General features: G+C 40.0%; 1 protein-coding gene and 2 long non-coding RNA genes across 6 annotated transcripts; 2 read left to right on the top strand and 1 right to left on the bottom strand.

Moving 5' to 3' along the window:
* Nucleotides 1–31,812: 31,812 nt before the first annotated feature.
* On the bottom strand, nucleotides 31,813–32,542 carry LOC310898987. Its single transcript, XR_014583887.1, has 2 exons — nucleotides 32,504–32,542; nucleotides 31,813–32,293 (listed from the first exon to the last, which is right to left on the bottom strand). It is a non-coding gene; the product is annotated as an uncharacterized lncRNA (long non-coding RNA).
* A 54,155-nt stretch (nucleotides 32,543–86,697) lies between these two features.
* On the top strand, nucleotides 86,698–229,369 carry FAT4 (FAT atypical cadherin 4). 2 transcript variants are annotated; one of them, XM_083833687.1, is made up of 17 exons: nucleotides 86,698–92,100; nucleotides 159,396–159,527; nucleotides 162,311–162,572; nucleotides 165,176–165,526; nucleotides 169,820–170,742; nucleotides 171,502–171,676; nucleotides 188,367–188,547; nucleotides 192,182–192,432; nucleotides 195,314–199,663; nucleotides 208,122–208,226; nucleotides 209,412–209,719; nucleotides 213,056–213,141; nucleotides 214,535–214,714; nucleotides 215,596–215,720; nucleotides 216,848–217,065; nucleotides 221,526–221,787; nucleotides 225,930–229,369. In XM_083833687.1, the coding sequence occupies exons 1-17, from the start codon at nucleotides 86,818–86,820 to the stop codon at nucleotides 227,795–227,797; spliced, it is 15,060 nt and encodes a 5,019-aa protein (XP_083689813.1). In that variant the 5' UTR covers nucleotides 86,698–86,817; the 3' UTR covers nucleotides 227,798–229,369. The 2 variants fall into 2 exon arrangements, with proteins under 2 accessions (XP_083689813.1, XP_083689814.1); XM_083833688.1 differs by lacking the exons at nucleotides 213,056–213,141; nucleotides 215,596–215,720; nucleotides 216,848–217,065; nucleotides 221,526–221,787; nucleotides 225,930–229,369 and having other exon boundaries at nucleotides 214,535–214,677.
* Nucleotides 229,370–251,984: 22,615 nt separating this feature from the next.
* LOC310898487 lies at nucleotides 251,985–278,723 on the top strand. 3 transcript variants are annotated; one of them, XR_014583332.1, is made up of 8 exons: nucleotides 251,985–252,119; nucleotides 254,527–254,565; nucleotides 255,123–255,243; nucleotides 255,424–255,495; nucleotides 264,851–264,965; nucleotides 265,069–265,255; nucleotides 274,233–274,463; nucleotides 275,507–278,723. It is a non-coding gene; the product is annotated as an uncharacterized lncRNA (long non-coding RNA). The 3 variants fall into 3 exon arrangements; XR_014583333.1 differs by lacking the exon at nucleotides 264,851–264,965 and having other exon boundaries at nucleotides 275,507–278,718; XR_014583334.1 differs by lacking the exons at nucleotides 264,851–264,965; nucleotides 265,069–265,255; nucleotides 274,233–274,463; nucleotides 275,507–278,723 and adding an exon at nucleotides 258,186–261,861.
* Nucleotides 278,724–288,358: the final 9,635 nt, after the last annotated feature.

The following is a 288,358-nucleotide window of genomic DNA, read 5'->3' as shown; positions in this document are numbered from 1 at the left end:
CCAAGCTCAATTTGGAGCAGTGGCTGCTGGGGACAGGGAAGTAGGCAGGGCCTGGGGCCTAGGGTTAGGCCTACTTAAACCCAATTCAGTGGTAAGGAGGCTTGTGTAGATGCACTGCCTCCCAGAGTTGTCACGCATACCCAAGTGTTTATTTCACAGATTAATTTGGTCATTTAAAAAAGCACGGAGGAACTCTTTATCCATTCTAGCAAATTAAACATGTTCAGAAACTTTCTGGAAACGCTTAAATCCCTTAAGCTCCCAAACAACATGTCTGTATCCAGACTGCGGGGTTTGGTTTCTTGACTCCCAAGCCATATCCAGGACACAGGACAGAAGAAACATGAGCAATGTGCGAGGGCAGTGCCCAGGAGCAGCCCTGGCCACAACAGCAGCCACTCTCCACAAAGTCCTTCATTTTCCTGTCGCCAAGCCTGCCCTTCCTTGCAAAGCCTGTGCTGAAAATCAGTGGGTGTGTTAGGCAGGCTTTGGTGGAGAAGAGATATGTACATGCCCTTGGCTGAGTATTTAATAGTGGCTAACAGGGGAACTGAGCTGTCCCTGTGCCCTGGAGAGCTCACTGAGGTTCAAAGTGTTAGGACATTGACATACAAGTTTTCAAAATACAGTTTTATATTAATCAGAAGTGGACTCGAAACTTTCCTGTTTGTGTATACCATCTTCATTAGCCCGAGGAAAAATATAGCTTTATCTAGGTGGAAGCAAAAGAAATGAATCCCTTAATTCAAGCAATAACAGGCTTTTTCAGTCGGGCCACACAATTATGTTTGTGATTTAATTTGATATAGTTGCAAAGTTCTCCCGTCATTTATTGGTTGTGCAACATTTGAAAATGCACAGAATGAGAAGATACTGGAAATTGCTTGCAGCTAGTAGAAATATAATTTCATTCTGCGTTAGCAGAGAATGCATGTGTCATTCAGTGCCAGTGGAAAGTTTTATATCTTTTCCTTTTATGTCTGTTGTTAAGAAAAGTCAGACAAGAGGCGTTGTTCACAGTCTCATCAAGTCATGCTGCCATGAAAAGAAAGACAACAGCAATTAAACTAGGCTGATAATTATCAAGACAACAGAAATCAGACTCAGTTTTAGAGGACAAAGGAGTGGGCAGGGGGCCAAGAAGAGTTAAAGGATGTAGTCTCTCTACCTTGCTGAAAAACAAGATCAATTTTGTTTTTTGAAGATTGCTTCAATATCTATAAAGGTCTACCCATTCTTTTCTTACGGCTTCCTTTCATAGGAAACCTCCTTCCGTTTAAGGACTAGGGCTTGCAGCAGAAATTACAGGGTGGAAGCAGCCTGTGGTATGTAGCAGATCACATTATGTGATCAAAATGGTCTTTTCTGCTACTAAAATACCATTGCTAAATATTCTCAGATTTAGTAAGCAGTTTATGAAGCATTTTGAGAGCCTCCTGGAGCAACGCCTATAATTAGGACCACCTGATGCTATCTTAACATAGAAGGATGGACAGCCACATCTATGCTGAGCAGTGAGTCTGTATTGCACAAATCAGTGTTAATGAGGGTCCTCAGGCTTCCTTAGTCAGTTGCCTTCTCAATCCCCAGGACTTCTTTGTCTCATCCAGAAATCACCCCTGAAAAATTCAAGGCCAAGGGGAACTGTGTCCTAATTGAAAACAAAGCCCCACTGAGGAAGATCACTACATTTTACTCAATTAGAGTCTGTGTTTGACACTGTGAGCCATAATTTATCCAGGAAAAATGTGCCTGTAGTCTTAGAGCAGCCCCTCAAATTGACCTACATCCTCGGGGAATGAATTTTGTTCTTGGATTCCTTTGAATTTGTATCTACCAAATGTTGCTGACAGCAGGAAAGAGAGGTTTGGGGATTAGAGCTCTTTTCATTTGTCTTGATGCTGTCTGCCATAAATATTGTTGCCTATGCAATGATGGTAAGGCCACTATGCAAGCATGAGAACAGAATAATTGTAACTATTAACGGTACTAAGTTTTCCACATCTGTGGGCAATAAACTCAATTTAACAGAAAAAAAATATGGGACCAACAAAACATTCCACAACACCTAAACCTAAACTTGCTATTCAAGTTCAGTTCTTCCAAAGTACCACTTTGTTAAGTCAACACTTAATCTTTTGACTGATGATGGTGAAATTATTACTTCCTCAGGTCCCACTCTTTAAAACATTTAACCCCTTAAATCTCTTAAAAGCACACTTGTGGTATCTACTGCTTTTCTATCAATACTGTCACTGTGGTTGCTTGGAACTGGACGCCTTTGGGCATCTGGCCTTTATAATACCAGCTATATCAGTCACAGGGGGACACTTGAGCCTGACATCGGCTTACAGTTCATGCAGTGACACTTCTAGAAGATGAGCTGTCAAGCTCTTTGGTGCCTGAGGGACATCACCTATGCCATTGGTACAGGAGCTGAAAATATACGTGTTCTTTCTAGCAGCTGAACTAAAGGCACTTCATTGGATAAATGACAACAATGTGTTGACAGATATTTCAGGACTAGTACAGAAGAAAATTTAATTCTCAAGCTCTGTGAAAATGGCAGAACATGCATACACGTGTGTGTGTATGTCGAATTTTGCTTTCTTAATGTTTAAAGAAAGTTTAAAGATCCTTTAATGTCTTTAAAAGTGCAGTCGTGCCTTAGAAAAACTGCATCTTAGTTCATTTATGAACAGTCACATTTGTAAATTTTGGCTGGTATAAAACTCTTCACAGGCACATACATTTCTAGTATGAGACAAAGACTGGAGACTATGGTTACATTTAAGTGGCAGAGAGTAAAAGGTTCGCCACTGCTTAGCTTGCGGAGCATACAGCATGAAATTTTACAAAGCTCTTTGCCACTTCATTGTTTCGATTTTCATCTTATATTCATTGTTTCTGCCCTTTTTTTCTTCTTTTTTTCCCTCCTGCTACTTTTTTTAGATGAGGGTCATACTCTGCCATTTAGCCTACACATTACTCCCACTGATGTCCTACTTATCAGGATGGGACAGTGTATTTAAGAGTTAAGCATCTGAGATAACTCTGTTATTCACATATCCTTCCTGTGTGATGGCTACCTCCACACCCACACATTATTTTCCCCTTACCCGTACCTTTTCCCCTCCCTCTTTCCTTCTCCCCAGTTTTCCTGTTTGATTCCCACTTACCAGTTCTTTCTGACTCACTCTCAGACTTGTTTTGAGCCTGATACTAGTGAGAAACCTTTTGCCCCTCACCAGCCAGCTCTCACACCATCACCTCCTTCACCATTTGCATCCACATGGAAGAAAAGGAAACTTTTAGTCTAAGAAGCTGCCAAGCCACCGTGACCAAATCTGAGCTGAGCCCACACAGCCAACATCTGGTATCAGTGCCAGATCCAGGCCTATATTTTAACAGCACACTTTGCCTTGGAGAACTTGAGGTTGTGGAGTTATGGGTGGGCAAGAAGCTTTCGGTTAGCAGGGAGAGTCTCACAAAATATATTCACGCAGTCTGACCGCATTCCTCGGGGCTGGCAGCAGTCACTGAGCATTATCTCCATGCACTCTAGCTGCTATGTCAGTTACTTCTTTGCTGAGCGGTGAAGAACAGGCAGCTGTAATTTATACATCAACAAACATGATCGTTTGTGTCACAGAGCTCAGAACAAGGGGGAGAAACTGTTTTGGTCAAGTTTTTTTAGGAAAAGAAAAAAAAAAGACATCTATAGGCACAATAAAATATACAGTGACCTTGTACTTGATATTGTGCTCCTTCAAAAAGAAAGATAAAAATATTCAAAACTTGGAAAAATGTTTCCCTTAAACCAGTATCACTGTATGTGCTTCACTTGTTAATGGTTAAATGTAAAATTATGATGTTTCTTTTTAAAAGATCTGTTTCCGTTCTGATGCTGAAAACCTGAGAGATACAGTGACACATTTTGCTTGACCTGAACAGTTTTGGTTCCTGGCCATCTCAGATAAATTTCTTCTCCTCTTTTCGTTGCACTCCTTGGTTTTACAATCATTAGCAGTTAGAAAGCAAAGAGATGCTCACACAGTTCAAGTCAGATAGTTTGCAACTGCATGAGAAAGAAACTGAGGGAGCAAGGCTCTGCCCTGGGTGTGGATGTGAGCCTTTTGCCATGCATCTAAATCAAGAGAAACTCATGCCTTGATCCCTGGGGACACCAGCACCACTGGCGAGCTGTGCAACAGCCAAGCTCTGTGCATGCGCTGGAAGAGGTTGTAAGAGGGATTGAAATGCTTGCCATGTGGGGAAAAGAAGATAAATATCACTCCATTGTGTTTATTGATCACATTCAGGTTGTGGAAGCTTGAAGAGAAATAGTCCAGAAATTTAAGACAAGAAGAATCCTTGTATTTCTCTGTATATGTGAGTTACAGATATGGAAAATTCATGTATGCAATGAAAATTTTGCACAGGTAAGACAGTAATATTCCTACTGTTGCAGATTGCTCTCCTACTGCAAGTAGCTGCCTCCTTTGCTACATGTCTGAGAGATGATTTCATATTTTAACAATCCTCTTTTCCTATTGTATGGATGGGAGGGACTTCCTACATTTTATGAATCAACTTGCAAATTTGAGAGCATCCCATAAAATCATTCAGTAAACAGGATAAGTTTGCTCTAAACAGTTTTCATCCAGTAATGATTCACTCTAAATTCAGCTAGCATCAACAAACTATTTTCCCTCGTGTCCTTCTAATATCTTTTTCCTGGTGTAGAACAACAAGAAAATATAATAGCTATTTTGTCTACACATTGAAGTATTTAAGTTAAGTTAAAGATACTGTCTACCAATAATGACAGTACTTTGGTAGTCAACTACATTATTTTCATTTTAAATGCAAAATAATGAATGGAATTAAAATTGGAATTGATTGGATTCAGTAAGTGTAGCATTGCAGAAAATTGAAGTAGGAAAAGTTTCAGAAGTCCACTACTTGGCATAAACAAGAATTTCACAGAAGATACCCTTACTGGAATACATTAATAGAGTACAGAAAATAGATTTTTATTACATGTTATAGAAAAGTTTGTCAGAAAGATTGACGGTACAATAGTAAGCAAAAGATTAAAAAAAAAGGCAATTTCCAATTTTACACATATTGAAATTCATACCTGATAGTTTTCAGTGCCAAATTTAACAATAATAACAGGATAAGGAATTGATAAAAACAGTAAATAAAATCTTCACCCAACAGATATAACACTGTATAAGATTGGGACATAGAAATGAGTCTCACTAGGCATTTGCATAATGCAGATTAATATGTATGTTTTCTTAATTCATAAGCTGCTATTTCAAGTGAAATACTACCAGGAACAGATTTTTAGGCTCCTATGTAGTCCTACCAAGGGGTAAAAAGCAAACATAGTAGTTGCTCAAAGACAAATGTCAACAGTAACGTGAGCACTAAACTGGTGCTACATTAAAGTGGCTTGAGACCGGGACCAACAGTTGTCAGAGCAATAAGGGGGTGACAAAATGGCTTGACTTACTTTAAGAGAACCTAAACATTGTGTTAACGTTGACAGCTGACAGTGAAAACATTGCTGAAAATGGAGTGTGAGACAGAGGTTTTTTCGATAGCCATAGGATGTCCTTGGAACAGAGGCTGCATCTCAATGAACTTGATTTCATTCACAGTACATTAGAAAGAAATTAGTTAGGGTTGAACATAATCATAATGTCAGGGTATTTTCTGCTCCAAGATCCATCGTTCCAGTTAAGAACCATGCCATACTTGGGAGAAAAATATCTTGTTTCCAAACACACAGCAAATCACTTCCAGACCAAACACAATGTTTCTCTCCACCTTTCTTCTTCCCGTGTTTTCTTCCTGTTTCAAGCACAGTAATAAAAACTCACGTTTCATCTCCGCTGCTTTTGTCAGGAGAGCTAATGAGTTGGGGAGGGCCTAAAAGAAAACAGTAGAAATGGGGTCATGGAGAGGTTAAACTTCATGAATTTATTCATTGGGATTCAGCTCACGCCCTCCTGAAATGAGATGTCATCATTAAAATTGTGGATGACACTGTTGCACAACAATGCTTTGTGACAAGCTGTTAGAAAGACATGAAGGAAATAGGTTTCATTTAGTCTTCAATACATCACTGAGATAAGGAAACAAGCCCAAATGAAACAAACAATCTCAGAAAAGTCCTGAAAATAATCTGTGTCTGTGTAGGATGACTGTAAAAGATAAATGTTCTAATTTTATTAAAAATATAAAAAAATAAATTAAAAAAAAAGCATCTCATCATTCCTTTCTTTCTTTTCTGTAATTAGTAGTTGTGAGACATTAATAGCACAAGTATCTTGGAAATGAATATATTGCTTATTTCATCCTAGTACTTTTGGTATAGCAGAAACGTTGGCTGAGTGGTTTTTTAACAGAAGTGAAGAATCCAATTTTTTGAAAAGGAGAAAAAATGGAGTAATGACTATTTCTGTTGATGTGTGAAGGGTACGGACTAATTGGAGGTGCAACCCAGGGCTGATATAGCCCTTTCAGTGTGCAGGCTCACACCACTAGCAGGTGAATCAAACGGCTGTCCCAAGGCAGAAATCAGTCACGTTTGGGCCAGTCCTGACTGGTGCTGTTCTGTCTTCTTCATCAGGGCTTGGCATCTTCTCCCCAAAAGTTGCTTTAGTGCATTATTATCCTTTATTGTTAGATGGCTTTCAAGTGGCTAAATGAAATCTTCCTGGCGGTAATTGGAAACCATTACTTTGCGCCTTATCTGCAATAAACCCTTTCCTCTTTGCCCTCTGTACATTTAAACACTGCCACCCTATCCCACCCTCAGTTTCCTCTTCCTTTAATTTGCTACACCTCTTCTCTCAGGCACGTTTTGGGGTCTCCCCTGGCTCCTGTTCCCCTCTGGATTCCCCTTTGGTTCCCATCTCTCTCCAAATCAGTGCTGCAGGCATAGTGGTTTCTAGCCAATACCTCACCAGAGGAGAGGAAAAATTGCCTGTCTACAGCCTTTACTCCCATTTATGCAACCCAGAATGGCATTTGCTTCTCATGAAACAACATGCCATTTACTGTCTGATTCACCATCAAACACAAACCACTTCTGCTGAGCTGCTGCTTGCCAGCGTGCTCCCGTCTTGCATTTGCAGAGCTGGCCACTAACTTGCTGAAGTGGCTGAACTACCACTTCTCCCTGCTGAGCCTCCTTTTATTTGCTACAGACCATACCTATACTTTGGGAAGAACATTTTGGATTAAAATCCCATCTCCTAAAATGTTTCCAGCCCTTTCCTGATTGCTGAAGTCTACAAATCTAATAAGCCTACTCACTATTAATACCTCCAGCTTTTTATAACTGTACATCTCAGTTATGAACAGTATTTTTCCTACCATCCTTGAAGGCTGCCTTGTTTTTTGGAGAATTTATGGGACTAACCCGAGTTGCCCACAGAAAGGCTGCTGGCTCATCAGTGAGATTTACAGCCTGCTAACTACTCTGTAATAAGGTAAATAGGGAACTGCTGGGCCATCAGGGAGTCTGACACAGAAAGAAAGAAAAAAAAAAAAAAAAAAGACAGCAGTTTCCTCTCCTTTCCCAAGCCCCTTGTCTTGTTATGTTAAAATTAATTAATTAATTAATAAGATGGAAACTTTCCATATTAAGATAAAACTAGAGCTTCTACTTTGAAAGTAGTTGGTGAGATTAAAGGAAGTCAGGTCTGAATAAATACCACAGAACTTTAAATGGGATTTCTATCAAATAGAAACAAAATGCCCTACAGAAGAAAGCCATCTCTCTGATTACTCTCTGTGCTGTATAATTGCCATCCATTTTATCATGACTCTCCAATTCAGAACAGCCTTGATTTTTACAACTGAGAAAACAATGCATAGGAGAAGACAAAGTCCCATATGACATACTGACTTTGTTGGCAGGGAAGGGAAGCATGCACATGAACCGTAGATAAACTAAGCTGTAAATTAATTTTAACAGAATTGAGATTTCCTGGGAAAAAAAGAAAAAGAAAAAGAAAAAAAAGAAAAAAATGTACCTTTTTCTGGCAGCACTTATGGCACTTTCTCCGCTCTGCATTGGTGATGTCTCTGCTTCCACTTTGCATTGCTCTGGAGTAGATTAACTTTCTGGGTAGCCCTCATTACCACATTTCATTGTGTGACAGCATTTCTGTAATGCTGAGCTTTAGGAGACATTGCTGTACACCTACTGCTGGATCTCTTCTGTTCTGATCAGCTACCCTGGGAAAGCTGCAGACTGAAAACAAACTCTTCTCTTCTTCTTTTAAACAAATATATTAATATGATGAAAAAAAAAATCACACTTATCTGTGATATTATTTGGAATAAACACTCACACATTGAAAAGAAGCTGTTTTCATCTCAGTACATCTACTGACTATACCTGCGTAACCTTTTCAAGTAAGACAATCACAAAAGGCAGGTGCTTTTGGTATTATTTTGTTTTAGGTGACTTTTTCAGTATACTGTACAATTAAGCTGGCTGGTTTTGTTTGTTTGTTGCGTTTTGTTTAAATCTCAAGAAAAGAAGTCAAAAGATTCAGTGCAGAGAGGCAGAAGTAAAAACTGACCTGGAAAATATCACATAACTGGAACTCCAAACACTGATCTTAGCAAAAATCTGAAGGGAAATGCCAGCCAGAATTACACATTACCTTGAAAAGAACAAACACAATTTTTTTCCTAGAGCTACCAAAGTATCTGGTCCTGGTCTATAGCAATATGGTGTGGTTTATATTCCAGGTGTCCTCAGTTCACTCCCTTCCCTGCTGAACTCAGACATTCAGACTGCAATTTGTTCCATACAGGTGGACATGTGCAAGCAACAGTTACGCTGATTGTGACAAATTAGCTCATTTGCTTGCAATTGCTGAGGTTAAGGCAGTTGGAAAATGTAATAGCAAGGATTTTCCAAGTAAATGGCAAAAATTTGCACACATATGTTCAAGATAGCTCATCTGCAAGGTGGTAGTAGTGGACAAACCACTACCCAAAATACTGAATGTAGCTATTGCAAGGAAAACATTGTGTGCTGAAGAAGAAAACAGGGGGAAAGTGAAGGCTGAGATTCCCTTGGAAGATTCAGTTCTGCCAAGGGCTCTGTTTGAAGTGGCCAGCTTGTAAGTACTGTTTGGAGTGATGTGCTGAAATGTCATAAAATCACTTCTTTATTTTGAATAGCTTCACTTGTCCAAAAAAATTATATTTTTAATGCAACAGGAGCACCTATATGCCAGATCAGAGCAAGCAAAAATCAGCAAAAAGCCCATGCACCACTTCCTCTGAAAAAGGCAAGACACTGCTTCTCATAACCTCATCGCCATCATCCGGGCTCTTTGAAGGCATTTCTTGCTTCTTTTCTGTTTGAAACCCTATGCTCATTTCAAGCACACTCTATAGGGACAGACCCAAGAAACTGTGTTGTGTGGCCATAATGGCAATGCCAAGGTGCTGTTTTCTGTTCTGTTGCTTGATTTTTCATCCCTTCACTTCTGTACGCTGATATTAGGTACACTACATTTATTTTGATTGCTAAGTATTTCACGATAATGCCTTTCATATGTGGGTAAAAATTACATCTGTGCTCAAGCTCCTGACCCAAATCCATAATCCTGACCTGAGTTTCCTCCAAGGGGAAAAATGTTTGCATAATAATGATATGCTTGACCTCAGATCTTAATCTGGAGGGACATGAATCAGAAGACAGGGCTCTGGAATGACAAGAACTAACTTATATTCTCATGTCTGGCAGCGGCTCGCTCCGTGACCTGAGGGAGTCATTGCTTCCCTGGGTGCCTTGCTTTCTCCATGTAAACAGAGGTAATAATGCTTGCCCTCACAAAGGCAATTTGAGGTCTATTGCCAAAGGCTGCTAGATGCATTTATAACTGCCTGGGAAAATTTTATTTTGTTTCTTAGAGAATGACCAGGATAGCAGCTTCGACATAGTTTTGAGGTATTTACATGCAGCAGTCCAAATCAGCCATTGCTAATACAAATCTGACTAGGTCTTTGAGGATCTCTGTGTATTTATTGTCCATTGGCAGGCTCTATAGTTAGGCTGCAAATACAGGAATGAGCTCATGTTTGGAGCTTCTGCCACTGTTTCACTGCTAAAGGGAATTTCTACACCAGTTGCCCCACTACCAGTGAAGCAGGCATGTTGGGGAAGGAGGAAAGGGAAAGAAAAGTCTTACCAAAGACCAGGACCCTTAGGACAGAACCTTCTTTCCATGCCCAGCTCTTCTAAAATGAGTCCTGACCCCCCACGGGGCCTCTCCGTGACGCCAAGCTTGGTGGGCACCCCTCTCCATGGGTACACACTTGCTGTGACTGCCACCCACTCTTCAGCTCAGCCTTGCTCTCCGCTGCATGGATCTGAAGTTTATCCCCCCAAAATCACATGTCTTTACCCAGGGGAATATTGTTTCCTTAGCAGAGAGCTGGGCTGACATCTGTGGCACTTTCTGGGGGTCAGCTGCTGGTGGTGGGACCTGTCGCAGCTGATGTGGTGTGTTAGTGCAGCTAGGCCCTTCTGAGTCACTAACCCCAGGCTGGATATACAGGATACAAACCCCTTGTTACAGGAACTTTGTCAGCCAAATACATGATCTTTCTTCTTTCTCAGACTTTGAAGTGGTTTTGTGGTTGTACAAAAGCTGTTTAGTCAACACAGCTTCCCTGCCAGGCAGCAAAGTAGTTACTGGGATCAGAGTGTCATGAAAGACAGAAAATGTAACACTGCATTCATTTGGAAATTTTTTATTCATCTGTGTGTGTTCCTGCAAGGTGGGAAGCCTCCCAAAGTTCAGTTAGAACAGCCACCATCCTCAGCTGTTCCCATCGTGAGCGTTGGGGCTGCACTGACCCCAGTGCCTGTGCCCAGGGCTCTCAGGCAGGGTCCACCTCCCCAACAGGGAAGAGCTCCCTCTCCAGTTTACCAGGCCCTAAAACGGGTTCTGCTTGTGAAGATCACCTCTCCCTGGGTTTCACTAAATAATGGACTTCACTATTTTACGGGTTTGCTGCTTCCCATTTGAGAGCTATCTGACAATGCAAGCAAATAGGACAGACTCTCCAAAGGGTTTTCAACACATGCATATTTCTATCAAAGTCACAAGGCTTACGCAAATTAGGAAGAAGTAACAAAACCTGCCTGGAAAAGCATTTTACTAACCCTAAACTCCCTTTGGGCTTAGAGAAATCTTTTCAGGGGATACATTTTGTATACCTCCTTACTCAGTAGACCTTTGGTCTACCTCATATGTTGAGACAGATCCCTCTTCATCTAACAGGACATGGTCACTTCAAGCCTCTTCAAGGTATTCAAACCTTTGTTGCTGGGGTCAAAAAAAGAAGAAAATAAAGTGGAAAAATTATTGGTTAGATGTATTGAGCAATATTGGCATTGGGAAAAAAAAAAAAAGAAAAAAAAAGTAATATAGTTGCCTGATTAAAATATTGCTCTCAGGGCAAGATAGAGCTTTTAATATGAGGTAAGTCTCCATTTTTCTGGCTTTTCATCTAAACATAAAGTATCACTCCTATCTATAAATAAGCATTTGTTTGTATTGTTGTATTACTTAAGAATTGAGCCGTGGATCAGAAATTCTATGCCATTCCTTAGCAAATACATGCACACAGGACCACAAAGCTGGAACCTCACTGTAGAGAGGATCTTAAAGGCTCAAAGAAAGAAGATGAAAATGCATCAACGTCATTCCAGATCTAAATCACTTTTAACTCAATCATTTGTCTAGTTTCAAATGTTAAAGAAATTGCCTCTTGTGTTCTGTAGCTGATTACTAGGTGTTTCTGCCACATTTAATCATGATTAGACATAGTTTTATATGTGAAAAAGCTCTATTTTGCCTTTGTGCAATCTGTGTGTGAGAAAGGTTTGAGTAGATTCATTTCTCACCAGAAGATCATATTGGAATAAGAAGTACACTCTTGCAAAATTTTCTTCTGATTTTCAGGACCATCAGACTTTTGCACATAATTTTTTCCCTCTCAGTTTGGCTTTTCTCTGCTTTCTTTTTCAGTCCCTCAGCTCATTAGTCTCACCCTTTCCCTTCACTCTCCCTGTCCTGCCGTACTGTCTTCTCAGGTTTTCCTATTTGACAGCTGAAATATAACAAAGAGAAGATGCTTTTACTGCTACTTCTGACAGTACAAGTATAAGCCAAAGGGTGATAAGGCTTCAACTAACAGCTATGAGTGCCTGTAAGGAGACACGCCCCCCCCCCTCCCCCCCCCCCCCTTTTTTTTTCTTCCATTTCTCTTGATTTGGAACTAAAGAGAAATCAAACAGCCTGATGCCTCAACATTCACACAAGGGGAAAGAGACACCTAGAGAATGTGGCATGGTTCCAGCTCCACCTACGATACACTAAATCACGAGGGCCCAAGGCTGCTGATGTGCTAGATTACTGGGCAGAGCTTTAGTGGACAGCCAACAAAATTCTCCTTATTATCTCTAAAAGTTTAAGCCACCTTCTTCATCTTAGAAGTCCTCATGAAGAAAGATATCTCTCAGCGATAGCATTTCTTCTGCCATGAAACCTATTATTACTCCTGCTCCACTGATTTGAATGAGTTTACACTACAGAATAAAATCCCGTAAAGTTTTCAAGCACTAGGTAAGGTAAAAGACAAGGGAGATCCCTTAACAGAGAAAAGTATTATCCTAGAAGCTCTGAATGTTTTTTTTTTCCTGCCATACAAATGAACATAGTGGATGTTAAAATCCAGCATCCTGGAGGTTATTATCTTCTTGCCGACTGGAAGAGGAGGCAGCCTGGAAAGGTTCTCATACACATAGCTCCACCAGTGCTCTTGGTTTTCAGCAGGAAAAGGGCACCCCTGAGCATGGCGGAGCTAGGTTATAAGATGGCCAGCATGGCTACAGCTGTCTTTGCACAGCAGCAGGGCTAAAGCAGTGTCGTGGCTGAGAACCGAGGTCCATCGGGTTGAGAGCTGAGGTCTATCTTTATGGCAGAGCCCAGTTTCCCTGCTGGTACTGTACCCACCTGTCCCCCCATCTCATTTGAGTGAGAAGCTTTAGTTCACTGTTATCTCTGCTTTAAATAAGTGATTTCAGCAATCTCTTTTTGCTAGTCTCAAGTGTTTCAAGCCAGCTATTGCAGATTTTTAGCACTGATCTGGGTCTCTGCCCAGGTATCACTCCGACCATTTGAGCAGAAACATCACATACTTGCGTGATAGCTCCCTCCATGTCCCAGCCTGGACCTACCCCAACACGCAGATGCTTCTGGGGTTTAAACCATCCCCAGCTGATCTTCCTGTCACAGCCAGCTGCTCGGTGCTGGCATCGCAGCACAGCGGAGAGGAATTGTTTAATATAACACTGCAGCTTGAAAATGCATTATTTTCAAGCCAAGGAGACTAGTCTCCTTCAAACAGGACTTTGAATCGTAAATAATGTCACTTGTCTTTATAGAAAAGATGACACTCAGTTAATAGGGTGGCAAAGTTCATACGCTACCCTATAATTAAAAAACAAGGGGAAAGACGGACCACTTAAAAGGATTTCCCACTGTGACAAATTCTGTGGATAATAACATTTTTGCACTGCTGTAAAAAGCTACCACTTTGGCTGTAAATCCTCCAGCAAGGGTAATGAGTAACATAGTTAGCCTTTCATTTGTTTTGTAGCCTGATGCCCAATCTTTTCAGGAAATAAAAGCACAATGCCTGCATCATTGGATCAATTGATCCAGAATATATCTTAAAGAAACAGCTTTGCTTCCGCTTCAGTGCCTAATTTCAGTTGTGTAATTAAGGCAATATCATTTGCATTTTTGATGTATGTGCCTTTTGGTCTGCACAAACAAATGCCATGTTTTAATTTAAAATCCACGATTTAATTCTTATCTTTATTTTCTGGTGGCTCACATTTCAAATCTCTCTGTACATTGACAATTTATTATTATTATTATAATTATTGTTGTTGTTATTGTTATTTATTATTGCCAGTTGAATGCCACAAATCCCCTCCCACTAGAGACTTTGGTGGCAGGGAAAACATTCTTCCCTCATCTGCCAGCAGCCTCTTAGCACACAACCCTAGATGAAGAGCACTTCACTGCAATTACCATTTCTAATCTTAATAGGCTCAAACTTTAAGTTTCTTTTGCACCTTTGTTAACCTCAGAACAGAAACATAGCAAGTTCACAACTTTTTTTTTTTTTTGTATAGAGTATAATGAAAGAGACACCCCCCCCCCCCGCCAAATCCTCCCATTTCCTCCTGTGATTAATTGAAATGCAGCCCTCTAAACCTCCACTAATTTGTTTTCAAGCCAGCTATTTCCTCAACCAGTTGCAGCAGATGAAAGTTGTTGATAGGAGACTGCATTTTATTTTTCCTCCCATTGCTACATGCCAGTTAAATCCCTGGCTTTGCTCCCCTATCTCTTGACAGATATATCTGAGCCACCACGGATAAACCCACCAGGCTCAGACACACATCCATTAGGCCTGCGAGGGGCTCGCTTTGCTCTCTGCTGAACAGCCTGGTGACAGGCAGCGAATGTAGCCACAGAGGAGGAGGGACAAGGAGCAGAGCGCCTAGCAGTTAAGGTTATCATTTCCCAGGCTACTTCAGGGGCCAGGTTTTTCCACCCTCTCCCAGCCTGAGCACTCCAAAAGCAGGCAGCTGCTGAGCCAAGCAGGAGGCCAGTGCAGCTGCACGCATGTGAGGCAGGCTGCGTGGAGGGCTCCGTTGTTCGACTTGCCAAAGAAAATTACAGGGCACATTTATCTGAGCTCTGGGATTCAAGGCAGCATAGGGAATAATTTTACCAAAGCATTGACTGGGAGATTAGAGCTTGTTGTTAATATGTGCATGGTTGTATACTAGCTAAACCTATTCTCCTCTTCAAGGTTACACATGACTGGGTTGTTCGGACAAAGCCCTTGTTCTCTCTCTCTCTCTCTTTTTTTTTTTTTTTTCACTACAGTTAGCTTGATTTCACCCAAGTCATTCTCATTTACATCCTAAGATGGTTGTGTCACAACCTTCCATACAATTTTTTTTTTCCCGTTCTCAAATGTAGACATTTTCTTTCTGGGACTGAATCCCAGTTTCCTTCTGTTTATTGTTGTCTTTAGTTTTCGACTTGTTTGGGACAGGGGGGTTCTGCTGTCCTGCTGGGGCTGGGGGGAGCTCAGCTGCAATTGATCTAGCACTTGACTGACGTACTATGCTTCTGTTTCATCAGCTTTCCACACAATTGACCATAAAATTAAACCTATACTTCTAAAGCACTTAGTCAGCTGTAAGAATTACCCATTATGCCCATTTATTTGCTGTATGGGTTTTTAGTTTTATTTTCTTTTGTTTTATTTTCTTTTATTTTTTTTTTATTTATTTTGTCCTGGCCTAGTGCTTTGCATCTCAATGTTGCTGTTAGTGAAATATAAAAGGGGCATCTAAGGGCCACATAAGCAGGGAGACGTGGACCCACCAGGCCCTGAAACATGTTTTTTTTTTTTCCTCTGCTTTTGTATCCACTGTCATTGACAGTGTTAGCCCAATAGAGTTTGTAAGAAAATGTCTTCAAAGTGCAGTTCTGTTGCTGCTTGACTGCGTTTGTCTATGTTTTTTCTTTGTTGCTGAAGCATTGACTCAAGAATCACTGAAAACTTACATCAATTTCTAATGAGTAAGACTTTACCAAGCAGATATCTGGACAAAGAACAAAAAAAACCCCTACTTTTCTCTCCACCCCAGCTGCTTTGGATCCCATTGAAGACTGCCAAATGGGTTAGAGTCATGCGTGAAGTTTGTCACTTCTGAGTTGCTGACAGTACCTACCTCAATGTACTACATGCTATGCATGTTAAATGATTTTACTGAAAGAAATGGAAATGGATTGAAGTATTGTTGCCTGTTATGTAGTTTATGCCTGTTATGTAGTAACAATTTCTAAACAACTACAAGTTGGGGTGTGATATTAAATGGTGAAATGGAAAAGGTCCGTTTAAATTTAGTCTCTCTACCTAATCCACAATAGAAAGAAGTTATTTTCTTTGGGTAACAATTCTTTGATAAGATCTGTCAGTACCCAACTATCTGATAAGCTGGTAACTAGAGATCCAATGTCACCTTTTATTTTATTTTCTTATTCTGTCAGCAATACAGGGATCGGCGGATACAGTAACTCCAAAGTTTGCAGAAGTTTTCTTAGCCATAATTTATAAATGAAATCCCAAAGGAACTTCCATTCTTTTTCATAAATCACAAATTAAATATGATCCTCTGAAAGAAAAAATCACTACACAGTAAAGACAACTGACAGTCATGACTGAAGATCTTGCCAGCCAGCCATGTGTTTAGCACAAATGCATTTCTTACCCCTGTGGTTCCCTCAATTACAAGCTGTAAATCACATCTTCCAGTGATGTCTTACCATTCACAGTCCAAATCATAAGGTTTTTGCCACTACTGTTAAGAGCCCATATGTGTTGTAGTGGACTGGCACCTGTGGGGCTTGGGGCTTGTGTGAGCTGGGTTTGCTGAGGTGTGGCATGCAAGCTGCAGGGCCATCTCTGGGGAACCAACTATTTTAACCATTTTTATTGAAAAGGATTTTTTTCATTTTTTCATTATGCAATGTGGGCTCCAAGGGCGTAGCATTTTGACTAGACCAGTAATAACTCTGACAGGTGGTTAAAGAATTAATTAGGCTATCATGCAGTTCTTAATTCCATAGAAGTCGGTAGTTATCTTATTGCTCATAGCAAAACTTTGTGTGAAACACTTTGGGCTGGGATTTTGAGATGCAACATGAATGATTTTGAGATGCTTTCTACTTTGAGCTGTCCACCTGACTCTATTTTAACATACTCAGTGCTCTGTTTTGAAATTCAGGCTTGCCACTATCAAAGAAAATGACCTGGGAAGATAGTTTAAATAAATAATGATCAGTTATTTGCTATTATTCAAAGGAGACTGTGACATAATACATTTTAAAACCAACAAGGTTTAGATAGTGAAACTATTGTACTAATCATAGATAATAATGAAACTATTGTACTAGTAACGTAATTATACAAAACCACCATTTAAGTCTATTTTTGCTACTGCATATGTATATAATGAACACTTTCCACAGATCCTCTGTGTAGCTTTTTTATGCTTTGACTTGACCATATCTTGTCTTTCTTGATGAACACACATTCATTTGCAACTCCATCTACCGTATTTAAACTTTAACTTTAAAAGGGCTGTCGGTATATCTGAGAGCATGCCCCCTCTGTGCCTTTTTATCAGACCAAATCAGCACGCAGGAGGAATCGCAGGAATCCCACTCCCGGCTCCGCTAGCCATTAAAGCTTGACCTGTGACTCTGTGGCATTCCTCACGTCTCCTGTGCAGTCATTCCTCTGCTGCCACAGAAACTGCCAGTTATTGCTGGTAGCGATGGCCAACTGCTTTGATCACCTGCCTTGCTATAGGGGAAAATTATACACACCGTTCCAGCACAGCTACAAAATGAATACTTAGCGTTTTCCTCAACCTCTTCCTAGGTCATTAGTCTGGTCCCTAAAACAAAACTACTGGGAGTTTTGGCACTGTTTTGACCATGTTCGCATGGTGAGGAAGATGCTCAGCTGGTAGGAATTATGCATTTAGAGGCACAATGACCAGGAGCAAAACCAGGATCTGCTTCCCTTGCTGGGGATTTCCTGTACTGCACTACTATTAATGTTTAGTTAGTAATTTAAAAGATGTCAATTATTTCATTTTTCTTAAGCATTAAAACCCAAAATCTTTATTTCCATTCATGAATAGTGAATACATCAGCTTTGATTCAAAGGTTTATCACCAAGCTTGTCCTTTATCTTGTGTCATGTAGTTGTGCTTTGTACTTTTCACATACCTTAATTGTACATATCCATAGAATGATTTATTTTTCCACATGTTTTGTTTTCATTATTTTTTTAAGTTGCCCTAGTAATTCATTTCATTAACACAATCTTATAAATGCTACTGAGAAATAAACCAAAACAAGTTACGTAAGAAACTGAGTCTTAGTAGTGCCAAGATTTTATTTTCTGTGTTGCACATGCAAAGTTTTTCTAGTTAATTAAGAACAAACACACCCACAGCACAACTAGCTCCTACAACATGAATTTCATTTCCTTCAAGCTAAATAAAGACCAAACAAAACTGTTCTTGTTACAATTCTGATCTTCAAAGGAGTTTATTTATTTCCTTTTATAGGTCTGGACAGCCTTGAGCTTTCTGTGTTTAGATTAAATCAGCTCCAGAATCCTCCTGTCCCTTTTTGCTGTAAACAATGCTGAAATGGGAATGATACCTTAAGATTAAAGCTGAACCCCCTGAATCAGTGGGATTACGTGAAAAGAGGTTGCCAAGAAGAAAGAGCAGCCCTACCCTAGACTCCTGCAGTCTGGGCCCTTGCAGGTCTCTGACACTGGGCAAACCACTGGAAACAAACACCCCAGTTCCCTGTTTACTTATTGGAACAAGAATCTGTTCCTGCCTGCTCTGGTGTCTCTGCCAGAGGAATTCTTTTGGGGCAGGAACTGCCTTTTTGTGGATGCTGGTGAGGTCGCTGTTATCATGGTGGTGCTAGGAACAAGTACATTGCTGCCATCTGACCCCCACATCTCAGCATCCTCCTCCCAGCTGGTCACTGGGCACTGAACTGGTCCTGATCCCACACACGTTGGTGAGTTTGTATCATCCTGTCAATAACACCCTTCATTTTTTTCTCTCTTTGTCTTAAAGCTGAGAGCTCTGGCTGCATCTTCTAATTCAAAAATTAAATAAATAAATAAATGTATTTTTGTGCACTTCCTCTTTTGTAAATGTTTTTTATCCCCTTCAGGTTACTAAAACACATAATCACTGCATCAAGATCAAATTTTTGACTAGCCACAAATTTTCCTAATCGTTTCTCCATGGCACTTAAAAAAATATTTACTGAACCTGTAAGCTGTCCATGACAAAAACAAAACAAAACAAAAGCCATGTTTCTTCCTAAAAAAGTCTGTTATGTTATACTAAGACTAAGCAAGAGAAAGGAAGACAGTACTGTCCTTTGCAGGAGTGACGAATGATGAACGTCTGGTGGAGCTGTGATGGATCGTGATGTCCTAAGGACACCGGAGGTAACATAGGGAGGGGAACAAGAGTCTATGAGGTCAGCTGGTGTAGAAGGGAATCTTGCAGACATCCGCTATCTTCTCTTACATAAATGGTCTAACACACTCATCTGACTCAGTCCTAAATAATTTTTCTCCACTTACATACAGCTTTGAAACTTCCTAGTTTTATGTTCAGATCTGGAGAAGGCATATTCACCCTCGTATTTGTCTACATCTTAGAGGGCAAGTATTGTCATAACTGGAGGTGTGCTGGTCTGCTTTATGTTTCTCGTCTGAGCACAGAAAAGATGCAGTTAGTATACTTTGGTAGGCAGGAACTTTGCCTTTAATGGATTGGGTGAGAAAAGACATTTTTTGAAGACTGGAATAGAGGAGAATGGGAAAATGTCTTTCTAAGTGTGACATCTTTCTTTGTATGCTGGGGTAGCTTAATAATTTTCAACATGCATTTTAAAATTTTAATATCCATTTTAAAATAGGATGGAATGTAAAAGCTCAGTTTTCATTGTGAGGCACACTCTGCTCAGAATTCAGTTCATTTAAGACAGAGGGTCCTGGAGATATAATAGCCTTGGCCCTCCATCCTGTATCCCCTAGCTAGCACCGGAGCACTTGTTTCCATTGCCACTAAAAGCTCAACTGCTCACCTCAAGCAGACCATCTGGCCAAGTCTAGCCAGATGTCTTGCAAACTTGATTTTCATGATTGGATAGAAAATGTTACTCAAAGTAATGCTATTTCCAAAGCCTCTTATTATATTCTGGTTGTTTCTGTGCTGTCACTTGCGAGGCTAGATGAGATTGTCTTTGATGGATGAGCAGTGGTTCATAATCCAGGATCTATGTTCCCTCACATGTTTGAAAATGTCAGTACTAAAATCTGCCTGGAAGCCAATGAAGCCATCACAGATTAATATTAGAAAGGAAATTACAATATAACACAATATTACAATATAATAGAATACTGCAATAACCCCACGTCACCACTCCTTGCTATTAGGACGTTGCCATTGCTGTTTCTTCCAGTGAGGTCTACCTGTGTGGACCAAGCTGCTGCCTCTTCTCAGACACAAAACATACACTTTAAGATCTCCTAGAGTTTTCCACCCTGCTCCCTGGCTCCCAAGGCTAAACATTGTTTTCCATGATCCAAAATATTTTTCCCCAGTAAAACTGAATAGTTGAATGCACATGGAAAGCAATCGATTTCACAAATCATTGTCAGTGCTGTGTGTAGTACTTGGGTTGACTTATGCACACGTCCTCTTGGCTCATCTGGGGAAAGCCCATCCTGCATATGCGTGAAGTGGTGCACTGGGGGATAAAGGACACTGTCTGCCCATCCCTGGTGCAAGCTGGGGGGAAGAGTGCTATTTTGGAGACCCATGCCCCTGTCCTCCCTGTGGCTGTGCTGGTTCTGCAGGGAGATGCCATGGCAGTGCACATTCCCCCACCCCGTGGCTGTTTGTGAGGCCAGGAAAGTTTTTGAGCTTGTACATCCCTCTTCTTGATTACCCCTAAATACTGGCATAGACTCAGTGTGCTCACTGATATGGATGTGCACTCTCATGAGTACATAGGAGCAGGCTGTACACCCTTCAGCACGTACGCTAGCTGGTATCTCACACGTGTGGCTGCTTGGAGCGAACCACCTCAGCACCAGCTGGTGCCGAGCCAGGGTGTGGACAGCCTGGATCGCAACGCCAGGCTTGAGACTTCCCCCCCTTGCCAGTAACAGGAACAAAATAATCTAGTTTAAATAATTCCCCAGCGGAACACAGGTCACTCCAAAATGACCTGCTCACATCCTTTCATTAAGTCACTTTTCACACAATTAAAATAACTAAATAATAAATAAACAGGATTGCTAGCAGTTAACAGAAAATAAAACAACGTTTATCAAGAAAATTAAGATTAATTATTCACTGAACTCTCATTAGGAGAAAGAACCCCACGAAGAGGGAAATGATAATTTCAGTTGAAATGAAGACTGGTTATAAATGTGTTTGGGTATTTTTGGAACAGGTTCTGGTAAACACAAGATAAGCTGCATTAACTTACATTGGATAGCTGTTTAGTTGTTAAAATAAATATTCCAATTAAAATAACATGAAGTATGGTGGAAGCATGATATGCATAAGCTTTATGCAGAGCCCAGTGAGCAGGGAACTGTCTGGCAGTGCTCTGTGATGGAAACTGGTCAGAAGAAACAGAAAACTCACATCAGGACCATGCCTCATTGAGAGCGCTGTGCTTAAAAGAACAGGAGGTTAATGAGGTCCTTGGTGGTATTTCAGGACCTGAGAAGAACATACTGCTCACTGAAAGCTTTTTAAGTTATTTATAAAGTGTGTTAAAAAGGAACTAATTCTCCTTAGATTACAGCAGCATGTGAGGAATTCTGTTCTTTAAAAGCCCAAAGCCATTTCTTTTAATGAAAGTGATGCTTAATTTATATAGACAGAATCAATTTAAAACACTTTCCTTTCCATTACTCATTATTATTGTCACAAGTAGCTGCTCTTCTGCAGCACTGAAAAGCTGGTAAAGGCGAACATCTCTACCAAGCCTGTCACTCATTTATATCATCATTTTGGGCATGTTTTGCAGGTTGTCTGTCTGTTAATCTCTTATAATTGCAGAAATAAGTGTATTTGCCCCCCTCTGCGCAGTACTTTCAGATCCAGCGTTGAAAGTACTGTAAAAGCATTAATTATTATCTTACTAGTGGCAAGTACATGAAAAATTACTTCAAATCTTGCACGGAGGAAATGTTTCCAAACCTGAATGTAATTTTTATTGCATCCTATTCATATTACACAGGCAATAGTATCTCTGTAATAAAGCTGAAACACGCAATTCTTTTGTACTAGATGCAATTTTGTAATTAGCTCCATGGGATAGCTCAAGAGATGAGCGAGACTGATAAAAGCATTTAGCAGCTTCATCCTTAGCCTGTATGATGGTTCAAATGCTGCTAAAATGAACTTGCAGCCATCTCCTCAGACTGCAGATTGGCCACGAGCTGCTGGGATGTTGCACCTTCCCTGGAAAAGTCTTCTGCCCACCCCACCAGCACCCTGCCCCATGCTGGGGGCTGTGCAAGCCACACACACCCCAGAGAAATGGACTGCTTGTTTTCGTATGGCTAAAAAGCAGGAAAAGTCGGATGTGGACTGGAAACTTTTCCAAAAGACAAAGTTAGTCATAAGGAAGGTTTCAGCGTGATAACCCAGAGGAGGAAATCCTATCAGTGTGAGCAAGAGCTAGAATAAACAAGTCACCACAAATACTTCTTTCCCCTTTAATAAATATTTGACTGAGGTAACCAGCCTCGCCTGAAGTGGACTTGTATCTGACAATGCAGCTCATTCCTCCCACTTACAGCTGAAAATCGGCTTTGCTGGTTTTAGAAGTTGGAGCTGGCAAATCGGTTTGCACACAGGCTTTTTCATCCCCTACATCAGCAAACAACCAGGAACTGTTATTACTCAGGTTTATTACCAAAATCTAATGACATGGTCCTTATTCTCTTTAATAAGCTGGTCAGTTAGCATTGTCTCTCTGTCCCAGTCCACCACTCACAACTGTTTTCAGAAAGTAATGCTGATTGCAGCACCCAGAGCCACTTCCCTTTAGGGGGAGAAAAAACAACCCTTGGCAGCTTAAAGCCATGCCACAATGCCATGCTCCTCACTAATGGTCCAAAAGAGTTTCAGTAACATACCTTCCCACTTGATTCATTTTGACGACACTATTTTGTCTATGGAGAAGAAATCATTCACATATTCCTCTGTTTCTTATGGTATGTTTAGGCACATTCAGTTTTATTGTGCATGTGTCTTGGCTGAACAAAGGAGAACAATCCTGAGAAGCACTGAAAACAGTTATCGCCAATTGATTCAGTGCATTTTTAATCACCTTTGCTTTCTGAGCTTTCTACCCAAATATTAGACCATTTCCTATGGGATCTTAATTACCTGGTATTGCAAAAACTCTCTTGCCAGCAAAAAGCAGTGCAAGAGTGCCAACCTCTGCTTTGCGCTATAGTGTTTTCACAGGTGGGGTTTGCTGCAAAGCCTCTTCCTTGTATGACATATATAAAGTGCATGGCTTCACTTTAAAATATACAAGTTGTCAAAATATTTGAAGTGCAAAACAGACAGCGGTGATCATCTTGAGTTTGGACGAAGATGCATTTAATTTCAGAAATAAGCATGGCAATACTTTTTCAAATCTTGTAAGCTGACCGTAATTGCACCATGTTCTGCTTTGCTGTCTGAAACACAAAGCAGCTGATCGCTTATGAGGAAACTGCCAGGATTCCTGGTAGATAGAAACTACAACAGCCTGATGTTCCTGACATCAGCGCTGCTGAAGCACCCACTTCCAAACCCCCTATCTGTAATACAGCGTTCCGCATAGTCAAGTATTTCACAGAAAAAGCAGCAAAGGTTTTATAACTCTATATATGAGAGAAGCAGTGACATATATTATGTCCTAAAGGCTAAAGAAAACATGGCACAAATCATTTAGCTGCCAGGAAGCCAACGTGTTTAGTAATTTTCTTATCCAAAACTGGGTCCTGTATGTTAGGTGTAAAAAGGACGTTGACGTCTCTGGAGTTTGCTGCTTAAAATGCTACCACCATTTATTGTAGCAAAGGAGAGGGCATTACAGGCTATTGTTTCACAGGAATGTGAGGGTGAAATTCTCATGTCCTAAAACACGCTCAGTGTCACAGCCACTGCCTTACTATACGCAGCAATTCCCAAAGTCTTTGGCTTTGCTATGGGTGTTGATGTTCACAAATCTCCAGCTCCCTTGGACCAGTCATGGGAATGGAGAAGGCAAACTCCCCAAATGTGAAAGAATATCTGAAAATATACAACTGCAGACTTTCACCAGGTTGAGCATACCCTGACCACTGACACATTATCCACATGGTCTCCAAGCAATGGCAGGATGCCCATGACTGTGCTGGTTTGCTACTTGAGCCATCAGTAACAAACGTATTGAAAAATGAATACCTGTAAGTTCATATGGAGAGAGGTACGGTCCTAGATTCCTTTTTACATCATCAGATTACACATCACATCAATTTGACAGATTTTTACACATCAGATTTGACTTCCATGACCCCATAATATGTATATAGATCTGCATGTTTAGAAGTAAAAGGTTTTGTCAAGCATTCTTCTGCTGTTATATTTCTTCTCATAGAATTTTTAATCTATTTCTCAGTATGGTCCTAGTGCATCCAAAAACAAGAGCAAAGTCTTTCTGTGGTTAATCTAGTGACCATAAATTCTCAGACCATAATGAAAACTTGTGTGACCTCATGGATAAAGTGTTTGATTCATATTTTGAAGGTCATAAATTCAAATCCTGTTAATAGTCTCTCTTTATTAAATGTCTCATAGCTTATTTTCAGCAGTGTAATTGCACACTAGGTCAGTTAATTATTACTAAATTCCTCCAGCAACAACAAAAAAGGCAAACTATACACTAAAAACAACTTAGAATGTAATACTTATAAAATGATTAGCAATTTAAACAGTCTAATTAAATGAGGTAATTAAGTTTAAGTAGATTCCTCATTAGAGTAATTTTCTGTACTTATAACTATACAAAACTCTCATAAAGCTTTTTGGGAACTGGGGAGTCTGATGCATTTCCATGAAATTAAATATGCCATGATTGGGGCTCATATGCATGTACCTGATGAAAGAATTCAGCTGGGGGAATTTATAAACACAGGTATGGGAACTCTCAGTCAGAGAGATCTATTCTCTCTAATAGTATCTTGTTTAACTTATTGAAAGATATACCACAGGCCTTTCCTGAGTTCTTTTGGAAGAACTGCCCTGTTCCATTCTATAACAGCAAATGACACCTTGTTTTGAACCAATATTTCTAGGAAACATGAGAACATTTTACAAATAAAAATAGCTTTCTGTGGTATTTTATGTTTGTATATCAAAATTAACATATTGCTTCATTAAGCGGCTGTTATATTTTGCATGGAAATACCTTGCCTCTCCTGACTTGTGAGAACATACAGTTGTTTCTCAGGACTCAGTGGCAATACTCTTGCTTTAGTTGAATAACACTTGGCAAAATAAACAGAAAATCAGAGAAAATGGTGGCGACAGAAAGTACAGCCATGTGTTAGAAAAACAGTCTATGTCTTTAGGTCATATTTTAGGATGCTAAGGAGATTCATGATTATTAGCTGTGCTTTATTTCCTGGTGCCTTCTTTTATAAGTGTTGGATAAATATTATGACACTGGACAACAGGGCACTGACAAACTGAGCCTCTGGGTAGGCTGGTTCAGGGGAGGCAAGCCTGACCTACCCATATGCTGGCCGTGACTCCTGGGAGACCCAGCAGATACTGCAGGAGCTCTGTGTTCACCCTTGGGCATATGGCAAGAGCCAGCAGAAAGCTGGGGAGCAAGGTCTGGTACTGCCCCAGAGGAGCAGCACTGCTGGCAACAGGCAGGGCAGGATGAGTTGCGGTGCTCCTCGCTGAAGGAAGAGGGCTTAAGACAAGCCAGCCCTGAAGGGACACCCATAGCAATCTGTGGTGGTTTTACTCAGCTGGGCAGCCGAGCTCCACCACAGCCTCTCTCTCACTCCATCTCCTCAAAGGGAAAGGGGGAGAAAATATGATGAAAAGGGCTCAAGGACTGAGGTAAGGACAGGGAGATCACCCTAGTTATCATCACAGGCAAAACAGACTCAGCATATCAAGATTAATGCAATTTATTACCTATTACTTACAGGCTAGAGAGATGAGAAGCTAAAAAACTGAAAACAAACTAAAAGCACATTTCTCCCACCCACCCTCTTCTACATCCTCCTCCCAAGCGGCCCAGGGGAAAGGGGGCTGCGGTCAGTCGCTAGCGCTTCGTCTCCGCTGCTCCTTCTCAGTCACTCTCTGCCCCTGCTCCACGTGGGGTCCCTCCCATGGGATGCCGTCCTTCCTGAACTGATCCTTCTTCAAGAACTGCTCCCACACGGCTCTGTACCACGGGGTCCATCCCCCAGGAGCAAACTGCTCCAGCACGGGTCCCCCACGGGCGGCAGCTCCCCCCAGGCCCCCTGCTCCTGCGTGGGCTCCTCTCCACGGGCTGCAGCTCCGGCCCGGGGCCTGCTCCTGCGGGGGCTCTCCATGGGCCGCAGCCTCCTCCAGGCCACATCCACCTGCTCCACCGGGGGCTCCTCCACGGGCTGCAGCGTGGAGATCTGCTCCGTGTGGGACCCATGGGCTGCAGGGGGACAGCCTGCTCCACCAGGGGCCTCTGCACAGGCCTCAGGGGAACTGCTGCTGCGTGCCTGGAGCACCTCCTGCCCTCCTGCTGCACTGACCTTGGGGGCTGCAGGCCTAGATCTTACTCCTCGCTCTCCCAGCTGCTGTTGTGCAGCAGGTTTTTTTGTTTCTTTGTTTATTTATTTTTTTCCTTTCTTAAATCTGCTCTCACAGAGAGGCAAACAACATCAATTATTGGTTTGGCTCTGGGCAGTGGGAGGTCCCTTTGGAGCTGGCTGAAACTGACCCTTCCAACTTAGAATATTCTATGATTCTATGATTCTATGATCATCTGACATGGGGCAGCTTCTGGAATCTTCTCACAGAGGCCACCCTGAAGCCCCTGCTACCAAAACCTTGCCATGTACACCAAGTACACAATCACACAGCACAACAGGCTGACATGCTTCAGAGCACAAGACAACATAAAATGGAAGAATTCTTCTTCTGGACAGGTCAGCCCCAACTGCTCCTTCAAGCAGCTCCTGCTTGCTCCTCCCCAGCTGCCTGATGGGCACTGCGGTCTATACACTGCTTCATGTGGTGCATCAAGCCAACAATGAAACAACTATGCAAGTTTTAGTGGACTGCTATTTTAACAACTCTGGCAAAACATGCAAGGTAAGAGACTAACCCCAGTTTATATTGCCATTCACAAACATCAAACTATGAGGTTTAAGTTTAACTCCTGTGCTGACATAAGAGAAAGAATCAAGGAAAGGGCAAAAGGATGTCTCCATCTGTATACTGCCATAAGGAGGAATTTTTCCTTATTTTCTTCCACCAACTGGAAGTGTGCCTTTTTAATAGCACAGAAAAATCATTTGCATGTGCTCAAAAAAATGTCTATATAAAACTATAGTGTTTTGGATCTTCAGAGTTTGATATGACAATTTTATCCTAACTTATCAAGATCTAAAAATAAAAATAAAAATGTAAGAAGTGTAATGAATAAGATAATAAATATATTCTTTCCAGAGGTGACTTTCAAACTAAAGCCAGGATAATTTGTCTGGAAGTACACTTCACATAAGTATGTGTTTCTCACAACATGTTAAGCCCTAAGGGAATGCTAAGGTGAAAAACGTGTTTTATTTATTTTGTATGGTTTAAGTAAAGAGACTAGAAACTTTACATTCTACAGCTATCCATGCATGAAACGATTAGAATTGTGTAATACTCAGCAAGAGAAACAGAGTACTAGCAGTACGAGGCACAAACCCAGCACAGACTTCAGCACTGGGGGAAGAGGGCAGCTACTTTTCCATGTAGAAGTAATCCCACAAAACTTGCTGGTAAGGTTTGTCTACAAGAAATTACTCATATGAGTATCTTATAAATTCAAGACGAATTTCATTGTCAGTAGCAAATATAACTATATGACAACAAATGGAAGTTATCAGTGATAATGCACACTTTTGTTGATTGTTCCATGGGTGAGGATTTACTTTCCCAATCTGTGATATCATTAAAACAATATGAAAATATTCAGTTGGTATCCCCACCATATGGAATAATAGCAGAGGCACGAAATGAGTCGTGCCTTCCTTTTTGGAGGCAAAAGTGAATCGGTGCTGTAGTCTAAGTTTACTGTCCTGCATGGCTGCAATCGGTGTACCTAGATATTTCCTCCTTCCAGATGGCTGGCTAGGTTGGTGGTCTGGATTGATATTATAATGTCAATGAATGAGGAAAAAAAAAAAAAACCACTTTGAAAGTGATCAGTGATGAAGAATTCATCAGGATGAGCTGTGCTATGGAGGCACTGAGGTCTTGATTTGAGATCTAGGAGTAATAGCAAGGCAATACAGATGAGCTGAGGGTAGTGAATGGTACTGCAGAGAGCCTTCTTGGAAGATAAGTGGGGTTTGTTTGCTTGTTTTTGTTTTTTTGTTTTATTTTCTCTCATCTCTATACACTGCCATACAGAATCTTCAATCAGTAAAGGTACCCTTAATATTTTCATTGCAAATTTAAAAATACCTGTTAGAGCACAGCCTATGTATTTGATGAAAATTCATTTAGCTTTCTAAATGAACATGCTTTCTGATCTTTTAGACTTAATTAATTTGCAGCTTTATCAATGACCATGTTATTCACAAAATTTACACCCTCACAAATTTTAATTTACAGTATTCTATTTATCAAAAAAAAAAGTCTCTGTTGCTTACATGATTGAAGGCCAAATGATTGCTCTTTTTTTTTTTGTATGAAAGATTTTAAATGGAAGAAATTAGAGGTGATATTCTAATAGCTGTATAGCACTTGTAACTAGAAAACAGAACTCTGCATTAGAATATAAATTGGTAAAATTACTCATCTAGCTACCTAATTGGACATTCAATAAATTAAGAAAACTTTTTTTTTGTCCCTATATTTTAGCCCTCTTTTTGTTGTTGTTTGTTTTGTTCCCTAAACCACAATTCAAAAGTCTGAAAGGAAGAAAATTTTGCAAACTTGGTACATAAGCATATTATATATACAGTAGCATTTTCAAACTCATCTGTGTTTCTTCAATTTTGGATTGGATTGTAACAACTGAGGTTATGTTAGAATGTATTAGCCACTGCCAAAAAAGAATCCTAAAAACCATGAGAAAATACCATACTTCCCTCTGTCCTCCCAGTTCCAGAAAACCCATGTAAAATCTAGAGCAGCTGTATTGTCTTATGAAGTAGAAGTATGAATATTGGTCCAATCAAAGTCAATTATTATACTCTTCTATCAAACTATGGCAGTGATTATGGCTCCCTGAGAAAAAAAATATTTGATGTTTTGCATAATCTCTGTTTATTTGTGAATTCGGTTTGAACCAGTGAATGGTATCAAATAAATAAAAAAATACAAAAAAATTAATTAGACTGAGCAGTGGAGAAGAGCAATTATCACCCCATGGCTCCTTGCAGTAAGACAGTGCATTTTTATCTTTGGAAAATACAGAAAGTACAGCAAATTGGTGTTTCTAGCATATCAACCTTACAAGGAAAGAAAGCATACTGAAATATACATAAATGCTGCAGTTCAAGGAATTATTGCACATAGACTTTCAAGTGGTAAATGTTCTTTATTGCAGATGTTATTTATTCTGTATCCACTAGTACTTTTGTCTTTCAATAAAAAGCAGAGACACAAGTTAGCATATTGATGTGGGATGAAATAGATGGAAGATATGAAAAAATTACGTATGGGAAACAAGCGGTTATCTTTAGTCTATTTGCCTGAGTAAAGCTAGAGACATCTGGGTTTGATCTTGTATACGTACATTGCTTTAAGAACGTTGAAGTGAATGCACACAAGTTGTTAAAGCTAATTATTTTTTATTTTTCACTATAATCAATAATCTTTCCCCTATGGTATTTGAAAAGCTTCCCAAATGCCTACCATTAGTTAAGAGTCCTAAGTAACGTGTGCCCTTCAACTGTTTGTTTGGCTTCTGTTTTGTTTACATGCAGTTTTGTTATTGTGCCACCCATATAAGTCTGTCATCTGTCATCCCCAAAGAACAAATAGCACAGGAAACTAAGTACATAACATCAGAGGAAAATATAAAACTGGGAGAGGTCATGGATGTATCTGACACAAGAAAAAAAGGGATCATGAGCTGAATTTCAGTTCAGTGGGTGTTGCTTACCCAGCAATTACCTCTGACCCTTTGCATTGAATTTTCAGCATAAAAGCTGCCACCTTTCAGATAACCCATCCTCAAAATGGACTTCTGAGTAATCATTCAATGCAAAAGCAAAGTATATGAGAAAAGTTAAGAATGTTTCAAAAAGCAAACAAAAAAACTAGGACTGAATTGTGCCAAACAGGACAAGAAGCACACAGAAATGGAAAAAAAAACAAGCTGTGTGCATTGAGATAGGGCTGCATGCTGGACTCAGAAAGCTGCAGATGTAGGTTTCAGAAAGTGCCAGGGACTTCTGGAGGCATTTGTACTGTGTCAGCTAAATCTTCCCACATGGACACCTTTTCCCCAAGCCCTCATGCTATTAAAACTCCCATCAGTTTCTATAGATGCTTCAACAGCAAGGAAAAAAAGATCAGCTGCTGGAGAAGTGAGAAATCTTAGTTCTCACTCTGTTCTCACCAAAATGATTCTGATTCAGGCTGCCAAACTGAATGATACTGAGCATGGGCTTTTTGCTAACCCCAGAGGAACAGTGAAGTGTGCCTTCAGAAAGAAGAAAAATAAAAGTGGCAAAGCACCTACATAAATGGGCCTGAGGAACCATGATAAAGCCCTGCTTTGGCTGGAATCAACGGGCATGGTGCCACTGGCTGCCCTTTAGATAGGGCTCAGCTATGAGGACAATGGTGTTCAATCTACCTATTGACATAAAGGCTCATTTGCAGTGGCCTTCAAGGGAGTACTCACAGAAATAAGGCATCTCAAATAGTATTAACGTAACTCATAACCAGTGGATACTAAAGCCCCCCCACAGTCTAGACCTCTTTGAACCAAGTGGAGTCTTTTATTGCAACAGGGTTCTCCATGGCTTCCAACTAGCAAAGAGGAAACTATGTAGCAGAAAACAGTATTTCCATTTTCTAGTCACTGCATTAAAATATTCATTAATTGGCAAATAAGAGAAACTAAGGTAAACCAAAGGAGTATACGTTGGTAGAGATACATGGTACATGCCTCAGGAGTGCTACAAGCATAGAAACAGTGCAGGTGCTGAGCGACCTGAGAGAAGTGCACTTCAGGACTGCACACACCAGTCATTATTCTACCTGCACAATGGCATTGTTAAATGAATAGAGGAGTAGAATACAGGGTAAAAGTATTTAATATTTTTAGTGTATACAGCCTTTCTGTGTAATAAATATTTCATTGTGTTTGTACCATGGTATCTGCTGGTTATTTCTCTGGAGTGATCTATAACTCTGCTCAGACCCGTGTATGTTCCGTATGGTGACTGCAGTCAGAAGCACATTCTTCACAGCTCCTTAATCAACTTTTAACTTTTGGTTTCCTATTTCCTATATAACTGTCATAAAATAAATATCAACTCCATGGTCACTCATATGTAATAACCTTGGCACCCTTTGGTGTGTACCACTACAGAGAAAAGGAAACAGGTTTTTAACTCCTTAAGCACTGAGCCATCACCACCATATGAACGGGCAAACAATGGTTAAGTATGAAGGAAGAGTGAAAATTAAAAACAAGCTTGTGGAGACAGAAGTCAATCTTGTGAAGCAATGAATTCACCTCAAAAAGGGGAGAAAGTATAAAGTACTGCATGGCTAGAAGTGGTGTTAAAATAACAGCATGAGCAAGGGCATAGGAAAGGAACAACAAAACAAACCAATTAAACATAGTATTCTATATTTTGACCTTCCTTTAATCCAGTAACATGCCAATCAGCAACATTGTTTTTAAAAGACTCAGGAAAACTTTAAAATCTGACATGCATTGATAAGCAGAAATCCTTTAAAGTAAGCCTGAGCTAACAGTTTAAAGCTAAATAATAGAAAGGCCAAAATTAAAATTCTGGAAAGGTTGTTAGGTTAGGTCAAGGAGTTTACAGGCACCTGGAAAATATGTGCTGCTTTCAGATATTTGTTATAACACAAGAAATATGACCATAACTTGTGAGGTAGTACTCTCCTGAAAGAGACCGAGAAGAAGCCTCCCAGTCCCTGCTCCACAAGATTTCAGATTTGAATTCAAGTTTTTGACAGACTAGTTTAATTGCTACCTCTGACTGCATCCAGATACAGCTAGGTATCAGGGATAGCTTCTAGGTCTGCCTCAGATCCCAACTGCAAATAAAATAACAGATACTTCATTATAAACAGAAAGTCAAAGCAAAGACATAATTACAAGAGCTACTCTTTCTTAGCTCTCTCATAAGCAATATCAAGCTTCATTACAGCAGTATCATAAACTCAATTGAATAGAAACAAGTAAAGGAGAATTACTGTGTTATAAATAAGGCTACTACATCTTAAGAAGTAATACAGCCCCACTACCTGATAAACTCCTCACTTGTTATTAATAGAGGAGAGAGGTAAGAAAACAAGAAGCCAATTCCCCCCTAGATTGTCCTTTTAAGAATTTTAATTCCCACGCCCCACCCACCATCCCAGGTGAAGGGCATATGGTCTGGAATCATGATGCAGGTGGGGTGATATATATAGTGCATCTGGGACAGGTAAGAAAAGTATAATGCTAATTTCTGTGGATGAGGTAGCAGTAGAAGGAATAGAGGAGCTCTAGTACATAGCAATGATTATAGAGGCTAGTTATAAAGGTTTATTTCTTTAGCCTTACTAAGAAAGCTAAGACAAATAAGGTTAAGGTGAAGTCATTTTTTTTTCTGCTCCTCTTTCTCGTAGCAGTGAATTTTATAAGCTGAAAAAAGTATCTTTTATTTCTTGGAGTTTTATCATCACTAATTCTTTAGTGAAAGCAAAATCTGTTTTATGTACTGCAGATTTCTCTTGTGATTGCATTTGAGGAAAAATAAAGAAGAAATAAGGAATAGTAGTAGCAAAAGTAAGGTAAGGCTAACTTATGTAACTCCCTAAATTTTCATATTGATCTGTGTTAAGAGGTGAGCATAGCCTGGTACAGGACCTGAAGGTTGCTCTGCAGATTCATTCAATGTTTGTTTAACCTCCCATGGTCCTTAGGCTATGCAATTATTTTTAAGGTTGTAGCTAAAATGTAAGCAGTTAAATTTGGGGTTTCATTGATGTTGAGAAAAGCTATGCTATTTTTTCATTGTTCTATTACTTATTCCTCTCTGTCTATTGGTGCTATAATATTAAGTGGAAAGAAAAGCTTCTGTAAACCAGAACATAGACTCAAAGAAATACATGAGAACAAAGCCCTTACTGTATATGTAAATATCTGAGTTTTGTGCATAAACAGTACTCTTCCTCTGTTCTGAAACATGTATGGAATAAAGAAATAATTGTGATGAAAGGCTACACTATTAAAGGCATGCTTTTGTAATGGAGTATTTGCATAAGCATAAACATGCCAGAAATTCAGTAGAGTTCAAATGCAGTATGATCATGAGCACAGTAATTAAATTACAATTTAAAATATGTGAACCATCTGCACTGCAATGTGGATCTTAGTACTACATTGGGAAAACTGATGATGAATTTTGTTTTATGTAGTAAAATAAAATCTACTAAAGCCCTACCTATTTTTAAGTCCCTTCAATGCTTGCTATTAGTAGAGCATTCCCCTTGGCCTTGTTGAACTCTTATTAGAGTGTTACACTTGCATAGCTCCATAATTGGCTTCCAAGGCCTTACAAAAGTGGATTCTAATGCATTCTATCCAATGTATTTGTTCTTTAATTTCATAGCCAAAATTAAAAGAATGTGAAAGACAGAGCTAGGTAAATGTGTAGGAGAGTTTCAAATAGAGAAATTAAAGCAGGCTGGAGGCTATTCAAAGCAAACACATTTTCCTACTGGTCTCATTTTCATGCTTGTAGCAAATATATGAAAGTGTAGCAGCTGAACTTAATGTCTTGGAGATGTCTCTGGTACTTTGACTTTAAATGTCTTTTGACCTTGAGAGAAAGGCATAGGAAATACACCAGGAAAAGATAGCTGAGTGTTTAATCCAATAGATGATTTCATCTCATCTGCTGTGGTCTTCTTAAACAGAAGAAATGGTAATTACCTTCCCTGTTAAAACCAACATACAGCAACACTTCTGTTTGTGCTGACTTCAAGACCAAAACCCCTGTGAAGATCAGTGAGATTAGGAGTGGCTGTTGGGAGTTTGTTGTGGATGCTGTTGTGGACCCCCTCCTCCCAGAGGCTGTATTTCAGAAGTGAACAGGAAAGACCATGTGCTCTTGCCCTCTGTCCACAGCCTTTTGGAGGGGCTTCTCTTCTGGGTTTTGCTTGGTGTGAGGATAGAGGACTGAGACTTAATGTAATGGGGGTCCAGTAGCATGTTGCCAGGCAATGCTATAAGGTAGCCTCCTGCTACCATTTGATTCTCCTGCAATTTGCACAGCTGATGGCTTTCAGCAGAGTTTCAAGCTAATTTGAGGAGGTTGGGGTAGAGGGGAGTGAACTAAAGGATCATCAGGGGCTCTAGTGGAAAGGGAGATTATACTAAATGGGAGTGCTCTCTGAAAGCAATGATTAAGAAGCCATAATTGGGGGAAAATGACTTATGTTCTAAGAAAACAGGAGAAAAGGTAGAACTAATTTAAACATTCTGAGCTATGCTGATGCAAATCTTATTAAACTAGAAATGCAGACTTAAACTGGTACTTAGCAGGATAGGTTGATGCAATTTCTCTCTGCTGCATTTCCCCTTTAAGAGTGACTGTAGGAAGATTTCAGCATCTTTACTGACCAAGATAAAGGCAGGGAAACTCTTGATTGTTTTGTATTGTATGTGGTTTAGAGGTGTGAGCTTCCTGGAGGAATAATGTTTCTTCCTGGACTGTAATGAGGAAATAAAAAACAAACATGAACTACGTGTTTATTTTAGCTCTCAGATTCCTGAAAAACTGAGTACATTTAGAATTGAATTTGCCACTGCATGCTTTTGTAGAATTAAATAAGTGGTAGTATAAAAAGGTAGCAGGAGGGGGAGTTAGGATGGATTTTTTTCTAGGAAAAAGCTGTTGCAAGGCTAAAATAAAAGCAAGAATGAAGAGTTGGCTTCACTTAAATAACAGATGCCACCTTACTTTAAAAAAAGTCAAAACTATAGAACGTTTCACAGCAGGACACTATAGGAAACTCAGCTAGCTTGCACAGTAGTGAGATTTTTTTTCAATATTGCTTAGAAAAAAGTTACTGCTAGTAAACTTTTTTCAGGACTACGTTACCTTTAAATCTAACAAATTCAAACTGTTCTGTATGAGGATATAATAACTTTCAGTCACTCCCATCCAAATTACACCAAAGTACTCAGAGGTCCCTGTTGTCATGTCCATCAGAAGTTGTCTTTCTTCTGTCCCTTCCCAAAAGGGAGAAAGGAAAGATTTTACAGGCTCCATGTGGAAATCCATAAAGCTAAATTTTTTTAAAAAATATTGAACACAATGGAAGCTGGTGCAGAACTTAGATACTGGATCAAGTATGTGTCTTATGCAGTAGAGTTACAGGGAAGTCCTGGGGAAACAAGTAATTCAACACCCGAGCTGTGATGGCAATCCTGGGTGACTGGTTCCCCTTCAGCTGTGCACACTGCATCTGAATCAAAACTTGATCTCCATTCAAAACCTCTGCAAAAGATAAATGATACACTAGCCAGCTTTCTTCCACTAAGTTCTGAGTATACTGAGCAAAATTGGTCATGAGCAGAATCTTACTGAACAAGAAAATTGCTATGAAGTATTGCAGGTCTACAAAATGCCTTAACGGTAATGAATTTCTAGTCTAACTCCTGTGTCATGGGGACCTGACAATAGGTAATTCCATTATTACTCACTCTGAGGGAATTCCTGTTGTCAGCGTTAGTTGAGGGCCATGAACCTCTGTGCCCACATAATGACACTGATCCTTAAGCTGAGGAGGTACCTGAAGAATATTTCTGGAGTGGCTTTGTAATCCACACATGTCTTACAGAGAAAGTCTGATGCACAGTTGTACTGAAAAGCCCAGGTAGACTAACTTCTTATAGTCAAAACAACAAGTTACATAGACATAAATTGTGGAAAGCAATATAAGTTATTGTTTCCCACTTCTGGAATAGTGTCAGGAGGGTGTATGGTTTGGGTAGTTTACTTTTATTAACTGCACCTAATGTTTCATCCTTTTGTATACATTTAGAGATAATTAAGTGAGGGAAAACACTGAAATTATCCTTTTTTTGAATAAATATTTCATAGAACTGTATGGTGTGGAGTGAGTCCCATGTATGTTGTTTCTTTTGCTACAGCAATGCTAAATCTGCATATTATCCATTATTAGATGTGTTTAAGGCTGCTTAATATTAACCTGAGAATGTTGTTTAAATATACACTGAACTGACTTTTCTAATCTTCCTTACTATTATATATGAATAAGGAAACTTGATGCTGTTCTTCAGTGTGAAATATGGAGATTGACCAATTTTTAATACAATATAGTGTTTGCCTCAAACATTTATATAGCTCATTGAGATTATGCATGATTTGCATGTCTAATAAATAATGCATATTCCAACTAATTTCAGTTGATGAAACTCCCAAAGATGAGCTCCTGATGGACTGTTGGCAGATAGAAATTTAATAATAATAAAAAAAACAAAAACTCAACTTATCCCAGTTAAAGTCTACTTAGACTTCTAAACAAGATCCCTAAGTGCTGTACTTCTTAACCCTTTTGACAGTTTTTAAGCAGAAGTAGAAAGGCAATATATCTTTACTTGAATAGAAACTATCTTCCGAAGTTAGCACAGTGTTCTCCTATGTTGAATACTCAGCATAATATTAAAACATTCAATTATGTCATTATCAGTTTGGTAGACAAAAGAAATGAAGGGGAAGGGAAGAGAACTCATGAGGCCAGTTTATGAACTCAATTCAAACCACGAGCTTTATTCCCTCTGGTATATGAACCTCCAAAAAACACAAGGAACAGACAAACGTAAATACTTAGCCTCCTGTCCATGTCTAAAAGCATTTCCTGGATTCTGGGTAGGTTTTCATATGTATATTTGTCATGTCTTCCTGCAGAGCCCAATCAGAGCTGGAACATTCAGTTGTAATGCAGTGCTCTTAGACCAGTTTTTGACCAAGGCTGTTATTGCACCTGCATGGGGAGGCTGAGACATCAAAGGCAACACATGAAAGGGAGAAAAACAGTAAATTTAGGGATTTGATTATTTGTGTAAATCATCATAGATACAGCATCTCTCTTTGATGTAGCCAGCACAGCAAAGGGTTGGGAGGTCACACTTAAATTGTAAACTGCTTCCCAGCTCCTCCATGATCCTCCTCCAAAGCAAGATTTTTGTGCAATACAGTCCTACTCCACTTCATTTCCATCCCCCCACTTCCTCTTTTCGTAGTTTTCCTATGAAGTGGTTACTTATTCGTTACTTATGGAACTGCTGGTGGGATCAGTACCAAAAGATGTTGATGCAAAACCCAGTCTCTCTCTTGGTTAATGAAGTCTTCAAGCTAGTTCTTCAAATATGGCTTATAAGAGGGCATTTCAATAAAGCTGAAATCTGATTTCCAAAGAACTCGGAGGCAATCTAGAAGCAATGCAATGGAAATTTCTGGCTCTTGCAAAACCATGCTTCTGCTAGAGACAGTGAGCCCAGGAAGGGGTGCACTCACTTGTGCTCTGATTGAATGCGGGAGATGCAAACAGGGTTCCTGACTGCTGAGGTAGCCTAATGCTTAATGCCACTGATGTTCCTCTGATCACTAATCTCACACATACTAGATTAAGAATGTTTTTATCAATAAATTATAAATTAAAATTTGCTAGTGTTCAAAAGCTTAAATGAAATTCATTTGTTATTCTAATCATAATTGACTAAGAGAGCTTTAGCTTGTTTGCTTAAGCTTGTTCTCTGGGATACTGTTATCAATGTCCTCCAAAGAGAATGGAGTTTGGTTCAAAGATCTCCATTAAAGGAACTAGGTAAAGTCTCACATTGCTGACCCATGCCATGTCTGACTTAGAAACTTGGTGCAACTATGTTTACATGAGCTACAATAATTGGATGGTACGTGTGGCATGAGATCCACAAGGCAAATACAGGTTTGCTATGGGAGCCCTGGCAAGCTTCCAGATTACAATTTAGGCATACTTTGCACTCATTCCTGTAAACTCTTCATGATGAATTCAGGAGAGTTTTAGTGAAAGTTTTTTGACATTGCTATTCTAAAGTTGTGATCCTACTCTTGCGTTTAAGTCACTTTCCATGCTACGAGACATCAGTCTGTGTTTTATTATTTTAACTAAAAAGTCTCTTACAGAATTTCAAGGCCATTCTCCCTCATTTCTGTTCTCAGTATAATGAGGAAAGGACCTTAGAGCTGTGAACTTGAAGGAATAAAGATATTTCTTAACTGGAGCTTTTGGGCACCTTTTGTTATTGATAATTCAATAGGCACTAGTGACATATCAATCACTTCGGGGAAGCGGTATCTCTGAGCTCAAGTCAAACTGTTTCAGCTAACTGGACAATAACTGAAGAAATGTATAGATGAACAGGCAAATTACCCACAGGATATCACAAAGTAATTTATCCCGTGGGGCTGTTGAGTGGATTAATTAGTAATGCTTGCTGAAATCGTCACAATTAATGTATTTTATTAGCTTGAATATTTTCCCTCCCTTCCTCTCCCCCCATGAAATTGCCTATGAGAAGTCTATGGATTCTTAAAAATGCATGTAATTGGGATAACAGTCCATCTGGATTTAAAATGCTTATCCAGCAAAGCAAGCTTCCTGTCTGCTCTGTCACACAGATCATGCAGACTGTGGTCCCCAAACGATGCTGAAAATACATCCCTCCATTTCCTCACCTGCCTTCTGAGTCAGACACTTAGCTGGAGCCAGCTGCCCTGGTTATCTGAGTTTATAACCTCTCCAACTCCTGTCCAGCTCCAGGACACACTAGGACTATCACTCTCTCTGACAGTGCGTGGTTGTTCTTTTACCCTGCAGTTTGTTGTATAATGCCCTACACCAGCTTTTTGTTAGTGAGGAACAGTGATGTACTATGATAGCTTGTGCATTGGAAACTGAATTATGCTTTCAGTGTATAATTGATTGGCCATTGTAGGAAAAGACATACCCCTTTAACTCAATGAAGATGACTTGTAATCACAAATAGTTTTGTTTTTTTTTTCTTCAGGGGAAAATAAAATACCTTTGGGGTAGTATTTGAGCCTCTACTTTTGAGGGACATGGATGATATTTCAGATCAGACTATTAGTAATTTAGACATACTGTATTGTTACAAACTAGAATTCCAGAGAGCTGTGAGAGGAAACTGCCATTTCCTATCCCATAATAATGCATTATTACCTTAAAAATACTTCAAATGCATCCTGAGGTATAGAAAACGATCCTGTCTTGAATACAGATACGTACGGAATGCATGCAATAAAACAGGAAACGTGTTCTTTGAAAAGCATGTTTCATATACCTTTGTTCCAGTGATGAAACTGGATTTTCTGCTTTTTGCATCAATTTTAATTGTGCTGATCAATGCAGACTGGAATGCATGTGGAAGCCTGTTAGGCTCTAGAGAGGTAAAGAAAAGTACATTTTCTTTATATGCCTGTGGTATTCTAAAGCACAGTAATAAGAAAGCAACTATACCTATGTTATAGATTTTGTATTCCGTAGCAATAAAATGGGGCTCTGTGGTGTTCATTACACTTTAAATCTCATGTGGTGCAGGACCAGATTAAATAATATGCGTGAAAGCAGGCCAGTCACCGTCACTTCAGAGAAAATAATCCCTTGATGATTCAAAAGGACCCAGGCTCTTTAACACCTGTGGGCAGGTGGTGTGTTGTGGGGGGATTAAAGTTCTTGAATGAGTCAACTGCTCAGGATTAACTTTTAAATTTTCATGAAAATTACATCTAGGAGAAATGCGATGCAGAGTGTTTACTTATTTATTTCTGGCAAAGCCATTTATTCCCATGTGGACATATCATTAGAGGCAAGATCCAGGTATAATTCCTGGAAGATTGAAATAGGACCAACAGCAGGAAAACTGCCTCATGTGCAAACTCTTCCCCTGCCCTGTGGAAGTGGCACTGAGGTCACATGCTTGAAGACTTTTTTCATCAAAATTCTTCTGATTATATTCGTCATAGAATTAAGAAAACACGTTAAGTATATCAGAATAAAAAAGTGATCAAATCTTTCTATGAATATTCATACGCATAGTGAGAGCATTTTTCAGAGGCAGTCTTGGAGAAGGAGCAAACCTCTCCATGATCGCAGCTGCATGACTTATTCCAGCAGAGACTCTGTGCTTTTGCGAGGAGATCTGTCATATCTCAGCCATGTTTAAATTGGCAGCACTGCTTGCGACAAGGTCCCCCAGCCTCTCTGGAGGGGCAATGCTGCTCCAGTGGCTGGGTCTCCAATCACTCCCTGCTGCAAGGTTGTCAATCTGCTGCTACTCTTCTACACGCTGCTCAGGCTGATTAGTTTTGATGGATGAATTGCTTTGGAAATAGTATCATACATCAGCGTGCTCAAAGTGAGTCTTTCATTCCCTCACGGACATGATTATCTCCATCCTGCCTTTAGCAGTGTTTTGTCAGAGAGGAGCGAGGTGGCTTTCTTGGGAGGGGGGAGGCTGAATGCACAGCCCTCTCTTGCCAGTCAGTGCCTCCGGATCAGTGCCTCTGTTCACCCTGTTGTGCCAACCCAAGGAGGTCAACAATATCAAGGAGTATTGCAGATTGCATTAACGCTACTCCAGGTAGCAGCTTTTGAAATATCTTGTGACTGATGAATGACTAAAACCATTAGCATTTCCTACTAATGATTTCCAATTGGTTTCTCTAATAAAGAAAGCCACAAAAGGGAAATGGAAACAAAGCCATGCAGTCTGTGCTAGGTAAAGCTCCTCAGCTGGAAAGATGGTAGTCTTAATAATTGGATCTTTTTTTTGTAAAAGCATACAAGAATAATAACAAAGGAGCCCAACTAATAATTGGCTTTATGTCACTGTTGCGTGTGTAGCACTGAACAGACAAAATCCTTCCTGAAAGCCCCAAGGCAGGCTTCAGGGATGCAGTTATGGCCACTTTGTGTCTGCTGCTTCAGCCCCTGGGCTGGCAGGGCAGCTGTTAGCTTTTTGCACCCATGAAGGAGCCTTTCCCAGCTAATTGTTTTGCATAAACACAAAGGGTCTTTCCCTCAAATCTCCCCTCAAAGGCAGCCTTTTAAGAGCTGGCAAGAAGCCTACATCCCCAGTGAGCTGGGCTCTTTGTAGGACCCCTTTTCTGCTCTGCTGCAGATCTGCTTTTGCAGCCCTACAACCTTGCTTGTGGGTGAATTCAGCAAGGTAGCTCAACTATGACTTTTTGTGTGTGTTTGTATGTGTAACTCTGCCAGCTTCAGCAGCACAGCTTGACCGTAGGTAGGTCTGTATGTGACAGCTAACATCCAGGCTTTGGTCTGTCTTACAACCCCTTCCTCAGGTACGTGCACACCTCTGGGTTGGACCTGCACGCTCTGCCCTGATGTGCCAGTTTCTAGGTGCACAAATATCTGTGAATGTATTTCTGTCCAAAAAGTTATTCTTCCAAAGGCTACTTCATGTTTGTGCTATACAGGTTCACAAACCAAGCTTTCTGTTTATACCTTGAGTATATTCATGTGCAATAAAGCCACATCCAATTCCTTTCTTCCTACACACTCATAACAGAAAACTCAATTAGGAGTTAATCTGCCCAGTGCGGTGCCTGCTTTCCAAGATAGCAAGCATCAAATTATTTTTAGGTGACTGCAGTGCCCTCTTGACCTTGCAGTTTTCCACCAGAGAAGCCTCTGGCTCATCTGCAGCACCCCATGGGCTGATGTGTGCTCTGCACCGCTGCTTATCCTCACTGAGTACTCTTTCCAAGAGGTGCTACTTGCCTGCGCCTCTCTTCCCAGCGGCTGAGGTTTCTTCTGCCACATGCAAGTAGCAATCCATCTCCACTAGCTGCTGCAGTATCTTCACTGCTCCTGTGTGCTCCTGCTCCTCTGAGCCTATTTGGCAAGGCATTTAATTTTGCCTCACATGTCAAAGTTTGGTTTCTGGACTGTCACTTGAACCCTGTACTAAGGGAGACTGTGATATTTGTCTTAGGAGTAGGAAGGGGTTGGCCAAAATGTGCTAACTGTACCATAGCTTGGGAAGTCACATCTGCCTACAGTGTCTCCATCCCTAGAAATGAGGAGCTATATATTCCTGCTGGTCCTCAAGGTGCTGTGCAGTGCTCCTGTCTCAGGTCAGCTGCTTCATCTGCTACTGACAGAATCACAGAACGGTTGTGGTTGGAAGGGACCTCTGGAGGCCGTTTGGTCCAAACCCCTGGTCAAGCAGGGTCACCTAGAGCAGGTTGCCCAGGACTGTCCAGACGGGTTTTGAAGTACTTGGATACTTGCAGCTTGTACTGCACTTGTTTCAGGGAGAACAGTGCACAAACAATTACAAAAACGTTATTTATATGTCTGTGTAATGGGTTTACTTATGAGAGTTTATCACTTGGGCATGCAGTGGGAGGTTGTTTTAAAACACACACACAGATTTCTAGGTTGGAAGAGACCTCAAGATCATCGAGTCCAACCTCCGACCTAACACTAAGTACTCCACTAAACCATATCGCTAAGCTCTACATCTAAACGTCTTTTAAAGACCTCCAGGGATGGTGACTCCACCACCTCCCTGGGCAGCCCATTCCAATGCTTAATAACCCTTTCGGTAAAGAAGTACTTCCTAACATCCAACCTAAAACTCCCCTGGCGCAACTTTCGCCCATTCCCCCTCGTCCTGTCACCAGGCACATGGGAGAACAGACCAACCCCCACCTCTTTACAGCCTCCTTTAAGGTAACTGTAGAGAGCGATAAGGTCGCCCCTGAGCCTCCTCTTCTCCAGGCTGAACAAGCCCAGCTCCCTCAGCCGCTCCTCGTAAGACTTGTTCTCCAGACCCCTCACCAGCTTGGTCGCCCTTCTCTGGACTCGCTCGAGCACGTCCATGTCCTTCCTGTAGCGAGGGGCCCAAAACTGAACACAGTACTCGAGGTGCGGCCTCACCAGAGCCGAGTACAGGGGCACAATCACTTCCCTAGACCTGCTGGCCACACTGCTTCTTATGCAGGCCAGGATGCTGTTGGCCTTCTTGGCCACCTGGGCACACTGCTGGCTCATATTCAGCCGACTATCAACCAATACTCCCAGGTCCCTCTCGGCCAGGCAGCTTTCCAGCCACTCATCTCCCAGCCTGTAGCTCTGCTTGGGGTTGTTGCGCCCCAGGTGCAGGACCCGGCACTTGGCCTTGTTGAACTTCATACAGTTGACCTCAGCCCATCGCTCCAGCCTATCCAGATCCTCCTGCAGAGCCTTCCTGCCCTCGAGCAGATCGACACACGCACAAACCACAGGCCGTGTTCCTTTAAAACAAAAAAACCTTTCCCAAACTGCAAGTGTACAACATAAATAGAGACAGAAACACCAGGCAGGTGCAGGTGAGGCAGCCCTGACTGCAGCTGCAGGGCTCCCCACAGCTGCCCTGTCCCCAGGGCTCTGGCTGGTGGGGACTTCTGGGGACCACAGCACCCATCCCTCACATCAGGGACAAGTCCCAGGTTTCCAGGCCAGCACCTTCACTGGGGACAAGCCACTGGCTTCTCATGTTACCTTATTTGTGATCATGTCTTGGGGCTGTGAGTTGAGGGAGAAAAAAAAATCTGGGCTAGACGTATCCAGTTAATCTGATAAAATGTCAGAATACTTCTGTGTACGAGATAACCATCTGCAGGCTTCCTATGAGTGGTCTGTGAGAAGAATGGCAGCCTTGTTCAGAGGAAATGCCTGGATAAAACAGTACCTTTTGAGGCAGGTAATCTTCGGGAAGATATTCTGTTAGACCAGCCCCCATATTATAAATGATCTGCAGCTCCTACTGCAGAAGAACACCCACAAATAAGTACTTGCCTACCGGTATCATGAAAATTAATGGAACAGCCAGCTCTTGTACGTAAAAAACGATGTAGACTCCTTGCCTCCAGTGCAGCTATGTACTCTTTCACCAGGTGAGTCTATGAACTGACATAATCAGAAACTGTCTTGGGAAGCTGTTTTAGGCAGGGCGAAAAAGGATGATGGATGGTTGGCCTTCCTCATCTTAGGTTTGCCAAGTGCCTCCATTCTTACAGTTTTAATTTGTTCCAAAAATAAATGCTAATGCTAAATGCTGAGCTGAAATTTTCCATGCTGGATGTCAGCTTTCTGGTGCTCTTATTTACAATTTCTTCCAGTAGAAACTGTTTGGTAATTTTAATCAAGAGAAAATACTTTTACTGTATTTAATTATTAAATAATTTTGCTGATGCTCTTAAAAAAAGACTAAATTCCCATTTTGACGCAATAAAAATGTATTTATGGAATGGGTGATATCTGTATCACAGGAGTTTCCTGATATGGTAAAATTTTTTGACATGACAACATAATAGTATTACACTATTATTTTTCATGTACCATCATTTACAACAGTGCAATAAATAGTATTACTTCATTTCCATTCAGGCTGTTTCTCTTCTCTCATTTCAGTCCCCTATGGACAAAGAGATGCAGGGCAGCATGGCATATAAGAACTGTAAATTGTAAAAAAGTCCTTGCTGTAAGGCATTGATTTAAACGTGACTTTCTAAATTTCAGCCTCATGCTCAGGTTTCATCCCACTTCTTCCCTTTGCAAATTGTTAACAGTGCAACAACAGTAAGGATAAAATAATTAAAAAAATAGTTTCCAAAAGACATTACTATTTTGCTTCAGGAGTTCCCTATAAATCAAAAACTGCCTTGCAGGCATTTCAGAATTGCCTGTTGTAGGTTTTTCTGCACCTCCATCTCCCATCAGAGACAGGGCATAATTGAGCAGAACCAGGAGGACGATTGCATTAACTTTATTTTGAGGTTCATTTTGAGCTGGAATTGGAAACGCAAGACAATCCTCATGTTATTGAGAAATGAGGGAGAGTCAGTTTATGAAACTCCGAATTTAATTTAAACTCTTTAAACTCTGGTCTCTTTTTCCCATTTTTTTTCCCGACTACCTCCTGTTTTTTATGAACATAGTCATGTAAGATGATAACATTTAGTACACCGTAATGATTCCAGAAGGAAGATATTTCAGTGTCAAATGTGTCACTCGGAGGGGAAAAGCACACCTCAGTGAAAAAGGTTACTTTCAAATTAAAAACAACCCTTCCTCTGGGTGCTTGAGGAGCAGTGCCTCAATTCTTCATGTGGGAGAACAGCGTCTGTGTAGTGTTTTGGAGGTACTTACTAACAACGTATTATAAGCCTAAATCCCCTACGATGCTCACCTCTGTGTTATTAAAGAAAAAATATCTGAGACTAGAGGCAGCAAATGAAGGCTCTTATATATATCATGTGCACTGGAAGTTTCAGATAGTCTGGCCTAGATGCAGCTTATTCTTTTGCTTTATAAGGAGAGCTTCCTTATGTTTATGGCTGAGGAGATTTAAAAAAAAAAAAAAGTTTTACATCTTCCCCATGTTGTTTTGGATTCTCTCTGCTTCCTTTTCATTACCACGGTCACCTAATTACTCTCTGTCCATGTGTGTTTCCTCTTCACCCTTCCACCATCTCCCTGCTGCATCCTTTCTGGGTTTCCCCCTCCATTTGTTTTTTTGCTTCAGCCCCACTCCTGGGCCTACTGATCCCGACGTCCTTGTCCTAATTTCTTTTCCAGACTGAACTCATTTCCTTTCTTGGCCATATTTCTCCTGACCCATTCCAAGCTTCCTTTACACCTGCCCAGAGCTGTTTTCCTGCCAAACCCAAAATACAGTAATTGTGCTATGAAAGTCTTTTAACAAGGCCAAATACTGAAAGATGAAGAAAATGACAGTGGTGTTTGCTGCATTGCTGTTCATTTACACAGCTTCTGGTGATCAAAGTATGGGTGCCAGTGAAGACCGTATCAGATGTTGGGTGCCATATATCTCAAAAAACATGTATCTGAGGATAAAAGGACAGATGTATCATTTCAGTAAATTCACGTATCTCAGTTGCAATAATAAAATATTTGATACCAGATGTGGATTTGATCCCTAGAGGAGGAAGATACTGGGGATTATGAAATGAAGCACGCTGGTTCTTGCTGGTTTGTTTGTTTTCAGTGCACTAAACTGCCAGAACTTTGTTTTGCATTACAATGATATTACTGGCATGTCTGTGTTTTATCCCACAGGAAAGAAAAAAAAAAAAAGGGGAAAAAAAAGCCAACATCCCAGTCTACTCTGTTTTATTCTGAGCAAGAATTTCTTCATTTGCATTGCCCTTTTTTATTTCTCACACTTGGAACTCTGGTTTCTTTACTCATTTGAGTGTTAAAGTCCCCTAAGCACTGAGCGTTAACCTTTTTAAAATCTAGATTTGACCAGGACTTGTAAAGTTTCATTCCTCGGAGCCTCTCCTGCTTTAAAATTAGCTAGCACAGTGCTTCCTGTATTACCTCTGCATCATAGGAAACAAGTTACTGTCGGAAGTTACTTCATGGTATTCAAATTGAGAAAGGAGTCTGTGGTCAAAGATTAGCTTTTGTTTTAAATCTGGATGAACTAACAGAAAAAACATACAGAAGGAGGGCACACCCCCACATGCTATACTGTGTATGTCATCTAAAGAATGGTGATGGCTGCAGATGCTAATGTATGTTGCAGCCGTGGTGTCTCAGGCTGTAATCTTGCCACATCTTAAAGTAATGTAGCATTCGGGCCTGGTCTACATCTGGGAAATTTCCAAAGAAAACCTAAGTGTTATAATGAGTGACGGTGGTGATTTAAGAGGTGACGCTTTCCTCTCTGTATTAATCTTAAGCCAATGTCCCAGCATGATGCTAAAGGAAATTATGTTTCTAGAGGTGTTATGCTTTGAAGGAGATGTAAAATGGTGAGTCGTTGCTCATGTCTTTATTTTCTGTTGTGTGATACCCTATGTGGAAGTTCCATTCCTTAAAAGGCAGCTTAGACACAATTGTATTCCTGCAACAATACATTTTGTACTTGTGTTAGGTCTCTGAAGCGCATTAGAACAATATTATTTTCTTACAGTATCTCATACTTACTGAATGTGGGTTATGGCTACTGCCTCGTGGTGGTCTTCGATGAAATAGGGATAAATGTCAGTAAGACTAACTTGCAGAAGACAACTAGTATGTATCTGAGAGCTCTTGCTAACCCTATGTTTCATCTAGCGAGCTGAAGTTTCAAACCTTAGCTGCTGTGATATTTGGCAAAATTATTTGTATGTGCATGCCGTGATTCTGAATGCAAGTAGGTACTTATTCTTGCCAGTATTATTTGGACTTGACATTGCATTGTCTTATTGAACCACTGTTCCAAACTGCACCTGATGGGTCTGCCTGGGAATGTATCCTAGCACACTGTGTTTATCTAGAGACAGATAATGAATGGTTGGGAAAAAACACAAACAGGCACTTGCATAGGGAGTCTAATTATGGCTCCCTCTTGGTGGTATCTATAAGATACAGATGTGGGAAACAGCAAGAGGTCCTAATTGATTGTGGTGAAGGGATACTGACAGTGTGAGAAATAAAGGTAGTTATGAGCCAAATATTTCTTTCCCATCCCAAAGAACAATGTGTACTACTGGAAAATATGGGATGACAGAATCAGGTAAACACCAAGTTCACCCTCATTTCCGTCTGTTCCGTAAAATCTCACATGGTCATGTTTTCAGTATTCCCCCACTCCCCCAAATACATATTGGATTTGATAGAATATCTCCTGTTGGACTTCACATTGTCCTGTGTATTCCCTCTACTACATCAACACCTCTCTGTGATGAAGATCAGCTGTACCATATCCCAGATGCTTGTAGACTAGCCAAGATCTCGCTCAAAACTCATCTGTCTTCTTGGCACTTGAAGGTCAGGGGATGTTTTTGAGATTGCTTTCTCTCCCTCTAGTTACAAATGACCAACTGTCTTCCAGCCTTGGAAGTCATCGCTTCCTCTGGGCTAGAGGTCCAAAACCCTGTAGTGAAGAAAACCTTAAGGTATAAAACCACTGTGGACTGGGGTCTTTGTGTGTATTTCAGAGACTTCATCCAGCATGAGGGATTCACTGAGCTGTGGACTACAAGCACAGAGCAAAGCAGGTCAGGATGAGGAACACTTGCAGAGGCAGCTGCAAGATTTAAATAAAGAAAGAAAACAAAAAGAAAAGTAGAGCTTCAGTGAAGATTAATCAATCAGCAGGCAGTAATCACAACTGTTATATATAAACGCAGTCTGCATAAAATGGAGACACAGCAATTAAGTTTGCAACTTCTGTGCTTTTTAATGTGGCTGAAGAAGAGGTTTTAAACAGTGCTGCTAAAAAGCAAAAGAGGAGAGGAGAGAAAAAGAAAATAAAGGAAAAAGAAAATAATATGCCCTCCTTCTGTTTTAACACATTTTCTTTCTGAAACTTCTACTTCTTTTTCCAAAAATGAGCTTGCCTCCATATGTCATAGCTATTCCTGAGGAAAGATGTATGATAAAGCATGCACACGAAACTCTTCGGCTGAGATACACATTTGAAAATCATGCAGTTTAGTGCCCTCAGTCACAATGCAAAACTGTGATGATATTTTGAGATGCATGTATGGCATCAGCTGTGTCTTTGCCAGAAACCCAAGGTACAAACAACATTTTACTACGTTGCCCCAGGAGCAGAGGCCAAATGCTCATCTTGTTGCCTTGATAAACTGTATTGACTCCATAGCTGTGATGTGCTATGGTGCACCAACAGATGACCGCATTCTGTTGCACTTGCTGTTGAGGGTAAGAGTCCTACCTTTGCATAGCATAACCTTACTGCCCTTATTTCTGTTGCAATGAAAGAAGAAAATATTGGGTAAAAATTCAGTCTATCAGACTACTACAATAGCAGATGGACATGGTTAGACACTAAAATAGACATAAAATGTGTTAGACTTAACAGCTAAAAATGTTAAGATACCTTCTTTTTGTCTTGCCACTTTAATCACAATAGCCTTTACAAAATTAATGTGTTATTTTGAGATCTGACCAGATCAAACAGCAACATTAACAGTTAATATAAAACAAAATGTGATGTAAAAGGTTTTATTACTTCCGAGATAGCATGATAGCTACATTTATAAAAAAAAAAAAAGGGGGGGGGAAGAAAAAGAAAATAATAATAATAAAAAAGAGCCCTACTTATAAACCCATCACTAAACCCAAGAAAAGTCCTGATCACTTTTAAGGCAATTTCAGATATTCCCATGTCAACCTCCATTATCCTTTTTCTTATGCTGTAGGAAATTCCACTTACATCATTGACTTCCTGCTGCTGTGGAAAATAGACATTGGTAATGGTTTAGAGTTAGAATTAGCCAGATCTCCAGTTCTCGACTGTGTCAGTTTAATTACCCAGAAATTATCAGTGCAGTCTTTTTCTTTTTCCTCCTTTCTTTCCCTAGTTTCCACTCTATTAAAAAAATCAAGTTTTTGCAAGCCAGGGTAAAAGTAGGATTTAAAGCTCTTGGTGCTGCTCAGAGTAAGAATCTCCCTCAATTTAAAAGCCCTAGTGGGCATAGGGAATCCCCAAACTGCTGGGAAAATCATTCGTTTCTTCAGCTGAGAAGTACTGCAATGCTCATTTTCAGAGCTTAAAGGTGCAGTAGTAATGCTTGCATTGTCTGAGCCCAAGAAAAGCAGCTGTTTCTCACAATTTAATCCAAAATACAGCCTTGTATGTTAGATTAGGATCGCTGCTGCTGCAAGTCACAGTGTCTGATAGGACCTGCCTGTCTTTCTGACTGTTTTCTGATGGTTTCCAGAGGTACCATGTAGCTGATATGCTGGTGGGAAGTTTCTGCTGGATAAGGATGTGGCAATGACCATCAATGGACTATTTGGGGAAGATTTTTAATTCTTGTAAGACACATGGCTGACACACTGGTGTGTCTGAAGCACATGGGATTCAAATGGGTGTTTTTAGGACTTGTGTTTCATCCCCTCTTCTCAGTCTCACTGTGCATGACAGTGTGTATTTGCTGCTCATATCTGGCAAGCACAAGAAACAGAGGAAAGGAGATGATCCCTACAGTACTAGTAGCAGCGCGTGCTTTTTGCTGTGTCACATATTTATAGCGTTATCAGGGATGTTATCTTAAGACCATACAGCATCAAGAACAGCTGATCACTTTGACTTTGGAGGAGAGATTCAGAGCCTAAAACGGCAAACACCATCTTTCCTTGAGAGTAATTGCTTTGTGGTTTTTACATTCACACCTCTATGTTATGGAGCGTGAATGCCATGACTCCTTACCTTAGTGCTGGAATGACTATTTGTTGTCTTTCTTGTTGATCTTTATAACGAGCATTGCATTTCCTTTTATCCTCTGTCCCCATTCCCAAGTGAGGGCACTTCCACGCGAGGAGGAGTTGTCATGCTCATCTGTTCCCACCTTCCTTTTTGGTTTCTTTTTCAGCTGACAGTGCTTGCCAGGAGCTCAGTCCAAGGGCAGAGCTTCCCAGTCTGGGCTGCATTCTTGTTTATTCAGATTATTTTGCTGGGAGAAATGCCCTGCTGTGATACCAGAGAAGAAAACAAAGCGGGAGATTTGATTAATGAGCTGCCCGTTGACATGGGGATGTGCAGGCAGATTAGTCACAAGAGCTAAACCTGGGTGCTGAGAGGGCTTCTCAAAGTGTGAGGATATTTGCATGTTTCATTCTCTAGACTGGCATCTCAATTCAGGCTTTTGGATGCAGCTCATTAGTAGCAAAACTGGGAGGCTTTGCCATTTGTCAGATTACATGGTAGTAATTAGTGCAGTCCTATTTTTTGTCATTAAGCTTGTGTCAAAATTTCTCTATTCATTATCTGTGGAAAACACTCACAAAACAATCAACATCCATTTTACTGTAAATACAGTTGAATGTCCTTGCTTTCTTCAAGATGTTATCTGATATTCCCCCAGTTGCCCCTGCTGCTTGCCCTCTTCTTTCCCTACCATGCTTTGGAGAGACTGACTGAGGATGGCATTAAGTTTGAGAGTTTTATATCATCTCTGTGAGCAGCCTTGAATACTTACCAAGACTCATTTAATACGAGTAAATGATACATAACTTTAATAACCTAGTAGCTGTGTTTATAGTCATACCCAGAGGCTTAGCATAGGCCTATACTTTGGTAATATGGATGGTGTAGCAAAGCAAGGCAAACATATGAAACCAACTCTCTGGTTTAGCCCTACCAAGATACAAAAGTTGGTTAGTGGTAACAGATAACTCCCTGGGACCCGATGTACCCTGCCCTGTTGATGCTGCCTTACAGAAGATGCAGAAGGTGAATGGTGGAGACAGTACATCGATCCAGACCACTCTCCTTGTTTGATCCCAGGGGAAAAAAAGCCATGTTTGCAAGTCAAGGATGATGCACTGCATTTTTTACTATACCCTTTGATTCTCAAGGGAAGAGAATTTAACACGCTAAATTCAGCTTTTCAAACTGTTCTTGGAAAACAAAGGAGGAAGTGGGGTCGTTAGATGTGATGATTGCAGACAAACACTCAAGGATGTGTCTCCTTCCAGTGAAGCCCTTTTCACATCCTCGGGCATCATACAGGTATTGCAAGCATTCAAGACTCCAAAAGACAACAAAACCCATCCCACTTCCAAACTTTATTCTTCTCACTCCCCTGTTACCAGCTGGAAATAGGCGGATCGCTAGCTTTGATGTCTAGGCAGTGGAAAAATATCCCTCTCTGCAAATACAGGCAGGGACAGATTGTCATAGCAATAGACAGACATTCACTCCCACACCAGATAAATTCATCCTGTGAAGGATCGCTTTAGTGCTGGATAGCAAGAATTTTACTGGGAAATAGACATAGTGATGAACAAGGCAGAAATGCACTGAGGGAAAGTCTAATTGATCTAAAGGATATTTTTTACTGCCAAATCAGAAGTGAGCTAACAAAACAAAACCAAAACAAAAAACGACGACGAAAACCTCATGAGGAACTGGGCATTAGTTTTTCTTGTTCTGGGGTCCCAGAGGTGTCCTGTGCATGGATGGCTGGGTGCTGGTAGCCAGGGGCAGGACACAGGGCACACACCTTGAGGATTCACGGGTGAATCTCACCTCCCCTTCTGTTTTTCATGATCATATGCCACTGCTAGGCGGTACCTGGAGAAAAGTGCACATAGAGACTCACACAAAATTGTAACTGTTGATTTTTTGACAGCCCCACTGCAATAAGGTTCATGGTTTCTTTCAAGGTTTCTCAAGAAACATGGTGTGTACACACATCCATAAAAGAAGAGCAGAGAGGTCTCTCTGATGCCTTGCCCTCACTCCTGCTCTTTGTCCCTGCCCTTTCAAGGCACCTGCTTAGCCCAGAGGTGGTCCCCAAATACTCATGTAGGAAAGCCACCAAGAAGAAGACTTGGAGGTGTTCCTGTCTAAGTCCCCACAAAATGTAGGGACTTCTTTTACACTGTCTTCTGCAGTGAGCCTATAACAAGTGTGCAAGCATAGCCCAGGCCATAGAGCAGCCTAGCAATCTCATGGAGTTTTGTCTCTTTACTTACAGCATCCAATTTTCCAGTTTCATCCTAACAGCAAGTGAGAAAGACAGGTATAGGGAATTTTTACTTTCAAGCAAATATAGCACCTCTTTATAAAAAGTCAAACCAAATCTTTAATAGATCTCACCCCCCTTCATTTAAACAACAGGCAGCTACCAGGGACAGCATTACTGCTGTCAGTAATTGTAAAAAAGCTTCTACAGTATAACACAAATTGGCTCCCAAGAGTCACAGGAACTAAACGTAATGGTCCATCAACTCTAATTTTCCTAAAATGTGGTCGGTATGAAATGCATTAGAGGAGGGAGTTAAAAATTCTGCATCGCAGCTATTTGCTTGACCTGCTCTCCCAATGGGCATTTTTTTCCTAGGTTTATGCTCTGAAATACAACAGTTCCCTTCCCTTCCTGTTAGTCTCTTGGGTAGGGAGGGGATGCCTATTTTTGAAAAGTTCTGATCATTCTTTCAATAAAAATAAATGCTTTTTTTTTTTTTAGTCATGCTAATCTTCTCGAAATATCTTGGGGTAATGAGTTCCACCAGTCAGTGTGAATATCTATCTCCTCTGAAACATGGCAAACACAAACCACACACCCACTGAACACCCCTTCCCATTATTTTTGAGTTTCTAAGAACAGGCAAGCCTAGCTTACTTCCTTAATTTCCTTCTTTATTCTGCTTGGTTGCATGTTTTCTTTCAGTCATCTCTAAAGTACAGAGGCCAATCTTCTCTGTCACTCAGGGCAGCTGTCCCTACCCGTGCACACCCATGCGAGGGCCATCTGTGGGCTGGCCTGGAGCCACTCGTCCTGCTGGAAGATACGTTCCCATCTCCTTGAACATACAGCAACTGCTTTAAAATAAGAGCCTTGCATTTGCTTGCTTCAAAGGAGCAATTTCTTGGCTGCCTCGTTTCTAACCCTGTTGCCAGCCTGACATTTGAAAAGGGATGAATCACTTCACTTTAATTGCGGCTTTTTGTGGTGAGTAACAGATAGGTTATTTTGTAAAACAGCACAGAAGACCATAAAGGTTTAGAAGAAGTTTTCCTATTTATTGCAGAACACCTTGTTTTCCTGTTAGTGCAAAGACTAAAAGACACAAAGACACTCTTCCCTATAATCAGGTTACGGCATCACAATATGGCTCTCTTTATAGGGGTCATTAGGTCTTTTATTTGGGGAAGAGAGTTCTTTCCATAGCTTTGGTGAATTAACTCTTTTGTCTGTAACAGAAGGTTCTTCCCTCGAGCAAGCTTTATTTAGGCTCTACAAAGCAATCTCAACTGCCTGGAACTTGCATATTTATTTTGCTCCCTTTGTTAACAGAAAAAATTATTTTTCTGAGGAAAACACTACACAAACTTCATGCTAGCTCAAGTGTCTTTTCTTTAGATACTGGTCTGTTGTTCATATGCCATTTGCCCTTGGAAAGAAAACCTTGGAATAGCTACTACAATATTCAAAGAGTGTAAGACTGTATGGGAAGGCCACCAATGAAAACTCTCTGGTGTTCATTACCTGACCTAACTTCTGCAGGGCAAAAGGAATGTATTTGGATTTCTATTCACTAAAGCATCAATTAAAAAAAAAAAAAAAAAGGGGAAAAAAAAAAAAAGAAAAGAATGCTTTTCAAAGTAAAAACTTGTCTTCATTCACCAGAGTGGGGTATTGTTTCTGATTTGCTTCTTTCCACAGCCTTAGCTTCCATCCGAACACAGCAGCTGCTGGCAGCACTCTGCAACTGGACTTAATGGAAATGGAAGTATGTGCATGTAAATGTTAGAAGAGCCCTTTGCTACAGCTTTCCATTTGGGGAAATATGCAGCAGAAAGTTGCTGTTACCAGGCTCTTACTTGCTATCTTTTCATGTCCAAAGAACTCCTCTACAAAAAGCATCGTTGAATTGAAAAAAGTTGTTCTGGGCAAAGATTTTAACGTCTGCCACAATTAAGACTATGAAAATAACAACTCTCCACACTTTTTGTCTTGGGGCTCATTCACTGCTGAAACCATGTTTTCCCGTGAAGCCAAATGAAGCAACTCCTTTCCGAAAAGAGGGGAAACAACAATATGATTAAGCCAACAGATGAGTTGTTTTGAAAGAGCTGCAGTGACCTTGGACCAGGCAGCAGTCTCCAGTAGGGAAACAGTTGAATCACCTTGCTAGCGCGTGACTCTATGACAATTAACAGATTTTAGCATTGCCCCAGATGTTATCTACAAGGGGAATAATATCTCATTGTGTTATACCCGCAGGGTATAAAGCTAACTCATGCCGTTGATGTATACTCATTGCACTGAGTAGGAAGAGATCCAATTGTTAAATTCTTTGCCTGCGCTCTGCTGTTGCAGCATTGGCGAACCCAGATGGCCTCAGAAGCAGAGACCAGGTGCCTGTAGGAAGTGGGCAAGGGAGAGCAGTCACCCAGCCACTCCACTGGCCCCCACAGCTGACCATACAAAAGAGCAAGCCAAGCAGCACTGAACAGGGAAATGTCCTGGTGTGGGTGCACATTAGCCAGTTCACATCCTGGAAATTTGGGGGATGGAGAGGCAGGCCAGCTCTCTGCCCATCCAGGCACTGAACCCCACTCTCCATTGCACATTGTTCCCTTTACAGTAATAGACCCAGTCATACTTTTAAAGAGGAAATGCAAGAATCAGTTCTAGAGAATGCTGCTCTCCTGATTCCCTCCTTTTTCCTCATCTGGCAGGAAATCCTGCTGCTGTCCTCCCCTGCCTATAGTGTTTTGTCCACCAGCTTTCACCTGCACCAAACAATACCAAACACTCCGCTGCTGCAAAAGGCCAGATTTGGATTGCAGATGATCAAAATTCTACCAGCTCCTATTATATCCATCACATTATTTGGTAAGTAGTAAAAAGAAGGCTAAATATGTCCAAAAGAAGATGGGAAAGATAATCTGAAGAAGCTACCCAGTTATTTAAGTCTTGTTTTTATGCAACAGATTTTTAGGTTTTAAACAGGCACTTCTAAGTATTTTCCACAAAGCCAGAGTAAGATGGTAGCATCTAAAAAAATTCTGAAACTTTGAGCATTTCAGTCACAGAAATAAGTAAGGAAATCCCAGCAGATGATGGCACGCTACCATACAAGGGGATCCCACTGACTACAGGGCACATGGTCTGGACAAGTAGCCTGAAGATTGGAGAGCTTCAACCACAACGCTGGGCAGGTCATGTATGTGCAAACCCCACTGCTTATTCAGGTCACTTGGAGTCTATCTGGATCTGCATTTTTTATATTTTTTTTTCAGACTTTTTTAAAAAATGTACCTTTAGAAGTCATTTGCTGTTCTCTGTCTATATCAAAATAATTATGGGCATTAGAAGAACAAGGATAATTGGAATCTACAGACTGCTCTCTTCTTGTTGACTGTACTTGGCACAAGTGGAAGCTGTCCTTTCTTTGCCTCTCTCTCACTGTTCTTTCCGTATACTTACCTAATGCATTAGGAAAAAAATAATAATAATCTGAGAAGTCAATAATACTTTGAAAAATTGAATAATAGTACAAATAATGTTATTTGAAAATTATCTCTGAGACATCATGAAATTCCAAAATTTTTTTAACCATATTAAAAGCATTGGCTGTTATTCAGTACTATGCTCAACCTTGTTACCACAAGCAGAAGAATGTTTTCTCTTCCTTGAAGTCAGTCTAATTCTCCTTGCACTTCATAAGGTCTCCTTCCTCCAGGAAATTAATTTTTGTTCCACTTGTGGAGGAGATTGTCTCATTCCCAGATTATACTGAAAAAAATATCGGTGGCTTCAAGAGAATTTAGGGCTCCTCTTTCCTCTTTCCTTTCCTCTTTCCTCTTTCCTTTCCTCTTTCCTCTTTCCTTTCCTCTTTCCTCTTTCCTTTCCTCTTTCCTCTTTCCTTTCCTCTTTCCTCTTTCCTTTCCTCTTTCCTCTTTCCTTTCCTCTTTCCTCTTTCCTTTCCTCTTTCCTCTTTCCTTTCCTCTTTCCTCTTTCCTTTCCTCTTTCCTCTTTCCTTTCCTCTTTCCTCTTTCCTCTTTCCTCTTTCCTTTCCTCTTTCCTCTTTCCTTTCCTCTTTCCTCTTTCCTCTCCTCTTTCCTCTTTCCTCTCCTCTTTCCTCTTTCCTCTCCTCTTTCCTCTTTCCTCTCCTCTTTCCTCTTTCCTCTCCTCTTTCCTCTTTCCTCTTTCCTTTCCTCTTTCCTCTTTCCTTTCCTCTTTCCTTTCCTCTTTCCTCTTTCCTTTCCTCTTTCCTCTTTCCTTTCCTCTTTCCTCTTTCCTTTCCTCTTTCCTCTTTCCTTTCCTCTTTCCTCTTTCCTTTCCTCTTTCCTCTTTCCTTTCCTCTTTCCTCTTTCCTTTCCTCTTTCCTCTTTCCTTTCCTCTTTCCTCTTTCCTTTCCTCTTTCCTCTTTCCTTTCCTCTTTCCTCTTTCCTTTCCTCTTTCCTCTTTCCTTTCCTCTTTCCTCTTTCTCTTTCCTCTTTCCTCTTTCCTCTTTCCTCTTTCCTCTTTCCTCTTTCCTCTTTCCTCTTTCCTCTTTCCTCTTTCCTCTTTCCTCTTTCCTCTTTCCTCTTTCCTCTTTCCTCTTTCCTCTTTCCTCTTTCCTCTTTCCTATTTCCTCTTTCCTATTTCCTCTTTCCTATTTCCTCTTTCCTATTTCCTCTTTCCTATTTCCTCTTTCCTATTTCCTCTTTCCTATTTCCTCTTTCCTATTTCCTCTTTCCTATTTCCTCTTTCCTATTTCCTCTTTCCTATTTCCTCTTTCCTATTTCCTCTTTCCTATTTCCTCTTTCCTCTTTCCTCTTTCCTCTTTCCTCTTTCCTCTTTCCTCTTTCCTCTTTCCTCTTTCCTCTTTCCTCTTTCCTCTTTCCTCTTTCCTCTTTCCTCTTTCCTCTTTCCTCTTTCCTCTTTCCTCTTTCCTCTTTCCTCTTTCCTCTTTCCTCTTTCCTCTTTCCTCTTTCCTCTTTCCTCTTTCCTCTTTCCTCTTTCCTCTTTCCTTTCCTCTTTCCTTTCCTCTTTCCTTTCCTCTTTCCTTTCCTCTTTCCTTTCCTCTTTCCTTTCCTCTTTCCTTTCCTCTTTCCTTTCCTTTCCTTTCCTTTCCTTTCCTTTCCTTTCCTTTCCTTTCCTTTCCTTTCCTTTCCTTTCCTTTCCTTTCCTTTCCTTTCCTTTCCTTTCCTTTCCTTTCCTTTCCTTTCCTTTCCTTTCCTTTCCTTTCCTTTCCTTTCCTTTCCTTTCCTTTCCTTTCCTTTCCTTTCCTTTCCGTTGTTTCCCACTTGTTTATTTCAACTTGTTCATTTGAGGTCTTATAGATATACTTTTAATGAATGTCAGGAGAGCATGGCATTTTGATTGTTTCTCTACCTTCAATTTCACATACCTTCAATACAGATCTTACTATTTCATCGATTCTTCCCGATTGGTGAGATATTTGCATTTGAACATCTTGTTTCATTTGGTTTATTTCCCACATACCTGAATTTGCTAAGTAGTGTGCGTAGCCTTGTCTTAATTAGCAGCTTCTGATCCAAACAGCTGTATAACTGAATTTATTTTTCCTTATACTTAAGGGCTTATATTCCTGTCTTTGTGGTACAGTTGAGATGTGATTCTGCCTCCACAGCTGGGAAAAGGATGCTGTCAGGACAGTATTAAGAGAAGTAACAACAGGAACATGTAGAAATTCCAGCTGGAGCTGGGATCCATTGTAGGTGTTGTTCACTGTATCCACGGTGTCCTCCATGAAAAGATTTGCAGAAAAACCAGATGAGGACACAGGTAAGAAGATGTGATGTTGTTCAGAGTTCATTATCATCTCTGCAAGGAAGAAGATGCCATTTCCAGGCTCCTAATTTTGTACCTAATCTTTTGATCATACTTCCTCCTGATAATGGGCTTTGCTAGCATAAATATTTATCATTATGTCATAAACTGAACAACCCAAAGAAAACAGAACAAATCCATACTGACAGCAGAAAACAAACAAGAAAGCCATGGCAACACAACTGAAGAAGTAGCGGGCTGCTCTTCAAAAGCCATTTCAAAACCAATATTGCCACGTTGTGCTCATTCAGTAACCTTTTAAAGAACAATCCTCTTTTGCCAAACATTATTTTGGCAGGAAAACTTAGGGAATAAGTTAATAAATCTAGCAACATCTAAGAGCCTTTTGAAGAGTATTTGCTTCCATTCATGTCTCCTCCTTACTCCACTCTCACAATTTGCAGTCCTGAGTTTTGTTTGTTTCACATAATAAATAACAGGGCTAATTGGTAGCATGCTATTAGACAGACCTTGATACTGCATCAGGCTCACATGAGAGACTGATTCAAATGTCTGCTGGATGGAGAATAACCAGCTTGACTCCTGGAAGCCCACCAAAGCCTGCATTTGTGTCCCCTCCGTGGTGCACATGCATCTGCTGGTGGAGGAGCCAGTGGGGTCAGGACGGCACGTGTTGCAGAAATAAAGCCATATGCTGATCTCTCCTCCCCCTCTTCAACATGATAGTGACTGCAGTGGCTTTTCATCCATGAAGGCATACATGCATCATTTATTTATAGCATGTCTGATATATCAAAATATGTCAAATACAAGCCACTGCATCCGGAGTCATCCAAGAAATTGAACTTCAGGGTGTAACCAAGCATGAAATAAGTCAACCAGCACAGTCAAGCTGCACAAGTACCAGTACAGTGACTTCCTCCTCTGACTTCTAGAGTTTAGGTGAAGTCCAGACCACTGTCTTTTCAGTTCATAAACCCGCTGATCCTGATGATGGTTAAAAATGCAACTGCTGACACTAACATGCACTGGTAGCCTTTATAAAGTGCATAGGAATAGCTGTTTCTCCTAAGAATAACTGCTACAGCAAAATCAACTTTAAAGCTGTCTTTGGAATTAAAAAATATTTGGCTGAAGTTTACGCTGATGTCAGTGAAATATCTATGAGTGAGGACTGTTAGCAATAGACGATGGTGAGGCGATGTTTATTGGGGTAATAACCGGTTATAAAAGTAGGGCTGTGGGTGGAGATTGCCAGAACTGAGCCTGGTGGGGAGGGGCAATAGAGAGGAAGTACCTGTCTGGCTCATCCAGGGTGTCATTTTAACACCAGCGTCAATGACCAGCCCTGAGCTGGGCAGGATTGCTCCCACCTTGCTTCTGGTTTATGATCCTTGCATTTTATGCCCTGCAATTTCACAGTGAAGTTGTCTGAAGAAAGAAATCACCTCAGGATTAGAAAATCCTCTTGCCAGTCCCAGTTCTTTTTGAACCTTGGTTAGAATACAGAAAACAAATACTTTCTACTTCTTAACCCAAAAAACATCAGTTCAAGCCAAAGGGAAATTAACAATTTTTCCTTCACAGCTGCTATCTTCTTACTCAATGAGACAGCTTTGCTGTTCCAGTTCATTGGGTTTATTATATTTACTTGTTTCCTCGGATTCATTCATTATCACAAGTAACCTCATGTTTACCTCTCAAAGAACACAAAACAAGCTGTCAGAATACCTGGGGAAAATGAATGCTCTGGAACTACAGTGCTCCTGGTGAAATCTTTGCTGGAGCTATATTTACTATTTTGTGAGGCAAGGAACTGGAAAAAGCAAACCACTCCTATAAATCTTTATTTACTTATCTGTCACGTGAGTTTGTACGAAAAATAAAATGATAATAGTATTTAATGGTGGTGAACCAATTCTTTAACTGATACACATAGTCATAGATTCTGACTTTTGAATAGCTTCCTTAACAGCTAACGTACATGTCAAAGTCAAATGGTGTGGTAGACCACCTGTGAGCTCATATTTTTGCGCTGACTTAAATTCATCTGTACTATATTTGACCGTAGTTGAAACACCAAGGAAGAAGGAAATTCACCACCACCAGGTCAAAACTTCTGGCTCTGCAACATATCCTATCACTATTCAATTTTCTATGCTATTCACCTTTATGCATCAGGCTTACTCTTTTTTTTTTTTTTTTTTTCCTTCTTTATGAAAGTGTAGAAGAAAACATTTTTCTCAGGCCCAGGACAGCTGGTTTTCCTTTTCTGGGAGAACTGCAGGATTTGGTGACCTGAATTATGATGGCATATCTGTAGCTACAAAGAAGAAAGTTTCTAATAATGGCTTCATTTTTATATTGTCTTCTGCAGCATGAATAAAAGATCCATAGCTTCTATTACAATAACAGATATGTTTGCTGAAAGACAAACAAATACCCTTAGTCTGGAAATAATATATATACTAGCAACTCTACAAAATGTTACACTTACTGCATACAAATACTTGATGTTTTGTCTATGATTTGCAAAACAAAACAGTTGTGTTAAAAGAAGAACTGTATTTATTCAGATACTCCTCTATTTTTTTAAAAAAAGTTCCTTCAATACTTAGAACCATGCACATCTAAAAACAAAGAAGAGAAGTAAACTAGAAAGAAGCTGTCCAATGGCTTCCCAGACTTCATTTTTTAAATCAGCTCCTTGCAACTGGGTGACAAATAATTTATTGTCTGACTGGATTATGCAGATGTTGAAAATACCGTGAGTTTTTTTTTTTTTTTTGGTTCCACGGAGTCCTGAGAGGCTGCTTGGGCTCGCCTCCACAGTACTGGGATTTGGCCAGCCTGGCTTTCTTGGCCTCTTTGATGTTCATATGCTCTGCTGGGCTTCCTGGGATTTGCTCCTTCCTGATTAGAACAACTAAGTACTTTCCCAAGCCCATCAATTCCTGGCAGTACTCTGCGCCGTGAGTCACAGGAGGCTAATTGAATCAGTGGTGTTCAATTCCCTCCATCCCAGGAGCTACCCCCAGCCCCGGCAGCCAGCACTGACATCAGGGAATTGCGGCTGAGAGCTGCTGATGGACCGGATATGTAAAGGGGGGGAAAAAAAACAACAACAAAAAAGGATGTTGTGTAAGGAGTGAAACAGTGACAGGTAGGGGACATATGAGCAAAAGTTTACTGCAGAGGATGGAATAACACACATTCATAGAGATGTTCTTTGGGATGTTTTTTTCAGGCTAAGGCAGATTTCCCACCTCCCTGTTCATACTTCTAGATATTCTTTGCTAGCTATGCCTGAGCTTGCTGTATCTCCTGCACCTTGTCCTGTCTCCTTGATTCGAACTAGACAGAAGGTTCCACTAGACGTGCCTCTCAGCAGTGACCACTAGCTAACACTCCCAAGAGAGAGGAGCTCTGGCACTGTGCTGGCCACTTTTCCCAGCTCCTGTGGTAGCTGTTACACATCTCAAAGGAGAATAGAAAGCTCCCAGGCCTGGAAACTAAACTGCGCTGAGTCCTCGAGACAGGGATCAGACCACATGTCTCCACCTGCCAGGCAGTGCAGCAACCACAAGGGCAGGAGGTCGTGTTCCTGCTTGCAGGCTCCCCTTTCAGAAGGGAAGTACATCTTGCAACACCTTTGATTGCAGTTTCTGAAGTTTACGGAGGAGCCAAAACATACAAATGTTATAAAACAACAAGAGGAGCTGAACCGTAAGGTTTAGCGTGAGGTTTGCATGGGAGTCGTGTGTCTGGAAAGCAAACAACTTCTGAAGTGTTTTGCAGGGGCGTAAACTTTTAGCACATCTCCTCTTTCTTCTAGAAGGCCTGATTGCAGTGTGCAGGTAGTGGCACAATTTCTTTGTACCAAAAAGTGCAGAGGAGGAAAAATATGCCAGCTGCGACTGTACGAAGAAAAGCCCTATTGATTTACTTGCAAACACAGCTGTCACTTGCCGGCTGTAGCCAGTAAAGCCAAGCAACAGGACGCGGTACTAAAACACTGCAGGGCGCTTGCACTTTTCTGTGCTTGCAAAGCACTTCACCCTGCTACAGGCCCATAGGGATAAAACAGGGCTGTAGGAAAAAGCACACCCCTGTGCCCTCCCCTTATCCATCCACGCTTGCTGGAGATGCAGGGACTCCATCTGCTGCATGAGAAGGGGGCACCCCACTACAGGCACAGCATGGAGAACTGGGTGGTATGGTGGGATCTGACATGGAAAGAAGTGGAAAAAAAGCACCACTAAGTGCAGGCTGTGCTTTAGCAAGCTCCTGCTGATGAGGGATGAGGCTCAGGCTCCCAAAGGTGTGGGAAACGATGGGTGTCCCCACCTGGCTGCACTTTGGGTGTGATGTAGGTAATCCAGCTCGCACACCCCAGCTCAGCGACGGCCCAGCAGAAAGCCCATGGAATAGCTGAATGAATATTGTGTTAAACTGCTGCTATGCTGCCTTCTTGTATTTAACTTGGGATGGCATACGTGATTTTTAGGTGTAATTCTGGGGGTTCCCAAGCCCACTGACTCAGCTTGGGGTGTGGAGTAACACGTACCAACGATAAAAGGGAATGTTTCCTGAGTGCTGGTTTTCAGTTCTGTACAAAACAAACACTTCTTTCTTTACTATTTCTCTCAACTCCATTTCTGAAGTGGATTTAGATCTCCCTCCTTTTTTGCTCCAGTTTCAGTCTGTTGGCCACGTTCCTCGCCAAGCCAGCCTAATGCCCACATGAGCCCCATTAAGCTGCATGCTTCTGTGTAGGCAGAAGTACATGTTTTTCTGGGCTGAGTTTTGTTTGCCAAATCTGGGCCTGTTTTCACAGATAATGACCTCATTTTTTTGTCTCTTTCCCACTCTGTGTCCTTTTCCTCCACTCGTGGTCTTTTCAAAATGTAATGTGACCCTCATAGATCATTTTTAACAGCCTTATAAACCTAGTATAGTATGGTTGTATGTAAATTCATGCATTTAGAGGCAGTAAGAATAAAAAAATCTTTCAGTTTTCTCTCAGGAACTGAGGATACCTCTGTGTCATTCAGAGTCAAGGCGTTTTTATTTATTTATTTTCTATCTGAAGCTATTAGTTTCAGCAGTGATATATTTAGGGTAAAAAATAGAAATGTCTTCTTTTCAAGATGTCATCATTCATGCCTGCATTTTTTGAAAGGCAAGATTCTGACATTCTCTCACTTTTCATTTGGAAGTGTATTTGTATGCGGTGTTATAAAACACATGAAATCAAAATATAAAAAAGATTGATGAAATTAAGCTTTGTTATCATTTTATTTCACAAAGTACATGGAAGTTCTAGTCTGTTCTTCTCACTAGTAATGAAAAATATTCTGGAGAAATGCAGAAAGTATACTTTCAGAGTAGCGTTCACCATACTCATATTTGCAGCCTTGTGTCTGCATGCTAGATAGAGAATTGTTGCCAATGAGGTCTTGGTAAACTGCCCTTGGCCATTGAATCAGCACACAGCTTTGCAGCAGTAGCCAGCAAGGGTTTACATTTGGAAATGAATTTTGTAAGAAGGGCGTTAGTTTAGTTAAGGGCCCCCTCAGAAGGATGGGGAAGGGTCCCCTGCTGCTGGCAGCACTACAGTGCTGTGCAATGGGGACGTTCAGGTCTAAGTGCCACAAAAGCACCCACGGTGCACATGGGGCTATGAGGTTTCAGTTGGTTATGTTATACTCCTGTCTATTGATACTCGCTGATAGCATCTGGGATTTCTGAGCACTACAGGGACTTTTGTAAATGAAGTCGCCTCAACAATGTTTGTCCTAGACTGAGTGCGCTGGGGCAGACAACTGATAAGGGACCTACAAGCTTGACATCAATACACGGTCGCTCCGCCATAACAATACAACAGCTACCTCAGCCTCTAGGTTACAACTTCTCAGAAATAAGGAATGCTCATTAATGTGGAAGATAATTGGAAGTGGTTTCCTAGAAAGGAAAGCCACCACAGGCAGCTGCAATGTAGAGGGCGGGCGTTTACAATGGTGGCTTTGTTTAGAAGCCAGTGACGTCTGCAAACAAAAATCTATTTAACTCCAAGAGAAAAATATTACAAATGCCTTGTCCTTCTGCTCCAAACTGAGTTGACAGAGATTCAGCAACTGTACCTTCCTCTGTACATAAAACAGGTTTATGTTTCTAAAGACATTAATGTGAATGACATGGGTTTTTTTCTACATATTTTCTCCTCCTCCAATAGATGTGTGCTAAAATATCTTGGCAAATATCAGACGTCAGTCACGGCCAGGGCAGTAGAAATATTTTTCAGCAATGGCTGTGTTGCAGAATACCATGGTATCTTTTCACTTTAAAATAATTCTATTTAGGATTAAATGGAAATGTTTATTTGAAATCTCATTTTCATCATATGTCTCTCCGATCCTTAAAATTTTATAGGCGCAAAATGAAGGCATTTATTTAAAGAACATCTACCCAGCACTGAATCAGAACTGACTGACATATAGACAAGTATATGTAATATACAGACACAGATAGGTAATCCTTACTCAAGAGCTCTTCATTTTAAATCTAAAAACAGTCTGAAAAACCTGCAAGCTAAACAAAAATACCTCAGAGATATCAGTTTTATTAATAATTATTCTTTCCAATGCAACAGCGGAGATCACAGCCATGTTCTTTGGGCCATATCCTGCACTTGCTGAATAGCTAACGTAATTCTTCCTGTGGACTTTCACACCACTGACTTTTTCAATGACATAACTTAGGTAATATGTCACCTGTGAGCACACACAGCAAGGCAGCCCCTTCACCACAAATTTCATTTCCTCCATTGTTCTTGCTGATTTAGTAGGGCAATCTTCTTCCCTTATTTCTCACCTCTTGCCTATGAAGTTTCCATCAACATCAGAAATTGCCTGTGATATTTGTATGAATGCTACATGAAATTCCATGCTGAGAAATATCAAGGGAAACAAAATCTCTTCACATGCAGATGAGCCCAATTGTTATTAGAGCTAGAGTTATAACATCAGTATATCTAACTGTACAATATATAGTTATATATACATATACACATGTATACAGGGTGCACATTTATGTATGTCTGCTTCATGTTCTTTTAGTTAAGGTGAAGCTGAATTTTATCAAATGAAAAAAAAATAAAAAATATGAGTTTTAAATAGACCCAATGATATTCATAATAGTTCTGTTTTTCCCCCTTTTCTCTCTCCTTCCCTTTCTCTCACTCTCAAGAGTTCCCTTCCCTTCTCCCTCCCTCTCTCTGTAACACACATGTATATTATGAATGAAAATGAAAGGACAGAAGTAAAAGAAAACTGCTGAATATTTCAAATTGCAAAGTGAAGACAAGTTAGTGCTATTGTGGAACGAACATAATTTTTAGTTTTAAAATTGTTTTTTTTTTTAGGTAAACCCATGTTTCCCTGTCATCAAGAAATGATATAGAGAAGAAAATTTTTTGATAGCCAGTGTGTGCGTGTCAGTAATTCCAGTATGCTTAACACTTGATGACCAGAGAGGTAGAATTAAGGTGTATGTTTTTTTGTTTTTATGCCAGAGCTATAAATAAGTACAAATATGAAAAGAAAATATATTATATTATATGTTTTGTCCCTGAGGATTTTTCAATGACTGTTCTGAAATGAGAAACAAAACAAACGAACAAACAAATAAATAAAGACAGAAAATGAAAGAAAAAAGAAAACACAACAGGGAATTATTTTATTCCATCCTTTACTTTTAATGTAATCCTTGTGACACAGAATAAATTATTTAAAGAAGAAGTTTGTATCTGAGATGGCACTTTTCAGTTCTTGGTTGGAGAGTTGTGCTGTCTGTGCTGAACAGGGGCGACGTTTTCCTCTGCAGTTGTTGGAGCATGTGCCATGTCACTTCCTTACAAAGCCAGCCTGAACAGTGAAATTTAATTCGGGGATGGCCAAATCTTTCCAGATGCCTTGGGAAAAAAAAAATAAAAATGTATTCTTTCAGCTTCCTTTCTGTTGATTATGGAATTTATGGACTGCTGTAGACAATTAAACTCCCCTTTATGAAATAAAAAGCAAACAGAGGGAAAAGTAGGTACTCTCCCCCACTGATTGCCCAGATGAATCCATTGGAAAAGTCACTGTGTGGTGCCATCTCAGGTGGCAGGCTGGGGAAGGATAGCTTGCACAGGCTCTTACCAGCTGAGTGGTGGGTACGGGGCTTCCCCCAGCTGCTGAGCCTCACCTATCTGCCACCTCGAGCAAGACATTTCACTGTGAGACTACCCCATAGAACACAAGAAAAAATTGAGCTGTAAAAACAATGACATGAAAGTGACTCTTTCCACCGTTTTCAGTCCCTTGGTAAGTATTGCAATGCCAATGGGAGTCAAAAGCTCAAGAAGCTGCGCAAACTCATAGCTGATAATGTAGAAGTTAAAATGTAAGACTGATTGATTCCTCAGTCTTCTTTCAACTCTCCCATGAAAACTTTAGATTTTATCTTATTTTTTCCTTCTCTGCGGCTGTTGATGGGTACAAAAAGGAATGATTATTGTGATGGCAAGGCTGCACTGGGAAATCCTGACATCATGAGTTTCTCAGCAAATCTGGATATTAAAGCACCTCCTATCCCTGCTGTTTCATACTCTTTTACCCTGATAGCTGAGATGGCCATCTCCCCTGCCAGATTTACAACATACACCTCATCTGACCATACATTATTGAAGAGCTCACTGGATAAACACAAGCTACTGCAGTACAATAGACATTACAGAGCTGAAAGTGTTGTGACAGCAGCCAACTCCTTTCATTTCAATTTCTGCCCCCTGTCTGGATCCAAAGGAAACTGTAAATTTTGATAGGGTTAATCTAGTGTCCAGGAGTGTAACCATGCAGTATTTCCCATCTTTGTTGATGGCTTTTACCCATCCTCACTGGTCATAAATAAATCTAATCTTGACCGTACAATATTCTTGCACTTTTAAATGAGAACAGATAATTTCTTAAATCACTTTTAGTCACAAGAAAGGAGGTGAGGACATGCAGCCCAGTAACTTGTATGGTATCTGTGGCAGAAGGAGATGATAGGAGGAGTTCTTTAGATAGCCCACTCTTCAGCTTCAAAGTTTGACTCGTTAGACTTGGTGACTGAACATAATCACTGCATTTTGTTTGGCTTTTGGACAAACGTCAACAAGACTTTGGAACTGGAGAAATCAACGTATCTGAGTGCCCGTAACAGAAAGAATCTGCAATATCAGAATCTCTTAAGGAAAACACATATTAAATACAGCAGGCTGTCCTACAAGAGCCATGAGAAGAAATAAGAGAATAAATCCAAATAAGCTTCTACCAGTCTCTGCCTGCAGGACTGATAAAAATGGCTGAATTTTATTATTATCTATCACTAACTCATCATGGACAGTGCGGGAAAACATTGCAGGAGAAACATAGATGAAGGTGTTAGTTGAAACGAACAACTTAAGAGTGAGGGCAACTAACAAGAGCTTGATCTCATCCAAAGATAAATATTTCTTTCAATCCCCCTACTCAGGAGGCAGAGCAGTACACATTGCTTTCTGTACTCCAGGTTGCATCTCTCTTCTATGTATGACCTATGAGCTAAAGTACAGCAAATTTTGTCTAGTATTTGCTTCAGAGTAAAGCATGATGCTTTTTTTTTTTTTTTTTTTATGAACTGTCATAGAAATTTAATATGGAGTGGTCTACTGGTTTACAAATACACTTTGGTAATTACAAGAACCTATTGGACACACGCACAAGGTGAAATCCTGGGATTTTTTTCCATTAATTTAAATACAGACAAGATTGCCCTTGATTTGGAAGAAAGAACATAAACCTTTTATCTTCTTAGTCATTTCTCTACCTTTTGAAACCTTTCCTCTAACTTGTAGAATTTCACATATGAATAAATACAAAATTTTATGGTAAGCCCTTGGCTTGTTTAATCATATATACATCTTTTAATTTTCAATAACTAGACTTATGGAAGTGCTTGGAAATTGATGAATTTGCCTAAGTTCAGTGCTGCTTCAAATTATCTTCACTTAAGAAAGGGTGGTATAGATGTTTCATGTTTAAATCCATGTTTAAATCATATCTGGTATTCTGTTACATTAAAAAATGTGATACTATTGTTCCTCTCTACTCACAGTACAGACTGATTTCATGTTATCCTTACAGCCTTTATTACCAAATATAATTTGTTTTTCAGATTCTGAAGCCAGATGCTATTATCTTGAAAAGCATTTGATGTACATAAGTGTAACAGCCAATTCTATAAAACACTTCATGGGTTCCTGTGTTCCAGGGCAGCATTGACAAGATTTTGCTAATTAAGAAAATTAGTTTTGCCGAAGGAGGGAGAAAAGGTCATCAATATTAACAATAGCATGATCTTCCTCTCATAATCTGAATCACACTTTTCATAATAAGAATCATAAAATGATATTCTTTGGAAGACAGAAAAAAAAAATTCAGTTTTGCCAGGCATCCACTGAGCAAAGATAGATTGGTATACTGCAGGCTATACTGAGCAAAGTATTTGTTGTCTATGCTGTGCATATGGCAGCACAAGCTTTCAAATATAATTTTAGGCTACAAGAGGAATGATCAGGAAACTCTGCTCTAAAATACCTGTTAATGTGTAGCTAGAAGTGAGCATAACAGGGCTTTTCATTTCTGCGATGCAGCATTTCCAAGAATATTAGAATTCGAGATGAAATTTGGCTCAACAGGATTAACTCTAAATGAAAATGAAGGGAAGACGCCAATGTCCAATTAGCAGACCTGCAGAGGAGATAGCTGCATAAAAGAATAAAAATGCGGCTGTTCCACTGGCACCAAAGCTGTCTGCAAGACATACTGGCAGGGTGCTGCAGGTCTGATGTGCACAAAGCAGTGTCCACGGGGTGTTTGACAATCATTGGCTTCATTTTTTCTAAACAAACAAACAAACAAACAGGGTTATTACATGGTACTAGCAGGGCTCTAAGGAAATACACCCGCTTAGAAAAAAAATACAGGAATCAAAATGTAGCGAGGGCACCAAACACTGTCTTTAAAATATAATAGGAAAGGAATGAGTAGCATGGTTGGTTGATAACCAAGAGGAACCCCAGTAGAAGCAATTCTTACAGTGTTTGCTTACTAGCATGAATAGATTTTGAAATATATAACAACCCCTTTGATAACTGAATCAGGATCAATTTTATTACCTTGAGACTTCTTTGCCTGGAAACAAAAGAAGGCCAGAGTGGTACCTGGACCTGCAGCTGCCTCCACTGGGGACCAGCCACAAACACAAGCCACCGTGCTAGAACCGCTGCTGCCTGCTTTGGTGGCAGAGGGGGCAGCCACCAGCACAAGCCAACCTGCAGCAACCACCACTCAGTAAAACACTGTTTGGCTTTGCAGCATATCCCGTATATGTCACAAATTTATTTTACAAGGAAGCAAAGCACGCAGGTTAAATCTGCACTTCCTAGGGAAAAAAAAAAAAAGAAAACAAAAAAGAATCAAAGCATTATAATCCAAAGATAACAGGAGGATCTTAAACAAGAATTGTAAACTATTGTTCCAGTAATCAGTTACAAATTTTTGTTTTTTTCTTTTACATTTAGTCATCACTTCATATATATTATGTTTCTTCCAGAACGTTGTTGCATTTAATGGTGGTGAGAAAGCTGGTGTGCATGGATCGTGCTTGCTGCAGGATTTAATTGTGCCTTATGGGGATTCCCTTCTGCCAGTGATTAGTCGGATATTGATCCATGTAACTAGAGGACCTTTTTATTTTGTACTTATTTATTTATTTATTTATAATTGATCTATAAACAGATATTTGAAAGAAAAGACACTAGGAAAGGAACACTTTCATCTTTCCAAATTCAGCTATTAGAAAGCCTGCTAACAATCTGTAGATACCTTGGACCATGTCTTTTACTCACGGGCAAAACAGAATATTATTTCAGGGAATGAACTGGAGCCAGAGTCATAATTTCCCTTGCAGCTAAGGTACTTGCACAGCACATGGTGCAGAAATCAGCAGCTGGTGGGGACTGGCCGTCGGAGCAGAGGAGACAGCCCTCAGCTGTGGGACAGAAACTGCTCTCAGCTGTATTCACATAGCAAATCCACCTGTGCGATATTTGGACACATCATTTAAATGTCAGGTGCTACGGGGCTTTTGGGTGCAAGTCAAACACAGCTTTTCTGTGTGAGCAGGGGATATGGAGAACCTCCATTTATGTGGTGGCCAGGGAACGTGCTGAGGTGCCATGGTGGCCACCAGGTTTTTCCAACCACCGCCTGAAATCACACCACTCATTGAGCTCACTAAAACAAAGAGCTTCATCAGTTGTTTCTTTTTTCACAATACATCCCATTATTTTTGTGGGGTACAACAGGTGCAGGGGAGATTATTCAGCCTAGGGCAGAAAGGCCTAATCATAGGGCTGCAGTTTAGACGGCACAACCTTGATTATCCAAATGTCATGGGGACAGTGAATATGTTTGCATAATTAAGGCCTTGGCTAATGGTAGTGCTTCTAAATGTAATTAATAGCTTTCTGGGGATATGATTATTTAGAAAAACAGGGAGATTGTGGTAAGTGAAGTTCAGAAAACAGTGGTACAACTCACAAGAGCTAACATGAAATTAGTGGGGGATTATGTGAAATAACAATTAATGAAGAAATATGAAGTTATCATTCATTTTTGAGGGTGTTACTCAGGTGTATTAGAAGAAGACTTGCAGCCACATTATGTGTTAAATTTAACAGAAACTATAAATAGAAAATCATGTTGACAAAACTGAAAAAAAAAAAGTAAATGCCGTATTAGCTTTATGAAGGCAGCTGCCAAATGTATTTCATCATTTAATAATATCTTTCTTCCTTTTTTATTTGTGTGGAAGCCATTCTCATTTTGTTCAAGGCTCCTTCCCATGAGCATAGCAGAAGTAGGATACTTTCTTCCTAACAGTATAACTTGCATTTTTAAAATGAGATACAGGAACATGGTCATGACTCTAATGAGAATTTATTGCCTTTTTTTTTTTTTTTTTAATGTCAGGCAGACTTAAGAGTGACTATGCAAGACACATCCGCACCAGATCCAAGTGGGTCCCAGCCCTGTTCCCCTTCTCCTCTGGCAAGTGGGAGGGTGCGGGCAGCCCCACCGTGACGGCCAGGCTGGGGGCAGCATCCCCCCTGCACTGCTCTGCAGGGGAATGCAGAAAGATGGCTTTGTGTCCAGCACGGATTGGAAATAGAGTCCAGCTTTTCAGATGCCTGGATCTGGGCAGACAGCTCAAAGGAACTCACATAGATGCTCCAAGAAAATACTAAGGGTATTAGTTTTTGCAAAATCTTTAACTTTTTTTCCCCCCTTTCTTAGAAAATAACAGAGAGCTACTGTACCCTGCTGAGACCAACATCTGTGCAGACAATTAAACCCTTTTAGACCCTGAGCAGGGGAAACTCAGAGGAACTGGCCCTTTTCTACTACATCCTCTGAAGGATTCCAGATAAATAAAAGATTTTGCAAATAGCCGGGCACATACATAATTACAAAGAGGTCCTGCTGATTTGTTTTTAAATAAATTTGGTTAACAATGAAGATTTATTTTCTGAAAAATACTTACTGATATTGGCACTTGGGTCTGAAATGCAGCTCTGACATCTTTGTTGTGTACCTCCTTTGGAAGGGAGCCAGATCTAAGGTGACAGAATAAGCAGTTGAACAAATCCTTGAGTTTTGATCTCCACGTTTCACAGGAAATAATTTCTCGAAACTTGCTTCACAATGATATGACACCACAAGCTCAGGATTCTGTTATCTCCTCAAAATGTCTTTCATTTTCTTTAACCTCTTCAATCATTTAGCTAGGGTAGGGCAAATGGCACAGAATATTTCTGCAATTTAAATTTATACCTGAGATTATAGTATGAAGGGGTCTCCAAACAAGGACAGGTGCCAGTGTGTTGTGGATAATTTAAAGGTAAATTCAGTCCTTGCTCTGAAGGGCTTAAAGCCTAAATAAGCAAGGTAAGTGAGGAAACTCAAATGAAGAGCTCTGCAAAAGGAAGAGGACTGAAAAAGACACAGTCACAGATACCATTTTAATGTCACTTTCTGAGGGAAAATGCTTCTGTTGAAATTATTCTGACCCAGGGCTGTGTATTAACAGTGTTAATCACTGTACTTTTCCCAGTGCACAAACCATTCTGTAGAAACACAAGCTCATACGTTTAACAAGCTACATTAAGTTCTGGGAAATCACCACCAGCAATTTCAGGTTCCTAAGAGAACAGACAGGTTAGCTGGGGTTCTCCCTCCTTGCGTCCACCTGCCAGCCTGCACCCCTGGACATGGCACAGGAGGGAACTCCACCGCCTCTGGGGACAAATAGCAGGTGGGTGCTTTTCACACAGTGATTTTGGGAGTGTTTTGGTTCACCCTGATAGATGGAGGTAGCGATAAAAGTACACCATGGGAAATATGCGCTCCTTCAACTTGGGATGAAAGCATGTGATGGATGGAGCTCCTATCACAGAAAGGATGCCTGAAAAATTCTGACCTGTCAAATTTTAAACCCTTGGAATATCTACAGTGTAAGAGGAAAATGTCACCTCTTATGACATATCTTTTTTTTATTTAAAAAAAGTAAATCCCTGTACTCATGGCACAATATCAGGAAACAAGTGTTCTGCTGTTTCTAATTTGTCAAAACCAGTGCAATTCTCTGTACACAAGCCCATCGGGGAAGTTATATATAAAGTAAATTTGAAGGTAGAAGATAAGATTATTAATGTTTGAGTATGCCCACCATGCAGGACAGAGTATGTTCTGTAGTATGGTTGTGCTCAATGCCTGCAAACATGACCTGGGCAGGTGGGAGCACCCACAAAGAGAGCAAAAGCCTGGTTAGGAAGAAGATTGTGCTTATAAACGAGGAGACCAACCTTCCTTCCTGAAACTGGGATTCTGCTTCCTATTTAAACATAAACCCCGAATCCAACCTGATGCACAATGGTACCATGATATAAACAGTGTTGTTTTCAGGAGGCACCAAAACTGCAGTGACGGAAATATATATTTTAGTGTGAAAATATAAGCTTTCCTAACATTTAGTGCGTATCTAACTATTGGTTTCAAAATATGGCTGAGATTATAAAGGAAAACGACTTACATGTTTTCAGAAAAAAATAATAGTTTAATTAAGTTTGCACACCAGGTTAGCTTCATAATAACATTTGAAGAACATATAATTATAAGCGTTTTTCTAATAAATGATCATGAAATGAAAGAACACCCCTGCCAAATCAGAAACAGTCAAACTTTGATACCCAGAGTGCCTCCCCATGGTTAAGCATGTGCTGTTCATGCTCTGGGAGAAGACTCCACTGACTGCAACCCTCTGCTTTTGGGTACACTCTGTATGAAATAAATGGCCTGCACACAGGTGTCTGTTGGCTTTTGCCAGTGCTCAGCAGGACATGGAGACAGCCTTCGTCTTCTCTGTCTGACCTGAGTGCAGTGAGCTCTGTGTCACAGTTCCTACGGGTTCCTGAAGCTGGTGTATTCAGGAAGCATAATGGGGAGCAAAGGAAAAAATAAGAATAACAGAAACAGCAAGTTACACTATAAGTGGGAATTTTCATTCTCATTACCTCAAAATTAAATTGAAGCAGCCAACTGTAAAACAGGGGATGGATCAAATGTAATGGAAAGTGTCTCTTCCATATGGATAATGAGTCCTTGAGAAATAGAAACAGCTTAGCCTCAAATACAACTTGCAAACAAAAAATTAAGAAAAAAAAAAACAACAAAAAAAACCACTTTACTAATATAAGTGATCCTGTAAAATTGCAAATGATTCAAGACAGCATTTCTTCTGGAATAATGCAAAGAATGTATACTGCAGTATGTAAGCAAAATATTTCCTAAAGGTAATTGAAGGAGAAATATCAGTAATTACCACTACAAGAGCATTTCAAATGAAGAGGGGCAAAAGAATTACTTGCTGTGCTCACTCTCCCTCTTCTGGTTTTCTGTTTCTGTTGCTATTTCATTCTTTGACAGAGACCACCCAACCTCAGCTTCTGTGTTTTGGTTGCTCCAACGGGAGAAACCTCAGCTCACACTTCAAGAAATAGGAAATGTTCAAAAAACACAATTAACACACAGAAGTGATGTGAGCCCACATCAAAACACTGCAATTTCACCGTCACTGATTGCCAAAGGCAATGCTGACTAGCCTGGGGAAAAAAAAATAAAAATAAAGACATGCATATATGTATCAGCCCATGTATTGTTTGGTTGTGCTTGATGGTAGCGGGGATGAGCGGTGAGTCCCAGCTCCCTTGGTCACTAGCTGGGTGCTGGGGCCACTGCCCTGGATTCAGTTCTGAAATCCTTGGAGGATTTCAAGACTCAGCTAGTGGCTTTTCCTCGGTGTTAATGACTTAGTCTGAATGCTTGTCACTGGATGCAAAATTGCTGGATCCAGCAACACTCACAGGGGGGCAAATTAGCCACATCCACCTGAATTTTGCATTCAGTATCAGTCAAGAATTTATTTCCTGTTTTAAATATTACATGACAATAGAGTGTGACAATAGAGCTGATCTAGTATCAACACTATTGACTGCTATGCTGGAGAAGCCTTTATTTCGCAGGAAATTCAAATCTAACTGTGGGAAGCAGAAGCTGCTTCAGATGATGATGATCTACCCTATACTTAGCAGACAACACACTGACAATCAATACTTTTTAGCTGACGTGGCTCTTCCAGCAGTACGGCAATATTTGTAAAAATAGGGGACTTGTTATGTCTGACATTTCTTTACTTCTTTATGATGTTTCAATGGCAAAGATTATATTAAAACCCAATGTTTTGAAGGAAAGCCTTGTTTGCAACAAATACTGCTCTTGAACCTAGTGACCAGCTAGCCATGCTTCTGAGTGACTAACCATAAAATGGGGCAAAATATACCTTTATGAATTAATTTGAGAGCAAGGATGCACCCCCAGACTGCTATTATTCCTGTAGCTCAAGTAGTATCACAGATGTACTGGGCCAAAGCAAAGTCAGGGTGCTCCTTCCATCTACACCACTGCATAATCATGGTACTAATTTGGCCCAGTATCTTTGTGAGACCAAATGGATTGCTTTAAAGCTTTGTTGGATGTATTCAGCTCCTGTAAACTTTCAAAACAATGCAGATAGGAAACTTTCTTTTTCATCCTAGCAAAGAGATCCCAGAAAAAAAAAATGAGCAGGAGAAAACAAATCCGAAAATAATATTCATGGAAAAAAATGTGAAACAAGTAGATGAAGGTTGTACATAAATAAAGTTTTAGTGTAAAAAAAAAAAAATGATATCAGTGCCTCTATATTATTGGGCTTAATTTCTAATGTTTTAGACCTACCATAACTCATGTAATCTATTTTTATCTTACATTCATTTTAAAAAAAAAAAAGATATACATTTCCAAACCACAAAAGATGTTAGCAATTTTATAGAATTTGGGAGGAAAAAAGAAGTATTTTATAATCAGTTTTGTAGTTACCAACAACGTCTAGATATTTTTTCTCTAAGAAGTACTATCTGCAGATTTTACATATGACTGTTTGCTAAAGCTTTCTCTCTTCCTGTAGTTCACTAACCTCACTATGAAATACATTTCTGCTTCATAGTCTATTTTATAACATTGTGCATCCAAATGGTGTGGCATAAAGCTCTTGTGAGGCTTAGTTAATCAGGTCAAAGTCAACTAAGTAAAAATATCCTAAGTGTATTGGACAGGCTTTACATGCCCCAGATACTACTCACTATGAAGGAGGGGTAAGCAGTTTCTAATGTATATATATATATTTGCATAACTGTGTCTCTACACCCAAATAGATGTGACTTATTGAAAAGTAACTTTTCTGTTTGAGGTCTTAAAGTTAAGGCAAGAGTAGCCTATCTGCATTAAGTAATGGTAAGTAACTTCAATTCCATTAAGTTCACGTTATATTGTGTGTACTGAAGTGCTCATATGCATTTGCAGACATGTATATGAACATCTTGAACACATTTCAGGACAAAGTTCTTGTTTCACCCAACATCGAATTAACCCATCACCTTGGTGTCGTCAAATTCTGCTTGTGCTGCAGAGAGCAGTCCTGTATGGTGAGGTTAAAGCAATGCTTTGCTGTTTCTTTCTCTGCAAACACCTGTTCTCTGGAGCTGCCTGCAGCCCTGCAGGGAGGCGAGGGACCTGGTGGGCCAAGGAATGTGTGGCCACTGCGCTCTTGGCAGCATCACTGGCGCTTGCCTCCCTGGTCTGCATCACTGCCCTGTCCATGGGGAGCAAAGCTCACAGGGTGCACCCACGCAGCTGCTTCTCAAGTGATAAGTAACCATTCCTCATTCATTGTGAACTTATGTAAATTCCCAACACCCACTTTCAATCCCCATTTAGCACTTAGTTTGTTGTATTTTACCTTAGTGTAATACACATGTACTTTAGGATGAGATTAAGCAGTGATATAAAGTAGCTGTGCCTTATCCTAACATTCATAATATGTTAGAATATTAATATTACTGTGTTTGTTTTTTTTTGCTAAAAATAAAATTCCACCTTAATCAATAAAATATGAAATGAATGAATTATGATAGACCACAACATATTTCACCTTCTGTACAGCCTGAAGGCTCCAGTTTTACCTTTTAGAAAAGAAAAGAAAAGAAAAGAAAAGAAAAGAAAAGAAAAGAAAAGAAAAGAAAAGAAAAGAAAAGAAAAGAAAAGAAAAGAAAAGAAAAGAAAAGAAAAGAAAAGAAAAGAAAAGAAAAGAAAGAAAAAAAGAAAAAAAACATTCATAGTAAATCTCCATGTCATTCTAGAAGCAAAGACATAAATATCTTGTTTCATGTTATTTTGAGCCTGGTTTAATTCTGAGATCTTTATTTTTTATTGAGTGTGAAATAGAATCATTTGCTTTAAGGAGATGTAAGGTAAAGCCTGTGCAACACTTACATCTCATACAACTCAGTACAGAGCCTGCATGCTGTTTTGCACCCTTGAACACATCACAGGTTTTTGAGGTGTTTAAAATAATAATGATGAAGGATGTCTGCTTTTTTTTTTTTTCCCTATAGACTGTATGCATTTTTGAATGTTATGCCAATTCTCTTTCTTACATAAATTTACCCCCTGCTGTTTCTTCAAAGATTATTACCTATTAGCAACTTGGGTTGGGCAGATAACAACAAAGTATTCCAATGATGAGTCTAAGAATTTAATTAGCATGGACTGAGCCTTGTACAGCTGTTATCAGTCACTGTATCAATAGCTTAATAGAAGCTCATTTATTCAGGTTTATAAGCAGCTGCAAGAGAAACCCTGAAGAGAGGGCTCAGAGGCTCAGACTGCTCTAGGACTTCAGTGCCTGACTGGGAGATTGCAGGGTGGTGGGAACTGGGAGCTGCTTTTTGGACACTGCTATCAGCTCTGCAGATCAGCAATACAATGGCCAGTGGAGATAGCTCTTGAAAATGTATAAATTACAGTAACGTATGTGAAAAACCTTTATTTTTTTACTGCTCCTCTCCCCCCCCCCCTTTTTTTCTTTATTCTCTAATTACATCCATACTGAAAGAGCTGCCGTTCGTTATACACCCAATTTATAACATTTTTTTCTTCTTCTGAACTCCAAGTCAATTTTAGATGAATGGATTTGTTGTTTCAAACACTGCATTTGAAACATGGGTATATTACTCCTCTTCCTTGAACAAATGGCTTCATGAGAATAGTCAGTAAAGCACCACATATCATCAGGAAGACTATCAGTGAAGCTGCTGGACTCCAAAGGACAGATTTAACTTTCAGATTTGTTGATTTGCACAGCTGTTGTACTGGATGATAGGCTGTATTTCTGATTTAAAGGCAGCTTTTTCTTATGAAGACAGAGTAAAAGCCCAGCAGCTTCACAGTAATTGATACACTAAACCGTATTACAGATTACAGGTTTGCTGGATTCAAGACAAATAGTTGGTTTTCTCAATGTCTGACTGTCAGTAGTTCCTAAACAGATCGGACAAGAGAACCGTATCCAAACAATGTGGTATACAGATGTCTGAAGGAGTAACAAGATGCTCTCATTCTCTTTCTTTAAAATAGATAACAAGGCTAAACAAGCAATGAAAAGTTCTCCAAAAGTTCATACAAATTATGAAAAAAAAAGTTGAAATTGAGCTTCTGGGATATTATCAAAATTAATTATTAATTATTTAATTAGTTAGCAATAGTATCTGTTCATGGCATAGGCAACAGTAACTCGGAGAAGATTATGCTACTTCACAGCTGAACTATACCATCTGGTGGGTACCCAGGAAATTACAGTTTCAGTATCAAAATCATTAGTAAATTTTTCAGTCTAAAATTGATGAGAGCATTGCCATTTCTTATAAGCAGCATACTATGAATAGAACACTACTAAAGCTTTTCTGTAATTTGTGCTTTCCATTTGTGACGTTCTGAGACCCAATGATGCATCCACATCCCACATATTCCAGTATCTTCCCGTTCTCTTTCAAACTTCTAACTTGATCTGTGGAAGTTTTACAGTGAAAACAGAAAAAGAGAGTGATACAAACCTTCAGCTGCTATTTAGGCTTTTAAAATGGTGTGTCAAGGAAATCAGAACAATAAAACTTAAAAGAAAGGAAAACAACAAAAACAAAAACAGTAAAGAAACATTAGTAATACCCTGGATAATTCCTTTCTGTCTCCTGGCCAAATCAGATGTCCTTAGGAAGTGCCAGTGTCCTGTCTGGGAAGCAGAGGATTTCTATTTGTTTGGGGCTTTTCTATGGTTTTTATTTTGCTTTGTGTTTTGTTTTCCTGGTCAGAAGGTACAATTGATGGGAATATGGCTTTGAGAGGAATAGTGTTGAATTCTGCATCTGAATTGTAAGAATCTCTTTAAAAACCTTTAAAAATGGGGCAGCTGCTGACTTCAGTAAGATTTCACCAACAACCAGGCCATGAGCTATTAAAAAAGAAGACATAATTTTGAAACAACAGTGCCACAGCCACCATATACAGTTAAGAACACTGCTGAGCACTCTGGCTGTTAAAAGAAAAAGAAAACATACCGTTGCAGACAGATGTTGCGAAATAAATCTACTGGGTTCAAACCAGTATATTCCTAGGCTATAAAACATGGCTGGAAAAACATTTTAATGTTTTTTTCCAAACACTGTTGGTCTATTAAGTGCTAAATATCAAAAAGGCCAATTCAACTCTCATTAGTGTGACTGGGAAGGCAACCGAGAATTGAATCAGACTCAAAAGAGCTGATCCTGCCGTCCCTACCAAAGATGACATGATCCTCAGAAACACATTACGAACTATGCCAGCCTAAAATTTTCAGTGTCAGAGCAAGGAGAACTTGAGTTTTGTGGAGACTAAACGGGGGCATCAATAACAAGGCTCCATGGTGAATTATCTGTTTCCCTTTATTTATTTATTTATTTATTTTTTTAAGGACATACTGCTTACAGTGTCAAGTGAGCCACTGCAAGCTCCCCTACAGCCTTGGTAGGACACAAGTGCCATTCTTCCCTTTTTTGTAAGGCAGAGAAGACAGCAGTGGCTGGGTAAGGGAATGAAGAAAAAGCAGACTTCCGTCAGCTGTTTTTGTAACCAGTGAAAAGCGCGTGTGCATGTCAAGAATAATAACCTTGCCCACGACTGAAGATAGGGTTTCCCATATTTCCTACATTGCATCAGTTTCCAGAAAGATTTTCTGCATTGAGGTCATAGCTTTAAGCCCCATGAAAGTGTTTACAAAAGGGTCTGAGTGGAGCTGATTATGCCAATCTAAGTCCCCAGGAGCCAAGGGTTTTCTAGGCATAATAGTAATCACATATACTCACATCCATGGATTTTAATTAATTCTTTCAACCGACAATGAGTGGACCTCAGGAGATCCATGAATGCCATCTGAAAGTCCTTATGAAAGGCAAGGGAAGAGAAACAACCCTCTTGTCAGGAGGTTTAAATTATCTACAATGACACCTCTGCCTCACTTGCTCGTGTCTACGGGCTGGCTTATGCTAATTCTACCTAGATTGTTGTCCACATTTGGTCATTTGTGTGCAGACCTTTGACTCCTCCTGTTTTTTGGCAAAATGGTAATAATGAGAAGGTTGTAATCAATAGCAGTTGATTTAAATCAATATTGTTCTGCCTCAGTTAGTGATAAACTTCTTCCTGTGGAAAACATTATGTCACAAGCAAAAGCAAAGGAGCAAAGGTGTTTTCCCCTGTATCTGCCCCTGACTGAAATACAAAAGGGTATTTCAATTTCTCATGCAGTTAGTCAAAGGAAGCAAAAGAAAAAGCTCAGCAAAACTGAAGAAGATTAGATTTACCCATTCATCAACAGATGCTTCACCATCTTAAGAAAAAGGTGTCAAGGTTTCAGATAAAAAGGTAGGAAATCATGAAACTAAACAAGAAGTGGGTGAGAGAATGTGGGAAACCGTCCTTTGCAACTGTGTATTAAAATAATAACAACAACAGCAACAAAAATCCCTACACAGTTAATAGAACCCAGCTTTGCCATCAAGTTCTGTAGTGGGAAATTCACAATTTTATTATAAGACCTAGAATTTCCTGTCACCATGCTGGTCTTGGGCCTGAAATAACACTGTGGGGGGGAGAAACAGATTCCAAAATGTGCCTGTGATAAAACTGTCTGAAAACTGATCTCTTGGGCTCCTTTGAGGATGCTCCCAATTCTCAAGCAACCTGGTTGTCATAGCACCTCCCATAAAGCTCTGCCAGAACATCGAAATATCACCTCTGAGGGAGGGGTTTTATGGGATAATAAAACCAGCTGTCTTGGGCTGTCATTAAGACGTGGAACATAGGCTTCAACAACAACAACAACAAATTATCAAATGTTGGTTTATGTGAGTAATGGCAAGGCTGGTCCTGTGGTAAAAGCTTCTGGAAAAACACACTCTGGAACACTGATGAAGAAAACATTTGTTTGCTTCAAACACAGAAAAAAAGAGAGACACACAACAAAAACAATATTTACAGTACAAGTCAAGAACTGTAAGCTTGGCTTCTGCAGAATGCTTGACAAAGCATATGAAACTCTAGTGAGTTACAACTGGAAATCTACCCTTCACTGCCTGAAAACTTTCCCTCCCACAACATGACAAAATCAAAATTAAATTAATTCTTGCAGGGAGTGGTCATTGTTATGGAAAGCCTGCAGACTTCTTCACTGGCCAGGCCAAATTGCCAGCATGATGCAAGGATGGTGCTCGGTGGCCATGTGTGGTGGTGCCAGGGCAAGGTGCCACCACCACCACCACTGCGTCAGGTGAACGGTGGCTGAGGCTGCGCTCCCCTGGTCCATCCCCAGCATAAACGGAGCTTAGGCAATCGATCTCAAATGTGGACCAGCAAATGCAGCTTGAATCTTAACCCCCACATCCAGTGCTAGTTTAGAAGCCTATACCATATTTCAAGGTCATAAAATTAAGCTTATTGAATTCCTACATAGCACTAAGCCTGTAGGACAGCATGGCTTGGAGAAATGACTGATACCTACTGAGAAAAAAAAATAAAAATCTTTTTGCTAACTGCTTTCAATGGTCTGAAAGATAGTGTCCATTCCTGGCAGCTGCTGTACACTCAATATATATATAAATTGTCTCTTTTCCTGGCATCTTATGACTAGGAACACAAATGTCAGTAAAGCTGCGTTAAAAAAAAAAAAAAAGGTGAAAAAAATATTAGAATAATTCTTGGCATGCAGGACCTGGACTGCTCATTTTAAAGAAGTCCTTGAACATATCTGTAAAATACTAAAAGACAGTTAAAGAGTTAATAATGTACATTCAGACAGGCTGGAAAGGACAAGCTGGTTAGTCTGTTGTCTGTCATAGTCATGGAAGGCTCTTGTGCTGGGCAAGGGCAGAATCTGAGCAATGAATGCCAAGCTGCTTTGTGACACATTTTGAAATAGACTTTATCTAAGGAAAAAACAAACAAACAAAATCACATAAAAATTTAGTGTGATACTAGTTTTGTGAGTAGTGATACTAGCGTTCTTTACAGCATTTAACTCAATCCCATATGACTCCTGATAAAATAGCTCTGCTCAGAGAGCAGACTGTGTTCAATAGGCTGACTTAAGTGGACTGATAGGATAGAAAAAAAAAAAAAGAAAAAAAGAAAGAGGTATCCTTGTTCTACTAGGGTGTTTGTGGCAGCTCTGTCAGGAACCATCTAGTCTTGGTCAAATGCTATTCTAGATCTTTATGAATGGTCTGCGAGAAAATGGAATTAATTTTGACAAAAATGTCAGAAAAATATGTGGTATAGCCAAATGGTAAGTCAGTTATGTCAGTTATTCCGACGAATCTGGAATGTTTTTTTGACTGAGATATAGCCTACATCATATGGAAATATAAAAGGAGTGGTAGCGTCCCCACATGAGCTGCTTTATCGGTTATGCTTACTGACCGGGGAGCTGAACTCAGAGCAGCATGCATTTCAGTGTGGTGCAACTCTGTACGTATAGGGACAGGGAGCGTCGATCATGCCGGCAGGACAGCCGTGGGTGCATCGCTGGGACACACTACGGCTGGAGAAGATATCGGCCTCACTTCCTGACTACAAAGGTCCCCGGTGCAGGGCTGATGATAAGAAAATGGATTCAGTTGCTGTATGTAGGAGTACAGAAATACCCTCCCGGAGCCGTGAGGTGAAATTTCCTTTATATATCATACGAGTGAAACTAGTGAAACTAGAAACTGCTTCCTGGGAAGACCCAGGCCGTCCTCTGAACAGCTTCCAGCTCTGCCACCCACCCTCACAGGAATGCCATTAGGCAGGCACGAAGATCGAGTCCTTCCGAAAAGATCTCTGACACCTCCTGTCATAAATGAAGCCGCGGCATGCAGAGGATGGAAATGTGGGGGGATTCCAGCTGCCTGCATGGAATAGGGGAAATGCCCAGTGCCGAGTCCCCTGTTACTGAGGAGTACAGTGCATCAAACAGGCAGACCTTTTGTGGTCTTGCCTTCAGCACGGCAAGTGCAAAACACAGAGACAGATCCACCGGATCTGCTGAGTTCATAGCTTGTTTCTACTCTGCCTGCACGATAAAATTGTCTTTATTGTAATATCTGATCATAAGCCTGAGGCCTCTTAGGACTGTGTGTGATAAGAGGTGCAGATCCAATTTGCATTTAGCTTACACAGGAAGGAAACATGCTTTATTTTCTTAATTTGATTTTATTTTTTCTTTTCCGTATAATGTGTTGCTCCAAAATATGAGTGCTTTTTATTTCATTCATCAGCTTCTGTGCTTTCGGTGCCTCCTTGCACAACGTTTCAGCAGTATCACCGGCCACTTTCAGCAGCACAGCGTTGGCAACACATGAAACATGACAGCCAGATGTGCTGATCTGTTGACACTGGACTCTGTGAGGGCACTATTAAGGTTTTGCAGGGGAGTGTGAGCAGGACGGTGTGGGGATTAGATTGCTTTTCTGTATCTGGAGGTGAAACCCTGATGAAGTGTTGGGCTGTGTTATCAACAGGATTGTAGGCAACATGAAAAGTGCAAAATGACCTTTTCTTCACTTTATTTCTGTATTTACAAGGTTATGAGTGGTGAAACACTTCCTAGTATAGCCTTAACGGGTCTAAAATTATTTTTTTTTTTAATCTAAAAGGGGTCAATGCTTGCACTGGGCTTCAGGGAAGGTTTTTTTTATTATTATTATTTTTTGCTGAGATTTAAGACCCTTTTTTGTTTTCCTCTCTCCAACTTTATTCAAGTTAAGCAAAAAACTTTCTTGAAGTGCTCAGAACTGCAGAGTTGGTTGAAGTAGCTCAGGTAGAACAGAAGATGGTCGTGATTTCCACGAGCTTCAGTTACTTAGCACCTTTTGTATGCCAACAAAATCATAGGTTTGTTTTAGTTTCAGACTCAATAACAGGGACAAAAGCTACCAGGGGCAATAAATGATTTCTCTCCTGCTATATTGCTTCCTACCTTGGCGAGTTCCTCATAGCCACTCTTTCTCAAGGCAAGCTGGGGGGTCCTCAGTGCTGTCGGGACTGTTGTCATCCGAGCTGCTCGGCATGACCTGCATTCAGGGGAGGTGCTGGCTGTGATCCTGCGGCTGGCAAACGAGCTTTTCTCACCGGCTTTTCCTTTCTGTCACAGGCTGTCTTTTCTACCGATGGCATGTAGAAGTAACAGCGTGTGTGTAACATTCACATCCGAGTCTTCGTATAAACAAATTGGTCATTTTTCAGGAGGCAAAATTAGGGGTAGTGACAGAGGAGAGAACTGAGCCAAAGGAATTTATTGCGCTGGTCCATTAACTCCTTTAAAACACATCCTGCTGACAGTACCAGTGGCAGCACAGAAAGTTTTGTTTTGTTTTATATCTAGCATAGCTGCTCCAGTTTCAACAGTTCTTTTTTTTTTTTCCTATCCCTTAAAATAACTTTTTGCTAAAACTAAAAGTAAATAATAATAATAATTGCCCTTAAACCATTTCAAATCTTTGGATACATAAACTATTCCTAAAAATCTAATACAGCTGTTGTAAGAACTTTATCAACATTTTCTGCCTGAAGTTGTTTTGGTAATTAAAACTCAGCTGCAGAATTTAATCCAATTTTTCTGTAAGCATTTTGATTGCAAAAACACTTTCTGAATCCTATGAAATTTAGATGTGCTGAAATGCTTTAAGGATTTTTTTTTTTTTAATGGTTGTGGGTGGCTTGTATCTAGAGATACACCAAGGATAGTTTTACATCCACAGGCACAAAAGGCTTAAGCAAATTCCGTTTCTGAAACAACGTGCTGATATTTAAAGTCATCATGTGAGATCGGCAACATAACTGCAACTATTAAATTGCGTGGCCTGTAATACTGCGTGGATATTGTTTAGTTTAATATCGTGCATAATTGCAGAATCTTGCATTTATTGTTTGTGCTTATGCGATGAAAGAGGCACCTTCCATTACTCCAGCACCTGGCATTGACGGGCATTATTTGCAAGAGTGTGGAATAGCATAGACCTGGTGCTTTGAACTAGCTCCCCGTATATTCTCTTCCCTTCTCCTTTCCTTTCCCCTTGCTTCGGGCAGGGGCGGCCGGCGGGCAGCAGAGGGCGCTCGGGGAACGCGGGTGTGCGGGGCCCCCGCGCTGCCCCCCCCGCTCCGCCGCGACGGGACGGGACCGGGCTGGGACGGGGAAGGAGGGAAAGGGGAAGGGAAGGGAAGGGAAGGGAAGGGAAGGGAAGGGAAGGGAAGGGAAGGGAAGGGAAGGGAAGGGAAGGGAAGGGAAGGGAAGGGAAGGGAAGGGAAGGGAAGGGAAGGGAAGGGAAGGGAAGGGAAGGGAAGGGAAATAATAATAATAAAAACAATAATAAGAAAAAATAATATCAAGAAAAAATAACAATAAAAAATAAAATAAAACAAAGCAAAATAAAGTAAAATAAAATAAGATAAAACAAAACAAAATAAAACCAAACAAAGCAAAACAAAGTTAAGTGACCCCCGAGCAGCCCCGGAGCGCTTCCGGCCGCCCCGCCACCCGTGTCCCGGGGTCCCCCCGTTCCCCATCCCGGCGGGTCACCCCGGTCCGTGCCGTGCCCCCCCGCCGGTGCCCGCCTGCCCCAGGTGCCGTGCGGTGGGCGGGCGGCGGGCGGGCGGCGGGCGGGGATGGAGGCGTTGCTCGGCGCCTGGCGGCCAATGGGCGGCCGGGGGGGAGCGGTCCCGGGCGTCAAGAGGGAAGGGGTCCATGAACGCGCCGCGAAGTTGGGGCCGGGCGGCGGCAGCGGGAGGCGCGGCCGCGGGTTGCGGAGCCGGCGGGGGGCGGCGGCGGGGGCTCGGCAGCGTCTCCCGGGCCGCCGCTGGGCGCCCGGGCCGGGCATGGAGGAGGCGGCGGCGGCGGGGCGGCCGCTGCTGAGGAGCTTCGGCGGCCGCTGCTGAGCGGCGATGCGGAGCGCAGCCCCCGGCCGGCCCCCGGCCCCCGAGCGGCGGCGGCGGGCGCAGGAGGAGCGGCGCGGCCCCTGAGCGCGGCGCCGGGCGGGCAGGGCGAGCGGAGCCTCGCGGGGAGGGAGCGAGGGAAGGGGCCCCGAGCGGCGCCCCCCCGGTCGCTATGGGCCGCCCCGCCGCCGGCCGCGGGGCCCCGCCGCTGCTGCTGCCGCTGCTGCTGCCGCTGCTGCCGCTGGGCGCCGCCGCCGAGCCCCGGCAGGTCTTCCAGGTGCTGGAGGAGCAGCCGGCGGGCACCTGGGTGGGCACTATCGCCACCCGGCCCGGCTTCACCTACCGGCTGAGCGAGCGCCATGCCCTCTTCGCCATCAACGCCACGTCGGGCGCCCTGCACACCCGCGCCACCATCGACCGCGAGAGCCTGGCCAGCGCCGTGGTGGACCTGGTGGTGCTCTCCAGCCAGCCCACCTACCCCAGCGAGGTGCGCGTGCTGGTGCTCGACCTCAACGACAACGCGCCCGTCTTCCCCGACCCCTCCATCGTGGTGACGTTCAAGGAGGACACGGGCAGCGGGCGGCAGCTCATCCTTGACACGGCCACCGATGCCGACAGCGGCACCAACGGCGTGGACCACAGCTCCTACCGCATCGTGGCCGGCAACGAGGAGGGACGGTTCCGGCTCAACGTCACCCTCAACCCCAGCGGTGAAGGAGCTTTCTTGCACCTGGTTTCCAGGGGCGGGCTGGACCGCGAGGCCACCCCCACCTACCAGCTGCTGGTGCAGGTGGAGGACAAGGGCGAGCCCCGGCGCCGCGGGTACCTGCAGGTCAACGTCACCGTCCAGGACATCAATGACAACCCACCCATCTTCAGCCAGACCCTTTACCAGGCACGTGTTCCTGAGGATGCACCAGTGGGGGCCAGCGTTCTCCAGGTGGCAGCAACTGATGCTGATGAAGGCACCAACGCTGACATCCGCTACCGCCTGGAAGGAGGTGATGGCGGTGGTGGTGGTGGGGAGGGGGCTGGCAGCCTCCCGTTCGAAGTGGACCCTGAGAGCGGGGTAATCCGCATCCGGGAGCGCCTGGATTACGAGACGCGCCAGCAGTACTCACTGACGGTGCAGGCCACGGACCGGGGGGTGCCCGCGCTGAGCGGCCGTGCCGAGGCCCTCATCCGCCTGCTGGACGTTAATGACAACGAGCCCCGGGTGAAGTTCCGCTACTTCCCGGCCACCTCCCGCTTTGCTTCCGTGGATGAGAACGCAGCCCCCGGCACTGTGGTGGCCCTGTTGACGGTGAGCGACGCTGACTCTCCTGCTGCCAACGGGAACATCTCCGTGTCCATCCTGGCAGGCAACGAGCAGCGGCACTTTGAGGTGCACAGCAGCAAGGTACCCAACCTCAGCCTTATCAAGGTAGCAGCCGCGCTGGACCGGGAGCGCATCCCTGCCTATAACCTGACGGTGGCGGTGGCTGATAACTACGGGGCCCCACCGCCACCCCCGGGGTCCCCCACTTCTTCCCTTTCCTCCGATGGGGTGGTGGCGTCTCCTGTGAGCCGCTCGTCGGTGGCGAGCCTGGTGATCTTTGTGAATGACATTAATGACCACCCCCCCGTCTTCGGGCAGTCGGTGTACAGGGTGAACATCAGTGAGGAGGTGCCGCTGGGCAGCTACGTGCGGGGCCTGAGCGCCACAGACCGCGACTCAGGCCTCAACGCCAACCTCAAGTACAGCATCGTCTCGGGCAATGAGCTCGGCTGGTTCCGCATCAGCGAGCACAGCGGGCTGGTCACCACAGCCGGCCCCGAGGGTGGCACCGCTGGGCATGCTGCAGGTGTGTCCCCCTCCGTTGGGCTGGACCGAGAGACTGCTTCTGAGGTGGTGCTCAACATCAGCGCGCGTGACCAGGGGGTGCAGCCCAAGTTCTCCTACGCGCAGCTGGTGGTGACCATCCTGGATGTCAATGACAACAAGCCTCGCTTCAGCCAGCCTGAGGGCTACCAGGTGTCCCTGGCTGAAAACTCCCCGTCAGGAACTGAGCTGCTGGTCCTGAGCGCCACAGACGGGGACCTGGGGGACAACGGGACTGTCCGCTTCTCCCTGCAGGAAGCTGAGCCAGCAGTGGCAGCGGTTGGCCCGCCCCTGGTGTCCCCTCGCAGGATCTTTCGCTTGGACCCGGTGTCGGGCAAGCTCAGCACCATCTCACAGCTGGACAGGGAGGAGCAGGCTCACTTTTCCCTGCAGGTCCTGGCTACTGATCTGGGTTCTCCTCCCCTTTCTTCAGTAGCTCGGGTTAACGTGAGCCTCCTGGATGTGAATGACAACAGCCCTGTGTTTTATCCTGTCCAGTATTTTGCCCATATCCAGGAAAATGAGCCAGCTGGAACCTATGTAACCACAGTGTCTGCCACTGACCCTGATCTGGGACCCAACGGGACTGTCAAGTACAGTATCTCAGCTGGAGATACTTCCAGGTTTCAGGTCCATGGCCAGACAGGGGTCATCACAACTAAAATAGCTCTTGACAGGGAGGAGAAAACTGCGTACCAGTTGCAGATTGTGGCCACTGATGGTGGTCATCTGCAGTCACAGAACCAGGCCATTGTCACCATCACTGTATTGGACACTCAGGACAATCCACCTGTTTTCAGCCAGGGCATGTACAGTTTTGTTGTATTTGAAAATGTTGCCCTGGGTTACCACGTAGGTACTGTTTTTGCTTCCACCATGGACCTCAACACCAATATCAGTTACCTTATTACAACAGGTGACCAAAGGGGCATGTTCACCATCAACAGAGTGACGGGGCAGATCACCACAGCCAGTATTATTGATAGAGAAGAGCAAGCGTTTTACCAGCTGAAAGTGGTGGCTAGTGGCGGGGCGATTACTGGAGACACCGTGGTTAATATAACAGTCAAAGATTTAAATGACAATTCTCCGCACTTCATTCACGCGGTGGAAAGTGTAAACGTGGTTGAAAACTGGAAAGCTGGGCATACCATATTCCAGGCTAAAGCTCTTGATCCCGATGAAGGTGTTAATGGCATGGTTCTTTACAGCCTTAAGCAAAACCCAAAGGGCTTGTTTTCAATCAATGAACAAACAGGTGCCATAAGCTTAATAGGACCACTGGACATAAATGCTGGGTCTTACCAGGTTGAAATCCTGGCCTCGGATATGGGAGTGCCACAGCTGTCCTCCAACTTTATCCTGACTGTCTCTGTCCATGATGTGAATGATAACCCTCCTGTGTTTGACCAGCTTTCCTATGAAATTACTATTCTGGAGTCAGAGCCTGTGAATTCCCGGTTTTTCAAGGTGCAGGCTTCTGACAAAGACTCAGGAGTGAATGGTGAGATAGCTTATAGTATAATTGAAGGAAATACGGGGGATGCCTTTGGCATTTTCCCAGATGGACAGCTGTACATAAAGAGTGAACTGGACCGTGAGCTTCAGGAAAGATACGTGTTACTGGTTGTTGCCTCTGATAGGGCGGTAGAACCGCTCAATGCTACTGTGAATGTTACGGTAATTCTGGAGGATGTAAATGATAACAGGCCATTGTTCAACAGTACCAACTATGTGTTTTACTTTGAAGAGGAGCAGAGAGGTGGTTCATATGTGGGTAAAATAAATGCTGTAGACAAAGACTTTGGGCCAAATGGTGAAGTCAGGTATTCATTTGAGCATATGCAACCAGATTTTGAGCTGAACACAGTAACTGGAGAAATAAGAAGCACTCACCAGTTTGACAGGGAAGCTCTTATGAGACAGCGGGGAGCTGCGGTATTTAGTCTTACAGTAATAGCAACAGATCAGGGGTTGCCAAAGCCTCTAAAGGATCAGGCAACTGTACAAATCTACATGAAAGATATCAATGATAATGCCCCCAAATTTTTGAAAGATCTCTACCAAGCTACTATATCAGAACTGGCAGCAAATCTAACACAGGTTCTGAGGGTTTCTGCCTCAGATGTTGATGAAGGGAATAATGGATTGATTCACTATTCTGTAATCAAGGGAAATGAAGAAAAACAGTTTGCAATAGATAGTAGCACAGGCCAGGTGACCTTAGTAGGCAAGCTAGATCATGAAGCTACTGCATCGTATTCTCTCATCATCCAAGCAGTAGACTCTGGAGCAGTTTCCCTAAGTTCAACTTGCACGTTGAGCATTGATGTATTGGATGAGAATGACAACAGTCCTTCCTTCCCTAAATCAACTTTGTTAGTGGATGTCTTGGAAAACATGAGAGTTGGTGAACTTGTTTCCTCTGTCACTGCCACTGACTCTGATTCTGGTGACAATGCTGACCTCCATTATAGCATTACAGGGACAAACAATCACGGGACCTTTAGTATCAGTCCCAACACTGGTAGTATTTTTCTTGCAAAGAAATTGGACTTTGAGACGCAGTCATTGTATAAGCTAAATATAACAGCAAAAGACCACGGAAGGCCACCACGGTCATCTACGATGTCAGTGGTAATACATGTTAGGGATTTTAACGACAACCCTCCTAATTTTCCTCCAGGGGACATTTTTAAATCTATTATTGAGAACATTCCTATTGGTAGCTCTGTCATTTCTGTGACTGCTCATGACCCAGATGCGGATATTAATGGGCAGTTGACATATGCAATCATTCAACAGATGCCAAGAGGTAATCATTTTCGTATAGATGAAGTCAGAGGGACGATATTTACCAATGCTGAAATAGATCGGGAGTTTGCTAATCTCTTTGAATTAACAGTCAAAGCCACTGATCAGGCTGTTCCTGTGGAGTCCAGACGATTTGCCTTGAAGAACGTGACCATTTTAGTGACGGATCAAAATGACAATGTTCCTGTGTTCATATCTCAAAACGCTCTTGCGGCCGACCCTTCGGTTGTGATCGGTTCAATCCTAACGACAATTATTGCTGCAGATCCTGATGAGGGCGCCAATGGAGAGGTGGAATATGAAATAATCAATGGAGATACCGAAACCTTCATCGTGGATCGCTATAGCGGAGACCTAAGAGTAGCATCAGCTTTGGTGCCCTCTCAGCTCATATACAATCTCATAGTTTCTGCCACGGATCTTGGCCCCGAAAGGAGGAAATCTACCACTGAAATGACTATAATTCTGCAAGGGGTTGATGGGCCTATTTTCACACAGCCGAAATACATAACTATCTTAAAAGAAGGCGAGCCTATTGGGACAAACGTGATATCTATAGAAGCGGCTAGTCCGCGGGGTTCTGAAGCTCAGGTGGAATATTACATCGTGTCTGTCCGGTGTGAAGATAAGAGCCTGGGGCGCCTCTTCACCATCGGGCGCCATACAGGTGTCATCCAGACTGCTGCCATCTTGGACAGGGAGCAAGGAGCGCGTCTCTACTTGGTGGATGTTTATGCCATTGAAAAATCGTCTGTTTTGCCCCGCACGCAGCGAGCAGAGGTATAGCTTCTATTCAGTAATTATTTATGTGTTTGCTTTCTAAATAAGCTGTTTAATGTATTTGGTTTTAAATGAGTATTTTATGAATATTAGTGCACAGCAGAACACCTGAATGCTAAGTCTGCTGATTCATTAAGTAGAAAGAACCTTTCAGCCTGTATACTTCAAACTTTATTTATTTATTTATTTTTTTTTCCTCGAAGCTGCTTCTCTAGGAATTTCAGAGAGGATTGGCCATAGTGCTCAAGTTTGGCTACTGTAGGCACAGCATTGGCCAAATACATTTTGGGTACTGAATGCTTTGGGTCCTGAAAGCTTTAATTGCAGGCATATTTTGAGTTTTGCATGCCTTCTCATTTTAGCAATCATTAATTATTCTAAGTCTTTCTATTCCTATGTGAGTTACAACCGAAATACTGACATGATTACAGTAATGAAAGATGTTGAGGATTGGCCAGGAGGGGATTGCTCTCTGAACAGTTCATTTAGTGTCTCCAGCCTGGATGTGCTTATTCTCCCCCTGCCTTGTGGTTTTCCTGGTGAAGCCCCTCAGACAGATCTCCACATGCATCTCTAATCTACCGTTACTTCTTTACCTGCACAGATGAGCATGAAAATGCTCTTGTTTCTCTTCTCTGGTGTGACAGACTGAAAAGTGTAACAGTTTAGCAGGCACCTTTCCTTATCAGAAAGCAATTTGCTTTGGCCTTGACTGGAGGGTCTTTAGATGTGCTCTATATCACTAGCTTGAGCAGCAAACGGGTTTGAGACATCAGCAGTGAAGTACAAGTATTTTAATTGCCACGGAGTATGGCAGTTGGGTCACAGAGCTGAAATTTTACACCATTCTTGCCGTCTTGCACATGAAGACTGGGAGGCCTGTTGTGAAAGGGAGCCTTGTGTTTGGTTTAGCTTGCACCACATTATGGAGATGCCTTCTGTGCTTTGTTATGAGTCATTTAACTTGCACTCGCTGGAAGTTTGGGTCTGGCACCACTGAGTGTGTCAGCCAGCGGGGGATGCTGGAAATACGGTGGTTCAACCATTTCCCCCGCCAACTAAGCCCATTACCTCAGTATTGCATAGCCTCGTGTGTCCCAGGTGTTACCCCCATCTATATTTCCACTTCAGAATTATGTCTTTGTCTTGAGCCACCAAGGTGTTTTTTTCTCTTTGATTTTAGCAGATGGGATATTTCTAATTTTTGCTTGACATCTGTAGCTTTTTATCTTAATTGTCACTTTGTTGTTGTTTTTACTGCACTATAGGTATGGTCTGTATAGGTGCGTAACCTGATTTTCCTGTCCTGACAGTGATTGATGCTCTGTAAAGCACTGTTGTCAGACAGGGAATCTGAGCAGAACTCATTTCTCAGTGTGTATGAGCGAGTTTATCTCAGCAGCATGTGTGCTGTTTGCTGTTGATTATTGTTTTGAAGTGTGTCTGAACATGACCTGTGTGACTGCTGCTGCTGGTTTATATAGTATGCTGTTTTTGTGGGAAGATTCCTGTCACACCGGTGCCTGCATCCCTGCTAGCAATTTGTAAAAGATAAAAGCAAAAACCGATAAAAATTGAGTTATTAGTAAGTTATATTTTGTCTTGATGGACGGTTATTTTAAGGGTTAAGCCTTTGTCAGTGAGCATTTGGATCGTGATCCTGCAGCTTGGAGTCTGCCCACATGACTAAAGAGTTTCTTGACTGAAGGGGGACTCACAGGAGACCCTATGGTTGCAATAGGCTCACACATTGTAAAAGTATTTAATATGAATATTTGGTGAGCAGTGAAAAGAACAACTATTGAAACTTTAAACAAATTTTACATTGTTGAATACAAACCACTCCTGAAATCAAAAACAAATGTTTTATTCTGTAAAGAATATTGAAAGCAATGGTTGGGAGCTAGGATTTCATATTATTACTTACATGTTTATAGCTTCTTAAATGCGTCTTTTCCCAAACATAATTAGCGTACAGTGCTTCTTTAGAAATATATTATAAATTATAATCAGCTATCAACCTTAAAAAGCATAACCATATGCAGTATTTCTCTTGACTGATTTTATTTCTCTGCAGTGGCTTTTGCTGTCCTGCACTTGAACAAGCACTACTACAGTAAAATTCCTTGCATAAGCTGCCTATCAGTGGGTGCTGAATAAACAACGCAGCTTTTTTCCATGTTGCTTATGGATGTTAATTTTTTTGCTCACTGGAACAGTGGTTTGATGAAATGGGTGTGCTCGATACAGTCTTAGAGTTTAGTGCCAGTCTTTTATAAGAAACAGCCGATACCCAAGTACATGACCAGTATCTTTTACCTTTAAAAACCCACCTTAAAATGCACTCATGCTATAGTCTTTATGGATCAGTTCTATAATCCAGAAGCTTTAATGTTTTCCTTCAGTTCTGATTTTTATGGTGATGGCTCACAGAACACAGATGAGGGATAATAATGAACGTGCATGAACCTGTAGAAGTTATAAAGCCACAAAACCTAAGTGTTCTTTCACACATAATGTCTTCAACTTTTTTGACATTTACATGACAAAATGAGGACTGACCAATTTTGGATTCCCCTGTGAGAAGCAGGTTATAAAGCATTTTTCTACACATATAGACAAAGCATAATAGGTCTGGCTGGTATCACAATACCTGACAGTCTTTAAGCAGATAGCTGTTATGAGAAAAACCTTGAGTGCTGTGCATTATCTTTCTTCCTTCTCTTACAGCATGTTGTTTTGCTGCTGGATCTGGTTAAGAAGGAGGGAAGGAGCAGCAATAGGTTATGCTTAACAACTTCCCATTCTTCCTGCCTGTGGCACCTTTTGCCCCAATGCCAGACATCATTCTGATTAGAGTGTGGCATCTGAGTGAACCAGAGAGCACTTGGAGCTGCTCAGTGTTGACCGTCCCTGTTGAGATCTGGGAAGAAAGCAGCAGCAGCAAGTTGTTATTCAGTCTTTTTTCTAACTTAGGCTTTAGGAATGGTTTTGGGTGGCAGACACCTGGTGTGAAATAGAAATTTTTGCAGCTTCAAAGCAGTGACTAGGTATCGTCTAAGAAGAGCAGGCTTGCATGAAACTGCTTATTTTATAAGTGAATCCTTGTCCTTGGGAAATGGTATTTTTTTTTTTTTAGGTTCTATCATTAAACTCTTTCTTTTTTTGTAGTATCAACTATATTGAAATTATCTACCCAGTGCTCCAGCTGAAAAAGTCTCTCCCACCTTTCACATCCATCCCCGGGGTTTTCCCTATAGGATCTCACTATAGAGCCATTCATTGCATAGCTGTCCGGTTTGTACTCTACCCCTTTCTGAAGAGAGGGTCCAAGGTAAGAGCTGTGCATTGGCTGAATCCCCTTCTGAACACAAAGCAGCTGAAAGTGTAGACTTGCATTCTTTTCAGTAAACCAGTTAAAAAAAATCTAAGAACTGTTTATCTCAGTTTCTTTTCTGAGGTGACAGGACATACGACAATGGTGTCAAACTGTACAAGGGGAGGTTTAGATTGGATATTGAGAAGAATTTTTTCACGGGGGGTTGGTCAGGCATTGGAATGGGCTGCCCAGGGAGGTGGTGGAGTCACCATCTCTGGAGGTATTTAAGAGCCATGTGGACGTGGCGCTTAGGAACGTGGTTTAGTGGTGGACTTGGTTGTGCTAGCTGATGGCTGGACTTGATGATCTTAAGGGTCTTTTTCAACCTGTATGATTCTATGATTTGCGGTTTGTGGATTTTTTAGCACTTAGGTTTCATATTTGTGTATAATTCTGTGCTCGTTATTGCCATATGGAGAGAGAAGTGTGTGTTTTTTGGAAAATGCAGGTCATGAGGTAACATTTATGTTCAAAGTACTAAATAGTTTGAGATTTGCAAGGAAAACAAATGCTCATTCCATTGTATTTTACAGCCAATTTGTGTAATTTTGGATAGTTATTAAATTTGAAAGCTGCTTTATTATTTTGACTTAGCCTATTTCTGTGTAATCTACAGTGACAAGCCAGATTATTTGACATTGTGTGAAAGTGTTCTGTGATCAATCTTATTTTTTGCCCCACCTGTATTAGTTATTAAGTGTTGCATTGCTCTTCTCTGAGAGAAAAATAATGTAGGTGTCCTGAAGGGAGCCCTTCTGTTTGCTATTTTATGTCTTATAACATACTCATGCTGGAAAAACAAAGAAACAAAAAAAACCAATTGCTTAGCTCCTTTCTCCTGGCTTTTCAACATAAAATCTCTTTTAACCTCTTCCAGCGGGGATGAGGGTTTCACCATCATGATCCTATATGTGTTACAGAGTGACTAATGCGTATGGGTATCACTGGAAAAGCACGTGATTATATTCAGTCTTGCCTTCCAAAGCAGTTGTGTGGTGTATGTTAGGAACCTATGGACAATACTGTTATCTGTGCCATGTTACTCAGGATTAAGCAGAATTAGACAGAATCTTAGTTTGCATGGTTAACCCTTAAGTGGGCAGTTTCCTTGAGAGGAGCAATGAGCTGGCTAGGGACCAGTGGTGCTAACGTGTCTGTCATGTGTTACAAGTGAGAGGGTAACAGTTGGGGTGTTGGACTAGTTCAGTCCTTTTATCAGGCAAGATATGGGGATTTCAGACAAGGCAGACCGCTGGCATGGTAAAGGTCTGGAAACTAATGGAGGCAGGCAGAATGCGTAGCCATCTCCCCCTGGAAAGAAAATCATAGCACATTTTACCATGACTCTGAACTGCAGCTACAGCCATAAAACCCTAGCTGCGTAGTGTAATTAGTTTGTGCAGCTTTTGACTCGGCCCAGACTAGGTGCTGTGGCTTAGCTAGCTCTGGGTCACTGCAGCACCACGTGGGTCCTTGCTCGAGTGAGATGGACGGCTTCAAAAGCGTCTCCTCTGTTTCATGCATCTTGTGCGGAGCTCCAGAAACCCAATGGAAAGGAAAGTGATGCTAAGCAGGAATGGCAGGATACATTGGAGAAGATGCAGGCAGAGCCATAGGAACTTTCTTGTCTCCATCCTGTTTGGACTGGGGGCTGCTTCAGAGATGTGTAGGAACTGCCAGGGCTGCATGTGGCCTAGACCTAATCTCTCTTCCAGGCAGGGAAAGGTGTGAATTGGTAGGGCAAGCAAAACATTGAAGGTGTTACTTCTGTAACCGAACTGGCCAAGGATGGAGGGCTTTAAAGTTACAGAATTTGAACCATTTTACATAAGTCTTATCTGGCATGTCTCTGTAGTTACCAGTGCAAATGGGAACAATGGAGTACTCCTTGTATTCATACTATTTATAAGTCATTTTATTCTTTAATGATACGCGGCACGTTAATTGTAGCTTGACAAAGGAAACTACTTATGAAACATTTGAGTAAACAATGAAAATCTGCCTTCTTGTCCAAGTTCCAACCCCTCCCCCCCCTTTTTTTTTTCCCTAGTGCTGGTATTACTGATGCTGAGAAATCTGTAACTAAAGGTATTGCTGTCACTTGCAGTGATCTTAAAAAAGGGATCTATAAGTTCTCCTTGAACTAGTGTGAGATGGATGTGACTTATGTTGAAAACTGTTCCAAACCAATTAGTGGGTTTCAGTTCAAAGCTTTTAATCTTCTCTCATTTCTTTAATGATTCTGCCTTTCTACATTTTCTTAATATCTAGAGTTTCTAATTTCTTTGCTATTTTTGCAGCCTTGGGGCGTTTTTGCATGTGAGGTCACTTCATAATTTTTATGTTAAAAATCACTAGACTTTAAAAACAACATTCTTTATTATGGAAAATATTTTTCATGTGTCTCTAATGCAAACGTTAGAAATAATGGCTCACAACCAGTGTGAAACGTTCGTGTGCTTATTTTTGCTAAGTGTTAAATTCTTCATACAAATCTCTGAATGATTCTTAGGTTCTAGTGATGGTAATTAGCAAGTCCTTTTCCATGTAAAATGATACCCCCCCAGCCTGATGGAGTGCAGGTTTCTTTCTATATGCTAGTGTTACGTGAAACGATCGGTGGCTGTTCATTTTGGAGAACTTCAGAATGTAGGCACCTCAGCATGCATGCCCTCTTGGTGTCTCCAGCTCTCATCCCCAGCTTTGCTGCAGTAAGAGTACGTTGTTGTTGGCTCCTTAGATCTTTGTTACTGTCTCTGCCTGTTTCCTGAGTCCATCTTGAACTTTGAAGCAGCAGCAAGTGCCGCACCTCATCAGAGGATGGTTTTTACCCTTTTGACTGGTGGAAAGAGGCTTCAGACGTTTTTGTGGTCTCTTTTTTTAAGGTCGGGGCTGAATGTTGTTAAAACACCACTCCAAGGGCTATTCTTTCCCTCCCCATAACAAAGTGCCTGTTTTGTGTATATCAAAGCAACCCTGGAGCATGACATAGTTATACTAGTATAGTTTGTTTTAGCTGTGTCTAGACTAGGGAGTAGCATTACTGTTAACTCAGTTTGGTTTGTTACCCATGTAATTATGTCTGTGCAAAACCTGTGTGTGGACAAGCCCTAATACTCTAGGGTTCTAATTAGAAACAAAATTTACTGCGAAGAAAATTGAAGTAAAACAAAGACTTTTCTTAACATTTAGTCAGGAAAAGTGATGCCAGATCAGTATGGTACATCGTATGATTTGTTTCAGTAAATTTATAGCCTTACTTCACTTTGCCAAGAATAATACTAGATATGTTGGGAAACTGTGTCTTTGTTTTACTATGATGTTTCTCTCTATTCTAATAAATCTTGTATTTAATTAGATCACTTAGTCTAGACTGTCACCCAGGTTTGTTTTTGTAGTGATCTATTTTTGTTTACCTCCTCAGAGCAATAGCATACCAAAAGGACAGTAGAACAGATGGAAACTGATAGCTCTGATTATACTGTAAAAATACATATAGTTACATTAGTTAATGCAAAGGAATTTCAAAGAGTCTGTTATGAAGTGGTAATTTATGTGCCAACAGCTATGCAAAAAGTATTGAGAACAAGCATTTGCCTTAGTATTTCATATTCTGCAATCTTCATGTGTGTACACACTGTTAGTAGGCTATTTATTGTTTGTATTGACATAACGATCTTGAATTGGTATACCATGGTTCTACTGTGTCTACTGCAGACATCCAGCTCTACAAACAGGTTACTGTGCTTGTGTTATCTGTTGCAAACATTCAGCAGTCTATCTCCTTGTCTATCTCCTTGTGGGTGGTGTGTTTAGCATCCTTTTATAAAGATAAAACCTGAAAGGATTTTTCTCACGGATCTGTATTGAGTAAACAAATGAGAATAATTTGAGATGTGCCATATGACCAGTAAGTGAAGTATCATCAGCATTAACACAAAACTAACATCCTTGACTTCAGATATCCACATTTTCCAGTCTCTTAGCTAACTATACTCCCCTATAAATATGCATGTACATGCATGTGTCAAAATAATTCTCTCATCAGCTGCTCAGTTGGAGGTGCTTAGAAAACAACTAAACTGGGTCAAGCAACACTGTAGTCTTCTCTGTATCATCCACCTGTACTGTTTTCAGACCTCTGTCAAGCAAGAGTCAAGCCCCAAGTTGCCATCACAAATACAGAAGTGTCTAATAGGCAAGGGGAACATGGCAGTGCAACTTGGTTATATTCCAGTTTCTCATCTTTGTATTACTAACCTTCTGAATTTCCTAAAAATCGAGGACACATTTTTCAGTCATAGTACCTCTGGTACAAGATACACAACGAAGGTTCAGACCAACGTTGTCGTATGTTGTCTTTGGTGAGGCATGTGTAGGCCTGCGTTGCAGTGCAGTACGTTCCCAGAAGCCTGAACTCAGATAGTTTTTGATAAATGGAAGGCATGAGAGAGAACAGTGAAGCTCCTGCTTCAAGGGTTGATGTTGGTAGGTGTCTTTCTGGGCCTTTGGGGCCTACTGTTCCAGCATGGCTGGAGGTCAAGTGCTCCTTGTGTGGAAGCTGTACTGGAGTGCACAGCCTGCTGGGTCCTGTATCTTCTTGCTGCTCTACCGTTTTTCTGAAAAGCTTCTATGCAGTTTAATACTGCACATCTGTAATCTTTCTCTTTCACTGCTATGTTATATTTAACTTTTGAGGATTAAGGATGCCATCTACTTCTTGCTTGATTCTATTTAGCATTGAGGAAACCGATAAGCTGAAAACTTTGTCTTACAAGTGACTTTTCACTCATTTCCAGATTCTTAGGTGGATATCTATGCTTTATGGGACAGCTTATTAGTACAGAGAGTAACAATCGCCCTCACTAATGGGAAGGAAGAGTGGTTCGTTCCTGACCCTACTTTGGGAGAGCAGAGCAGGACCAGAGCTGGGCATGGCAGTACCCTGGCACACCTCCTGCCCTCGGGAGCTGGGTCAGGAATCATGCCAAGGGTCTTCTGCCAGGTGTCGGGGGGGAAGCTGCTCCAAACTGGTGCACAGCTCTGCTTTGATACGTCTGCTCATGTGCTTTTAATGTCTACTGTGAAGCGAGGAATGAACAAAGGATAATTCTCGTTTAGTGAGTTGTGCTAATGAGTGGTAATTTTAGTTTTAAAATCATTTCAGGCTTTTCCCTTAAGGATTCATTTGCAGGTATATTGATTTTTAAAGCCTTTGAAGCATTTTCAAGATGTGTTTTTGTCTAAAATATGCACAGGTAAAATATTAATTTACAATGTTGAATAATTTACAATTTTAAGCAAACATATCTACTCATCTTTGGGTTTTTAACTGAACAGTATACAAGTTTGGGTTTTGGTAGTTACAACATTTCTTGAAATATAATTCAGGAGAAAGCTGTTAATTCAAAGAATGCATACATGATGTTTCACCTACCCAAATCTGTAGTCTCCTTTTTAACCTGTACACAGAGTTGATAACCTGGTTATGCCAAATTAATTTATATAGCATCCAGATCTACATAGTGCTAAACTTAACTCAGCTATAGCAATTGGTTATCAAAACAATAATTTGATGTGTAGCATCCAATAGCACGTGGAGAAAGAAAATACCAAGTTCATATCATAGGACATAAGAAAAAAAAAAAGTTTACTACTTGGAATTTCAAGCTAGAGGTGTAGGTTTGCAACAAGCACTGTATATGGGGAAATATGTGATTATGTTTCCCGTACAACGTACCAGGAGATAAATTGTTCCTTGGAGAACTAGAGAGAAAACTGAGGTGAAGGCTTTTCATGTCAACTCCCTTTTGGATCGTTTTTGATAAATTAAGAGAATTCTGCTGAAATAGTTTGGAGGAATAAATAAAATGCCTGAACGATGGCACATGTCTGCAGTGTATGCGCTTAAAGCTTGTATTTTCCATAGGGGTTTTCTTGTATCATATTACACTCTGGGATTCCTGGGGCTTTTCCCCATTCCGCATTCTTTATTCTTTTCAATACAACAAATCTTTTTAATCCATCAAAATGTCACACTGTCTGAAATATGGAGACATGTTGCAATTACAAGGCTGTTTAGAAACAGAAGACAAACTCAGTAGTTTACTGCACTCTTATTCTTCAGAGACCTGCATTTTTGTTTGTGCATTTATTTAAATGACTTTTTTTGTGAGCATGTTTCTATTCCCTTTGAAAGGTGCTAAATAAAGTTTTTATGTCTGTCTGGTTTGAGAAAAGAATTTGAGCCTTTATGATTTCAGTGAACAAATTAATGAAAATCCAGATTTTAACCCCAGCAGGGTCATGTCAGATTGTCTGGAAACTAATTTATGGTAGTGATGATCTTAAAAGAAGTAGAGGTTTTCTTTCCATGTTTTTTTTTTTTTTTTTTCCTCTCTAACAACCCTCTTAACTCACATACTTCTAGCTTTCCAGGAGTCAGCTTTTATTTAATTTTTACATATACATTTCTTCACACCAAATAAGTCCTATGATCAGCGCCGTAAGTTGCAGTTTTTTATCATCTATTTCTCTACGTTGTGTTATTGAGTGGGGTTGCAGTTACTCAGAATATGGCTAAATGATCGTGTTCAGATCGTACTTAATTAAACGTAAGCAACGGTGCCTTCTCATTTCAAGTCCTGCAATCGACAGATTTAGACGGCTGCTTGAGCTGTGCACTGGTGGAAAGAGGAGGAAGTGGGAGTGAACATTTTCTTTGCAGGGCAGGATGATATTGGGTAGGAGAAAGCTGCACACATGCCTGCCAAAATACTTGGATCAGACTAAAGGAACACAGATGGCTGAGGCTGATAAAGGTGTCTCTTATTGTTTTTTCTGCTCAGTACTGTTTTGAGTTTGTGTGAGAGAAAGAGGTAAGAGGGGAGGAAGAAGACTACATGAATATGTTTATTTTAATACATTTTACAGCATAGAGAAGAAGTTGCATAAATTCAATAATCCTGTATGTCTGTGCTCAGTAGGATGCCGTATGCTGGAGCTAAGCCTTCCTTTTAGGTTTCGGTAACAAATGAACAATAACGAGCCCTTAGGGATTTGCGCTGCAGTTCTACCAAGTCCTGCTGTCTGACCTTTGGTTCTTATCTCCTCATAGGAAAATTACAATGCAGTGCTGGAAGCAGCTCCTAAGAACTGAACTGAATGCGTTGGCCGCCCTGGCCTGCTCGTAACCAGCCCGAATGCTAGTGCTCCTCTTGCGTGGACCCTCCATGTTGCTCAGACCACTCATTATCACAATCATTTATTGTATGCAATCTGTATGTTTGTATGCGTATGTGTGAGTGTATAAATAATATCTTGCCTGCAAGAAGGTAATGCATAAGTCTGCCTGCAGTTTGGCACAGGAGGAAGACGATCTACTGCAGCACAGGGATGTGTAGAGGAGCTTGTAAGGGAAGAGTGAGCCGCACACACTGCTCATCTGAGCAAAGTTCAGGTTTTTTAACATTTCTGCTTTTTATTGTTGTAGAAATCAATCAGCCGCCATTATCTAGGTAGTACTTTGTTTGAACTTTAAAGTTGCTTGCAGAAATGAGTCATTTTCACAAGACATAGTGGTTGTTCCAAGTCATCGGATCCGTTACACCCTTAAGCAACAACATCCATCAGTGCAGAGCTGAGGAGGAGGGACTAGAAACAAGGCCTTTTTTTTCCCTCCATATATTTAAAGCAGTCTTGAACAAGCATCTTCAGTAAGAGGCCTTAAGAAAATTCTTGTTTCGTAAGTGTAATGTTTTCCTGCTCATGACAGCTGGAAAGCCACAGGATGTTCCTACTGGTGAGCATGAAAGTAAGACTTCATGCTAGAGCAATTTAATTTCATTTTGAATGTCTTTATCAGTTGCTATCAATAAATTGACATTGCAGTTTTTTTCAGAGGAAAAGGCCAAACTTGTCCAAACCATCTTTGTTTTTGTCTGTTGTCTTCAAAATGCTCTCTCTACTTCTTTGATCACCCCCTATACCTGTATTTTTAAAACAATGAAATACATTTTTTGGTGGTGTAACACCGTCCAAAACTGCTGGAGGGAGACAGTGTTTCATTCTAAGATATGCTGCTATAAAATGAATGAGCTTTTATGATTCCTTGAGGTCTCACATGTGCAAACAGTCTCTTCTATAAATACAGGATAATATTATGAATATTAATTATGGCTACTACTATACAAATAGAAAAATAAATGCAGCCCAGATACATTCTTCCTGGGAGGAAAAAAAAAAGGCCATACATTGTAAGCATTAAAAGGCTGCTTTTTTTCCATGAAAATGTATTATTGTTATTACAGCTTTGGCTCTCTGAAGGACTTATGAGCATAGGAATCTGGAATTTATAAAAGGAATCCTTAAAAAAAAAAAAGTGAACTAGCTTTTCTTTCATTTCGTTATGTTAATTTTCCATCACTATAATTATATTTTTATTTAATTAAATTCCTCTTCATTTACATTGGTACAACCAAGGAGAAAATGAGGCGCTGAGTAAATCTGAAAGACCTATTTGTGTAATTTAAAATATATTTTGAAAGTGACACAGGATAAACACCAAACAACTAGGAAAATCTTGCCTTTGCCAAAGAAATAAGGGAAACAAGACATTCTGCAATCTGTAATTAGTCACTTTACGTGGATGTAACGTAGTAAAGAGGAGTATAAGACAATGCTATTAACACATTGCTCCCGTGAAAAGAACTACCAATCAGTTATAGTATGAAGAAGGTTACAGGACAACTGAGTGGAGCACAGTTCTGTAGAAACTGTCAAGAACACAAACTCTAGAAATTTTTAGATATTTAGACATTTTTAAATTTAGATTGACATTTTTAGACACGTGTCTTGGTCATTGTTCATATAATTTTAAAAATAAAATTGAGCTTTATCTAGTATTAGAGTGCTTTCTGTTGTGGCGTAGTTTTTAAAAAGACAAAAAATACCTTCCCTGACCTAAGTTCGAATTTTGGTATGGGATATCTACATAGGCTGGTAAAAAGAATGGAAAGTCTAAAGTAGTTTGGTAGGGGAATGTTGGCAGCCTAAAAATTGTATTACCAACACACGTATCAGATCTATTCCAGCCAGGGTTAAAGGGAGAAAAAATAGCTTTCTTATGAAAGGGGAAAGATTCAGATTTTAAAAATGTAGTTATTGAGAAACTTTATGCATGTACACACTCAAGACCCAACTATAAAATCCTCTTCTCTTCACTCCTCTTGAAGACTAGGACTACTAGTGTAGGGCTAGCAGCTTGACCTTCTGGTAGTGCCAAGACATAGGCTATCTCCTAATTTACAGAACAGTATTTCCTATGTTAAATAAAATGGGCTGCTTACTAAAATGGGAATTCCTTGAGTAATGATCATCTGTTCGCTGCAGAGAATGTCTTCACTAAAGAAACCTTGAATTGAGCTGTTTTCCTCTTTTACTGCAATTGGGACCAGCAGTCCTTTTGGTTCAGGAGATGGTGGGCTTTGGGGTCACCTGCAAGCTCTTGCACCCTGTAAGTTTTCTCTCTCAGTCTTTGCTTACCAGGGGAACCATAACATCGTGGTTTAGGTATCTCATTGTTTGGCTCCCCAGTTGCATCTAGTATTTGTAATAATATCACTAATAAGCCATTTGTTGAGGCTTCCAGTATCTCCTCAGCAAAGTGAGAGGCAATGAAGAGAGTGAATGCACCCACCTATCATGACTGGGAGACTCCTTCCAAAGTGTCCATCCTGTGTGGCCGGGACCTGCATGCCTTGCTTGAACTAGGCCACTGCATTCAAGGTGGCTAAATTTGGGTAGCGAGTCCTGTCGCAGGTGCAGGTTTCTGTTCACATGGGGAACAGCAACCAGCAAATACTTATAGCATGTTTGAGAACAGGTTGGTGGTAGCAGTTCTTCCTTCTTCCACACCTCCTGTGGCCCTCATGTTCAACTGCAAATGGAAATGTGTGAAATGGGCAGTGTGTTCAATTGCTCAAAAATGTTTAATAAAGTTTACATGGCAATCTTGTCTTTAGAAGAAGCTCAGTTCATTAATAGTTTGTGGTGGTGGTGTGTTTTGTTTTTTTTTTAATTTTCAGCCAAGAAAGTTGTATTGGAAAGAAAGAACTGCATTAGTAGGCTGAAAGATACTATCTTTCTCCACTATTCCAAAGCATATTTTAATATGATTATACAGTGTAGCTTTGTACTTCTCCATTAAAAAAAAAAAAAGTCTAGGGTTTAGAATAAAGGGCTCTGAAACAGGGAAACATTGCCTTAAGATTTCCTCCATGACACCAACAGATGATTAATTGGGACAGTCAGTGTGGCTTTCTCTTAAAAAGAAAAAGCTTAATGATTAACTAAGTTCTTTTTCTGTCCCTCCCACTGAGCATATAAAATGCTTATAAAAGAATGTAGAAATGAGGCACTTAGTTGTTTTTGTTGTGCACAATAGAAACACAGCTGAATATTTCATAATATATTTTATATAACCAGAAACATGAATTTCCATGTGATAGTTGTCAAGTTCTGAATATAATAATGTATGCTCCGAGTCACTGAATATTTTCTGGAGAGAACAAAGCTGACCTTCTCCCTGGGGTCTAGATAAAGTAACACCAATATTGAACAATTTATGCACTGTAGTCTCTACGTGTGTTGCAAAATTGCGATTGAAAATGGCAATTTGGTAAATTATTACCAATCCGAAACCCAATGACATTGCTCTGGCTTGACGTTTCTAAATACCTAGTGAAAGGTAATGAGACTTGAAATGTGCCTGCTGTGAACGTGTAAATTTTTTCTTTGGTGTCATCTGGGGAAAAAAGGCATTTGTTCTACAAACAAGGGGATCGTAATGCAAATGGCAATGACTGTCATCTTCCACTTGAAATTCCAGGTGGTTGGCAACTGCCAGACATGATGGTAGCATGCCGAAACATAGAATTAAGCATCTCTTGAATGATGTCTACATAATATTCAGCGTTCTTTTACTTGCATCAAATTCAACTCGCTTGTAATTACATTTTCAAACAAATGTATTAGATCTGTGCATGTCCTTTTGCAAAATATATTATTTATATTTGTTATTTTGAAATATTTCCTTTCTTATTTGACTCTCTGAACTGGCATTTGGCATTATTTTAGGGATACATTAGAATAGTGAGAGGGCAGCTGAGATTCTGTCATGTTTTTGGAAATAGTTTGCTTTTACGTTGTACAAATCTTCTTCCAAATTACATATGAATAGCTACTTCATGTAACAGGGCTGTTAGAATAGAGGTGCACTCAGGAGGCAATGGGACAGTGAGAGGTACAAAGGATCTTGTACAAATTGGATTCAGCCCGAAGTATGTAATAGATGTGAAGCTTTTTGAGATGCCGTGTTACATAGGGCACCGCAGTTTTATCTCCTGTTCAGTGAAATCAGTTGCATTTCTTTGTTCTTAATCTTTGTCAAGACCCCAGACTTACTGGGAAGTAGTCTGCTCTTCTGGGGAGGAATTTTCTTTGTATTAGCTGAAAGCACTTTGTAAATGGTAGTTTTTATTTGTTCTTTTCCTAGTCACGTGGAGAATAATTGTAGTATTGAGCTATATGATTCACCACAATCATTAAAATACAAAAGTTTATGTAATGTTTTGGTAATCTAACATGTTATGTATAGATCGAAGGGAAAATTACAGCAGGGTAGTTTCAATGTAGTTACTTTAATTTATATATTTTTTAAGTTACATCCTTCATAAAACTACCTTATAAACGTGGCATTGTGGATTTACATTAGAGATGTCTGTCAGTAGCTTGCAGCTAAATATCCTTACTTTATGAGCCCCCTAAAAGTCATTTTCCCTCTAATAGTCAATCAGTGGTTGTTTCATAGGTGCTAGCTTTCACACACCTAAGCATCTGAAATTCAGTTTTACCTTTATGGATGCTGGATTTAGGCCTCTTATGGCATGTGAATTGTGCCGTCAGAAAAATTTACAACTTCCAGTCCAAGCCTAATATATATACTTTTGAGGGAGTGCTGTTTGCGTTACAGGCTGGTAAGTTTTGCCTGGCTCCGCTTGCTGTCTAAAAGATGGGTGGGATTGTGGCACACTGGTGCGATGGTCGGCTGGTCTCATCTCAACGATTTAATTTCTTTTGAGGGACATAAATTCTGGTCCAGGCTCGTTTGTTTTTATCACGACGGTGGCATTCTTTTCTGAAAGTGGCCTTCACTGCATTTTTAAGGGTCCTTTGAAAAGAGCCTGCATGTTGCTCTCCAGAGAGGCAGTTTGAGGAGGTATCTGGTGGGGGCTGCGTGGTCACTACCCTGGCTCACCTCCTGCCCCCAGCTGCTCAGTGCTGCCCTTGCTCTCTGCCTTGGCACCAACAGCTGTTCTCAGCACGCTGTAAAGAGACTTAGGAAACTGATCCAGCTGAAAAATAGCCCCAGAATAATTATTTTTCAGCCAGGTCAATTTTCCTAACCCATTTTACAGCCTAGTGATGCAAGAGCCGGTGCTGGCTGACAGTAAGGGGCAGTGAGGGACTGGGGATGAAAGGCTAGCAATAGAGCAGAGGGATTAGCAGTGGCTTAAGCCAGGATAGTTTCCAAAAATATTATCATATAGGCTATTTTTCCCCCTCACAGAATATTTTGATACTGCTGAAAGTTTCATGTCTAAGTCCTGACATCCAGGCATTTAATAGGTTTGGAGCATTTGGGGTTCTGGAGCATCTCCTGGGACTTGGTTCCTATATCTTGTGTGCCTCTGCTGGATGGGATAGGGTGCGTTGAATAGACTTGAGATAACTGGAGCCTTAGAAGAGAACATCATTTTCTCCAGAATCTTCTCTGTTCTAAGTCTTCAGTTCATTTTCTTTTTTGTTGTTTTCTATAAAATCCTATTTTCTGTCCTTATATATATATATGTATATATTTAATTGAGGCTTATCTTTTTTTCTGGCTTTAGCAAATAGACAAGTTTTTAAAAATAAAGCAGAACATAGTTAGCTTTTGGATTTGATTGCTATTATTTTGAAGCTGAAAATGCTGTAGAAGTCAGGTTTTAACGATGGCTTACAACAAGTCTGCCAAAGAAAATAACAAAGCTATCTAAGGATTTAGTTAGTAGTACAACTGTTTCCTCATCTCAAATGCAGGCAGTCCTGGGTGAATAATGGCATACAGGAATGAGTGGAATGAAGGAATGCAGCTGGATGCTGCAGCCCCAGGAGAAGTCACAGAATCGTGGAATCAATCATCTAGGTTGGAAAAGAGCTCCAAGATCTTCTAGCCCAGCCTTTAAGTCGAGGTCATCCAAAGCCAGGGCTTCAGTGGTCAATGAGGAGAAGCATGTAACAAATTGCAAAATGATCTTCCCTAGGCACAGAGGGTTCCTGGTTATTGAGCCTCTGGCAGGGGAAGATGAGTGCACGTGTCCCTCTTTCAGAGTACAGAACCTTTGCAGTATCAGGCAGGAGAGCTGCAGAGAGGTGGTCATGGCATGCTGTTAGAAAATGTGTTGATGTATTGCGCACATCACCTTCCCAAGGGGAATAGGTGAAGTTTAGCCCCTTCTCCAAATAACCATCATTGCAGCCTCTATTTTTTTTTTGCCACCTTCTTTGCCCTGCTCCAAGTCGTGCAGTGCAAACCTCCAAAGCATAATCTTTGGAGGTAAGGCAGGCAGGCACTGGACTCGCTGCATGTGTGTGCAATGATGCTGTGGTGTGATGGAGGCTTGTCCCACGGACTCCCATGTTGCCTGCCTCACTCTTTTGGTCTTGTGAACTTTTTACTTGAGTGCTTGCCCAAAGTGAACTCATTGTAAGGTAATTCCTACTGTAGGAATCCAGGCTTTGTCTCAAGAGGATCACTGAAAAATACGAAGATAAACCTTCAGTTTAGAAGAAAGATGCATTTTTTTCTTGCTATTGTACTCTAGTTTTCTGTCATTTTCTGCACCCACGGGTGCTTTCCTCTTCTGTTAATTTCCAAGTGTAAATTTCATACATATGTTTACATATATATATGTGTGTGTTTATTTTAGTGCGTAGTCATTTGTATTTATTGTTTTTATTTAACACGTCTTCCTGCTCTGTTACTGGCAGCAGTATTTGATTTATGTCTGTGATTAATTCTTATCCCTTTTAAATCCACGGAGCTTTTTTAAAAGAAGAAAGAAATCTTAACAATAATAGTAGCATTCAAGCTCCTTTATCTTCATTTTGTTCCAGTGCAGTGGTGGATATTCCAAATTCTCCATGGTAATAGAGAAGTATTTCAGAAGCAAATATCTTGCCAGATCTTTGCATTTTCATTACAATTATTGCTAAGGAGAAAGAGTACTTTATCAGCCATAGGCTTTGTAGCACTAGAACATAGATGTTTAAAGCTGATGCAAATTAGTGTTCTCTTTTCATTGTGAGTATACTGCTGAAGTAGTGCAATTTTTTTAAGAACCAAAGATCTTTTCTTAGAAAGACTTCACTGGCATCTCTTTGGTACGCAAGCAGTGCAATGCATCCCTGCGGTTTCTTACAGGCCGAACAGAAAGATCTCCCTTACTCTGCCTATTTTGTTACTTGCGGATTATGTGCATTAGCTGTTATCCCATTATATGGTACATTCATAACTGCTCTGTTCAAGTTCTGAAATAACCAGGTTGGGACAGCGTATAGTCCTGCTAACATGAAAAGAGTACAGTCAGGAAAAAAAAAGCGTGTTTGGCTACTGGGAGGACAAATAATGAACCAAAGATTTCTCTTTAAATTTGTTCAACATTTTTCTTGTTTTCTGTCTGGGAGATGTCTGCCTGACTTCTGTCCTTAGGCAGACATCTCCCCTCTTTCATTTTGCCTGTCATATCTGACCTAACCCAACCAGGGAATAATTTTTGCTCCTGAAAGCTCTGCCTGATCTTACAGTAGTTTTTCTGTGCTGCAAATGTGATGAAAACAAGGGTTAGAAACGGTGGAGTTTCTCTAAGGTTATCAAAGAAGCAGATCCAGCTCTGTTTTGTGAAAAGAAGTCATTTCCTAGAGTGAGCCCAAGGAGCCTGGCTACAGCGGTGAGTGGGTTGAAGCCTTGCAATACCGGTGCAGAGCTCTGCTAGAGCTCTGCTGGGGCTGCTCGGAGGGTGGGTGGTGAGCATGGTCAAGTTGCAATAACAGCTACACTTCTTTTCCTACAATATGTTGTATTTTTATTTTGTTTCATTTTCCTAAATTAATCCCACTGTTGAGGTTCTACTTAGGACTGAATTTAGAATTAGCATTATAGCGTTAAACAGTTTTAGTATCTAGTTTTTCTACGTGGACAATTTATGGGACAAAAATACTACCTTTTCAAAAGAAATATTTAAATGTAAGCCTTCCTAGATCAAAATAGTTCATACTGAGTAAAGGTTAATAATGAATGCAGTACTGTCCTTGTCTGGACTAATTACTGAATGCTTCAAATTAAGGATATTCATCAAGTCAAACCAGGAAGAAAGTGATCTAATAAAAAAATCGTGTTCAAAGGGCTTTCATCTCCATTGAGATTACATACACGAGTCAGTTTGAAAAAACTCACCTTTGTTCACTGACATTTAAGAAATTAAGTAGCTTGGAGCTACTCATTATGTTGCAGTTACTTAAGACTTGCTTAATTAGTGGCGGATACATCTCTAATACATCAGATTAATTCTGGAGAAGTTACATATGATAGCTGTTTTGATATTCGAGACCTAGTTAATTGCATAGCTAAATGGTTATTAACAGAAAGTTTAAAAAATGGAGTCATACTTCACATAGTAAAACCATATAATTTCCCTATATAATACGGTATAATATTTTGTTAAAAATTTGTCCACCTACCAAATTTTACCTGCAAGGCATTGGAGGTTTGTGAGAATTGTGTAGAATACTGATCCAGTCACTCAGTTAAGGGATGACAAGTGTAATAAAGCAAGGCGAAGTGCATGGAATTGTTTGTGTTTGGATTAATTCCTTATGTGCAACATTTTATTAGACTTCTTTCTTCACCATGGTTTGGTGTGCATTCCTAGCAACATAAGAACGTGCATGTGTGGCATGAAGAAAATATTAAACCGTATTGTGTAATTGTAAGGGTTGAACCTAGATCAGAACATTGCAGCTGGGTCTGTTGTGTCCCTGTATCAGCTAAACATACGCCATAATACATAAGTAAAGGGAAAGGAATTATTTCTTTGCTTGTGGGCTTCATGCATTTATGAATTTTCATACTGATGGATTTTTGAGACATTCTTTTTTTGTAGATATGTTGAAAATTTCAACCCTAATAGTAATGTCAACTGCTGAATGTCTTAGGCATAGCAGCATGCAGTACTATTATGTAGAGGATAGGCAAGGTACGGAAGTAATGCTCTTAGAAGGTCATTTGACTTTTGGGGGTTGTTCACTTTGTTAGCCCAAACACTAAAACCTTGTGTTCTTGGGTTCTGATTAGTGACACTTTAATAAAGTCATTTGAAGTTCTGTAGACTGAATTTTCCACCTTTTCTAATGTTTCTATGGTCACAGGGAAGCGACCTGTATTCAATCTTTTAAATGCAAATCTTTGAAAAGTTACTGTGCAATTTTGTATACCGGACTTCTTCATGGGTTACAAAAAGTGCCTTTTTAAAACAGCTACAGCAATGTCTTTTCTCTTTCTTTTCTGTTTTCCTCCTCTCTTTCTTTCTTCTGATGTGACAGCAATTGACTAAACTTGGGTCTTTTAGGGTAACAAAAGATTGAGAAAAATCTTAAAGGTTTTTATTGCTGCACTTTTTTGGCTGGGCCAGGACAGACAAAGGCCTTTCCACTTGATTAGATAATAAGGCTAACGTAGGCTTTGAGTGAAAAATATCTTTGCATTCTCCTCTTCTCTTTCTTCCAACCCCCCCAAAAAAAAGAGAAGGGGGAAAAAAGAAAAAAAGAGAACTATGCCTAATCAGCCACAATTAAATCTTTCATGGCGAACTCACTTTGGAGGAATTAATGCATTTTGTATTGCCTAACAACTCGAGTGAACATTTACAACACGTGAGAACTGAGGGGAAGAAAAATTATGGTCGTCTCTTTGGTTCACAAGAACCAGGGAAGGCAGGTCATTGACTTGATTTTCATGGGAAGATTGACTCTGGAGCGCTCGCAGATTCAGAAGCGGAGCGAGCTGGTATTGACAGCTGCAGCTTGGGGAGGGGATCATTGATTGTGCCATGGCTTGTTGGGGAAAAACAAGGGAAGATGTAAAACAAAGCGCAGAAAGGGAACAGTGGTTGCAGTGTCCCAGGGCTGATGAGCAGCTTCTTGTCAGTGCTGGCTAAGAGTTGCTCTTTGACTCGAGAAGCTGGGGTAGAGAAATATTAGTATTAACTAAAGAGGCTGTCCTTAAGTGAGGAAGAGCTTGCTCTTAATTAAGCTGAAGAAGTTGTACCATGTTCCTCCACTGTATACAATGAGAGACTGCATGGCATGCTCCTTCAGTCCTGTTGTCTTCATTGCTGAAGAATAGCTCATGCAAAAGACACTGGAAATCCAGGTAGTATCCCAAGATAGCCTGTAATACATATTAAGAAAAGAGTAATATCAGAAGCGGTTTTTAATTATTATTTTAAAGATTGCTTTTCTGGCACCTGTTTTGTGAGTAGACTGTGTTTAAAATTTATCTGGACACTGAGGTGTGCTCACATAGATTGGTCCAGTTATTTCAGGTCATCATTTGTCTCCTTTTACCCAATTAATCTCTTGCTTTCTCATCTCTCCCTCTACCTCTTAATCCGTCATTTCCCACTCTCACGGAGTGCCAGCGGCTCTACCTCCAGCCAAGTTTCCTTCTAACGCAGAGGGTTTTCCAACTTCCTCCCCAGGAAGGTTTTGGTCCCTTTTGAGTGTTACATGCAGGATACACAATTGTTATTCAAAGTAAATATTTTTTTTTCTGATAGGAGGCCCACTCTTAAAGTGAAGGTGCACTTAGGACAAAATATATCACAGCCTAATCTCACGAACTAGTAAAATAGCTTAAACCAAACAAATATGCAGATTGTATGTGATTTTGCAGGTAGAGGAAATATGGCAAGAGCCAAATCAAACAAGTCTTACACTTAAGAGCTGCCTGGGAGGCTTTTGCTATTTTTCAGGCGTTTACCTTGGTGCTTCAGCCCAAGGGAGCCAGTTAGTACTGAGCCCAGGCTGCCATCTGGGCTCCGCAAGATGGATGCCCCTTGTAGCAGCCAAACTGACCCCTTGCCCTGCCCAGGGTCCCAGGCCTGCTCGTGGAGCCCAGTCCAGAAGGTTTCACCACTGTGTGTGGAAAAATCACCTCCCAAAAGTTCAAAACCAAAATACTGATGAAATTGTGAGAGAATGGGGTCTACTTGTTTTTGGGCTTCTGGAGTGCAGGGTGGCCAGAAACACAGAGGTGGTGGCTGACATTTTCCTTCCCATCTCAGGCCAGAGGGAAGGGGACCAGGTAGCTAGGTCAATGCTATCAACTTTTGTCTGACTTGTAAGTGAATAACTGGATTTTTATATATTTCTCTGTATTCATCAGACCCTTTCTCTGTGTGCCTTGCAGGATCACCACGCTGTCAGTGGCTGCAACTTCATAGGTGACAGCAGTTAAGGACACCTTAGCCAAATTTTCACGACTTCTTTTGAATCCCACATAGAGGGCTTATGTATATGCATCGAGATATGAAAACATATGGAATTTATTTGTTAATTAAGGTGTATATATGATGTTTCCGTAAACTGTGACTTTAAGAAGTTATTCCATCTGGAATGTGCTGCCTCATTTTTCTCTCACTGCCACACTTACTGCTGTTTCATTATTTTATCTGTTTTTCCATGAATTACTAGCTGGTCTTGTACAACTATTTTTTTTATTTAAAAAAAAAAAAAAACTTTTCTAAAATTCAGTAACTGAATTTTCCTTTTAAAAAAGCTGGAAGTACTGTTTACACATGTAACTAAAACAATTTACATAGTTACTCTGGTTTGAGCTGTTCTTTGCAATGGAATATATCAATTATCCAAAGTAAAGTCCTCAGTTTCTGATGCTGACTGAAAGCAAACCAACCCACGCTCCCCCGCCTCCAAAAAACCCTGGGGTTAGTGCTGCACAAAGATCACCATAGGAAGTGGCTGGGTTTTTTTACCACTGGCTTTTATCTGAATCCCTGCTTTGCTTGAGCTTTAGAAGTCAAATGAGCAGAAGAAATGCAGCAGATAATTTGAGATGTGTGTGGGAAGAATGGAAGCTGAAAGATGGGCTTTCTTAAGGCTTCACTCAGTTCCTGCCTTCCCAAAGAGAAAGCAGGGAGATTATTCTTCCTGGCTGTATTCCTACAGCAAAATAATTGCCTTGAGGATGCCTGTGTGGAAAGATACTTATTTCAGATTATCTTTGTGTTAAGTGGTTGGGGGGAAAGCAGAGGTAGGCAGTTGGTTTGGATAAGTTAAAGTGCTTTATTTTTTAACCACGAATGGCTGTCCTCAGTTTAGACCTGCCATGCCTTAATCCGTTTGTCCTGCAAAGCACTTCCAACTGTAATTGGTCTGATCTGGGGTCTTAGACCTTGCCTGGGAGATGATCCGTTTTTAGCTGATTTGTGGGCCAGCAACTGGCACATCCCAGCAAACCCGTGCTGTCAGGTCACTGCTGCCTGCAGCACTTCTGTAGCTGCTTTTTTCCTGCCTGGAAAAGCTTTGTGCCCCTCTAAACCAGGGGAAAGAATGGACTGCAAAAGGAACATCAGGTCGTGAGAAGGTGGTGTGTGAGGGTTCAGGGAGAGCTACATATTATTGCTATGCGTTCAAGCAAAAAAATCTGCTTTCATTGAATTCAGAGCTGATGTATTAACATGTCAACTCATGGTGCAGTATGTTGCAGATGAACAAATGTGGTGTAGCAATATTGCATTAAAATACAGCAATATCTGTATAGAACTAAAGGCACAATAAAAGGAAAAAAATCATTCTTGCTAAGTGACAGGTGCCTGCAGAAATACCATTTTAATTCCAAAGCTGCTCTATAGCTGCTACTTAGTGCATTTCTTGTATTATAGCATATTCATTTCTGTACAAATACAAAAAAAGCAAGCACAAAAGCATTTTCATTACCAACCCCTAGGCTTCAGACTTTACTGGTGGCCTTTCCGCACCCCAAACTTTCTATTTAGAAAGGCTGAGAATTTCATATCTCAACCCCTTTCTAACCTCTTGCCCACTGACAGGGTGCAATCTCTGATTTATCACTTCCATTGTTTGCGTTAATCTAGCCCTGAGTAGATCTATTGTCTGTCTTCAGCTTTTCTTAATGATAGTTTTCCCAAGTTGTTTGGCACTTCAAGCAGTTGCATGATTGGATATTGCAGACGATGTAACTTGATGTGGTCCTAACTTTAGTGTCTCGTTGCCATTAGTCGGACTAGGAATTCATCATCTTGAAGAGGAGGCTGATTCACTAAGCAGTTTCTTATTTTTTTTGTGTGCATTAGTTAGAATAATGGCACATTTATACTTGCAATGTGGGATAGACAATTTAGATGGTGTAGTTCTTGTAAGTTAGCTTTTATTTAAAATGCATGTAACTGATTAAGTGGCTTGGCAGCCAGTCAGAGTGATTACTTAAGTACTACAACTTCACAGCAATTTTAAAATGGAAAAACAGCCAGTAATTTAGTGATATCATTGAGAAACATAACATTCTTTCAAAACAAGCAAAGACTTTGTTCACAAGGGATAGACGTCACCCCTTCTTTTGGCCACTGCTGTTTCATACATTCCTATATGCTGCTTTGTTCCATGTTAAGCAAAAATGAATGTCAAGTGTTTCCTTTAATCTAGTGCAAACTTTACTTTTGCTAAAGCCATATAAAACGTTAGAGTTCATCCACCCTAAAACTGCAAACTCGTGTTTTGTGCTTTGTTAGTTGGATTAAGTGGTTGCTGTTATCTCTTCAAGAAGAAAAAACAAGCTCTCTGGGTATTTTAATATGGAAGAGCTCGTTTACATTTGCTTTGTCTTGGTCATCAGGAAGCTAACTGGCAACTTTGGCTTGCCAGTGTTGATATTTCTCTCTACCTGTCAAAAACAGTGCAGACCGTCATCCAGGAAGCCCTACCATTCAGGTAGAGCAGACTGTAGACAAGATAAGCAGTAACATGGGAAGATACAGGCACAGAGAAGTGAGTCTTCCGAGTCTCGCTCCTCTGCTGTCACTTAGATTTTGTTGTTTTGTATTTAGGCTAATTTTTTACTAAAGACACAGTGCAGACCTATGGCACAGTGTAGTCCAGTATTAGTTGGAGAATTCCTGTTCTAGGTTAAAAAAAAAGTCACCTTGCAGTTAGGCTGTACTCTTCCGGTTGCTTACTGTTCATTTTCAAGACTAAAATGAGTCACTGTCAGGCTTGCACATAATTCTATGTTTGGTCCTGATGCAGTAACTGCAGAGTTTGCCTGTAAGCTGCATACAAATCTATATCATAGGGAATTTGTTTTCTTGAAAATGGATAAGGGGAAGCTAACAAACTATGGGTTGTCCTAGTTTTCTTCACAGAAAAGCTGAGCAAGTCATGTAACTCATCTCTTAGATGCTACTATCTGGAGGCATGCATCAGCATGCAACAGTCTAAAGATTTGTGTGCTTTAAATAAGTGTATGAGCTTACTTTAAAGTGTATACAACTTTAAAAAAAAAAAAAAAAACAAGCATAGCTGCTGGTGTGGCAGTGGCTGTGCCACCAGCATTTGTAGTGGTTGGCCTGGTCTTTACCCTCGCCAGGTAGGCTGGGCTAGTCCATAACGGCAGGCTATAGCTTTCCTTAGGAATTAAATTAGGTTTTAGATTTTGCACAACATGATTTTTGGGTCTTGTTATTCCTGCAAAGGTAAACTTGCATAAAATTGGCAGAGGCATGCAGGTATCAGTCGGGCTGCTTTTGTAAAGAGCTGCCTGGATCCCAGCTGCATCCTGTGATTGACACTGCTGCATCCGGATGGCAGCAGTCGTGCTGTTTTCGACATGCTGGGTTTTCTGTCCCCAGCAGGTCCCTGTGTGCTCTCCTTGGCGGGCACTGAGCGGTGAGCTGATTAAAAGCCTCCTTGCTGCTGTGTCTGGCTTTGGGCGATTGCAAAGCTTTGCTGAATGCTGCTCAGTGTGGTTTTGGTCTGTGTGATTTGGTGTGTGCTGCCTTAAATTCTTGTGTCGAGGGCATTGAGAAGACACTTCTATTTCTCCCCGTAACCAAAAGTGTTCCTGAGAGCATGCAAAAAAAAATAATAATGATTGTTTGATAGGAAGCATTTATGATGTAGAAATTACAGCTTTGAGCATTTAATGCTTGTAAAGAACAGATTGTTGTAATGAAAATTTCTTAATAGTATATGCTGTCGAGCTGCTCACAGAAAAGTCCTCAAATCAAATCAGGAAAAAAACACCAAAATCATGTAGCTAGAAGACAATTTAGGCAACAATCAGTTTCTTGAGCCCAGTTCTTCCAGCGAATGGTTTGCCTGCGGTCAGGGATATCCTCAGACAACATCCTGAGACCTGAAGCTCCAAGGAAGCTGGCTTCCACAGTATGGTAGAAGTATTGTATCTGCAGTATTGTGTATCACAGTATTGTATCTGCAGACTGCACTGCTGATTTTATCTGTGATTAACAGAGCTGCAAGGTAATTTGTCCAGAAGGAAATCTACCATATGACTGAGACAGAAATAGGGGGAAAAAGCTAGTTTAAAGAATGACTTTTTATCCTCCAGCTCACAGGCCGAAAGTACTAACAGACTAATTGACTAAACATGGAAGAAAAAGTTTTTTTATAGTCACATTGCAGCAAAAAAAAAAACATATGATCATACAATATTTTTATTGTTCAAAAAACAAAACAAAACAAAAACAACAAAAAAACAACCACTTGCAATACTGAGCAGCATTGCAGCACTACTGTCATTCTTCTTCCCATCAGTAAAATGAAATGCCGAGACCGTTCCCCCATCTAATGTTATTCCTCACATGGTGACATTCAAAAACCCATTGACAAGCTGCAAATGATGTGTGAAGCAAACTCCAGGATTAAGTTTTATAACCTTCCCCAGGGGGAAAGAATTTGGAGACAGGAATGAACTCAGGATAGTAAAACAAAAGGGCACAAGTGAGATGGATCAGGAGAACTCATATTCATATTTACCTAAATGAGAAATACCAGCCAGTCTTAGTTTATGTGGTGTCCTGGGGGTTTTACACACAGGTATGTAGGACATTATTTTATAGCTCCTTCTCACAGGTTTTACTGCTCTCACTAATGAGAAACTACATCTCTCTCTCTCTCTCCAGCTTTGCAGCTGGGATTTGAAGGTGCGATAAATAAAATATAAACGGTAGAAGACCGAGGGCTTATGTCCTGTGGATATGTTTGCATCTTGGGTTTCGAAAGGCATATACCTTCCTCCTGGGGGGGCTGTCATTTACTACCGAGTTTGTTGTTGGATGGGTGTGAATATGCTTTGGGGGCCTTTAGACACAGTTAAATTGCACATGTTAATGAAGTGGTGGGGCTAGGGACCTCCTTCCCTGCAGTAATCAAAGAAACACTTAGTCCCCTTGAATATCTGTAAGATTTTTTCCTTTCATCTGCTAGCATTAGCTTCTTTTGAAGTCATTTAGGCTGTGACTCAGCAGAGAGAATACTTGGTTTTTAAGTTCGAAGCACACCCTCTGGGGTTAAAGGGAAGTTCAGCCGTGCCTACAAAGCACACCGAGCACGTTAAGTCCTATTGGGGGGATGATGGTTTGATGAGAGACAGCTTTCCTACGCCAGTCTGCGTGCAGGCGTCGCTGAGCAAGGCTTGATGCTTGGGTTTGTTTCCAGGAAGTGTACTTAAAAAAAATGAAAAATCATGATGTCTTCATAACGGTTGCCAAAAATGCAGAGACCTCCTGTGTAAAGCTGAGCTTTGTCAGCAGGACAATACCACGGGACGAGTTCCTGTTGCCAAATTAAGATCTGTGTCAGGAATGAGAGGTCGGGACCTGACGTCGTTACTCTGTCTGATGCTGCGTTTTCACCAGTAGGATAAGTTACTGTCCTCTTCATAGTTCGCAGTGGAGTGGCAGTGCCATCCCTTCTAGATTTCTGAGCCATGTGTCGTGTTTTGTGTGTGGTCATTTTTAAGTTAATTAGCGCTTTTTTCTCTTTGGATTGCTGCAGCTTTTATGCATCTGCTCCCTTCAGTACAGGTCATTTTTTAAGGAGGGACCAAAATTTGGAAAGACCAGAAACGTGTGCTTTCAGGAATTTGAGACAGAAAATATTCAGCAAGATTCTTCATTAGATACCCTTTGGAAATATGCTAAATCAAGAAAAAGTACAAAGAAGTAAGTTCAGCATGAGGAAAAAGTTTTAGTAATAGCTAAACAGCCTTGTGTGTATACGAATCAAATCACGTCGTTTTTAATCACAAAGCATGACTCCTTGCTTGCTTTTCCAGCCCTTCTCTCAGTTCGGGTCCCAAGCATTCCTTCTGCCCGGGGTGCAGGAGGAGGCAACAAACGCTTGTCAGAAACTAGCCAACCGAATTATGGAAAAATAAGCATTGTCTTCTGCTGTTCCCCCGAGTACAGCAGAGTTCCTTACAACCCTAACAAAGCAAGGACTTAGTGTGGTCCCTGCAGACCCCAACCCACACGGCCCCTTTGGGGAAGTGTAGGGCTGAGCGTGGCTGTGACCATCAGAGGCTCTGTGGTGGAAAGGCTCGGGGTGACATTTTACAGTCGTTTACTTAGCTAGATTTGTGTAAACAACTTTACTTGCTGCATTTCAGAGAAAGGAGCTTGTATCCGAGTATCTGCTCTCATGAGTGTTATTTCCTGAAAAGAAACTGAGTTATTGCTGAGCCTGATGGGTTTTTCCTCCTAAAAGAAAGGAGGCAAAACGTACATGTGCAGTCTTTGGACAGCTTATTGTATTTGAAAATGTGGTTTTGATTTCTTTCGTTCTTTTTTTTTTTTTTTTTAATGTTTCGCTATGCTTTGTGAGCAGTACATTCATCATGGCTGGTTTTATTTTTTTTTTTTAATTAAAATACCCCTAGTGATTGTGGGTGATCCAGCATCTGCCCTTCTTGGCCCTTGATGCTGTGTGGGCACAAACCCAGGTGTGGCACAGCTGTCCCCCGTCCCCAGCTGTCAGGGGTGTTCCCAGTGACCTGACACCTGGCAAGTGTCTCCAGGTTGTAACCTGAAGGTGGAAGGTTGTGCCCCCCCAGCCCCAGCTGCCAGCAGTGTCCTGTCCTCTGGCAGGGATGTTTCAGCGGGGAAAGAGTGGTGACAACAGGTGACATTTTACAGATCTAAAGTAAAACAGCAGGAGAGAAATTACCCTGCAGTGGGATACCCCTAGCAGGAAAATAGCTAAAGACTGTGTTTTTCTTTAGCAGTGCTTAGCACTCTGCAGCAAGTGGGGTCCTACAGCCCAGATATTTTCCTGTGGTCAGTATCAGACCCTGAACATGATATTTTGGTTGCTTGACAAAGATCACAGATAAGAAGTCTTGTTCCTATTGAGTAATGCCTTTGTGTCAAAGGAGGTTTTCCCAGAATAAGATGCTGCTTGGTGCAAATAACACAATTTTCTTCTAGATGAGGCAAATTCATCCACGAATTAACCAGGAATGGTATACTGGTGTTGGTGAGCAACATGGACCTTCATATGGTAAATAGTGCCTTTCAGGGTGGCTGGAACTTCATTAACTCAGCTGCTCATTAATTGCATTTAATTCCTGTTATTGTTCACGTTTTTGTTTTTACGTATTGCTGTGTTGGAATGCAGTGTGTCATCCTGTGGCTTTGACCTGTAATACTCATTAAGTGCTTCCCTATGATTGCCTAAATCCTACAGGCAGATTCCTTAGGCTGTTCCGCTCAGGTCTCGCTATTGTTGCACCTGTTGCTATTGTCTAAGCCAGAAGATGAAGATGGTGAAAGCAGATGGAAATCACAGCCTTCCGGAGACGTTGCAGCGACCAGCTGTGAGAGTCCCTCAGGCTTGAACGAGGAGCTTGTGCTTGTGTGTTTGGCCTTCTTGTGGTCAAACAGGCTTTGTTTTTCTTTGCTGGGTATTGTGGTCCTGTCTGATAGGTAGCCACTAGAAAGAGGAGCAGGGAAGCGGAGACTTTTGTGCACATTTCCTTTGGAGGTCATCTCAGATGGTTTTCAGATGATCACAGAAGCGGAGCGTGCCAAAAAGTTGAATCACTGCTACTGTGTCATAGTGGAGACTTGACTTTTCCAGAACACTTTTGTGTCGCAAGTAATGCCCACAGCTTGGGTGCTGAGCTCTGAAATGTCTCATCGGTGATCCTGCGGTGCTTTGATGAGGAAAAAGTCTTTTTGAATTGCAGGGATCGGCTGGCTGTCTCTTAGAAAAATAAATTCCGAGTGGCCTTTGTTAACCACTAAATTACAGGTTATTGTGGCATAAAATAGAAGTGCATTTAGACTGCACATTTTTGTTCTGAAATCGGCAGGAGGAGGAAATGCTGATATGGGTGTATACATAGGAGGAAGATTTATCAAAGAAGCATACGTTCACACACCCACTTTTTTTAAAGCTATGGTCAGTAAATGATAGGCTTCCTTCCCTTGTTTTTGAATGTCAAGTAGATTTCTAACGAAATTATTTATATACACATCCCTTTTAAAAATATAAAGCACCACCAGGTCAGTGCGAGGCCTCAGTGTCCAGTTTGAAGTGGGTGATGAGGGAACTTCAGGCTCAACCTCCAGGCTTTCCTGCCAGCACAGTTTCTCGACGGGATGGGAAGGAGCAGAATATGAATTAAACATTTCATTATTGATAGCTTGTGCGTCTTGCTGCTTATTTTAATGTGTGTTGAGTCCTACAAACACTCTTTCCAAATACAAATTATGCAGATAGCTTAGAGTTACTTTTTTTTTTTTTTAATACAAACAAATACAGAAAAAGGGAAATTGCATAACCTGCAGTCCTAAAACTCTGGATAGTGAGTAAACTATTTTCCCCAGACCAAGCAAAACTATACACATAAAGAGTTCACACTTCATTGCTAGACCTACTAGACACACGCTATTTATAATTTTGAACTTGCCAAGACAGTCAGGATGTAGGTTTCAAAGCAAATAAATGTGTATATATGCTTGCATAGCCTTCCTTCTTCAGGGACATTCTTCCTGTTTCCTTTTCAGTGTTTCTCCTAAAATTAGTTTCTTTCTTGCAGTAAACACAATCGGGTACTTCTAAATATTATATAGGGGGGAAATGTTACTGGTTTCAGTCGTCTTGCTGTGGGTCTGAGTGATGCTGGTAGCAATTAATTAATACCACTTGTTTTACTTGGTGCTGTTTAAGCTGTAGAAACCAAGGGCGTGCTTAACCATAAATGACCAAACCATCTCCTGAAGGGCTTTGTTTATAGCTGCAGTGGATGATCCGTAATTCCAAAGAAATGTTTCTTTCTTTAGACTTTGTTACTGATTCTTACAATTTAATGGACAACCATAATTAGTTTTATTGTTCCCGTTAGTCTAAAGATTTTAAACAACTCTTCCCCTCCCATCTGCCCCACTGCTTGCTGGGCTCCCCATCACTGCCCCAGCGGGACCGTGCCTGTGGACGGCTGAGGTGCATCAGCAGCACGAGGAGGATAAGCAGCGGGTGTTTGTGTGTGCAGGTCCCTCGTGCATCCTCCGACTGGCTCTGCCTTGTCCCAGGAAGGGGACACTCACACCCTGGTGCTCGCCCTCCTCCCCTGTCCGCCCTCCCGTGGGGCCAGAAGTACTTTGGGGTCTCCAGCTGCTGAGGCTTCCACTTGGAGCTGCTTAAAATTCGGTTGAAATCCTTCATGTTTGCATACTTCATCACACTTTTTAAAAACGTACTCCTTGTAATAGAAGGGAAAAAAAATGTTGAAACAAAGTAATTGGAAGGAAACCCAGTGGTCTTTAGGTTTGAGCACGCTATAGTTTGCTATACTGCAGCAGGAGCAGCAGAGGGAGCACAAGTTAATGCATGATTTCTTTACCAAGAGCTCTGCTGTCATCACTGATGACATTTTGCTTAATGGTTAAAAATGAGAAACAAAAAAGACCCAATCTAGTGAGTTTTCCAGAGGAAAGGAGAATAACGTCCCCGGCATTAAAGCTGCAGGGGCAGCAAAGGCAGGCTTACCCTTATGTCAGGCGGTGATGTGGGTTGTAGGAGGGCAGCATGGTTTTGTGCCAGGCTGTGGCCAGTGGCAGATTCACGCTCTGTGGTTTCGGAGTGCCGTGGTGCCTGCCCTCCTGCCTCTCGGTATTTTCCTGCTGGACCTGAAGCAGCAAATTAGTAATTGTAGGTATTGAAAAGGAAAATGATGACGGCAAGCAACTGGCCAAGTTCATCTTTGGTGGGTGAGATCAGAGCCACGAGCTGCTGAAACACGAAGCAGCCTGGCCTGGCCTCCAGATAACATTTAAAGCACAGCCTCATCTGCAATCACATACAAAAATATTTTCTCCTTGGAGTTTGCTCTGGCCTTTCAGCCCTGGGAAACGTGGGCTCCCTTCATCCGCACAGCCCTTGCCACCCATTGCGGCATGCACGTGGGGCAGGCTGCTGTGACCAGTGTCACTGCGTGGCATTTGTCATCGTCTCTGCCCTTAGGCCAGCAATTTCACTGCCTGTTTTCCATATGAGCAGAACTTCGGACAGAGCTGAATCTCCAACTTTCTGTCCCTAAAGCAAAGTCCCCAGTAAGGTCAAAGAGGAGAGATTCCGCCCCTGGAGTTTTAATAAAATGCAGGCTCTAGGTTTTCCCTTCAAATTAGAGGTTGCCAATAGCAAATCTTTGTTGAATTATTAAGCAGAAGTAAAGGCTGTTGAAACATGCAGACTGATGGCTGGAGACACAGAGCTATAACTTTAAAAAGCACTGGGGGCAGCAACCATTTTTGGTCTCAGAGAATAGAAAGAATAGACATTTCTTTGTGCGGAAAAAATAAACCGCTCGTTTCACTAATTCACCCTTTCCACCTTGCTGTTTTATGCAATGGTCAACTTTGTTTCTGAGGGCACTGCTGACTGTGTGTAACAGAGATAGGCACAGGCTGCTAAGAAATAAAAGGTTATCTGGGCAGGTCAGGCGGCAAATTCATTGTTTTCCAGGAACACTTTTTAAACATTGAATTGTGTAATGCTCAGAGCTGCGGCACAGAAGTTCGATGCACAGATGGTAGCCTTTATTATTCATCACCTATAAAATTAATTACCAACTCCATAGATTTTTAATGTAATTTACTTGATAGCTGCTTTGAAACAACTTCTGGAAGCAGCTATTTATTCTCCTTGGTGTTGCGGCTCGTGTTTCTGAGAAGCTTCCCCAGTGTATCTTATTCAGAGTTTTCCCTTGAATTTTTCCAAGCGTCAGCTGGACTCCGAGCATGTACCCATGCTTCCCAAACCTCTGCAGGGTCGGAGTGTCAGAGCTCTGGTCTCCTGCTCCCATGGCCTCTGAGAGGAGATTAGTCGATGAAGCTTGAAGCTTGAGGCTTCAACACCAAAGAGACCACTGTGATGCCTAGCCTGATCCCTGGCATTTACAGGGTTCTTCTACAGATGCTTATTCAAATACATCTCCCAAAGATATCTAATCTTTTCTATAATGCTGTAACTCCAGCATAAATAGAAATACTTTGCCGATTTTTACTCCTTTCAGTGTTTTTCTTTTTTTTTTTTTTTTTTTTTAATGTAGAGTCTCATAGGAAATTGTCGAAAGGTGAGATGCAGTTACTGACTCATGAAGAATCTGATGATAAAAAAAGGCTAGTGTCTAATGATGTGAGGCCTTTGACGCCAAGTATCTGATACAAAACGTGGTTGCCTATTGTAGTGTGTCTTTAAAATAACTCTTCTTTGTCAGAAGCAGGAAAACAGAGATCAGAAGCCACAAACAAGGATCAGCATGGCCACCCCAGTTACTAACGGCAGATGAAAAGCTGGCTTTATGCAGTGCTGGTACTTTCACATTTTAAGAGCATTAAATGGTTATAGTTTTAAGGAAAACCTCTAGATGCTAATTCTGGAGAGGTAGATTTTTTCCTTATAATGATGTTGGCTATATTTCTGCCATGGATATGAATATAATTTATCACATGCTTTGGTTAAGCTTCAGCCAGCTGTTTTTTATTGAAGAGCTGATCTTGTTTCACTAGCAGGAGAGCTCAGAGGTGATATAAGTAGCACCCAAAGTGCAACCAAATATAAAGTCTAGTGTCATTTGTATATGTCCAGCTCTGGCTGTTATCACTTCTAACTTTTCCTGTTTGTTTAAAATAAAAGTTGGATATTGATCTGTGGCATTTTTGTGTGAGAGCTGTGAAAGTAGTTCTCTTCATGTATGCCTCTGTCTTACCAATATCCTGTGTGGGGAGAGAAAAATGTACATTCGTAATGGAAAACTAAAATCATTGTAATTTGTGAATAAGTGTGGGTTTTTTTTCTGAGGTAGGCAGTAAAAAAAAAAAAAAGGGATATGAGCATATCTGTCTGTGCAGATGTACAAAAATTCAGAGCTTTGGGGCTGGATTTGCACAGATGTCTGTGCAATTGAAAGCTCTGTCTACAAATTATGAGGCAAACACAATCACGTTTGTCACACTTCATTGCTTTTTGTCCTCCCCACCATGAGGAGCCAGGTTTGCCCTCCAGACCTCTGATTAATGGTCAGTGTGAGCAACGTCCACCTTGTGCTGCTCCACTCGTGCTAAATTTGGGTAGGTTTGTGTCTTTGTCAAGTTCCTGTCAGAAAGTGGGTAGTTAGCTATTGCAAGAAATAAGAAATGAACAGTCACACACCTAGCAGATCCATTCTTCTTAGACCCAGAGAGTGTCTTGCTTTCTCCTAATCCAGTATTGAGTTGGCAAACTGTCTGTGAAGGTACTGATCCCGTTTCCAAAATCATTTTCCTGGGTCTTGAGACTCAGGACAAGACGGGCGTAGGCCTACTTGGTTAGTCAAAACAGTGCTTGCAACAGCACGTTATTATTATCTGGGGTTAAAGAAAAAAAAAAAAAAGTGGTGTAAGGAGCTGGCATCTTGCTTCATCTCTGAAAGACGTAGGAGGAGGTAGTTCTCTGCACAACTGATGGAGCTACACAACAGAGCTCCCCCCAAAAAAGCACCGTGCATCTAACAGTTGACATGGGTTCAAGGGGAGATTGGACAATATATAGAAACCACATCCTGCTCGAGAAGTGCTTGGACTGAAGCTGCCTGAAAGCTGGAGAGGTGTGAAGGCAATTATTCTTATATGTAAGCCCGTGCTTTTTTTATTTTCTTGGTTTTAGACTTGCTTTTTCAGCCCCAAATTATGGAGTAAAAAAAATCCAACCAACCAACCAAAAAAAAACCCAAAACAACAAAAACAGCAATTAAATGCTTTTTACTAAAGAAATGTTTTATACATGCTTTTCATAAATCATATATTTCAAAAATAGTATCTGTATGGAATTGAATCTGGGCTCTTGCTTACAGCACTGTTGGAGGCCTGAGCTGGCGAACCTTTGGCCTGACCCAGTATGATTATTCTCTGATTATTCTCCAGGCTGAAGAGCTTTTGATCTTTGCAGCTATTTAAAATAAGAGCCACATCAGTGCTTCTCAAATATGATGTTCAGATTTGCTGGACTGTTTGCGTTGTAACAGAAATGACTTTCACACGTGTTAGTGGAGAGGAGACCATTTCTGTGCTCATCACCTAAATGATGAAGAAGGGAAGACAGAAGGAAGATGTGCCAGCCCTTGGAAACACGGGTGGTTCCTGCAGCTCCATCGCTTTACTGGACAACAAAATAAGTGGCTATCGGCTTACCACACCAGGGGAGGGATCACTTACTCACTAGGACAGCTTTTTAATAGCAAAGTTAGTACTGCCTTGTAAGGGCATGTCCAGGGAGTTCTGTAAAATGTTTTTTAGTATGCATTTCTTAGAGTGGTTACAGAAGTGTCTGTCTGGAATACCACAGGTACAGTTGATCCTCTCTTTGGGCATGGGGATGAACTAGCTAGTTGTTTTCCAGATTTTTCCAGCCTTATTTTTTTGCATTTGTAACATGGGACAGAAGAACTTGGCACTGTTTTTAGAACTGCTAATCCTAGCATGGTTGGATAACTCAGATGTACCAAAAATTTAGGCCAAGCCAAAATACAGTGAAATTAATAAGTAACAATTCAAACAGCAGTGCCCCAAAATAGGACAAATGTATTCTGAAGTGGCAAATGCATTAAGGAGCTTATATTGCTCTCAGTGGTAGGAAGGTTTTATACAGCTTCTTACCTTTTCTATCTATTAATCCTGTAAAGTTTTCCGGTATGTTTAAGGGGGAGCAGTTGGAAGATTTTTTTTTTTCCCCTTTCCTTTTCTTGACTGGATTTGACAAGAAACAATCCCTCGCTTTCAACCATTTGTCTTTCTCCAGCAAAAACTCACCCAAGATGTTCTGGTGGTCTCCCAAGAAGCGTGACTTCTCAGCAGAGCAGGGCATTGCATTGTTCTGGTAAGAACAAGGGCTGCCAGAAACAATACTGTGCTGAGTTTTCAGATTCATTTCTTATCCACAGTTGCCTTCTTGCTGTGCATCCCATTTTCAACTAAGAGGATGTGTTTCACAGTGTCAGGAAGGGCAGTGTTTTTCCGGCGCCTCTGTTCTGAATCTTTTTTTTTGTCAGAATTTTTGTTAATGATGAAAGCTTCGCACAAATAAATATTTCGGTGTTCATTTGCAATTCTTCAGCTGCTGCTGAGTGTCAATGAAAAAAAGGGGTTGTGATTTGTGGTGCTCTGTGGGGCTATAGCCAAAGGGCACCATTTCAGAAAAGTGGGCAGAAGCCAGCTAGCTGGCTGCCTTTCTCAGGTCATCTCCTTCAATGTAAATACACACCCAGGGCTGCTAAAATATTGATGTACTGGAGTAACTCTAGGAAGGAGGGCACGTCATCTGAAGAGGTCAAAGTGAGGATAAATAAATGACAGACACCCAGAAGCAGTAGCCGTTAAGTAAAGGTTGAGAGAACCACAGACTTCCTTCAGCTAACACGAAGTTGCTTGTAAAATCTGTAGAGTCCGGGGTGGGAGATCTCTGTTCTTTTGGTGTCAGGGTTTGGTCAGCATTACTTGGCATTATAAAAATGCATAGATTAACATTTTTACTGTGTAGTCTTAATACTTGCCACTCAAGCATATGAGTTTTTGGAATATGTACAGGTATATGTACATATACTAGGTAAAAACATTAAATAGGTTTAAACACCTCAAAAAATCACTGAGAATAGGTTTTAATTTTTTTTATTTGTATTTTAATATTTGTTTCTTTGATTAGAAGTGGAAAAAGCTATATTCCTTCATAGGCTTTGTCATCTAAAATAGTTTTAATAGTTTTGTTCTTTTGTAATATGGAAGGTTTGTATTTTTTTTGACTGCTTTGTCATGGATGTAACTCCTTAGGATTTCAAGCTTACTGATTTTTATTTTTTTTAATGTCCTTTACAGGTGGCATGCCAAAATAGATAAATACTATTATCTGAACTTTACAGATGATAATCTGTCTACCAGGGACAGATTTCATGAGAAAAGTGATGGGGGTAATCAGAATGAAGGACAGACTTACAGAAATGGGAGAGATTTGTTACTAAGAGCCCCATAAAAATATTTCCTTCTGTAAACACAGCTGCTGTATGAAATGTTATTTTAAAATATATTGTGAACGTCATATAAATGTCTAATTGACAGCTGAGATATTGCAGAATGTAATCTGTGTGTGTAGGTCAGGAAAAGAAAGTGATAATTCAGGGACAAGTGTTTTTGACACAAGTCACAAATCCAAATTTTATGGATGCTTTTTGCTCACAAATTTAGATAATACGTGCCTTTTCTTATGGGACTTAAATCTTCCTGCCCTGTAACAGCAGTTTCAGCTTCATCAAAAGCCTGTTTCAAGGCTGCTGTTTGATGGCCAGGCCTGGCACAGAAGCCTTCAGTTGGCCATGTGTAGATGGCAGCATTTACCTACCGGACTTTCTTCTTAAATTACTTCAGGCAACAGGGATGATTAGTTTCTCAGTGCTGAAATAAATCACGTCTCAAAAAAACAATAGGGGTAAAAATAATTTTGTCCAAACCCTGCTCGTTTTTCATAAGTCAGCAGAATGACTAAAATAAATAGGGTAGATGAGGGGGGTGAAGGAACATGTAAGCGCTTTTGAAGGCCTCTTTCTGTGTTGGCCAGAAAGACAACAATCCTGCCCTGCGGGGATGGTATTTTATCTACAGGGTAAAAGCTGAAAGTGGTGGCTGCCTTTGAGGGTTTGGTTATTTGGGCTAGAAAAGGGCACTGTTGAGTGTTCGTGGGCCCTGATAAGAAGCTTTGCCCTGGGACCTCTCCTCTCAGCCATCCTGTCCAGCCTGGTGGCTTGCCTTTCCCAGAACCACTGCTGGTTTATATCTCAGCTATGCCTCTGTTGTTGTTCACAGAAAGGGAAAAAAAGAATAATAATAATATGGGTGCTCTCCAAGATGTTTTCATGTATTTGAGGTTGGAGTTTTTTTTATTAAATGGCTTATTTCTCAAAAGCTTTGAACTTTAACATGAATAACAAATGTGAATAATATAGGAATTCTTACAGATCTGTCTGTAGGATTTTTCTTATTTATTTAAAAGCATTTTAAGTAATTGTGTACAGAAGGATTAGGAGGGAAAAAAAAATCTTTCCACAAAGTCCAGTTTCTGGACAAATAAGATACAGTTTTGAAAAGTAAACAACATATGGCACAGAATTAGAAGAGCTGGAAAGCACCATACAATGCAACCCTCTTCATTTAGCAGCACTGGGAAAACGTTTAAAGGAAAGCTTTTAAATTGTGATGCTATTTGCTCTTGAGCTATTTTTTTTCCCCTTGACTTTGTAACGTGGTTATAATTTGTTAAAGTACTGCTGTTATTACTCCCATCACCTTATGCTAAACAAAATGCAGGCAGCTCACAAGCAGATTGGGTGGTGCTGAGCAGACAGAGGCAACTGGCTGGTACGTGTAGGGTGCTGTGGGAAGTGCCCTGTGTTGGTTGTAGGGACACCTGGTGACTCGGGTAGGCTGTATGGTCAGCCTTAGCTGAAATGATGAAACCTGTTTGGTGTGTGCTAGCTAAAATCACAATTCAGCATTGTACATTTTTTTCTGCAAACTGAGATTAAGAACACACAATACAGGCTGCCTCTGCTCCACAGAGTTTGCAGTATAAATAAGATCATCAGAGTGTACTGGGGAAAGCAAAAAGGAAATACCTACGATTGGGGGAAAAAAATCTTTAAATTATTATTGTTGACTCATATTTCTGGCTATTCTATTAAATATGAAATGAGATGAGAACAAAAACAATACCTGGAAACCCCACAGTGTCCAAAAGTAGGAGGAATCTTACTGTACAGGGCTCTACTATTATAAGATTTTATAAGAGTCCATGACTTTGCAAGTTCTGTTGCCATAAGGATTGGCAGTGAAGCACAGTAAAGTAATAAAAGGGCAAGGCGTGGAGCCAAATACTTCTGTTTGTAATTGTGGTGGTGATGTGCAGAGCAGCAGGAAGAGCAAATCAAATGCAGATGTTTTTTTGTATGAAGTCTTGACTTTTATTGGTGATAGTGCTCAAGGTGGTGTTGACACTGAAACAGCGCTAAATAAAGACTCGTGTTAATAGCATTTAGAAGGGATGTAGACGAAGATCCTGCCCATCACGGGTAGTGCCATGCAGCAGTGCAGAGCTTCATTTCCATTCAAAATCCCTCAGTTTTCTCACTCTGGTCGCCACCAGGATGGTCTTATCAACTGTTTGTAGCAACCCTTCAACTAAACTGTTCCCTGGGCTGTTAGGGTGTCGCAGGAGAAAGGCCTGGGAGGAGCCGTGAGAGGGAGCATGCATGTTTTCCAGCACGGAGGCAGGCCCTGGTGTACCTTTGTTGTTCCTGGCAGAGGTTTGTCCTGCGACGTTCGGTCTTCCCAGCCTCTCCCTCCCAGCGCTGCAGCATTTCCTCCAGTTTCTAACCAAAATTCCTTTTATTACTATTTAAGTCCTCTGTTTTTCAGACTTGCAGAACAGTTTATTCTTTCTCTTCATGCTCTGAGGCTATTTCCATATCATTTCCCCTAATCTTCTTTTTCTTTTTCTAGACTAAATCTCAGTTCTTTCAGTTCCATGCGGTTTGTGGGTCATATTTAATGACTATATTCATCGGTGCTCCCCTTTTCTGAGCTCTTTCCTTTGGATCCACACCACTATTGAATCTCAGATCCACATCACTATTGAACCGAGCTTGGATCAGAGTGTTCTAGCTAAGATGAGTCTCTGACTAGCAGAGTGGAAGGACCATTTCCCATGCCACATGCCCAGCATTCCTGTTTTTGTGTCTTGGTATGTTGTTTGCCTTTTCTACAGCTGAGGCACGTTATTGGCTTATGTTCGGATGTGAAAAAAGAAGTGACATCTGTGGCTTTTCCTCAGTATGGATGGTCTGTTGTTCCAGCACTGCAGGAAATGAGGTCTGACACAGTTGGCTTTCTGCTCTTTGTCTCCATGTCTTTTAGGTGGCTACCAACCCTTTCTTTGGTTGATTAGCTGTCATCTCTCCTTTTGCTTTCCTCTAGAAAAAAAAGTCTTCTTTGTAAAATGCTACGCCAGTGGCTTGGGCAGGTAATCCTTCCTTCTTCCTCCCCCAGTTCTTCTCCAGGAGTGCTCAGTCATGACATGGAAACAATGCCGAAATAACTGCTCTCAGGAAGGGACCTCCTGTGTCGGAGTCCTGTGTTGAAAGGTCACCTGTAAATTATATTGACTGGGCAGAGCTTTCACGTGGCTTTGCCCACAATATCGTCTGCTGTATTGGTCCTGCTAGCTCATGAAGGATGTTAAAGCATGTGAAGAAGAGCAATGAAAATTACAAAAAGATTGCAGGTAGAGAACAAGGCCAGTGAAGAAAGCCTAAGGGAGCTAGTTAATTTTTTAATGGTTAGAAGGCAGATGCGCTAGTATTTAATCAGCCTTTTTCCATACAGAGACAGACATACCTATTAATGGCATTGAAATAAATAAAAGTGGTGAGGCTAGGAAGGGGCAGTGCCTTGATTCAATAGAAGGAAATAGGCAGGTAGATTTTTGGAAAAATGTACCATCTGTGACACCACCAGTGCCTGTAGCATCTAGGAGAGCAGAGGTTGAATCATGGATGAGTTTGGAAGCGATGGTTTGGGTGATCACTTCTTTTCTCTTCCCTGAGGAAGCAGTAGGCCCTGCAGATCCCACATTCCAGTGTGGAAGTATGTGGATGCTCAGCCAAGGAAAGCAGTATTAGACTGACCCACAGTCACGTTAACCCATTTATCAACTGTGCTGCCGCATTTTGAGCAAGGTACAAATAACAGAAGAGCTCTCACGGCATTTTTGAAAAAAAAAAAAAAAGGGTTAGGTTAGCAAGTAGCAGTTACCCCTGCTTCAGTAGGATGAGGACACAGATGGTACGAATTGCACGTCTACCAAAATATTTGAACCTCCTCCACTTGGTTCACGTGTTCTTGGCAAAGCCAAGACTTAAACTGAGATAAAAGCTCTCATTTGCCAGCCCTGAAATAAATCTCAGTAGTGGGCACCCAGAGGGGAGCAGCAACTCTCGCAGGATACTGCTCTGTGTGAAGCTGGCAACAGGGAATAAACATGCGGTCTCTCTTAAATACTGAACATATTTTACCCTCTTTGACATGATCTTGCTGAGAGTTTTTGTTAGGCTTTGAGGACTTTCTGTAGCTTTCAGCTTTGAGGTATATCAATTTTCACTACTCCCACTGAAATGACTCAGGTGTCCATCCCTCCTACTGATATCCCCTGCAGCTAGTCAACGTTCGCCCTGAACCAAGTGTCAATTTTACACCCTCTGAAACCTTCTTCCCTAAAATGCTGGAGAGGGTTAATGCTAGCAGCTCTGTTAGGTTTAAAGTCTGTGGCTTTTCTTTTCCTGAGCATAACATTTTTGTTTTGAGCAGACTTCTTGCTAAAGTATGTTTAAATGAACATTTTTATTAAGGTCTTCATTTGTAAAACAGCATTACTAGCCAATGAATATTTCTTATGAAGCTCTCCAATGAAGATTTTCTTTTGATAGTAAGTTCCTGGATGATGGCCCTGCTGGTTGCACACAAATCTTTTTGTCTTTGAAAACATAAAGCCCAGTTTTACTACCCAAATCTTTTTTTTTTTGAGCTGCACTTTTATCTAGTGGATTGGTAGCTTAGCCCATGCATTGGATTCATACCCACCACATGAACTTAATAATGATTGTTTTTTTTTTCACTTGACTTGAGCAAGTTGTGAGATCCCTATCTTCAAGGTTGTTGCTGAGCAGGTATGTACAAGTGCATGCACAGGTTTAACTGCAGATACCATGATCAGAGTTACAGGTGTAATTTGTTCTTGGTTTCAATACACACATTGATAAATTGTTGGCAATTGTTTTTTCCTTTTATTATTATTTTTTAAGTGTACGTTTGCAAATGCAAGCATTTTCCAACAGTGTCTGCTGTGACAGTGGGTCTCTCTGAAGCACTTTCCTGAATCAACTGGATTTTAAGGCTGTATTTGCTGGCCAATGCAGTAACAACATATTTTTCTCTTGTGCATCAGCCCTGTAAAAGTTATTTAGGTTACTGGAGCATTTGGCACTTGGCAAGCATTATCTGGCAGTATGTCAAAAGATACACACAAATTTTGTTGCTGTGGAGTGTGAGTTGTTCGTATAAGAAGGTTTTTTGCCGACAGGAAAAAATAGATCGACTGAAATTCTTAGTCACCTTTTTGGAATCATATTTTAGAGAAACAAGATTGTATCGTAGCTATTGTACAGAGTTACACAATTCAAATGGGCCTGTAGTAACAGTAAAATAAATCTTTTCAGTTGGCCTTATTTTGTTAGATGGTTGCTGTTTTCTGTTTTGTAGCAGATGACTAACGTAATGGCCACTTTCTGGCCTAGCTATTGGAGGCAAGAGCATTTAACACCAGAAGGAATTTTGGTATAATTTAATTATGATTTCAATACCAGGAAATAAGCTCAAGTTTGGAAAAAATATTAAAGTGCTGCTCTGTTTCTCTGTTGCCTGTTAATATTATTTGTGAAAATGATTATCAAATTTGCGGTGTTAACAGAGTTGCTCTTAATAAGATGCACACATAAATGTACCAACAAAGCAGAGCATCTGAGTTGACTTTGTACATAAATTAGCAAATTTGATAAGCTAGTATGGATAAAGGATGTGTGGTACAGAAAGCTTAATTATGCAGTACCAGTGAGGTCAATGACGGTACAGTATAAAAAATAGGGCAGAATTTGATATGATTTCTCTGATGATTTCATTAGTTCCGAAATGTATTTGTAATGTTGTAGCTGTATCTTGTACTGAGTTAAATAGCTTTAAGTACTGGAAATTGTGTTTTCCAGTATACCTTCTGAATCTACAAATTACTAATTTATTGAAATAACACTATATGCTAAGCACAAGAACAAAAAGTTGAAAGTTCATCCAACTCTTAGTGAAATCCGGTAGATATGTGTAATTTTGAAGCTAATTCCATATTCTTACAGATTTTTTTCATGCAAAGTAAGTTACAATAACATGCTTCATAAGTGGTATTTTACCAGGGACTAATATGAAAAAAGAAAAAAAAAATCCTGTTTTCTAACACTGACAGGAAAAAAAAAGTCTTTACATTTTTCAGACTAGTTTAGATAACTTTCTATCAGTAGAAAAATGATCTAGAATTCCTGTTTGCATCTTCTTTGTGAGTTACAAGTACATGTTCATCTGCCTGAAAAAGAAGACATGAGGAGGTGTTGGAGCAGCAACTATGGATTTACCAGAGATGCTAAAGGGGCTTTCAAGCCCCAGCTGTGTAGATCCCGTGCTCTGCACATGGGTATATCTGCCTGGCACCCCAAAATGCTGCCCAAATGGTTGTTTGAGCAGTTGGACCTACAGTGAGCTGGACCCCAAGAGAGGGGACTCTAGTCGTGGTCCCCTGTCCTGTGCATGGCTGCCCACCACTGAAGTTGCCTGCTGTCCTTGTGCTGCTGGGCCCAGCGAGAAGTCATGTCCCGTTGGAAGGCTTGTTCCACTCTGTGAGGTTTTGTTTGGTCTGAAGGACGTTTTTTTCCCCCCCTTTTTTTTTTTCCCTGTTCCCTTGTTTTACTCTTTGTAGTGGTTAAGGGCCAAGATGGGAAAAACTTTAAAACTAACGTAGGGTGTAATTATCATAGGTCTCAATTGTGGCTTTGCCACGGCTCTACATGAAAGGTAGTGCGCTCTGAAGTCTGCAGATCGTGGGGTAAATAAGTTTACTTTGCTGTGGGTCAGACCTACTCTGCAGGGCCAAGGAAGGGGTCATTTTCTTGCAGCTGGGCCTTTTTGGCCTGGATGGGGTCAGGAAGATGAAAGCAGCTTTGTGGCTATGCCACCTGCATGAGATGGCAGCTTGGAGCCACCCTCCCATCCGAGGGCAATGTCAGTATCCAGCACGGAGAAATACAAGGATTCCCTATGCTTTTGTGGCCCTGTGCAGCAGCATAGCAGAGCAGGCTCAGAAACATAATGTTTTCTGCCATACATTAAGCAGAGTGCTCACAGAGGTGTTGTGGCATCACTTCAATACAATACATACAGAAAAGCTGGTTGGAAACCACCTTCCTTGCTGTGATTTGAAATTCTTGCACAAAATCAGCAAGATTAATGTCACCAGTGGTTACCAAGAAGGGCAAGAATGAAAATGTCAGCTAAAAGTAACTGGACAGAATGAATACTGAAAAAATAGTAAAGCTCCTACTTCTTACCCATCTTTAACAATTTTAGATGGGAATAAATGTTAATTTCATTGGGTATTCAACTCCCCAAAATAAGTAAGGACAGAAAGTCATTGTTCTGAATTCATAAAACCTATTGTGATTACTATGAATTTACTTCATAATGCTTAACAAAGCACGTACTCCTGATATTACACAAATTACTGAAGTGGGTGGGTGGACACTATGTGAATTGCTTAAAGCATAAGCTATTAAACAAAAGCATATTCCAAGTATTTATTGGTTTAAATTCATCTCAAGAAAGCAAACAGTTTACAAAACTTTTTCTTGTTTGCCTCTCTATAATGTCAGCTTCCATGTAACTCTAATAGTTTAGGTTGCTATGTGCTCTCTTGTCTGCAAATGCGGCTATTTTGGTGATGATTAGGTAGCGAGATAGATTTGCTCCTAATCTTTTCCACATTTATCCAGCAGTAATTCGACAGACTTTGAGACTTATTATGACTGTTCGTAAGCCAGATTCACTTCTTGTTTAGTTTCATTTATATATTGTTTGCGCAAAATATGGTTCTTCGGGTATTTTTTTTTCAGTCTCACCCAAGGCATCCAAGATTCAGCAGTTTCTCATTAACTCAGTAGATGCACGTTTTCCTTTTTTTCTACAAATTTTCCCTGAAATGGAGAGAGCAGAAGAGGCCACATTTAGCTATACTTTTCAGTGTTTATTACCTCATTTAACTAATTATGACCAGATGTTTTTCTGCATGACTTGTTTCTAGGTCCTGCATGTATCCTTCTTTCAAAGTTAGCTACAGTAGCTAAATTTTTTTCTCTAATAAATAACCCAAGTGCACGTATGCCAATTACAGGGGTATTAAGCAGCTTTTAATTTACAAAAACCTTTTGCCATAGCCCTTCCCAGGAAGTCGTCTTCATAAATTGGAGGAGAAAGCTAAAGTTTCCTTCCCCAAGAGAAAACAAACAAACAAAAGTAGCACGGAGTATTTCTCTGTGCAGATGGAAAAATCTTGACTAAACATGCAGCTTTTCCCGTGGAGTTTGGCTTTTAACTGTCCAGATTCCAGTCCTGAATCTTTACGGTACCATGGGCTCTAGAAAGGCAGCTGTTAAATTTGGGACGTGTAGCGCTGGCTCAAATTGGAGAGGCTGGCTACATTGACTATAGGCTGCAAGAAGCTGGTGTATCTTGTTAATTGACTTGTGTTCATGTTGTGCATGAGGAGATGGCTGTCATAGGAGATGGGAGAGGTGGTAGTGTGAAAAAGAAGGATAATTAATAGTCCAGATTTAATTCCTAGGGAATTTGAACTCTCGCTGGATGAAGCAGAAGCTGCCTTACATCGTGGCTCTAAGTGTGAAGTAGATACGTGTTCATACGTGTCGTAGGTGGCTGGTTCTTCTCAATTCAATTCACTTTGCCATTTTCAGTATATAAAATAGGCTGGAAAATTCACGACACTGAACATTTGTGTGATTAAAATTGGATTGTCACCCCAATGTATCAGCGAGTGGCATCTCATTTTGAGCGGTGGAGGAAGCTGGCAGAACAGTAACTTGTCATGAAAACCTCCTGTGGAAACCACATTTCTCAGCCTGGCTGTCAGTAGGAAATGCCAGAGAAGAGTACCAAACTCTTTCAGCAGAGAGTTTAAGCAAGTTTAAATATGGTATGAGTGGGGATATTTTTCTGGTTCTGAAATTTCTTGATCATCAACATAGGAGATTAGAGTAACACAACTTCTGAGCCAAGCCTTCATTTCTTACAAACATATTGTGAAAAGTGCAGCTGCCTACATGAGCGTTGTTATCTGAGGGTGCTTGCCAACTCCTCAGTAGACTAAAGATGCAGGAGGTCAGAGGGTTACATTCTTGTGACCCAAATGGTGGAAAATTGTTCATGTACTGTCTGCCTGCTGCCTGCTCTCTGAGCTGGAGCAGCCTCCATGTCAGCTGGCTTTTCCTGGCAGCTGGAAAGGCCAAGAGGCAAGGCGACGTCCACGTGCAGTCGGCTCGGGTAAATCTGCAGTGTATGGTAGTGGATATCTTGTGTTTGCTCAGAGGTGCGCAGCTGAAGCGACCCCCAGAGGAACAAATGGCTTTCTTAAAGCCGCCTCCTGGAAATGGAGGCCTCGGGCCTGACTGACAGAAAGGGCCCTAAGAGGACTGAGCTTCGTAGGGAACAAGACTGCACCACTTAGCTGTAATTTCTCAAGTTAGCACATTCTTTCCTTACTGTGAGAACTTTTTCCATGGATTCATTGTTTTGAAATGAATACCCGTGACTGTTTGCTAGCAAACAGAAGGGTATGGCTGGATGAAGTTGCCCAGCCTCTCTGCCCAGCTTTTGAATGTGAGCACGAGGTTGTATTGCCTATTTGCGGGCTGGGCCCCAATTGGGATGTTCATTGCTCTTCTGTGCATATTTCTGTGCAAAGCAGTTAACAAGTTTGGAGTTCTGCTGTGGCCTAAAGGATGTCATTTAGCAAAGATCATAGAAATGGTGGTAGACTGCATTGTTAAATGAAGTCCTCGCTGTTGCATTAGAAAAAGCAAGACTGTGAAATACAAATACCATAGCTAGGAGAAGGGAAGGTATTCTCTATAGCATGTATTGACATGAGGCAGGCAGTTGGTTCTGGCAGGGTAGACAGGAGAGCTGCAGTGATTCTTCTTGCCCTTCTCATTAGCTTTGACAGATTTGAGGGGTTTGGATTTATGCACAAACAGGTTTCAGTTAACCCTTTTAACTGTCCTGTGTTGTAGGCTCGCTTTAATTAATTCAGCAGCATTTAGCAAGTACATGAGTCTGCACAACATGAGAAAAGAAAGGCATTCACTTTGCTGGAGTCTCTCTGGGTTTGTTTTGGGGTAACTGAAAACATGAATCCAGTCATCAGTTAGCATTGCTACAAACATTTTCTCTTCATTTCTTTTTACTGTTATTCCTTTGGCCTGAATTACTTTATGCATAATCTGTAACTTTCTCCCTGACACACGCTATGAATACTGGCTGCGTTTTGCAGATGGGCATAATGTATGACACTGGGGAGTTACCAAGCCTAGTTGGAGAGCATTCATGAAATACTGGACTTCCAGAAGCAAGAAAGCTGTTGTTTGCCATTTGGTGATGCCTATGTAAGAGAGATGTTTGAAAAAAAAAAAAAAAAAAGAATAAATGCAGAAGTAATAGACATCACAAAGATGTTCTGAATATATCAGCAATCCATTAAGTAATCACTTTAAGAAATGTCTTCTTATTTTGAGAAAAAAAAAAATCAGCAAATGGCACACAGCAAGGCATGTCATTGATTCATGCAACATAAAGGCTATTTTTCCTTAGAGTGAATCACAGCCCACCTTGATAGCCAGAGGATGGGGTTAGTCTGATTAGGAATCTTGTGAGATGTGGCTTGGGGCAGGGGAAAGAAATACGATGGAAATGTTTTGTTCCTCATAAAACTTAATTTTGGATACCTTTTCATTGAATTTGAGCACAGAGTACTTTATTATGTAGTGGGAAATGTGTTTGTGTGTTGTTTTGGTAAGTCATCTCACCATCAAACACTGATGCCTTTGAAAAGGCATTTGGATAATATGCTGAAACCTCTGAGAATAAGCAGCTAGAAGCCACAAAGCAAGATAATGTATCTGAAGTTGAGAAATGTGCATTATGTTTAATATTTTTAAGCCTAGATGGCAACACAAATGCATTTTTGATGTTAAAAGCACCACCCTCAGCAGATACATGAAAACAACTTTTAAGTATTTGCTTCTGTTGCAGAAAATAATTTCCTGGCTATTTTTAATTTCTCCATCATTAAGTCTCATTCTAATGAGTTTCTAGTCAATTGCACATTAAGCCTATCCCAAAGCTAATGATGAGAGGGATCAAGATCAGACTACATATGGCAAATTTACCACATGTATTCCAGTTTCAAAGCCTTCCATTTCTTGCCTGCTTAACAGTCAGCTAGCATTTACTGCATGCTAGCAAATGTAATAGATGTTCATATTTCTACAGTACTTCAGGAAGAGAGCAGCATTTCTTAGCTCCGTTATCTGTAGCTATTGAAAAATCCCCAGGGCAAGTTATTTTAAGTCAAATTGACCTGGAAGATAAAGACATTAACAGTTACGAATATAACTATAATATAGTGGGGATGAGGCACAGTTTTTCCCCAGCTGGGCATATACTTAACTTTTGCCACACTATATTTGCAGAGATATTTACAATTTTGGATTTTCATCGTGCCCATTAGGTTTGAGCAAATTACTGTACCTCTCCTAAGGACTGCAACTGACCCTATCCTATCTCAAGTAGAAATACTGGTGACTCAGTCAAATTTAGGAATGTTCACGATATCTGAGATAAGCAGCAGACAAAATTATGCTAAAAGGTTGTCCAAGATGTGGTGAGTTCACAAACATGATGATTTTTGTCAGAACTCTCCTGGAGTATCTAAGATAAGATGCAGTTTGATTATTAAAAGCCAAACTGAAATAAAATTCTGCTGTCTGATTTTGCTTGTTTTTCTACTATTTTAAGACAACATCTAAAGTTGCTCAGAAGTCTGTGATAAGCAACAAAAATGAGACTTTTCCAGTATTAGCAGATTGTGAAATAGTTGCTGGATACACTTTTTCTTCTGAATTTATTATTCAATAACTTGAAATAAAAATCAAATGCATTTTAATTCAATATCATATAACTTGTCTTTTAGGCTTTGAATTTATTTGATTTTTTTTTTGAAGAAAGCAAATCCAACACTGACTGTATAAGTTAAAATTTCAAATTACATCTTGCTACACAGGACTAATCCTTCTACTGATTTCAAGGCTTTTATTATTTTTGATATCTATAATTCAGGATTTATGGGTTTAAATGTCAGTTAGATATCCAAGAAAAAATGAAAGGCAACAGATGCTCTGCTTTTTCCTTTGCTTATTGAAGAGTTTATTTCATTCAAATGCTTCAGGCCTTAATTCATCTGTTTTTGATAGCTAGGCTTGCAACACAGGTCATGTTATACACCAGTGGTTGTAATGCACTTAATGCTGAATTCAGAAGGAATTTTCAAAAACATTAATTATCTTCTCCACTTTGTTTTTCTTCCATAATGCAGTTGCAATGGGTAGAAGTAGTGGTATCTGTTTTTAATGATAGCTATAAAATAGAATGATTCAGATCCGTTATGAGTAGGGGTATACTGGTTTAAGCCAACTGTTATTCGCTTGGTGGTAGGATTTGTTAAGATGCTGGATGTTGTTCAGGAAAGTACAAATAGCTTTGCTAGTGGATTAACTGAGCCAGTTCTCAGTGAGTTCTTGCCTTGACTTATTAACATTGACTTCAAATGACATTTGACCACATAAGAACTGAACAAATAATGGAGAAGCTCTGCAAAACGTTTAGTCTATTAGAGGTTGTGCATGCCTGTATGATACATATTTGTTTAATAAATGGCACATAAGTTTAATATACAGATATTACATATACAAGTAGAATAATATTTTTCCCTATGAATAGAAAATCATGACAAAATGCTGTCTGTTCAGTTTTATGTATACTTGAGGAGTGGAAGACCTATAAGCTTATTTCACTGTGATGGTCATCAGTGTAGCAATAGGCAATGAATAAACTTTGAGCATGTGGCAGTACATTTCCATGGTAGTTTTACAGATCTAGTTATTGAGTGCTTATTAAAGAATAATGATTATTTTCTCATCTTTCTGCTGATGGCAAACCTTTTTTTTTTTTAAATTTGTGGCATGTCTTTTTTTCAGTGGTATACCTTAAGAATCCAAAATAGGGATACAGTTCAGCTCACCATCCTTTGAAGTATTTTCTGTATTACTATTTTCAGGGCTGCAACTGATTTGACACATCCATTCTGTTAAGCATTAAAGTCCTGAGAAAAATCATGCTTTTTCTTCATTTTATTTAGGATCTTAAACTATCAATCAGAATAGAACTGACCTTCAGTCATAAATACAATAACTACACTACAGGAGGTGCTACTACTGTCAGAACGCAGTCAGCTATATCAGTTCTGGTTAGAGTGCAGTAAAAATGGAGTAAGAAAAGAAAAATGAAATATTATACTTAGAGTGGCATTGCATCTTTAGCTCTTTCCGGAGCCTTATCAGGAGCTGCTTTAGCCAGTTAACTTCATCCTCGTTGGGCTGTTTCCATCCCCTGCTATGGTCTTCTATTTTCATTCATCTTCAATAGCAATGTTTGCACTGACACTAATGGCCACAACATCTGGCCTTTGAGTTACACTAATTAATTCCTGTGCCCATGTCTGGAATGAAGCATGGTGTATAATTTTATTTCACAATAAAAAAAAAAATCCTGGAGACTTCTAATCAGTCATTGTTGCATTTTTCTCCCTATGTGAATGCAGATTGTTATGTGGAGGGCTAATGGAGCTGGCTTGTGTTAGCAATGGTGAAATGGGATTTGGCCTGCGAAATTCTTCATAAGAGCTCGTTATAGGAGTTAAGAAGAAAGTACATTTCATACACATAGTGATTTCTTTTTCCCAAACAGGAGACTGAGAAGTTTGCAATAAATTTTATACTCCAGGAAGAGTGCATCCTGAGCCAGCCCCGCTCCCTGGGTGCGCCTCACCAGGGCAGTGCCACCTGCATGGTGAGGAGCATCCTGCAGCCATGCCCACCTTGTTACCCACTGCCCTGGTGGCAACTGCAAAGGAGCTTCTGCTTCTCTGGGCTGTAACTCAGTCACGGGCACCACAGGAGGAATGGCTGCATTACACGCATGCTTTTGGGGCAGCTTAGAACAGGACAGACTTCTTGCGAGAGGCTTCCTTCCTCTGTTTGTGGTCAGTGTCCATACAGCTTTTGGATAATGTCACATTCTGACTGTGAAAATGAAGAATGATTAGGGCTTAGGCCAGCAGCCAGATCTGCCATAAACTGCATAATACTGATCATATCACCTTATTTCTCTGTTCCTAATGTTTTCTTCCTGCAAGACAAATACTACAATAATAATCTTACTGTTACAGATGCCTTTAATCATGTTTGAGAAATCTGCTGAAAGTCTGTGGTAGATGGCTATTGATAAACTCAAAAATTGATGTTAACCATTTATGAATGCTAATATTGTTTTTCAAGCAGTATGTTCCTAATTATATATTTATATTTTTAGCTATAGAATATTTTAAAACAGAGTATCCCCGTCTCTACCTCCCATGTATTTGCTTGTAGGAAGAGAAATAAATCCCTATAAAACACACTAGGATGTCTTTGAGGCATGATGCTTTCCCAGTTTCCCTCTCAGCAAATGTTCATTATGAAGTTACACTGGTAATTATGCTGTTGTCACCATTAACTGTGTAAGCTAGCCGAGGCTTTGAGTCACTGCCATCGTTTAATTATTCAGAACTCTTTGCTTGCCTTGTTTTCTTTCTCTCCACTGATTGATGACTTTCTCAGAAATTTTTAAGGGTTATTACATTTGTAGCTGGAAAGTGATTTTCACATAAAAGTTTAGCTCTGGCATTCTTCTACATTATGCTGAGAAAAAATAAGCAATGTCATACAAATTAAGCTGGGCTGGGACTTGGGATTTTTGGTGATGGGGAAAGAATGCAAAAAGGGGGAGTAATGCAGCGTTATTTGTTAGACCTCTTCACGATGCCCAGGTTCATTGTAATTTTCCTACTAAGAGTCAATGTATGACTTTCTTTGGTTTCATTTATTAATTTTGGTCACATTCTCTCTGTTCTCCTACCCTTTAATATAAGGCAGTCATTTAACTGTAAGTCATTCCATTTTTTGTTCTCAAAATACTTTTTTTTCTTATTGTTTGTAAAACTATTGAAATGCTCCAATTGTAGAAGTACAATGAATGATCATTCTCTAATCTGTTCCACATGGATAGTGGGCAAGTTTGTACATCCAGAGCGCAGAACTTCTTTATTCAGTTAGAAACCACCAAGACTGATGCTGTTGCAGTTTAACCTACAAGTTCACTTAGAAAAAACTAAAATGAATGCATTTTTAAAAACTGATAGTATACCACAGCATAAACAGCTTATTAAAGACATGACATTTATTGTCAGTAATGGCAAAACAAAACAAAGGATAAACACAAATAAATTGAGCTTAGGTTAAATCTTTCACAGAATTATATTTTTTTAGTCATGTATTCATAAGGGTGCTTAAATATACCATATACCATAGTTATACTTGAACATCCATTCTGACTTTTTTTTCTGAATATATTGGAGGATCTGTTGTGTCCTAAGAAGGGAACTGCTGTTTCTCAGTACCACTAAAATTCTTCCCATACATTGTGTTAAAAACCTGGAGGCTTGTAGTAATGACCAGTGGTGGGGAACTTTCAGAGGATCAAAGATTTGGCACAGTCAAGATAACAATTGAAAAACCAGAGTGCTATAATGCAAGGAATAGTTGAGTTGCTGTAGTTGGGACATCCGACTGGAACCTGAGCAAGAAAAGCCTCTTTGGTTTGACTTGTGCTGCAAATACCATGAGAACAGTTCTTTTGTGGTATTTCTGCTTCCTGCCACACTAAAATTAAGATATGCAGAAATACCAGTATATTTCTTTATTTATGTTTTTCTCCTTTAAAGCATACTAAGATTATCAAACTTCAAAGTTAGTTTTGACTTGATTGAAGGGAGGCTTTGATTTGGTCATTCTTTGTCTGGAGTAGCCTGACTAGCCCTCCTAGCAGCTGTGTTTGATGCATAATTGTTAAGTGCTGATGATATTTCTGACTCAGTAATCAGGGCTTGCTTAGAACTGTGCCACAATAAAAGCACGTTCTTGTAACATCCTTTGGGAGCAAGTGGTTGTGCAGCATCCCCAGGTTACTCATGGAGTGTCCCACAGGAGGGCTGCAGGGCAGCACGTAACTTCAACCTGTCATCTCCACACGCAACCTGTCATCTCCACCCAAACAGCACAGAATTGTGCTACGCTGAAGCTAGAAAACAGAAATACATGTCAATCAACCCTTTGAGAGGGGAATTAACCACAAAAACTGTTGAATAAGTTCATTCTATTCTTGTGTTGTATATACATATGCCTACAGTTTCTCTTTCTGTAAGTTGTCACCTTTGAACGTGTTGAAGTCAATAAGAGGTGCAAACTTATTGGTACTGGGAGAGAAAGCTGTAATATAGCACTTGAATATTGGTATAGGATGTGGACTATTAAACATTCCCAATATTGACTCTGGAGGCCACAGAGTGTAACTTCATAGGTTAAAGTAGTTTCTACCTATAAGGAAAGATGTAGCAGACCTACAGAAACCAATAAAAGTCAAATCTCTGAATTTATGCTTGCACAAAACACTTCGTATTCTTTATTGAGGTGACTGTAAGAATCACACACAAACACACTTTTCCAGCTATTTCTGTGAATGCCTGTTTTCTTTTGCTTTATTTTTCTTCAGCGTGTAAGCTTATATATGTGTATTTCCAGGGATACTGAAACTGGTTCTTAATGATTGGTTTTCTAATTTTTTCCATATCAAATCTGAACTCAAAAGTGAGTAAGAAAATTCAAAAGATCAGAATAGGAAATAAAATTCGTAATTGACCTGAAAAAAAAAATATAGTGAGTTTCAGCCACCTTCTGCATTGTCGGGACAAAAATCTGTCATTAAGCTGTTTTGAACAATTCTGGAGATCAGAATGTGCAATTACATAAACTTGAATCTTCACAGTTTGCTAAAGATCCAAAACAGTTGTCTTTATTCAGCTTCAGGAAGGCTCTTATCACAAAACCTCATCACTAAAACCAGCAAATTCTTAAGGAGAGATAATGTAGATGAGTTGAATGTTATTGTGCAGAAAAACAAAGCTGAGGCATACAGGACTTTGCTTTTTTTTTCTTTTATTTGTTGTCCCAGTACATCTAATATGTGCTGCAGTGGTTTGCTGTTAGCAAGGACTTAGAAATAGAGGTCATGATTGACCAAGAAGATAACTGGGACAAGATTTGCATGAAGATACAGCTGTTTAAACAAATATACTGATATATGGGAGAAAAGTGAATAAGGAGGGCTGATGTGTCCAAAAGATTGAAGTTCCTGGCTGTTTCATTCAATTCTGATGAGGTCAGCCAGGGAAAACAGCCTAACTGTATGCTTTTAAGGTGCAGATTTGGAAACAAAGATTTGGAAACAAGGACATACTGCTGCAAAGATAGTTTCCCCAAATCTGCAGCCCCAGGGGTTAGCCTTTTTCATCATTTGCAAGCCCTTGATGAGCCTGGCAGACCTCCAGGGGGCAAGGGGCAAGGAATGGCAGTGGAGTCCAAGGGCTTACCTTCATGAGCACTTATCCTGTGGATTTGCATTTTGATGTCCTTTTCCCAAGATGACAGTGTTCACGGACCTGTTGTTTCGTATGGGAGGAGAAGGGGACCTTTCCAACCAGTGCTCAGCTGCCTGACCGCATGGTGGAGTGATGCTCACGTTGTTTATGGTGACTCGGGACATGGCCCTGTTGCACCACACTGAAAGCAGCCAGGGGACCCTGGTTGAGTGCATGTGTTCCCATTTTGGAAGAGTCGAACAGCTCTGGTTTACTTGCTGTCATAGCTGTTGTAAAGCTCCCCATCACAGATGGTTGGAGACGGTTGTCTTGGTCCCACAAATAAAAAACACATGTTTCTAAACTTCTCCTAATCTGATTAGGCTGATGCCTTGTCTCTCTCCTTGGCAAATTTCCTTGAGACTAGGGATGAAGCTGGATGAATCTAAGATGAATCTGTTTTAGCCTTCCCAGGACGAGAGTTTGCCCCCAAAATGTTCCAGAGAACAAATAGTACCATAAATGTAAGCGAAATAACTGTCTGCTTTTTTTCTTTTTAATAATGCCCAAGTTTTAATTGAGTTTAAGTCAGAAGTGTCCCTTAAGAGTCCGATTCACATGGACAGGTGATCTGAGATTAAGGATGCATTTGTATGTGATGTATGTTTGTTTGAGAAGACCAGCAGTGGCTGTTGCAGCCCTGCAGAAGAGAGGAAAGGCAGGGACATACCGACTTGCAGGGTCAAGCAAGGAGGTGCAGTTTTCTCGTCCCATCCAAACAGCCTTCTTTGGGATCCTCTGAGCACCTGGGAACTTGCCCTGCTGGCAGGGGAGACCACACAGTCGTCCCTTGATGGTCAGCTGGATCTGCTGAGGGCAGCCACAGGGAGAAGGTTCATCTGCGGCCACATAACGATGCCTTCCCGGCCACAAGCGGCCCATGGCCGTGGCGAGGGAACGTCCCAGGCACAGTGGGAGCAGATGCTGAGCTGCTTCAGAAAACTGCAGTCTGCAAACAAGGAGTGAGGTGAGGAGAGCATTTCCCTGAAACTTGTAGAGTGTATCTACGTGGAGAACGTGAAAGTATTTGGAGTCTCTAGCCCTGCAGTTGCTTATTAGCAGCCTCTTGATGTTGTGGTTGAAAAGCTTTTAGGCCTTTCTGAAAAACGGCCCTGTTCTTCTGAATGTGAAGCCACCAAGTAGCACTTCAGACTTGTATTTTATTTACCAAAATCTATTTAGACTTCTGTAGTGTTTCTTCTCTGAAAAGTGTCACTATTAAACTCTGGTAACTCTGCATGACATCAGTCAGCATTCAGTCCTATAGCTTTAATTCCTTTGCACTCTCAGAAAAAAAAATATCCCACCATCAAACTGTGGTTTCTTAAGTGACTACAGCAATGCTTTTTCTACCATTGCCCTTGGTAGGGAGCTTTTCTTCTACTGTTTCGGCAACCTTCAGTGATGGGGTGGATTTATCCTATTGTCCTAATGATTGAATGTGTCTCATTATTATCAAATGTCACACCTGTAAGTTTAATTAGGTGATTTGTTTAATTTAGAGGTGTGACATTCCCATCCTTGAATTGCTAATGCTTGCTTTTTCTATCTTTATGTTGTTGGTTTGTTTTTTTTTTCTTTTTTTTTTTTTTTCTGGCATGGACTGAAATGTTCTTACCAATTCAATCCATTTATTATTAAATGGCAGTAGACCTCATTTAATTAAATGCAAAGTTATAAACTAAATGGTTCCCAAATGTATAATGTTTTGAGAATTTAAGAAAAAAAAAAAAAGCTCACTAGAAAGTGTTTGCCAAGTGTTTGTATTGGTTTGGCAGGTATTTGGAATGGGTTTTGTAACCAGAGGCAGTGCTAGATGCAAAAGAATTAATGTCTTTACGAGAAAATCACCAGTTTTACCTGGGGAAATGACATGGGACCACATATGTGTGTGCGTCCCAGCACCGGTGGGTAGACAGTGAAAGGATGGGTGCAGGAGCTTCTCCCCTGCCTCTATGCTCGGAGGGATGGAGTGGCTCTGCCCTCACTGCCCTCCTCCCCATGCACCGTGCCCCAGAGCAGTCGCACCTCTCAACATACTTTGTAGCCAACTGCTCTTTCTTACACAGGTAGCAGTCCCTGAGGTGAAAACCCCTGTGATGCTCCCCAGGGCTGGGCCTTCCCATGGTGAGCAGATTGCAAGCTGTGCCCTGTGCACGCCAGGACTCTCAGTTCAACAGATATATATGGTGTCTGCATATACATACATACATACACTCGTGCTTATGGTCCTCAGTGCCAGCCCAGCTATCTGTTGTCCCAGCATCTTGCCATTTCTGGGCAGACCCAGGGGTCCTAGTGTATTTGCTAATCCTATTGAAATGTTCAAAAAAATGTTTTTTGAACAATCAATTTTTTTTTTTTTTAAACTATAGGAATATTAATTGAGTTACACATGTTACTCATTTAGCAGTACTGACAAAATAACCTGTATTTCATTACGGCCTTGGTGGTGAAGGGGGAAAAAAACATGGCTGCTTGTGGCATTCCTTATCGTTTTTATTCCTTGTACCACTTTGATGTTTATCTCTCATTTATTGTGAAGTTGGATTATTTCGATTTTCCATGTATACAATTATGTGTGTTTTGATGTGTGTTTTAAAATCAGCGTGCTGTTGCTTTCTGAAATTAGCCAAGGTTTGAGTATTGCATTCTTTAGCCCAGTCTTAATTCCCTCTGCTACATGCAAGACTGTGCCTCTTTTTGGAGAGCAGTAAATTATGCAGCACTTAAACAATTACTTAAACAATATTGATTTCAGGGGGAGCGGGAACGGCAACACAGCTTGCTTTGCCTTTAGCAAAACATTTTTTCTGTTCCAGCTTTTCAGACAGCAGAGTCAGCCCCCAAAGCCCTGCTCTTCCGTGTGACCCCCCTGTACTCGGCGAGGCATTCTGGGGAGGGGAGTGGAGGCACTCGTGTCCTGTCCTCGCTCGTGGCCGTTCCCACGGGTCTGTCGTGGCCCACTGACTGCTGAGGATGTCGTGTGGCACAAGGTTGATGGGAGTAGTAGCTTTTGCTTGAGGAATAACATCAGTCATGGTTGCGTGCATACAGCACGCCCAAGCAATAAATAATTGAATCATAGCCTTAACTGTTTGCTTTACTTGCCCTTTCCAAAGTAAAGCTGCAGTGATGCTTAGATTTGAGTATATAACTTTCTTTCCCTGTGCCTTGGGCTGCTTAACACATCATGACAAATCTTTGCCTGGACTGACCTGGCAGGGTATCCAAACACGAGTGGCTTGGTTGAGGTTGAGGCACTAAGTTTGGGCAGCACAGAATGCATCTTTGTTTGCAGTTTCTGAGTAGGAAGCCAGTGTTGTCGCTGAGTGACTGGGACGAGTGCCTGGATCCAGTGTTTATTTCATTAACTGGGGTATCAGAATACCATTTGTCTCGTCCTCAGTGATTTATGGTATGCACGCTAGGATTAAGTGCTACAAATAATAGTTTCTGAAGTTAATTTCTGTATACTGCCTTAGTGTTTATTCATCTGTTTCCGTGAACATGTGGAGGGATACAATTTATCAGCCACATATGTTTACTCATGGGCTAATAACGCAGTTTCCCATGTCTCTGGTTTTAATGAATGCCCTGACCAGGTACCGGCAGACCCCTAGCATGAACAGATAAATTACAGAATGGTCAGGGTGGAAGGGACCTTGAAGGTCACCCAGTTCCAACTCCCCTGCCATGGGCAGGGACACCTCCCACCAGACCAGGTTGCCCAGGGCCCCATGCAGCCTGGCTTTGAACACCTCCAGGGATGGGGCATCCACAGCTTCTCTGGGCAACCTGTGCCTCTGCCTCACCACCCTCTGAGTGAAGAACTTGCTCCTAACATCTAATCTAACTCTCCCCTCGTTAAGTTTAAAACCATTCCCCCTTGTACTATCATTAACTACCTGAGTAAAAAGTCGCTCTCCATCTTTTTTGTAAGCCCCCTCTAGGTACTGGAAGGCCACAATGAGGTCACCCCGGAGCCTTCACTTCTCCAGGCTGAACATCCCCAGCTTTCTCAGCCTGTCTTCATAGGAGAGGTGCCCTCTGATCATCCTTGTGGCCTCCTCTAGACCCACTCCAACAGCTCCACGTCCTCCTTGTGCTGTGAGCCCCAGAGCTGTGTGCAGGACTCCAAGTGGGGCCTCACGAGGGCAGAGCAGAGGGGGACGGTCACCTCCCTTGCCCTGCTGGCCTCACCTCTGTTGATGCAGTCCAGGATGTGGCTGGCTTTCTGGGCTGCAGTCATACTGCATGTCTGCTGAAGGCAGTATTTGCAGCTCTCTCACAAGAATGAGCCACTTCTTTTCAGCGGTGGTACCATCTGGGCTTTGTAGATGTAACCACAGCAGGTAACGCGCTTCCAGACAATGCCTTATTGTCTGCATAGGCAGCCACATGCTGGAGTCGGAGACCTTGCATACCTACTTAGAATCGAGATTAAATTACCAACCTTTTTGGCATTTTTATGTAAAATGTTCTTTATTATGGTCTTCTCATAGCTAAAGTATGAGTCACTTGCAAGCCGTAATAGATTTTGGCTATGCCGCATGATGAAGTGTTCTGGATGCAGTGAAACATTTAATCAAGACTCCAGGCAGAGCAACTCCCAGTGGTCACCTTAAAAAAAAAAGAAAAAAAAAGAGAGAGAGAGAAGAAACGAATTATGGCACCTTTTCTTTGCAGCATTAAGGTTAGTGTTTGTTAGGGACATCACAAGAAGGTGACTTTTTTAGCTTTAAATAATAATGTAAGCAGATTTATGCCTAATTTTTCCAACAGTGTCAGTTAAATCATTGGGTTTGTGAAAGCACTCTGATCTCCCAGTGTTTTTCAGAAGATATTGACGCTTTATAAAAATGAGTTAGTTGTAAACCTTCAAATTGCCTTACTAAACTGTACTTTACAGTATGATTTCACCTCCAGGAAAGTTATGCAATGTTAATATACTGGAATTGCAGCCCATGGATTAAAATTACCTGGGAAATTACAGCATTGCTTATAAATCCTATTCATCATGTTTATGTGCACACTTATTTAAAGGAGAATATGAAATGTTGATAAAATGTGTTGAGACCTATGTTTCCAAATGATTTCAAGGCTGGTAATCAATAGTAACTCCTAATTTTGTGAGGGAGGAGGAAATCCTGATAGAGATGGGCTCAAAATGTTGTCTTTTGCTGGGTCCATGTTTGATTTCCACACTCTGCATTGGGGTGATTGGAATGGGTGATCGCATACCCTGTGACTGCTTTCACATCCTCTCTTTCCTTAAGGTACTCTTTGAAAATGGACCTTTGGGCTTTGACATCTAAATTAAGTCTTGTGCCTTGGTATCCTTCTGAGGAGATCCCAAGTATATGGCTTGACACATCCATTTATTGCATGAGTCACCATCACCTAAAATCAGGGACTTTGCCTGAAATTTACTAGGAGGAGTTTAGATTACATTCAGTACACCAATTTTTTTTTTTTCAGAGATGCTACCCCAAGACTGAAAAATCAAGTGGTTGCTGCTGCCGCCCCCTGGACGTTTTAACTTGTCTTTTTTCCAGCACTGCCTGTTTAGTTTGATTTTTTTTTCTTTTAATTTATTTCCAGCCACAATCTTCCCACCGTTAATAGTGGGATTCTTAACAACTTTGTATTTCTATATAACAGGTTTGCTGGCCTGCAGTACAATAGCCTAATGTGATTTTTATTGTACTAGCATGTACTGGGATTGTTTGCCTTCTGGAAAATGGAATATTCAGATGCTTCATTCATCCTCTGTCTAAGCAAAAGCTATCATCTTGTCCCAGGGCATTTCTTTAGAAGTAGGCTTTCCATCCTGTTGTGGAAATTGTAAATATACAGGGTCTGTGGTTCAGGTTTCCCACCTTCCTGAGCTTTGGTATCGGTGGTTATTCAAGTAACTTTAAAATATGTTTATTTTTGTCCCCCAGGCTTACTGTTTCCCAGTATTTTCCCTCTCTGCAGGCTCTAGCGTGGCTCCTGCAGAGGTGAGTTATGTGCCACCTCTCTGTGATTCCTATCTGGATGTAACATCTGTATTAGTAAGAGCTCCACTCATCCACCGTCACCTTTAATTAGAGCAAGCTGGGATACTGGTTCACTACAGCCAATGGGTTTTTATTATTCTTAGAGCCATTTTTTTCCTTTTTTTTTAGAGATTACCCAGGAACATTGGGTTGTGGGCTTTTTAGAAATTTTTTTAGAAAATTACTCTTTCTCCTTTTCTCTCTGGAAACCCATTTTTGCTTGCTAGTACTCTGATTCTTAATCCGTTCCTTTGCCTTCACAGTTTGGAGGAAGCAAATGCACTGCTCCTGCAAACACTTAGTACAGCCTTAACTTCACTGATGTGACTAGCCAATAAGATTACTCATGTCAATAAAAAAAAATAATGAATGTACACATACATGTGTTGTTCAGGATTAGTGAACCATTGCTTGCTGGATGAACAACAGGGCTAAAGTCATGGAGACAGGAGAAAAATAACTAGTGTTGGCCATGTTCTTGTGTTAGCTGCATGTATGTGATAAATTAATAGTTGAATTTATCTTTTTTATTATTTAGAAGAATATTATTTAGAATATTTGACAGGAGATTGGGAACAGAATCCTTTCACTTTTGTTCTGCTAAAATTATTTATGATAATGCACTACCACAGTCTCCAGCAAAGAAGAACAAGCTCCTTATGTTTTTTAATATGAAGGATCATATAATGGCTTAAGCATAAACACAAGCCTTCAGGCAGTGTGTGCCAATACTGCCGTTAGATTAGATGGTATCTCTCGAGAGATGCAGTGTATATCAGGGCAGCAAGCAAAGGAAAGAATGACTCAATATATAAATTGAAAGAAAAGCTGTTGCCTTTCCACTCTGTTTGATCTTTAATCAAATAGCTGTAACATTTGAAGGAGTATTGGACGTGTGAGACATCTGGGACTTCCTTTCTTCTTAGATCATCTTCTAGAGAGATCTCTGATGAAGCGTGGAACACAGACAGGGTGGCTGCAAGCAGGAACGACTGCACGTGGTTTTGGGCTACCAGTGAAACTTGCTGCTGCCACATGAGCTAATTCAAGTTTTCTGTGGCATCTTTTTTCCCTCATTTTTGTTGATTAGATGGAAGAACTTTAGAAAAAAAAAATTCTGTCTATAAACCCTACTCACCTTGAAATAAAAGGAAAACAAATGTTAATACATGCAATAAAACAGAGGGATAGATTCTGGCCAAATGAGTCCATTGGTTTATAGAAGGCGTTACAACCAGATAGAATTTGGCACGTTGCCTTCCAGTGCAATGTTTTATTTTACATACCTTTGTAGCTCATAAACCCAGCAAGTTTGGTCACTAGAATAATTTCTTGTTCCAAAATAAAACTCTAATATTAAGCTTTTTATGTTGAGTATGGAATTTGTCTAGCCTGTTCAGTAGTAATTCTCTGGGGTACTAGTATTTTTGAAGTGGATTGGGTCTTTTGGTCTAAGAAATTAAACTTGGTCTTCTAGTAACTGTTTCTTAATTCAACACATTATTTTGAGTGTCAGAATAGACTATTCAAATGCAAACTCTATTTATAGCACCCAGACAGTCATTTTGGTTAACAAAAAATATTTTTTGTTGTTTTCCATCATAACTGAGTTTCTTCTTGGGCCCAGTATTATTTCTCGATCTGTGCACAAAGCGTGAAGACTACACTGCATTATCACTCTTTGTAGTCTCATTCACATAGACTCTTCATAAACACCCTCAGTTAATTCAAAGAGTGTGTTACCTACTTTATTCAAAGTAAAGACCACCTTTGAAACAACAAAATCAATGAGTTTCCTACTACTTCCTTGTGTTCAAGTTCATGCCTTAAATGCTTAAACACTGTGTGTTTTATGAATTGAGGTCCTTGTTTGATTCTTTACATGTATTAACACCTGAGGTTTGTCTGAATGGAGAAAACAACTCTTACTATTCTTATATCTAAGTTTAAATAAGTAAATTTATTAAAATCTATTTGAGGTGAATGCTGCCTGATCTCGTACTGACAAAAACTTACTGCTGCACACTCCCACAAGGCACAATTTGTTCTGCATTTGTTTATTTAGAAAAAAAGACACAAAAGCACCAATTTGAGCAGCAAATAAGAATCCGAACAAGATTAAGGTAATTAATACTTCCTCTGCTTTGAAAATGAGACAGCAGGCTGCAGCAATCAGGATGTCACAGATGAGGATGGGTTGGCCATCTGTAATAGTGGCAGGGGCACTGCACTGTTGCAAGGACTTACTGCTTCTGCTAATCTCTGTGGTTTATTTTATGTCTGTGTTTTTGCATTTTAGATTAAAACACAAACAAAACCCAAAGGTAGTTTGCATAGAATTTGATATATAAAATTATTATGTTTATTTTACAATGCACCTTTGCAATAGTTTGCAAATAAGCAACCTATTTATTTTACTAAATAAACCGAGGGAAAGCTGTAATTTTCAGGCTTTTCTCTAGATGCATTAAATGTGTGAGGGGAAGCATTACACTAGAATTTATAGAAAAGCAGAGTAATTTTCTGGAGATTTACACACATATATGTGGATAGAACAAAGCTTGTCTGATTTTTCCACTTCCCCCCAAACAAATAAAGCAAGGCAATATTTTGAATCTATTCATCAGTTTTCCATCACATTCATGAACGATTTAGAAGTCACTGCGACTAAATAGTCACAGTGATCCCATGGCTTCAGCAGAAATTAAAGGCTGTTTAGAAGAGCAAAACCTGCATCAACAGGAGAAGCCATTTAGAGAGCTGAAAGGTCCAAGCAAACAGGCTTCACTCCTTTTGCTGCTGCTGTATTTTATTATATTTGAGTCCTTATTTTATCTGAGACAGTAAGAAACTTTGGTTCCTATACTAAATGTACTGTAGGTATAAATGGAAATGAAGGATTTGTCAGAAGGATGGGAAGTTGCAAGAGTTGTTTGGTCAGAGACTGTCCAGAGTACACTACTTTGAGAAGTCCAAGGGCTGCTCTCAGGTGACTGTTTGGTGCCTGGCTTGCGTCCTCAGAGGCATTGATTTATGGGTGTGAGGTCATGCAGAAACATTCCCTGTGTTGGATAGATTTGGAGGAGGAGAGAAGGAGGGGGGTGCTGATCACTTTCCATGTAGCCTGGGCACGTCACTTCCTACAGTCTTTCACAGCGCGTTTCCTTCCTGTTTCAGGGGCCAAGAGCTGGACAAATCCCTTGAGCTCCCTGTCTTTCTTCCTGTGGCGTATTTCAGTGTTTGAGGCCTTTGGTCTTCTGAAGTGGATATTTATTCTTGCACTTGGCTGTTCTCACTGGAGGGTGTTCTGCCGTGGGTGCAAGATGAGAGCACAGCATGCATTCTGTAGACCTTTCTGAACATGACGCCTGCAGTACAGATGGTACAGATGACCTTCTTGTCTTGCCTTGATTAAGTCTGTCGTAGATTAATAACTGCACACGGTTATTAATTGGTAGCATATGATATTAATCAAAAAATGTATTTCAAGAGTCAGAGTGATGCACGCTAGTATCTTTATGCAAATGTAATGTGGGACTAGAAAGATAGAGGCATTTGGCTACAGAGAGATGGCTTGGGTGTTTGTTTAAAGCTTTTTGGATTTTTTAATTCTTCCCTGGCAAACATGTGGTAAGATGTACTGAAACCTTCCAGTGTCCTCTGGCACTGAAAGACTTTGTGGTCATGGTTGTCCTGTGTGCTTCTACCAGGGGTCTGAATTTTTGAAATAATTTTAAAGTGAAATTAATATCTGATCTCCTGAGTGGAAGACTGCCCTTTAATCTTGCACCCTTAAATTAGGCTTTAGACCTAACCTTTCTTAAATAAGGCCTTGGGCCTACAATGCAGCAATTCACTCTTTTATCTTGTGGAGACTGTGAAGATTTTTCTCAAGTCTTTCTAAGAAACCTATTATTTACATGAAATTTCTGTAAATGGTCACATCCTAGGATTTTATTCTTTAGTTTTGCCAGTGCCACGTGTAAACTGAAGTGATAAGCCATGGAAGAAGTAAAAAAGAAGTTTTACACAGGGTTGGTGATGAGACCTAGCCAACAGTGAATTATGAAGCAATATGTATTATCAAAGCCCTGTGAATAAGCAGCAATCGTGGTGTAAGCCCTCTTAAAAATAGTGGTCTCTGTCTAAAAATTTATCTCCTTATATGAGAATTTTTTGTTTCTGACATTTAAAGCATGTCTTTAATATAAAATAGTGTCTTTGTTTACTTGCCAGGTGATTTACCGGGATAAAACTACTTCTATAAAATCAATCATTTTTACTTTTTACTTACAGTCCTCCAGAATCTGACTTTATAATTAATTCATTTATCTCACAAACCATACCTAGCCATCTGTATCCTTGGATTCTTATTATTTTACATTATGCAAGCTGTAGGCAATGCAGAGCTCCTAACCCCAAACCCCAGAAGTTCTCATACATTTTTTGTATGTTTTTTACAAAGAGCAATCTCTCATTGTGAAATTGGGTTCCGGTGGTGATATATCACCAGTAGCTGTAACATTGTAGTTGTGCATGACATACAGTGGTATTAATAAATAAATTGCAGAGCTGTGCAGCTGCTTTAGCTTGAAACTGTACCTGGTGGAATGCAATACTTTCACCAAGGAGTGTGGTTTGTTGTGCCAGTTCGGGGGGGGGACCTCCTTGGCAGGTGACAAAATCCTTCATCTGTCACTTCTGCTGTGTTTCTCCCCTTTCAGTGATTAATCGTCACCCTGGTGCAGCAGTCACTATGAAAACCATCAGTACTCTCTGAAAATTTGTGTCTGATTATTCGATTGTTTGAATCGTTGTTTGTGATGCTCTGGTTAGCACTTCTTGTACTTCTGTTGTCACAGGTGTGAATTTCACAATAAAACGTCTGGGTTAATTTTTCTCAGTCTATGAAGCACAGTACCATTTGTGAATGATGAAAAGAATTATATATGGTGTAAATAAATAATGGCCTCCTATAAAAGGCCATTTAAGGCATGTAGGCCTGTTGTTTTGTCTGCACTTTCAGCAGATTTCTCTAATATTCATTTAATATATCCTCTTTTTTTTTAAGATGTGTCAGTTCTCTTTAATGCTGTGGCAGGCTGTATGCCTAAACCTTCTTTAGAAACTGCCTCAGAGAAGCAAGGTGAGATCCCTGGCTTGGGAAGCCCTCAGAGGATCGATGGCTTTGGGCTGCAGCCACTGGGATCTCGGGGAGAGATGCTGCCAGCAAGCCTGGCTGACTCGGTTGTTCTGCAGACAACCGAGCCTCTGTCACTAACACTTATTTTTGGGATCGTCCCGGTGATTGTCAGCATGGTTTGGCAATTACTGGTCTGCTTGAAAACAGAATGGGGAAAACAACTATGGCAGATGACTAGAAGTAGTAAAAATCATACACTCCATATCACCAGGGATATCTGCATTGATCACATCCAGAGCAGGCCTGTATGTTTTCAACCAAGTACAAGGAAAACCTTGTGGTTTGGACAATGGCATGGCAACTACATGCAAGTACAAAATAATATTTGGCCTGTCAACCTAGGTATCTTCTTTAAGTCATCCTTGTCTTTGCCACCCTTCCTGTGCCATGGCCCTGTCTGCCTTTCTTTATTCCTTGATGAACAATTGGGAGACAAATTGGCTTCCTTCAGCTACTCAATTTTCTCTTTAGAGGTTCTTCAGAGTTTGGTGGCCCTTTAATATTTTGAGTCCAATACTAGCCCCTCCCCCCCCCCCCCCCAAAAAAAAGCCAAATATTCCAATAAAATATTTGGAATATTGCATGTCATACCCAGCAATCAAGGAAAATCAAGCTCTACAGCTTTTTGAATTGCCATCAGCAGAGCTATGAGAATCCAACAATCCTGCTTATGAAAAAACTATGAATAAATAACACAATCTTTCAGAAAGCATTGTTACTACTTGGGAAGGCATACACATACAGCGTATGAAAACAGTATGTTTAGGTGTACATAAGAGAGTGGATGCTAGTGGCTGCTCCTAAAGTAACATTTGTGTTTGCAATTAGAGGAGAGGTTTGAGAGAGGGAAAAACATATATATATATATATATTTTAATATAAAGTACAAGGGTGTTTTTTCCTCCCTCAGAACTGAGAGATGCCAGTACATAAACATTTCAGAGAGAATTTTACACCACCTCATCTTTATGTCAAGCAGCATTTAATGGTTGAATGATCCCCTGCCCCGGGACTTGGCAGCTATCCTCCAGGGGCCGACTTTGGGGATTACAATGACAGTCTATCAGTGGATCTTTTCCAATACAAACTAGGCTAGGACCATTTAAAATCAGTCGCTATCAACAAGTCAAATTATCTTTATTTATGTTAGAGGCTTTCCTATGAGTATTTTCTAACAATGTGGAATTTTAATATCCAGAGGGGCTGTTCCTGTTGTCAGTGTTATTTGGGAATGTTCTAATTCATGTGATTAGGCACAATTTACCTGATTTCTTTCAAAATTATGTGATTTGTAACATTCAGGTCTAATCAACATCTAACTTGCAGTGCTCACACAACTTTTTCTGATTCTTCCTCTTTATAGGTGGAAATAACGCTTCAGGATATCAATGACAACCCACCAGTTTTCCCCACAGATATGCTTGATCTGACTGTAGAGGAGAATATAGGAGATGGTTCTAAGATAATGCAGCTGACAGCCATGGATGCTGATGAGGTAGGAGCATGGTTTCGTATCTGAAGAACTGTACTAAAAATGCAATTCTGGAAATGCATTTCTTTGAGGACACTGCAACTAAGGAGCTGTTAAGAAACCAGCAAAAACCTGCTGAGCTACTGATACTAAACAGCCAGTCAGCTTAGTGTGGGATATTTTAGTTTCTTGTATGTGTCAGGCGAGTATATCCAAATATAATTTAATGTATTCATTACTTTTGGAAAGTAAGTTATGAGAAAGTTAATCATATTGTTTCTTTCACTTGAACTGATTTTCTTTACACTGGGGAAAGACCTAAAAAGTCAGTATGAGCATGCAAAGAAGCTTGTGTTGTCATTAAAATATAGTGTTACACTTAACAGCAACAAGTAATTCTTGCATTCAAATAATAACGTAATTCAACCCCCTCAGGAGAATTTTATTTCTTTTTTTTTTTTTTTGTGTTAGCTTGGTTATTCCTTCTGTGATTGTTAATTGATGTACTGAATCTTGCTTCTACGTAGGGATGCACTAAAACACACCTAGGAATGGTATGAATGATAAGAACTTCTTCTTTCCTTTGTTTTCTGGGAGCAGTCTGATGTACAGACAGAAAGCAGGATTTTGGAAAGGTGCACAACCATAACAAAAGTTGTAACAGTATATATCTTAAGGTTAGGAAGAAGTAAATCTTAAATGGCCAATTTCTGCTGAGATACAGCAAACTGATATCTAAGATATTAGCAATGTATTATGCTCAAGCCTCTTTTGTGACCATTCCTGCTGTGTTATGCATTTCTGTCTTCTTTTTTCACATGTGCAACCCATATATGTAGCTCAGTAAATTGTGGGTGCCTGAGCATGCTGCCTTTACTACATGCACAGCTGCTTTCAGAATCAAAGGTTTAACTTTAAAAGGGTGACAGAATGCTTAAAAATTATGGTTGAACGGTGTACACAAATCCCTCATAACTATTTTTCAATGATAGTATTAAGGCAGCAAATTTCAGCCGCTTGTCGGTTATAATAAAGTCTTTGTAGAGATCTGCGAGAAGATGTAAAGACAGATTCTAGCTGATAGATGTTACTAAAGGCTTTAACAATTACAACAGCTTCTAGTGCTTTGCAAATTCGTTTCAGACAGTTGTTGATGGGAAGTTTCTATACAGCTTTGTAATAGGTTTCACAAATCTTTTATTTTGCTTTGCTTCTCACCTAATTGATGTAAAGTTACTAATTTGATTAGGCCAGCATCACATGTAGCTGCTGTTTTAGCTGTGCTCTGTTAGGAGAAGGCTGCCTAGTAAAACAAATGGTGGAGAAACTTGGTCACTTCTGAAATCTTAAATTATTATCAGCTGTTTTTGTTAAGCCACACAATAACAGGAAAACATATTACATACCCCAGGTACACCTGAGCACACAGAGTCTGTGTACACTGAAGCTCTGCGTGCAGCTGTTGGAGGCTGGGCACCTGGAGGAGGGTGTTTTCTTTTGAAATTTCATTTTATCAGTTAGCTCAATCCGGCTCTTTGAAACAAAACTCCAGAGAAAAGGTTTGGCACAAGGTGCTATCATAAGGCCAGATAACTAATGCTTTTCTCTCAACTCACAGGTACAAGTGAGTATTTATCTCCGTTAATTTGCTTTTTTTAGGCAAGCACATTTGAAAGAGCTGTAATTTCTTTTTCCCTGATCTCTTTGATTGGGGTGATATGTGGTGCTCAAACAGAAGGCATGGGGGAAATGGCCAGCTGCAGCATTCGTTGCTCACCAAAACACACTGCTGGGCATCACCAGCACGTGGAGCATAAGTGTGCCATTCTGGAGGCTGCCAAACTTTCAGTGCCCATTTGTGATGGGGCAGGGCTAAGGCAAAACACATTGTGTCACTATTTGAGTTAGAGTTGTTTTTTTTTTCCCCAAAGTTTTAATTTCAACCCTTAAGGAAAAAGAAAAAAAATATTTTTCTGTGTAAAATTACTTTTCCTTCATTTTCTTTTTAACCAAAATGCTCGAAGTGCACATGTATCCCTTTTTTTTCCCCCTTTATTTTGTTTATTTTTTTTTTCCACACGGTCAAATGAGATATTTTGTTCAACCCCCAAAGCAAATGTTTTTGACTTCCAGGGACTGGCAGCACTACTCAAGAGATCAGAACTGTGATTTCAGTGACACACGACTTGTCACTTCGGGGCTGCTTATTCATGGGGATGAATGCATTTCCTTGAATAAATTGACCTTTTGGGGGCTGCTGTATGACACCTGTGCAGTCGTTGCTCCCATGAGTTTCTCCTGACCAGGAGCTGCTGGAGCTGGTGCTTGGCTCCCTCTTTGCATGCCTCCCTGTCTTCCTCCTTCCACCCCACCTCCTGTGACAGAGGGAGGGCAGAGCTGTGCCCACGGGCAGCAGGCTCATTTAATTTCACCTTCCAATTTAAAAGAAGAATAAACATTAATCACTGGTAGAGGGAAGGTGTTGCATTGCCTGGTGATGCTGGCTTGAGATTAAAACAGGTATTAGGGCTTTGTGGTCTTGGTTGGATGCAACCCTTTTATGAACAGTGGAGCAAAAACTATCTGAACAATCTCGTCATTTCATGTCTCATAAATAAAAACTGTGTGTGTAGGCATCGGTATTGGGGGACTGACGCTGAGACTGGGCAGGAAGGCTGTTTATTAAAGGAAACCGTTCTGAAAATTTTCGCCAAGTGCAGTTACTGGAACGGTTCTTGCCTTACTGAAAGTTACGATGTGGTTTTCCTGGCAAATAACTTGATTTGACCACTTCTGTTTTTGCTTAGGGAGCCAATGCCCTTGTCACATACACTATTATCAGCGGTGCGGATGATAGCTTCCACATTGACCCTGAGTCAGGAGACCTGATAGCCACCAAGCGCCTGGACCGAGAGCGCCGCTCCAAGTACTCCTTGCTGGTTCGTGCTGATGATGGCCTGCAGTCCTCAGACATGAGAATAAACATCACTGTCAGTGACGTTAATGACCATATCCCCAAGTTCTCCAAACCAGTGTATTCCTTCGACATCCCGGAAGATACCACGCCAGGTAAATAGGAAATGACCCTAAAACTGACTGAAATTTTCTTTTTGTCAATCCAGAGGGATTTGAGGAGGAGAGAGAAAACCTCTTTCACTTGTCCAGAAGGCAGCAGTGGTCAAAGGCATCTCTCAGGTGGGATGGAGAGACAGGGGGAATCACATCATGCTGAAAGTCTGCTTGCTAGCAAATCAGTATCACTGGTGCAGTACAATAGGGTAACATTTCTTTTTGGGAAAGAGAAAAATAGTTGCCACTCAAAAAACAAAACAAAAACACAAAAACAAACCTTAGTTCCTAGATGCAGAATAGGAATTATGCCTGTATCAGAATGGAAACCTCTGAGTGCTACTATTAAAACAAACAAACAGAAATAAATAAATAAATAAAAACAGGAAAGTAATAGAAGGAAAAACTTACAGAATGGAAACACTATACTCTTATGGAAAAGATGCAGTGGTGATGCTAGTCATCTTCAGTGAATATGACTTATAGTACTTAATGCATTGAGGGTAGGATCACAAAATTGGTTACCATTGAGCTGCTGATAATTTATACATTGATTTCTTAATAGTATTTCAGACACACACTCAGTTACTAACCCTAACATCATATTTTCATAATATCATCTTTGACTTCTAGTTTTGACAACTTTTTGTACAAAATTTAACCTTTAGGTAATTAATTCTTAGATTCCTTGAATTAATTGCAAACCTTTTGAGTTGCTCTTTTCCTCTTTTAAAACTTGTTTCATTTGTAATAGTGGTTTGATGTTTACAAGTTAGGTTTTAAGCTAGAAACTATTTAGACCAACTAACCAAACAACAACAAAAACTTTTCAAAATTGTGCTGTATATTGTGGCTCAAGATGAGAAATTAATATTTCTCTCAATAAATGGTTTCCAGTATTTTATACAAAGTGATTGCATAAAAGCAGTATCTGCTTTATTAGTAACTGAAGCATCTTAGAAACTTTTTCTAAAACATAAACAAACAAAGGAGATGTAAATGACATAGTGATAGCTTTGAAGCTTTTATTAGGGCTTAGACTCATGAGCGTGGGAGGCTCAGCTTGGGACAACGGAGATTACCCCCATGCCTTCAGCTTCTGCGCTCTGTCCCACAGTGACAGTTCCAAAATTCAGTGGTGTTTTGTGTTAAAGCAGTATACTGCAGTCAGCTGTGCTTCAGGAATTTGGAAGTAATGGAGACAAGACATCTGTGTACCATTGGGCAGTTCGGTTGCTGATCCCCAGCTATGCTATTCTCTCTTGCCATTCCTAGTCCTGAGGCTCAGTTTGTTTTAGCAGGAATAACCCTGTAAATGGTGAGCATAGTCCCCTCCCTGCTGAGACAAGGCTTCTCTCCTTAATTGCGTATGGGGTATGGATTTGTGCCTTATACCAGGCTCAGTGGTGGCAGATGCAGAAGGAAGAAACAGGCCAGCTTTGTATTAGAAGTGATGCAGAAGGAAGAAACAGTGTGAGATTTCCCCTCTGAGGGTCTGCTTTCTGTCCCAGAGGGTATGCACACTGAGTATCCCCCTTCCCCTTGCAGCCCAGCAGCTGTGGTTGCAAGTTGCACCTTCCCAGGGCTTCGGAGAAGCTCCTTGCTGCATTACCCTACCCCTGCATGCTGCACAGAGGTCAGCACCGCTCTGATCCTTCTTTGCTGCAGGCTCGCGGGAGGGTGATCCGATCCAGCTTTGGAACAGCCCTTTTTGCCAATTAGCATGCAATCAGAAAAGTATTAGGTAATCAAATGTATGGAAAAGATACCAGAATATTCAGCTGGATTAAACAGAGTTGTAGCACTATTCTTCATCCTGATGATAAGCAATTTTTGTTGTCACATTGCTCGAAAATAATTAACTGTGCTAGAGCAAATGTAATTCATCTGGTTCCAGGAAAAATAAGTTAAATGATTAACTTTCTTGGAAATGAGCTGATCTTAATTATAATTAGTATTCAATATACTAAAAACTGACACTGAATTTCCAAAGTTTATTAAGATAGGTCAGTCATGTGAATGCAGCTATGCAGAAACGAAAACAATGGCACAAATTCATAAGGAGTTGAATTTCAAAAAACATTGAAGAATGAACCCCTATAAGGTTTCTGGCTTTCTAACCGCGGTTACCCTGCTAAGGCACTTTTTTTCAAAAAGTAGAGATGGGATTTTTAGTGTGAGTACTGACATTTCAGTTTCTGCATTTAATAAGAAGTATATAGAAGGTTTCAGAACTTGTATTTTTCTGTGGAGAGAAAAAGGTCCTTTGAATAGCAGAAAGAAAATACAGAAAAGGAGAACAGCTATTTTTGCCCCAGCTGGTATCTGGAAATGCTCCTATTTAAAGATGAAACCAAATATTGCTGACCATTTCTTGGTGTATTTTTTTCAGTTGCCATTGAAAATAAACATCATACTGAATATTGTTCCTCTCAGCTTTGAAAAAGTTGTCAAAAAATTTAGGCATACAATTCTGAGGCTTGAATGTTTACCAGCCAACACCTTTTGTTCTACAGAGATGCTTGTTAATGAGCACCGTCTGACCACATCGGTGATGTGCCTTTTGTGAGTGACTTGTTTTGCACTCTTCTTATGCTGTGCAGGTTCATTAGTGGCAGCCATCCTAGCCACAGATGATGACTCTGGTATAAATGGAGAAATCACCTACACCGTGAGCGAAGATGATGAAGAGGGTACATTCTTCCTGAACCCCGTTACTGGAGTCTTCAACCTGACCCGCGCATTGGACTACGAAGCACAGCAGTATTATATTCTGACCGTCCGTGCAGAAGATGGAGGAGGCCAATCTACTACCATCAGAGTGTACTTCAACATATTGGACATAAATGATAACCCACCAGTATTCAGCATGGCTTCATACAGCACGTCTTTGATGGAGAACCTGTCTCCAGGATCCGCTATTCTCAACTTCAGCGTCACAGATGCAGATGATGGTAGGCTTTTCCTTATATTCTGATGATAAATGCATATTTCACATTAACAGTGTATTAGAAGATCATGTGGAAAGGGCAAATTAGGGCTATCCTTAGGATGCCATTGTGTGCTTACAATTACTGCATGCTGTGTAAGTAGAGGTAATTTTTCTCGTATTCACATTAGGTTTAGGAGGGTGGCTTCATATTGCTGTTGTGGCAATGAATTGCAGAGGAGCTGCATTTTATCTAGAGCTAGTTTCAAGAGTTAAGCACCAGCAGACAAATCATGGTGTTCAGGTTGCACATTTAAATTAGACCTAAACATACTTTCAGGTTTGTTTTTTCTTTAATTTTATGATATATTCTCAGGAAGGTTCTGCTATAAGATATTTAATCTGCAATTATTACAGCACGTATCCTGAACTGTACCGTAACTTCTAAGTATATCATTAAGAGGATTGTGATCTACAGGGTATGGATAGCAGAGTTAAAAAAACTGACTAAAAGAGATCATGGGAAATTTTCTCTTTAAAATAAGCTTTAATCTTGGGATTATTTATGACATCTAGAAGGTGTTAATGTGTTGGAGTGCTAAAGATATGATCTTTATAGCTTGCTTAAGCATTTTGCCATATAATTTATGTCCAAACAAGAATAATTGCAGAATATGGTCATAAAATACATAAAAATGATTCCGTAGCATACTGCACATTAAGTGTCCACAGACATTACTCAGGGTGACTTAATACAAAATTATTTATAGCACTCACACTGACTTTACAGGTGAGGGATATTTTGTGACAAATTAAGCAAACTTCTCTCAACTGGAGGCTCAGGAAAGCCCATAATGTGTTACACTGAAATGTGGGCTTCAAGCACAAAGCACCTATGTGCTTCAAAGAACCCCAGGTCATGCATGTATAACAACAGAGCTCATCAAGATTGTTCAGTGAAACATTTTTTTCCCTCAGGAAATGCTTTGTTCAAACTCATTTTTGTGGGAACATTCAAGTGCTGATGGATAGTGCTTTCAGTGATAAAGGATTGTACAACTATTTTTGAGATCAAACTGAGAAAGTGAGAGAGAAAAGTTTCCGTAAGATAAGCCAACAAGCTAGAAATTAGACCTTCATGATATTGGTTGTTCTTGTATGGATCTCTTCTTCACCACTCTTGTCAAAGATTTATTTTTATGTAAGCTAACTATATATTGAAGGAGGAATTTGTGCTTGCATCTACATATCCAGGGAAGTGATTGCTCCTTCAGGCATGTAGAGAAATGGGTTTGTGTCTCATCTATCCCCTCTTATAGTTTGTCTTTTCCTGTCCAAATAATTTTGGTTTCATCACAATATAAAGTGGGTAGAAAATGAAGAAGGAAAAAAACCTGCAAACCTAACAACCAAACAAGGGGGAAAAAAAAGTTTTAAAAAATTAGGATTATGATGCTTGGCTTCAAACATTTTTGACAGTTAATTTCACTTAGCCATTATGGGTCTGTTTTCCTTTTTTCTTGCACCTCATACATTAATTTCCATCTGCATGCAATGTATGTGATCTGTCATAGCACTGACGTATCATTTTACATTCATCATGCACTCAATTAGGAAGGAAGCAAATGAGCATTTGAGGAGCAATGCCATGAAAAGTAAGATATCTATCTTGCTTCTTATATTTTCTGTCACACTGACTTTTCTAACAGGCTGGATTTAAAATTTAATAGAGCAGAAATTTCATTCCAAGAACATGCCAGGCTGAGTTCCCCAACAGATCTGCAACTTCAGCAAATGTGGTCATCTATTTATATTTTTGTTTGAAGCCCCAAACCTTTTATCCTGTGTTTTCTTGAATTTATCTGGAGTACAGAAATAACTAGTACTATACTGCACTGCATGTGATTCAGACAATGTGCACAAATATAATTTAATTGATTGTTTACGTTACATGATCCCCAAATTTGAAATAGCTCTGAAAAGACATTGTTTTCTAATGAGGTATACTTGTTGCTTTAGGATAAACACTGATAAAGAACAAATTCACTGTGATTGTGAAACAGCTCCCACCGTCATTTTCTTGTTTGATGCACCCCTGGGATTTATGTCAGCTTGAACCATACAAATCCATAGTAAACATCAGCTCATCTACAGAACAATAAATGACTCAGTTTCCTTAAATACATTCATTTTGATATTCATATATATATATACATATATATATTTACATATCTAATTAACAGAAAAATAAATGCTTTTTCTTGGGACAAAGTAAACATATGTCAATTTGTTAAAATTTTCCTGATGGCAAAAGCCTGCCAAATTTCCCTGTTAGACTAGGAAGTTAGACTCTATAGCATACCTATAGACTGTAGGTATTTTTATTTATGGAAAAGAAAAAAAAGAGTAGGATTTTTTTTTTTGTCTCAGTAAATAAAGAAAAATAGAAGCGAGATCTTTAAAAGACCATCATGGAAACCGGTGGCTTCATATCTGAGCTGTTACTCAGAGTTTTACTGTATTAACACTGGAATGAAATAAGCCCAAACCTAAGCAAAGAGGATGCCCCTACATTCACCATAAGAAAAACCCAGCCCCTAACCTGGAGAGAGAGGGTGGATGAGGTACATAATTCCAGATTTGTGTGCTGTTTGAAACAGAATAGTTCATTAAGTGGCAGTCCCAGCTCCAGTGATATTTAGGAAAATCTCCTTCTGCTTCAGGAGAACCACAATTTAATCTATATAAACATTACCAATGTTAAGACCTATGAGAATACAGGACAAGGAATGAGAAGTTACATGGAGGTGAGATAAAGAACAAGTAGTAAATTTAATTGTATTTAAAAATAATAAAAAAAAATTTTCTTCTGTAAGATCTAATTCCTACCCATTTCCAAAGTCAATCGCCAAAATCTTGAATTGCCAGAAAGTACTTTACTGAAATCAAAGACTTCTACCTGTATAATTAATCATTTTAAAGTACAGCCGAACAAAAAATAGAATAGTACTACATTTTCACAGTAATTCACTTGGTCAAAGTAACATAGAAACACTAATATCTGGTGTACAAATGTATTTTTTTTTAAATTGCGTTAAAATATTTTGTCTTTCATGTTTGGTTCTATTTACTTTTTAATTAAGTTTCTACAAGAGAAGAAGAGAAAGAGAAAGAGTAGCCACTGGGGAAAAGGCAAGTAGGACTAGAGTTCCCAAGTCTGAGCTTAATAAACATCATTGATTAATAAATCGAATACAGGGATAATTTTGATACCAAAACAGTTCAGCTGGAGGGAAAAGAGCTCCTGAGTAAAAATGACTAAATGCACAATGAAGTAATCAGCTGCTTAATCAGGCGGCTTGGTTTCTTTGCGTGAAAATGTGAGTTTGAGGGGTAAATGAGTAGTGAACACTTTGTTAATCCGCTAGTCATAAATCACATTCTTCATGACCCAAAACAAGAAGAAAAAATCAAAAATAATTAAAATATTAATAATATGAATGTATACTATATTTAAAAGTGTGTATATATGTAATATTTTTTTTTTTTTTGCTGTATGGCGTATTTAGGGACATTTTGTAGCCTTGTCAAGACTCACAATGCATTTCCCTCACCAAAATTATAAATCACTCCCTGACCATAATTGCTAGTTATGTTTCAGTCATAAGATGAAGGCTGTTCATCTCGTATTTTTGAACACTATTCCATGTATGGTAAGCATACCTCTCCACTGTATTCACTCTTGGCCTGCTCCATCTAGGCATGGCAGTTTCTGTTTTTTTTGTTTGTTTTTAATTGGGTGGAAGAATTCATAAAATAATTAAATCAATGATAACTTTGTAGCCTAGAAATGGGAAGAAAGGAGCAAAAAAGCTGTTCTGTAAGAAGCAGAACTTTTGAGGTTTGGTTTCTGAAAGAAAACGCTTTAAATCTTTTGTCCGTAACCATCATAGATGGAACAAATTACACGTGTTCTCACCGTGAGGCTCCTGCTGAAAGAAGAGACAAGCTCTGATGGCCGTTCCCTCAGTGGGCACTAGTAGGGCACTAATTAGTGCCCTAATTAGTTCCCTCTAATTAGCAACATCCTTCCCTGTCTCTCTTCAACTCATGTCAGAATTTAATTATTTCAAAGGCTTCTGTTCCACCATGAAACTCGCCTGAAATTAGCTGATGGATTCAAAAATGATGATGGGGGAGCTGAACAGGCAGCATGATCATATAATCCTCATTTTGATAGGAAATGAGGCTAGAAACATTTATATCTAGGTCAGTGAGATTAAGTCATGCTCTTTTCTTTTTTCTCCTGCCCGACCAGGCCCCAACTCGCAGCTGTCCTTCAGCATCACCTCTGGGGACAGTGCAGGACACTTTGGCATCGACAGCAGCGGGGTGCTGAGCATCCAACAGCCTTTGGATCGGGAAAGCCAATCTTTCTACAGCCTCGTTGTGCAAGTCCACGACATGGCCCCTCTCCCGGCCTCCAGGTACACAAGCACAGCCCAAGTTTCAATCATTCTGCTGGACGTGAACGACAGCCCTCCCAGCTTTATCTCTCCGAAGCTGACCTACATCCCAGAGAACACGCCGATAGATACGGTTGTGTTCAAAGCACAGGCAACTGACCCCGACAGCGGTCCGAACAGCTACATCGAGTACAGTCTGCTTAGGCCTCTGGGAAACAAATTCAGCATCGGCACTATCGATGGGGAAGTCAGGCTAACCGGGGAGCTCGACAGAGAAGCTGTGTCCAACTACACATTGACCGTGGTGGCTACCGACAAGGGTCAGCCATCTCTTTCTTCATCTACAGATGTGGTAGTTATAGTCCTCGACATTAATGATAATAACCCCCTTTTTGCACAAAAGCTTTATAAAGTAGAGGTGGGAGAAAATACATTAACGGGGACAGATTTAATCCAGGTACTTGCTACCGATGGAGATGAGGGTACAAACGGGCAAGTCCGCTATGCCATCGTGAGTGGAGATACCAATAATGAGTTTCGCATCGACTCTGTGACGGGGGTGATAACAGTTGCTAAGCCTTTGGACAGAGAGAAGAAGCCCTCCTATACATTGACAGTTCAGTCCTCCGATCGTGGAAGCAGCCCAAGGACTGACACCACGGCAGTCAATATTATTCTGAAGGATGTCAATGATTATGTTCCCACATTTGAGCTTTCTCCATACTCCGTGAATGTCCCTGAGAATTTAGAGATGCTTCCCAAGGTCATTCTTCAGGTGAGTACGTTCAGCAAATAAATATGTATTTGCTACAACTATTAGTGTGCCTGTATGTTCTTAATATGTAGTGTCTTTCCTCCACAATTAAAAAAAAAAAAAAAGACAAAATTGAAAAGTTCTCTTTTGGCTGTAATCTAATATGCATTGGTTGTTGTTTTGTTTTCCTATTTGTTTTTTTTAGTTGTTTTTTACCAAAATTTTATATTAGGCTTTGAAGGGTCTTTTTTTTTGTCATTGTTTTCACCTGACCTATCTTCCTACGCACACTGGGACTTAAAGAGTTTGGTCTATTCTCTCAGGTCAGTCTCAACTTCGATGCAACAAATCTCTCAATCTGATCATTGCCTACGTAGGATGAGGCTCTGATCCAAATGTTGAAAGAGCACTAAATGGATTCAGGCGGCAGGACGTGCAGTGCTTTCTTTGATACTCAGCTCAGCTTATACCAAGTCATCTGCAGTTTTCACTACATCCCAATGCAGTCTTTACTATGTTTATGCTTGAGAAAAATAAGTAATTAACTATTTAAAAATTTTCAAAATTTTCAAACAATGCTTTTGAGTCCATCACCACTGTGTTAAGTCTTTGTACAATTACAGATAGTTTATAATAGCCCTTAAGGCACTGGGTTTAATTCAATCCATTAATTTGGATTAATGTCATAGAGAATATTTTTTCCTTCCCAATAAAATTGTGCAGACCGTGCACTTACCAGATACTGATATTTCTCCCCATATCTTTGTGTTGCTTTTGTAGGTTGTAGCAAGGGACGATGATCAAGGCCTAAACAGCAAGCTTACATATGTTCTCGTGGGTGGAAATGAAGAAGGAGCCTTTATTCTTTCAGCCAGTGGAGAGCTCCGCTTGGTGCAGAGCCTGGACCGAGAGACAAAGGAGCAGTATGTTTTACTCATCACCGCTGCTGATTCAGGTAAAATGCACAACCTCTTCTGGTTAAATCTTGTATCACTTGAAAACATTGTATTCTGGGTGTAAAAGAAATACTTTTATGATGGTCTGAAATTGTGCTGCATGGAGATTTGTACCCAAGTTTCAGTTTAGATCTCTGGGGTGAAATCTGGGCTCACGTGATGTCAAAGGGAGTTCAGTTTCTGGAAATCAGGATTTTATCCTTATGTCTAGTTGTGCGATATTAGGACTCACTACAGCTTTAGGCGGGTTGGTTTATTTTCCCCCATAGTAGTAAGTGATCCTACCTGGGTCATGACAGCCTCATGAACAGCAATGAAAAACTGTATAATGTTGTCATTGGAAATGTGCAGACAGGTCAAATCAATGGCCAGAAAGCAGCTATGGACTACTCAATTAATCTTACTGAAATGTTACCCCTGAAAAGTAATGACAATTTATATTTCAGCATTTTAATTTTCTGCTTTGCTCAGCATCCAGTCTTACATTTGCTCCAAAATCCCGAATGTATTCTAAGTTCCCTCAGTTTAAAACACAGACATGAATTCTTGTTATGAAGATTAATCACATTTTTACTTTAGGTGTCTGAGCATAAAATTTGGTTGCAGATTTGGGTATGAATATTAGTAACAAAGACATTCTTCATCATATTCTGGACTGATCTCCAGTCCCCCAGAGTCTGATGGGATGTAATTTATTGCAGAATTTGTTCTTACTTTCTAATAATAAAAATAGAAGCAATCCCAACTTGTTGACAAGTTGATGCAATTTTGTTTTCTGCCATATTGTGTGCAGGATCTTATGTCAGTGACAATATCCATGGCTTATATTTTCCTATTGCAGCAGTGCTCAGGTATTTCACAGTCTGGGCACAGCTGAAGTTGTGAAACAGTTTTAGGACTTGACGTATCATTTGTCTTGTACTTTGGCTAGATATACTATATTGCATTGTATTTTTTTACACTGGCTTTCCACGGTAAAGTATAGCTGCAAAGTGTTCACATGTGACTTGGATGTGCTTGGGCTTGAATATCCTTATGCTCCTTCAGAAGCTGAGGCTGGATATAAGAGAAAGCAGATCCTTGAAGCCTGTTTACTGTCCCAATCCAAGTTAGCAGGACTGGGCATCAATTAGGACCCTATAGAACATAGCCCTTCACAAAAAATACACGATGTCTGAACTGGTAAGGGATGTGTCAAGTGGAAAACAATTATTACTCTTCCCAGAAAAAGGAGCAAGAAATCTGTTTCACCCTATGTCTAGCACCATGTATAAGCCAAAAGTTTGACAATAGCATAATCTTTTCCTAAACTCTGGTTCCTAAAAAATATGAAATCCCCCCCAAAATTAAACCAACCATAACAAAGGAAAATATTTATTTGTGTTGGGAGACTTCTGACTTTCAACTAGTCCAGAGGAAATTTTAGTTCATGAAGTGTGCATGGGGCCTTTGCCTTAAGTAGCTGACAAGAATAGCAGCATATTTCATTAGTTCCTATGTTTAAAAACACAGATATTGTGCTGATTAAGCATAATTTGAAGATTTTTTATATAAAATAATAGCTATGTTATCATAGCAGCATATTTCATTAGTTCCTATGTTTAAAAACACAGATATTATGCTGATCAAGCATAATTTGAAGATTTTTTATATAAAATAATAGCTATGTTATCATAACGCTAAATCACAAGATATTACTCCCTCTTGTCAATATTAAAAGATGCTAGCAAAAGTGTTCAAAAACAGATGCTAAATAGTAACTTAAAGTGAAGTTTAACTGTTCTAGAGTATTTGTTTTATTTAGTTAAATGTTTTAATTAATTTAATTAATAAATTAAAAAGTAAATATGAGATAGAGTATGCTATCTAGAGTAGCAAAAGTTTACAACCTGACTAATGCATAGGCATATGATTTGCTATAGTTTTTACCAACCTTGTGGATAGAGTTAGGCGGTATCTTTTGATCAGACTGTAGACTTACCCTAAATTCATACTGTCAAAGAATGCATTTAAAACTGTTAGTTATGATTTATCTAAACTAAAGTACCATGGGAAAATCTCCTGGTCCTGCAGAAGTCAATGCCAAAACTTCCCTTGATTTCATGGAAGCAGGTTGTGGACCACAGTCATAACAGGTACTCTGAGTACTCTAAATATATTACATGCTGAGGAAATCCTATGGGATCCCTGTTATGTTTAAATTAGTCCTACTGAGTTCATCAGTCTAGGTGGTAAAGAACACTCTGGCATATAATTTGTTTGAGGCCTCTTAAGGAGTGATGGTTGTCACAAAAAGGTGGAACAAATGGACTAAGCTACAGACTCTGAGATTTCTGTCTAGCTGTGTCTTGAATTTTGTATTACTATATATTACATTATCATATGTCGAATGTACACGCACTATCGTAGACATTTGGCAGCCGAGTTAGAAAAATATTTTGGAGGAGGAAGCCTCTTTTAAAACAAATTGTAGCTTATCAGAAGAAGAATTTATTACTTTAAAATATACAAAATGTTTTAAAAGCTACCAGTATGGGTGTGTGACGGATATCCAGGTGCTAACATACTGACCTTTGCTAGTTGGTGCATTCATTAAGTAAGGTAGTTCTGGCTGTACTACCAAAATGATGGCAGTGACACTATCTTAAAATGTGTAAGAAAAGTGTTTCAAATATTACATTCTTGAGCAGCTGATAAACATTTATAGAAGAGATTCTCACAGGCATGTCCAGTTCTTTGCCTCATGTAATTATTTCTTTCTAGTGTCTTAGCTTGAATTTGTTAGATAATGCTTCTGTTCCTAGACAGCAGGATCTTACATAGAGTAAATTCAGTGAGAAACACACATACAGAACTGTGCTCCTCAGGAGGAAAGCAGTGCCTGCCAAAATGTTGAAGAAAGCAGGCGTGTCTGAATTCATCCACATCCGTATTATCTCCAAAAATAAATCAAGGGAAAGGTATTCTACTTTGCACTTTGAGTATGGCTTTTATTAGCTGTAATAAACAGTCTTTCGGGTTGCCTTTAGCAGCCCAGGCAGCAGGCTTGCCCATATATGGTGCATCTTATTTATTTATTTTTTTTTTTCCAGATAAAAATCATGGTAGACGTCCAGATGCAGTTAGCTCTGGAAATGTCTGGGTAGTACATCAAGGGCAAAATTCTGCGTCCAGCCCATTTCCCATTCTTTTTAGGATCTACATCTCAATTTTTATATGCTGCACTGACTAATTTAAAACATTCAAGGATGATACCTTACTCCTATAGAAGTCTATGCCAACTCTTCCCTTTGTTTCAAAGAATCAGACACAATACATGCTTAGAAGCACCTTTAGACATAAGGACTGAGGGATTCTCAACTTTTTGGATGTCTTCCTGATCTCCCTAAACATAATCAAGGATTTCTTACTTATGTTTATTATCAGTTCATCAGTTTGTGACTGTGGTTCTTATAGTTCTTTTATAATGTTTATTAAGAAGTTGATGGAAAAATTAATTATTTTTATCTAGAGGTGTCAGTCTAATATACTGAAAACAATCCATGGCCTCTCTACAAGGCGTAGACACTTTGCTCATGCACATTGCTTCACCCTGTACCTTATGTGTTTTGTAACACATATTGGCAGGACGTACCCTGAGTCTATTTGTAGCAGATGAAGGATTACGACATGGCAAAGCATCAGCCCTCATATGTGAAGCATGAGCTAGCTAGCTAGCAGGGCTGCGCGGGATCGGGTGCCCGTGCTAGCTGGGGAGCCTCTAGGCTTCAAAATGCCGTGCAGGCATGCTCTCCCGGAGCCTGGATTTAGGTTCGGGACGTGTGGGAAGAGTTCATGAGTTACTGAGTATTAAGAGTTGAGCCGAGCTGCTCGTAAGAGTGCTGGGCAGGTGAGACGGGCACTGCTGGCAGGACAACTTGCACCAGCAATGGGAATTGGACACTTGTCGGAAAAATGCTTTCCCGAGGATTATTCTCAGACCAGAAGTGAGTGTCATGATCTGTGTATCGTCCTGGCTCTGGTCCAGCTATTCCTTGACCTTACCTGCTATCCTCCACCTAGTCCTCAAGGTAGATCTTGGGTCTACAGAGTTTTCCCTCTCCTCTGGGGGAGGGCAAAGACTGATAAAGCATTTTCTGGTGCTTAGATGAGTGTGGCAGATGACACAGTGAGTTGTGGCCACGCAGTCTGCTTCGTGCCCAGTTTCCATGACACAGCCTGCACAAAGGTTCATGATTTCAGCCTCTTCCCTCACTTTTGCATTTCCACCTTACTTCTTGGTCTCAGGAGACTTCTGCTCTAAGCAGTAAGGTTTTACAAAGAGGCACAAAGCATCTTCCGAAGCTGTACACCTGTGGCTTTGTTTGAGATATAAAACATAATTCAACCCCAAAGTTCACCCATCCCAATTTAGAGCCCCTCTTGCAGCACAAGCTGTAGACCAGAGTGTGTGAATTATAAATACAGTGACAAGCAAAATGATGGACTGTGGAATAACACGATAGTGTTTAAATTGCACATGCTCCCCCAAAATATCTGCTAACATAAACGCCAAGAAACCTACGTGCAGCTATTTGAATGTGTCTTTACAGGACTGTTTCTACCACATAAATCATTTGTTTTGCTTAGCTCTACCCTTCTTCGTGGCAAAATGGTTGAGAAGAGAGACTTTCTAAATTATTTTTTTCACCCCATCTGGTGGGGACCCAGCAATGGGTAAACATTCAGTCTTGGCAGCGTGACAAGGACTGGTGCAGCCGCTTTTATCATCTGGGGCTTTAACTCTTTGAGCCATTTTCTGGAGAAAATGTTAGCATTCCAGCAGTCCTCCTCCTTTTATTTATTGGTCACAGGGAGGTAGAGTAGCACATCTGGAAACCTGCTAGCTGCCCAGGACTACTGTTTAAATAAACTGCAACCACCATATCTGTTTTGGTTGGACATAACGGCATGTTGCCACAATAAAACCAAAATCACAATGTGATGTTTCTAATTAGCTGTGTTGCTGTACATTTTTTAATTATTTTGTTAAATAACCTATTTACTGATTTAGATGAATACTTCTGAAAGAAATGAATCAGTGGACTGATAAATATATTTAGTTAGCTGATCGTCGTATACCTCCCTGGCCTGTGGAAAAAAAACAACCATATGTTTTTTCTTTACAAAATGTTGGCCCTCAACTTATGCATTCTTTCCTTCAAGAATGCAGGAGGGCAACCAAACATAGAGGTTATATCCTTCTCAGGAATTCTCATTTGACATATGCTTTTGGTTCACTTCAATCTTAAAATCAAATTAAATCTGACAATGCAGTTGTATTGTTCTTCTCACTCTTTCATTTGACACGTTTTGAAGTATTTCCTGGTTTGGGGTGACAAGTAAAGGACTGTATTTTCATATTAGAAAAACTTCAGCCTCTTTATTTTCCAGTAATAGTAGGAAAGAGTCTCAAGGGTTAACATTTCGCGAGATTTATATGACTGGGCTTAAGGACATTTATACTCATCCTGTTTTCTTAGCATACACTGTGTTTCTACTTAACAGGCAGTGTGAAAAGATGTTGCCTTAAAAGAATGAGTTGTATTTTTAAAACAAATTAAACTATTTTTAAATCTTGGTGCTCTCAAAACAAACAAACAACTCAAAAATCTCCTTTAGAAGTGGCTTGTTTTCCATGTTTTATATGTTATGTCTAAATATGCACATCACTTCGGCCATTGGTGAACTAAATGAAGCTGACGTGTGCTTACCTTGGTGCTTAGCAGTTTACATAATGAATGCTCTATTCTCTGCTCTGTTTTATGCCACAGCTGTTCCACAATGAATGTTGGTTTCTATCCCAGCCCCATTTATTTCCATACTGTTAGGGAAGCTCTTCCTCATGCCAATACTATCTACTTTGAGCCTAGTTTTGCTATTTTACTAGTTGTATTATTTTTACTATTGTGCTACTGGTACTAAAGCTATTGTTTTAGTAGTTTAGCATGTCTTTTTATTTATTTATTTCTGAAGCACACTGGAGGAGAACTGGCAGCAGCCTCATCAGGGAGTTTGCAGCATTTATTTTGTGTTACCATCATCTAAAATCAGGAGAGAGGGAAATAGCAGCTTTTTTTAAATTGTGGAAGGCTAATAGCAGGATCCTACCCTTTCTGAGGGCCTAGAAACTCTTGGCAGTGTTTTAATTTTTCTCTAGAAGGCAACAGGCTCAGAAAAATGTTTAGGCAGCAGGAGTAAGGCAAAGTCAGTTGGATGTCCCCCAGGGAGTAATTGTCAAGGAAGAGAGTGTATTCATGTCTATATGATGTGACATATTTACTCCCCTGAGGAGATGAGGCTTTAGCCCATCCCTTCAGAGGACTGCCCTACAAGATGTGTAATCCAGCCCCAGAATACCATTTGAGGGATTTGGTCTTTTATTTGGAGTTAAACCTTCTTTATTAGATCACTTTTTTCAAAATAGTTCAGCGAGAGTCTCTGGGCTAAATCCAAGTATATGTATTCCCTGGGGTGGGGTGCGGGAGAGGTGTGTGTTCAGATTGGCAAAGGGCTCAAGCTGGTCAACACAAACTAAAATACCTATGAAAAGAAGGAAAGTTACTTTTTCACTTAGGTTAAAATCACAGGCAGAACTTCAGCTTTGAGACCAACGTCAGCTGATGGCAGATTTTATCTGGACAAGGCAAGCAGAGTTAGAGATGCATGTTAAAATGTTTATCCTCTTTAGTTCAGGCATACTTCTGCTACTTTTAGAAAAGTACTTAGTTTAAGTACATGCCTCTCCATTCAAACATTTCTTGTGTTGAGACTGTGGAGAACCCAGCAAGTCATTGGCAAGTTTAGTTCAAATGAGATAATCTGTTTTTAGCTGAAGGTTGCTGGATGAACTGGTTTCCATTTCATTGTCTTCTGATTTTGATTGGGTTAGAGTTAAAATTCTTCTTTTGGTTCATCAAAAATAGTGGTGAGAATTCCCGTACCTATTAATGAACATAATTTGATACCACGTAGAAAGAATGAATAATGAGTGTGGATGACGTTATTGCTTGCTCTATGAGGTTATTGCATTATAAATGAAGGAAAGAGGAATATTCTGTACTTCAGTGTTGTTTGTCATTATACAGGATTTCTTACCACAAAAATATTTATAAAATATTTGTATATTTATTTGTAAAAGTAACAGAGGAAAAAAAAATGGCTACAAATAACAGCTTTGCCAGGCATGTGTGTGCCATGAAATGTTGAAGCTGGTTTCTGATTCTTTTTAAAGCGTTCATTTAATAAAAGCAATTAGCATCATCTTTAACTCAGTATTACAAATTTATCTGATTAATGACAGAAAATATTTAAAATTTTAATGATAAAAGTGTTGAACTATGGGATCGACTGTACTATGTACTGTATTGTGTGGAAGACATAGTTCAAAGAACTCTTACCACTCAGTTTTTCAAATAGCTTATCTACTTAGTAGGGATGTTTCTTCTCCTTTATTTCCATCCATGCTTTTGTTTAGACAGCTCGCACTGCTGTGAAATACTTTTCTTGCTTTCATTGAAACACCATTATTTTCTCAAGTTGTACATTTGTGTCTTGTGTTAGTTTCTTGAATGTCAGCCCATGTTCGCAAAAGATTCATTGACACCTACTGTAATATGTAGCAAATACAAATGGGATTCAAGCGTGAAATGTTTATTCATAGGCCAAAGAAGATTAATATACACTTTTTTTTTTTTACAGTTCCTTATTTGCTTTCTGCTCTTTCCTTTGTTTTTCCCTTTCTCACTTTCTGCTGCTGTTGTCTGTCATGAATTTATTTCATCTACCTTTGTGCTTCTACTGTGACCATGCTCCCAGTTCACATCTAGTTCCACTGGCAATGGTTTCCTTCTGCCACTGGTCAAACAGAAAGTACCACCATGCTTTATGGATTTTGGATTGCCAGCTTGATCAGCAGTCAATCCTGCTCAAATCAGCGTGAAGTACATTAAACAACCCAGATATTGTCCTGATCCTCAGTATCATCTCACGTGTAGGATCTTAAGATCTATTTCTCTCAGCCCCACCATCACTGCAGTACAGTTTTATTATATATATATTGGACAGTCATGTATACAATATGTCTGCTGATTACCAGTAAATGGTTGTGGATGTATAGAAGGGCAGTGATGAAAAAGTGAGAATTGAACTTCAGAAATATGCCAAGGCATTTTAATTTTCTTTGTGTTTTGCGCAGTACAACAAAAATACTGTGCATTATTGATCCAAATGAATGAGAACAGGACTGTCAGACATTTAAGCTGCGTTCCGTGTTTTCCTGGCTATTTTTTCTTTACTATTATTATTTCTTAAAATGTTGTTGCTAGTTAGAGGGGGAAAAAAGTAGGTATATCTGTTTGAAAAAAAAAAAAGTTTCATTTATATAAACTGGAAAATGAGCAAGAATATAATGCTGAATTTGTAGGATTTAGCAGTCAATAAAAAACGTCAAGGGAAAAAGAACTGTTAGTTCAGAAATTCTGAGGCTGTTACACTCCTCTCATCTATTCATTCATCCATCTCGCTATGATTAGCTTGGAACTCTTAAATGAAAGTTAGTGTAAAATGTTTGCCCTTCTGCTTACATCACTGTTATATGAAATCCTACTGCAAATCTGCTCAGTTTGCTGAATGTAATTTGTTTTTCAAAACAGTAAGATAACGAAAGTAGTCATTATGGCATGGAAGGAAAAAATTTCAGCCTTTGATAAATAGTAAGACTTTTCCAGTCATAATTATCTTAAACCGTTTTCTAAATAAAATATAACACCTTACAAATTGAAAGTTTGCTAACTGATTCTTCAGCAACAAATCTACAATTTCAGGAAGCCTTAATTACAAGGATAAAATCAGTAAAACATTCACATATGGCCTGAGCACTTATCCTGCTGGTTAATCTTTGCTATTTATAAAGGGTGTTTTTAAAGCATAATTCAAAATCATGCATTACAGGAATTTTGCTGTGGGATATTCAGGAGTCACAAGCAGTCAAAAATTGACTTAGTCAGCAGTCCCTGCAGGAGCCAGCTTCTCTGTTTTTTCTGTTTACAGCAATAACTTATAATAAGGACAAGTAATTTGGTGGTTTTAAGAAAATACTTCTTTTAAATCTTGGTGCCTTTAAGTTGTTCTTTAAATCTAGCTACAGTCACCAGAGGCCCTGGTGGTGTGTACCGTCATGCCTCCCCTTGGAGAACTGCGTGCACCGTGGAAACATGGAGATGCACCCTAAAAGCAGTCTTTTACCAGTTTTTGTTACAAGCATTGTATTAAGTTGTGAGAAATTGGCCTTTTTCTTGTGAAACTTACTTGGAAGAAGGCAATTTTTTGCTCTGGAATTAAATGCAGTTCTTGCAAAGAAACCTGTGGTAGCTTCATGGATCTTTTCTAGGCACCATCCCCAGTGAGTGACCTGTAACTTAGACATTAACAGATTTCAAGTGTTTGTCGAGGGTTGTACAGCACATGAGATAAATGGTTGTGGCTTTTGTGAAAGGAAAACAAAACCTGACAGTCACGAGTTGCTGACATCTGCTTATATCAGAAGCCCAGCATCCATCTGCATTCTGCAGCCAGAATCTTTCAGCCTTTCCTTCATCAATTTTAAAGTTTGCTAAACAAAAGTAGCAATGGGGGAAAAATGCTAAACTGGAGGAATATAACAGCTACTGTTTTTCAGCTGAATAAATGATAAATTTATAATAATGTGGATGGGTATAGAAAGAGGTTGTTACATGGAACAGCTTGAAGTTGGGGTATACTGTACTTTTGGTTTATTGTGTAGGTTTTATTTTCAGTCTTTATTTCCATTCTGCTGGGTCTGCTTCTGTAATAGCATTTTTCCTCTCTTGGTAAACAGTTGCATGTAACTTGTTCTGATGAGCAGGTCAGAGGATAAGAGAAGGGACAGGGGAAGGTGTGTATATACTGAGGAACTTAAAACTGTGCGCACGCAAGTCCCACTCTTTTGATAGTATAATCAGCTATTGAGTAGCTGAATAGCATATTGCAATTCAGTGTAGCCCCTTTTGTGAAACTGCAAAGGTTAGAGAATCCATAGAGTGCAGTCATTCAAATAGGAAATTATCAAAATGTAAAAATTGTGTAGATAAAGGCGGTTGAGGGAGCCTGTAATGCATCACTATTTGGGACAGGGATTTCTTTTGCAGAGAGGTAAAGATGTTGTCAAAACATTCATGAGGATGTGTGTGCACATGCATATATCTAAGTGGGGCTGGACTTGTAATTGCCTGAAAAAGCCTGTGCTCTGTCTTGTGAAGATTTTTGATGACTTAATGGATGTATTCACAACTTTAGGTCTGTTTGTTCGCAGCTTCTTTAGTCTAGGAGGATGAAGGAAGATGTTGAGGTTTCTAACATCAGATGCAGTAAAAGAAAGTCTCTTTTTCTCATCAGGTGATGCTAGCAGACATGCAGAGCTGTCCCAGGGACTCCCTTGTTCTCATGAAGTGAAAGTTCAGTTAAATCAGCTTTGGGAAGCTTGAGGTGTAAGTGCTGCTGCTTTGTACCAACTTATCTGTCTTAAAATTCAGATCTGACATTTTCAGAAATTTGTGAAATCTGGGCACATGTGTGGTTTCATTTGCCATTCACCTGTTGAAATGACTGAAAGTAGGGCTAGCTTCTAAGCTTCTTATTACACATGTTTATTAACTACTTATTTCAGCTTTTACTTTTTAAGATTTAATAGGAAAGCATGTATGAAAAACAACTAAGAGGAAAGCAAAGTACAGTCTGTATATCCAGCCAGGGTGAATATTTGTGGTGCAGTCTTGTAAAACTAACTACTTATTTTGCTCATTTGCGTATGCACTCTCTTTTGTGTTCCAGGTAAATTAATTTAAGCTTATCCATGTTTCAAATCAAGCTCTTTGTGTACTGAAAATCAACTAGTTGCATTTTAACTTACTTTATCTGCATGTTTATTTTAAAATTCTTTGCTTGTGTGAGGCTCAGCACACTCTATCTGCATTTAAATGCATTTAGAAAGATTGGCTGCTTTATTATGAGACAGGCCTTGTTTACTTGAGTGAAAAAGTTAGTGCTCTGTAATAACACATACAGCTTCTAGCCCTGGGACTCATTCATTGAGTGTTTGACTGCAGAAGTGAAATCCGCTTTGTTGCAAAGCAACACGTTTCAGTGAGGCAAAAATTCCACTTCTGTTAAATTGCTTTCCAATTTTCAGGATAATGATGTGTTTAATTTACCACAAAACATGGTAAACTGCCTGCAGTATGAGTTTGGATTAGTTGTTTAGATTCATTTTATTTAATTTCAATCTTTTTTTAAAAAAAAAAAGTAAAATGTATCTCTAGTTTTTACTAAGTTTATTGTTAGTTTTCTAGCACTTAATTTTGATATTTTAACGCTGGCAAAAACTTCGACTTCCTGGTTTCTGAAAGGAATGATAGTTTTACTATCTGCTGTGCTAACTATGGCACAGACAAAATCCAGGATCCATTAAAACTTCAAACAATTTGTGGATAATGTTATGAGCACAGTCTCCTATTTCTAATTTTTGCTGTAGGCCATACAGTACCTACCCCACTGTCGAGAGGATTTCCAAGCACATCATCTTTTCCTGAAATTTCTTGGAGCAAATAACTTCTAGTTATTCTCCAACTTCTCTTTAGGGCCAGTTCTAACTTTTATACTGACACATTTGCAGCATCATCCTCTTTTTGTGGCCAACAGCCAGAAATGAGGACTAGTGGATGGGGCGGAAGATGTGCTTGGCGATCCCTGCCAGTCCTGCCTTGCTGAAGCAGGCAGAAGTGGAGGGTAAGAGAGAAGAGAGCTCCTGCCCCTCTGCTGCTCCCTGCCCACCCCATGGTCCCCTGCTGCCATTTTGTCACATCACCTCCTCAAACATTCCCTACAGAGAGGGGAGCTGCGGCCCACAGCTGGACGAGCCCGAGGTGGCCTCTCATAACCTCGTCCTGCAGCTTGTCCTCCACCACGGGCCTCCAAGGAGCAGGCTCCCAAGGTCTGCTCCTTCTCTCCATCCCCAGACACATGTTTACTTTGCAGATGTAAGCAAAAAGCTTAAATTTTTGGAAGAACATCCGTGGGAAGCAATTTTCTTCCTGAACTCAGCGTTGCTATTTTGACACTATCCCAGGTTAATCTTTATTTCAACAATGACATGTGGACATTTGCGGGGCTCTCTGCTTAATGTATATGTACGGCTGTCACCTAGAAAATAAACTGTTCAGTTCATAAAAACAGACCACAGCACACAGATATTGGAAAATCAAAATAATATTAATGATATATTAATGTCATCTTTTAAGTTTTAGAGATCTGATGGTCACTGAACAGTCAATCTGATCTCTCCCATTTATTTCCCTGAGTTAACTTATGTTCTCTGGCTATTAATCATTTAATGTCTGTTTCATTCCTGCGTCTGTCTAGAAAATGCTTTTTCAACATGAATGTTTTAAGCCTTTGTGAGAGACTGTGTTTTGGAATCTGAAGGAACTAGTAATATAGCTCTAGGGAAATGCTCTAAATAAGAGGTGGGTGTCTGACAAATAATTACTACTACTGCTGAAAAATAGTCCAAAATACTATGAAAAATTGGTAAAAATTTTCATGCAAGCTCACTAAAAGAAAAGAGTACATTTGTGGCACTCCAAGCTGTCTGTAGGGGTATGCAAAGTCTTGTGTTACTGCGTACAACAATTTTACGTAGATTGTAAACATGCCTGATTTATCAAAATGGGGGCATCCTGAGTGTTTGGCTAATAGAGCAGAATTTGCACAAAATTTACTACACTTATTTATGCAAAATGTTAAACACAGTTGGAAAAAAAAAAAAAGAAAAGGATGATGCTCTAACATAATTGGAATAACTGATTGAGGAAGATTTGCTATCGAAGCAAAACTAAGAAATCTGGGAACTCAGCCCGACCATGGAAAGTACTTCTTTCACCACAAATATGACATCTACATTTTATGAAACCTACTTATTACCAGGGGCCAGATTCTGTGGTCTTTATGCAAGCAGAACTTTCACTGGAAGTTCACTGAGGACGGTAGAGTTTGGCCCCAAGCTATTTCTTTTCCATAGAAAATTACTTCATTTGTAATTTCCTCTTCTTATATTTCTCAGTAACTGCAGAAATGTGAGCTGGTCGTTTAATTTCAAGTGAATGCAAGCTTTAAGAACTCTGTGAAATTGCAACTTTATCTTTCAGTGTAATAGAATAAAGGAGTAAATTTGTGGACGTGATGTTTTACTTAGAGGGGAAAAAAGGCATACTTGGAGAACTACATAGGCAGGAAACCAACGTAGATGTGTGAGTTTTTCCATCTAAGTAAAATGAGAATGATTTTTGGTTTTGAACTGAAGAACGGTGACTTAGGATGTTGCAAACAGCTGAATTAATATTGGACTTCTGGGATACTTCTGCGAGCCACAAGCTAGCACCGAATGAGATCTGGGTTACTTATACTACCCTAGCTAATTTTATTAGTATGGTGCTCAACCTTGGCTGGTATATTCACTTCTCTAAGGCTAATGCAAATATGTCCATCCTGTGCTATGCCTTGTAGATGCATCCAATGGGGAAGTAATGGCCATCAAATGCCTTATGAAGAGCCAACTGCCCTTCAGATTCATGCAAGTGCTCTGCTTTTGACAAGTGTGTTGCATTGGTAAGGAATATATAGACAGGTAACACTTGTGGAGTGAGGCCATAAGTGAACAAAAAGAGTACAGGGCTAAAAAAAAAAAAATCTGTCCTTTTTCTTCCTCTGCATTGCATTATCGCCTGCTCTCAATGGTCCACGTAAAACAACAGAACAGTGAAGTAACCAAATAGAAACTTTGAAGATTATTGGATATGTCTAAACTTAAAAGTATGATGAAGAGTGAAATACCAGGCCTGATGGTTGTCTGCAGCTAAGTTTCCATGGCTTTCAGCAGGACTGGGATCTGACCCTTGGAGCACCTGCTTGGTGTACCCTACAAATTCATGTTGCTCACAGAGGATAGTGGACTGAGGCTGGCTGGAGGCAAATGGCGAATCAAAAGCTACTATTATCAGTGTAACTCTGAGCAGGAAAATATCCATAGTCCATAAGCAAATACTACATCTGGCATCTCTTTCCATTACGGGATCAAGGACTTAATAGCCATGCAGGAGGAAAAAACAACCCATCGCAGCGTGTTGCTTGTTTTGTGTGTCCCTGCAGTACTGTGCCAGCAGACATAGGCATCCTCTTCCCTTTCCCCACGCTGATGGGAAGTCTTGTGAATGCAGCTAGCGTGGCACCGAGCCCCAGGCCCTTTCAGCCTGCAGAGCACCCCACCAGTATGCGCCTGAGCTCATCCCACCTCTCTAGCGTTGGGTTACGTCTCACGGCACCTTCTGGAGAAGCTGCCACTGTGGTTCATTTTGTGAAGAAACTTCACAGATTGAATTTTCCAGTGTTGGCTTTTTGAGTCAGCAATTACATCTAAAACAATGAGTTTTGGGGCTTAGCTGCAAGTTAGCTTTCTTTTCCAGGCTGCATTGCATTACTGATGCTCTTTGAATGGGACTTTCCTAATATTAATCTCTGAATTATGCATAATTCATTTTATCACCTGTGAAACTTAACAACTTTCGGCTTTTCATTTCATTAGCTGTGAGATGGATGTCGATTAAATGTGTTTGGAAGGCCAGAGCTTGATGACACACGCAGCGAATACCACTGAGGACTCCGTTTCGTTTAATGCAGTAATAATAAACACTCCATGGGCAATATTTCAGCAATCGGGAACGCTTTTGCAGCCCTTTCTATCTATAAGTGTTTGGCTAAATGACAAAATAGAGAAAAAAGAAAAAAAAAGTAAAAAAAAATGAGTCAGTGCCTTAATGTAACCTTCGTGGCTGAAAGTATATTAATTGGCAGAATGAATTACCTCAGAACAGAGCAGAGAAAGGGCTCCATTGTGCGCGGCCATAGCGTGAAACCTATCCTCTCTGGCTCTCATGTTCTTTCCTCAGCATTGTGGTCCAGCCTGTCCCATCAGCTGGCTTCGAAGTGAGCCCTGCAAGATTTATAGCATGTCTCCACTGGACACTCATTCGTTCGGTCTGTTTGCGCATTATGCTGAGTTACTTTAAAGTATTTTGCGATGGGAAACCTCCTTCCCCTGCAGAAGCTGCTCCCAGCTCCTCCCTGAGATGGTGTGATGCTCCTTCAGCCTGCAGGGGTTAAAACTGGGAAAAACGGGTCATCAGTTGCTCTTTCCTACAAAAGCTCAATGTCTGGAGCCTTTGCCAGGACCGCGTGAGACTCGAGTGCAGAGATGCTGAGGCCCAGCAGTAACCTTGTGCAGCAGCGACCTGATCATCTGCTGGGACGGAGGGATTAGGGCGGTCACACAGGGACTGCCTGTGTTTTATCAAGTGACAGCTCAGTGTAATAAACTTGCCTTTCAGCAAGAACTCAAACCGATCTCCGGGGTGCTGGCCCAAAGCATTTCATTAGCATTGCTTTTTCCCCAGTCCAGCCAATAGTGAATTATTGTATGTCTTTGAGATTGAGGGGGAAAGGAATCCAATCTTGGGTAAACCAGGCATGGTCATCATCTGTCTTTTGAGTAAAAGTGCTGTATGATGGGAGTTTTGAGCTCTTCTCTCTCTCTTATTCCCCCCCACCTCCACACACACACTTTCGCTAGGTATTCAAAGAATAACAGGATCCCATTTTTTCAGGGACCCTCAGTGAAGAATTTGGTTAGCAGAAGGTGTCTTGCTGATTGTTGGCTCAAAACAAGAGCAATAAACTATCAAACATAGCATGAACTTGTAAAATTTTTCGGTGTTTTTTTTTTCTGTTTTTTTTTTTTTTCCAATTTTGACAAAGGAAAAGTTTAAAGGAAATAAATACTGAGAGACTGCACGTGAATATGCATGCCATTTCTCACTTGTTTGTGCTCTCCAGAGTTAAGTATCAGGATAAGAAGGAAAGCTGGAGGTTAAATTAGTCCAATTTCCTGTAAGCCAGCAATATCCCATCAGGGCGAGCAGTGTGCTGCAGCGTTCCTTGCTGCTAGAGATGCTTGCTTCTACGGGGAAATCAAGGCTGTGTGAGTCTGGAGACAACGCAGCCTTCTCACCCGTTCAGGGAAGGTTTCCCTAGGTCAGGGTGTGACCGGCAGTGGAAGTGCTGTGCGGAAAGCTGGGGTTTGCCACTGTTTCCACTCTATTTGTTCTGTGGATAAGTAAATTGAAGGCTGGAGTCTTCACGGCTGTCAGTGTGCCACCTTTGAATGACTTCTCAAAGGCAACCACATGTTCAAATTGGTCCTAATTGTTACAGGAAGGCTTCTGAGTGGTTCCAAGACCATCTTTTTCCGCTGAGCTTGTATTACAAAATGTTGCTGGAATTGGATGAAACGAGTTTAAAAAAAAGGTTTTTTTTTTGTTTTTTCTTTTTCTTTCGCAGCTTGTACTTAATGTCAAGATGACTTTGAAACAAATCTGACCCTGTCCTGTATGTTGAATTGGCTTTCTCGCTTTGTGAGCTGTGACATGTTCAATCATTAGGCTTTAAATCGGGGATGGCAGACCTCAGATTAACACTGCGGTATTTGTAACCTCTGGCATTCTCTATCCCACTTTCCCGCAGGATCTCCTGCCCTCACTGGCACTGGAACCATCGCTGTCACAGTGGATGATGTCAACGACAACGTGCCCACATTCGCCTTTAATGTGTATTCTGCCATTGTTCCTGAGGATGCACCTACAGGGACAGATATTTTGCTAGTAAACTCCTCGGACGCTGATGCTTCTACAAATGCCGTTATTAGGTAGGTCATTTAGCACCACTGAGTGCAGTCCTGCCTCGTACCTCGCCTGAAGATTTTTTTTTCATAGTGTCCATCATCAACAAGACATAAAGCTTTAAGGCACAAAAGGACGGTGTGCAGCTCAATTCTCTCAGCAAATCTGACTTTTTTTTTATTTTTTTTAAGTAAGCTTTTAGAAATGTATTAAGGTAAAGGAAAGCTGCAGTACTGTTTTTTAATTTTTTATTACATTAAAAGCAAATGGGAGTCTAACTCACACCTAAGCGTTATTGTTGATGGGCTAAATTTCTTGCTAAGTATAGACAAAAAAACAACAACTCAAATATAATAAATGGATTAAGGAATTAAGCTGGCAGTCTTTACATATACGTTCTCTGACTAAAGAAATGTGGCATAGGCAGTGAATATTTTGTGTTATTGACTACCATCAGGTTTTTTAGCCTTTTTAAAGGCTTTAGCATTATATTTAGCATAACATTTAGAACTGAGGACTTGTAATTAAGGACATGGTTAATTTTCTTTTAAAGTCATCGTGTTCCCTACGTAAATCTACAGTCAATTAATGTCTTGACTTTAAAGCCCAATTTACAGATTTATACAAGGCCAGAAGTGAGATGTATCCTAGTTGGGAAAACAATAAAAAGTTAAAATTTGACATTTTTACCTTTAAATTCCAACTGGTTTGCACAGCTCAGTTGATGCAACCCTGTGTCTTAACTGGCCACTGGGCTGAACACTGGCCATTGCTAGTTCACAGGCAAGAGTAATGAAGATGCTAAGTGGCAGTGACAAGGTAAAGATTATCCACTGAGGACAGATTTATTGGTAATGGAATACAAGTCAGATTCTAATTAGTTATTAAATCACAAGAACATGTAGGTTATCTCTTCAAAATTAACTTTTATTAATGTAAACACCCATGTCTGTTTCCAAACTTAAAAAAAAAAACCAAAAAAAAACAGAATATAAAAGCAGCTTATTTGCAATTTCTATTTATTCTTCAAAGTGTGTAAGAATATCATTGTGCTCTTAAGAAAAAAAAAGGAAATAAAGCAGAATTATGTTATAATGAAGCAAGTGTATAGAAAATACTGTAATATTTTCTTTCAAATAGCTACAAGCCATAAATAGGAACTTTATGTCATGGCATCTTTAAATATTTGAAAAGTGTCCAAAATTTCCATTTATTAAATTGTGAAACAATGAAGCTTTTAATCCATTTCACTCTCACTCAGAGAAACTATTTCTGGAAAGCTTCTTTAAAAAAATGAATTCCATACAAATCATGAAAGATTATAATGATTGCATCCCATAACCAAAAATTATCAGGCTGCTCTAAGATTTCTTTACTATGTTTGAATTGCTTTGATATTTCTGCTATTAGTCTTTATCACTCACTCAATACCTCATAGTAGAATAGTTGATTAAAATATTTTTTTTCATAAGAAGCTGTTTTAAGATTGTTTTGAGGTTTTGTTTTGCACTTTTTAGACTCAGAAACATACTTTGTTTTTCTTTGACAGAATTTGTCCAGGTTTAGCATTTAGAATAATGCAAATCTTAAAATATGACTGGTATTAAAGAACTAACAAAAGCTAGAGGAACCAGAATACATAAGCCCTCCTTGTCAGAGGTGCTGAGCACTCAGAAATTCCTTCTCAGTCTTGTTAGACCCCATTCCAAAATAAAATCTTTGATTTCCATAGATGGTATGTAAAATTCCATGTTAAGATTTTCATATAAAGTCAAAAAATGAACTTCATTATGCAAAAAGTAGCTAATTTTCTGCAAAACTGTAACATATAAATATGTGCCAACTCTTTTTCCTCTTGTTTCTGGTGATAACCTGTGAAGTCATTACAGGGAGCTGATGAGGTTGTTGATGGTAATGCATGCTTGAATAGTATTGTTGAAGGCAGTATAGATAAGAAGGGTTAGCACAGTCAAAAGGCCAGATTTTAAGCACTTCAGTCACTTTCCTTTTATATTAGTTGTCACAATTACAAAGTTTCATGTGTTTATCTTTTGGCTTCATTTGGAATTTTTTTTTTCGTAAATACAGACACTTGCATTGTCCACTTGGTTTGCATGAAGTTGTACTCAGCTATAACTCAGAATATCCCATGGCAAATGTAATTTCTTTTTAAATGTCTCTCACAGTGCCTTTCTAACAGTAATGCCTGAGCCATTCTTTGTACGTGGAAGTACACGAGAGAGAGACTGTCTCACACAATGTTAAAACACTGCAAATCACAGATGAAATGTGTCTGTGCTGCCGGCATTTACAGAGATTTAAGTGGTGCTTTAAGCTTTGTGCACATTCCTTCCACCCTAGATGCACTTTTCTTTGGCTGGAGAATAATTACATATGGCCATCATATTGAATCATAATTAAGCAATTAAAATATGCTCCTGGCATTCTGTAGAGATTAATGACTGAGCATGAGAGGTTGCCACAGCCTATTACACAGGCTGGCTATCAATCCTCTAGGAAAAGCTTCTGGCCTGTGTTATTATTTCTGTCATAGCCTGTTTTGGTTTTGAAAAGTTGAAGATGTGAATGTTACTCTCTTTCATAACAGTAGTTTTCTTCTGAATCTTTTGTATAATTGTGTACTTCAGAAAAGTTGATACTGTGCCATAACAGGCTTCTCTGAAGAAGCAATGCTAATCACAATTGTGAGTTGATTTTGTAAGGGCTGTAATATGGGATATGAGAATTGTTCATTTTAGCCAGCTTTTGTTTCCTGTGTTTTGTAGAAAGCCCATTATCTGAATTAACAGAAATCTAATGTTAACCAGTTACCTTTAAAAAGACAACCTAGTGCTCCAGGTGTCTTTGAGATTCGTTCTGTACTAACAGAAGATGGGTAAGCATTCAAAAAGCAAAGACAAATTCACTGTGCTAACAAGCCAGAAGTACAGTACAATGAGGTACAGTAAGCACATAATCAGTTCTTACCACATTTTTGCACACTCACACAAAGGCATGTGCACATTAATACACACCAATCAATCATTAAATTCTTCTCATAATCAGTTGCTATTAGCATAGTTCTGCAGTTACTGCTTTACTCTGATTTATTATGAATTGCTGTGAATTATAATTGAAATCTTGAATAGCAAAACTTAGCTCAGTATCAGGAAACTATAAATTATAAACCCTCATATTATTTTGTAAAAGTCATCCTTTTATTTCAGAAAGTAGTATTATTTCTAATTGTATTCTGCAGTTTCAGTGAAGAACATGTCAGTCCTTTGGAGTAACACTTAATGCATTAGCCCAAGGAAATCAGTACTAGAGGCTGCCTCTAGCAGGCCACTTGCAATTTTGAGAGAATGCCCAGCTGTGTCTCCAAATGTACAAAGGCTCAGTCTGCTCCTCATTTATTAGAAATCTATCAGTGTTAAGCAAGTACATTGGGAAATCCCCAGAAATGCCATTTCTGAGAGGTCTCAAAATATGGAAGAGAAAAAAAGTGAAGACAGATGGATAGGCAGAAGAACATCTTTATGTCAATATCCATCAGCATGGTGGTCTGAACAGTATAAAAAATTGTTATTATCCTAAGGCAGCAGGCTGCCTTATGAAATAGTAATTGAATTTTTCTTTCTAATTTTTTCTTTCAAACAGCTATAGGCTTACTGGTGGCAATTCACAATTCACAATCAACCCATCAACAGGACAGATCATCACCAGCGCTCTACTCGATCGAGAGACAAAAGAGAACTACACTTTGGTGGTGGTGGCGAGCGACGGGGGCTACCCCAGGCCTCTCTCCAGTTCCACCAGTGTGCTCGTTGCTGTTGCCGACGTGAATGACAATCCTCCAAAATTTCAACACCATCCCTATGTCACCCATGTCCCATCGCCTACCACTTCAGGTAACCTGATAGATGGCAGTACTTAGGATACTTCAGATTACATAGATGTCTTACTAAATGCAAAAATATGCCACAAGAAACGTTTCTGAGATATTCCTCTGCAGCTGTTTTCTAGGTTTTGTTATCTTTGTGTTGCATAGGAATGAATACAAGGCAGAATATATGACCTGCATTTTAGCAATTTTTTTAGTTTGTTCCTTCCATCCAATCCCATTTATACTCGGTGGTTGTGTAAAGAGGACATACTATAAATGAGCACCCAGCTTTCAATCTAATAGGCAAACAGGTGATCAAATTTAATTGTTTTGTCAGGGTTAGGAAGGCAGTCGCCTCATTTTCCTCTTAAAGTCTCCTTCTGCATGTAGATATTTTTTGGCAGCCTTGACTAATTATTAAAGAGGATTTTGTCAACATCTTCTGAAAAGACTTCCATATCTTCTATCTCGGATGTTAATTATGTTGCCTTTCATTGAGCCAAGTGGTGAAGTAATGTAAAAGTAAAGCCAAGCAGCAAACCTCCTTTTGTTGAACTTGCACCTAAGCTACAGTTACTTCACTCAATGCAGACATTAATTTCTGTTTATGTTTAAACAAGCCTGATAAATAATTAGAAATGGGTAAGTCTAAAATACTAATATTTTCTATTTACAGAATTGGCATTACAAGGAGAAAGAGGAGAACATACGCATTTGCAGGGAGATAGGGAGAATATACTGAATGATTCTAATACTAAGATTTTTCCAAGATTTAAAATAGACTGATATTGAAACTTCTGCTATCCCAAAACAGTAAAAGATTTATAAAGATGATTGTGGTATTACCACAGATTCACCAAACTGCAGTTGTAGTGGTTGATTGTTGAAGCCAGCAGCACTGTCCATTTTCACATGCATTTGCATACATCCATATGTGATTCCTACAGAGAGAAGTCCAAGACAAATGGTTTACAAAACAAATTTTCCTTTAAAAGAAAAAAAAAAAGGCTTATTTCTGTGTCTTGGGGTTGTCTTTCTAAATTTTAAACAATTGCAAATACTTCTCCTTTTTATGGAAGAATGAATTTGTTTTTATTTCTTCCCTGTTTCCAGAACAGCATAATGAAAGAATATTATTATTGCATTGGTGAGTCTTTGTGTATCCGGACTATGGCACAGTGCCTTTGTATGGTTCTTTCTGGGTTGTTTCCTTAAATGTGATTATGAGGAGCATACATATGTTTAACTGATGTATTCAGGCAATACTGGTTTTGGACGCTTTTTGTATGAGACCCCTTATATCTAAAAGTGCATAGAAAGCCTAAGCCACTTTAACTGTTTTTAACTTAGCAAAAAGCTTGAGATACAGACACCCTTTGTTTACATTTGATAGCTTACTTTCATTAAAAGGAAATGTTAATATCTTTTCAAATTATTTTGAAAGGCTGTTGATAATGATTTTACTACCAGACATGGCATCCATTACAAAAAAACACTTTATTGCAATGTAGCTTTAAAAAAAATAAAAGAATAAAACCACACCACCAAACCCTCAAAACTTGTACAAGATTTTTGCTTTTATTCCAATCAGAATATGTAGTGTATCATTTGAAAGAAAACAAAGCTTAATTTCTGTCAACATTTTTTAATCAAGACTAAGAAGAGAAACTAATAATAGTAATTAATAATACAATTTTTTTAACTGAAGCAAAAATCTAATATTTCCTATCTCATTTCTCACAAGAATTTGAATACTCTATTTGTCTAAATATTTCTCCCTGTGGAGTATGTATCATTGCACATGACAGGTAGTGACATCAAGTATAGTTTTAAGGAGACACTGTCAAAGTAATTCCTGTGTGTAACTGATTTTGCCTTAAGAGGTTGAAAATAACATTGTTTTTTTTATACATAATTGGTATTTTGTAAATTTAAGTACTAGTAAAATATCAACAGAGTGTTCTGCAAATTGGCTGGACAGTATCAAATTCAAAAGATCTGCCGTGTATTAAATCTATAAACTCCAGTGAAAAAGAAAACCCTGTATTCTCCTTGCAAATAGAAATGCTAATAGAGTACTTGTACAGTGAAGCTTATTGGGAAATATAAATGTGAAAGACCTGAAACATAATATATTCATGTTATTGCAACAGTTTTTTTTTTATTATTATTATTTCTATGTGACTTAGCACCCTCATTCCTGTGTGACTCAGCACTTCTATCTCAGATGATCAGCATGCTTTTAAAAATGTGGTCTCATTAGTTATTGTCCTCTCAATACTCTTAAAAATCAGAAGTATGAGGCTATTGGAGACAGAGGAGGAATATCGGAGAAATAAGAAGAAAAGGTTGCAAGGGAAGGTGAGACATTAGGGTAAATAAATATCCACTGGTGCTGCCCGTTCACTTACAAACCTTAATAGTTGTTGAATTACAGAAAGTTTTTTGTTGTTGATCTGTTTTGTTTTTTACATGGATAAATAAATGATGAGTAACTCAAAAAAATCAAAATCCCATTCAGTCTCACTCGATTTATGTCTTTTGCAATGTAAATGTTCCAGAAATGGGATGCTAGACTTCCAAAAAATTGTAGGTCCAGTTGCCAGTGCAGATGTATGCACAGACACTGACATCCATACTGACATTTCCCTGAATGCAGTGACCTAGTTTTCAGACCCACATTTTATGGCCACATGCATGTTTTGTGGGCTCACAAACTCAGCTTGTTGAACTTCAGATTTTGTGAAACAGTTTGTTTTCAGAGCAGTTTAAGAAAGAGCATGCTTCTCAGGGAAGAATATCAGAAGGGTTACCCTCACAAGTTTTTCCAACTGAAAAGCTGGTATCTCATTTTCCACAATCATGCATTTATTCATGAACTGACTTGCCTCTGTTCTCCGTTTCAGGTTCATTTGTGTTTGCAGTGACTGTCACCGATGCTGATGCTGGCTCCAATGCTGAGCTCCATTATTCCCTTGTGGGGAAAAACTCTGAGAAATTCAACATTGATCCAGAGAGAGGGGCAATCCTAACTTCTAACGCACTGGCAGGAGAGTCTGAAGTGACCATTTCTGTCCATGTGCGGGATGGCGGCCGGTACCCCAAGACAGACTCAACAACTGTCACTGTGAGATTTGTGAACAGAGAAGAATTTCCTCGAGTCCACGCTGAACAGGAGACTTTCACGTTTCCTGAAAACCAAGCAGTCGGTACGCTTGTCACCACTGTTTCTGGGTCTTCAGCCAGAGGAGGCTCCTTGTCCTACTACATCGCCAGTGGTAACCTGGGCAACACCTTCCTGGTCGATCAGGTTACAGGACAGCTTTCTGTCGGTCAGGCTTTGGATTTTGAAGCCATACAGAAATACGTGGTTTGGATTGAGGCCAGAGATACAGGCTTTCCTCCCTTTTCCTCGTATAAGAAATTGGAAGTAACAGTGGTAGATGTCAATGATAACGCACCGGAGTTTGAGCAAGATCCCTTCATTGCTGAAGTAGTGGAGAACCTGTCCCCACGGAAGATACTGACGGTGGCTGCTGTCGACAGGGACAGTGGTGTTAATGGACAGTTAAATTATGAAATAATCGAGGGCAATACAGAAAATAGTTTCAGTATCAATCGAGCCACTGGTGAGATCAGAAGTGTCAGGCCCTTGGACAGGGAGAAATTGTCTCAATACACACTAACCATAAAGGCTTCAGATAAAGGCACCCCCCTCCAGAGCACAACAGTCAAAGTTATCGTTAATATTTTGGATGAAAATGATAATGCCCCGAGGTTTTCCCAGATATTCAGTGCTTCTGTGCCTGAAAATGCACCCCTGGGTTTTACTGTAACCCGAGTCACAACTTCAGATGAAGACATTGGTGTGAATGCTATCAGCAGGTACTCCATAAGCGATACAAGTCTCCCATTTATCATAAATCCAAGCACCGGGGATATTACAGTCAGCAGACCACTAAACAGGGAGGACACAGATCGCTACAGAATCAGAGTCTCTGCACATGACTCTGGCTGGACAGTGAGCACGGATGTCACCATATTTGTCACAGATGTCAATGACAATGCCCCACGGTTTACAAAGCCATCCTATTACTTGGAGTGTCCTGAGCTTCCTGGGATTGGGTTGAAGGTCACCCAGGTTTCAGCCACTGATCCCGATGAAGGATCTAACGGTCAAGTCTTCTACTTCATAAAATCCCAGTCCGAGTTCTTCCGGATCAATGCAACCACAGGGGAAATTTTCAACAAGCAATATTTTAGGTACCAAAACTCGAGCGGTTCAAGCAATGTCAACATTAATAGGCACAGTTTCATAGTTACTTCTTCAGACCGGGGCAGTCCTCCGCTGCTGAGTGAGACAACCGTCACGATTAACATAGTAGACAGTAATGACAATGCACCACTGTTCCTCGCTCCTAAATATTTTACACCTGTTACTAAGAACGTGAGAGTTGGCACAAATTTAATTAAAGTTACTGCAGTGGATGACAAAGACTTTGGTTTGAATTCTGAAGTGGAATACTTTGTTTCTGATGAAAGCAAAACTAATAAATTCAGACTGGACAGGAATACAGGCTGGATTTCAGTGTCATCTTCACTAATGGCTGATTTGAACAAAAATTTTCTACTTAAAGTAAAAGCAAAGGATAAAGGTAATCCTCCACTCTCATCTGAGGTAGCTGTTGAAATAGTTGTAACAGAGGAAAACTACCATACACCTGAGTTTTCTCAGAGCCGCATGAGTGTCACTATCCCGGAGAGTCACTCTGTTGGAACAGTGGTCAGGACGGTTTCAGCCAGGGACAGAGATGCTGCCATGAATGGGTTAATCAGATATAACATTTCGTCTGGAAATGAGGCTGGCACCTTTGCTATTAACACAACTACTGGTACACTGACACTAGCCAAACCACTCGATTTTGAGTTACACCAAAAGCATGAGCTAGTTGTTACTGCCACAGATGGAGGATGGGTGTCCAGAACAGGCTACTGCAGTGTCACCATAAATGTCATTGATGTGAATGATAATTCTCCAGCATTCAGCCCTGAGGACTACTTTCCCAACGTATTAGAAAATGCCCCAAGTGGGACAACTGTTATTCGTTTAAATGCCACTGATGCTGATTCTGGACCTAATGCTGTGATTGCATATGCTATTCAGTCCTCAGATAGTGACCTCTTTGTCATCGACCCCAATACAGGGACAATCACCACCCAGGGGTTTTTAGATTATGAAACAAAGCAAAGTTACCATTTAACAGTAAAGGCTTTTAATGTTCCAGATGAAGAGAGGTGCAGCTTTGCTAGTGTCAACATCCAGTTAGAAGGGACGAATGAGTATGTACCCCGTTTTGTGTCCAAGCTTTATTATTTTGAAGTTTCTGAGGCAGCCCCCAAAGGTACCATTGTAGGTGAAGTTTTTGCAAGTGATCGTGATATGGGAACTGATGGAGAAGTCCATTACCTTATCTTTGGCAACAGCAGAAAGAAAGGCTTCCAGATAGATGAGAAAAGTGGCCAGATCTATGTTTCAGGACCTCTTGACAGAGAAAAAGAAGAACGAATCTCTTTGAAAGTTCTTGCAAAAAATTTTGGAAGCATTCGTGGTGCGGATATAGATGAAGTAACAGTCAATATTACTGTACTGGATGCCAATGATCCCCCTGTTTTCACTTTAGCAACCTACAACATACAAATCAGCGAGGGTGTTCCTCCAGGAACCCATGTCACATTTGTAAGTGCCTTTGATTCAGATTCTGTCCCTAGCTGGAGCAGGTTTTCCTATTTCATTGGGTCTGGCAACGACAACAGTGCCTTTTCCATCAACCCTCAAACAGGACAGGTCACTGTCACTGCAGAACTGGATCGAGAAACGCTGCCTGTGTACAATCTTTCCGTGCTGGCCATTGATTCAGGAACTCCGTCTGCTACAGGCAGCGCCTCTTTATTGGTAACTTTGGAAGATATCAATGATAACGGCCCCACCTTGTCCACCAGTCAAGGAGAAGTCATGGAGAATAATCGTGCAGGAACTCTCGTGATGACGCTTCAATCATCAGATCCCGATCTCCCTCCAAACCAAGGTCCTTTCACGTACTACCTGCTCAGCACTGGCCCTGCAACCAGTTACTTCAGCCTTAGCACCACCGGTGTTCTGACCACAACGAGGGAGATTGACAGGGAGCAAATCAGCGATTTCTACCTGTCGGTGATTACGAGAGACTCTGGGGTTCCTCAGATGTCTTCCACGGGAACTGTGCAGATAAAGGTAATAGACCAAAACGACAACCCGTCTCAGCCCAGAACGGTAGAAATCTTTGTTCACTATTATGGCAACCTCTTCCCAGGTGGAATTTTGGGCAACGTAAAGCCGCAGGATCCGGATGTGTTAGACAGCTTCCACTGCTCCCTCACCTCAGGAGTCACCAGCCTCTTCAGTATTCCCGGGGGCACCTGTGAGCTGCACTCACAGGCAAGGTCCACGGATGGAGTGTTTGACCTGGCCGTCCTCAGCAACGACGGGTTGCATGGCGCTGTCACGAGCAGCGTCCGGATTTTCTTTGCGGGCTTCAGTAACGCCACCATTGACAACAGCATCCTCCTCCGCTTGAGCATCCACACCGTGAGGGATTTCCTGACGAACCACTATCTGCACTTCCTGCGAATCGCCAGCTCGCAGCTGACGGGGCTGGGCACAGCTGTGCAGCTCTATGGACTGTATGAGGAGAGCAACCAGACTTTCCTCATGGCAGCCGTCAAACGCAGCGGCAACCAGTACGTGAATCCCAGCGGTGTGGCCACCTTCTTCGAGAGCATCAAAGACATCCTCTTCCGCCAGAGCGGGGTGCGGGTCGAGTCCGTGGATCATGACTCGTGCCTGCAGAACCCATGCCAGAATGGAGGGAGCTGCGCGAGGAGGCTGGCTGTGAGCCCAGCTCTGAGGACCCACGAGAGTGTCCCTGTCATCATCGTAGCCAACGAGCCCCTCCGGTCCTTCGTGTGCCGGTGCATGCCAGGATATGAGGGGAGCCTGTGCGAGACTGACATCGACGAGTGCCTCCCGTCCCCCTGCCACAACGATGGGACTTGCCACAATTTGGTGGGGGGCTTCTCGTGCAGTTGCCCAGAGGGTTTCACCGGCATGGCCTGTGAGAGGGATGTCAACGAGTGCCTTTCCAACCCGTGCAAAAACGGTGCTGCCTGCCAGAACTTCCCCGGAAGCTTCAACTGCGTTTGCAAAACTGGATATACAGGTACGCTTTCACTTCTCTTCATCTCATAGTGAAGAAGAATTAGAAAAAGGGCAGAAACATTCCTTTTTAGCCCATGATAAATTCCAGCTGCAATTGTCTGAATACGTGCATTTCCAATAGGTGAAGAGGTCATGTAGAAGAAAGTATTTGTAGTTATGAAAACTGAGAAGACGAGGTGCCTGCAGTATTATTTCTTCACTGAAAGGGGTTGTGAAGTATTGGAACAGGCTGCCCAGAGAAGAAGTTGAGTCACCATCCCTAGAGGTCTTCAAAAAATGTGTAGATGTAAAGCTTAGTGACATGGTTTAATGATGGAGTAGGCAGTGCTAGGTTAAAGATTGGACCAGATGATCTTAGAGGTCTTTTCCAATCTAAATGATTCTATGATTATTTCATTTTAGCTCTGTCCTCCAGCAAATCTCACTTACCTGATTTGTATTAGAGCAGAAGGATTTTTCAAAAGCTATTTTAATTTATTAAATATGTAGAAATCATTTCCAATGCTTAAGTATGACTTTTACTGTTCTTGTTATTGTTATGCATACTGTAGTAGTATTTTGGGTCTGTTAAGAGTGTTCCAAGCAAGAAAATCAGCATCTGCCCCAAATTGCTTACAGTTGTACAGGACAGAAAACAGATGAAGGATATGGGAAAGAAAACAAAACTCAAGCAAAATGATCAAACATATATATATATATATAACAGAAATGGCTTCAGCATTCCTACCTCTTCTGAGTATTTTTTCTCTAATATTTGTTACATATTATTCCTAGAAAAGTAGATTTGGCTTTCACGGTAACAAGGCTCTAGTGTATAGTGTCATGTGGAAACTACGTGTATTTCATTTGCAGTCATCAAAGGGCACATTTATTAATTAAATTATATTAAATTAAATTTCTGGCTCCTCATGTAAGGGTTCTGGATGCTTTCAGTTATTTTAAGATAAGTATCAACAGATTGAGATTGCAAATTCTCTTAAACCACTACAGTCACTGTAACATATATAGTGTTAGGGGTTGGATGAAAATACAGAGAAGTCCTTTTCTAGCAGAAGAAAACTACTTGGTTGTCATGACTAATTATACCATCAGAACTTTGGCCTGCTGAATTTGCCTGCTTGAAATTATTCTAGCATGACTGCCTTCCAGCCTTAGTCTTCATTTATTGCTCAGGGTGAGATTTGGGAAAACAGCCCTATGCCAAGTAGCCTGTAAACTTAAGTTCATATACATAATTGTTTTTTTTTTTCTGGCATAATCTTTGTCTGCTTGGGTCTTCCTCCATCTGCGGTTCCTGTGTGTATTAGAAAGTTGTGCAATACTTTAGCTATTAGCATTGAATGTGAGGCACATTCAAGAAAAAAAAAACATTAAAAAACTCAAATGTGTTTACTACGGTATGTGAATCATATGTACTTTCTCTAGAAAAATCATCACTTTATAAGCTGATACAGTCTGTCATATATTCTGGTGGTATTCCCCTCACCAGCCTTCAGGTGTCTGAGCCACGTTAGTAGGTGGCTGTGGGAGAGGCACATAGATTTCCCGCTATAGTTGGTGGAGATCTCTCTTCTGTCAACAGATCTTCAAGAGAAATTCAGATCACCCTCAAAAAGATTTGATCAGGGGATGAACTCCCAGTCTGTAATTATAATTTCTGAATGACAGTTTCTCAAACCAAAAAGAGACAGTGACTTTGCAATTGGATCTCGGTGCAAGGTTGCATCTAGCCTGTCTTACTACTGCAGTGAAGCACCCCAGTTGCAAAATGGGTGTACTACTGCAAGGCTTCAGCCTTTTTGTGCATAATCTTTGGATAAAATGCAAGTTGTAGCATGGTCTTTCTATCATCTGTTCATTGTGTGCATGGAAAACAGACACAAATAAAAAACACAATTTACAATTAAACTTTATTTAGGTACAGGGTCATCTCATTCAGCCATTCCTATTGTGCTTAGAGCACCCTCAGCAAATAGCAGCAAAAGAAATTAAAACATTTTTATGTGAGTACGTTCTTTAAGAAAGGTCTGAACAATTTTAATTGTTGCTTATGGCCAATTTTTAGAGACATAATAAAGAGCCTAACTAGAGAAGATACAATAAAGCTTCCATTACCTCTTCTAAGGTGTATTTCTGTATCTCAGATGCCCTGGGGCAGTCCAGGTTACAACAGCTGTGCTCGTTAGAGTGTGGATATTTGGGCTTGCCACTATTGCCCCCAAAACTTGTCTGTAACCAGTGGAGCAATTGGGGGATTGGCTTTTTTTGTTTTTGTTTTGTTTTGTTTTTTTCTTAAGCCAGATTAGTACAGGAGATATCATCTACTTCATTGCAAAGAAGATTAATCTATTTCAAACAAAGGCATGACTATGTCATTTAAGGCACAACTACAGCAGTTGATACGTGTTCGATGTGAAAGGTCTCGTGATACAGAGGATGCTGATGTGATCTTTTGTGTGAACCTTACAAATGTACTACTGAGCCTCAGGCCAGGAGCAATTGTTAATTGTCAAGCAGTTCTAATTAAGTTACTGATCCAGGAGTTTATTTTATGTTGTGTTAGTACATCCAATTATTTTGCCAGGAGCATGGCAAAATAATTCTAGGGCGCCTATCCCTTGTAACTCTTCAGGTCATTAAGACCAGAGGTTAAATGGACATATGTTTGATATTGCAACTAAGCAAAACACTTCATTAACTCTAGCAGCATACTGTAATATATGCCTCTAGCCTACAATTTGAAGCATTAAAGAAATGTCCAGGTCATTTTTTCTGGTATTAAAGCTTAATGTTCACCCCTTATGTCAGCTAAAAATAAAGCTCTACATGTGACAAACACTTGAAGAAAAAAAAAAAAATGTTTTAACTAAGAAAATATGGTGAGAGACTCTTACAATTTGAACTGTTTGATTTCTTTCATGGTATGAATTAAATCTGGCATCTGATATGAGCTTCCTTAAACTACTTGTCAACACAAATAATTTTGAAATAAGAGTACGACTGAGGCAGCTGTTTATATTTGGGAGTCAGATCTTTTTAAAATCGGTTGGTCATTGCAGGATCAAGAATTATTTAAGTGTCTTGGGATTAATTGGTCAAGACAGAAAACAAATGGCGCCAAAGTGTGTAATTAAAAACCAAAATATCTTTGGAGTTGAATATCAGTAGAGCTTATCTAATAAGATCACAATTAATATTCAGTATATTTAGACATCTTATGTCTGCAGAAATGTATTTGATATGCTGCAAATTTAATATTCAATGGGTTCTGCAAATATCAGAATACAGATTGAGAATGTTTGTCAGAGAGAATGTTATGTCATTATTATACTACCAACAGAAAAATTTCACAGCTGTTTGGGATTTTAATCATGATTCATATATGATTAAAGATAGCCATAGTGAATGTAATAATACAGCTAGGAACTGTTTCTTTATGAATATAATCCCTGAGTGCCTCAACAAAAAAAGAGACAGCCAAAATAGCAGATTTTTAATTCAGTATATCACATACATAATTTTGCTGCTTCTCTTGGAATGAAAATAGTCTCATAATTGAATTTGCATGTTCTGTAAAAAACAAAACAAAGCATGGTATTGCATACAATTAGAAATTAGTATTTTCTGAGATATACTTTGTTCACTGTAAATTTGAGTACATGAGCTATAGACCCTTATAACGGCTTACCTGAAAATTGAGAGTTTCTTTACTTGATTTATTATGTTTTGTCAGCTGCATTTCACTTCATCACACTGCAAAGGTAATTTAGTTCATTTCACTGAATAGGATTATGAAGACCGATTACCTCAGAGCAACATCATTAGGGTTTGAACAATCTGTTATAATTACATCTCTTAATGATGATCAGGTGTTTTTTTTTAAATAATCACTTTCTAGAAGGAATATACTTTGTGATTTACAGTAGTTGTCTGCCCTTCCTTTGAACACTTCATTTCCTGTTTTCCAGGACTCATTAAGATGAATGAATTTAGGTTTGTCAAATTGTTTCAAATGCAAGATTAAAATACCAGAACCATTTTAAAAGATGGACATAGAGAACCACAAAAAGTAAAACTCTCAAATCAGCTGAAATGTAATTCGAGAGCATTCAGTTGGTATCTGTTCCTCTTACATTTTTCAATTAAAAAAAAAAAAAAACTGCTCTCAGGAAGTTTGATTTTTGTATAAGCTTGTGCATGTGATATCATCAGTTTGAGGTGATGGATGATAAATGATAGTCCGTTATCAGTTATCCTGTGTTATCCTAAAATTTGTGTTCTTCAAGAAAGGCCTTTGTGACACAAAGATGAATACCCTGGATCTTTCAATACTTTGTTTGAGAAGAAATCTCCAAACTCATCTAACCACATCACTTACCTGAACTGGAGTTCCAGAGACGGCTCAGGTTTGGAGTCTCTGGTTCACAAAACATTGTCTGAGACGTTTCCTTCCCCTCATTGGATTTAATAACCTGAAATACTAATAAAGCTTATATGATTAGCCTTTTTCTTTATGCTGTCCTAATGAAACGATTCCCCAGTTGAGAAGTGCATAATAATCCAACTCTGTGAAAATACTTCTAGAAAATTAATTCACATAAGCCATGAAAACTTGTAAACCTCATAATTTTTCAAAGCACGTTGCTTTAGTGAGACAAAGGTCTATCAGAACAGTACTCTTAAATTCATGTTGTAAACCTTAAATCAGCAGACTGCTGTGGAAAATGACCTGCATAATCCAAAACTGCACTAGTTGTATGAGATTTTAACAAAAATCATTGGCTTCATCTTTTTGCAAAGTAGTAAAACTTCAAGTTTGGGTTCAAGTGAAGATGCTTTTGTGCATACTGCCAGTTTCTTATCCTCTTCAATACAGTACGGTTTCTTGAATGATTTACTTTATCTGTGGGGGAGAAACTTCAAACTAACTAGTGTTTCTGTCAATTCTCAAGAAAAACATAATTCTCTGAAAGTCATTTTTATTTGTTTGTTTCCCTCTCCAGAAAAAAATCATATCTAAATAGAAGCATAATACCTTAGGTAGAACAGGAAAAGCAATAGATGCACAAGCTAGTTTTTCCCCCCAAACCTTTACCTTTATTACACACCTTATTGTGTTTGTAACTCATGAAATAGGCAACCAGGTCAAACTTGAATAAATATACTTTTCAAATCAACTGTTCACAGTTGTGTTCAATGGAGTTCTAGGATGTTAAACGGGAATATCTTGTACTAAGATACTGGAAAGCCAACATAGCATGCTGTAAGGGAGATAACTGAAAGTGGTAGGACATGTTCCCACCTTAGGTGGCTGTACGAGCTAGAAGAACAAGGTGTTAAAAGAAAAAAGTAGAAATTTAGTAGACGTCTGCAGGACCAAGTACAATTTAACTAGTATCACAGCAACTTTCCTGGAGGAATCCCAACAGTGAATAAATGCCAAACAAGCGAAAAACCCTGCTGGGTAAAGCCCTGAGTAACCTGATCTAACTTGGAAGGTTGCCTTGCTTTAAATGGGGGTTGGACATTGTGACCTCTGGGGTCCCTCCAGCCTAAACCTTTCCATATTTCTGGAGCTTTTGTCCTTGTTCAGACGTCCAGAAAGATCCACTTCTACCAATCAAGTCTGGGCAAATATAACAGTGGGAAAAATGTAGGAGGAACATAGTTTAAATTAAAACGGAAGAGTAAGAAGGTGCAATTTGAACACTGGTGGACCATCCAAAAACCAGAAATTGATAGAAACTCTCAGTCTCAGCAGACTAACCAATGCAGGCTGCCAATAATAGCTTGACATATGGGGACCTTTACTTAAAGGAAGCACCAGAGTTTCTGTCTCAGAGGAGTCTGAGGAGGAACTGACTGAAGATCTGAAGGTAGAAGGAAGTTTGAATGAATTGATAAAGTTCAGGATTTTGAAGAAAAGAGAAAATGAAGCCTTCTAGCAGCAGCTCTCTTTAGAAGAAGCTGACAGTTGGTCGATAAGGTTAACCTGGAGAGGGATGCACATAGGAAAAGTAATTCAGGAGAGTTGGGATTTTGAAAGAAAAAGTATAACTGAAAATTATCTTAAGTCCATATTAAAAAATACAGCTGTCTAAAGAGCTTTGGGTGGTCATATCAGGATCTTTTTGGATGAGAATGAGTTACATACTGAATAGAAATAAGTTGCTGTTCTTCTGGTACATATGTGGCATTATATCGTACTGTTTACCTACTAACTTACTTATCAGTTTCTAGTTTAAAACTCCCATAATCTATTTACCATGTTTTTCTAATAATCTTGCTTTATCAGACATTTAGTTTAAATCCTCGTATGGTACAGCCATAGTGGTATCTGGCTGAAGGATTCTTGCTTCCTGGAATAAGCATGTTTAACATGCATTTAAAGACAAAAAGTGAGCTTCAGAGACATCTTTTGCTGGATCACTATTCCAAATATAAATAGATACATTTTTTCCCAGGTCTTTAGCACTTCAGTGAATGGCAGAGAATAGCCAAAATTTCTTCTTCTTTTTAAATAAATATTAGTTTTAATAGCTCTGATGAATTGTTTAATCAGAGTATTTGTCTTCTCCTGTGTCAAAACAATTGGAATAAATGCAAACACACTTTTATTAGTTTTATGAATTATTCAAACAATTGTTTAATATGAAAAAGATGTTGTTATTCACTGGTTAAAATATGTGCAGATAAAATAAACATCCATGCTCTGTTGCTGACTCAGCAAATATGCTAGCTTTAAGAGAGCTGTTACAAAGAAGAGGACTTAGGGCAAATTGTAAAAGACTGAGTAAGCCCTATTAGCTATCTTAGATTTTTTTTCTGAAAACTAAGAAACGTCATTGAGCTAATTTAAGCATCTCAGTCTCATTCTTGCTAGATGTTCTCTTCGCTAAGTCAAAGATCAATGTTATGTGTCATGCATTTTAAATAAAGAAAATATCAAAATCTAACATAAAAAATTAGCTCATCCTTCAGTCATGCCCATTAGACAATAAAATACAAATAAATACCCCCAGAGCATAATTAGATACAGACACTGGAAATGTTTCCTGGATTTATGGTGAATCTACGAGTTACATGTTAACCACAGGAATTCTCCAATGCTCCGTTTCCGTCCTGTTTGCAGTCACACAGGGAGGGCTCCTGCTCACACGAAAGAACAGTCTCTAAACTTCTTTAGCTTAAACAGAAAAGTGCAGAAAAAGGATGTTTTCTAATTAGGAGATAAGGCTAAAAACGCCAGCAGAGTTAATATAGCACAGTCCTATTTTTATTCAGTTTTAGAGACCAGCAATCTTCTAAAGCCTGAGGACTGCATAATACTGTGCATTGCTGTCATGTGCCATGTAAGAATTATAAAATATATGTGACACAAAAGGACAGACAGCCTCTATGCAAGTTCATGTGGTACTTCTAACTTAAACATACTTTATGCTTGTATGGTGCAAGGAATAAAATAATTAATTATCTATGCAAGAAGAAGCATACAGAAGTCTTACCCTTTGTAAAGTGGGCCTAAATGAAGTTCAAGGAGAGATTTAAAAAAGCACGTCTGCTTTTACAAATTTTTTGCAGAGAAATATGAATGAAAAACATGACGACACTTTCAAGTTTTTGCTGAATAGGTGGTGAAGGCTGGCAGTGCAGGCAGAAAGCAAGGCAGGTACCAAGGGTGGCATATAGTGGAAGTGCTGCCAAACTGGTAAAAGCTGAGCAATGAAAAACTGAGAAGTGAAGACAAAACACTTTTGTAGTTAATGTTTCCAGACAAAGAAAATCTTAGTTTTGTACAAAGAATCCCCTTGTCAGTATTCAGCATCTGTTAAAATCTTCACTTCTTCTCTTGGTTCCCTTCCTTGTTGAAATGAATTATGTGATTTCAGTATATTCTCTAGTGAATAATATCTACCACATGTGACAATGCCTGCTTAGAAAAGGCACGTGTATCCAGGGTAACATGTTTTAGCTCCAGAGGACTGTGGTCCCTCTAAGTCAGGAAGGAGGTTGTAATTGATGAGGAAAAAGAAATATCATATAATGTACAATAGCAGCCTGTGTTTGCCCTGCTGTGTTCATACAGGTTCCAGCAAGGGCTGTCCTTACCCTCGATCCCCTTCACGCTGAGTACATTGCATTCAATAGGGGGAAAAAAAAACACAGCACTTTTTGTTTTAGTACAGCATCTCTTTTCATTTCATGATCTCTCTTGTATGGACACCAGTTAATAAAAAGCAATACACTACCTATATGAGATAATTATAGTGAAACACTTGAAAATTTATCTGGGTTGGTCAGTATGCCCATGACATGGCTGGGACAATGTCTGTGTTTCCATTTCTCCATCCCTCCCTAAACCCCAAATGATCCCTCCTTTCGTTATTCTAATACAACCCTTGCTTTGCTATTGACCTGATTATTCTGACCTGGAAATTACTTTTGTTCCTTGATCACAGGGAAAACGTGTGACTCCACTGTCAATTACTGTGAATGCAACCCCTGTTTCAATGGTGGGTCCTGCCAGAGCAGTGTGGAGGGGTACTACTGCCATTGCCCCTTCGGTGAGTATGCTTTTCTTTATCTTCCCTTCCCCTATTAATAATTCTCAAGCATGCTATTTATGTTTACCTATATGAAACTGATGGATATATGTATATGGATCCCTGTCCTGTTTACATTAAGAGAACTTGACTCAGTCAGAACAGCTTTATTAGTCCACATAAGTACTTGCCCTTTCACTTTATTGCATGTTAATAAAGTTTTGAGTTCCAAAACCAGCACACAATTCCGAGAACTGGAGAAGCATGTAGTACTGCCAAAATAGTTCAATAATTATTAGAATTTAATTATCCCAGATTTGTTTTGTGGAATGAACCCAATAAAGACATAAAACAACATCGATATTTTAAGGTATCTTGATGTAATTGCAGCAAGATTGGTTCTGAATACAAATTCACCCAGAATTGCCATTGTTCGTATAGAAAAGCATACATGTCATAAATAGCTTTGAATATGGTTTTCTACTAACACGTAGAATAAATTCTTCATTCTGCTTTCCACGTTTTACATTTTTTGGAGTTTATTCATTTCCTGTATTTATAGTCATAGTCCATTGTAAATACAACTAATATTCATAAATTGTTTTCCCATTGTCACTGCAGTAAAAATAAAAGTCAAAGGAAATTGTGACAGAGAGATCTGAAAAGAAATATATAAATATTCAGATCAACAAAGATACTGAGAAGGCATAACATTTTTATCACGTGTTTATATCATAAGTATCAGAAATGGATGGCTTAAGTTAGAATTGCTGATTGAGAAATAGTTCATATAACATCTACACAGAGAAAAATCAGCGCAAGTTGAAAATTTGTTTCTGTATTTGGGTTAACAAATGCCTGATGATAATTAATAACTCTTTTTGATATAGTTATCAAACTTTTTTTCCCCTACTTTCTTAAGAAACCGTAGAGGCTCAGTGTAGTGAATCTTGTTTTTCAATACACTTAGTTGTCATTTGTAAGTTAATTATTAAGTTTAAACAAGTAAACTTCAACACCTACCTATGGGAATAAGACTCTTCTGTTCAGGTAGCATATTTTTAATCATACATTAGAGGCTTTTTAAAGAGCCCGTGTATTATAATCCTGTCTAGAGCACATTAATACTTTGTTTCTGGGAGTATACTTAGAAGGAAAAAAAAAAAAACAACTACCTGCTACCAGATTTTATTTTTTATTTTACAGGTGTTTTTGGGAATCATTGTGAGCTGAATAGTTATGGATTTGAAGAGCTGTCATATATGGAGTTTCCCAGTATGGATCCAAACAATAATTACATCTATATAAAGTTTTCCACTATAAAAAGTAATGCCTTAATGTTATATAACTATGATAACCAAACTGGAGAGCGGGCAGAATTTCTGGCTCTGGAAATAACAGAAGGAAGGATGAGATTCTCCTACAATCTTGGCAGCGGCACATACAAGCTTACCACAACTAAGAAGGTGTCTGATGGACAATTTCACACAGTTATTGCCCGGAGGGCTGGAATGGTAAGAAATGCTAAAATGGGTATTTAAGACAGGTTCAGCCAAGTCACTTTGGCTTCCACATGAACTCAGAGGAACATAAAATTAGTAATGTTGCATTTACTAGCAGAACCCCCAACTTTGGGGAAAAAATAAAAATCCCTCATTTCTGTCCTACTCCAGCTGACTCAAATGCCTATAATGGTTTGTTTAGTATCATGATAATAAAAAATAATTAAAAAAACATGTGCAATGCCCTGCATTCTAAATGTGAAAAACGAGAACCAGGAATAATTAATGAAGTAAATTACTGCACATGAGGCTAATTAACTGATGCAGATTACGGGAATGATATTAGGGAAAGCTAATTAACTATAGTAACTACAAAACCCTTCAAAATTACCTTAACATTTGGTTAGTAGAAACAGGCGAACATAAAATTCCATCTCTGACCTCCTTAAGCTAGTTCAGAAATTTTGCAAATCTCATCAGACTAAAAACCTTTTTTTTTTTTCTTTCTTTAAACCCTGTAAAATAATGCAAAGATTTTAAAGTTGTTACATTGTGAGAGTTTTTCTGAGAGAAAATAAGGGAGTTACTTCACTCCAGTCCTCCCAGAGGGAATGAATTTTGCCCAAAACTATACAGGGACAATCGATTGCCGTATGTCTGGTACCTTGACCCTTCGCCTGCCTTTGTATTTTTCCATTAAATATTTTCTATTCTTCTTTTCTCATTTTTTAATATTTCCAAAGCAGAACATAAACCAAATGCTCCTTGAGTTCAAGCCAAGCTTTTTGACTCCACAGTGTTTGAGTTAGAAATGAAACAAAATATATTTGCCATCCATAATCAGTAGCTCTTGCCCAACAGCTCCCTTTTCAAGCAGATATGGCCAACATATATGGAATCTCATATTCTTCCCATCTTTGAAATTAAAGTCACATAAGAATAATATATGGTTGGGGCTCATGTTTTGTTTTATATGTCAAGCCAGAATTATATATCCAAATAAGATGAAAGATAATTGTGATGTTGAGTTATGATGTTGTTTTAATGTACCTTAATATCAGATACTTAATAATTTGCCTCTCAGCTTCCAAATGGTTATACTCAAAGATGCACTTAAATCTTGAAAGGCACCAGATTCACATTTTAGCAACTACATTAATGTGGTATATCTATCAATGTGATTGACATGGCTAAGCATAGAAGCCCACCTTAAAAATTGCAACAAATAAATGAAATACACTTAAGAAAAAAAAATCAAACAGAAAAAATATTTTACTTGTGGATATGCCAGAGGGCTAGACTACAGAAGAGAGAACATGAAAAAGACTATTTAAAGAAAATTTCAGTTATGAATGTTTCAGACTGAAAGCAAGCATTTAATACAACCTATACTTCTGTGTGAGTTTTAAGTTTCAACCATCCCATTAATGTCAGCTGTTTACAAACACAGTATGCAAGTAGAATCACCTTTGTCTTAGATATTTCTGCTGCAGGAAAAATGTCTCCCAGGTGTCCAAAACAGTATAAAATAGCCCCCCCATCAGGGTTCCAGATCTGTCATTTCCTACAGCACAGTGGGATTTTATCGGAAACTGGTAAAATCATTAAGTTGTCAGTCCTGAGATATTGCAGAGTGACAGGATAGAAAGCCTCATAATGCAGCAAGGTAACCGTAGAGTAATGCTTAAGTAACAAGCAGGAACATTTGACTAACATTAGAAAATAAATTGTATGAACTCTGGTCCAAGTAAAATATATTCTCAAATATCTAGCTCTTCAGCTGGGGTTGCAGCTTGGCTTTCACAGTGCATAGCGATGTAAGTTAGGGAGATTACACTGATTGAGCTAAGAACAAAAAACTCATTTCATTTTTTGTTGTTGAAGCTCTGAAGGAAAATATGTATGCGTATGATGGCATACAGACCAGTCAGTTTATTATTCTTCATATGAATTGTTTCATTTATACAGGGCAAATAATCTGCTTTGGAACTGCAGACTGACATTTCTCAGAAGCAGTTTGCTTATTATGTATGGAAAGAAATTCAAGATAAGCTTTCATTAAAAAAAGCAAATTGAACAATTTAGGCATACTGCAGAACATGATTTAGGGCTGAGAGCTATGAATGCATTTGGTCAATACAGTGTGTCAGCTTGCGGTATGTATTTGGAAATAGCATGGAGAATCTGTTGGGATTCCAGCAAGACATTGTTCGTGAACTTCACTGCAGGCAGGAGAAAAAGGCATTGCACAATAATGGCATACTGATAGCTATTGCCGTTTGCTCAGCTCCTGTAGAGTAACCTAAACCAAAATAGAAACCCAGGCATTTTAAAAAGTAATGTTTGATTTAAATTTGCCATAAAACTGTACCACACATCTAGTGGAAACGTGAGAAGCTGATATGTACAACTTGGAGATTATGTTTATTTTTTCTGAAAAAATCGATTTAGGGAATAACTAACCTTCAGGGTTTTTTTTGCAGTGCATCTGTTATTAATAAATCACCATGAGGAAAATTCTTTGCTAAATAAGGAATAAAATAAAAACTCCTTTTTAAATTAACAGGCGTTACTTCATGATTTTAGTGAAAGCTTTGGTTAGGCTCTTAGTACAGAAATTACAATTAAAAGTGCTGTGATTGGCTTGAGTGTAAATGACTGGTAAAAAAAAAAAAAAAAACACCATTCTCTTGGGATTGACAGCTTTGAGACAATAATAAGTTAAAGAGGAAGACTGCTCTCAGTAGCAATGATGTCCAGCACTTTTTTGAATGTCAGCTTGGTCCCGCTCACCAAGCGGTATTTGCATGTTTCACTGTTATCAGTGAGGTCCAGTTGGGTAATTATTTTAACCAGTGATCCTAGTATTTGTACTCACAGCTCTTGTAAGGCACATTTTCGTTAAGTTCAGGATCAATATGTATAGTATCATGGTCAAGGCCCTGATAGAATGCCCTTTGTGTTTGCAGGGAGCAGCTCTCTGTTAAGATCAGAAGTAGGGTGCTGTATGAGCCAAAATAACTGCAGCTTCAAGGAGTAAAACAAGCAAATGAGAAGAAATACAAAACTAAAATTTTGTGTTTAACTCTCTCTGTATGACCTAGTCACTTAACTCCTTCTCCACTAGTATCCACATCTTAGTATTCCCTGTGGTGATGCAGAATGGAGTTGGTCAGTGTTTCTGAAGCACCTTGTGATCGTGAGTGACATGGTAATATACAAGTGCTGTTGTGCTCAAGTGCTCATTCTAGCCAAGTTCTTGATATAATATATTTAATCATAAATATTGAATGTGATTGGGAACTACACCCTTACAATAAACAACATATTTGTGTGTGGCTTTTGCAGGCAGCATCACTGACAGTGGATTCCTGCTCTGAGGATCAGGAGCCAGGCTATTGCACTGTTAGCAATGTGGCTGTTTCCACTGACTGGTAAATAATTCTTCATTTTGTGGGGTTTAGTTCTGTAAAATGAAAAATCACACTCTAAAATCAGAAGTTTGGAATAATATACATGCCCTTAGCTTAGTCTCTGGGAAGGGATAGATGCCTAAGCTTCACACCTTCAGGAGGTGTGCAAAGGTCTGAAATGCCTCCCATCATTGTAGAAGCAATTTATATTTTCTATGCGTCCTGCTGGTTGCCAACTCAGCCACATTCCCATGTGCATGGGATTTATTCATCACAAGGAGTTTAATCAAAAATTCTCAATTCTCTACTCCATCTCTGTCCCCAGGCTGTGGGCACACATAAAAAGCCCAAATAAGAAGCTGTGGGTAGTCCAAGCTGTGATATAAATGGGGGTAAGACATTTTGCCTAATGGTACGAGATTTCACATAAGAATCCAGACAAAGTTAACAAATCAGAATATCAGGCATGTGTAATTACTGATAACTTGTAAATCTTAATTAGAGAGTAAAACATAAATTTATTCATTATAATGAAATTGCTTTTAAATATACATTACTGCTCTTAGATAGTTTGAAATTCTACAATATTTAGTGCTACAAATATTTAACAAAACCTACTCCACTTTTACTTTTGGAACCCTACCTACCTTGCCAGAACAGTCTTAGACTCAAAATGCTATTACTGTAGTAGCATGTATATTTCACTCTGGTGTTGTTCATTTTGGGTCTTCTTTTTTAAAAATATACCTATAATTTCTCATGAAGGTGTAAGAAATATCATTACCTGATTACTGTTTTCTTTAAAAATATATATATATATATATATTGCTTTGACAATTTTTTTTAGTACTTTCCAGATTTCTTTTTTTACAACTTTCATTTCTTAAACATCAGCCAGTACAGAAAGCAAACTTTTTTTTTTTGTTGTTATTTACCGTAACTAACTCAAAAGCTCCTTTTTCAGAAGCACTTCACTTCTTTAGATCCTCTTTACAGGTAGCAAAAACTTTAATCCCAACCATTGTTGCTAATTTCTTACAGTAGTCACAGTCATATTTCCTGACACAGGTGGCTTCCCCACTAGCAAAAGAGTTATATATTTGTAAAATAATGAATCCATCTTCCAGCTGTTTAAATATCATCTATAATTTAAACCATAATTGAGTGAAAATCATTATTCATTTTGTTTTCAAGCACACTGCTTAGTAAAGTGAATAGAAATTTTGACATTCGATAACTGAGTGTGAGTTTAAATGTCATAGAGACATCTCTCTGTCTCCCCTTCTAAAGATAAAATGCAAATTTTGGAAGTGGGACTTTAGCCACGAACCTTAGCTAATAGTTACAGCTCCTTTGTTGTCATTGTTGTCTTATGTCTGGTATTGCCAAACTTTTATTTTTGCCTCTTTTGTAGGACTCTTGATGTACAACCAAATCGAGTTACCGTTGGTGGCATCAGGTCAGTTGAGCCCATCCTTCAAAGGAGAGGACAGGTGGAAAGCCATGATTTTGTGGGCTGTATAATGGAGTTTGCAGTCAACGGACGTCCCCTGGAGCCCAGCCAGGCTTTGGCAGCTCAAGGAATCTTAGATCAGTACGTCTGCTATATATGGTATCAAATAGACGGCATTTACGATATAGGAAGCCAGCATGAAAGTCAGGCCCTATTCCATTCAAACACCGTTAGATATTTCTTGTGAAAAAATGGCTGTAGAATTTATTATAAAATGTGAAAAATTTATGAAGAAACTGAATTTGGATGAAAAATTCAAAAAAGATTATGGAAACTTCAAAAAAGCAACATAATTACATTTCTGTTGCTGATTATTATTAATGTTGCTTTGCAGGCTGAAATCGAGTATCCCTGTTATTGGATTTCTTTATAAATTCCACCTGGGTTTGACAGTACTCATATAGTTCACTGAACCTCTACTCCCTCTTATTTCTTTTTAATTCACAATGTCTGTTCTATCACTTTGCCTCTCAAGTATCACTGAATTTCCCTCATATCCTCTGAGTGGTCTTTCAGAAATGATCAACTATTTGATTCTATTGTTTTTCCGTCTCACTGTTCAAAGCCACAGTTGTAGCAATAATGTCAGTCTTATATCCAAATTCACTGGCTCACCCTTCCTCTTTTGACCCCCAAGTTTGCACTGTTCTTTGTGATATGAAGTCTCCGGAAGTCTGCAGTGTAAAAAGCACGTAAAAGAGTTTATTCATCTCTTGCATAATGGAAGATAGGAATTTTACTGTCTCTAAATTCCTTTCTCTTTCATAAGGCTGTTATAACTTGATGCTGAAAGTTGGGATCTGTTTAGAAACATCAGCTGTCCGAGGAGAAAAGCCTCTCAGTTTTTGCACCTCTGGGGGAAAGAAAGGGAATATCATTCAAACACATGACCCTTTCCAGCACACTTGCTCTGCTTGTTTGTATGCACGTACTTCAGTATCTTCTTCTCTGATTTGTTTCAGATGTCCCCGGTTAGAAGGTGCTTGTACAACTAGCCCCTGCCAACATGGTGGCACTTGCATTGATCACTGGTCATGGCAGCAGTGCCACTGCAAAGATGGACTGACGGGAAAGCACTGTGAAAAATGTATGGAGAGGGTTTCACTCTTTCTTTTTAATCTACACCTAACTATATGGTTGAACTGATTGCTGTTAAGAGTTTCTGTTCAGGGGCAAAGGGTAATGAATTTTATGAAATCATGAAAACAAGTAACATGCCTGCCTCTTAAATAATTATGAAGGAAAATTCTACAACGAACTATTGTCCTTTCATGAGTTAAAAATAGCGTCAAGTTGCATATATTATGTTTCCATGTCTGTACATGTCTGTATATCACATTTCAGGTAACTTGCACTCATTTAAAACTACTGCTTCCAAGAGGGTGTAATCACTAACCAAAATAAAGCTATCCCGTAGGGAGGGATTTGTGTTTTGTGGGGAGGTAAGAGCGTAAGGGAGAAGTCTTCCCTTTGCATAAACACTGTGTGCTTATGGCTTCTCTGAACTGTAGGCCTTTTTATCAAATGACTGTCAGATTATGTGCATGAAAGTATGGCAAATGTAAGTAAATGCAATGGGATTATTAACTTCAGTATGGATAGCTCTGTAAATCAGTACAGGATTGTCTAGGAGAGCAAAGTGATTTATTTCCGTATAGTTGTAATATAATGGCTGGGCTTTGTTTTCTTACATGTCCCATTATTGTTTAGCTGATTTATGTGCTTTTATTGTGCCAGTTTACAGAAGAATTTTACCATAATTTTAACAGCATTTGGTAGTCAATGCTCTGCCATTTTTTATTTGTTTTATGCCACCACAAATAGAAAGTCATTATCTCTGCCCTGAAGAGCTTAGAGTTCAATATATCATGAAACCCTGCTTGCAGTAATGGAAATAGTAACATCCCTGGGAAGGAATTACAGTTCCAAGAGCCAAATTTTTTTCCCTACTCCCTCACTTGTTCCCTAGTGAGTTTTAATTTACTATTGACTGATACCAGCAGTAAATTACTAGCACACTCCCACTCTCAAACACACATTCTGGTTCAAGCCAAAGAACAGAGGGGGTGAAATTGCCATTCACTCCTGCTCTCCCCACTGACCTGCTCTGAACTTGATCTCCTCCCTGAAGAAAATGGTTGTTATCAGGAAGATGATCACTGTACTATAGCTGCAATGAGCTGCATACTCAGTGTTTCCCTGTCCTTGTCCCAGATATTACTGCTGACACTGCCTTATCGCTGGAAGGCAAAGGACGACTTGACTACCACATGAGCCCAAACAAGAAACGTGAATACATGATGAGACACAGTGCTAGAGGTGCCAGCCCACGACCCCTGAATGTGGACCGCTTGGAAGTGAAATTCAGGACAAGAAGCGAGAATGGGATTTTAGTTCACATCCAGGAAAGCAGCAACTTCACTACCGTGAAGGTAAGATTACAGCTAATGCTGAGTTTGATTTGATTGGACTGCCTCATGCATAGTGATCAAAATCACATTTTTCCATTACTCTTGCTGTTTCCTTTCTAAAATACTAGGTCTTTAACTAAAGCTAGGCACTGCTCCAGTATCATTAATCTTCTCAACAATTCCCTTGCTATTTGCCAAGGTATCAGAAGATCTTGATGGCTTTGTATCTAATCAGTTTTGTCCAGACTCCAAATAGTGACTTTTAAGGCAGCAGGAATGCTACATATTGCCATATTTGTTATCATCATTAAGTTACACTCTACAGATCAAATCATTTCATTATTGGCCTTTTATCTTCTGATTTTTCAGACCTCAAACCCGGACCCTCCTTAAGCTAGCAAACAATTGCCAAAAAGTTTTCATGAATTCCTACTAATGTGGCTCATGCTTATCAAACTAGGAAGTAAGGGATAACTTGAATTCATGAGGTTACCCACAGAGCAATGCCAATATCAAATTATTTTGAGATACGTAGCTGAATTAATGCTTCAAATGCCACACAGTTTTCTTTCCCAAGAGTTTATTGCTGCAGAAGTTACCTTTCTCAAGAGAAAGAGATGGTTCAGTTCCTGGCTATGACTCAGTCCATTTACTCATAACTCTAAATGAGTACAGCAGTGATGTTGGCAAGCCCCTTTATTGGGTTGGTGTAAGCTCCAAGTTTCCTTGACTGCTGTAATGCTTTCCAAGTTTTTTTTCCCTGACTTTTAAAGAAACTCATGCAGAAATTCACACATTCTAAGCTTCAGTCCCGTTTATATTGTCCACCTGCCCAAATCCTGTGCTGATCAGAGGTACAGAGCTTTTCCGTCACACCGTCTGCTTTTAAGAAGCAAGTCTCCCGTAGTTCATTGGCATATGCTTTTACCATGTCATTTGATAGGAAGTTTCTGCCACAGTCATATTAGCTGATAATATCTAATTATTTTGTGTTCTGGAGTTAAAAATAAAGAACACAAATACTACCTTTTTCTCTGTCGTAGACTTTGCCATGTCAGCTCTCAAGCTTTAATTAAAAACAAAACAAAACAAAAAACAAGAGAAAAAGAGAGTTGCCTTTCCTGGCTGAAAGTGCTATTGGTGTGTTTATGCAAACACTCTTATTATTGTTAATACTGGTGTAGTTATACAAGCAAGTGGAGAGTGTCAAGTCCTAGCTCCAGCTGCACAAAGGCAAAGAGCAGAGGTTCGCCTAGTAACAGATGCAGTCCTTTAAGGAAGGAGAGGTAACTTCAGTGTACCGCCTGTTGCCAAAAAGTTCCCAGATGATGCTAGTTAATAAAACAGAAGGTCTGTTTCACTGTAGTTAGTACAGCACAGCTCCTGCACCACTGCTCACACTCAGGGCTTCCCGTGGTGGTGGCTCAGGATGTCAGCGAAGCCAGCCCATACGTAGGTCTCCCTAGCATCTCAATATACTCCCAGTGCAGAAGATGAGTTTTAGGAACTTCTGTTTATAACTCTTTTGTCCAGCTTCAAAATAGACAGTTTCTTAACCTGATTTTGGGGTATTTTAATATGCTTGTTATCCAAAGTTTAAGCGTTCAGAGAATACCTGCATGTGGTTTTAATATAAAATTGAGCTAGAGAAAAGCTATACACTCTGTGACTACCTCCATGCCTTCACATTTTTCATCTGCAGTCAGCTGAGTTTGGTACAGCTGGGATTGGGATAAAATTAGAGAAATGGTAATAAATTAGACCCACTGAGATTGCAAGCAACTGATTCATTAAATGATGGATGTAACCTCCCTCTAAAAAAACCTCAACCTGGAGAAAAGGGGTCTTATTTATGATATAAAGAGCTCCTTAATCTAGGAAAAATGAAAAAAACTAGCAGATTAAATTAAGCAATAGTCAAATTCAGATGGAAAGTGCCCCTCAAAAAAGCACAAAAAGGAAAAAGGCAGGGGTTTCTTTATTAGTAAAGCTCTTTGTCACAGCATATTTTCTAACAAATAATGCATGCTACAACTAATTCAATTGGAAATAAGGGCAAAAATACAGCTGGTTAAAAGTGAAATTACCTGGCTGAAAATCGCATCTAAAATCAGATTGGATTCACATAATGTACCTCTAAGATCTATGAATTGTATGAATAGAGAATGTGGATTACACATTGCCTATATATGCTAACATATGCACATATTGAGTTGCAGAAATAAATCAGAACATAGCTCATTTCAACAATATCTTATCCAGTGGGCTATAAATCCGTAAAGGGTAGTGCTCAGATTTAAGACAAATAAGAAGCAATTTGCTCAGTAAAGGAGATTCAGAATATTAGTAAAGTTGAATCATTCTTATAGTTAGAAATACGTTCTCTTTAGTGGCTCTTCTTTTCATTATAGCCTACTTACCAGTTGCTCACCATTTATTTAAAACCTAGAAATGAGTGTTATTCAATATTGTCAGCATCAGCATTTGTTTCAAATTTAGAAATACTTTGTACTTCAAGGAACCAAGAAGAACATTCATTATTTTTTCCTTGTCAAAGAAGACATGGACCAGTCTTGTCTCTGGAAATTTTATTTTGTAAAAACCACTGCTATAATATTTATGAGCATTAGTCGCATGCAGTTTGAAAGAAACAGAAATAGCACTTTAAAGTCATAAATCAGTATGGAAATTATCAGTTGGTGGCAGGTAAATAGTAATACAATTCTTCTCTAATATGGAATTAGAAGATATTAGTCTGTGCTTCGTCCTTCCGTAAGCTTAGAGGATATTGTCTGATATGGTATTTTCCTTTTTGTTTATATGAAGACCAAAACACAAGACAGTACTTTTATGGAGTGAAAAAGACAAAATAAAACTAACAAGCCAATTAACTGTTGCAAACATAAATGTATGTATATATTCTTCCCAGTTAGTCTTTTTATAAATACTTATGATTATGGCAAATGGTATTTAAAATATAATGATCGTCTGTGTGACTGCATTTCCAAATACAGGGTTTTCTTTGGGCTGTGTGATAATTTAGATGTCTGCCACCTCTGTTTGCTAATACCAAAAAGCATCTTGTCTTTGAGAGGGAATTTTATCAGTGAGTTCCCAAATAGTCCATCTTCAAATAAACCAAATTATGGCAGGTATAAGCACAGTGCGTGCATATATTAACCATTGCTTTTCTTGATCCAAACGGAATACGTGCTAGATACATTTGGCCCGGACATGAGCGTGGTCTTACATCCATCTTAAAGCTGATCTGTATGAGCAAAGGTTGCATCACTAAAGAACTAAATCCAGAGCATTTAACAGTTTCTGGAAGCTGGAAGAGCATTCTTGTAGTTGGTGTGTCACCTCACAGTTCTTCCCAGGTGAACATTATTTTTCCTGGAACAAAGCGTGCAAGGCTTATAGAGCTTTCAACAAACCACTGTCTCTGACCTCTCCTGGACAATGCATGTGCACGTTCTGCACGCTCTTGTTGCAGATCACAGCGAGGAACACAGAAGGGCAAGGAGTTGTTTTATTTAACGCTTATGAGCAATGTGCAGAGTAACAGAGATGAGTATGGAAGAAAATCTGCAACAAATTTCAGAACCATCTTATGAACTTGCATAAAGCTTACAAGCTTGTACAGCCCTTAGGAGGTCAGCTGACATGCCCAACTCTTAGACGGTATTTGAGAAACTTGTGTCCTTTATCTTAAATCTCATTTTGGGATCGTTTAATACTGAGCTGATAAGAGGTTTAAAATCCTGCCACACAAGTGTGGAATTTATTGCAAAGAAAAAGCAAAAAAAAAAAAAAAGAAAATCATGGATATAATAATGTGTTTTTTTTTCTAATAGCTCGCAAGTTTAAAATCAGTTTGCCTGAGAAAGCACCATTTGAAAATGCACACAAAATAATATACTTTACAACTCTTTAGAAATATTTTTAAAATACAAATATTTTTCTGCAAAATGCAAGTTAGCAGCAAACAGTTAGGAAATTGGAATCTTGCTCAAATCCTGATATACATATTGTGTCATAATGAAAACTAGATGCAAGCTTTTGGGACAAGGACAGCATCTGTTCATTCTGCAGAGCATTTTCTCCACTTGCATTGATGGAGAAGGAAGAGTTTGTCTTTTATTGGTTAAAATGTTCTGTCATGCGCACGCCCTACAGCTGGGTTCTCAATAGGTTCTCCTCTTACGAGAGTAGCTGAAGAATGAGTGGATGGCAATTCTAAGTTTTCTACAGATGCAGTAATGAAATTAATTGCAGCCAAATTTTTAGTGCTAAATAACTAATGCATTTTTAATATAAAACGGTTGTTTGGGGAAAAATACACCCAAGCTTCTTACTAGAACCAAAGCCATGTGTAACTGTACTGAGTAGGCATTACGTTGCTTATGTGTATATAGGAGCAGAAAGTAGTCTGTAACTATCTTTTAAAATGATGCATTTTGCTTTTTTTTTCTGACCAGATAAAAAGTGGGAAGGTGCATTACGTATCTGATGCTGGAATTGCTGGGAAAGTGGAGAGAAATATCCCAGAAGTGTACACTGCGGATGGCCAGTGGCATTCTGTACTCATTGAGAAGAATGGCTCTATCACTATCCTGTCGGTCGACAAGACTCATAGCCGAGACATTCTCCATACCACGCAAGATTTTGGTGGACTAAATGTTCTTACAATTTCTTTGGGAGGAATCCCACCAAGCCAACCTTTCAAGAGCACAGTTGCAGGTATTATTTTTTGAATTCTTTTTTAAATATACTGCACATGAGCACATATGAGCAGACAAAGGGTGTCTTGTTTGCTTAAAGGTTGCAGAAAGTACTGTAATTCTTTATCAGTAACTAATATACTTCCACACTTTGCCAGGAAAATTGCAATTTGAATGAGTAAGGATTGCAAATTTTTGTTCCTTTAATATACACTGCAGCCTTGTTATTTTGAAAAGACAGCATTCCATCTGCAGATCTTGTTGGAGGCAGGGTTAGGGTTTGCTTGCTTGTCTGCAAATGAGTTGTAATGATTTTGTTATGTTAATGGAGAAGAAAGGACCTATTCTCTACCTGGGTCAGAATCTGGAAAATCAAGGCAAACCTACTGAGGCAAAAATTCTAAATGAGAACTTTGTCTCTGTAGGGGTTTGGTAAATACTGCAGGATTTAGCCTGTTATTAATATGATTAAAATATTTTCTGAAACTCCAACTTCCTCCTCCTTTATCCTGCTGTCAGATGAAGAATAGGATTTATTTCTGAGCAACAGAAACCAAGGACAATAAAGAACCACCCTCTGACCAGCATCTAGCTGTAAAATCAGTAAATCAGTCTCCCTTAAGAGTTAAAACAACTGTCTTAGACCCTGGCAAAAGATGTAGATAACATATATTTGATATTATTCCCCCAGTAATAAGTAAAGATGGAAGTGATTTTAGCTGGAAACTGTGAGATATTCCAGACAATGCAGGCATAGGTTTCACAAAGTTTTTTATATTAAAAGATTGTCCTGACTATAAGAAATGCGACCAGATAAAGTAACTTTGAAAGCTGCAAATTCACACGTCACATTTGTGTATTGTGAGCTGGTTTGAAATGTGGTATGAAATCATATGAATGCTATGCTTACCTTTACCCTTTTTACATGTATGTTTTATGAGCAGTGTATGCATGGAAAAGCCAAAGAGGCTTTTAAGAAAGCTGGAACAAAGAAAATTGAGGACACTAAGTTCTCACTGTCTAATGCAGCAGCAGACAAGTTATGATTGTCTGCCTTCCACTATGATAGTATAATCCAAAATCTCATATTCATATGATGTTTTTTTTAATACTGGATTACAATGTGTACGACATACCAAGGATTTACAAGGGGGAGACATAAAACTCTGCATGAACTCAGATGGTCAAAAATATCTGAAGCACTGTTAAAGGCAGACAAAAACATACATGGGTGATGATTCCCGGGCTGTGAAGCTGGGATATCCAATGTTTTCAAACCTGGGTAGACCTGACAAAATCCCAGTTGCTGTGTGTCACGTCACTGCTGAAAGGGACCACCAAGCATGAGGCAAGCTAATCCTCCATTTTGCTTGGTCTTCAAAGTGAACTTAAATCCTCAATTTCCTCTTTATTTGGGAATGTGAAAACAGGAGAAAATGAAAATATAAGTAATGCTGAAAGAAAATACAGCTCTTTCAAAATGGAAATAATACAGAAATAACATGCTTGCTTACAAAAAAGTCCTTGGACTTTCATGTCCCTTTACACTATATGACTTGCATCTCTGAGCAAAACTTATTTTACGTTGATACCCACTCATATTTCATTTCTGACATAAGAAAGCGTTCAAATTTTAAAACAACATCCTTTGAAGCTTATAAATCTATAACAGCACCTCATACAACTCGAGTATATTTGCTTTTTCAAGACAGTCAATATTCATAACTTTTAACTCTGCATTAGCTATTTTTATGGAGATTTCCACAACTATTCATGAACTTACTATTCATAGTGGCTATTCTCTCATTCACAAAGTACATTTGCAGAAATTAAACTTCATCTGACACTAATGATGCATGGAATATTTGCTCCTTTTTATTGTTTCACTCAAATGCAGTGCTTCAGAACTGAGTAGCGGCACTTTCCTGCTCCTTGTAGATTATTTCTGAAGCATAATAGCTGATAAATTTGGTCTTAAATATTACTTTTCTGTAAACCTGGCACTGTGAATAGTATCCCAAGGACCATCCCTCAGCAGTTAAGGAGAAAGAAATGTGTTTCTTACAGCAATCGCACATGTTATACCTGGGAGTATAATTTGCAGTCAAATCTGTGCATACCATTTTGTCACAGCTCTGAGCAGAGGTCAGTGTTAGGTTGTACTATTCTAAAACCCTTGCAGAAAGGATTAACTCTTAGGAACACAGAGAATTATTAGGCTGGCAAAAGACTTCACACACAACTGCACAAAGGCCAGGGATAATCCATCTCTGTGGGCTATTGCGGCGCTGAAACTCTGCGTCACCTCTGGCAGGGTAGCACTACAACTAAGCTATGGGAAGTTTGGGAAAAGCTCCCTTTTGATTCAGAGGCATACAAGTATTGCCATGAGCAGCGCCCTTCCTTAGCACTGTAAGACAGGAGGCTTAGCTGAAACACAACAGGCAACTTCAGCTCTGAAAGGGTAAATTGGAAAGAACACAAGGGAAATCATAGCTAATGTTTTTTGTTAGCACAGCCAAGCCAGCTGTGAACAGGTTTCTCTACATGTGGATGATAAGAAGTTATAGAAATATGGGAAAATTAGAAAAGGAAAACATTCACATATATTGAATGAAGTCATTAGAGGAAATATTTGTTCAAATTCATTTGAAATATATTAAATACTATTAGAATAGATATTTCCCTATAGTAACCATTTGAATTCTTGGCTTATTTGCTGAAGTAAGTGGAGCCATTCATTTAGCTCGAATGAAATGGGTCTATGAATTGAAAATTAATTGAGTTACTTTAATGATATATTTTTAGAAAATATAGCGTTTCTGCAAAATCCAAAGATCTTATTGCTTAGTATTTTGGCAAAATGGTTACTTAATGTTTTAGCAAGATAATTTTGCTCTAAGGGGAAACTACTTTGTAATAAAGATCTGAGAATGTTCTTCAGACTTCCTTTGATGAGCCTATCTGTAAGAAAGGCAAGCTACAGGCACCAAAGTAGCTATTTGCATTGCAAAGCTCAAATCTAATCTGCTCAGCAAGTGACAAAGTTGAGTTTATGCATGGGCAACTTGTTTTTACCCAAAACACATTTTTTCATTTAATTTCTTATTATGTTTTTCCTTCATTTGAACTATACTGCCAGTTTCCAAACTTGAGGTACATATTTACTAATCAGGCAGTAGTTCCTTCTCCTGTGCAGCTTAACTAATTTTTAAAAGCCAGAGCAACATTTTGAATTGTATGTCGGTTTCTGCTAACATTTGCCTGTTCTTTCAAAGCAGTGGAATTGCAAAACGTTTTGCAGGGCTTCTAGAAAACGTGATTTGTTTATTTCAGTTTCTTAACTGCAGATTCGAATACATTTTGTTTATTCACATAAGAATACTTCTGTTGCTTTGAAATCTTAGTATTGAAGTTAAAAGCCTTGACCTCTTTGAATTCTGATTTGGCAGACTTACAATAAGTAAAAGTGTTTTTTGTAAGGTATAAAAGTTACATCAGAAGCTCCGGGTATGAGCAGCCTTTACTTAACCTTCTCTTGCTTAGAAGCAGATTTCAGCTCCTGTCTAATATGTACCCCCCAAAACTGTCAAAAGTTTATGAACAAAATAACCATTACAACTAAGAGGAAACGTTTAAAGAAAGCAAGAAAACATTTCGTACACCATACTCTAAATGATTCAACACAGATTGTTAGATAGTGAAACATCTGAACAATCCGTCCTTCAGGTGAAACAAGTGGAGTTACTCAAAATTACACCAATGTCATTAATATCACAGATATTTCTACATTAATTACAATGGAAGGTAAAAATGTGGGGAAGCAACCATAAGCTTAGTACACCCAAGATGTGTTTGTGAAAATAAGGAGACTTTATGTAGTAACTAACAGCACAATTTGCACCACATTCTGTTTAATACAGCATCACAAAAGAAGGCTGCCATCTCCATTGTGGCCTTGAGTTTTGCAATTTGTTGCTTGTGTGTTTGTTTTACCTTTCATTCCAAGGGGGTAAAATACATACTGCAGAGCTTCTAATCTGCTGATCAATAGCAGGCTTTCCCTTTAGCATGGCATCAATGCTCAGAGTTTCTTCTGCATCTTCTGACAGTGCATGCTCAGTCTCCAGATCCCAAAGTGACTACTGCTTTCTTTCCTAGGCTTCGATGGCTGCATTTCCTACATCAAGTATGGCGAGGAGAGCCTCCCCTTCGCTGGCAAGCACAGCCTCGCCACCCTCTCCAAAACAGACCCCTCGGTTAAGATCGGCTGCCGCGGCCCCAACGTCTGTGCCAGCAGTCCCTGCTGGGGCGAGCTGATGTGCATCAACCAGTGGTACGCCTACCAGTGCGTCCCACCGGGTGCCTGCACCTCCAACCCCTGCCAAAATGGAGGCAGCTGCGAGCCTGGGCCGCACGCTGGCTTCACCTGCAGCTGCCCCGAGGCGTATGCAGGGCAGAGGTGTGAGACGGTGGTAGCGTGCCTGGGGGTCTCCTGCAGCCCTGGCCATGTCTGCAGAGCGGGGCTCAGTGGTGGCCACGTGTGCCTGCCATCCCCTCACCCTGCTGAGCTGTCCCTGCCGCTCTGGGCTGTGCCCGCCATCGTGGGCAGCTGTGCGACGGTGCTGGCACTGCTGGTCCTCAGCCTCATCCTCTGCAACCAGTGCCGAGGGAAGAAGTCAAAAGCCCCGAAGGAGGAGAAGAAAACAAAGGAGAAGAAGAAAAAAGGGAGCGAGAACGTGGCGTTTGATGACCCTGACAACATCCCACCCTACGGCGATGACATGACGGTCAGGAAGCAGCCCGAAGGGAACCCAAAACCCGATATCATTGAAAGGGAAAACCCCTATCTCATCTACGATGAGACCGACATCCCTCATGCCACAGAGACCATCCCCAGCGCCCCTCTGGCCTCCCCCGAGCCCGAAATAGAGCACTACGACATCGACAATGCCAGCAGCATTGCCCCCTCGGACGCGGACATCATCCAGCACTACAAGCAGTTTCGGAGCCACACGCCCAAGTTCTCCATCCAGAGGCACAGCCCGCTGGGCTTCGCCCGGCAGTCCCCCATGCCCCTGGGAGCCAGCAGCCTGACGTACCAGCCGTCCTATGGGCAGGGCTTGAGGACGACACCTTTAAGCCACTCAGCCTGCCCTACTCCCAACCCCCTGTCTCGGCACAGCCCCGCACCCTTCTCCAAGTCATCGACTTTCTACAGGCACAGCCCAGCCAGGGAGCTGCACCTCGCCATAAGGGAAGGGAGCCCGCTGGAGATGCACAACGACGTCTGCCAGCCCGGCATTTTCAACTACGCCACTCGGCTGGGGAGAAGAAGTAAGAGTCCACAGACCATGGCGAGCCACGGCTCCCGACCGGGCAGCCGCCTGAAGCAGCCCATCGGGCAGATCCCTCTGGAGTCTGCTCCTCCGGTGGGGCTGTCCATCGAAGAGGTGGAGAGACTGAACACCCCTCGTCCCAGAAACCCCAGCATCTGCAGTGCCGACCACGGCCGGTCCTCTTCTGAGGAGGACTGCAGAAGGCCCCTGTCCCGGACGAGGAACCCGGCAGACGGCATTCCCGCACCTGAATCCTCCTCCGACAGTGACTCCCACGAGTCCTTCACGTGCTCCGAGATGGAGTACGACAGGGATAAGCCCATAGCCTACACCTCCAGGATGCCCAAATTATCCCAGGTCAACGAGTCCGACGCGGATGATGAGGACAACTATGGTGCAAGGCTGAAGCCCCGGCGGTACCCCGGCCGCCGAGGGGAGGGAGGGCCTGTGGGGGCACAGGCGGCCGGCGCCGGGGAGAGCTCCTTGCCCGTGAAGCTGGGGCAGCAGGCGGGAAGCTTCAACTGGGACAACCTCTTGAACTGGGGCCCGGGCTTCGGGCATTATGTGGATGTTTTCAAGGATTTGGCATCACTTCCTGAAAAAACAGCAGCAGCAGCAGCGAGTGAAGACAGCAAAGGTGGTACAACGAAGGCTGTTTCCAAGGAGGGGGAAGCAGAACAGTACGTATAGGCTTTGTCTCCGGGTATTGCCACAGGGCAAGGCCATGGAACAATCAGACCATTGTATGGTTGTAGGAAAGGAAAGGTCAGCATTCGCACCCCAGGCCAGTTTGGTTGGAGGAGACTTTGAAAATAATAACCATTATGCTGCTGAAAGAGACTTAAAACATTTTTAATTTAATTATGCTTGGATGAATTTATTTCTCCTGCATGCATATTTGGAAACAAGATATTTGGCATGCAGCTTTTTAAAAGGGTTTCCTATTTACCGTTGTTTGGTTTGTGATTCTTAAATTAATAATGCTTTGTTCTGAAAATGAACTAAATTTTTTTTTGAATTGTGAAGGATGTGCATATTGTCTCCAGCTACTAATGTGTTTTACAATGCAAAAGTATTGAGGATTTAATTTTCCTTAAGAAGTGCATGGAAGAAGGATGATGAATGAAGGAATTACAGTAGCAAGGTGTCTCAGAAAACGTAGTTACCGTATCCTGCAGTTGCTCACATGTAAAGATTATGGAAGAAATCAGCTTGAGTAATTGCTGGCAACAGTGCTGTAAGTCTTATTCCATACAAGAGGTGCTAGAAGCAGCTCAAGCTGGTCAGCACTTTAGGAGATATTGTTCTTTTCAGCTTGTTAATTTGTTTGTTTGGGGGCTTTTCTGTCTTCTTTTGGGGATTTTGTTTTTTATTTTTTTTAATTGACAAAGTTGTGTGAGAGCTTCTGAATCTCTGTAAAATATTTGGGGATGCTCAACCCTGTTCCTTGCCTGCCCCCCCTCAGTGCTTCCAGTGGGAGGGCAGTGCTCAGCATATGTCAGCACAGCACAGCCAGGTTGCCTGGCTCACAGCATCATGATCAAGGGGAACGAGGAAAGAAACTCCATTTCCACATCTCTTGGCCTCTCATTGTAGCTGTGCAGCTGCTGCAGCCTGTGCTTCTCCCCAGATCCCATTGTCCCATCCGTACTCTGGAAAGGTAGTAGTAACACTCACCTACCTCACAGGGGTGTTGTGAGGACTAATTAGTTAACTCATCTGAAGTGCTTAGACATTATAAAGCACTATAATAAGTATTATCATAATTATTATTAAAGCACTGCCTAGCCTTTGTGACCTTTGGAGTGGCATTTTCTGCATTATATGATTTTCTATGATGAAAACTTTGAAGAATTATTTATTGTATAGAAAATTACTGCACTCTAGCATTTTGGAGCGGATATGAGGGAAAACTACTTGTAGACTCATTAATGTAGCTTACTGTTTGACCCAAATTCCCTAAGGTTTTAGGATAAGTAGTACTTCACAAAGTCCTTACATCTTCATGCAGATCTGATGAACCTATTGTACTGTGTAAAAACTTCAAATTTTTTTTTTTTTTTACCTAAGCTGTGTTTTTTATATCGATATTTTCCTATGCTGAATAGTTTTCTTACTTTCAGGGAAGGTAAGAAAAATACCTTTTTTACATTTGTTACTTATGTAACATCCATATTTTTCACATTTTGATAAAATTGTAACATACTGTATGCTTTCTACTTGTAAATGCCAATAATAGAATTAAAATATTTATTTAAAATCTTTAGTGTGTGTTATTAGAAACCTTTCATGTGTCTATTTCTCATTCCTTGATCTTCACTTTTATTAACTTTTTTTACAGAAACTGGACTTTAAGAAGCAAGTTGATGGTGTAAAATATACGTTCAGTGTTCAGTCACAGTGAAGGCAGCACAAGGATCACTGTGGAAATTAAATTAGTCCCTCTGCAGAGGGGCAGCACCAGCCCAGCATGCTTCTTAAGGTACTGCCAAGTATCATAGGGTTCTTCCTCACAAAGGGACAAATTTTGCCAAGGGTGAGAGAAGCATTCAGTGTATCTGTCTTTTACATCATGAATGACCTTGATTGGTTCAAAAAGTAGCAGGTTTCACCTTTCTCAGGGAGATGGAGAAGAGTTAGTATTGCAGCATTGTGACATTGTCAAAATGTACAAAGTCTGCTTTCAGAGCTCTAATAACATAACAAAACTGCCTTTCAGTCTGTACAGGATTATTAATAGGAACCAGTTTTGTATTTGTTAATCAAGACTTTTATCTCTATTCAAACCTGAATCTTTCCAGTGGATAGTTATGAGTGTGAGAACAAGGCTCTTCTGTCACAAAGCAGCAGTTGGACGATAAATAACTGCATTCCTGTATATTTATAAAAAAGTAAATCAAACTTAGGCAACTTGTTGGAGAATGCAAACAGTGAGAAAGTTAAGACTACAATACAAGCAAGAGGTGAGTTCTGAAGTTACCATTTTTATTGATGGTATTTTGTTAAAAGAATTTAGAAGAACAGTAATAAGTTTTCTTATCTGTTACTTGTTTGTTTTAGAGTTTTTTGGTCAGGTTGTCTTGGAACCAGCAAAGAGGAATTGGTACTCTCTTTAGGTAAAAATGCTACCAACTATGTCTTGCCCCACGACAGTGAAAAGATAATGGGGCAAAGTAGCACACATTTGTATATAAGTAGTTTCTTCTGAAATAACTGAGATCCACAAATGATTTCTGAGTTTAAGAAGCTGCTGTAATTAAACATCTGTTAAAAAGCTGTATGTTTAGTTCAAATATTATCCTTTAATACAAACTATACCACATCCAAGCATTGACTTTAGTAACACATGAAAACTTTAACAAATGAAATCTTTTAAATATAACACCAAACATATTGAGAGCTACATTATGCCACTTAAACATTCTGAGATGATCAAAAAATTTTACTAAGGGAAAATAATGCACAAAATTTGTCATACCTTTAATACAGTTTTCAGTTTATTGAGTTGCAGTGCATTCTAAATGTTAACAGAGAAAATTATAGGTTTTGCTGATTTCCTTGTTTCTCTGCTTCTGAAAAGCACAGAGATGTTTTTGATACTTAAATATATCCGTTTCTGTCTCGATTCCTTCATTAAAAGAACGAGAAAAAGGCTCCAAGTAAATCATGTGAAACAGTCATTCAAAACTATTCAAGTTGTGAGGAGCAAGCTGCATAATTCCCCTTCTTTATCATCCGAACTGCATGGTCCTCTTGCAAAGTCTGGGACGTTATAAATCACATATCAGGAAAGGAAAACAGTCTGCACTGCTCACTTCAGTGCCCAGGAGCTTTCCAATATATCTTATGTCAGCAATGTGACTTTAATTGACTAGTCTTTCTGCAGTCAAGCAAGATTCTACTGTGGTTAAAGTTGTACTGTTACTTGACTGTTTGCAGGACATGGTTGATGGTTTCTGCCATCAGCTGCATAGGACAAGATCGATTAATGGATGTTGTACATACATTACTCCAGGTATAACATCTACACATTTGCAAGATCAAAAAATTCTTATTAAAGCACACTTTAAAAAATATTTTAAATTTAAAATGCTGAAGTAATTTACACATTAAAAAAAAAAAGATTCTACAATGAGTACTGAAATATTTTTGAATATTTGAAAAATAGAATGGCTGCACTGTAAAATTAGTGTATAATATAACTCTTACAGGTAAAGACTCCTTATACCTCCCTGTTTCTTATTTTAATCACTCTTCTAATGACTGAGTTAAATGTCAAGGAGATCATTCCTGTACTCTCTTCAGCCCTGTGTCTTTTTGAATAAAGTCCTTTCCATGTCTCCCTATAAAGCTCTGAGCTTGTGTCCAGTTTCAGTGATGGAGCATGCCATGCAGCCAGCCTTTTGGGAAGCCAGGGCAGGACAGGGTACCCCTGTTGCACAGAACTGTGAGCCCCCCCCCCCCCCCGTGCATAGGTGACTAGGACTGGCTCCCATCACTACTCTGCATGAACTGACATGGGCTCAGGCATAGAGATTTGCTCTATTTTCTGCCTATAACCTCAGGGAGAAGTAGGATTAATGTCTCTGTTCCCACCGCCTATTGCCTGGCCACTAGGAGCTTACAAAGACAAACTCTGGTTTCTTTCCTGTGGGATGAGGAAGGGAGCTGTGCCACTGTCCAGCTTCTTCTAGAGGGCTAGAGTTAATCTGTCATTGTCATCTCATCTCAGATGAGGATGTTTTCTCATAGTGATTAATCAGATAAAGATAGATGGGAGTATGCCAGATTTACTCGGCATTCACTTGTATAGCTACAAAAGTGAAAACACAACAGTCTTGAATAACTGTAATTTCTGGTTGGCTCCTAAATTATTAAAAGATGTGAAATCTAGATTTGTCTGATTCAAAACCTTCAAATATTTTTCATCAGTTATACAACTTGAAACATACACGAAAAAAAAACACAACAGGCAAAATACATTAACAAGTAACATAAAGTCCCACATCCTTCTAGTGAAAACATCCCATGTCAACAAGCTGACTATGAATATGACTGCAGACTTCAGCCAACAACTCAAAAAGTATTGGTTAGCAGTGTGAAATCCAGCTGGGGATGTATTATTCCAGCCTGGAAATAAGAAGGCTTGGGGTAGGGAGGAGTTGGAGATCTCACAGATGCCTTCAACAAAGGAAGATGGATCCAGACGCTCCTCAGAGGTGTACAGCAAAAGGACTAGAGCCACAAATGGCAGAAAGGTAAATTCCTGTTGAATGATAATGAAAACTATTCTGGCACTGGAAGTAGTTAGGTGCTGCAAGAGGTTGCCCAGTGGTGTTGTGGCATTCCTGTCACTGGACGTACTCAAAACTTGTTTGGACAACATGCTGATGAACCTCATCCAACATCAAGGCTAGCCCTGTTTTGGACCGTGTGACCTCTAGAAGTTTCTTCCAGCCTATGCCATCCTGTGATTCTAGGTAAGTCCAGCACCCTCCAGTTCCCCTTCTGGTTGTTATAGAAAGAAACAGGAGAGACATGCTGTGCTGGGGCACCAGCCCTTCCTTAGCACCGAAGCATTTGAAGATCTGTCCATCAGAGGCACCAATGAGGAATACAAAGGGCACCTTAAGATGATCCCAGCTCTAATGCTCTTCCTCAGATAGGGGGAACAGTATTGGCCTCACTGTCCCAAATCTGCAGTTTCTCTTCTGCATTAGGAAAGTAGTGGGCAGACGGCCTTGGATTCTCATTCCTGCCTCTGCTACAAAACCAACAATGATTAGCCAGTTTGATTACTGGCTGTTTTAAGTTAGCCTAGTTTCACTACAGAAATTTACTATATTTCATGTTTCTTCCGTGTAACATTGACCATATTTAATTTTTGCCAGCCAGCTCCTATAGGAGCTGAAATACCCCTGAGACAACAGGATGTATGGTGTGCTTTTACTGTACATACTGATAATCTCCTGTGCCACTTTGGAAGTAATGTCTTTTTTTTTTTTTTTTTTTTTTTTACTGTAGATTATGTTTCTTAAGCATAAAATTCAAATGATATTAGCCTTTGTAGTGTTTTAAAATGTTGCCATGTAAAAGCCATTTTCTTAACTGAAATCCATAAAAGGCTCCTAATTAATCTTTTATGTTAAAATTTGGGAGGGAGAATGAGGAAAAAAAGAGGAATCAGAAAAAAAAAAGTTGCCATATTTTTAGTAGAACTGAGGGAAGAAGTAAGTGAAGGGGTTGGTCTCTCTCTGCTTTCTCCTGTAAGTGTTCCCCCTTTTATCATTTTCCTTTTCCATGTCTATATACATATTCAACAATCTTCCCTCTCTTCCCTCTGTTCTTTAAGGTCAGTGCGTTGCTCATCCCAGCATCCTCACTTTGGTTTCCTGTAAGTAGCACTTAATGAGGGTGACTGCCAGCATGTGTTCAGGTTGCCAGTGATCATCACAACCTTTTTCTATTTTTTTCCAAATATTTGGATATTTGCACTCAATTTGCCTTTCCTATACTTTGTATGAACCTCACCTTTCACTAAGTCAAGCTTTACACAGTCTTTTCCCAGCAAACCATTCCAGATGGATTCTTAGTCAGTTTTACAGTCTTCTCTTTTTCCAAGTGACTTCCACGTTTCAGCATCCTGCTGTATGGGGATGGTCAGCAGAGGATAGAGTATTTCTGCATTGGAGTTTGTGTAATAAAGTACCTTTATCTCTGTAAAAGCCCTTCACAAAGGAAATCTGCTACAGAACCACTCTCCAATTTTATGGCCATGTGCGTTTCATCTAGGAGCATCTTACAAAATAAATAAATAAATAAATCACTGTAATAGTAGCAGGCAAGTTTCTCAACAACTTCTAAACATAGTGGGGAAGAATCTACAAAAGCAATGCCAAAAGGTTTGGCAACCTGCTAAAACAAAACCGCAGGGCATTTCAGTTGATTGCATTCTCCACTGGGGAGAAAATATCAGCAAGCATGTCTACTACTAATGATGAAAATTGCTTGATGTTTAATCGGCTGATGGTGAAACACCCTCAGCAGGGACAGCGTAGAGCCAACCTGCGCGAGGTGTCTGTCAGAGCTGGCCACTTTGCAGGCCTCATCTGGGATCTGCTTGCTTCAGGGAGCACGCAAAGCCCGAGGCTCTTACAAGCACGCTTCATGTTTTTCAAAAGCCTTAGCTCAGGGTAAGATCACGAGTAATGCTATCTTGTGCTTCAGACTCAGGCGAAAGGCTGGTTCCCAGGGGTGACTGAAGTGATTCCACATGAATGACTGATTTCTGTTCCTCTAATTTGCCATTTATTGGCGGGGAGGAAAAAGGCTCTCAATCTGTTGTTCCAAGGAAGTGTTAAGTTTTGTGGGACACAGTTTTCAGAAGTTTCCACCAACTTGGCTGGAGCTCCTTAAGCCTTTTTTCAGCTCAGCACTCATGAAATGCTGTTTATGGCAATACCCTGTACAGTGCCTTATGCAAGTCAAACAGTGGCATGCTCTGCCTCTTTGTGGCTGCTACGGAACACACTGTGACTTCTTGCAGCTCTACATCATCCCCTATCTTACACAATGTTCCTGCTTCTCTGCTTTCGGCACAGGGCAAAACGAGGATCCAGAAGGATGCTGTTTTTCTCTCTCACTCTTACAGTCAGAAAGCACAGCTAGTGATAGACAGAGAGTGAGTAGAAATAGGTCCTCCTTACCATTGGTAAACAAGAATCTTACTGACAATGCATTTAAGTTTAATTTAAATCTTAGAGCATTTTAGGGAGTCATCAAAAGGTGTCAACTAGAAGAAAATCAAGATAAAAGCCCCACATCCCAAAATTTGTTCCAGAGTCAGGACAAATCTCTACAGCATACCAACTAAAAGCTGAAGTTCTCACAGTCTTTCTAGACTTCTGCCTGTGTCCCAAGGATGACATGCACTATTGCAGATAACTCATTTTGTGTCAACAGTTGTGTTAAAATTGTCAAAAGAAAGGGAGATAGCTCAGGGCTGAATCATAAAGCAGTAGTCACTGGAGATCAGAAACTTCGGTGTGAAAAGATGTGCCAGACTGAAAAGAACAGAGAAAGAGAGATCCAAATAGGATGGAACTTCACTGTGTTCTCCCAAGAACCTCCACCCTCACTGAGCACACTCGTTTCCATGGTCAGCATGCACAAGGCAACAGTTCAGGTGTGTGTGGTCAGCAACTGTTGTGTAGCCTGCAAAATATGTTGACTAAAACTGTCTCTACAAAGACATTTCTACTCATACGTACATAAGCTTGTATGTATACATAGCAACATATGTACACATTCATGAACATGCTTTCCATATGGCAATTAATACCTTGCAAATTCCCTGGCAAGACTCCATGATTGGAAAAGGGATTAGCAACCTCTCTCCATCCCCCCAGTAATAAAATAAAAATAAGCCACTCTTCAGCATAATTGTGTATTCTCTTAAAATACTGGGACTTTTCCTGCAGCCCATCAGAAAAGGCGCAGGGAAAATAAACAGGTCCTTGTCCTCACATTTGTTGGTTTATTTCCCCCGAGTCTTTTAAAAACCAGAGCCTGATTTAGCAATTAGTGTTTGTACTTGCACATCTTGTGCAATTAGCTAAAACAGCAAATTAGGGAATAAGAAATAAACATTAATATAAAAAATAAACACGAATATAGAAGAAAGCATACTGGATGAAAAATAGCCATTTTGGAGTCATTGAAAAAATGTACTTTGGTGTTAATGACCAAAAATAATTCCAAATATACATTATAATTCCCTTTAAAATACAGCTCCCTCTGAATAATGCAAATCTTTATTAAAACACTTTGTTAAGCCTTGGCAAAGATATCATGTGACAGCTCTGTTTTGTAAGAATTTCTTGTAGTTTGTAGAAAGATAACTGAGAATTGGAATGGTTGGTCTCTCTTAAAACTACTGTTGCTAAGCATACAAAAATAAAAGTAAAAAGGAATAATTTTTTACACAGACTATAAAATCAGCTGGTAGAGTTCATTGCAGTCATCAAACCGGGCTGGATATTGCAGAGCCACATAACGTTATGTGGCAGAGAATACCATTTTTATAATTATGTGGAGATAAGGTTGATGACATCCCCCCACTTTGTAGACGGGGCTTTACAATTGGCAAGATGTTTTTAGAAAGAAAGGTACTATGCTGTTTTGCCAGAGGCAGGATACTGAGTTTGAAAAAGAATGGTGAGTTCTGAAACAGAATCACATCCTCAGCATCAGAGCACTTGGATCAGGCTCCTGTCCCAAATGCAGCTGCTTGTTGAGTTATTACCGTGACAACATTCATAATTGCCTGTGAATAATTTATATTCTGCCTCATACTTATTTGCAATATATAACTGCCTACATGTTTATTTACAAAGGAGAAAATGTTTTCGCAATGGGACATTGACTGGTATTTTGGTCTGTACCCATTATTGTTACCAAGAAAAAGGGCAGGCAAAAGCTTCTCATCTCAGCATTCCTTTCATTCTTGCCCTTGTCCATGCTCTCCTTCAAGAGTTTTTTGGCTGAATAAGTTCCTTGATCACTTAGTCACTTGAAGCACCACAGATAGAAAACAATTCCTGATGAAACAAGTAAGTCCCAGAGGATGACAGTTACTCCCTGCTTCTCCTGAACGCACATTCCTGGTAACTGCCAGTGATACCTGAAACTTGTCCTCTCAATTTCATTAGGAAATAACTTTTCAGCTAGGGCAAATCATGTGCTATTGTTGTTTGGGGCTTTTCTAATCTGTTATATTTATGTGTTTGATCCATTTTTCTTTTCCAAAGTAGCTTGCAGCTTGAGTCATGTGAAAGAGGTGAGAAATAGTCTCATTACTTCAACATAACTGATTTTTTTTTGATTGAAGTTTTTAATTGGAGGGAGATTTTGGATTACCTTAAATAATATGCGCTTTGACTTTTTGACTCACTTTTCCTACTGTGAGCAGAGATTCTGTTGCTGTTTTCTTGGTTTTTTTTTTTTTTTTTTTTTTTTTAACCCCCTTGATTTATTTTCTCAGTATAATTTTTGTTCATTTGTTCTTAGCATTAAAACCTGTGGCAGTTTTTTGTTAAGCTAATTTTGCGGATAGCAATGCAAGTGAAACCTTTCAATACTGCTCAGCAGATTGTGGTGAAGGGGGCCCTTCTTTTTGGTTGATTTGAGTACACTTAGTGAATGATTGTATCTGACAAGTTTCTGAAGCTTTGTCAAAGTTTCCTTTGCCTTCTGATTTGGGTTGCTTCTGTTTTAATTTTAAGATGTCCCTGGATGTTTGTCACGGGAAATGAACTTGGCTGTTTGCTTTGTTTTAAGTGACATTCAATGCTCTGAAAAAAGAAGTGGAATATGACAAGTTTGCAATTATGTCAATTTTTCTTTTTCCATCCATGAAATCTCTAAACTTGTACATATCTAACTGTTGTGCTGGTGCAGTACACTATGTCCTAGATTTTTAATAGTATTTGTCTGCAGCCAGCTTAGGAGTCTAGGCTTGGGATTTTTTTAATGCTTATAAATGAACTTTATGACTTCTGTATAGCACAAAGAGTACTTACCCTGGCAAATGTCAGTGACAAGAGAAGAGCTGTGGTATACATAGCAATTAAGAGAACATCTTCCATATTGTCTCATCAGCGTTTCCCTGCCCTCTGTCAGTAGACACTGTCACTTTTCTGAAAAACAAAGCTGCGGAGTCTTTAATATCTGAAAAACAAAGCTAATAAGGAAAACTGTAGAGTTCCTGTACAACATGCAACAGGTTGCAAAGCTAACACCTGCCCTTAAGAAATGTTTCTAATGAGACCACATAGTGCAGGTTCCTGGGTGTAGCTGCTTCCTCCCGTGCTTTGCTCTGAAGGCTTGGTAAAACGGGCACCTCTCCACTGAAAGCAGGGGCACCCTGCGAGGTATAGCAGCTGGTGGGTGGATAAGGACAATAGCACAAGTGCCTCTCCTCCTGAGATACCAGCTCCACAAAATGTTAACTCAAATGTGAAAAGTTCCCATATTAGCAATTATCCTGGCGCAGTTCAGACACACTGAGTGTTTCTCCACTAATTAACTAGCCCCATTATCCACATAAGACTGTTGGACACAGCTATTAGGCAGAGCATTGGTGTGTCAGCTGCTACCCATTGCCTTGTAGACACAGACTCATGCGGTCTCAGTGGCTACAGGCTGCTGTATTTCAGAATCAACACAGCATGGGCTCAGTTGTACTTCTGAAGCAGCGAGTCAGAAAAGATGCAATCTGGCAACAGGTGAGCTCACAAGCAAGCAGAGAAGCAGCACGTCAGGGGAAATCTGGGCCTTTCGAACCCACGTGCTGACACACGTGGTAATTGCTGGGTTGGACAAGATGCTCCAGCCTCTTAAAAAGGCAGCTGACTTGGCAAAGGCACAGCACCCGCATCTGCAAAGGCTCGTTTACCTTCCCCCCTGCTGCCAAATGTTTAGTGTGTTAATTACGCTCTCTGTTGCTATAAAGGTGTGGTGGAGCTTGTGTAGCAGCTTTTTCAAAACAGAACTCACCAAAATGTACCAAACGTCGTGTTTCTGCAGACCTGTGCTTCATGTAAGATATCTCTGTTCAAATGCTTATTTTATTTTGTTTTAAAAGTTGATGCTAATGCCTGAGCTGATTTATATCCACTACATGTCTGGTCCTGGTCTCAGTGGGAAGATGGCAATAAGAAATTATCCCTGACGAGGCAAGCTGAAAGATTCCCAAGGTTACAAAGGAAAATGAATTCCCAAGTTACACACATCAGTGGTTCACAAATGTTATCATTTTTCACTGAGTGGCAAGGAGGTTATAAAGATGAAGGACTTATTTTGAGTCTAAGTTACATGTATGCTATGCTACACGCCTGTTGACTATGTGGCATGACAGTAACCCTGAGCCTCAGCTCTGGGCCTGATGTCTGGCATGTGATATTTGATGTCTGGTAATGCTCCCATTGCTTCACAACATCCACTGCAGTGGCTCTTTCTTTGCACAAGTATAAGGAAGAGATTAATCCTCCCCACCCCCTTACTCTGTATTTTATACACCTACAGCTGCAGGACATCTGCTGAGACAGAAGATTCTACATAAATAAGATGTTAATGTAAAAAATGTTATTTACATTACCTAAAATGAGAGCTGCTAGGGAAATGTCTAAGAGACTGTGTATCTTCCCTGTGACGGCTGGATGGAGGTTCCTAAACAAAAAGCAGCAGGCAACCTAGTATTTTCAAGGGGTCCTTTACATTTGTTGTAAACTCTAAGAGTTCTGTGGAAAGAAAATCTTTTCAGGTTCTTTTCCACAGTCCTTTCTGGTCTTAATTGCTCTACTGTGCTTTCCTTGCTTCTTGCTCTGGTGAGATCTTTCCTCTGCTTACTGAGGCTTAACAAATTTGTTGGGAAGGTTACACACAACTTCCAGATGACGTTGCATGCCAGACCAAACACACATGGAAGAGAGAAATACTTGTCCATCTTGGAAAGGCACAAGGGCTCAGCTTCTACCCTGAGCATTTTCTTTTGCTTGTCTTGCTTCTAGACCCAGTGTGATGTGGCCATATTCAACCAAACTGGATTTTCTTTAGTCTTTTTAGTTGACCCCAGGTAGAGTCTTGTGATCATGATGTACATTCAAGGACTTGGGCTATACAGCCCAACAGGCACAAACTGGAACAGAGGAGGTTCCCCTTCACCATCAGGAGGCACTTCTTTACTGTGCAGGTGGTGAAGCTCTGGCACTGGTTGCCCATAGAGGTTGTGGAGTCTCCCTCCTTGGAGATCTTCACAACCCGCCTGGACATGGTCTTGGGCAGCTTGCTCTGTGTGACCCATGGGAGTCAGACCAGATGACTTCCAGAGGTCCCTTCCAACCTCAGCCAAACCCATTTTCAGAAGACACAGATAACATGACAACCATCACAACAAGGTTATGCAACCCCCATGGCCAGCAAAAGGATCTCAGCCAATTTCCTGGCTACCAGATCACTAAAAGCAAAACTTATGTGTGTTCACAGCCAGCACCAAGAGTCAAGGGCATGAAACAGTGAGCAGTTCTGTGCTGTCACAGCAGCAGCTTCAGCAAGAACACCATCTTCTTCTCCGTGTTGCAGGAAAACACATCAAAGTGACCTAAACACTCATGGTCCCTCTTTCTTGATTATAATGATCTCATATCTAGACACGGGTGACATGCAAGGGGCTGCCTATTGATAATAATCACTTTCGTTAGTGAGAAAGCAGTCTCAAAGTTTGCCAGACGTTAACACTGTTACAGCAAAGGCAGCTAGCAGGGGAAAACATGCCGTGTCAGCAGTGTAACACGAACAAATCAAACCCTCAAATTATTTGTGGTTGGATGTTTGCTCCATGACTCTTTTGTCACTCAGCCGCCCTTCTCTTCATCATGTGTTTGGTTTTTTTTTCCCCTTCTAACTACTTTGACACATTTTCCTCTCTATACATCACTGGAGATTGCTGTCCTGGGAGCTGCTGTGGTAGGATGATGCGTTCTTTCCTCTTTCTTCCTGATTTCTGACACATGTAGCAACCTAGAGTGTTTCTAAGAATCAGTGATTGCCCTCTTCTCCCTTTGGCTGGGGATGCAAGCTAGCCCTCCATACCTACTTGCTCACCACAGAATTAAAGAAAATAAGAAAATAAGTACATGCAAGTCTCCTCCTGGTGGGGTAAGATGTGAGGGTCTGGTGAGGGTGTTTTCTTGCTTGTACAAAGTCTGATCATTTCTGAAGTATGTCAGTCCCAAATGTTTAGACCATTAAACTTCCATGACGTATTCAAGGTGTTTCAGCACTTTCCTTTTTTTTTTTTTGTTTTTTTTTGCAGAGCCCAGCCATCAGTTATCTAGAGCTTCTGTGGTGCTTTGGAGCCAGCTTGGTGAAGAGAGGCAGGTTTGTTCTCCTGAGAGCCACAGCAGACCAGGGACTTTTCTGCTGGATATAACCTTGGTGACTGGAACAGAGCAAGAAGAAAAAAAGAGGGGAAGAGGTGCTTCTTCAGGGTAAGGCAGGCAAACTGCCTGACTCAGACAGTCACAGAGATGCACACCCATACACACCTACACAGCCCTCCAAGGGATCATATTCATAGAAATTAGAAGTGCATGCACAAGACACTGTCATATACACAAGTTTAGGATCTTAGAGGTGCTCCTGAGGATAATAAGCATGTCCACAAAGATTCACAAGCTGAAATGGAAACACAGCATGTTATTATTGGTTTAGTAGCAGAATGCAGCTTTAAGCATTGAAACTCTCTTTTTTTAATTTTTTTTTATTTTTTTAAAGTCGTGGACAAAAATGCTGCATTAGCCTTCACAAATACATCCAGTGAGTTAGATTTTCCCTGGGCCAGAGGGATTTTAGGTCAAGAAAATCAAGAACAAAGAGAGAAACCTACATAGTCTATGTTTTACACCCAAATGCTCTGGTCACCCACTAACCAAAAATGCTGAAAAAGCTAAGTAAATGAATTCGTCTGATGCAGAACCGCATGAAAGGCTGTCTTAAGGAGCTCCCCACTGCAGACTTGCCACTCTCTGTTTTTTTCCCCTAAGGACACCAGCTGTGGTTTATCTTCTCCTCTCCTCCTTTCCCCACTTAAAAAATGCTACATTTGAGCTCAAATCTCTGTTCCCAGAGCAAAGGGGATCATTAGTTACCGACACTTAAAAACGATTAGATCTTCTTCATCTGAACCTCATCTCAGTAATATATTGGGAGGATGTACAACTGTTTTCCAGAGCAAATCTCATCTAAAGAACTAAGGCTATAAGAGTCCTACAGGGACACTTTTCTGCTTTCTTCTTAATACCATATAATCATGCAACTGTTCTCCAAATTCCAGATATAGGCAGTGATACGTGGGCAGCATTTAGGCCCACTTCCTAGCTCCACAGTCTGCAAAGAACAGAGGTAATTGATCTGCACTTTGTTGTTCAGTCTTTCCTGGCTTTGGATGACTTTTTCCACTTGTTCATACTGTGTTTGTTTTAGTGGTTTATGTGATCTGTATATGGCTGATCAATTATAGCTAGAAGCTGTAAATCTGTGGGAAAAACCTCCAGAGAAAATGCAGCACTTAGCACAGTGCTGATGGAGGCACACCCAAACGGAGTTTTAACCCTCTCTTCTCCGCAGAAAATCCCCCGCGGTGCTCAGCATTGCTTGACTAGGCAATGACTGTTCCCCACTCCTCCCCTTACTAATTAAGGGCAGATTTATTGGGCTTCATTGATGCTAAGAGGGGTTAGAGCTGCATGGATGTATGTGAATTTTGAGGGAGAATGGTCGTTTCTGAAGGACTGATACCACATGCATTAACTTTGCTGCTTGTGTCAAGGCACAAGGAAGGGAAGGCACAAGGCTTTGGGAAGAACACTCTGATGTGTCTGGGAATAGTGCAGGTCATAATAAGAACCATTCAGCGACTCATACCACTGAGTACAGTGGCTTCTCTGGTGTCCATGTTCAGTGCTGTTAACCACAAAATATAGTGTTTGTATTGTCCACTCTCTGAGATTTTTAGCTGAGAGAGCTGTTATGTTCAGCTAGTGAAATCTATCCCTGGTTTGAAGGGATAGCTCTTCAGACAGCAGATAGAGACCATCAAAAAAAGCAGTTGCTCAGGTTTGAATGTTCTTGTTGAAGCCAGTCTCAGGTCTCCAGTCTACCCACGTGGTGCCTCCCTCAGAGTTCCTGAATACAAGAGGTAGTGATGACTATCTTTCAGCCTGTCAGAGCAGCCCCACTTTACCCTGTGCTCTTCTCTCATGGCCCCTAAATAGCATTACATAAAGCAGGGCCATTTGGTGTCCTGCAAGTCATATATTTTCTTGAACAAACTTCTTTCTACAGCAAAAGCCAGAATCTAGTGATTCCAAAATACGGAGTTATCAGAACACAATTAATTTTATTTTGGTTTCATAAGAAAGGGGAAACAGTAGAGTGTTGTCAAAGTGGCTCATTGCTATAACTGCTGTTGGAAGGTCCTGCTGGCATTTATACTTTGAATGAGTTCATTGAAATAAAGATAGACTTCTTATGGATTAACTGGGAGCAAAAACTTTATCTTAGAATAGCAAAAAATAGCAACAGTATTCTTGCTATCTGCACATTGTCTTTACAAGAAAGGTTATCTTTGTGTTGCTGGGTGGTTCCTTCATTGGAGGAGAAGGGTTGTTTTTAATACTCAATGATAAAAAGACCTTGAAAAAATAAATAAGCTTGCTGGGATTGGAGGGAGGAAGAGGGGCCTGCCCTCAGTAAAGCATTTTGTTTCTAAAACTTTACTCTTTCAACAACCCAGCTCTGGAGTCATGACTGTGTATGTTTATTATTGTATTATCATTGTATATATTGCCAGTCTGACCAGTAAAACTTTACCAGCATCATTCCAGAAAATGCTAGTGAGAGAAAACAGTAAGGAACCGTCCAAAACAGTACTTGCTGAAGCTATTTCCATCTGTCAAGGAACTAGCAAGCTGCAGTGAGTTTGCTCATATGGTCCTTTTCTTTCCCTTTTTCCCCTTTTGTTCTGTGATTTTCTCTTCTTCTGCCACTTATTTTCTACCCAGTATACTGTGGCGTATACTGGCATCACACCAAGCCACAGAATATTTGGTTGCATTTTTCAGTGGAGGGGAGAGCTAAAACCTCGTCCCAAATTCATCATCAGACTTGATAAGGGTCTGAGATGGTGGCAGGGGTGGGAACAGAAACTCGAGAGCAATTGCTTTCAAATTCCCAGCACTAAATTGCAGTCAGGCCACCTCTGAGAATGCATAAAATAGCTGCCCTGATTTAATCACTTACAGTAGCTTCAGCACAGTTTCTGTATGGCCTGTCAGCCTGAAAGACACAGGCAAAACACCCGTTTGGTTCTGGACTGATGCTGCACTAGTCAGCAGGAAGTCTTTCCTTTGCCTCCCTACCAGTCCTTCCTCGCAGCTTTCTAGGCCAGCAGGCCTTTTCTTTTTGCATCCTTTGCTTTCCTTCTTGATGAATTACAAGCAGATCCTGGGCTGGTCAGAGCACAGACCCAGTGAAGGCACCTTGAATGTCTACAGCTTGAATCTTGAAATGCAAGCAAGGATAAAAACATCTTGCCTTGAATGTTTCCACCTGTTTTCCAAGAACAGGACCGGAGCTTTCCCCATGCATGTGCCCAGCCCACATGGCACTTGTTGCTGGCTGTCCCTGGCAGAGCAGCTGCTGGAGTGGCCAGTCTGGGCTGGGCCATTGGGAGTGGGCCTGTGTGGGTGCTCTGGGTGATGTAGAGGGGGAGACAAGCACCAGCTGGCTTGGGTGCTCCACCCCAGGCTGCTGCCTCGTAAGGAAAACTATGCCTTTACAGAAGGCAGTAATCGGCAGAGAATAGGGATGAGGGAGAGCTCAGACTGAGTTTTAAATTAGTGGAACTCCATTGGCTTGGCTGGAGTTATTTCTGATTTGCACAGAGATAACCAATATCAGAATCAGATGCCAGACGTGTGAAAACCCCTTGTGTTTACAGCCACATGGCGGTCCCGCAGAAACGGGCCTGGTGGCACTTCGTGGTGCTGGGCTGTGGCATCCCGCAAGCCCTGCTGGCATCCTGGGTATCGCCCTGAGGCTCACCATGCCTTCTTCTCAGAGGTAAGGAGAAGCCATTAGCAGAATTACTCTCTGCTTTGAGAGGCGGCCCCTCTGCAAGGAAAAGTGCTTATTCAGTCAAACACAGCTCGCTGATAAATAGTTTACAATGGTGCTGAAGGCCGAAGTTGCCATGATTGTTTATACTGTGCTATAGCATAGCTGCTACAGACAGACTGCACTGCCGGACCTTCAAGCCTTATTTCTCAAAATGAAATGTTCACTCAGCAGCTGAGCTTGTCTGGGGAATTAATAACATTTAAAGTGACAGAGGCTTAGCGTCTCCCTACGACTTTTCTTTCAGTGCCCTTGACACCGCAGAGATTCATTGGCTTCTTTCAGTCAGTGCCAGTTAACTACAGCCTAGCGTTACTGAGGTTTGCTGTTCCTCGACTTTTTGTACAGTGCTTCAGTCACACTGATTGCATTTGAATCGGATAGGAAACCAGCCGAGCCTGGAAGAGGCTGAGGGGCTGAAAGTAAAGCAAGCCAGCATCTCACAGCAAGCCAGGCACATGCAGCGCGCTCCCAAATGTATGGGCTCTCTCCTGACAGACCGATTTTCTGAGCATGAGCTGTGCTCAGATGCACATCTGTGCTTCCGCGGCACTGGGTGGCTCAGGCTGCTCTACCTCAGCCATGCACCAAGGTAACCGAGAGCAGGATCCAATCTGCAAATTGAACTTAACAGCAAAACCAAAATAAAACCATAGTGGAGTCATTGACTTCATTCAAAATGCTTTAGTGTGTTGTGAGTAAAATTTTGGCCGTTCTGCTTCTGTGACGATTCAATATTGTCAGAAGAAATAAACCTTTTTGAAGGAAATTAGAAGTGATACATTTTTAAAAAAGTTATTTTTTTTTTTATTCTGAAGATCGGTTTGTTTGTTTTTAATAGGTAAACATGTTATAAAGAAATATATGTGTATTTACATATCTGTATGTACATTCTCTACTGCCCTAGGCTTGCTTCTCAAACATTTGTAGTGATTTAAGGATCCAGCATTATTGAAATACAGCAAGAAAAATTGTTCTAGGGCCTTTCCCAAAAGAAAAGGGTCTTAAAATTAGCAGAAATTCTTCATGAACATGTAGTCCAAAACTTACCTTTTAAGGAAGTTTGTGATGATTCAGATAAGACTGGAAAGAATATCCCAGCTTTCAGGCATCCATTTCTATAAACAAACGTAACACCAAAACTTGTGATAAATTACTCAAGGGTTTACCAAACTGCACTGCAATACATTTGGATGCCGTCCTGGTGTTTTCTGCACTTTGGACCTGATAAAGGAGGCGGGGGGAAATTAGGATGTGCTGCACTGATATCATGGTCTGAGCCATAGTTACCCATTTTAGTGTACACTGTTATGTTTCAACAGCAGAGCCTAACCACAGGGCTGTGATTCACCTGGGAAGACAGGGTTTGTTTGCAGTGATGTTTTGGGTAGTCTTAAAGCTGCCTTTCCCCAGCCTCAGCTGCATGAGCTCACGGACAGCCTGCCCCAGCATTTGCGTTACAGCTGCTCACCGTATGCGTCCTGACCCTCCAGCGGATCCCGAATTTGACTTAGTCCTGCTTCTCCTTCTAAGCTTGTCTGTGTCAATCAAAATTAGAGATGTGAAACATAGTATAATGACATTATAGCATTAGAAGAATAAAAAAAGGCAGGAAATTGGAGCTAGGGTTTGGTCTAATTTTTCCTGGCAGAGGGGCTCTTTGTTTGGGGGGATAACAGATGGACAGGGACAACAGCTCCGTATGTCTGCAATATTGCCGTAGTTCCAGGCTTGGGCAAAAAAAAGCTCAAACTTAAACTTTTCAATTTAGTATGCTGATGAACATGAGGTTGATGATGACCTTAAAATCAAATTTTTTTTTTTAGCTTAACTTCAGTTCAGACTTAGTGGTCTTACTTTCTGATTTGAGAGGGAGGAAGGGTTATGACTGTGTATGGAGGCAGTGAAACCTTCCAAGAGGGCCACTCTTGCAAGGTGTGCCTATGTATTAAGCCTTAGTATTGCAGGGCCATCCCTGCATGTTGGACATGTAAAGTGCCCAACATGTCTCCGACTCCAGCTCTGAAGGCAAAATACTCAGTAATGTCTGTATCTGGCTGCTGGATGCAAATGGTCATATTCTGCTAGAATATTCTGCAAAGAAAAGAAACAGTCCCAAGATTTCAGGGGCTCTTCAAAGGCTATGCCAGCACATTGACTGCTACTGTTGTTTTGTTCTTCACAGAAGGAGCTTTAAAGTAACCAGGCAGAGGAGAAAAGAGCAGAAGAGACAAAAACCTGTCAATAGTTCAAATGCTTCTAGCTCTTATGCAATGTGTATGGTGCCAACTGCCTCTCTTGCTCCCAAGCCAGCTCATTACTTCTGAAGTTTTGCATGGATCAGTGTAAAAAAGAATTTTCTATAAGAAACAAGCCTAACAAAAGTAATTCTTTATGGTTTAGCACTTAATTACAGTTCAACATTTCACTTCCAAACAGAAAAAAAAAAAGTAAATAAAATTACTGTAACATGTTGGGGAAAACAGAAGTGCATCTTACATCAAATTTAGTAAGAGTCACTCAAATATATACGTAGATCTGGGAACATATTTTTCTGGCAATTTATCGTCAATTTGTCAATCACTGACTGAAGGTCTCTGTGTTTGTGATCTTCAAATGGGCTGAGATCACACTGAAGTTTAATTACCGGTGAGTAGACTCAGATTGAGCGTGCCCTCCTGTCCTAGAAGACAAGGCAATACAGGCAGAAAAATATCTGTTGCCCTCATGAGGGATATTTTATAACTACCTAATTGGTAATGTAAAAATATATGAATAAAATTTTGACATTCGATGCCAGAGTCCAGAAACTGAGTTGCTGCTGGATATTTTGGGCACCTGGCAATTAGGAAAAGTATGTGGCAAATTCTTCCCTGCTGTGAATCTAGCAATTCTACTGATTTCAGAAAAGCTAGGTTGGCTTATGCTACATGTGTGTGTAAGTATATGGGACCTCGTCAAGCTATCAGATGGGCTATCAGAAGGCTGATATCCTCCTACTCTTTTTCAAGCATGTCCAGCTCCATTTTAGAAACAGTTGGGTTTTTACCACTGTTGTTGCTTTACAGTGAGCAAATTTAATGTGAAAATTGCTGGAAGACATTAAATACAGACTTCCACACTACCACTCTGACAGGCATCTCGGTAACAGCACAGCCACACTCTGTTGTGGCTTAAATGGTATTTGTCCTTTTTTGTACTCTGATCTCATTCTAGTTTCTCCGTGATGCTCAAATAACATTGGTCTAATTAAAATCAGGCAAATATTTCGTGTCATGTGTAATAGGTAATATAAAGTACGTATGCAATGATTTAACTAAACATCTAAGCTTTGGATAAAGAAAAGTTTTCATCTGGCATTAACTTCCCAGTAGACAGAGACCAATGACTCCTGCCAGTCCTGTCGGAGCTGCATGGGTAGTTCTGGCCTTTTGATAGTAATTATTCAAGAACAGAAAACTCAATTTTTGCTTGTTTGTGGTTTTTTTTTGTTGTTGTTGTTTGTTTGTTTTCTTTTTTCTCTCTCTTTTTTTTCTTTTCTTGTGTGTAGCTTTGGTTTGCATGGGAAAATTGTCGTAAGAGATAACAGAGGAAGATAGAACAACAGTGATTTTTTGTGATACTTCTCCAAGAGGGTCCCAATCTAATCTCTGTTTGGTTATGGTAGTTGGATTAGTATGAAACATTGGCAAATGGGGTCTCCAGCCTTACAAAAACAAACACAAATATTTAACCTGGCAAAGGATATTTCAGTAAAAATCCTCTAACAATCTAAGAGAATGTAGGTCTTTAAATACATTTAAACTGATAAAATACTCATGTGCCAGGTTTCAGCTACTACTCAAGACCAGCAAAGATATCTGTTCAGAAACAGAGATGTGTTTCAGTCCTGTATGTAGGCTAAGAAAGAACCCACCTAAATTTCTACTTCTTCTATTCCCTCTTCTGAATTTGAGATGTGTAAATTTAATACAGGCAATTTTATATCTATTTTTCTGCACTCAGTATATCCAGATTTTAAACTGCTATAATGAGAGGAGATGGCTAAGGCAGGCAGGGGCCATCCACTGGAGGAGCAAGTAAAGGGAGAGCTATTTCACTGCTGAAAGAATTGTGCTAATACTCCTATTACCTGCAAAATGTATGACTTTGCAGCATAATATTATAAATTCCTTCTCCTTTTTTCCCCTATGTGTGTCTCAATGGTGTTTTTCCTATTCTGTTTCTAAATAACTTTTTGCTGCTATTTCAGTTTTTCTTGGATAGTTAAACAGAATCATCCACAAAACACAATAGCAGCACTTTAAAAACTTAAAACAGAAAAAATATATGCATGCACACACACATGCATGTATCTGTATGTTATAATAAATATGTAAAACACGTTCTCAGAAGTTATTACCAATATACAGAATCTAACAGACATTGATTTAGACATTTATGTAAAATCATATCTGTATTATGCAGGAAGAAGAAAAAAAAAAAGGAAGAGAAGAAGGATTAAAATGAGAGAGAGAAAAAAAAATCCTCATTCCTTGTGGCATAAGCCAACCATTAATTCACAGTGCTTTCCCTGGGGACCTTTTTTCTTTTTTTCTCTTTGTATTCTCTTTTGAGACCTTTCCTATTGGCTCTTATCTGAAAGAAAAGATAAAGTGGTTAGCTACTCTGAATCAGTATGGGAATTTCTATGCTTATATTTGAGATTTTCCTCCCACTCTCCAGCCTGCTGATTTGGATAAAGGTGGAAGAGCCGACACCAGGATTCAGTGCTAGCACAATTTCCCACAGAGTCCTGTCACATTCAGTGTAACATCTTAAGGAACTGTTTTGTTTGTTTGTTTTAACATTGGGAATTGAAAAACACTATTTTAATATTAGAAGTCTTTCCCTAGATTGCTGTGGGAGTTCTTTAAAAAAAAAAAAAAGGCAGCTGAACTATTAAAAAACTCACATCTGTGAATAAAATTTTCTATATCAGAAGAATCTGCATAGAGAGTATTTGGCAACCCCAAGGAGAATTCATTTTGATTTTCTTCAATTGCATCTCTTCTTCTCCCCTAGAATAGTGGTCTGAACATGGGCTCTGTTCTCAGGCTTCTCACTTTCCTGCTTTGCTGTCTGGAGAGGGATGAGAGTCAGGCAGTGCAGTACCTTCACTTGCTTCAACAAGCTGTCTGACATCTCTGACAGAGCCCATGCTCACCACAACCAGGGCATGCAGTCAGGAGTACACACAGCTTGGTCCCTGCAATTTTGGGTGCTTCTTCACCTTCGACAGCTGTGAGTACAGCTGGTGGCACATCCTGAAGCAGACCCCTCAGGACAATACTGACTTTCATGGTCTCCTCTTCTTGAGGCAGGACGTCAGCTGTAGTGGTACCAGGGATGTTTTGCAAGCTTCTCCCTCATTCTTAGCTACTTGTTCCCTCATATATATTATTAGCACATGTACTGCTCTTTTGGGGGCTGTGGAAGAACAAGATCACAGAAGTGAGGTGAGATCAAAACAACCTACCTTTTCAGACCGCATAGTTTTTAGCTTGAATCATCCACATCCCCCAGGCACTTGTACCAGCACAGCGAAGGGGACAGCTGGGTGGAAACAAGTGGTGGGGACTTTGCTGTGAACTGCATGAACCCTACAGTTGCCTCAGGCTAAATGCATACCAAAACAGCAGAGAAATATAGTTATCAAGAGCCCAGTTCTGTAAAGACAAACATCTCTATTTATTAAAAACTATGGACTTTTAACCCACCTTGAAAAGAGTTTAATTTGACTTTCAGGGACTGTAAATTGCGTGGTTTTATATTTAACCAACATTCCAGTCCTTAATTCCCAACACACGTGAAATTCTGTTCACAAGCAAGACCAGTCACATTAGTCATAAGAAGCTGCCTTTTTCTTATGACCCATCAGGAACTACATTTTCAGCATACCTCTCCCCAGCTCCTCAGCCTGTATCCCCCACCCATCCACCCCCACTAGGCTGGAGCTGCTGCTTTGTGCATGGCCCAATTGCACCTTCACTGAATGGGAGCGAGAAGCTGAGGGGCCATGCAACTCTGACGAGAGTGTTTTCCAAGGAGGAAGGGATCAGTGAATCTCCAAGGCCTGCTCCAATGAATTTGGAGTACCTTAAAAAAATAGTCACTGGAGTAAGGGATTGAAACCTAGATCTGCCCTCCAGGCATATACTCTGACACCTGCTTCATAGAGCTGCACCCGTTTCCTTGGATTGACTAAAGAACGCCATATGAAGGGGAAGAGCCCTTTTCGATCTCAAATTCCAATGGCTCAGCAACAAAGCACCGTTGTGAGATAAACTTTTGGTGCTAAGCTCAGAGGGCTTTGGAAAGAGCATTGCAACACGTTGCTTGTTGTGGCTGGTGACACAGATGTTCAGCTGACTCCTGAAGATCTGTCATCGATCACGCTGGTGTTTCCAGCGGTGAGGGAGCAGATCAGAAGAGTTTTGTGGGGACTTACAGTCCCAAGATACCAAAATCAGGGATTCAAGGAAAGAAGAAGGATAAATTTAACTAGGTGTTTTATATGTTAGATGTGAGCTTCTCAGTTAATGGTAAAAAAGAGAAGGTGGGCACAGCTAACTTATTTTTCTGAAAGGAAAAATACCCCCATTGGCTTTATTCACCCCTCTAAAAGCCAGCTCAAGCCCATGAATTGTAACAGGCTGGAAGTATCTTTGCACACTGATGAATAAAGGATTTAGAGTCCTGGATGGATTTTAGGATGCAGAAAGGTTGGTATGTGTTGCGGCCAAATTTAAAACAGGTCTGTGCACTTAGGTGTAGACAGGCATGAATTCTTCTGCTGCCACTTCCAGCTCTCTGGACTCCTGCCATCTCCTGCCCAGACGGGGTGCAAATGTGTCCGTGCTGGGGATGCCTGGATTAGTGTCAGGGAAGGGGAGTTGTTGTCCCAGGCTCTGCACTCATGGCTGGCTCTGAAATGGGAACTGGCCACGTCGAGCCAGTCTACACCTTGGGCAGAGCAAGGATTCACACATTGGGTGTGCATGGCTTATCTAAGCAAGCCATGGATCCAACTCCATTACACGCAGGTTATGACAAGGAGAGGGTTAAAAGAGAAACCCTCCCCAGGGAGGAAAAGAGGGAAGCCACCTGTAGCCCATCCCTACTGATGGTTCTTTTGAGCAGCCTGAGAAAGCTGTGCCTGCAGGATTACAGAGCAGAGCCAGGAGGAGCTTGGAAGAGGGAGCGTTTGTGCTTTTGTAAGGAATCGTGAAATGAAGTGGGTTTTGTTTGTTTTTCTTATTTTCTTATTGTCTCTTTTGCTTTTTTCCATGTTGGGAATTTTCTTGAATTTCATCATTTTTACTTCTCTTTATCTCCTTAGAGATTTTTTTTTTCTTGTAACAGATTAATAGAAAAGAGGATTTTTACCTTTGTAATTTGGACAAGGAGATATTTGAAAGAGGAGTACAACTCTGTAGTCTTGTATGGTGCTTGACTTAAGCTGAGCATGTCTGTAATCTCAGTTATTAAGGTTAGTGTGTCTTTAGGCAGTCCAAACAAAAGAACTGATAAGGCACTGCACTTCAATAAATCCCTAGGATAGTAGTTTACAAGCATACATTTTGCTCCATGTTCCTTTCTGACAGCTGTAAATAACTGGGTGGATAACAGATAACCTGCTTTTTCTTTACATTTGACTAAGCTCCTAAAAATCACACATGTTATGTCTGGCTCTATGCATTGCAGTTCTTTTTTTCTTTTTTTTTTAATTATCTTTACACTCAATCTAACAACTAACTTGGATTAGAATGAAACGTTTAAATTATCTGGAAATGTAGCTGTTATTCAGAGATGTAGATGGGGATGTACCTGGCTACATTTCCCTCGCATTTCTGCCAATCAATGAATGAATTAGATACATCAGAGGCTTGCTTGAAAGTCAGTCCCTTGAAGCACGTCTGAGGAGGGAGAGATGTGCAAGGTTTTCTTTTATTAGACACAGCCTGTACTGCTCCTCAAATGTAAAGTACTGTTAAGGGCTGCTATAGTTATAGTCACCACAGCTGTTTTTCCCCAGTTGGGAGAGAGCTAAATTACCCAAATGCTGTTTGGGTAGGCAAAGTATTAAAAAGGTGAGAAAATGTTTGGCTGTGTTTCACATGGCAAATACTGTTGCCAGTCTAAGACAGAGGACTTCTAAAGGAAGGAAGCTGAACACTTACTAATACTGATTAGGTGTCTAAAAGGATTTAAGAAATCTGTTTATACATGGGCTCGTAGCGATACCTTTTTTTTTTTTTTTTTGATGTCTGTGGGGAAAAAACAAAGTTTCTTATTTTGATTATTTGGTTATCAAGGTTTGAAAGGTAAACAGACAAGGCACCACACTGCTTCATTCTGCCAGTCAGAAGATTCACAAATAAAGCACAAAGCCACATAGTAAAGAAACAACAGGAGCAGCCTGACTTTGAATGAGATCAAAAGTTTATTTGTGGCTCTCCGTTTAGGCAGGAGACTTTGGGTGTGCTTGGGCAATGTTTCTGCTGGGCAGAGCAAGGCAGCAGAAAGCCGCTCTGCAGTGCCTGCTGCATAGCTATCTGTCTGGCTGCCTGCCTCCCACTTCCACCAGCCTGCTGGGTTTTAAAAACAGAGGTGCTGGAGCGCTGCAGAGCTGAAATGGCCAAGGGGCATGTGGCTTGCAGAAATAACACACCCATTATAAAAACAGGTATAAAAATCCTAGGGTTTGTATTTATAAAGAATATGGGCTAAAGCATGTATTTTACCCAGAAGAGCAAGAGCAGAAATGTGGAGGGTTGCAGGAGGGGAGGCTTGCCTTAGTGTCAGGTTTTTGGTGAGCTCAGAGCATGGCATCGCTTTCTGTCCTAAGTTGAGAGTTGGACAAGCCTCCCAGCACTGCAGGGCACAGGTCTGTGCAGGGGTGACAAGGGGGCAAGCACAGTGTGATTTAGAGAAAACCCTGGAAGTTCAGGGAGGAATGAGAATTCATGGGTGGGTTAGACTACAGAAGAGCCTGATGGTGAGATTTTAAAATAGAGTTGTCTATTTTGTAGACAACTGTGATTTTGTGTTTACAGGTGCTGGAGGCAATTAGACAGCTCTGGTTTTCTCAGAAGGTGGAGTTTCAAGAAGCTGGATGTTTCAATACTCAAAATATCCAAACAATGTGAAATCCTAGCCAATATTGGTGCGATGAGTCACAAATCAATATAAACTGAGGAAGTCCAGGAAAGAGCTTAAGAGCAACATGTACCAGCTCCTTGAAAGCAAATGTCTGTTGTCCCACACAGGCCGCAGAAGGCTCGGCCTTTGATTGCAATTAAACTGAAGACACTCTTCCTACAAACCTAATCCCTCAGATTGTGATTGCTGCTGTGATATGCAAAGGGAAATGTTTTTCCCATATGACTGTGGTCAGAAGCTGATTGTTATTCTGTGAAGCAGAATCTCCCTTTTTTTTTTTTTTTTTTCTTTGTCTTGCTTCAGGATCTCTTAATGTCTGTTTGTATTACATTAGTTATCTTTCTCAACTGTAGCACTAAAGCCTGGATGGAAATGCAAGTCATTGACTTGCAAGACCCTTCTACAATGTAAAACATACTCTGTCTATGCTTATCTGTAATATCTCCTTTGTTACATGGTCATGCAATTTGGTCTTTCAGGTAGCATCCTGTTCAGCAGCTCTCCTTTATGAATTTGAGGTAAGCAATAACATGATGAGAACATAATAAATCATCAGCTATGGGAAATGCAGTGTTTGGTAAATAACAGACATAACAATTACATTTTTTTTCGGGGGGGTGGGGGTTGGGGAAGGTGATAGAAGGAAGCTTAGGGCCAGAATACTTTTTAAAATACTGGTTCCATGTCTATTGAGCTCTTAATTAAATCCTGATTCCTTCTAGCCTTATGCATATGTTTAAGTGTCATTGAAGCCAAAGGACTTTTAGAAGACTGTTCAGCATGTGACTGCTAGCATTGCTCAAATTGCTGCTAGAGTTGCTCAAGTTAAACGTGTTAGTAAAGATCTGAAGAATTACATATTTAAATACTTCTGTTGTTCTGTAGGTTTCTTTAGTGTCACGATGAAATGTCTATTCTGTGGGGTATGTGAAACACTACTGAACATACCTTATTCAAATTGACATCTCCCATCTCTGGTAGCGTGTAGATAGGGGAGGGAGTAAATGAAAAATCATAGAATGGCTTGTGTTGGAAGGGACCTTAACGATCATCTAACTCCAACCCCCTTCCATAGGCAGGGATGCCACCCGCTAAATCAGGTTGGCCAAGGCCCCATCCAGCCTGGCCTTGAACACCTCCAGGGATGGGGCAACCACGGCTTCTCTGGGCAGCCTGTGCCAGCGCCTCACCACCCTGTGAGTGAAGAATTTCCTCCTAATGTCTAGTCTAAATCTATCTTCGTTTAGTTTAAGGCCATTCCCCCTAGTCCTATCATTCTCTACCCAAGTAAAGAGTCCTTCTCCATCTTTTTTATGCGACCCCTTTAAGTATTGAAAGGTCACAATGAGAACATTTCTCTACTTTTATTTTTACAGGAACATACTGAGCACCTAAAGAATCCAAGGCTAGCTTGTATAGACTAAACAACAAACAAATGGGAGCTGGAGGTACCACATCATTGATACTTTAGATGTCTGCATTAATAATTGTAAAATTGATAAAACTTTGAAACTAGTAAATGGTTTACATATAGTAATGATACTTTAAGTTTATAATAACTATAAAGTTTAGCTTAGCTTATTTTGCTTCCTTCGTTTACTGTTTTTGCATCCATTATTTAGCCTGTTTGCTGGAAATGATTTGTATGTTTTTAAATCTGATACACGTGTTTTTAATGTGTTGGGAAGATAAAATACTATCTTTTGTCAGTCACATTGTGCCCCGCTAGACCTTCTGTTCACAAACAGAGAAGGACTGGAGATGTGGTGGTCGGGAGCTGTCTTGGGCAGAGTGACCACAAAATGGTAGAGTTCTCTATTCTTGGCAAAGTCAGGAAGGGGACCAGTAAAACCGCTATATTGGGCTTCCGGAGGGCTGACTTTGAGCTGTTCAGGACACTGGTTGGCAGAGTCCCTTGGGAGGTGGTTCTGAAGGGCAGAGGAGTCCAGGAAGGCTGGGCACTCTTCAAGAAGGAAATCTTAATGGCTCAGGAGCGGTGTGTCCCCACATGTCCAAAAACGAGCTGGCGTGGAAGAAGACCAGTCTGGCTGAACAGAGAGTTGTGGCTCGAGCTTAGGAGAAAAAAGAGGGTTTATAATCTTTGGAGAAGAGGGCGGGCCACTCAGGAGGACTATAAGGATGTTGCGAGGCTGTACAGGGACAAAATTATAAAGGCCAAAACTCATCTGGAGCTCTATCTGGCTACTGCCGTTAAAGATAACAAAAAACGTTTTTACAAATACATCAACACAAAAAAGGAGGACTAAGGAGAATCTCCATCCTTTACTGGATGCAGGGGGAAACTTAGTTACAAAAGATGAGGAAAAGGCTGAGGTGCTTAATGTCTTCTTTGCCTCAGTCTTTAGCGGCAAAACCACTTGTTCTCTGGATACCCAGTACCCTGAGCTGGTGGAAGAGGATGGGGAGCAGGATGTGGCCCTCACTATCCATGAGGAAATGGTTGGCGACCTGCTACAGCACTTGGATGTACGCAAGTCAATGGGGCCGGATGGGATCCACCCGAGGGTACTGAGCGAACTGGCGGAGGAGCTGGCCAAGCTGCTATCCATCATTTATCAGCAGTCCTGGCTATCAGGGGAGGTCCCAGTTGACTGGCGGCTAGCAAACGTGATGCCCATCTACAAGAAGGGCCGGAGGGTAGACCCAGGGAACTGTAGGCCTGTTAGTTTGACCTCAGTGCCAGGGAAGCTCATGGAGCAGATTATCTTGAGTGTCATCATGCGGCACTTACCGGGCAACCAGGCAATCAGGCCCAGTCAGTATGAGTTTATGAATGGCAGGTCCTGCTTGACGAACCTGATCTCCTTCTATGACAAAGTGACACGCTTAGTGGATGAGGGAAAGGCTGTGGATGTGGTCTACCTTGACTTCAGTAAGGCTTTTGATACTGTTTCCCACAACATTCTCCTCAAGAAACTGGCTGCTCGTGGCTTGGACTGGCATACGCTTCGTTGGGTTAAAAACTGGCTGGATAGCCGGGCCCAAAGAGTTGTGGTGAATGGAGTCAAATCCAGTTGGAGGCTGGTCACTAGTGGAGTCCTCCAGGGCTCAGTACTGGGGCCAGTCCTCTTCAATATCTTTATTGATGATCTGGATGAGGGGATTGAGTACACCCTCAGTAAGTTTGCAGATGACACCAAGTTAGGTGCGTGTGTCGATCTGCTCGAGGGTAGGAAGGCTCTGCAGGAGGATCTGGATAGGCTGAACCGAAGGGCTGAGGCCAGCTATTTGAAGTTCAACAAGGCCAAGTGCCGGGTCCTGCACCTGGGGCGCAACAACCCCAAGCAGCGCTACAGGCTGGGAGATGAGTGGCTGGAAAGCTGCCTGGCAGAGAAGGACCCGGGAGTACTGGTTGATAGTTGGCTGAATATGAGCCAGCAGTGTGCTCAGGTGGCCAAGAAGGCCAACAGCATCCTGGCTTGTATGGTGTGGCCAGCAGGTCTAGGGAAGTGATTGTCCCCCTGTACTTGGCTCTGGTGAGGCCGCACCTCGAGTACTGTGTTCAGTTTTGGGCCCCTCAGTGCAAGAAGGACATGGAGGTGCTTGAGAGAGTCCAGAGGAGGGCAACGAAGCTGGTGAGGGGCCTGGAGAACAAGTCTCATGAGGAGCGGCTGAGGGAGCTGGGGTTGTTCAGCCTGGAGAAGAGGAGGCTCAGGGGAGACCTCATCACTCTCTATAGGTACCTTAAAGGAGGCTGTAGCGAGGTAGGGGTTGGTCTGTTCTCCCACGTGCCTGGTGACAGGACGAGGTGGAATGGGCTAAAGTTGCGCCAGGGGAGGTTTAGGTTGGATGTTAGGAAGAACTTCTTTACTGAAAGGGTTGTTAGGCATTGGAATGGGCTGCCCAGGGAAGTGGCTGAGTCACCATCCCTGGAGGTCTTTAAGAGACATTTAGATGTTGAACTTAGTGATATGGTTTAGTGGAGGACTTGTTAGTGTTAGGTCAGAGGTTGGACTAGGTGATCTTGGAGGTCTCTTCCAACCTAGACAATTCTGTGATTAGAGGCTGTGGCCAAATCACATACAACCTTGCAGAGAAAAAATGAGTTCCCTGTTATCCTAGGGATATGGAATCCTCTTGTTGTTATTACTTTACGCCTTGTTATTTTTGGTTTCAGCTTCTGTACAAACATCTACCTTTTCTTCCTCTCAATCTCCTCCTGGAGGAATCATGACTGTTGGAACTTTTCATTTTTCTGAAGCCTTTGATAGACTTTAGAGAGAATGCAGGCAAAGAAAGACCTGAGGATGAAGCAAAGATCATTATGTGAATGAAGAAACAGTATTGTCTTCTAAACCAGAGAGAGCACTCTGAATGCAATACCATTTTTTCTGAATTGTATCGGGTATTTTACTAAGGATATTTGCATGCTATGTGCTCTTGCTCAAACACTATTGCAGGTACTTCAGATGTTCATGCAACAAATGTGCAACTAAATCATGACTAATCTGAAGGAAATATGCTTGACTGACTCAAAGTGCAAAAACATCTTTTACTGGTTCCCATGCAAGCAAGAATGTCATGTTTTTTGACTCTGAATCTGCATGTGTTTTTGTATTTGTTTGCTTATTTGGGTCAAATGCTCCTATGCATCAACATGAAACTACAACACTAAGGGATCAGGATCAGCTGTATACAGGGAAAATACCCTGGATTTGGGCCTCATCAGAACTCATTGGCATGTTAGTTGAGCTTAGGCAATTCCATTTATCTCATCCAGCTGCCTTCAATACTGCCTGCTTTTTCTCTTTCTGATAGCATTTCTTCAGGCCATGGATATTCTTGCTGTCAATACGAGCTGGTTAGCATCGCTAAGGACTCTGAAATATAAATAACATTCATGTCTGTGCTGAAGCCTTGTAGACTTCACTGGATACCTGTAAAATTGCAAAGTTTATCTGCATTTCTGCATTGCTCTAATAACGAGCTAGTAGCTTCTTACGTCATGAAAGAATGTATTCACTGTGATTTTTAAATTTAAAATATTTTACCAGGCAAGTCTTTCAAGACTGATTTTTCTTTCTTTCCTTCTTTTTTCTTTTTTTTCTCTTTTCTTAAATAGTGTATTGGGAAAACAATGTTTTATAACCTTGGTACATAATTTCCTAAACAGTATATTCATAGGACAAATGCCAATAAGCCAGAATGTTACATAAACAAGAATGCTATAAATTGTGTGGACTATTTACATAAAAACTTCAGTTTGAGAATGCATACAATAACTCATTTTAAAGTATTTTACAGCATATTCAGTAGGAAAGAGAAAGGTAACAAAGAAAATCTCCTTTTATAACTCAAAAGTTTAGTAAGCAAGGTTTATTGGATGGTCAGTCAAATTCTGTGTAGTCTTGAACCCTAAAGTTACTACAGCTGTAGTGATTTGATAGAGAGATTGTTCATGTATCATAAGCTAGTAACACTAATTGACAAGTTGTTCTTGTCACTATAAACAGATGTTTATGGGTTAAACTCCAGTGACTAGAGGAAGTAATTTTGTAGCGTATCAGGTATTTCTTGATTAATATTAGTGGAGTTATATACATACATTAGAAGGGAAGAAAAATTTTTTTTGACTAAGCTCAGCTCTCTGCTACTAATGTTTCTAAAGTTTGACAGAGTTGGACAGCAATGAACTCAGATCCAAAGACTGTCTCCCTTGCTCTCATGAGTTATGCAGCTACATAGAAATGTTTTATGAACCTTTTTATCTACAAAAATGCTTCCCATTTCTAGCTACCAATGCCTTTCTTTCAGTTTGCATATTCCTGAGAAGTTAACTAAAGAGGTCTGGTGTAAGGATTTCAGCTGTGTGACTTAACACTGCTGCTCCTCAAAACTTTGGTGTAAATCTGAAGAGCAAGGCTGCTTATAGAACAAATTAATTATGTGTCTGTCTGCCTGTGTAACTAGAAAGTGTAAGTAACACATCAGGAAGCTGGCAGAGCTGTGTAGCATCTTATTTTATCTCTGTCTTGTTCTTTCCAGAGTCAGAGCTCCAACAGTTTATCATCTGTTTTCTTTCACCTGACATAACAGGTTTAAGCCCATTACAATAAAACAAGTACAGCTGTGATCTAGTCAAACCTACTATGTTGGGAGGAGAGAGAAACAGTTTTTATTACAGCACTTTCATTTATGATGAAATCTTCAAAACTTGTGATATCTAATGGTTTGTGACAGTCATTTTTCTTCAGCAGTGTGGCCACATCAACCCAAGAAAATGAGAGTCTAAATGATACAGCTGGCCACGCTGCTTGAATGTTCTTGAAGGGAGGGAAATGCCATCTTATTTCCCTGTTCTATATTATAGTTTTTATTCCCTCTATCTTTGCTTAACCTGAATAAACTTTAAAAACTGCAAAAGCAATATTCTACCATTTCTAAGCAATTCTAGTGTTAATGAAGTGGTTTGAAGTTTGACTATATAACTTGGAAAGAAAATATACTCCAGAGGGCAATATCTCAATTCATTTTTTTTGCATGTAAATTATGCTGCAATGCTTGTGAATAGCACTTCAAACAAATAGGGGTTGAAAGAATTATGATATTCAGAAACATGTTTTTGCCTAGCTCTTTAAAAAGAGAGTTTTGTATTCTTTTTCTCCTGTCAAGTTTATCAGAAAGAAGTACACAAATATACTAGCACATACATAAAGCTAACATTTATACAGGTGAATCTACATCTGTTTTGTGCAACAGGAGGGATTTTTTTTATTGTATGTAAATATGTACGTAATGAGAGTGAAATTAACAAATTGTTTTGAACATGTGACTGACTAAAAACTGTTGTTTATATGTTTGCACAGATCTATTTTGATTCTGGGAGTGTTTAGGTTTATGTCAAGCTCTCTGGAGAACTCCTGAGAGCTGATTCCTGCTGAAGGCATGTATAGCAAGGAAAAGGCAAACAAACTCCAGAGAGACACTTTTTCTAATGTTAGACAGAACTGATGGTCTAGTGATCCTTCATCACATTTTTCTTCTAAAATGAATCCTAGTTTTGGCCACTCTTTAGTGGCGTGCCATCTTGATTTAATGTACAAAATGCTTGATCTCCTGGATATGACCATAAACCTTAGTTTAAGGTTTTAAATTTTATCTCAGTAATAAGCACCTACATTTCATTACAAGTAAATGGGACTGCCTGACTATAAATCACTGCAATTATTTTTGCTTCCTCAGTAGATGAGTAGACTTCAGCTTCTCCACAATGCTCAAGTGCAGGGATAAGACCAGAGAGAAAACTGTTGACTTGAGTCTCAGATATAAATACAAAGCCATGCTCTTAAGGACAAACTTTAGTCAGTGTTAATCCAAATTTAAATTTAAGTCTGGCTTTGGCCAGCACTTCAATGTGGTTTTAAGTATAGCAGTCATAAATAAAATTCCAGAGGAACAAATCACTTTGAATGACATCTCTCCTAGTTTATTCCCTGAAGTTCATTGTCCCAGCTCTGATGAAATATGACCTCTTCTCACAGGCTGATATGTTTCTTTTAAAGTGGTAAGCATACATAGGCACAGCTGTACTTAATTAGATTCCCATTGGCACACCTTGCTGTGCAATGTCTGAACCTTGGCTGGGGTGAAACTTTCCAGTATTGGCAGCCTCAATGGAGGATGTCCTCACAGAGGAGGACATCTATGCTTGATTTACCATATTTCTGCATTTGCTTTTCTTCTGGGCTACATGTTCTTTGTCCAAGATTTCTCAGTGTTTTACAGCTGTGTCAGTTAGTCTAATAAAAAGACATTGCATCTCCTTATTAACGATTCCTCTACTACGCCCTTCAACTGTTACAGCTGCAGCAACATGACTGCTGTTAAAATGTTTGTATTCATATCTCTTATTGTTACCAGTTTTTCCATGAAAGGAACTAGATCTTACTCTAAGTATCTTTTTCTTCAGGAAAATAGTAATTCTGTGGATACACAGTACCTTCATTTTTATTTTATGTAGATTTAATTTTTTTTTTACCCTTTTAGGGAAGATTAATGAATTTCTTACTAATTTATCTAGGCAAAAGCAACTCTTCTTTTTGAAGAGTTTTTTTTTGTCTGTTTCTTCCTTGATGAGTACTAGTTGATATTGAAATGGCCCTCATAAAACCCTAGCAAAAAACTATTATGTTTTTATAATGCTCACAGAATGCTTGTGCTAAGCAGGCAAAGACAGATAAATCTTTGCTCTGCTACTCAGTAGCTACATTAAGAAAGCCAACTGAAGGTGCCAGGTTTTTGGCAGCAGCTTCTCTAGATACTGAGACTTTTAGTTTATCATCTTCAGAGTGAAGGTTTTGTTAAACTCCAGAACACCTGATGCTAGTACTTTATCCTCATTACATCCATGTAACTAATAATATTTTAGCTCCTCCTTCTCTCGTAGTTTTCATTTCTAGAGCTCTCTCTCCTTTTAAGGTAACAACTTTTTTTTTTGTCCTATTTGCATTTTTTATTTAAAGACTCAATAAATCAGATCTGATTCATGTTGAAACACCTAAAGGGAACAATAGAAGTACTTGCATATATTCTTCTTTCTCCTCCTCCGTGAGATCTATATACTCACATTTAGCAAATTCCATTTCTTAATATTGCTGTTAGTTCAAGTGAACTTGATTGGAATATTCAAGCAATTAAACTTACACAGTGCTTATATGTTTGGAGGCTTCAGATTCCAAAGTAAAACCTCACCTTAAGTAAATAACTTCAAAGACAAAGATCTTCCATGGGCATTGGTCATGTGCTTCTCACAGATAGTGCTTCTCACTGTTTTCAAATGGATTTGTTTGTCTTGACCACATTCTCCTTTTTTTTTTTTCTCCAGAAGTGCACGTACATGAGCAAAGGGTGCATGATGTTAAGAACAAAAAAAAAAAACCAAAAGGAAAAAACGAAATTCCTGTCTAGTTGTAACTCAATACCATCCCAAGATTCTTAATATTTATAGAATGATCTGTATTTATGGAGCACTTCACCAATTAAACAACTCCAAATATAATATATTGAGTTAAACAACAATATTAAAAAGATAACTTTTGCATGTGCTTTTATTGCTATGCTTAGGCACTCCAGCATGACGCTCAACAAATTGACTTATTCTTTCAGCTTCCTCTCCCTGTTTTGTTTTTTTTTTTTAAATCTTACTAATAGTATCCATCTATTTCAAAAAGAAATTTTATCCCTTCCTATTAATTACTTAATAATATAGTTATGAAATCAAAGCAATGGGTGGTCTACTGAATTAAAATCAGAATTCCAGGTAAAAGAAATGAGAGTCAGAAATTCTTTAAAACAAATGAGAAGCTCTACAAATTCAAAACTTACAAGAGGGTTTACTATAATATTTTTTAAAGGTAGCAGATATTCTCTCTGCTCCAGATATCCTAAAAGAATCTGAAGTAACAACTTTGCCATTGAAAGGCAGAGCTCATGTTTACAAAATGTGGTCTGGTGACTGCAGGGGTTACTAACAGAGCTTCAGATGGTGGTACATTTTGGGGCATGTGGAGCAATTTAATCTCTGCTTATGTCAGCAAACCTGCTACCTACCTCCTCTGGTTGGCTGAACTCTGAGTTTTGTCCGCCTTGATGTCATGGTGGGGCTGTTCAGCATGCTGAAATGACTTTCTGCTCCTACAGTGATATGAAAAACTTGAGGCGGGATCCAAGCACAAGAGGTGATACATATTGACTATATGTCACCACTATGGCAACCAAACATTTGGTAATATGAATGTTCAATGTATTTTCATATATATCAGAGATTTGCTTGAATTCTCGTACATAACACCAAAGATACCATAAACAGACTTTCTTAGTTTGGCTATGATTTCAGATTTATACTTTCATGTATTTACTGTTAAAGAATATAGCTCTTCTACTAAAAAGACTTCTATCACACTTTGGGATTGTCAGCAAAGAGCAAGTTAGGTGGCATTTCTTACTTGCGCAAAAAGAGAAACAGCAGTAAGTTGCAAGATTGTACTTTCTTATCACACTTTGCAGTGAGGAAAGAATAGATCAGTATGTTAGGTTATTATTTAGCTGTGGTGTGACTGATGATTGACTGCTGTTGCTTCTTGTAAGGCTGTGAAGGTTTCCAAGTCTGCACAAATAACGCCAGAACAAAACCAAGTCAGCTGGCTGGAGGGAAAGGTATTACAAACAATTTTGAATGATTAAATGGCTTAATAAAAAAAGAGTTAAATACAATTATTATTTGTCTTTTTTGCTTTCAAGACCGTGCTAACAGAGCCTCTCAGCCTCTGTCATACTAACTGTAGTCACAAAGTAGCCATACACAAAAGGGATCTTATTTCAACCAGGCTGGACTATAATTCAATAAAAAAAAGAGACAAGCTTTGAATTTTTGGTATTCCATGCAAGCCTCCTATAATATGTATTTTTCAGTGGCTTGCTCTCACCTCACCTCAGGGTTTCTCCTTTTAATTTCCTCCCTCCCCCTTTCTGGTCTCGTTATCAAGACTAGTTGTATAGATACTATATTCCTACCTGCACTATTGGGACCTGTAGAAAAACAGCTAAATATATAGCATAAGTATCATGTTTAAACATACCCTGTGATTTAACATAACATTTTATTTTCTTCTCATACTTGATCAGGTTTTAGTTTTAATGTAGACACCTGACTTATTTATGTATTAATAACGTTACTGCATTTTGGTGAGAAATGCACTGTTACTGGTGCAATCTTGTCTACTGCTCAGTCTGACTGCTGTTTGTGATCCTTTCCAACAAACTCATCTTCCTTTTCTCTGAGAGACTGTGCCTTCCTACCCACCCAACATGACCAGTGACAGATGTACAGTGGTTTGAGCACACGAGGGTCACAGCAATGGGAATCTGGACACCTCATCACTGCTTCAGTTCACAGCTGGTAGTTACAGATGCTCAATGTAATCTCCTGGTGTGATAATCAGTGTTATCTTTGGTGATGGCATTCAGCAAGACATTGCTTTTTTTCCTCTTACTCCTGCCAGCTCAAAGAAGGAAGGAGGCATCCAGGAGAAGACACAATGAAGTATGCCTAGAGAGACAGACAAGAAATTGCGATAGAAGAACCAGATATTTCCACTCCTACTTGCTGCTTCCTAGCTATCCTCCAACACCACATCTTGCAAGGAGGGTGCTGCTCCGTGTGAACTGAGGCTGTGTCTACACTAACTGGTAAGGCTGCGCCTGTTTCCTCAGACACATAAGCAGGGGACATACGTGGGTAGTGATCTAATTTTGTGTGGCATTGGTTCACTGCAAAGGATTGTGTCAGATCAGTTTGGACATATTCCTGGGTTCCCTACAGCCTTAGAGACAGTTTCATTCCAACAGATCCCCAGGTGCCCTGGCTTTCAGCCTTGCCCTTCAGTCAGATGAAGTGCTGGTTTAAATGCCCATATTGTTCAGACAGCATGTTACTTTCTCCTCTACCCCTGTTCCTCATGTGGGTTGCTTCACTCATTTGGTATGGGTGCTGAATGTAATGACCTGTTGAAGGTCTTAGACTATTAATCTTGGGATGGCTAAGTGAGCAGCACTTGGCTGATAATTTATTTAACTGGTCTGCCAGCCACCCAAAATTGTCCTCTGGTGCAATTAATTTGTTGAAAAGAAGACATCTCTTTATGATTTTTAAAGTGCCTTGGGTACCACATGGGTCTTGAGCAAGCTTCTGAACATGGCGTCACAGAAGATGTATATGACTAGCAAAATTAACAGTGTTCAGCTGCAACATTTTTGAATCTCTTTAATCAGAATCATTGGAAAAAGATGCAACAAATTCACTGTGGAGGGGTGCATTTATATACATTATCGCAAGTATTTTAGCAGAGAAAACTCTAAGCTCAGACTGTTACGAACAACCTAATTCAGCAGGGCATGTGATATTCATGAGGAACAGATAAAAGAAAAGATTTAATAGTTTCAGTCTTTGGCAGTATATTTTGTTCCAGTAACCGCACAGAATTTAAGCTGTTTGTGTTGAATTTGAACAAAGCTAAACAGAAGAAAAGAGAGATCATGCTGACTTTCACAGCCAGGCAGAGGAATCCTCTTTGGAAACTTACAAAAGGATGAAATATTCCCTTCCCCAGAATGCTTTCTTTAGGATGAGTAAGCTCCCATTTGTGGGGTTCCTCTGAGGTTGTTCAGAACAAGAAGGTGTCTTTCTTCTTGATCAGTTGAGTGATTGCCAGGTACTGAATGCCAGATACTTAAAGCAAACAAACTTATTAGTATTATTAACAGAGTTATTTAGAATAAATAGTGTAATCTCAGACATGATTCCAACTGTAAACATGCAAACAGGTTTTGTGGTTCCTCCTTGAACCTGAGTTTCCTACATGTTGTTTTATAGGCATTTTTCTATGATCTTTTGTGCAAGTATTAGATGAATTCCCAAAGGATTTTTTTTTTTTTTTGGATGCATCTTTTGTCAGGTTTTTAATCAGATTGAGTCTAAGTTATCTGCTTAGCAGAAAGAATAATAATTTGTGAAGGTATCGACACCACTACACTATAACCTGGAGGGTGTATTAGGGTTTGTAGATGCACCAGATTGTAGAGGATGAAAATGTGAGAGAAGTACTCTGAAAAATCAGAAGAAAAATAATAGCTGAGCAATAAGCTTTTGCTGTCTTGAGACACCTTTACTTTGATAGCTGGATGTGGCCAACCACACAGGAAAGAACAGTCTGAGCAGCTCTTTTTCTTGCTTGCTTTGTCTGACTTCTCTGGCTCTGCTGTATGTGTAACAAAATTAACATTTTGTGCGGAAAGGAACGGAGGAGAGGTTTTACAGTAAACCTGTGATTAGCCTACCATGAAAACAGGGGATAAAGCAGGTTCATTCTTGGTCTTTCCTATGCTTCCTATTGGCAACATAGCTATTCTTCCTTGTCAGAGCAGAAAGTCATGAGCCAAGGCAAAGACTCAGGTGAAGGATTTCTAGCAAAGAAAAATGAATTAGTGAACAAATACAATATTCAGTCAAATGTTGGTAAAGAAACATTTTGAGAGCTTGCTAAACTTCTTCTCAGCTCCCAGGCACTTGAAATTAATAACGTTTTAGTATTGGCTGGAAACTGGGGAACTTTTATAAAGATGAAGTAACTAAGAAATGAGGGAAAAGCTCGCATCAGAGCATAATGGCATTATAATTTGCACAAGAACATTAGTCAGAGAGGAAATTATTACTAAATGCTACAAAAGAGTCCTATAACAAAGGAATCTTATGGGAGGAAATGTTCAGAGTTTTTTATGGTCTGTTCTCTATTTCAGTGCCTGATGTAACAACTAGCTCTAATGTGCACAGTCAAGGTCATTCAGTAAAAATGGAGCCAGCAGCCATTTGTTCCAACAGTCCTCTATTTCTTCTCAGGTCTTACTGAATTCCTAAAAGATTTTCTTCCCATTGTTTAACAGAGGCTGTGTGAGGTCTAGGAGTTGTCTCCTATTCTTCTTCTTTTTTTTTTTTTTTAATTGCCGCCTTTATAAATTCTTATTCTCTGTTTTCGTTACCCCTACACACTTCAATTTCTCCCACAGACTCTATGTGTGAATTCTCTATGGCCCAAATGGATAAAAGCTGCAGATGTGCATGCAAATTTTTGTCTTTTTTTCCACTATTTTATGCACCTTCAAAATTTAATTGCCTCTGTTGGAATTTCTCTAGTGTGCTCCAAAACCAGAGTAAGTTTCTCTAACTTAACCTTTCTCAAGCCAAAAAAGCTGGCTAGAAGATATGATGTATTTTGCCTCCTATTTGTTTCTCCACACCTGTGAGGTCTTACAGTATTTTTGTGAGATGTAATATTTGGAGCATAGTTTCAGACAATTCAGCATTATCGTCTTGGTGAGACACACTGAACCTTAAGACTGCATTGCCTGTTTTCACCAAGTAAAACATGAGTCCTTGAATTTCATATTCACGAATTTTATAAAAACTTCCTCTCACTTAGGCTTGTAATTGCTGCTTACTGGAGGCATCTGAACACACCATTATGTCATCTTGAAAACCTGCCAAAGATCCTAAGTGCAGACCAGCAGTTGCAAATTTAGCCTGGAGTAGGGCTCTTCCTTTGGTGGGACAAAAGGAGCCAGAAGAGGCTTGAGCACCAAAGCCAGTCCTCTCCTCAGGAAGCTGGAAACATGGCTCTTTGCTCCGCACCCGGAGAGGTGACAGCAGTGAGCCACTATCTGAGGCTACTGGGAACCACACAGGAAAGGGTGAGGAAGTCAGTCAGTCTGAATTTATGCTATCAAAAAGAAGCAATACTTCTGAGCAGTTCAAGATATTTAGACCAAATGAATTAGTCCAAATTCTTTCAAAGAATGTATTACACTGGAGTAACTCTGTTCACTCAGCAAGTATGCATCTTCATTACTAGTTGCAATGATTATAATTTGCCATTGTTTTCCTGATTATTTCCTAATTATAATATAGCTCTGTCAGAGCTAAATTCAAAAATGGTATTTTCAACATGGAGTTTGGAGTCCTGGTTAGAAAAATAATTAAAACTTTTCAGACTTAGCCAGATCAGCCCAATCTTTAATCCAGAATTTAAAAATAGATAACCCTCTGTTTCATTTTCACTTTACCCTGGAAATGACCATGTAACTAAGGTATCTTCCAAGCTGCTGACATCCTAAACACCTACACATGGAAAATAGGTAGTTTATAAAAGTCTTTTTCCCATCTCTAAAATTAACTACACCTGTTCTTATTCAGGGAAGTGAGTGCCATTAAATCATGAAATTGCTTATGATAAAACCAAAGAAAGTGTGAGTGAAAACATAAACACAATGAAGACTTGGTGGTGCCAAAATTAAACTTATATTACACCAGCTGATAACTAGCTGGAAGTCAGAAATATAATACATTAAAATAAACAGTTTGAGATTAATCTTTAGCTATCTGGCAGAGCATGAATTAAAGCAAATTTCAAACAATGTCAACATCAGTTTAATTTTCTTTCCCTTACACCCTCTTTCATTCCCCAGCTTTATATACATGTTTTTAGTTGAATTGCAAACTAGGGATGGACTTTCAGCTGGTAGCCAGTGGACCCATGTTCACGTGGCCTGGGTTGTCCAGACATCGGGAAGCACAGTATTTTAACAGGAAATTCCCCAAGCCATCTGGAAAAGGAGTGGGATTTTCTGTCATTTGCCAGCCGTACTGCTTTCTGAATAGGTCACTGTGAGACTTTGGAGTTGTTTGGGTTTGCTATTTATCTCAGTTTTTAGGAAAAAAAAAAAAAAAAGTCATTTGCTGTTTGAAATTCAGGTTTGTCTCAAAGCTCTCACTCCTGTTTATCACCTATGAGAAAGCTTTTTGGTTTTGTTGCAGAGAGCTGCATGCCAAACAAAATTGAGTAGTGTTTGGATTTAATATTAGAGCAAGGGCAGATAATACAGAAAATAAAAAGCACTCCCCTGTTGTGCAAGATATACTTATATGGCTCTGTTCACTTGAAAATCTGTTCTCGTTGATCTTAGTCTGACTCTCGGCAGGGTTTCCTTGGTCAAGGAGGCTAAAATTGATTCAAGACCCAAAGCTCTTCAGCTCAGTGTTGACAAAACCTAGAATCCAATGTTCCTGTGTCAACACGCTCTGACTTTCTTGGATCTTCAAACCACATTTTGCTGTATGACCAAAAATGGAAGGTGGATCGCAATGAGAAACACATGGCTGAGAATGGAATTTCAAACTGGGGAGAAGAAAGGAGGAGGAGGAGGAGGACAGAGATTGAGAGGAAAAGAGCAGAGGAAAGTAGAAAATAAAAAGAGAAATTAAATTTAGGCCCCTCTATTAAGGAGAAGAAAAACAAAGTACTAAGCTCTTCTGGTGACCTTCCATGGGAACCTGATAGAGCTTTGTTTTTATGACTTCTCCGTATTGCATTTATTTCCTTTTACTGTTATTTCTATAATATGTTAGGCTTTAGATTTAGGGATAAACTGGAAAGCTACAAATTTTGATTTACCCACTTTCCAAGGTATTCCAAAAGGGTGTGTGATATGTTTGAAAACAGGAGCAGTATAAAGGCAACAGCAGATTTTTAAATGAAGAAGTTTGGCTATGAATCTGTAGTTCAAGGCTATTCAGAGAAATGTCTGAAACAAAAAACTCATCCAATTAGTTCATAATTAAAGCTAACTGAAGGACAACAACAGCTCTGCTATGTGGCAACTTGTGAGGTCCAGAAATTTGGTTTTGCTCAAATATGGCCTTTTCTACTGGGAATTTAAAAATTTCCACTTTTCATTCTGACATGGAAAAAAGTTTAGGGCTTTTTTGTTTGTTTTTGTAACATACCAATGTATTTTTTTGGGGAAGGGGAACAGATTTTCAGTGAACTGTACTTTGTAAGGCTCAGTTGCAAGAAAGGGCAGTGCATGGGCAGGATCACCTCCAGCACCTCCTGATACGTGCAAAGTGCTCCCTTGCACCTAAAGACAGAGTTGGCCCTTTCTGGTGGCAGCTGTGGGATTCCTCGGATGGGTGCCATCAAGCCCACTGTCTCTTTGTGAAGCTCCAAGGCATGGCTGAGGAGTCCTGCTGAGTGGCCATGAGATTCTGGATGTGACCAAACATATGTCAGATTGGTGAAGGTGAAAATGTGTGTGCTGCAAGCCACCAGCCCCATAAGGACATTAGGATCTACCGATCACCCCAAGGAGCTAGGAAACCAGCCAGGTGATGAAATGACTGTGGCTGGAGACAAAGTGGGGTATTGCAGGGAATAGAGTGATGCCCTTTCTAGACACCCAAACAATATCTGCTGTTTATACATAGCTGAGAAAGATCTCATTGTATCTTTTATAGCTGCTGTTATTTTGTGTTAGGTAATCTTATTTTTATCAGGGCCACAGAAACCAGGACATTCTTGGCTGGATTGAGGCATTATGTCTCTTGCTTTAGCTTTCCAGACTGCATCATACAAAGACAAAGGGCAAATATTCACAAATAAGAGAGGCACAGGATTCACACAAAATTCCCTGTTATTAAAAATGACAGTACAGTGAAGATGTTACAATTATGCTGCTTCAGATCTAATAACGCTTGAGAACCCTAATCACGTTCCTTATTTTGGCAAAGTTCCCTGTGGATATCATGGGAACAGTGTCTCAGAGGTAAGATTTCTAATGCAGTAGATCCTGTTGGACTGTGCTTCTAAATATACCATACACCAACCCTGCCATTATCTAAATCAATAACAAAGTTCCCATTGATTTCACTGAGTGGTGATAAATGGGCTGATTATAAGTGATTCTTGGTATATCAGCTAGATTTTAGAAGTAGAAGAGAAAATCTGTTTACTACTGACAGATGCTTCTTCACATGATTTTGACAATCTAAAGAGATTTGTATAAATGTAAAGAGCGTGGTTAAACACTAATGTAAGTGTTGATTGGTGAAAAAAGTTCTAATAGGGAACTGGAATATATCTTTAATGAGTTGTCATTGCTAGATTCAATAAACTCAATTAACTCAATTCAGATTTTGATTTACAACATTAACTTGATACAGAACTGGTCACAGTTATATGAATGCTAACCGTTCTATGCAATTGTATGTCTTGCAGCATTCCACATTTGTTCGCTTTCAAAAATAACAACAACAAAACTCATCTGTTTTGGACAATCTATTAAATACTGTAAAGTACAGACTGCTTTAAAAATAGCATAAGCTAAACACTGATAGTTTTTAATAAACCAGATTTAAACACTGAGTGAGTTTAATAAAGCAGATACTTAAGACAAACATAATGAAAGGTGAAGGTCTGTTTTCTTTTTATTCCATTTCTTAACCTCTACTCTTCAATCCTCTGTTTGGTTTGGGGTTTAAAATAAATTATTCTCTTAAATGAAGTAATAAGAGAACTAGAGTGAGGAGCCAACCTGTGCAAAGAAATTTACTGCAAAGAAACTAACAGGCAGCGAGAAAAAAAAGTTCCTATATTAACTACAAAACAGTAAGTGCTAAGACTTTAATAACTTTATTGCAATGAAAATGTTTTTCATAGAGTCAAAACAGATTAGTTGCAAAAAAATATATATAATATTTAGTTCTTCCACTTGGAGCCAAATGGTGAAAATTTCAGTTAATCTAAATAGATTTATGGCTCTCTTCATAGTCTGCTCCCTCTGATGATTTGGCACCTTTCTGCTGTAACCAAACACCTTGAGAGAGCACTCAGACTAGAGAGAAAGTGATCGCATGTGCCCTGCTGCCTTCTCACAGTCTCATGTCTCTCATCTGTAGCTTCTGATCATCATGGGTCAGTGCGACCATGATGCTCTGGCACATCTCTGAGTGTTGGTGTGGAGGAGACATGGGTAAACTGATGCCTCTGCTGTTGCATCCCCCATTGTGGGACTGTGCTTACGTGCTGCCCAGTACCAGCCCCTTGGGAAAGCAGGTCTGGGTGAGGTGTATCAGCAATCAGCAAAACTAGTGGAGGTCCTCTGCAGTGCCATCAAGGACCGTGTCTGCTTAGCAGGACACAATACCTCTCTTAAAAGAGAGCTCCTTAATTGCCTTCTTCCCAGCTTCTACAATTTGGGCAGATGTTTGACTTCAGATTTTATGAAGCTTTGCCCACCCCCCCCCCTCCCCCCCCAGCCCCGTTTGCATTAGTAATTTTTGGAGCTGCTCCTGAATTTTTGCCAGCACTACCAGGCCTCAGTAAATGCGGAGAATTTTCCCCAAAGCTTCTGTCCATATTGAAAACAGCCTTGCACTCTGAATATTTCAAGCAGAATTGTTTCTGGCAAAAATGCAGTTTCAACATGAAATGAAATAGAAAGGAATAATTTTCAGCTATCATTTTACTGATTCCTGAAAAAAAATACTAAGAGAGACATACACATTAAATCTAGGTTAAACTTACTTGTATGGGAACAATAGTGAAAAGGGTTTATTCACCATATAACAATATTAAAGTATTGTGTAAAGAAGCTCTTTAGAGAAAGGGTATTGTATAGTTATAAAGTCTGTAAACAATTTTATCTTGACAAGTGTTATATGAAGGAAAACGATAGTTTTCTTTTGTGTACTTGTATATGGATAAGCTCCCACTTACGTTATTTATGATCTTTATGAATTTTTATCAGGGGTGACCTCTTTTTATCACATACTTTGCAAGTTATAATTTGCAACTATTGGATTATAGCACATTAGTACAGTTACAGCACACTTTTAACTGTTTTATTTATTTCTCCAATTTACTTTATATCTAAAGGTGGAACTGAAGATGAAAATGAACTAATGATGACAGTCAACTTAGGGCCACTGGCATTAACAGAAAGAGTTAATTACTCTTCTCAGGTGACTCTGAGAAGCGACTGGAAAAGAAGATGGAAAGATGTGTTTTTTCGCTTTATGGAAAGGAAATTTTACAATTTGAGTTTCTTTTCCAATTTTAAGATTGTTTTGTTGTTAAAACAGTGGATGTAAGAAACAGAGTAACTCTGCTGAAAAATATGTTAGTGAGGTTAACTAACCGAGTTACCCAACACAGTTTTATAATTAATATATTATTTTTAGACTCTCTTCAGCTTTCTCATATTTAGTCTATTGTCCGGATAAAGCATCCTGTTGAAAACAAATCAACAAATTCCATATGTTCTATATGACATACTCTACATAATGTCTCCTTTACATGAGTTTAAAAGTTACAGATATATTTAAAAAAAAAAAAAAAAAAGGATTTTTACATCTTTGTCAGTAAGGCAGTCCATATGGCATGAGGGTCTCAGCTGATTTTCTGTTCCTGTAAGTAGGTGTATAACTCCTCTCTTAGATATCTTATGCAAGTTTGGGGTTCAGTGCCTGAGAAAGGCTTAATTCAGTGCCTGAGAAAAAAAGCTTAATCAAGCTTTCAAAACATATAGGCAAAAAAATTGAAAAATATTCACTTTTATGGTGGTATCAGTACTCTATCTGATCAAAATTTGCATTCTTTCTTCTGCGTGTGGAAAACCATTTGCTATGCTCCTATTTTTAACAATGTGCTCCAAATATCTCTGTATTTTGAGTGGGAACGTGCTTTCTGAGAGACAGCATTATAGTTCCTGATGCATTTCACCTGTTCGCTGTGTTATTCTGAATTCAAGAAAATAATTTACAATTGCTGTTTTCAAGAAACAGAAAAAGAACCTCACTTCAAGAAAGATAAACACACCTGTCAAACTTACGCAAGTAGGACAAGGGATGGCTTTCTTCTTGACACACAAGGCGAAGCACAGATGGACTGCTCCCAGAAAATATAGCCCTGATCAGAGCTGTGAACAAGAAATCAGTGTTCCTTCTCTTTAACACTGTGCTCAGAAGAAAAAGAAAAACTTTTATGTTTTTCCAGCCAAGTTTTGATAGGTAACTCTGGGAAATTCTGGTTTCAAGGCAGCGGTGGTTTGGGGAGTTTTGATTTTTTTTTTTTTTTTTTAATAGTTCACTGTGACAAAAATCTTAATGCATTAGGGGGTGGCCCTTTCTGGAGAGGGAAAATTTTTGGAACTGTGAAGATGCAAAAGCCCTGTATAGTGTCACTGCATTGATTCAGACATCACTTCTGACCAGTCTAACTGTGATAACATGCAGAGATGAATTTCAAGTGACTGTTTATACAAGATAATATTGTAGGACATCAGAAGGACATGACACCCTCTTCAGCCATGCATGGTTCCCAGCCTTCCTGTGGGAGCTCGTGTGTCACTTTATGTAAGCCTTGCTGTCTGCTAGGTGGAGCAGTTATTTCTCCCACTGCAGCTGCCACCCCTGAATTGGGCATGGGGCTCATTAAATAACCCCACTCCTCATCCCAAAGTGGTTAACCATTGAGAACAGTCAGGGCAGGACCTCAGGGCTCAGTTGGAGGGGATGCAGCATGCAAAACGGGGTGTTCGTTCTTCCTCTGGATATTTAAATATTCCCAGCTGGAACAGGCAAGATATAAATGTCTGCTGTGTCTTCACATTATGGGAATGGGGGAATGCAATGGAAGCCTTGGGCAGATGAATTATGATTGAGCTCATATATCTAGTGCAGAACATGTATTTTGCCCTAATGCTTGTCACATAATTTAATCATTTATTTTTCTGGATTGTTTTTATTTAATTGACTTTTATTTAAGTTTATTCTATCTGGAAGTAGCACAGAAACATTTTCATATTGATTCCCCTGTGGTGACGTATATAACAAATTTTGCACATCATAAATTGTATATCAGTTCAATGAGGGATCCTGACCATTCAGTTTTTGAAGAAGAGGCATTTAGGCTAATGTGATTTAAGTATTATGATTTTATTTCTTGAGGTGTTTTTACATAATATGGTGAAGACAGAGAAGTAATTTTCCTACTAGTTGTACGAGAAATGTGCAGTTTATGATAAAACTTTTTTTTTTTTGCCCTTTTACAGAAACGTTTTTACAAAATTACTTTTTAATGCCTTTGTAAAGAACTTGGAAAGCACGGAAATTGATGTTACAAATTCAAACTACTCATAACACTTAACAAATGCATTACACCTCTTGAAGAACTGCTCTGAGTTGCCTGAAGAGCTCCTGGGAAAGAAACAAAGCACCTATTTGCTCCAGCTGTACTTTTCCTTGGTGGTGACACAGGGACGTTTTACTCTCACAGATGGACCGTGGCTGGGGAGGTGGTCGAGTATGCAGCTGTGCTGACTTAATGCTGAGCTGTGAGGGTCACACTTTGCAGTTTCCTCCTTGCTGCCAGAGGGACTCATCACCTGGCATACCTCTTGGAGAGAACAGAGGCATCCCAAGGCAGGCTGTCTGTGCACGGATGCTCACCCAGGACTGAGAGCTCCAGTGCCACATTGGCACTATGCCGGGCTCAGGTCGAGCAGCCTGCAATCACAGCTGTACCACTTCCACCTAACACTTGAGTTTGCAGGGTTGTTCTTGTGCTGCACACGTACCTTTTGGTAACCCCGTACGTTTCACTCACCAACATCAGTACATGCGGCTGTCTGCCTCCTTTAGTTTTTCTCTCTGCCTGTCTCCTCCTTCAACTCCATGTTTTCTTTTCTTTTTCTCTTTTTTCTCTTTCTTAGAAAGCTAAGTTTGTGGTGGGCATAATGGAATGAGTTAAAAGGTGCCAAATCAAATTAGTTCACAAATCTGGAAGGAAGCCAGTCAGGAAATAGCAATTGCTTTTATAAGAGAGCATGAGAGAGAGGGAGACGGGGAGGATCTGTCTGCCTGTGTGCATGTGCAAATGGAAACTGTGCCCCAAAACAAAATTAAATGATTATAAATGCTTTGGATCAAAGCTACATATTTGTGAGTGATTTCTAATACTTCTCCCTGGAAAAATCACTTATTTGTTCATAGGAACAGCCAGATGTACAGCACTTATTGGGAAGAGGATTAATTTCTGCACTGGTATTTTGTATATTTAAAAGTTGTGTTGCTATGCTGATCCATGAATGAGCTACCATCTATACCAGTTAACTTGATGTAAAAGTGTATAATAGAAATAAGGTCAATGTATGCAACCTAGTAACTACATAGTAATGGTCTACGTTACTTTAGCTCTCCTCTGAGTTTAGTAATGCAACAGCCATGAGGAAATCTTTCCAGCTACGGCTTGCCTTTACTTTACAAGTTGATCCCATTTCATTTGCTCATGTGACTTCCAGCAAAGTTAAATCTGTGGAGGCTTCCTCTCACTTCATTTTGTCCTGAGCTTAAAATAGTCAAAAACCTTTTATACGTCTTGCAACAGAAGACAGCCATGGTGGCTTTCAACCAATTACATCATGATTATGTGGTAATCTGTGTTTTCTCTGTGTTCAGAAATATTTTTTTTTTTTTGCCACATTTTTTTTTGCCTGTTATGGTAGATTTATGAAAGAAAAAGGGGCACACTTTCTGCTTTGTAATCTGGATATTTTATTATATTAGGGGATTCCCAAAGTTCTCCTAATATATTTTGTGTTGGACTATTGTGGGAAACTCTACAAAGTGGAATACATTTCTTACTTTCTCATGATTACTAATCTCTGAAGAAAAGTCTGGAGTAGCCTCCACCAGCTTATTCTCAGTGCAACACTAAACATCTATATGAGATTATAACTTTTTGGTAAATTTACTGTATTCCTTTAATTCACCATTATCAATGGCATACAATGCATTGGAATATGTTGTTTGAAATATTTAAATTGTGGTTATTAGGCGTGTTTTGAATCATTTGCATATATGTGCTTCTACTGGAGGTCTTCAGAGTTCTTTACAAACACTGACATACATTTTTATTCCACATTTATAAAGTATGTATTGTATAATATGTTACATCATATTTATTAGATGTATTATACATCTTATATTAGTACACAGTAAAAAAATAAAGCTAGAAACCAGGAGGAACTAAGTAAATGACTTGACAAATCCAGAGAATAACTGTGTGGCCAAGTTAACAACAAAAATCAGGAACTGTGATTCTTGGACTGTTATTCAAAGCAATGAGCAGCTTTCAATTCTATATTAACCTTTTAAAAAGGTTTGTTATTTTGGAGAGGGAATACATAAAAAATTTTAGGAAGTCATTTTCAGTTTCCCAAATCTGAAGTACTTTTAATTGGAAGAACCATATGACAATGGAATCTTTTGAGACTCAGTAAAGATAAAGTAAGTGAATAGATGGGATGAGACAGCATGCCTTTCAAAAGGGGATAGATAGTAGCCCAAACAGGAGGTATCTTGCTGCTCTCCCCTTCCCGTGGTCTTCAGCTTTTAGACTCCTAATGACATTGTACACTGACCATAAAGAAAAGAGAAGGTCACTTTCTTCACGTGAAACTGGAAATGTTTGCTAAGGCTGAGATGAGAGGGAACTCAGACTTTTCTCATCTTTGTTCATACTGTAATGGATTAAGTGACAATTGTCAAGTATATTTGCAGATTATCTCATACCTAAGAGTAGGGATGGGTGAAGGTCACTCAGCTTAGTTCAGATAAAAATCTGAAGTCTCAGAAGCTGAATTCTAGACTGACTGAGCAGTAAAATGCAAACTGTTGAGAAGACAGTTTGCTCTGAAAATAAAGATGGCCCTAAACAAAATTCTGGCAATTCACTGGGTGGATGAGCAGTTGCTCCACTAAAAGAAGTAAGTGCATATTTCAAAAGAGAAATCGCTGCAATATTCAGGAGAGGACCTGAGACTGCTGGGTTCATCTTAAGTCTTGGCTTTCTACTCATGCTTCTCATCACCTTCCTTCTCAGTCACTTTTATTTTTCCTGTGAAGATCACTAATAGAACTAAATGCTTAATAATTTTTTAAAGCCTAACTAAAGCCTCTGGCCTAGCACTCACAATGGCTGTGGCTAAAATCCTTTCATGAATGACTCCAGAGCTCGGAGCATCCCGTACTTAAAGAGGAAAAAGTTATAAAATAGACTGTGTAGCAATATCAAATAAGACAACTTTCAAGTGTTGCGGAACCAAGACTCTCTTAATCTACTTGGTTTTGAAACATCATTTACCTCTTTCACACAGCTGGATGTCCAAATTCTGGGCACTTTGAGGAGTTTTGCTGTAACAGCCCTTTTCCTCACTGACATCAAATGCGCTACTTCAATCACTGTATGGAAAGTGATAAAAGTAATTCATCTGTCTTACATGGTGTACAAAAGGAGCTTGTTTGTCCACAACAAAGTAATATTTTTGAACAGTATTTTGTATTTCAAGGTACCTTTTCTCCACCATACTGTTGCTTCTATTTAGATGCACTCATCCAAAGCGGCTAGCTGTTTTCCATCCTACACCAGCAGCCTCTGAAGTGTTTCTAAAACAACCAAGTCATGTATTTGAGCATCTTGCTTCAGGTGGATCCTATGTTAAATCAGTCCTCTGAAGATGTCCAACTGGTGAATAAAAATCACGTAAACATATGATGTGTTAAGCATAGTGAATTTCTTATGGTGAAAGAGGCTCCTGAGTTTCTGAGACTGGGAGACAGATTGCATTTCTTTCAAATGAATACTTTAGTTCCTTACTTAAATAGACAATCTTGGGAAAACCTCATATTCTGAGTTTAATTTCAATTAATTATTCATGTGATTATTTTTCTTTCCTAGGTACCACCTTTCTCTATTCCATATTCTGACGATAATTAATATATTTAACATGCGTGTACTCTTGGACCAAGGAAAACACACTCAACAGATAACTTATTTTTTGTATGGCAATCAAATTTCAATAAATATAAAGAATTAATCCATTATACATTTATGCAAGCACAGAAATGCATTTAAGAAAATTCAGCTTCCTTTATGTTTCACACTCTTTAAACTCCAACTTGGCTTTAGTGACTTTTTTTCCCAACTTAAAACCTTGTTTGCCAAGATTGAAACTGAGTGAACTTTTATTGCACAGTTATAAACCATGGGGGAGGGGGGATTATATAATGGAAAAAAGTTGAAATAGCCTTAACTCTAAAAGTGCAAATAGCATACATCACCCATTAGACAAAAAAAGGTCGTCACCAACATTTTCAGTGACACGCCCCTATAATGCTTCAAAATATACCCAGGGTGCATTTCACAGGTGGACTCAGTGAACATATTTAGGGAGTAATGACCAATAGGGAGGGGATTTCCTTACTGCTAATGACTACCTGGGGTGAAAAGTATGGTGAAACTACCAAGCCTGAGCTTCACAAGTCATTAACTGACAGGAAATGCCAAACCTGAAGGTCATCATTACAAACACAAGCTGCGAAAATCCAAAGAAATAAATAAAACTAGTTAATATTTTTAGGTATTGAAAATGTAACTGTGGAAATGTCTTTGCCTCTGATATGTTTATGGGGGAGGCCTTCTCCTTGTTGGTTGCGGATGGCTCAGCCATGGGAGTCAAGTGAAAAGCAAGTGTGATACTGACTGCTCACTTCCCGTGGAATTCATAGCATGGGGAAAGCCTGATGGGTGAGACTGTGACTTTGTTCACGGTCATCATGAGAGAAGATATATATCAGGTGAAGATATTAGACACAGGAAAACGTTTGCAATGTTTATTAGGCTCAATTTTAATTATGAACAGAATAAATAAATAAATAAATAAAAAGTTAAAATACATAGTCCAAAGGTCAGCTTCCAGTCTTGAATTCAAGCTCAAGTCTTATTGGTCAGTACCCTGTTAACGCTTTTCTGCAAGTGAAAATATTCTACTTATTGCCCCTCTGAGCAAGTTTGCCAGGTGGGTGCAGGCAGAATGAGGAAATTTTGGAGAAGAGAAACATTGGGATCCTGATGACATTCGGAGCTTTGATTCTGGTATGGGTGTGTTGATGCTCCTAGCTGTACAAGAGGAGAAGAGGGCAAAAATGCCAAGGGAGATGTCAGCTTTACAATAACCAGCCAGGAAAATCTGGAAGATTTTTGATCTCTGGTAACAATGGTTTGAATAAGTTTTTGGTTTTTTTTTTTTTTTTGACCCTGAGAAAAGCCAATACTTTCTCTGGTTGTACCTTTGCATACAGGGATGGAGGTCTCAGTGATATCTATCTCAGCAGATTCAGTATAAATTGTAGAGTTGAATCTTCTGCTGTTTCTGTGACTTAGATTGGAATACTATCTAGCAGCAATATGAAGTACAGTGCAGTCATTGATTCTGGTGAGAGATCACGCTGAAGTGTAGGAAAGAACCAACTAAAAAGATACAAAAGGAAAAAAAATGTTCTGTATCAGTACAGGATAGTACTAGACCCTTGGGTCTTGCTACTGTCAAGATATTCTCAGACGTCAAAGTCTCTCTAACAAAATTTACAGTAAGCTTTCTTGGTTCTCTCTTATGATTAAGTTTTATGAGGGTACTGTTCATGAAAGAAAACATATAGTTTTGAGAAAAAGAACCAGGTTTCTCCTATCATAGGAAACTATTTTCCTTTGGTGGAAGATGACTATTGCCATTTACAAATGCATAGTAATGAAGGGGAACAAATAACATTCATTATAATTCTCTTGAACCAACAATCAGAGTCTGTTTAAAAGTCAAGTGTCTAGCAGTACATGAATTAACTTGACAGAATTAGGAAAGTACTATGGAAACTGGAAAATGTAGTACATAAAGCTAACTCTGTTTTCTCAATTCATACTCCAATGCATTTGTATAATTTCTATACATAAATGAAGCATTGTGTAATCTGTGTAAATCATTTATAAGTACTGGGAGCTGTAGTATTTAGAGCATGAAGTGTATGGAGCCAGAGAAAAAACTTGGAAGAAACACTAACGTTAATGTGACAACTGAGGAGTTATCACATATCTTAACTGTCTGTAAAATAAAAAAAAGTTAGCTGTTACAAAAGAGATGTTACAACACTTCCTTTTTTAAGAAATTTTGAAGGTAATATTAATTTATTTGTGATTGTGTAGTTTTATGCATAAATCTGTGCACTAATTCAAGAGCAAACAGCTTTTGATGCTTTTATTTTTTTATTTTTATTTTTTTTCTATTATCACTTCATAAATAGGATAGCAAAGTACTCTAATCTCAGGCAGCTTCACATAGCTTTTGTTAGCATTTGATCTCTAATTAAGTAAAAATACATTTGTAATAGTCCTTTGCTTTGAATATTTTTTTTAATGAATTTCTTCAGGTTTCATATACTTTGTGTTTTAAATGCACTTTTCCTAATGCTTTTTGTGTTCTTAAAGACAGTGATCAGGACAATAGGAACCTTAGGTTTTGTTCTTTAAATGAAGTCATCCTTAAGGGTCCTCAGCTCCTGAGTGTGTTCAGAAAGCAACTATCCAAAGTCCTCAACCTTTGAATGGGGGAAACCTTTCCCGTTGGGGGAAAAAAATCCTCTTGGCAAAGTCTCTTAGGTTACAATGCTCAAACCCTTTTCCTTGTTCAATATAAATCTTCTAATTTGAAATAATGGAGTCTTTACCTGCCTGCTATGGTCCAGTAAATATGAATAACTATTATTTGTAATGAAAATGATTTTTTTGACAGGGCATTCAAACACTACGAAATTAAAATAAACAAACAAAAAAACTAAACTAAAAACTATGTAGATACAACAACCTCACATAAGAAAAGAATGGATCCTCAGTAAGTTTTGGTATGAGAATACCCAGAAGCATAAAAATATATTGATATTCAGTAAATCAAATCAGTTTTGCATGTTGCAGAAAGATTGACATTTAAAGAATTTGAAATAGTCACTTCATAACGTTCACTAATCAACTATCCGGTTTGAGGGCTTTCAGATGGTCCTCCTTAAAATCACATTTCCTTCTTCTCCTTGGATAACTGTAGTCTGCTCTTCATAGACTGCAATTCTTCTTGTTTGACATCCACAATATGAGCAGTGGTCCAGATATCTAATACAAAACAACAGAATAACAGTTTGTATGGGTAAGTAAAGAGGGACACCTGAGCTGAATTACCTTTAAGTGAGCTAACTTGTGAATTTTTCTCTGGCAATGTTATGGTGCTTTAGTCTCTAGCATGGCTCATCAAAGGCTTACCTGTTGGGTTTCAAGAATATACTGATTCAAAAACCTTGTCTTCTTGGTTATATTCATAGTTCATGCAAAGACCAACCACTTTCTCCAGCTTTTGGCAAAGTATGAAGTACCGCTATTCATTTCCAGGCCAGGGATATTTGAAACTCACTTTCTAACAGCCTAATAAAAAATTTTCTCTTGAAAAATTTGGAATATTGTTTCAATTTGTAAGTCATATTTATGTATTAATAATGACTCCAAAATCATAATTTCAGTGCATGTCATGACTGTAAAGGCTGCCTGACTGTAATGAAAACTCGTGTTAGATTTTTCTAGGGTATAGATATGAATACGGATCTCTTACTTGTTCTTTTTTAAGAGTATAAGGAACAAGGAAACTAATTCCACTGACTGATTTAGAGCTATGTTTTCTATAGCAGACAGCTGCTGAGAAAGCAACAATCCACCCATTCACTAACCAGAAATCAGATTAATCAAGAAATTGTATTCCAACACCCCCCGCCCCCCCCCCCCCCCGATATAAGGCTACATAATCTCCAACTGAAAATGATAGGTAGGTCAAAAATACTTTTTCTAGTTAAGGGGATTGCCATAGGACAAAGCGGTCCTACAGCAAGTAGGAGAACATTTCAAAGGCAAAATTCTTGTTAGAGTCTTGGCAAATAAAACATGAGCAGCCTCTGCCAAGCATCCTATGTCCAAAGGTGCCTAGCATCTTACACAGAATGAAATCTAGTGAAACTTTGAATACCTCAGTGAGCTAAAGAGGCCATAAAAAGTAGTGTTTATAACATGTGCTTTGTGCCAGAGACCAAAATGAATCCACTTGTTCTCCCCCAGTGCAAAGGATAAAGAGGGAATTCATGGCAGTGAAATAAAAGAAATTACTTCACGCTTTCAAATTTTTTTTTAATTATTTAAAAATTTTTATATTACATCAATTAATTACATTATGGTAACATTACATTATGGTGATGTTTATCTGTGTTACATTTCAGTGGCAGTTCTGGCTCCTTATGATTTAAATCCGAAGTGAACGTTTAGGCCTTTTCAAAAAAAAAGACAGAATATAATGTTTCCGTTTAAAAAAAAAAAAAAAAAGGGATGTAAATGTCATGAAAACAGCTTTTACAGACTCTGCAGTCACCTGTGTATGATTCCATAAGTGGACCAAAGGACTCCGTGTGACAGTCTGGCGAGGGTCCTGGACCACCCTTCCACCCTTGTCCTTCCTCAGCTGGCACTGCAGCCTGTGCCAAAATGAGCGGGCAAGCCTGCTAGGAGTTCTGCAGTGCTGAGGTAGCCTGTTCTCCAGGGAATTCCCTTTTTCCTTTAACCATATTTTTACCTTTTTAATGTTATCTATTTATTTTGTATTTTATGTCTTTATTTTATATTTCTTATGTTTATTTTCTTTTTATGTATATTTACATGTATATAATGTTTTCTTTTATCTATTTCTATCATGTAATCAGTAACACAAAAAAACTCAGAAACACAAATGTTGTTCTCCAACAGGAATATATTCATAGCAATATAGCTTGTATAGAATCATAGAATCATTAAGGTTCTTCTCCTCCTCTTCTCCAACCTAAACAACCCCAGTTCCCTCAGCCGCTCCCCATAGGACTCGTGTTCCAGGCCCTTCACCAGCTTCAAAGGCCTTCTCTGGGCACGCTCCAGGGCCTCGATGTCCTTCTTGTACTGCAGGGCCCAGAACTGCACACAGCACTTGCTCAGTGCTTTACCAGCCAGGAGAATTAAACTACACCTGATATTCAAGCAGACAGAGTGAAAACAGCGCAAAATTTGTGAGCAAATAAAACAAAAAAAATCTGCCTTGGTTGGGCAGCGGCAGGGAAGCCACAGACCTGGGGCAGGCCCAAGGTATATGTGTACACATTATGGTATCTAACTTCCCTATTTAGCTGTTGTTCACAGTGTCAGTAACATGCTGACTACATCTTGAACATCAGCCTCCTGAGAAGTTTCTTAATCTGTGCACAAAGATCTCTTTGTAATGAAAAAAAATTAAAAAGCTTGTTTAAGATCATGAAAAGCAGCATGCTTACACAGAGGAAGAGGTTGCTAGTACTGTCAAGGAATTATTATTATGAGAGCATAAATTTGAAAACTTAGAACGTCTATTTGATTTACTGGGTAAGACTAAGATGTTCACAGTGGTTTTAAAGCTTTCTGTGGGAGGGTCTGGTGTCTATGTATAAGACTGATTCAAGCAAATCACCTTTACTGCTGTTAACTCCTGTAGGTCCAGAAGGTAGCAAGAAGCTGGGCTGATCACTGCTCTGGGTCTGCTCAGGACAATGGTCACTCTGTCTCCTCAGACTCTGGGCTGGAGCTCTGCAAATCAAATCTGGACTTCATAATCTGTGCGCAAAGATCTCTCTGTAATGAAAAAAAAATCTTGTCCGAAGCAGCGCTGACTGTCATTGCAGCCAGAGAGGTTGGTAAATTCCCCAGGTGAGGTCTGGTGAACTATGCTGGCATGATCCTCGAAGGTCCTGGTGCTGGTGGCTTGCCCTGGCCCTGCTTCGCATGTGCTTTAAAGGCTGGAGGCTTGAAATCAAAACCAGCTACTGCTTAAAATCAAAATGCAAGGCTGTGGTTGTGCTGTGTGAGGAAAACAGGACCAGAACGCTTCCACTAGGTCGCAACAACTAGAAGTTTTTGCAACAAGGATCTCTGACAGAAGGGCACGGGGGACCCTTGTGCCTATGAAATTACCTCCAGGTGAATCTTGAATTAGTTGGCAAAATCTCTCAGGTAGATTTCCTCTGCTTAGGGTTGATTTGCTTTGATGGAAGTATGTCATGAAACACATTGTATAAGCCATGCTGTAGTGGGAAATATGAATATATACTGTCTTACAATGCATTTATGGTATTTTGAAGTAAAGTTTTAAGGACATGTTAAATGGCCTTACCAACCGTGTCCAGTCTCTCCATTCCTTTCTCCTCCTGTTAATGCAAGCTAAAGATCTGAAACCCTGGGCTTGCTACCTCCTTCAGGGGGGTTAATTGTCCCACTGCAAGGGAAGTAAAAAAATGAAAATAAAAATATTTTGTTGTTGGTTTTTTGCACTTTGTATTTCTTAAATTGCAGCATTGGCTTTATGTTGCTGTTATGAAAGCTCTTTCCTCACTGAAAAAATATATATTCTGTCTTTACCAGTTTAGTTTTGTTCATAGCTACAAGCTTCTCCCTAATTTTTCTCTTCCATTCATCCCTTGTGCTCAAGCAATAGCTTTAGGAAAAAAGCTCCATTACTTTTGTTGTTGTCCTTTTAGTTAAAAACTCCTGCTAGATGAGTGTCACCACTAAGCTGCTCACCAATGCCTACTGTGTCAGGAAGTCAGGGCAAGCACTGAGCAGCCTTGTCCTTTTGAGACCCGAAGAGCATTTGCTGACATAAAACACATCATTGCCACTTGGTGTGTCACTCCCCGTGCTAAAGAGCCCTGCTGTGAGGGGCTGTGCTCCGGATTTGATCTGAGAAGCCACCAGTGCCACAGAGATGACAGTTTGCACAGGGCATGTGAATCGCTAGCGGACAAAACTCTGGTGGTCTGAGCCTGTTTAAAGCCTTAGGTCAGAGTTTCCATCTATAAACAGTCTCTTGCATGTTTATGTTTTTCTACAGTTTGATTTATTGGAGGTGAAAAACACTGTACACTAACTTTTTAAAGCTAACTGATTAATTGTTGTTGATAGAAGAATATGCTCGTCAGCTATAACTCAGATGATCAACATGTAACACCATATTATTAAGTTCATCTGCATGATGTACTTTTTAGTTAGATGTCAGAAAAGTGGCCGTCAATTATGTCACCTTTTGAAAAAAAAATCAATTTCATAATTGTAATGTTGTTGTTTTAAAATATATGTCTCCAGAACAGATGAAATAGCTCTACTACATTTCTGTCTGGATGAAACCTTAGAACTCTATTGCACTCACTGGGTGTGTTCATTCGCAGATTTTCAGTATGAAGAGAACTTTATTTGGGGAGTGGGTAGTCATTCCCGGGTCATCGCTCTAAACACACAGGCATCCTATGTGTCTAGAATAAGACATTTAAACTTTGGACTGTTATTACAGTTCCAGTAAAACAATGCTGAACTTCTCCTTGTAAAGTACAATAAAAGTTTCAAGTTCGTTTTAAAGTTAAATATATCAATATATAGCAAGCTGGTTTTATTACATGTACACCTACAGTGTACCTCCATGTATAAGGCAGTTCATGGGCTACAGCAGGAGCTGTGGAACAAGCTGTGTGACTCAGTCACAGCTGAGTGCTTTATTCCCAAAACAGAGGTGGTTCCACACCTGCTGGTCAGACACAGAAGGTTTCTGGGGGCCTGCCTTGTGCCCACACTTACCTGCCCAAGGACTAGATAACCAGTTATCTGTGTGGTGTTGACATCCAGCATGACTTTTGTTTTCCACTTTCCTCAAATGCAGAACTTCCTTAGTAGCTAACTTGAATGTGGGGCAGACAGCATCATTGTTGCTGTTCACTCCTACACAGTTCAAGCTAAACTCCAAGTAAATAAATGTAATGAAGTGATAATGTGGGGATGAATAAGATTTCTTTGGGAGTATCTAGCAACCAACTGTTTGGTAGTAAAAATAAAATCACCAAGAAATATTGTTTCAAAATCTAAAATTATGATGATTATTATTTAAGTTGTTAATCTCCTACTTTGGAAAAAAATAATCTAAACATTTTTTTAAATCCATTTGTGGGCAGAAGTGTGTGTTATTTATTTTATGATGTGTGATCTGATCACAGGTACAAACAGTTTATGGCACTGCAGTCATACATAGGAACCGTCCAACATCAAAAAGCAAACAACCTCTCTGACTTTTACTGTTACATTATTTGGAGGAAATTTAGTTCCTGGACCTGAAGTAGCAAGCAGGCATGAAATGTGATATTGTTAAATGGTGAATTTCAAACCTTTCGCAGGGGGAATCCAAGAGAAAAATGACCTCTGAGCAGCCAGAAATCACTGGCTGCCAACTGCTGACATCTGTACTTCTGGTGATGCTCTGAAATTCCTTGCATATGAGGTTGAGCAAACAGAGTAAATTAATAAAACAAACATAATAACTTTGCATTTCAGCCCAGTTTCTTCATATTAAAAATGGTGAGCAGAGAGGTTTAGCATGGCAACTGTTTCTGAAGAGAACACGTTTTTGATCTTACTCAGACCCAGGTTCAGCCTTGCATTTGTATCAGTCAGTGCCTCCAGAATCAAGCTTTTATGCCATGGCAAGGAAGCATTCCCTAGCTGACTTGATCTTGCATTCTTTTAGTGTAAGATTTTTTCAGTCGTGAGATATCTTTTACTAGCGACCCAGAGGTTTGAGGCCCAAATCAAAACTTTCAGCACAATAAGCTCTGCTCCAAGTGTTAAAGCTCAATTTCTTTTTGTTCATGACTTTCATACTGAAGCTCAAATAGCTACAGGGACATCCAGTATATAACCATCATTTTCCACTTTCTGCTACAAAGTTTTTATCTTTCTGTGTTTGTTTTTATGGTAGGATAGTTTCTGGTTTGAATTTTATCTAGCATAAAAACTGCCTAACAGAGCAGACCTAGATACTATTCTATCATCCCTTTCAGATTTTGGCTGAAACTGAAACATGGAGGAAAACCAATTGTCCTCCTTTTTCCTGTTCTAAAAGATAAGTGTGACATGAAGCACATGCCTCTCTTAAACATTCTCGCATGTGCCT

This window comes from Anser anser (genome assembly GCF_964211835.1).
Source record: "Anser anser genome assembly, chromosome: 4".
In the NCBI taxonomy this organism is placed as follows: domain Eukaryota; kingdom Metazoa; phylum Chordata; class Aves; order Anseriformes; family Anatidae; genus Anser; species Anser anser.
Note: the sequence above shows the minus strand (reverse complement) of the source record. Positions and strands in the feature narration are given on the sequence as shown.

Bases quoted from the DNA above. Each gene is read 5' to 3' on its own strand.
- FAT4 (XM_083833687.1), top strand. From the start codon at position 86,818: ATGGGCCGCCCCGCCGCCGGCCGCGGGGCCCCGCCGCTGCTGCTGCCG. The intron at 92,101-159,395 runs GTATAGCTTCTA...TCCTCTTTATAG, and splicing joins CCCGCACGCAGCGAGCAGAG to GTGGAAATAACGCTTCAGGA. The intron at 209,720-213,055 runs GTAAGAAATGCT...TGGCTTTTGCAG, and splicing joins TTGCCCGGAGGGCTGGAATG to GCAGCATCACTGACAGTGGA.